Source organism: Drosophila albomicans, chromosome 2L (genome assembly GCF_009650485.2).
Source record: "Drosophila albomicans strain 15112-1751.03 chromosome 2L, ASM965048v2, whole genome shotgun sequence".
NCBI classification, from domain to species: domain Eukaryota; kingdom Metazoa; phylum Arthropoda; class Insecta; order Diptera; family Drosophilidae; genus Drosophila; species Drosophila albomicans.
The window spans coordinates 29,214,356-29,458,148 of record NC_047628.2 but is presented as its reverse complement, the minus strand read 5'-3'; the positions used below and the strand labels follow the sequence as shown (position 1 = coordinate 29,458,148).

The 243,793-nt window shown below is 39.8% G+C and overlaps 11 protein-coding genes and 1 long non-coding RNA gene across 22 annotated transcripts; 9 read left to right on the top strand and 3 right to left on the bottom strand.

The window, feature by feature from the left end:
- The first annotated feature begins 252 nt into the window (after positions 1–252).
- On the top strand, positions 253–4,259 carry LOC117563566 (equilibrative nucleoside transporter 1). The gene is made up of 4 exons (XM_034241948.2): positions 253–772; positions 1,219–1,519; positions 2,209–2,688; positions 3,600–4,259. Exons 1-4 carry the CDS (start codon positions 464–466, stop codon positions 3,992–3,994), a joined length of 1,485 nt encoding a protein of 494 aa, XP_034097839.1. The 5' UTR covers positions 253–463; the 3' UTR covers positions 3,995–4,259.
- A 1,422-nt stretch (positions 4,260–5,681) lies between these two features.
- Positions 5,682–68,368, bottom strand: LOC117565902 (1-phosphatidylinositol 4,5-bisphosphate phosphodiesterase classes I and II). 5 transcript variants are annotated; one of them, XM_034245249.2, is made up of 17 exons: positions 67,528–68,368; positions 47,470–47,971; positions 34,561–34,707; positions 19,946–20,083; positions 18,560–18,693; positions 17,928–18,113; positions 17,662–17,865; positions 17,011–17,193; positions 16,181–16,361; positions 15,327–15,564; positions 13,188–13,363; positions 10,908–11,121; positions 9,983–10,846; positions 9,075–9,546; positions 8,613–8,999; positions 8,305–8,449; positions 5,682–8,247 (listed from the first exon to the last, which is right to left on the bottom strand). In XM_034245249.2, the coding sequence occupies exons 2-17, from the start codon at positions 47,560–47,562 to the stop codon at positions 7,966–7,968; spliced, it is 4,044 nt and encodes a 1,347-aa protein (XP_034101140.1). In that variant the 5' UTR covers positions 47,563–47,971; positions 67,528–68,368; the 3' UTR covers positions 5,682–7,965. The 5 variants fall into 5 exon arrangements, with proteins under 5 accessions (XP_034101140.1, XP_034101143.1, XP_034101142.1 ...); XM_034245252.2 differs by having other exon boundaries at positions 8,613–8,978; XM_034245251.2 differs by having other exon boundaries at positions 9,075–9,528.
- Positions 22,568–25,221, top strand: LOC127565185 (uncharacterized). The gene has a single exon (XM_052002581.1). It carries the CDS (start codon positions 22,725–22,727, stop codon positions 25,083–25,085), a length of 2,361 nt encoding a protein of 786 aa, XP_051858541.1. The 5' UTR covers positions 22,568–22,724; the 3' UTR covers positions 25,086–25,221.
- LOC127565186 (uncharacterized) lies at positions 25,313–27,903 on the top strand. Its single transcript, XM_052002582.1, has one exon. The coding sequence runs from the start codon at positions 25,463–25,465 to the stop codon at positions 27,809–27,811; it is 2,349 nt and encodes a 782-aa protein (XP_051858542.1). The 5' UTR covers positions 25,313–25,462; the 3' UTR covers positions 27,812–27,903.
- Positions 28,028–30,918, top strand: LOC127565184 (uncharacterized). The gene has a single exon (XM_052002580.1). The coding sequence runs from the start codon at positions 28,170–28,172 to the stop codon at positions 30,825–30,827; it is 2,658 nt and encodes an 885-aa protein (XP_051858540.1). The 5' UTR covers positions 28,028–28,169; the 3' UTR covers positions 30,828–30,918.
- Positions 31,085–34,909, top strand: LOC117565908 (uncharacterized). Its single transcript, XM_052002584.1, has 2 exons — positions 31,085–32,191; positions 34,509–34,909. The coding sequence occupies exon 1, from the start codon at positions 31,225–31,227 to the stop codon at positions 32,152–32,154; it is 930 nt and encodes a 309-aa protein (XP_051858544.1). The 5' UTR covers positions 31,085–31,224; the 3' UTR covers positions 32,155–32,191; positions 34,509–34,909.
- On the bottom strand, positions 37,658–38,697 carry LOC117565905 (trypsin). The gene has a single exon (XM_034245259.2). The coding sequence runs from the start codon at positions 38,668–38,670 to the stop codon at positions 37,741–37,743; it is 930 nt and encodes a 309-aa protein (XP_034101150.1). The 5' UTR covers positions 38,671–38,697; the 3' UTR covers positions 37,658–37,740.
- LOC117563454 (lectizyme-like) lies at positions 40,162–41,158 on the top strand. The gene has a single exon (XM_034241802.2). The coding sequence runs from the start codon at positions 40,167–40,169 to the stop codon at positions 41,073–41,075; it is 909 nt and encodes a 302-aa protein (XP_034097693.2). The 5' UTR covers positions 40,162–40,166; the 3' UTR covers positions 41,076–41,158.
- LOC117565907 (transmembrane protease serine 9-like) lies at positions 42,338–47,464 on the top strand. Its single transcript, XM_034245263.2, has 3 exons — positions 42,338–43,195; positions 44,583–45,419; positions 46,560–47,464. The coding sequence occupies exons 1-3, from the start codon at positions 42,363–42,365 to the stop codon at positions 47,398–47,400; spliced, it is 2,511 nt and encodes an 836-aa protein (XP_034101154.2). The 5' UTR covers positions 42,338–42,362; the 3' UTR covers positions 47,401–47,464.
- Positions 68,369–69,192: 824 nt separating the features above from the next.
- LOC117565903 (rap1 GTPase-activating protein 1) lies at positions 69,193–173,327 on the bottom strand. Of its 3 annotated transcripts, XM_034245254.2 has the most exons (6): positions 170,644–171,006; positions 160,572–161,087; positions 113,791–113,977; positions 71,643–73,346; positions 70,745–71,257; positions 69,193–70,680 (listed from the first exon to the last, which is right to left on the bottom strand). In XM_034245254.2, exons 2-6 carry the CDS (start codon positions 160,865–160,867, stop codon positions 70,525–70,527), a joined length of 2,856 nt encoding a protein of 951 aa, XP_034101145.1. In that variant the 5' UTR covers positions 160,868–161,087; positions 170,644–171,006; the 3' UTR covers positions 69,193–70,524. The 3 variants fall into 3 exon arrangements, with proteins under 3 accessions (XP_034101145.1, XP_034101146.1, XP_051858539.1); XM_034245255.2 differs by lacking the exons at positions 160,572–161,087; positions 170,644–171,006 and adding an exon at positions 172,948–173,327; XM_052002579.1 differs by lacking the exons at positions 113,791–113,977; positions 160,572–161,087; positions 170,644–171,006 and adding an exon at positions 107,556–108,668.
- LOC117565909 (uncharacterized) lies at positions 104,554–173,851 on the top strand. 3 transcript variants are annotated; one of them, XR_007954579.1, is made up of 6 exons: positions 104,554–104,859; positions 119,376–119,449; positions 134,773–134,844; positions 152,091–152,116; positions 164,172–164,307; positions 173,790–173,848. It is a non-coding gene; the product is annotated as an uncharacterized LOC117565909 (long non-coding RNA). The 3 variants fall into 3 exon arrangements; XR_004571945.2 differs by having other exon boundaries at positions 104,559–104,859; positions 164,172–164,296; XR_004571946.2 differs by lacking the exon at positions 164,172–164,307 and having other exon boundaries at positions 104,556–104,859; positions 173,790–173,851.
- A 49,586-nt stretch (positions 173,852–223,437) lies between these two features.
- LOC117565225 (low-density lipoprotein receptor-related protein 4) lies at positions 223,438–234,491 on the top strand. Of its 3 annotated transcripts, XM_034244232.2 has the most exons (6): positions 223,438–223,755; positions 229,982–230,966; positions 232,415–232,793; positions 232,859–233,479; positions 233,644–233,984; positions 234,051–234,491. In XM_034244232.2, exons 2-6 carry the CDS (start codon positions 230,070–230,072, stop codon positions 234,246–234,248), a joined length of 2,436 nt encoding a protein of 811 aa, XP_034100123.1. In that variant the 5' UTR covers positions 223,438–223,755; positions 229,982–230,069; the 3' UTR covers positions 234,249–234,491. The 3 variants fall into 3 exon arrangements, with proteins under 3 accessions (XP_034100123.1, XP_051858470.1, XP_034100124.1); XM_052002510.1 differs by lacking the exon at positions 223,438–223,755 and having other exon boundaries at positions 229,800–230,966; XM_034244233.2 differs by lacking the exons at positions 223,438–223,755; positions 229,982–230,966 and adding an exon at positions 232,304–232,321.
- Positions 234,492–243,793: the final 9,302 nt, after the last annotated feature.

Sequence of the window (243,793 nt, the reverse complement as noted above, 5' to 3'; positions counted from 1 at the left end):
TGGTTGCCATGGCGCGTACTATTGATTATTTGAATAATAAAATTAAAATATAGAAAAATGCTATATATTTAATATTATATTAATAAGTTATCAATTATTTCAACGCTAGTTTCTATACTGGTGAATTAATTTCTATTTACTTCTTTTCCTGGTAGTGCTACCATTTTAATGTGTTTTGGTATATTTTTGCAAGGTCTGATGGTATATGTTTGCATTGGCTGTGCGGTCACACTGCTGGCCAGCTGTTGCGTTGGATTCCGAGAGAGAGCAAAACGCGTAACACAAAGCTGAGCGTATTTTTTTGCGCTGTTGATTAATTAATATTGGTTGTGCATTGAGTGGCGCAACAATAATAAACAAGAAGAACGCATGAAAGCGCGAAACTCAGCAAAACAACTGTTGATAAAATTGAAGCTGCTGAATAAAAGTGATTTAAACAAGTTGTTGACATTCCACGCCTGCCATGCAACGCAACGCAGATGATCACCAACAGTTGGTGGACCATGAGGAGGAGCCAGCAAACGATGAGCCCATGCTGAGCGGGGATGGTGATGAAGGAGGTGGCGGAGGAGCTGCCTTTGTGCCCGCCTTCTCGCCACACAGAGATGAGTATAACATCGATGATGAGCGCTGTCTGCTGGAGCGGGAGCATGATGAAGTGGTGCTAATGAGCACTGCTCCCAGCTCGGGCTCGGCTTTGACCTACTGCGTGTTCTATCTGCTGGGCATTGGCACCATGACGCCATGGAATTTCTTTGTGACCGCAGAGGATGTAAGTAAATGATGCGACCCGCATCATCTCCATTCACAACAATTGATTACAAAGGGCGGCAAGTGGGAGAAGAGAGTGAACGACTGCGAGATACCCGTAAATTAAAATGTCATTAATTGCATGACATCATTTACTACTACGCCACTGAATTATATTCAGCTTAAGTTGGAATACCCTTTTAGCCATTGGCTACCGGGTATAAAAAGCAAAGTGCACATAACATTTGCTTTGCAGTCTAAGGTTTTTCTTATCGCTCTCTCTCTCTTTCTCTCTCGCTAGCTTCCCGTTTATTGCATTGTTGTTGTTTTGTTTTGTTATTATCGTCTTTAGTTTTTCTTTGTTTACGCTACTTTTGGTTGACTCAATCCAAGTCGAGCCAAGTCATCCCCCCTTGGCACCATCTGCTCAACGTGACACCCTCATCTCATGATCCATTTCATTCACAGTATTGGAAGTACAAGTTCCGCAACACAACATCGAATAACACCTTCGATGTGGATGAGCTGACGCCTCTACAGAAGAGTTTCACCTGCGATCTAACCTTGACTGCCACCATCTCGGGCACCACATTCCTATTGCTCAACGCCGTCTATGGTCATCATGTCACACTGCGGGCCAAGATGCTGGGCACGCTCTGCACCATCTTGGTGCTGTTTGGCATCACGACGGGATTCGTTGAGGTCAACACAGACAAGTGGCAGGAGCAATTCTTTCTCATCACACTCATCATTGTCGTTGTACTCAACTGTGAGTAGTTGATTTTATATTTGGTAAATGTTGACTTAATTAGAACTGTTCACTTTTTGTAGAGAAGTTAAGATTGTTAAGAGGCAAGTTTTATCGGAAATTAGGCGATATCTCCGACTCCATGGTGTATATAAGTAAAACTTCTGTCAGTTTGCATAATCAACTATCAGCAACTATGCGTAAAAGTTACAACAAAGAATCAAGTTATTTGCATGAAACTTAAATTTAGCTTGAATAAGTGTATTTTTTAATGATTCTCAAAACTTAAGGATTGTTCCAACATAAACGTAGAAAATAGAAGATAAAAGACAACAATTATTTGCTCCTTCATTTTATTTTGATTCTCAAAATTTCTGATAGAGAAGCAACATAAATATATAAAATAGAAGATAATAAGTGATGAAGGTGAATATAGAATTGCAGTTATCCGTCTCTATAAAGCTATAAGTTCGTCTGTCCATGGGTCCGCTCCCTTAAACAATCAGCAACAATAATATTTATTTTCGATAATAAGTAATAGATTCCCAAGACTTCATAACGATCCGACTATGAAGAAGGAAACAAGGAATGAAAGCCTTTATTGCATTTTATAAAGTCAGCTTCCATATTAACTTGAAAAGCAGATTGTGAACAGTTCTGTTTAAAGTCATCACTTTTAGATTCCTTACTAACATTTTGAATACTTTCAGGTTCTGCGGCCACAATGTCAGGAGCTTTGTACGGCGTCGCTGGACTGTTTCCCTCAGAGTACATGACAGCTGTGGTCAGTGGACAGGCTTTGGGTGGCATTCTAACTGCCCTGGCCTTCATCCTCGTGTTGGCCTTTGATGCTGGTCCCTCGGCGACGGCATTTGTGTTCTTTTGCATGGGCGCAGTGCTGATCTTCTTCTGCATCGTCAGCTACATTGCAATGAGCAGACAGGCGTACTTCAAGTACTATCTGGAGGGCGGAGATAAGTACAAAGTGATTAGTGCTCAGCCATCGCACAGTCGCAACGAGGTGGCAGAAACGGGCGTGCCTCTCGAGCCAATACTGCGGCAAGTGATGAGCAAGATCTACATTCATGTTGTGTGTCTGGCTCTGCTCTATGCAACGACGCTTTCGGTTTATCCGGCGGTGACGATACTCATGCAGTCGGAGTACTCAGCCAACCACACAGAGTGGAGCGGTAAGTTAGCTGAATTATTATTATAAAGTAAGAATTTTGAGAAACACTTTCTTAATAGATTAGTCAGGTCATTCGAAGTTTGTATATTTAGATTATATTTATACTATATATTATATAAAATAGTAATATATTAGTATAGTATTTTTAAATATGATGGTCATTCTATACACTTTGAGTTGTTAGTTAGTTTTATAGCAGTTTAAAATGCACTGCGACCACAAAATATAGATTCATTTTAAATAACGAGAAAGTAAAAGCTTAGAATAGACATAGAAAGAAGTTAATTGTACCAATCTCATTCTTAGGCAAAATAAAACAAACCTGTAGATGATAAAGCTTATTATAAATTCAAAATTTGTTCAAAATATTCTCAGTTACAAAGTAAAGATATTCGGTATTCGATTTAGTTTTAAATTTGGTATAATCGTATATGAGTGGGTTTATTTCATGAGTTATTTGTTATCAGCTAATTTTCTTGATATCGAATGAGAAAAAACATATGCGTAATCATTTAAAAACACTATAATTGTTGATTTCGGGCAATTATTCTTTTTCAAGTAATACAAAATACTTGAGGACTTTGTTGACGCATGTTTAATCCCGGACTTTATCGAGAAATATCTCAATAATGTTGAAGCGCGAAGCAATTACATATGAATTTTACTAAAAGTAGTTTCTTTTTTATTATAGGATTTGTTAAACTGTATGGGAAATTGTTAAAATTGTAAATCAAAATTCAATCAATCAATTACATATGAATTTTAATAAAAGTATAAAAGTATAATAATATATAATCCTATAAACTAAACTATATTCTTGTATAGTTTATAGGATTTGCTAAATTATATGAGAAATTGTTAAAATTGTAAATCAAAGTGCAATCAAAGTTAATCACTGCTCTCTTTTTTTAGATGTCTACTATCTGCCTGTGGTGAACTACTTGTTCTTCAATTGTGGCGACTACTTTGGCCGTCTGATCGCTGGATTCTTGGAGCGTCCGACGAATCAACACACAACGCTTCTCCTCACCGTGGTGCGCATCATCCTGGTTCCGTGCTTCCTGCTTTCGAACAGCAGTGAGCATCACTTTCTGCCCATTCTGGTGCAGCACGATTACACGTTCATAGCCATGATCATTGTGTTTGCCCTGTCCAACGGTTATCTGACGAATATCCTGCTCATCATGGCGCCGCGCAGCGTGGAGCAGCACGAGAAGGAGTTGGCCTCATCCATAATGGCCGCCTCCTTGAGTGTGGGCATGGCCATTGGCTCGGTATTGAGTCTGGCATTCGTGCAGATGTTGTGATTCGTGTTAATAATGTCTCAAAAGGTGCCTTAGATAGATTTCATGTTTTACAACTTGACATAGCTGAATGAATTTTATATGTGTTATTTTAATTAATTGTAATGCTCAAGTTTGCCAATGTCTGCAAAGCTTGCGACATATCAAAAGTGAAATTATTTATGTGTCCAGCGTTCTGTACGTTAATGTCTTACCTGTAAGTTAATATGTTTTTTATACACTCGAACAAGATAATCAAAAATAAATGTAAGCTTCGTTTTTAAGGTTATTCACTTTGTTCAACGTTTATTATGGTATTTGTTTTTTTTTTTCTGCAGATCACAACAACAATGTGGATTAAATTTAGGTTCAATTCTCTTTTTCTTCTGTATTTAAATTGTATGCCATTTTCGTATATTTTATATGAACTCCATTGCAAATATTTTAACTAACATAGTTTTGCACATCAAATTGGAAAGTTATATTTGTTTTTGTTTTTATTTTGCCTAATGTGCCCAGCTGCCGCTCAAATTCAAATGTCAACTATCGGCGCGTTGCCAATTGGACTGTGTCCAACTGATTTCAACCTAGTGGCAACGCCAGTTTAATTCCGTTCCGTTACTTCGCTTGCAGTTGCTCTACACTTGTTGCGCGTTTAAATAAAAAAAAAAATTGTGTTAAATGTTTAATTTGTGCGCGAAAAAGTATATAAATGTAAAGTCGGTATGGTTAGCCTTTCGTGGATACTCGTTGGTCGTTAATTAGTGTCGTAGTTTTCTTTTAAATCGCATTGCAAAAATTTTGCAAAATGCTCGCGTGTGTGTGTGCGTGAAAAGGAGCCGCGCGCGCATTTTTTCAGTGCTTGTGAGTGTGAGTGTAGTGTGGGTGCTCCAATAAGCAAGCTGCAAAGCTTAAATTAAAATGTGTGCAAGCATTTATATAATATCAATTGGAGCCCTAGTGTTGTGTGTAAAATGTATTTTGCTAAAATTTGCAAATTTTGCATGGGCAGAAAGCCAGTGCATGCATTTTTTAATTTTTTTTCTTGTGTAGTGTGAGTGCGCGACACCGGTAAAGTTAGAGGCTGCCATCTTGGTTTTCGTTTTGTGCGTCGTTTTGTGTGTGTGTGAGTGTTAATTCATTGCGACGACTTAATTTGCTGTCCCTTTTCGACTTGCGCTGACAAGATGTGCTGTTGTTGTTGTAAAGGTAAGTCTTTTGCGCGTTTAAACATATTTGACAGAAAAAATAAGCAAACGGCAAGGCTTTCGGGCACATTGGGTTGCAATATTTGAAATTCACATTTAAAACGTATTTAACTGGGAATGTACTTGTGTGGTGCACAATTGTAAAAGTGAATATGCAATTGTCTGCTTAATTCAAAAGTTATTTAGTTTGTAAATTCTTTTTTGCTTTTGCAAGTTCAGTTAACAATGGGAGTTCGTTAATATGCATACATTACGTACAATAAATATGTTCTAGGTCTGGTCTAAACATTCATTTAGCTAAATTGTTATTCCATTTCAATTATTATTAATATTATTATTGATGTAATGTTTATATAGTAATACTTATGCAACAACAAATTCGTTTGTTGTTTGGGTTTGGAATATATCCATAAATTTATTTAATAACATTCAATTTGTTTGTCAGGGCCTAAATTGTTGTTTTTTTTTATTCATTTTTGTTTGCTTTTTGGTGTTAAACACCGTTTTTGCTTGTTAGTTACCAATTTCGTATATTTAGTGTTTTTTTTTTACTTTTCACTTAACTTATTTTTTATGAAACACACACACAAGAGAACAACAACGAATATCGATTAAAGCATAATCAAAGAAATGTGGATGAGGGGGCGAGGGGGAGGCGCATGCATTGTTAAGGAAAAGCAAAAGAAATGAAGATTTGAAATAAGCGCTGCAACTACAACAACAATAACGTGAACAACAAGAACAAGAACAACAACAACAACAACGACAACACACAGATACAGACAGAGAGTTAGTTATGCTTATGGACATATGTACATACATACAACACCAAAAACTATTACAATACTTTATTTGTTATACTCTGTTATACTATTGAATCGTGGGCCAATTACTGTTATACATATATAACATACACATAGATATGAAAAAAATGCTAAACACACTTGTTCGCTAAACACCGATAGACACATTAAGACAAAGAACATTATCATCATGATGATCATCGTGGGGATGATCATTATGAGATTACTATGAAAAAAAAACACACACATACTTATATATTGTATTCACCTATTTTTTGTGGGATGGGATTGTGGATGGTTTTTGGGGGCGGGGGCGGGGCAGGGTAATAATATTGCTTGCCGCTATTTGTTGGATTTCTTCTGGTATTGTACAACAACAACAAGAGTAACTCTACTTTTAACACATTACACAACATCAATTTAGTGGGATTCGGATTTGGGGTGTTTAGAGGTTTAGAGAGGGGCAGGGTGGAAGGGAATTTCATCAAATTCTCTAGCTTTTGGAAAGTATTCGATTTCTTTTTTGTTAGTATAGGAAATTACAACATCTAAGGTGGTTCTGCCGTCCAGTGAAATGTTCTTTCAACTTGAGTTTTTTTTATAGTTGGTTTAAAGTCGCATTTCGCAATTTGTTTTTCGTTTTGTTTCGTTTTTGATTTGTTTTGATTTGCTCTCATTTTACATGTATGCATACATCATATATTGTATAGACTTTTTGTGGACTTAGCACATGTAATGCTGAAATTTTGGATTTCGTTACAAGGCAGCTTGGGTTTTACCTAATCAAATAAAATGATAATCGTAGATTGGTTACAAACAAAGGGTTCCACATTCAAAAGATATTCTCCTGCTTCTTTTTCTGCTTCATTTTCATATTAAATTTTCCTTCTTAGTTTTTTGTTTTGTTGGTTTTGATTGTCGCTAGAAGCGTGAACAGTTTCGCAGTGCTGCTCAAACTGTAGCACGCTATAATTTTTTGTTGATACTTGATATTTGGTGTTGTAGGTTGTGCGTTGTCTGTGTGCGTGTGTGTGTGTGCATGTGTGAATTGTGGTGAAAGAGGGGGAAAAGAATACACGAAAGAAAGTTGTTCTTTTGTTTTTCTTCTTATTTTTCCGACAAAATAAAAACAGTTGGACAGAGAATTGTTTATTAGAGGTTTTTCATTGAGTAAAAACTAAACTAAAGAACTAAAAAAAATAGTAAGTAATAGTATAGTGACTAAAAACAAGCATAAATAAATATATAGTTTGTTGAGCCAACCAAAGAAATTGACTAAATGTTGGCATTTTAGACTTGTGCTTTCTTTTGTTTTGCGCGAGATTCGATTCACAATTTTTGTGCAAGAGCATTAACAAATAATATACACATCATATATAGTATACTGTATATATGTTTAAATTAATGTAAAAGTAAAAAAAGTAATACACACAACCACATTTAATAGTAGAAAATGGAGCACATATTTAGCATCCTTCATTCCTCATCGTCATCGGCATCGTCATCATTCATCAATCAATCCTTTTCTACTTTCCTGCTCGTTTTACAAGTAGTTTTTTGTTTAAATAAATATATGTATATAGTTTATGCTTAAAAGGTTAGACACTCAGAGTTTCAGCGAATAGTTCGAATAGGAAGAAACCGTAGTATGGTGCGGCATAGATATATAGATACATACATATACAGTACATGGATATAAATACACCGACTGTTACAGTTACACTACATAGACATAGAGAGAGAGATAGTACAGCTAGTTTGTTCAGTAAGAAAAACGTATTTCTCAGTTATAAAACTAATGCGAGTCGCGATCCCAATGATCGATCGATCGATCTCGCCTAACGCTACGAAGACTTGTTTTTTGTTTTTTTGCTTTCTTTTTTTTGTTTTTTTGTGTTTTGCCGCGAATACTGAAAACCGAAGAACAACTTTGCAACTATGATGCCATTAAAAAAGATCCTCTGTAATCCATTCAATTTTGGATTTACGTCTTCATCTCCGTTGTCGCCGATGCGGCCGTAATGCTATTGTGCGATTTGGCCGGGGATATGGCCATGGCACCACCGCCAGCACCACCGCCGACTGCACCGCCAACATCCAGGCTGAGTGTGAGATTATTGCCAGAGATTGTGGAGTTTGCGGCACCGCCAGAGGCAGCGGACGCTGCTGAACAGCCATGATGATGAGGCCCATGGAAGAGCACCAGGAAGCCACTGTTCGAGACGCAGCTGCGAGATTCCGCATCCTTGTCGAGTATTTGACGCGCCTGCAAAGCAAAGTACACGATGAGCAGGACATTTAAGTTGATTTCTTTATTTCGTACCTTTGAGCGATGTTCTGCGAGACCATTGCGCACTGCATCGTGCGTCTTCTGCAGCTCATCCGTGCGCTTGTCAAACGTCTGCTTGAGACGCACACGTTCTGCTACGCCTCGCTCCACCACAGAGCTGGCCACCTCACGTTTCATTCTGTCGAAGAGAGAGAGATTAGGAATATTAATCAAATATTATCATAATCTTAATCTTGCTTTTAAAGAACTTGTTTCTGGCTTCATGAATGAAAAACGGTGTAGGACCCTAGAATGTTTTGTCTATCTAGAACTCAAAAGATATTTTAAATTGCCAACCCTACCTGACCAGCTCATCGCGATCTCTGTGCACGGTGGCCAAGTTCTTGACCTCGTTGCGTCGCGCCTCCTGCAGCTGATGCATCACCTCGCCGGTCACCTTGTCCAGCGACGCCTTCAGCTGTTTCATTTGACTAGTCTGCGAGTTCTTTAGCACCTTCTCCGCTGCCGTGTAGATAGCCTCATGGTACTTCTCCTGCAGTTCCCGATACTGCGATGTATACTCACGGCACGCGTAACGGAGTCGCGACTCTTGGGTGCCTTCGAGGCTGGAGCCGGTAGCCTCTTCGCTGAGTTCGCCGGCGCCGGCGCTCTCTTCGCTGCTGTCGCCTAGATCGAGAGGGCAGGGGGGAACTTCGATGCCGGGCTCGCTGTATGGAGAGAAACAATTACTAATTTCAATGGCGTCGTCTGGCAGTGCCTCCACTCTTTAGTGGAACCCACAAAGTCGCCCGCTGCACACTTACAGACTCTTGTTGCTGAGGCGCTTCACCAGCTTGTTGGTAATGGTGAATTTGGGTTTCTTGCCGCCATCGAGGGGACTCATCTTTTGGCCAGCGATCTTGAGCTTCTCCTTGTCGTGTTTCTTGCGCAACGATTCGAGCTTCTTCTCCATCTCCAGACGCTTTTCGCGCACCGATTTGTGATCAAGTATTTTCTCCAATGGTTCCGCTAGTACCTGCTCGACATCAAACTGCGAGGATTCCACCTGTCTGATGGATGTGGTCACGGATTGATCCAGCGAATGCTGATGCTGAATGCCAGTTGTGACAATCGAAACGTTGTCATCGTTGTGGCGTCCGCCATCGGTGCGATCTGCGGGCATCTCGACGCTGAGAGCGGCGACTGTGGAAATGCTGGCGCGATGCTTGGGTGAGGTGGCTAACGATTCAACCGGACGTAGCTCCTTCTTTTGGCCACCTACTTGGACGAAAACGACTGGAGGATCAGAGACATTCGAGCAGAAAGAGCAGAGAGCGAAGAGACAGAGAGAGAGAGAGAGCAAGAGAGCGAGCGAGAAAAATAGTTGGGGAATAAAAGGAAAAAGTGGAGTCGGAAGTTTTTGTTGGGTGCAGTTTGTGTGTCCGTCAACCGTTTTTTATTTTTTGTTTTGTGTGGTGTTTATAGATTGTGTGTTTGGTGGTTTTTGGGGGGTTGGTGGGTGCGTGTGCGGTGGTTGTGGTTGTGGTGGTTGTGGTGGTGGTTTAACCAAATCCAAAATCCAAAAGTTTTTAACCGAAAGTTACATTTGACATACAAAAGAAAAGTAGAAAGAAAAGAAAGTAAATTAAAACGCAACTCGGAATGCTACACAGAGTCGTCCTCAATCGACTACAGAACAGACTAAGAGGCAACTACAAAACGAACAACTTACACGACTTGGACAGATCCTCATCCGCATTGGCCACCGCATCCGTGTCGTCAGTCAGCACCGACAGCTGAATGTCGCGCTTCTCCAGCTCGCTCTGATACTTGATGGGATTGGCCAGCGCCTCGGCAAAGTTGGACAGATCGTCGGGCACATAGTCCTTGACAACGACGCACAAGAAGAGCGAAGCCAGCGCAATGGGTTGTCCCACCTCAGAGCGGAGATTCACATGACGATAGCCGGGACAAAGACCGATAACGGGCAATACTCGATGACCAATTAACTTGCCACTCTCCTCGTAGGCTGCCACACGAATGCTGGCCAGTTCCGGAAGCACCACCTTTTTGAAGACAAAGGGATCTTCATCGTAGACCGGATTCATGCCATTATCGCGCACTGTCTTGGTGCGAAACTTCTTGCGCACCGTATCCGCAGGCAGACCGTACATATCGACCTCGACAAAGGTGTTGACACGCTTGTCGGTGAGAAACTGACCGGAGAGCACAGTGATGGAGACGGTGCCCGCAATGATGCCGTCCACGGTGCTCTCGGCGAAGGGATCGAGTCGTCGGTCAGAGCGTCGCATGAACTCTGGCTTTAGCAGATAGCCGGAGCGTGCGTTGTACTCGAAGATGCCCAGATTTAGTTGCATGGCCAGATCGAGTGTCTGGAAATTGAGTGCAACCAGCTGGCAGCCAGCATTCCAGAAGAGTTGCGGCATAAAGTTGGAGCTATCGAAGCGTGTGCCGGCGGGATAAACTCTCGACAACTGATGCTTGTTGTAGTTGACAAACTCAATGGGTCGCTCCTTGAGCAGCGTCGTTGCCTGCTTCTCATCAAACGAGGACATTTCATAGCAGCGGTTCTTCTCTGTAAATAAGTATAGGAAGGTAATCAATCGGAGATTCGTTTTAGTCTGACTTTGACTCACTCTCTGCATTCTCGAAGGAGCTAAAGTGAATGGGCTGCACGTAGTTGACCAGCGCTGAGATCTCGGCACCAGCCTCGGTTTCCTTTTGCGCCTTCTCTGGAGGTGGCTCGTTGCCGCTGGGCAGACTGGGCGTTGTATTGGGCAGGGATTCATCGTCGCTGGAGCTGTCCGAGTCGGAGGAGCCAGTGCTGTCCTTTGAGCTCTGTCGGATTTGCTGCGAATTTAAACAGACAAAGCACAAAATTGGTCAAAATCCAAAGCTAAGCTCTTAAATTGGATGTGAAATCGAGTGGCGAGCGAAAGCAGCTGCCAATATAAAAGCCATTATAAGGTTATATCTGCAGCTGCGGAGGAAACAGCGAACGGAGTCAATGGGGTCGATAGTGCAAGCAGCGCATAATGGCAAGAAAATCGCGCAGATTATGTTGCCCCACGGGGGCAGAAAGGACGAAGGAGCAGCGCACAATGGAGTGCATATCGCACAATACATTGTGCATTGCATAAAGTCATTCATAATGCAAGGACAACGATGGCAGCAGCAGTCTCAGCAGTCTCAACAGTCTCAATTCCCTTTCTCCATTTCGATTTTCCCATTGACGTCGCGTATTGAATCGATTTCGCTTTCAAAAGGCAACACCAGCTATAATTGTGACAGCTTTCTGCTTTATCCGACAGTTGTTCCTCTATTTACTCTCGACTCTCCATTCTTCACTCTCATCGACCCTGACCGCAACGCATCTGCATCTCGTGTGGCTAATGAGCCCAAAAATGCAGTCCAGTGCAGTTCAAACTGCAAGGTATGAGTGTGTTTGTGTGTGTGCTCTGGACTCTCTGGCCACAACGGAAGAGCAACATCCGTTGCCATTAGCTCACATTTGAGCCCCACACACAACTCGTCGGTCGTTGGTTTTGGTTTCGGTTTGCGTCCTCTGCCTCCGGTTATGCAACAGCGCCCCCAAAAATCATGAATAATGTTGTGCTCTAATAGCAAACTGTGCAATTAAATTAATATGCATAATGCTCGTGAGGCTCACAGAGCCATTAAACCCCGTACATTGACCAAGGATATGGACACCACTTTGTTGACAGACGCATGGGAGCCGTTGAAGTGGGAGTTTTCATTAAGATAACTAATATCTTTAATCTTGCTGAGTTTACACAACTCATTCGGGCTCTATTTGAAAAGCATTCGTTATGCTGCAGTCCGATTAAGTTGAGTTCAAGCTTAAGCTTAACATTTGGTTTGCAAATTAGTGAAGATGGAAATAGTTCAAGGAATTGAACCTGTTGAGGACTTACTTTGAACTTGAGTTAACTTGAGACGAATTTTAAGCGAATTGAAGAGTTTTAGTAAAAGAATATTCGAGGTATAGGAACTACTTTAAAATTGGATGAACTTGAGTTAATTTAAGACCAATTTAAGTCGAATTTTATTGCATTTTCATGGCAGTTTCTTTAGAGCTTAGTTGAAAGTGGACAAAATTCATAGCAACTCGTTAAAATGCGCTTTATAACTGATCTAAAGTCTATACAATTACGTTATTAAACCACTGAGAACTCGTGAAAAGGCGAATTCGAGGAATTTATTGAACTTTGTTGATTTTTCGCGGAAGACTTTAAAGGGCCACTAACTGATTTCTTAATGGAGACACACATTTAATTTGGAACAAGTCGCTGTGATGCTTTTAGCCACAGTTATCTTCACTTATCTCGTTCCGGCGGGCATCAGGATGCCTCATTATTATCGTCATCAATTGTTGAGTCGAGTCGAGTTGAGTTGAGTTGAGTCGAGGAACCCTTTTTCTGGTTAACGCTTCGTTGACTGTCACTGGTCATCAAGCAGCTCTCGAATTTATCCATTTATGTGCGGGTGTGTGGGCGTATGGTGGAGGAGTGTGTGTGTGTGTGTTGGTATGGCGCTGTCATTACGACATATGTAAACTCAGAGCGTAAACACCGACAACGACGACAATCAACATCAAAAACAACAACCGTAATACTCTTTTGCTCTCGCTTTGCTGCGTGGGCGTGGGAAGCTAAGGTCAAAGGAGGTGAGGAGAGAGGGGAGAATGGGAGAATGGGGGAGTGTTGTGTACACACAGAGATAAACAGTGCGACAAATCAAGCGAGTCCCACGTTGGCATCGCAAATAGAGAAAGGAACGTGTGCGTGTGCTGCTATTAAATGCAATTACAGGCATGCTCACACACACACATTCGCACACTTCAGTCACACCCACACACATACACACTTGAGCTTTGCTTTTATACTTATACTTACTTGCAGTGGCGGCGCATGTCCTCCTCCTCCTGCTCCGCTGACAATGTCGCCATTTGCGGCGCCTGTCAATGCGCGTCCTGCCGCCGCTCCGCCTCCTTCGTCCTGCGCTGCGGCAGCCACTTGTTGCGCATTGGCAGCTGCCGCCGCAGCTGAAGCCGCCTTGGCTGCCGCATCAACTGCAGATTGAAGCAAGAAGAGGGGAAAAAATGTTATTGAATAAATAGGAATTGCAATTGCAATGCCAACGGCAGTGGCAGTCAAAGTGGCATAAAAAATACAATTATACATAAAAATGGAATGCAAATCGAAATAAATGTAAATATATTACAATTTTTTGCACACACAAGTTGTCAAAAGCAAAAAGCTTTTTAAATAATTGCCCAGTACAATAAATAATAAAATAAATTAATCGCATTACACTCTCTCTTGTATAATATTGCGGACAGCAGCAGCAGGAGATTGGGGAAGAGAGAGAGGGGAAAAGACCTTGCACAGGCGCAGCCAATTGCTCTGGGATTAGGTTGGGTGCGAGGGCGACGAAAATGATTGCTAGACCAGACCAGACATATTCCCTGGCAATTGCCATGCTGCTGCTGTTGCTGTGTTCAACTGGGATCTGCAAGTTGCTCCCGACTGCGGCTGCGGCTGCGACTGCGACTGCAGCCAGTGGCAAAAGTCATTTGCATTTATAAATTGGCTTTTTGCAATTCATGAGCGAAATGTCAACTCAACTGGCGCTGTTCCCGAGAGGGAGGGGGGCGGCAAGGGCGTGGCTAAATTGTGCAGTTGTGCATGCAAATGGCTCCTGCAGGACACGCAGTGTTCAACAGGACGTTGTCGCTGTCTCTGCGGCCCATTAGCCAGGCAGGCAGGCGGGCAGGCACCAAGCCAATGCCATGCCAACGCCAACTAAATACATTTATATGCAAAATACTAATAAAACTTTATACGAGTGCGGAACACCAGACAGTCAGTGTACAAGATGAAGGGTTAAAACTGCCCCTTAAACTATACACATAACATATGGGCGAGATAAAGTACTCGGTAATCGTGGCTGGTAGACAAAACTCTGTTGTAAAGCTGAGCACAACTTGTTCGCAACTAAAACAGATTTGCATTCACCGAGTATCTTATTATATACCCTTTAAAGATATAGATAGTTGAAGGTGGTATAGACTAATTCCCTTGTTTACCATTGTGTCTTTGTACTTTAGGTTCAATTTTTTGTTGAAATATTTGTTACTTTTTAATGAATAATCGTGTTATTTTTTCTTTGTACTTTGGGTTCAATTTTTTGTTGAAATTATTGTTACTTTTTATTAAAGAAGCGTTCTCTTGAATCGAAGCGATCTAATTCATAATATTCTTCGTAGTTTGGGTTCGATTTTTTTTTAAATTATTGTTACTTTTTAATGAATAAGTGTGTTATCTATTCTTTGTACTTTAGGAAGCGTTGACTTGAATCGAAGCGATCTAATTCAAAATACTATATTCTTCAAACTTTGGGTTCGAGTTTTGTTGAAATTATTGTTGCTTTTCAATAAGAGTGTTCTTTAATCAAGGCGATTGAATTGAAAATATTCTTTGCACTTTGAGTTCAATTTTAGTTGGATTTATTATTACTATTTATTGAAGAAGCGTGTTCATTAATCGTAGTGATCAATCACTTAATGCGTGTTGCAAGTCAAGCAAAATAAATTAAAGGAAGATTAACTTGAGCAGCTGAGCAGGTCGAGGGCTTTAGCACTTTGTGTGGTTGTGTGTGTGTGTGTGTGCTGGCTTATCTAAATACTTTTCTTGCGAATAAAGTTGGAATATAGTTGGGAAAACACGTTAAGAAGTATGGCTAAGCAGTAAGAAGAAGTAAGAAGTACTACGAGTAGTCTATGCAAAGAACAACAGAAGACAGCTGCGTGCGTGGAGCTCATTTGCATTTGCCAGGTGCTAAACAAAGAAAACATAGAGGCGGGCGATGGTGAAAAGGGCGTGATGATGCCGTCGTAACATATGTAGCATCAGCAGCAAAACAATAACATCAATAACAATAACAACAACAGCAAGAACAAGAACAACAACTACACGAGAATATAAAAGTTAGTTGGCATTACGCATACGCCATGTATGGCAACCGAAACTCACCTGAGTTGGCTGTTGTGAGTTTATTGCTGGCAGCTGGCGTTCCCTGTCCCAACGCCGACGGCTTCTTGTGATGATGGTGATGGTGATGATGATGCTTCTTCTTGTTCTTGATGATGATCTTGCGACGCAGCATCGATGGCGGCGGCAAATCCATATTGGGTTCCAACGGATGCGAATCCAGCGGCTTGTCCAGCAGCATATCGCCAAAGATTTCGCGGCAATAATTGGCAATTTTCGCCTATAACACAGAATGGATTTTGGGGAAAAGGGAAGTTAGTTGCTTAACTGTCTGCTAACTGAAATTTGATGAGTTTTTCCTCCCCCCCAAAAAAAATGAAAGAGATGAAGGAAATCAAGTTGAGGCATTCACGTATGTTGATAACTTTCGTGTGGCTTCGTTTGCTTCTGTTTACCTGTGTTCCCCATGGTAAATTTAGTTTATATTACTACTTTTAATGGTTAAACTTTCGCACAGTGCCCCCTCCCCCCTTCCCCTTGGCAACTTTTGCTTTGCGTCGGCCCATAAAAAGTTTGCCTTTGTTATTATCTCGTGGAGCTGAAGCATCAGGCAATTACCTTTGGAGTGGCTTCTGAGATTTACCACGGCGCACAGTTCGCTGTGTGCTCTTTCCCCTCTTTCTACTCCCCTCCTCTCACCTGTCCCGATCCCTCAGCTGGGACTACATACATGTGAACGTGTAAGTTCTCTGTTTGCCCACTGACGGATTGTTTGCCCACTGCGAGAGCAGAGGGGAAGAGAGAGAGAGGCCTCGTCATTCAGCCACTGTTTTATTAGTTTAGGACGCGTTACTTTCTGACTGGCAACTGTTGTCGAAATGCGGGTCAATATTCACCTGTTGCCTGGGATTGCAGTGATTCTCAAAACTTAATATCACAGGGTATTCGGATGTTTTAAATGCACTCTCCGCGATGGCCTCAAGCACGTCCTTGGCAAAGATTTCGGGCACAAACGTGTAGCCATGGACGATGACTGGCTCCTCGGTGCGACCATTCCAAAAGTCTAGCTCGACGCATCTGGAACAAAAAAACACATTGAATGTGAAGCGATAAAATTAACTGACGAAAATCCACAAAAAATGGTTCAAGCATAAAAATTGTTTATCAGACGACGCAGCGCAAACAACCAACCAAAAAAAAAAAGGAAGCGAGAAACAGCAATGCGCGAAAAAATAAAGAAAAGAGAAACGTTTAAAATGTCCTTGGCTGCGGCAGCGGAACGACTTTTGCGTCAATAAATTTTGTGATGTGTGTGCATCATCAACGTCGACAGCGACGCCGGCAGCGACGCCGGCAGCGACAGCAACAGAGAGTCAGCGAGTCAGCCATGTTGATGATGAAAATGGCGGCAGTAAAAATGGCGACCATGCAATTTCCGTTGTGCTAAAAGGCAACGCAGCAGCAAAAATGCACAAAACACCTGACACATTGTATGTAGATGTGAGTGTGACGACTCTATGAGTGTGTGAGTGTGTGTGTGAATGTGTGTCAGTGTGTGTGGAGTGGCCTTCAATGGACAGCGTAAAGTCGCATCAAGGTCACGGCCAGCATCCAAACTGACCGCAACAGACATTTGTATTCATGTGTATGTCCCATTTAATTGCGTCATTAAAAGCACCTTACGGCCACGCCCACTTGCCGCCTGTCATGCGGTGTGGACACTCACCTGCAGCCGGCGAGAAGGCATTGCCTGTATATTTCCACAGAGGATTTGCCCGTCAGCTGATGGCCAGTTAGGTAGGTGTTGTGTGAGGAGTTGATGAAGTAGTGCGACAGCGGGTGATCCATATCATCGCAGAGATCAAGCTTATTGGGCGCCATGATTGGATTATCATCGCCCATGAGATACCTTTAGAATAAAGTGGAAGGAAGGTGGGAAGAGAAGTGGTTAGTTTATGTTTATCATAGAGTAACAACATTTTGAATGTGAAAGTATAAGTTCTTTTTAGTCAGACAGCAATTTCAATAAGTTGCGCTTCGCATAGCTCAAGGCGTTAACAAACTTGTGAAGCGGCACTCGTTGTGTGTTTTATATTCTGCATATGTGAAGGACGCAACGGCATCCTCAGCACTTTCCTCCCCCTCTGCGTGCCGTCTTAGCCTTCGTCTTCGTCTTTTGCGCGTCATATGCAAGGCGCGTGCTGTTGTGTGCTTGAAGTGCCGTGAAGTGACTCTAACAGGCGCGTTGCCTGAGCTGGATAAGCTGTCAGTCAGTCGCAGGCCCCGAGGCCTACCTCCGACTACCGACTGCCTAACAATGTTTGCAGTATGAAGAGCAGGGCGGGGAAGGGAGGAATAGAGAGAGAGAGAGACTCACCTCAAAAAGCCATCCAAGCTGAGTTGGCCCTTTTGTGCGTTAAACTTGTTGGGCTCGTATTGTTGAATGAGTTCTTTGGCGCGAGCAGGATTTGCATATGGATAGAGTATCTCATTGAGGCGCGGATCGCGTTGCGTCTTGTTGAGGAACTCCACCAGCTGAGCGATGGACATGCATTTGCGCTTTGCCTTGTCTGTGCCACAACTAAAACAGAAGAGATTGGGGTTAGTGGTTAGACTACAGTTGACTGCAAAGGGTCGACTCACATGGTGTCGAAGAGACGTTCGACTTCGGAACGCTGCGTCAGATATTTGTACAGATTGTAAAAGTCCTCAAATTGAAATTTCGCCACCGATATGCTATCGACTTTGCCCGATGGCAAGCCGGTCACGTCCAGCGCCTTCTCGACACGTTTCCGATCCTCTTTATTCTGCGCAAAAAGTTTAATGATGCTAAAGTGGTCACGACCAGGAAAACACAGGCGAGGCGAGGTGTGTGTTAAGGGTATCAGCCAGACAATGCGGTTGGTGTTGATGATGTTGTGTTGTCGTCGTCGTCGTCAGTGATGCATGAGCCACGTTTCGGCCACATTGAATTGTTGCGTTCCCAGATAGTCAACCCAGTGGACAGAGTGTAAGTGTGAGAGGGATAGGAATAAAGTGTAAAGAAAGAAATTGGCGTAAATTTCAATTTTCTAGGCAACACTTAACAAATATTGTCAAATGCTTCAACGCACAATGCACAAAAGCCAACCCCAAGCTCAACCCCAAGCCCAAGCCCAAAACTTTGACAGCAACCCAGCTGGGTTCACGGTCGAGTCATAGAGTTGGGGTCAAACTTGAGAGTTGGGGTTAGGGTTGGGATTACTATCATACTACACTGCGACAGTGGCAATTACTTTTTCACTGGTATGCGTCCGCTTTTGTCCACCTGCAGACAGAGCTTTGTGTGGGCCTTCTGCAGGAACATAATCGCCGAGCCATTCAGCTGGGCCAGGCTGTAGGCCAGTTTGATGAGGCCATCCGACCAGATCTGGAAAAAAGACAAAAAAACACAAACAAGCCAAAGGGTATAAGGTCAGACTCTCGACAGTTGGCAAATGCAAATAAATCACTTGAGATTTCTTAAATTCACAATCACAATCGAAGCTATCCAAAAAGGGGGTTGTGTCAAGCTCAGTTCAGTGTATCAAAGTGAGACCTTAAAAGGGTTAACCAAGTCAACTCTGATTTCATAAAGTCCCAAGAGTAGCTGCAAATTGAAGGCAAAAGCTTCTTCGGAATATCATTGAATAAACTCAACGTTGCAGAATAAATTCAAATGTTCCGATTGTGCCACATTCCACTGCCAAAAAAAACCTAAAAGCTCTACTTAGTGGTTGAACTGTTTCTGTTTCCTCTCCGGATCATTGACTACATACAAAAAACTATATAACTTTAGCAATTTGTGGTCTATAGTAACTAAGAGGGAAAAAACTAATAGTCTCCTCCTCCTACTCTCAGTCAATTTGAGTTGTTGCAACATGCATTGCCAAAAGCTGCATGTTTGTTTACTTTGTTTATATTATACATACATATATTTGTGGTGCCCGAAATTCCGTAAAAGTTTATGAAATTTTGGCATCCAGTTTTGTTTATAGAAATGTGCGCGACGCGTGCCAAAAATAATAACAATAACAACGCACATGCCAGCTCACCAACCTCCCCTCCCCCTCCCCTTGTCCACGTCCCCACTCTCCGTCTCCGTCTCCGCTTCCGACTGCGGCGTGTTAAAATATAGAACATTGATTTTGACCAGGCCAAGAGCGAAGTAGGAGCAAGGACGCTTAGTTGCGACTGTGTCCAGTCAGACATACAATAGAGGGTGTGGCCCACACTCATACACATACTCATACTCACACCCTCACTCACATTCATACACACAACAGCAAGCCATTATGTTAAATCAATAAAATGTGTTCCGTCAGTTATATTTTTACGCGCATTTGGCAAACGGTTAAAAATAGCCCAACGACCGACGACCGACAACTGAGGACAGGTGTGCCCCAAGGTGTCCCAATCGACTCGACTTCAAATCGCTTTTAACAGTTCTTTCGATTCCCAAATGTCTTTGACCCACTTTCAGAGCTATCAATCTATTGACTATTTCTTCGCATTGAACATTTCGAATGTCGTCAACTTGTCAATTGGCCATAATGAAGAGCAGCTGTTGAGCACTGGAGCATTGCCAAACGAAACGAAAACTAAAAACGCTTTAGATTGCTTTTTTTGTTGTTCGCACTCACCTGTGCAATGTCCCGTCGCGTGCAGCAAAAGTTGACAAATGTCATGTTAACAAAATCAGAGCCATGGCAAATGGTGACGGTCTTCTCCTCGAGCGTATCCTGTGGCCCCAGCGTCACAATCTGTCGCAGCTTAGCGTCCTGCAATGAAAAAGCATAGCATTAGTATGACTGTTATTAATTACCAGAGCCAAGATGAAGTTTTATGACCCAACTGGAAGCCATTTGCTCAGCCTCAGCCTCAGTCTCAGTCTTAGTTGTAATCCACCGAGAGAGAGAAAGGCTAAAACTCATTTAGCTGCTCGTAAAGCAAATAACTGTGCAGGCAAAAAGGATAAGAGGACTACTTACAACAGGGCATCATATTTCAATTAAATATCAGCAAATAGATTTACGAGTCGCAGCGCAATACAAGTCTTAAACAATGCGACCAATGGGCCACACCCAGCAAATCAACCCATCTAAACAATGGCAACAAGCGGACAGCGCTCCAACGATAGAGAGTGACAGAAAAAACCACAACTAGGTTAAATGCAAATCAACCCGATGGCCAGATAATCACGCAACATGTTCTACAAAACTGAACCAAGTGCGAAAGTGGCACAACTCAACTATGGGATACCATAACAAGTACGAGTAGAAACATCACGACTCTACACTTTGTTTTCTAGAGTAATTTTCAGTAAAATCCTTCTCAATGTAATTCCCAAACTTCCACAGCTTAAGGGATAATTGCAGTACAATGTGTGAAAAATCCGAGCAATGTGTGATCATTTTTATGTGGATGACGAAATTGCAGCTAGTACAAGACAATGTCCCGGATATTGCAAGAGCTGCATGCTCCCTTAAAGTAGTCTTAACCATTTGATGGCAATAGGGTATAAATATAAAATGGAGCAAGAGATGGCAGCAGGACAAGCGACTGTTTGGCGAGACAAGCGGCGGTATTAGTTTTGGCTTTGTTGTCAGTTTAGCAGTTGGTCGTGTTCCAACCAACTAACCAAGACTGACTGACTGACTAACTGACTGACTGACTGAGTGGCAGTTGCAGTGTCAGTCAGCAGCCTGGGGCGCTTATCTCCAGCAACTGTCGACCGTCAACTGTCGACTGTTGACTGCATTGTTGCTGCCACCCGCTGGCAAGTCCAACATGCAGCTTTAGGATTATCAGCGTCCTTTAAAATGCATGACACTAACACACACAAACAGCAGGGATAGTAAAAGGGGCAACGGAAGCGGCAGCATGATTTTGGCATTAACTTTCGGGCTGGTCATGTCTTGATATTTACAGTAAACCCAGCAGCACAGCGTACAACATGTGTGTGCACTTCCGATGTCGAGACAGTTGACAAACTGCTGGATAACGGACAACTGTCAGTGACAAATATGTGGTTCTTGTTGTGGGTGTATTCGTATGTGCTGAATGTTAATCATGAATATTTTAATATACGAATTCTCGCACTCACGCTGCGACGATGTAAAACAAATATTATCCTTAGAGAAAAGCCGATAAAATTCAATAGCTAAGCAGAAAAATAAGTTAGCATATGCTCGACTGTAAACTACTCTGTCTAGCTGGCTTTATGATCGTTGATTGATTAAGCTGTCAGCTGATATCTGATCGGTTTCAGCCAACGCTTTGGCCACTTAATCCACTTTGAAAGTGTCCGCAATATCCTGATACTTTCTCGATGACTTTGCCAGTTGACAAGCCAAGTCAAAGGCCATGTCCATGCCAGAAAATTGAGTAAACTCCAGGTCAAAGCTGCTTTCAATGCAAAACGGAGCCAATAATGAGTTGTTGTTGCTTGTTGTTGTTGGTATTTGAGCAAGTGCGTTTACCCGCTGATTGACTGACACGGAGAGCAGAGCCTGACAGGCATTGGCATAAGCACGAGACTGGCCTTGTGTGTGTGTCAAAAGATAGGGACGAGGAGCGAAGAGTTTCTGGCCAAACGTTTAGTATCCGTTTTGGTAAAAGTTCCCTTGGCGCGTGGCCATAAAAACCGGCTGTGAGCTGGCTCTGGCTCACATGGTTTTTGGCCAGGCTTATCTGCCGCCGCGTCATAATTTGCTTTTAACTAAAAACTAATTCGGGCAAATTTGTCGCTCTGAATAATGTAAGAGCCCAGACAAACACAGACGCAAGGTACACAAGTATAAAGTTGGCAAGGGAACAGGTACAACAACAGACAGCGAGGACTTTCGCGAGGAAGCGTAAAGCGGAAATGACTACGGTGATTATCTTAATTGCTTCTCACGCAGCTCACAGCTCACAGCTCGCGCCTGTGTCTGCCTCCGCATCGGCCTCTATCTTTGGGCGCCTCTGTCTCTGTCTGTGTCTGCGTGGGAGCACTGCTAATCCTTTGGCTCTGCACGAAATTTGAATTTTAAGAACCCTCATTATGTAGCCAGGCATGGTTAGGCACAGCCTGAAGCCTCAAGTCTGCAGCCCTGACGTATATAAATTTAGACCGTTTCTCCCCATTACCACCACCCAGCAAGTCCTTTATTGATTTTAAAAGGCGCTAATAAATTGAATACCAAATACCTCGACTATCCCTATTTCACTCCTCTTTTTCGCTCTGTCATTTGGATTTTTATTTGCTTTACAAAATTTTCGTTCGGTTCTTGTCAGATTTTATTTGTTCGTTGTAAACTAAAATTAGGTAAAAATTAAAGTACAGAAAAATTAAAACAAAAAAAAACTGTTTTGGCCAAGTCCAGAAATACCAAAAAAAGAAAAGAAAGGAAAACAAAGAGTTTTAAGAGTTGGTTCAGAATGCGCAACCAGAAAGTGGAAGAGCAAACCTTAAACCGACTTACGCCCTACAATTTGATGCGTTTGCAAAACTGCAAATCCTTCAAGTTTCGCAAAGGCGAAATGTATCCCAACATCAGGCCACCAGTATCGCAATGCAGCCCCAGTCATACTTTCACCCTGCTATCGTCTACAATGGAAGCCAACGGCTGTGGACCCATCGATCCTTCGTTGCTTGAGCAAACTAAGGATAATCCCTATGCCGATAGCATGCCAAAGGTACCAAAGAAGCTGATTGCGCCGCCAGATTATCCCTGTAGGGATAAAGAGCGGCGACTCCATGCGCAGGTTTTGGGAGATGCAGAAATGGCAGAGAAGTGGAGCAAACTAACGCCCAGAGAACTGATACGTATGCACAACTGCAAGACGCATGTGTATCAGAAAACAGAGACATATCCGTCCATTAGGCCGCCAGTGTCGCGTTGTAGTGTGGGGAAGACGGCCGAGTGGCTGGTCGATGCTCTCGAGGATAATTGTTGTAGCCGCCTGTTCGATATGGAGCAGGACGATATCTTAGACGTGTGGAAGCAAAGTCCGCACAAGCACACTCTTAGCTTTTACGGCGTTGGCCCCGGAATTCCTCCGCCTGAGGCAGTTGTCTTCAATAAGGTAATTTCAAAGTGCCTCGACAAAGTTAACACCCCGAAACCCGCAAGAGAAACGTACACTTCCCCTAAATTAAAGCAGAAACTGCCATCCAGGAAAACTGTGCCGTGCGGCGGCCTGGTGCTAAATCAACCATTGTTGGCTGTGAAGCTCAGTAAGATGCCAAACGTGAAGAGAAAACTGAATGCAAAAGAAGCGCTCGATTATCTTTACTGCTCGCGTCCTGCAAACGCTGAAGTACCTTTTCTCGATGAGAAGAGGATCGGTTTAAATGTAGCTCTTGATATGGAGAAACCAGTTGCAAAATCACGACATAGTCTTAGGAGGAAGCACTACTATTGTGATTTAAAATGCGGACTTGCCGAGAACAAGTGCACAGATCTTGAGTGGATGAAGTATAAGGCAGCACCAGAGCAATATAATAAGGCCTTCAAACAGGAGATGGATGAAATGGAGCAGGATATCGAGCCGGAGCCTAAGAATTACGATGAGCTTTATGATGAATTGCTAACTTGTTTTGAGGATGATACAAACATAGATCCTGCATGTGAACTTTACAAACGATGCTGTTGGAAGTCCACTCAAGACGGTTCAGAGGATGGTAGTGGAAATGGGCCCACTGCAGGAGGAGGACGTGTTCCAGGCAGAAAGCCTCCTGGAAAAAGCTCTAGTAGACACAGTGGTAAGGAACACATTGATCAACCCGATAAAGATGGGCATGGAAAGCTGGTGCCAGAAAAGGATAAAGAAAAGCCCAATATTACGATAGATAGTCCAGACAAAACAGATAAGGATAAGCCTGATAAGAAACCCGGCAAACAGAGACCTGATAAAGACAAAACTAATGATGATCAACTAGAGGATGAAGACAAACCAGCTAAGGGAAAACCTCATAAGAAACCCGCTAAAGATAAGCCACATAAAGATGATACTACAAAAGACGATTCGGGGAAACCTTCAAAGGATGATAAAGATAAGGGGAAGGATACAGATAAAGATAAAAGTAAGGATACAGATAAAGATAAAAGTAAGGATAAAGATAAAAGTAAGGATAAGCTTGGCTACGAGTCGGACGACGAAAAAGGCAAAAAACCTCCGAAAAAAACTAGCAAATCAGGTGACGAATTTGTTGAGGAGACAATTGCTCCTCCTATTGCTCCTCCTATTGCAGTACCTATTGATGTACCGTCAAGGGATACGATCACAGATTTTTTTAAAGAAAAGCCAGAAGGTCATTACAAGAAACCGTCTAAAAAGCCTTCTAAAATATGGAAACCACCTGGAAAAAAACCAAGTATTACCAAGAAACCCCCGAAGACTGATGAGAAACCAGCTGAGGAGCCTGTCAAGGACTGTCCTTGCGAGATCTGCGAGTTTATGAGACGTCGCTTTCAGGAGCCCGACTCGCCTCTCATTATCGAGATGAAGCGAAGAGAGAAGCGCCGGCAGCTCAAAGAGTATTATAGGCAAATGTGTTGTCGCCAAAGACCTCAGGCTCCTCAGTATCGAGCTCCATTGCACAAATGTGATCCCATCGAGTGCGACGATACGTTTTGCCTTAATCCCAAGCTGGCCGAGTATAGTGACTGCTTGGATGCGATGTATAAGCTGCAACAGCTATTGGGCCCCAAGCATTGCATTGTGGACAATGAGCTGAGGTTCAATCTGGAGGATCTTAATCGTCGCATCTGTAAACGCTTTTGTGAATGTTTGTAGAAAGTCGTATCTATCTATATACATATGTCTTTTGTATCGATCAGTGCGTATACGTAATGGGTTGATTCTGGTATATATTTTGCTGTTTGTGTGTACGAGTATTCATAAATTTCCTTCTCTTTAAGCAAAAGTATATAATTGTGTTTTATTTTCTATTGAATTCAGCAGCCTGCCTACTTTAAGTCTTCAGTCTCGTCTGACAGATATATCCCGTCAGCTTATGAGGTTATTATTACTTTTAGTTGCAAACCGAACAGACAAAATTTATATGTAATTTATGAAAGTATCGACAAAACAGATTTTATGCACGTCTTAATTAGTCAACACGATTTTTAGTGATTTTCTATTTGTGGGATTTCTATACTGCGAGATTCGAAATGCGCAAAGAGCAAAAGGAAGTCTTTCCATACACTGAAGGCCTTACTCCATACAATGTAATGCGAATGCAGAATGTCAAGACCTACAAATATCGCAAAGATGAAATGTATCCGAGCATCAGGCCACCAGTTTCGCAATGCGGTGCAGTAGAAACTGCGGAATGGCTGGCGGATGCCATGGAAGTGAGTGGCCTGGAGCGTCCGCTATGGAATCACAATCAACCAGAATGCCTCAAGGGTGAAAGCTTTATTCAAGAACCGTCGAAATCCAATGAGAAGCGATTCAATTTGTGCAAAGCTCCCAGATCGTCCAGAAGAGAGATGAAACTCACAGCTGCGCAAAGGCAATTGGACTGGAATAAACTCACGCCCACAGACTTGATGCGAATGCAGAACTGCCGGACATTCGACTATCATCCCTGTGAAAGGTATCCCACCATAAGGCCACCAATATCCGAGTGTAGTCCACTGCAGACTGCCGAGTGGCTGTCGGATGCAGTAGAGGCGAGTGGCTGCAATCGACTGTTTGATATGCAGACCGATGATATCGTTGAGGTTTGGAAACGTAGTCCAGGAAAAGAAACACTTGGCTTTTACGGCGTGGGAGCTGGCATACAAAAGCCTGAGGCTATAGAGTTCAATCAAGTGATTTCCAAGTGCCTCAATAAAGTCAGCAATGTAAAACCAATGGCACCTTTACCGAAAAAGCCAGTCTGCCAAGAGCCACAGATACAGCTGAAGCTGCCGACGAAAGCTCGCGGACCATTTATATTAAATCGTCCACTGTTGACATCGAAGATCACCAGGATGCCGACTGTGCAGAAAAAGTTGTATGCTAGCAATGCCTACACCTGGCTTCACTGTCCCCGTCCACCGCCAACACAGCAACCCTTTGCTGCTGATTCGCCTGGAGTCGCCATGAGAGCTGCTCTCGATATGGAAAAACCAGCGAAAAAGCCAAAGCGTGGATTGCGTCGAAAGCATCCGTATTGTGAGCTGCAATGTGGCATTGTTGAAAGCAAATGCACGGAATACGAATGGAGGAAATACAAAGAGGATCCGGTGGCATATGAAGAGGCCTTCAAGCGAGAGATGGCAGAGATGCGGCCAGAAATTGATCCCGAGCCGCAGAACTACGATGAGTTGTATGCACAATTGGTGTCGTGCTTTGAGAAGTCGCCTTACCGGGATCCACTTAAGAAGGCATACATAAAGTGCTGCGATGCGAATGCATTTGCCGATGATGATGCTGGCTTCGGTGGAGGTGCAGGCGGTGGAGGTGCAGGCGGTGGAGGAGCAGGCGGTGAAAGTGGCAAAGGTAAAGGGAAAGATAAAGGAAAAGGAAAAGGAAAAGGCAAAGGTGAACACGATGAAGACTCATGGGATTCAGATGAAGGCAAAGATGTAGGTGGATTCGGTATAGAGGGCTACGGAGAGGACGATGGTGATGGTACGGGAGTAGGTGGTAAGGGTGGTAAGGGTGATAAAGATGGTCAAGGCGGTGGTAAAGGATATGGCAAAGGAGATGGCAAAGGAGATGGCAAAGGAGATGGCAAAGGAGATGGCAAAGGCGATGGGAAAGGCGATGGGAAAGGCGATGGAAAGGGAGATGGCAAAGGTGATGGTGCAGGCGGCGGAAAAGAAGATGGCAAAGGAGGTGGTAAAGGTAAAGGAGATAAGGACAAGGACAAAGGTAAAGGCAAAGGAGATGGTGGCAAAGGCGATGGTGGCAAAGGCGGTGGAAAAAAACCAGGAGGAGGCGGAAAAAAGCCCAACACCGGTGGAAAAAAGCCTGGTGATTCAACTTCTCAAACTGAACTGCCTCACGAAGGTAGTTCTTACACAAATCCTTCTAATATATCCAAGAAGTCCTCCAAAGTATCAAATGGTTCACATAAAAAGAAACCAAAACCACAAAAAGCCAAGCCTCCAAAATATTCTAAGCCTGTCATGGTAACTGAGACCGAGATCTCAAAAGATTGCCCTTGCGAAGTGTGTCAGTTTATGAAACGGCGCCAGAAAGAGCCAGATTCTCCGCTGATTCGCCAGTTAAAGCGTGAGGAGAAAAGACGGGAGCAACGTGATTATTTAAAGCGCATGTGTCATCGCCAATACATCAAATTGAAATATCCAGATTATCCAGCTCCTGCCCATAGATGCGATGCTATTGAATTTGACAACTGCTTCTGCAGCAATCCAAAGATTGGTGAATATTGTGATTGTCTAAATGCCATGCAGGAACTGCAGAAATTGTTGGGTCCCAAGCATTGTATTGTGAACAATGAACTTTTGTTTAATGTGACGGATCTCAAGGATCGCATCTGTCGTCGTCTATGTGAGTGTCTTTAGTTGAAGAAAGGACTAAGACAATGGCAATCTTAATTATGTTTTTTATAATTTTCGAACTTTTTATGCGCAATATAACGAACTTCACAGGGTAATCCATTTGTGTTTGATTTCATAGTTCCAAGCATTTTCAGATACACAATTAAGTTGGGATTCATCTCAGTCTACTCAGTTGAAAAATCGTATTCGCTATTAGTAAACTTCATTTATTCAGTTCCAATTGTTAATCATTTCATTTTACTACAATGTTTTGATCGCATAAATTTTTATTTTAAACAAAATTTTAGAAATTTTAGTGTCGTCCAAGTTTTTGCGGCTTTTAATGTTTTTAATATACAATTCGAATTGAAATTTTAACAAGATGCATACACAAAAAGAATCTCACTGTTTAGCGAAAAGTCTTCATCAACGAGAATCCTATTCTTTAGCGAAAAGTCCACATCAAAAGTTAGATTGGAGTCAGATAAGTCCTTACGATGTGATTCAAATGAAAAACTGTAAGCTATTTAAATTTCGCAAGAGCGAAATGTATCCCAGCATTAGACCTCCTGTATCGCAATGCGATCCTGATGAGACTGCCGCTTGGCTCTCAGCATCGATGGAGGCCAACGGCTTGGGAGGTTTTGATCCGAAATTGTTGAAGAAATCTGTTAGTGCCGATGTGCTTAACTCCCATTTGAATAGGACGCAGGAACAGCTCTACAAGACGGAGGGAAAACCTCATATGGTGCTTGATTGGAGCAAAATTACACCCTGCGATTTGATGCGGTTGCAAAACTGCAAGGCTTTTGATTTTAAAAAACGCGAAAGATATCCCAGTATAAAGCCACCAGTGTCGCTTTGCGATCCTGAGTGGACAGCTGAATGGTTAGCAAATGCTGTCGAAGATCAGGGTTGTCGTGGGCTATTCAACATGGAAAACGACGACGTTGTAGAAATATGGAAACAAAGTCCTCAAAAAGAGACGCTGGGCTTCTACGGAGTTGGCTCTGATATTCAGACACCGGAGGCCGTGCAATATAATCAAGTGGTGTCCAAGTGCTTAAGAAAAGTTCGATCCTCTAAATTGAAGAATAGAAATAATGTTTCTAATATCTATACATTTTCACAAAAGCCTCCCAAGGCCAAGGCATCCCGCAATTTAATACTCAATCGCTGCTTGCTGGAGTCTAAACTGGCAGAGATGCCAAAAGTTCAGCAAAACCTCCATCCAAGCACAGCTCTCAAATGGCTACATTGCCCCAATTCAACATATAATCCATTTGAAAAAACCCAACATGGTTTTAAGCCTGTTTGTCAGGGAAAGTTTGCTGCTAGGAGGAAGCAAGTTTATTGCAATTTGAAGTATGAAATTCCTGAGAAGAGATGCACAGAATTTGAATGGATGAAATACGGACAAGATCCAAATTTAAATGATGAAAAATTCAAGAAGGAGATGGAGCTATTGGAAAGGGTTCTAGATAACGAGCCAAAGAGCTACGATGAGCTTTACTCTCAATTGGTATCTTGTTTTGAAAAGGAGTACAATCGAGATCCTCTATCAGAGTCTTATTATAAGTGCTGTCAGCAATATTTAAAGAATAAAGAGCAATTTGGTTTCAGCGCAGGTGATGGGGCCAGTGGAGGCGCATTGGGAGAAGGGCTTGGCGGTGGATATGGTGACGAACGGGATCAATTAGGTGGTGACAAAGCAAACGCCGTTAAAAGTGCAAAGAATGTGGGTGTTGACTTTGGGCACTTCGGATTAGCATTGTCAAGTTCAGGCATCTTTAGAGAAGGTGGTGCACAAGCCGAAGAGTTTGGAACAGGAGACGCAGGCTTAGGAGGCCCTATCAGCTCAAAAGGCCTAGGGCCAGGAGGTGCCAGCTCAAAAGCCCTAGAAATAGGAGGCGCCAGCTCAAAAGCCTTAGAACTAAAGGCCACAAGCTCAAAAGCCCTAGAAGTAGGAGGTGCCAGCTCAAAAACCTTAGGATTGGGAGGAACTAACTCTGGAAATCTACGAGCGGGAGGTGCAAAATCCGAAGGCTTTGGAGCAGCAGGTTCAAGTAGAGTTGAAGTTAAAAAAAAGCGAGGCAAAAGCAACTCTCGTGTTCCTGTTAAAGGCGATAGTTCTTCTAAAATGGGAGCTGCTGATTACGGCGATATCAAGAAGAAAAAGAAAGGAGAGGCGAAGGCTGAGAAGGCAGCAGGCGTTAAAAAGAATGGGGTTAACCATGTCGGAAATGTGCTCGGTAAAGTGTCCAAATCAAAAAAGGAATCCATAAAAAAAACAAATGTGGAAACGAAAACCAAAGCTACAACTAGTTTAAATGATCTTGATATAATAGAGCATAGATTTCTCACTGAAGACAGGGAATCTAGTGATCCCTTAGTTTTACATAAGTCGCTAGGTAAATTGAATGCATTTTCGTCCGATTTTCCCAGGGGATCTTTAAGCTCATCTTTATTTTGGAAAAAACCATCCAGCGATACCGGAGATGAAAAGCGCAAGGCCAAACGTAGAAAAACAAAAGATACTAGTGTGAAAGGTGGTTCACGAAGAGGAGGTGTACTTAAGGGGAAATCAATAGAAAAACGAGGCAAAGGTAAACATCAGAAAGAAGTCTCATGCGAGGAACCGCTTCTCGAGCAAAAAGCAAAAAATCCAAACGAAGACTGTCCTTGTGAGATCTGCGAATCTTTATATCAGCGCGAAAGTGACGCACCTTTTATTGTTCAAATGCTGCGAGAGCAAAAGCAGCGTCAATTAATCGAGTGTCACCAGCGATTGTGTCGTCAGGCAAATGAGTTGTGGCAACCGCCCAATTATCTAGCTCCACAGCACAAATGCGATGATATCGAGTGCGAGGAATACTTCAACTTGAATCCCAAAATTGCCCAGCTCTTTGATCGTTTGAATGCTTTGAAGGATTTACAAAAATTGCTGTGTCCCAAACATGACGACGATAAATATCAGGTCTTCTTTAAAGTACAGAATCTGAAGGATCGCCTCTGCTGGCGTCTTAATCAGTTGTTATAAGCTGAACTTCGAAACAAACATTTTAATGTCATTCTGTCGTTAGGTTTTATTTGTTCTGTTTTAATAAAACTTTATTGTTTTAGGTTTTAAACACAGTTTTGCTTTTTTTTAACAGAAAGTTATATTTATCGATTAAACATAACAAAATGATTGCCTGCGGTGCAATTTGATTGCAATATTAAAGTATAATGATGTCATATTTGATTTTTTCTCTTATGAAATGCGAGTCGCAGCAAGCTTTTAAAATATAATCATCTGTCTTTGTTTCTCTAATATATTCGTCATCGCTGTTCATCTAAATACATCCGGGTTTTCAAAATTCTTGTCATGAAATAGAAAAATAGAAATCTACAAATTTTATTTGGCAATAGAAACATCTACAGCAAATTCCTTCAACATGCAGAACGAAAAGCAGGATCTGGATTATCCCCCTACAGAGGTGGATTGGACCCAAGTCACGCCTTACGATGTGATACGACACCAGAACTGCAAGACAGCCAGATTTCTAAACAAGGAGACTTATCCCAGCATTCGACCTCCAGTGTCGATGTGCAGCAATGTCCAGACCATGGAATGGCTGGCCGATGCAGTTGAAGAGAATGGCTGTGCGAGGCCCTTTGGATCGGAGCAGAACGATGATGTGCTGGAGGTGTGGAAACAGAGTCCCAACAAGCATACGCTGGCATTTTATGGGATTCTCTCGGACATTCCCAATCCAGAAGCAGTCAAGTTTAATGCAACAATGTCCAAGTGCCTTAACAAGGTCAATGGCATCGAGGATGAGAAGAAACAAAAAGGCATGAAAGGATTGGAATCTCCCAAAAAGGCAAAAAAGCCAAAAGGACCCTACGTGCTCAATCGAGGCGAATTGAAGTCAATGATCGATAAGATGCCTACGATTCAGCGTAAACTAAACTCGAAGAATGCACTCTCTTGGCTGCACTGTCCTGAGCCCGAAGACCCCGAGTTCCCTTTCACAAACGATGGTCAAACTATTCCTCTCAACAGTGCTCTCGACATGGAGAAACCAGTGCGGAAGCCAAAACAAGGTTTACGACGCAAACATCCTTATTGCGAGATGCAATGCGGACTTCCCGGTAATAAATGCACCGAGCTGGAATGGATGAAATACAAGAACGATCCCATACCCTATGAAGTTGCATTCGCTTTAGAAATGAGTGAGACGACTGGTGAACCCGATCCGGAGCCAAGAAACTACGATGAACTTTATACTCATCTTGTCGGTTGCTTTCAGAAGAGCAGCGACAAAACGGCTGCTGATAAAACCTACGCCAAGTGCTGTGGAGGCCCTCGAAACGTAAAATGAACTAAGGTTGTGGGGAGCATGTTCCAAGCTCGACTCGGTAAGCAGAGGGTAACATCAGGGAATAAGTATTTGAAAAGAAGTTTGCCTTGTCCTTCACTTGTCATTACTCAGTTCATTCCATAATTTGTTATGAGGATAGGAATGGGTTGCCTCTTTAAGTATGTCCGAGTCTCTTTACCTTTTACATTCGCCCTTGGCGTCCATTTCGTTTGCCAACGTTCCACGCCTCAGCGAATTTTAATAAAATCCGCATTCCATTTCGTTTCAATGCAACAACAACAAAAGCAAAAACAAAGCAAAAGTACATTTTTAATCAACGTGCGCCAAAAACGACAACGACCACGCCCACATGCCACAAGCACACACACACATAGAGGGAGAGAGAGAGAGAAAAAGAGAAAGAGAGAGAGGGTTCCTCTTCTAGCTTTGAGTTGAGTTTTATGCAGACTTTTAAGTAGACTTTATGCACCGCAGCATATGCAGCACTTTTTGCCCAACTTTTGCGAGTTAATCATCGCATATTTGCCATGGCAGCCAGTGCTAGTGGGCGTGGCAACGCCCTCGACCTGCTCACTCTCGTTTTTTTCGTATTTAATGAATGCAACAATTTCACTGTGTCTTCTTAGTACTTAGAAAGCGAAACTCATTACGAGAGGAGGTGAATGAGGAGGCAGCCTTGTGATGGGTCAGTCAGTCAGTCAGTTAGTCAGCTGGGTGTGTCGTATATGATTTATTTGCGTAGATTTGCTGAATTCCGACTAACCCATGCATGTGAGCTTGGTTTTGCCCATTGACCTGGCTCAAATGTGCAGCGCAGTAGTTCGAACAATTGCCTCAAAAAAAGCGACGGAACAAAAACGAAGGGAGCTTTAAACAAATGATGTGTGAGAGGGGATTTCTTTATTTTTTTAGGGGGATTCTTGTTGGAAATGCAGAGCAAAAAGTCAAATGTTTTTTGTTGTCTTTAGATTCATTGTTGTTGTTGTTCTTGTCGTTTCCTATTTGCTGGCAGGATACGCTCTGCCGGCTGTGTTTCCCTTCCCTTCCCTTCGTCCTCGCGCGCTGCTTCCTTTTAGCTAACGTTACGTAAAATGCTTTTTACGCTCAATTCCTTGCACAAGGCGAATGCGAATGCGAAAGTCGAGAAGAAGTGGAATCAGAAGCATGTTGCCGTGTCATTGCAATGATAAATGTATTGGGTCACACACACATGGGCACTAAGTACACACAATGAGCAGTTGCGCCATGAAAGGAAAATTGTGTGAAACACACACAGGACGCCAAGATGAGAACGGAGAACGGAGAACAGAGAATGTGGCACGGGAAACGGACAAACAGACTAGCATAACAGACTGTAGTAACAACAACAACAACTGAAACTACAATTGGCGACAGCAAGAAATGCCAATGAAGGACAGTAAGAGAGTGAGTGAGATAGGCCAACGCAACCCAATGGTAAACCTACGAAAACTGGACTCAACGCACGTGACCTGGCTAAGTAAACCGAAGTCGAAAGATTTGCCCAACCAACCAACAACAACCACTCCACTCGCCTCTCGTAGAGCGGATTATGCGTGACGCATAGACTCACTTGAATGTGCCCAGCCTACCTGGGACAATGAGGAAAAACTCCGTCCTGTCCGTCTGTCTGGATTTCAACAACATGTAATTGGATTTCAATCGTTTGGTCGGGCGCCAGTCAAAGCAATTTTTATTAGCTCATAATGTGAACAGCCCACCAAATGTTCTTGTTTGCATCGCCCAAGCGAATCCCAATCTCTCGCTTCTCGCCCAACCGTCCAAATAATTATTGTTTCCAAAAAAAATGTGTTTACAAACAAACAAATAACCAGGGAATAAGGAATGCCCCGAAAAAACAAACTGGAACAGACGATAGACCGAATTTTCAATGCTCTTATAAAATAGAAACATAGAAAATTTATTAAGTTCACTTATTAAGTGTCAATAGAGTAACGCACTTTAAATATCTAATTCGATTCCACCTAATACTCTCCCAATTTGATTAAGCGGATACTTTAATGCTGTGGCAGCTAATGCATGCTGTCGAAAGCTTTTTGCTTTTAATAAGTTTACTCGTGTCTTTGTTTCGCCCCTTTAAAAGCATATAAATGCTTTAACTTTGTTATAATATCCGTTCTTCGCTTCGCAAAGTGTATTTGAAAGCAGCTCGGCATATTTGTACACACACACGTACACATCCAGAGGCACGTTCACACACACAAACACACACACACGCAGTAGACAGTTGAAAGCAAACACGCACACACACAAACAGAAAGACGAGCTGCCACATTGTGCGTGTCGAAAATCAAGCAAATATTTCTTTATTTTAGAATCGACACGGATAAATCAATAGAATGATGTGCAAATATTACGTATACGAACCTTTGGCTTCTTGGCATATTGTCCCGTGCGCACGTCGCGTATGGTGGCAATGTCTAATATGTCCAACTCATTGTTCTGATCGACCCAATAGAGGAAGAATCCCTTGGCATCCACGCGCATCGTAACCGGCGTACCGCTGCCCGAGTCCTGAAAAGAAAGCGAAAGCGAAAGAATTAATAAAACGAAGTGGGAAAAAGATGAAAGTAGCAAATATGAAATGAATAAGTCACCAACAGTAACACCAACTGCGTATAAGAGGTTCTTTTTTTATTCGAATTGATTCAATTTATCAATAAATTCCATATTTTTTTCGGTCATCACTCGCCGTGTTTCTTCACGGTTCATTCAACTTGATGATGGGTTATTGGCAATGCGGGAGGGAACCTAATGAATTTATTGTTGTGAATTTCATTTTCCGATTGCCCACAGAATGGTCGCCACAAAACGCACAAAAAGCAACAATGAAACAACACAAAAATATTGCATTGCTTATTATTTAAGTCAAATTAAATGAGACTGTAAAATGTGCAAGTTGCCGCTGCCGCCGCCGCAACTCCCTGCTCCCTGCCCCTCAGGTCCATAAATATTTTAGCATCCATTCATAAAAACCCCAAGAGAAAAATGCGAAATTTTGTTCATCTTGGCCGCAGCTGGCGAAATGCCTACAGAAGGCAATGGCTAACAGATGCGTTATGAGACTTGAGTTTGATAAAACATCTCGCAGCCAAAAATGAAATATTTTGTATTTTCTTTTGCTTTTCCTCAATATATATAAATATTCATATATATAGACGTATATTTTGAATATATATGCAAAACAAACGCGCCACGAGGCAAATGAAAACTGGAACTCGTTGAGATGACATTCAATTTTGGGTGTTGGGCATTAAATGGTGTGAAAGCAAAAATACTTAGCACTGGCATTAACTAGGCACTCGAAATGTGTATGCTGTCGAAATTTGTGCAGAATTTATAACCACATTATAGTCATGTTTCATAATTCGCACATAAAATTTCACTGCTTGTTCTTTTGAATCGATATCTTCTTCCCAGAATTATCGCTGTCTCATTTTATGGTGAAATATTTAATAACATGGAATTTTAAATTATGACACAAGAGTTTCAGTTGATTAAGTAGCTGAGGCCTCAATGTGATATATCATAGACGAAAACAAAAGTTCCCTCCGCTAGCTCAGCTTACATTCTCTTGGACCAAACTTGAACTGTAAGTGAACCCAGTTAAGTAAGGCCATTACCATTTTGGGGGGAATTATTCTAATGTTTGGCGATGAGCATTGAAATGCTCGTAATGAGCAAAATTGTGTTGGCCGAAACAGCGCGATGAGTTCATTATCCTTTTGCCTGATGTTGGTTTAATGAACTCGCAAAGGTGCCAAAGTGGCTACAATTTCACTTTTGGGGGTCGGCCACAATCCCCCTTCCGGGACTTCTGCTCCCTTCCGTCTCCTCCTCCGCGCCGTCAATCGTCAGTTCGTTGCCAACCCAACGAAAGTGCCTTCCTAATAATTGATATTGAAAACATTTACTTGCACTCCGAAATATGCGCAGCGCCTTCTCCTGTGGGGGAAGCATTTGGGTTAAGTTTGCTTTGCCTGTCTCCCATGCCACTTTGATATTCAATTAAGCGCATATTTTGTCGAGGGATATTTGGGATGCCATTGGAAAAGGGTTTTGAGGCAACGCTAATTGGACTACAGTTTAGCCTACACGCTCCTCCTTCTTGGCCACTTGAGCTCTTGGCCTGTTTGTCTAATTACTGTGAACTAATTGATCCAGCAATCCCAATCGCAATCCCCCCAATCCACCACCCAAAATATCGAGTTGTTAATTTGATTTCAATATGCGAAATTTGGTGTAAACCAACAAATAAACTGGCTCAAAAATGTTGTTGTGCTCGTGACTGGAAAACTGTATAGCAGACACTTGTCGCTTGGTTGGCCTTGTTGCTGCCAATGCTAAGAGCGATTACATGCATAATTCAATTGATGTAACAGGCTGCTGCTGCTTCTCATATATGTAGATGCGAGCTGGGACCGTAGTTGGACAGAAAAGGGATAACTCTGAGTGTGTGAGTGTGGCGCAGATGCAGATAGAGATATAGCAACAGAAAGAGCTACAGATAGAGATGGAGATACAGATACATCTGGCAGATACAGATACAGTCATCTAGCGCTGTCAATCATGCTTAGGGGAGCTGCCAATAAAGCGACAAGAGGCAAGTGCGTGTTTTGGGGCTGAGTTTAGAGCGAGAGCAGCTTTGGGAACAGCTATGCAAATGCTCTTTGGGGCGGGGCCATGCTTCAGTGTTAGTCAGTGGTGTCACTTCTAAGTCGCAAGTGTGTGTAGAGAGTGTTTGGCTTCAGCTGCTGTTGCTGCTGCTTCTGCTCCTTCGCACTTAACTGGGGGGACAAAACGAAAACTATTGGAATAAGTGTCAGCAGCTGCAGCTTCAAACTATATGCAAATGATGTCATAACAATGTTAAAGAATGTTTAATGCTGGCACAACGGATGCTTACACAAAACTCTCACATTTATTCTCCTGACTGACTCACATATATAGCCCTTTTGTGTGAAGTTTACGAGGTATAAGAATGCTTGTCACCTGTGCAAAGTTTGTCAAGCACTCGAAACTTGCTGTTGCGTGTGTTCTCTTGTTGGTTTAAAGTTTGGCATCACTTATTAAGCATACGCAGTGTAGTACATTCGGCACTCGTTAAGCAGTATTCGTTACTCAAGCAAATGACTGTGGATGCAATCAACAGCCAGAGCAGCTGTCAACGTCGTGTCACACAATTGCTCGCCTCGCTGTTTCGCCTCAGCCCCAAAATGAAGATTGATGTGCACACTCCAGAGTCACACACACTAGCTTTAAATTGACCATGAACTCGACCTCCGCACAGCTGTCTCTGTGTATTGTATGACAACTACGTAGTCATGGTGTTCAACCCGACGACAATTTGGGCAATCGAATGTCGAATGCGACGAGCTTATCGACAAGTTGAGTGACCATCGCTTTTGGTTGCCCTGCCCTGCGATATCTAGTAGGAGGTGAATTCGAATTGAAATGCCAGAGATTAGATACGGTATTGTTTGCTATTTAATTGCCGACAAGTGTTGTATTACGCAAAGATCGCTCGATTTAGATTCTAGATATTGCTCAATTCAGCTGATAATACGCGCTGATCACTTGATAGATCCAATCCACATACGTTGGCACCGAAGTGTAAACCGTCGGTCGGCTGGCATATCCGCATGGCATGTAGCTCCAGGAGCCGAGAGCCACCAGCTCAGCGGGTCCCGAGATGGGCCAGTAGACGAGCGGAGTGCCACCATCGCCGTAGCAAGCCTTGATCTCGGCACACACCTGATTCTTGGTGAGTGGCGCATCCGAGGGCAAGAGCTCGGCACAGCGAGTGCTGTTCAGCAGCGGGGCAAAGGCATATTGCAGCTCCTTGGAGTATTCATCGCCATCGACATCGGTCAGTCCCCAGCCGTAGGCAATTGCTGTCTTTCCACTGTAATCCTCATCGAGGTCGGGCAGCGCAATCTGCTGCACACGTGCCGAATAGACGAATGACTCAGTGACATGCAGCAGGGCAATGTTGTCGCTGCCGGCGTTGCCATTGAACGAGCGATGCGACGAGGCAAAGTCCACGTAGCGCACCTGAGCGTCGCTCACATTGGAGCGATTGGCGAGACCCGCATAGATGGCCGAGCCAATAATGCCGTTGTTAAAGCTGCGCAATTCCTCAACACAATGCGCCGTGGTGAGCACCCAACGCTTGCCGATAATGGCGCCAGCACACTGATGACTGTAGACGAGGGGAGTGAGACTCAGCGAGACGAGATAGGCGGCGTTATCCACACCCTGGACATCGAAGCCATCGATGATGCGTGCTGAGGGTTCCTCGTAGTGTTCTTCCTTCAGCTTGAGCAGCAATTTCTCCAACAGACTGCTCACCGATGATGAGGCATCAACATCGTCGTAGTGTCCGGCGAGGTAATGACCCAAGGGGGGACTGTTGACCTTGGCGTTGGCCAGCGCCAAAAGCGGCAGCAAAGCCAACACAATTTTGAGCGACAACATGACGAAATTCGATTGTTTTGAACTCCTCCCGGAAGCTTCGTTCCTCTTTTATAGACAACGCATGGAGCTTTACAAAGGCCTAGATAAGGCCACGAAGGTAGCACGAGTGATTATCTTTAGCTAGAGACTACGAGAGAGGAAAACTAACTGAGAGAGAAACAAACGAAGAGCAAATTTCCCCTAGCTTAACACCTAGTTGCCGAATGATTTTTTCCTAATCTATTTCTTGCCCTTTATCGCTTTTTCAACTGAATTTAAACTCTGTCTTAACAATACTAAATATAAAATGAATCATTTACTTTTAAGTAAAGCATATTATTAAACTTTCTCTTCTTGTTTCTCCTTTATTTGCAGAAAAATAACTCAGCACAATTTTCTATTTTTATGGATTGGGTAAGTTTTTTTTAATAATCAATCTAAACGTGATCAAGTTATCAGCAAGAATTTTCTTGCCACGTTGTAAATCTTAATACAATTAAAAGCTATTGATTCGATTCACGGAGATACCCTAAAACACCGGGAATTACCAACTAAGCGTGTAATAGGTTTTTATTTAATCTGCAAAGGTCTATACTCCCTAATCTCTAGACAATTTGGTAATCTTTTAATAGTCCACTATTAATTGCATAATCTATATAGCAATTTTACGTCAGTCAATTGGCCGTTCTTACTGAAATATGACTTCAATTACACAATCTCTCAATTATGCTCGTTTTAATCAAATATGTCTTTAATCCTGATGCAGTTTTATCAAATTTCAATTAGCCAGTCATCAATCAATTGTCCATTATGAAATGACTCTTTAGGTGTTGCCTCTCTCGCCTCGTGTGCTGCACAAAGTTGATTATCATCAACGGGTAACTGGACTTTTAAGTGGTCTTTATGCCACACACGGTATTTTCCCGCCGCTGGGCATTTCCCAGTCCTGTGCTAATGTTGTCGTTCCTCTTGTTGTTGGTTTTAAATGTGTACACAATTTGTGCGGTCGGACAAAGTCCAAAGCCCGCTGCGGCGTAAAATTTGCTTTTAATTGGCAAAGCCTGGAAAATGTGGGAAATTGTGGAAAATGGGGAATTGGTTAACGGTCAGCCAGCCAGTCAACCAGCCAGCATCTGCCGCCATCGAGAGGACACTGTCCATTCGTTCATGCTCTGCGTGCACTCATGAACGCAGCCAAGGACCAAGGACGTGTTTCCCTTTATAGACCCCCATACACATGTATTTTTAGCGCCCTTTTATGTCTACGTGAGAAGGGAAGTCGCTCACACCTCGTTTGCCATTACACTTTACACACGCGTTTAAAGTGTAAAAGTTGCGGAAAAACCCATGAGTGTATTCAAGGACACGATCCTTATCGTTCGATGACAAGTTTTTGTCTGGGGGATCAGCTACACTGTGTTAACATGACTGGGGGAACTTTAACATAATAAACTGATGATAAGGCAACAGAGAAATCTTTTTCATAAATCTATCTGTTAATCGGACCAGATTAGACCATGACAGCGATCGCCTATAAAAACCCAGCCCTCTATCAACGATCCAATCATTCAGAGTCCACAACTCATTCAGCCATGAAGGTACTTGCTATCACCTTGTTCGCTTTGCTGGCGACCAGCGCCCAAGCTGGCAAACTGACCGATGTCCTAGCCAAGATTGTGCCAAGCTTCCCCAGCGGAGCCGTAATCAACGGCACCGAAGCTGATCCTCATGCCGCACCCTACATCGTCTCACTGGCCACCAACTTCGACAGGCACTCACACATCTGCGGTGGCACTATCATCTCAAAGGATTGGATCATCACGGCTGCACATTGCGTCTCCAACCCCGTTGGCATGAGCGTCATTGCTGGTCTCCACAAGCGCGCTGAAGTCGATGAGCGCACTCAGCAGCGTCAGATTGATTTCGGTCGTATCCACGAGCAGTACACCGGTGGAGTTGGACCCTTCGATATTGCCATCTTGCACGTGAGTGAGTCCTTCGAATTCAACAAGTGGGTGAAGCCAGCTACGCTTCCCAGTGCCAACGAGATCAACGAGGGAGAGATCCATCTGTATGGCTGGGGCCAACCCAAGTCTTACATCCTCACCGCCTCCAAGGCTCTAATGACTGTGACCACCCAGATTGTTCCTCATGAGCAGTGCGTGGAGATACTGCCCGATGATGCTCCATTGGCTGAGACCAATGTCTGCTCGGCCTCCCTGCAGCAGAGCATCTCTGCTTGCCAGGGTGACTCTGGCGGTCCATTGGTTATTGAGCGTGAAGATACTCCCGCTCAGGTGATTGGCATTGTATCCTGGGTCTACATTCCCTGCGGTTTGGCCAACCTACCATCGGTTCACACCCGCGTCTCTGCCTACATTGACTGGATTGCCAAGATCCAGAGTGCTTACTACATTCTCAACTAAGACGAGAGATATAGTTGGTTGTTTGCTTCAATTCAATAAACATGCTTGATTCCAGTTGAGCTCAGTTTAAATAAATATACGATGTGTATTAGTTTTAATTGTAAAGATTTATAGATTAGTTGATATTCAACTATCTCGATGTTTGTCGAAACTTTCTAACAACTCTGGCAAATTATTTCGTTTCATATCTAATCCATCGTGATCGTTTTGCTTTTCACTTTTTCCGTTGATTTGATATTCGATTTAAAAAATTAGTGATGCTGAAAACATCGATATCGACTATCGGTATTTGGTATAGTGATGTTGTACAATGTTTATTGATATCGGTGTTAAGCGATGCATCGATATTCTATTTTAAAAACATCGACGGATATGAAGATCGATGTTTTCCTCAAAATGATGTAGTGACGTAACAGAGATAAGAGAGTACTAGATAGAGCATAACTAACATCAAGAGAGAGTTAGCATAATCAAGAGAGAGTAAAGTGAATGTGTATGATATACTGCAAGTTTTGACTATGTAGATTAGTTCAGGTGCAATTGGACTAATAACTTATGGTTTTTAATTAGAGTTACTTTGTGCTTTATCTGTGGGCGTGTGCCTTTCAATTCTTGCGATTTACTTTTGCCCAATCAAAGCACGATTGAAAGCTTTGAGCGGCTAATCTCAACCAGATTAGAAGCGTCGAGATTGCCGTCTTTAGTTTTAAATTATTAAAAGCTTTTTAGCTTAACGCTAAATGAGGCGTCTGACTATTTTGGAATTCCCCAGAAATAGTATCGATAAATATCAATAATGGAGATTCAACAAATATATATCTTAACAAAAACTATCGATATATACACATATATATTTATTGATAGTTTCATAAAATATATTTCATACCAAAAACTATCTATATTTTTATCTAATATCTTTAAAGTGAACGAACTTTTTTTTTGATAAACTTTTTATGGTAGTTCAAATATTTTTCTCATAATCCACTCTCCTAATTTTCTAAAATGGACTTTGATCTATTGAAAATAAAAGGATACTTCGTAATTCCCATTCTTATCAGCCAAGGGCATGTGGGGAACTTTACTCTTCGATTAACCAAAATTTGTATAGTGTGACAAGCAATATTCACTTACAATAAAGAATAAAGATTATCATTAGGATTATCGCTAAAACGGAAATCTTTTTCATAAAACCATTTGCTAATCAGTCGATAAGAGGTCTTAAGCTTTCTATAAAAGACGGGTCTAGACCAGCATGACCAACACTGGAACTTCGGAAATTGAAGTAAAATGAAGGTACTTGCTGTCACTCTATTCGCCCTGCTGGTGGCCAGCACCCAAGCTGGCAAACTGACCGACAACCTGGCTAAGGTTATTCCCAGCTTCCCCACTGGCTACGTGATCAACGGCACAGAAGCTGATCCTCATGCCGCACCCTACATCGTCTCGCTGGCTACCAACTTCGACAAGCACTCGCACATCTGCGGCGGCACCCTCGTCGCCAAGGAGTGGATCATCACAGCTGCCCACTGCATCTCCAACCCCGTTGGAATGAGCGTTATCGCTGGTCTCCACAAGCGCGCCGAAGTCGATGAGCGCACTCAGCAGCGTCAGGTTGATTTCGGTCGTGTCCACGAGCAGTACACCGGTGGAGTTGGACCCTTCGATATTGCCATCTTGCACGTGAGCGAGCCTTTTGATTTCAACGAATGGGTGCAGCCCGCTTCTCTGCCCAGCGATGGTGAAATCAACGAAGGAGCGACCCATCTGTATGGCTGGGGACAACCCAAGTCTTACGTCTTTACCGCCGCCAAGGTTCTGCAGACTGTGGAAACCCAGATTGTTCCTCATGAGCAGTGCAAGGAGATTCTTCCCGATACCGCTCCCCTGGCCGAGACCAATGTCTGCTCGGACTCCCTGCAGCAGAGCATCTCCGCTTGCAACGGTGACTCTGGCGGCCCATTGGTCATTGAACGTCCTGCAACTCCAGCTCAGTTGATTGGCGTTGTTTCCTGGGGCTACATTCCCTGCGGTTTGGCCAACTACCCATCTGTCTACACCCGCGTCTCTGCCTACATTGGCTGGATTTCCAAGATCCAGAGTGCTTACTACACTCTCTACTAAGATGTGAGAGAAAGTGGGATAGTTTGCTGTTTGCTTTAATTCAATAAACATGCTTGACTCTAGTCAAGCACAGTTTAATTAAATATACGATGTGGATTATTTTTAATTGTCATCGACTTCAGCTAATTTTGGGAATTTATGACTTGAGATTATTTTCTAATTTTAACTAGATTAGCTCAGGTGCAATTAGACTAATAATTTATGGTGTTTACTTAGGCTTATTTTGCACTTTGTCTGGGGGCGTGTGCCATTGAATTTTTGCGATTTACTTGTGCCCAATCATAGCACAATTGAAAGCTTCGAGCGGCTAATCTCAACCTGATTAGAAGTGTCTAGATTGTCTTCTTTACTTGTGAATTATTAAAAGCTTTTTAGCGTGACGCTGAATGAAGCGTGTGACTTTTTTGGAATTCTCCAGAAATACTATCGATAACTAGCAATAATGGTGATTCGACAAATATATTTTATAACGAAAGCTATTTATCTATATATGAAATATATAATATTTTTTATTGGGCAGATTATTATATAGAGTTGAATTGAATCACAATTTGATGATAGTTCCATCTAATATATTTCAAATATCAAATATATCATTTGCTAAATATTTCGTATTTTTGTGGTATATTAATTTTGTAATGACAATGGTTGCATCTAATAAATTCCAAATACCAAATATACCATCTGGTTTATTTTTCGTATTTTGTGGTATATAAATTTGGTATATTTTAAAATTAATATCCCACTGTTTTGCTTTTATTCACAATAGGTAGCACGTACCTGACTGTCGAGTACACTCGACTGTAGTTTTCTTACTTGTTATCTAATTTTGTAAAATTTTTATTTTTTTGATAGACATTTTTTGTAGGTTCTTGAACTGTGTATTTCATGATTGCTGTCAAATTCATAATTTATGAGCATAGTGTTCTGATATAATTTATTGATCTATTTTCGTTCAAGAGATGACAGATTTTTTAATTTTAGAATGTTTGTGATGAATATTTGATTGTAGTTGGAATGCGGTTTTCACTAGCGATGTATTTATAGATTTTAATTAAATATAGTCCGATTATTTTACTCATAATCTACTCAGCTGATTCTCTATAATGTTCTTCGATCTAATGAAATGAAAAGGATACTACGTAATTCCCGTTCTTATCAGCCAAGGGCATATGGTGAAACTTTACTCTTCGATTAAGCAGAATTTTGATAGTGTGACAAGCAATAATCGCTTACAATAAAGAATGATTATCACTAAGACGTAAATCTTTTTCATAAATCCATCTGCTAATCAGTCGATAAGAGCACGTGAGCTTCCTAGTTATAACCTCTATAAAAGACGCGTCTAGACCAGCATGACCAACACTCGAACTGCGGAAATTGAAGTAAAATGAAGGTACTTGCTGTCACTCTGTTCGCCCTGCTGGTGGCCAGCACCCAGGCTGGCAAACTGACCGACGCTCTGGTCAAGGTTATTCCCAGCTTTGCCACCGGTTTCGTGATCAACGGCACCGATGCCGATCCTCACTCTGCGCCCTACATCGTCTCCCTGGCTGCCAAGCCCGAGAGTCACTCACACAGCTGCGGCGGCACCATCATCTCCAAGGAGTGGATCCTGACTGCTGCCCACTGCATCTCCAACCCTGTTGGCATGAGTGTCATCGCTGGTCTCCACAAGCGCGCTGAGGTCGATGAGCGCACTCAGCAGCGTGTGATTGACTTTGGACGTGTCCACGAGGAGTTCGGCGGTGGTGTTGGACCCTACGATATTGCCATCTTGCACGTGAGCGAGCCTTTTGAGTTCAACGATTGGGTTAAGCCCGCTGTTCTGCCCAGCCGCAATGAGATCCACGAGGGAGAGACTCATCTGTATGGCTGGGGACAGCCCAAGGCCTTCCAGTTCTCCGCTGCCTCGACTCTGCAGACCATGACCACCGACATCGTCAACTACGATGCCTGCTTGGAGAAGATGCCAGAGAACTCGAAGCTGGCTGAGAGCAACATCTGCTCCGACTCGCTGCAGCAGAGCAAATCCGCTTGCAACGGCGACTCTGGTGGTCCTCTGGTTGTGGAGCACAAGAATGCCGACACTGAACTCATTGGCATTGTGTCCTGGGGCTTCATTCCCTGCGGTCTGGCCAACTACCCATCTGTGTACACCCGTGTCTCTGCCTACATTGACTGGGTTGCCAAGGTCCAGAGTGCCTACTACATTCTCTACTAATTTGTGTATTTTATAAAATAAACAAATACTAAATTTACTTTTCAACAAGTAATTGAAATATCTTTTGTATCTGTATTAGGAGTGTATAATTGTTGAGTTCTCTCTATAAGATATCTGGATTATACCAGATTAACTATGAAACTTGCAAAAGTTTTGAATAAAATTGTTATTTAAATGGTTCTCAATTCCTACGATAGAAAAATTTTGAATTTCATTAGTGTGACAACGTTAAAGAATTGGGGAAGATAATCTTTTATTCAACAAATGTATGAGTGAACGAATTGGGGAAGATGATCTTTTATTCAACAAATACATATATTCAAAAAATCTTTTAAAGAGTTTTTTTTAATACTATAAATGGAAGTTTATCATCTCTGAAATAGTTATAAAGTATACGATCTGATAAATTTTTATTTAAAAATTAACTGAATCATATTCTTATGATGAAGAACATTCGAATTTTATCAGTCTGGCAGCTTTAAAGACATGAAGTTCACCTTTTGTTCAACAAATTCGCCAATGAGTTAGTTCTCAATTCGAAGAAATGTCTAGATAAGAGCAAAAGCTTCTAATTTACGACAGTGTGGCAACGCCAATGCCTTATAAACTAAGCGTTAAGTTGGCTGCGACTTGCTGACGGAAATTTTTTAACACTTCTTTTGGTTTACAACACGCTTAAAATCAGTCGGATGATTTGGCAAAAAATAAACCAAATACTAGACGCACTTCGTGTGCTTTGTTTAGATAGATTAGCTTAATATACGGTTGCCCATAAAGAGAATCATTGATGTTTAGGAATAGCAGCAGATTTACGATCCACTTGCCGCATTATTTATTTACGAAAAGTGGAAGAAGAAGCAGAAGTAGGCCGCCAGCTACTTGAGGAGGAGGCAAAGCTATTCAGGTAATCAATTGCCATTGATATTGATCAAGAGTGGCGACTTGACACGATCTAAATGAGGCGAAATAGATAGAGGTAATCAGGACAAAAGCACTAACGAAGCGTCCGACTGACAGACGGACGGATTGTAAATCTGCCGCATCGATTAGACTGCAAAAACATGATAACCATGCCATTCATTATCTGCGATAAGCAGAAGCGCTATAAAAGCAACAGCGCGAGCATGAAATGACAACAGTAGCAGCGGTAGCAGCAACACAGCAATCGGTATGAAACAATTTGTGGCACTTCTTGTGCTGGCCGTGGCCTCGGCTAGCGCCAACACCATCGCCTGGCCAGGCTTCCCCGAGGGACGCATCATCAACGGCCAGGAGGCTACCTCCGGCGAGGCTCCCTTCATTGTCTCCCTGCAGTCGACCTCTGGCTCGCATTATTGCGCTGGCTCTCTGATCCAGCCCGATCTCGTGCTGACTGCTGCCCATTGCATGACCTACACCAACTTCCAGGTGGTTGCCGGTGCTCACAGCCGCACGGACAAGACCACCACCCAGATCCGTCAGGCCAGCAGCTCGCGTCAGGTGATTCACGAGAAATACGGCGGCGGTGTCGGACCTTACGACATTGGCCTGGTCTTCCTCTCGGAGCCCTTCGATCTGACCGCCCGCAATCGCGATGGCAGCTCCCCCGTCTCGACCATTCAACTGCCCAGCAAGACCTTCTCGGCCAACTCCGATGGTGTGCTCTTCGGCTGGGGACGCGACAACTCTGGCTCCTTGCCCGACAAACTGCAGAAACTGGATGTGAACATCATTGGCTACTCTGACTGCGCCAAGGCTCTGCCCAGCGGCAACAAGCTGGCCGATACCAATGTCTGCACCTTCACCAGCGGCCTCACCGACGGCGCTTGCAACGGTGACAGCGGCGGTCCCCTGGTCAACAGGCAATCCAATGGCGAGTACCAACAGATCGGCGTTGTCTCCTGGGGCTACACTCCCTGTGCCAGCACCAAGTACCCCTCGGTCTACACTTCCGTGGGTTCTTATTCCGATTGGATCGAGGAGCACCAGAACGACTTCTAAGCTCTCTCCCCGCGCGATATCGATCGAGATATGAATAATAAATATTTGTGATTTGCGATTACTACTTACGTCGTCCCATTTGATGAACTTCTCGCCATCTTGCAGCGCCTGCGGCACCTCCACGCTGGCCGTCGATATGTAGGTGCCTCCTGCGCTCATCATTCTGCCACTCACTTTGCTGCTGCCTCCTGTTGTTGGTTGTTTGGTTTCCTTTGTTGCTGTTGCTGCTTTTGATTCTCTTCTCTCTCTGTGTGTGGGTTACTCTGGGTGACCTCTGGGTGCGTTGATGCGCTTTTATTTATTTGCAACTCTGGTCTCTGGTCTTGACTTTGGGCTTAGCCTCGTCGCTGCATTGGCTTTGTTGTGTTTGCGGCTCTCTCAATTGTTGCTGGCTTTGCTTTGCATACAAATGACGCCATTTGACCGTGTCCTGGTCCTGGCCTCAATTAGACCCGGTTGCCGTTGCCGTTGCTGTGGCTTCACCTGCTTCACGACTACACCTGCTTCATGCGCTGCGCCTGCTGCATTCTGCGGGTGCTTCGCTTTTGCAGTTTGATTAAAATTCCGTGTGCTGCAACGAAAAGCGAAAAGAAAACAATGTGAATCGAATGCTTGTGGCTCTCTGTCTCTCTCTGGTTTCTTGTTTGCAATGCCATTCAATAGAGTTAGTTATCCATGAATCAAATATGCAAAAGCCTCCTCTGGCCATGACTCTCGAATTTTGCTCTCGAAGAGCCTTTAAAGCATGACCAAATCAAGTTGCACGTGCCGCAGGCATCATTGATCAGAGGCTAATGAAAAGCGGCCACAGCAGGCACAAATTGCAAACAGCTCTCATTGTTCGACTGTCATTTAATTTGGCTAGTTGCACTCTGCTTGCTGTCGCATATGCCAGTGATTTTTATAGCCTGACATTTGTAAATGAATGCGAATTTTAGAGAAACAAAAATAGTAACATTAAATTGGAAATGAAATCAATATAAATAAGTAAGAAAGCAACAGTCGAGAATGGTCGACTGTGAGGTACCTGCCACTCATTTTCAATAAAATTAGATTTTACAAACATACCAAAAATATACCACCTCATTAAAAATATACCAAAATCTATATTTGGTATACCTTTTGAATATGTGTATTATTGTATTAAATGGTAAAATAAAACCAGATTGTACAAATATAGCGAAAATATACCGAAGAAAGATAAGGCATTTTTTGGTATATTGATGTAGAACTACATTTTAAATATACCATGCAGTACAAAATACATCAAATTGTGATTATAGCTCTATCTCTTGTAGTTTTTGAGATCCAGTCTTTCATACGGGCAGACGGACAGACAGACGGACAGACAGACGGACAGGCTAACATGGCATAAATTTCCTGCAGGTTCAAATTTACCCATAGAGTAGAAGGGAATTAAAAATCGAATGCTTTACTTAGTCATACAAGTTTTTAACTTTATTTTTGATTTATTTTCAACGTTTCATCATCATCAGATAGAAGACAAGGCTTTCCAAATGCGACCTCAACTTAATCACGAAAGTCAAGTCGCTGCGAATCAGTGAAAAAAGCGCGGCAAGGACGCTCTTATAAAATATGGCAATAAAGGGTGCGGAATTAATGCTGCTTTGGTTTTAGTCAAATCGATTCGCGTTCCCCCCTTTTTCTCCCCTCTTGGTTTGCCTGCTTTCATATTTATGAAAATGTCTTTTGGTTGCGCTTTTGTCTCGCTTCGCATTCGCGTTTGCGTTCGAGTTGCGTGTTAAGGTCAAGTCTGAAGTCTGTTGCCAGCTGCCTTTCTTTGGCTCTGGCTGAATTGGCATTCAGAGTGTGGGTTTCGCTTTTGTTAGTCTATTTTTAGGCATCTTCTCCCCATCTCCATCCCTTCCCCATCCCATCTATTCATTGTGCATTTTTCGCATTTCGCATTTCATTTATGCAAAATTGTTTCGCTAATTTGGCGCACAAACATTTCGAGTTTACAGCTTTCGGGTTTTCAATTAGCAGTCGAACTTTTGACCTGTAGCGGTAACTGAACTGTGCTCAGTTCTCTTTTTAGTGTATTGTCTGCGTATCTTGAAATAGGCATCCGGTTTGTGCGGCAGTCCGAAACGGAGCTAAAGCACCCAGATGCTCTCCGATGACAGCTGTCGATAAAAGCGACGCTCTTACTCGGACTCGGACTCGACTTCATTCAGCAATCTTCTGGGGATGTGAATCATGGCAAAGTTGAGTTGAGGCTTTTGGCTGTTGCTTTCAAAACTCATAATCCACTTACAAACAAAGCAAACTTGCTGAGACAAAGGAAAGAGACCCAGAAAGAGATATAGAATAAGGAAAGAAAGAACAGAACAACAGACACACACGTGATTTTCGAACTAATTCATTTATAATTTCTTTTGGCCATGCCATAACCAATTCCAGCCAACTTGCCACAAAATGAAAATGTAAGCAAAACTTTTAGCCAGTCCGAGAAAACCACATAACTTTTTCCCAATCTGTGTGTGTATGTGTTTGTGGGTGTGTGGGTGTTACACACACACAAACACTCTCTCACATACACATTATCATCATTGAGCAAAGGAAGTCATTTGTTTTTGTTGCGTTGTTTGGTCGAAATTCTCTCGTAAATAAAATTAAATTTGTGTTGTATTTACTTGGCAATTTTTCGAAAATTGAGTGAAATGTTGTGACGTCATCATACATCGCACACAGACGCAGCAAGCAAATTGAGCGACTGCCGGAAATAATTAAGCATTTTGTTTTGCATGCAAAATGCGTGTGGAAATGATTGGAAAATTGTTATGGGTTATATAACAATCGGAGCACACGGAGCCAAATCGAATGAAAATTGCAAGCGACGCCGTTTCGAGTTTTCCTCCTCTTCCCTATTTTTCTTTTTTGGTTTACTTTTTTTTTGTGTGTGCTTTCTTTCTGACTCTCGCACAAATCGTTTTAAGTGTTTTATGGCAAACGGGCAAAAATTTATTGCAGGCAATTTGCAGATGTACCCACGACTGTGGTGGCAAGAGAGTGGGAAGGATGGGGGCTGGAAATCACAGCGGCAACACACAGATTTGAAGTGACTTCCACTTTTAGCAGAGCGAAGCGACAACAACAATAATAACTGAGAGCTGGAGAGTCACATGAATCATGCATACGACACAAACAGAACAGAACAAAATGGCAGACCCCAAACAGAACCCAGAAAGCCAAACCCCAAACCCTCAATCCCTAGACCCGCTCTTGTAGTCGGGATCAGCGCCATAAATCAAAGTGCCAGTCAAAAATATGTTATCCGACTGTAAACTGTGAATTTTGTTGTGCAAAAAGTGCCGAAGACGAAACTTTTAATATTCTATCGTCGTCGTCTTCTGGGGGGATTTATTTATGTTTTCAAAGTGCTCACTTTATGAGCATCGCAATTTTAGTAGTGTGACTTCATGGTCAGTTAATTCGCTCTCTCTCTCTCTCTCTCTTTCTCTCTCTCTGGGCACACATTAGATGTTATGTGTGATAAACAAGCTGACCTCTTGAAATAAGTGTCCTCCATGGTCACTTTGTATGCTTGAAAGCGTTTCTTTTGCATTCCATTTATTATGCAAGGCAACTTCGTGTTAGAAAATTAAATTTTGTTTGTCGACTAATTGAAATATGGATGCGACATGGTCGTTTTGGGCGTATTAGAATTTAGTAAAAGTATATTTCTATTATGATGATTAATTAAAAAATAGTACACAGAGAGAAAAAAATATAAATCGAAGTTTTGATTAAAGATTTTTTCCATCTTAAAAAATAAAATGTTATGTAAGATTGTTGAGTTGAAAATCAATCTTAAAACAAGATTATAATCTTGAATTTCGAGATTGGATAATCCAGATTTTTTGTAGAATTTCGAACTTGATTTAATAATCATCCTTCCTATTTCAATTTTAACATCATACAATCATGATTCAAGATTTTATTCTTGAGTTTATCGCGTTTTTTCCTTCCTCATAAATAACAATTATTTTAAAATTAATGATGACATATTTTAGTAACTATGCGATGTATATGCAGCCATAAAATACTTTTTATATAAACTACACATGCTCTTAAAGCATGGAAATAAATATTATTAGTCAATGGTTCGCAATTATCTTGAATGCTATCAAGTATTTATAGAGATTTATTGCTATATAATGTTTCCGTAATTTCTGATTATAGTTCCTCTTAGTTTCTGTAAAAGAATAACTAATTACGGAGTTCTTTATCAACTCTTTGTATTCTTTAGTCATACTTTGAAACATACTCAGCATACTCTATAGCATATTCTGATAGATCCACCACATTACCGCAGATACTCTTTCCGGGTGATAATCAAAGTTGCCCTCACTTTTCCCCCTCCCGCCTTTGGCTGTCTGCCAAGCAGAGTCAGCTGCTCTTGTTGTTGCATGGAATTGAGGAAGTTGCTTGTCAAACGGCAATCTTCTTTCGCACAGGCAACAACAGCAACAACAACAACAGCAAGCTAAGGAAAAAAAACATGATAATCAAATCAAGGCGCCAGCTATTTGGTTAATGTGCATGACAGCGTTGCCAGCGCCAGCTTCATCGCCATCACCGTCGCCATCTCAGTCTCCGTTGACGTTGACGTCGCAGTTGGCGTCGCAGCTGGCAGCAAAGTTAAAATGCTTAAAAGTGAGGCAGGTGAGCGTCGAAAGATAAGAGGATGAGTGTACGATAGAGGGAGAAGGGGGAGAGGCGAGAAGAAGCAGCAGCAGCAACAGAACAGAACAGAAGGAGCTGAAGCAGGCGGCAAAAATGTGTAGCATGCTTTTAGGAGCGAACGTTTTTGTCGACGCGCAAATTGCAGCGACAGCCTGTGGCCTGCCTCTGTGTGAGTGTGAGTGTGAGTGTGAGTATGAGTGTGTGTTGTATGCGTGCGTGTGTGTGTGTGTGTGTGTAGCTGACTATAATTTCATTTGTGGTACATAAAACTTTTGCCTCTCGCTTCATCTCTGACTGCGCCCAAAGCAGAGAGCGAGAGCGAGATAACTGCGTGTACGTGTGTGTGAGTGAGTGAGAGAGAGAGAGCGAGCGGGATGGAATTACATTAAACTAATTGCTTTAGCTTGTCATTGTTGTTGCTTTTGTGTATTTATTGTTAGTGGAGAGCTTTTAGGCGAAAACCAAATTATATTTACTTGTATGTCAAATACATTTTTGTTGCCTATTACAAAATTTAAGGCCGCTTCTCGCTTACAGCCTCAGCTCACAGCTTACAGCTTGACAGTCCTTGGTCCTTGACAAGAAGAGCAAAGTACTGAACAACAACAACAACGAGGGAGTCTGCAATTACCTTTGACCTTACGGACCGCACACACACAAACACACTCACAACTTAAATACAAGCAGCCAGTAAACAACAAGCAAATATCAAATATTTAAGCCAAACAACCAACGCCGCTGGGCCACGCCCACAAAGGACACTCGGAAAGTGCTTTTTGGGGTTTATTAAAATGCGAAAGTGTTGAGTAATTTGCGGTCTGTTTTCCCTTTTTTGTTTTCCTCTACATGTTGTTGATGCTTCGATACGCATCGCAGAGAGAAAAAGTTACTAACTTGGCTAACCAGGTTGTTGCTGGCTGTCAACTAACTTTATGAGTTAACATCTTCTTCTAATGAATAGTAAATGATATTTCATACAAGCTTCATTCAACAGTTCTTAGAATACCAATATAGATATTTTTTATTTTTATACCTGATAAAGAGTATTATAACAGGAAATGTATATAACACTCTGTTAATCTGGTATATTTTAGTATTCTATAGAATATATTTTAAATGTAGAACTATATCAGTATACCAAATATAGCATTTGGTATATATTATATGAACTCTACGGTATATTTTAAATAGTAGCACTATATCAATATAAAAAATATATCATTTGGAATATTTCTAGTATTTTTACGGCTTATTAAATTGCTATATTTATAAAATTAATACTAATTTGCTCTTACTAAAAATGGGAATGCGAGTATTTCACAGTCGACCACCCTCGATTGTATGTAAGAATCTGTCAATCTGGTATATTTTAGTATTCTATGGTATATTTTGAATGTAGAACTATATCAGCATAACAAATATAGCATTTGGTATATTTTATATGAACTCAATGGTATATTTTGAATAGTAGCACTATATCAATAGACCAAATATAGTATTTGAAATATTTCTAGTATTTTTGCGGCTTTTTAATTTGCTATATTTATAATTTTAATACTAATTTGCTCTTACTAAAAATGGGTAACGAGTATTTCACAGTCGAGCACTCTCGATTGTATGTAACAATCTGTCAATCTGGTATATTTCGAATGTAGGACTATATCAGTATACCAAATATAGCATTTAGTATATTTTATATGAACTATATATGCTATATAGTATTTGGAATATTTTTCTTATCTTTGCGGTTTATTACATTGCTATTTTATTAAAATTAATACTAATTTGCTCTCACTAAAAATGGGTAGCGAGTATTTCAAAGTCGACCACTCTCCATTGTAGTTTTCTTACATGTTTTTCTCTTATCTTTCTCTGTTTTGTTATTCGCTACATTTCTGTCTAAGCTCAGCAGCAGTTTTCTCATTTTGAATTTAATATTTACACAATGAAATAGTTCCAAGAAGAGAACTTCCATATCTGAATTTACATCGCGTCAAAGTGAATTTCCGATTCTGTTTGCTACATCAAAATTCGAAATAAATTCGATGCGTTTGAAGGGTATTTATTATTCGAAAAGGTGCAACTGTTGTTGTTGTTATTGTTGTTTTTGCTGTTGATACGCCTTGAATATTTCAACACTGCGCAGCAATCATGTAAATTTCACTTTTGTTGTTGTTGTTGTTGCTGTTTCCTGCTTTTCACATAACGGACAATTTTTGCCCGTTTCACTCGTAAAAATTCATCAGGCAACAAAACAGAGCGAAAGTTGATGGACGGCAACGAAGAGCGGTGGGGAAAAAGAGGCGGCAGCGTGTTGAGTCAACAATTTGCCGCCCCCTTCGGCTATAGACTCGCATATCGGTAGCATAAAGTACACAAATAAATAAAGATATAAAGCACCGTTTGTCTCCGTCTGCTTCAAGTCGAGAGAATAGAAGGCGAGGAGCGGGGCGGAAGGGAATTGCCGAACATTGTGTCCTTCTGGCCACAGCAAAAGCAGAAGCAAAACCAAAAGCAGCGGCAACAACAACATTAAGTTCAATGACACCCTAAAAACAACAGCCCTCTGGACCCGAGTTCGGTGCGAGTTCGGTTCGAGTTTTGTGGCTCGTTGAGGAACCTCCATCAACGTCAAGGGGCCTTCACCTCAGCTCTCTTTGCACGCCTTCAATTGGAAAACTTTTGCTACACTTCTCGCTCCCTCACTCTCTCTCGCTCTCTCCCTCTGCATTTTTAATTTCCCCCTACCCAACAGAAATTCACTTAATTTGTGTGAGGAATGAAGTTTAGTGACCCAACTCTCCTCTGGCCTTCCGCCAGATAACGCGTTGTCGATATACTATAAAGTAGGCAAATTGTGAAAATATTGACAAAACAATTGATGGCTTCAGCACGCGAATTGTGCTCCCTCACCACCCTTTTCCTTTTCCATTGCCATTTCCATTTCACACGTTTTCTCTTTATCTACTTTGCATTTGCTGCTCAATTTTGCTATTTATAAAGTGCGATGAGCTCTCCAAATGCTTTTCGCCCAAGGGGAAAGTGTAAAGTGCCAAGAGCTTAGCATAGTTTTCGGCGCTGCCAAAAGCGAAGATTGAAGAAGAGCGACATTGAAACACGCAATTCTCACGTATCGATTGATAACTTGCGATAGTCATTCAATCAATAAGTGCCAAGGAAAATGTCTAATGAAGCAATTAGATTTCCTTATTATTTCAATTCTCTTATAATGAAAAAAGCAAGAAATCTATAGTCAAGTGGGCTCGACTGTAAGATACCTATTTTCGATAGAAGCAGAAATGTGCGGTATTAACTTTTAAATATACTAAATTAATATATTGAAAATATACTGAACGCAATATTCGGTATTTTAATATAGTACTACTTTCAAAATATACCATAGAATGTAAAATATACCAGATTGTTTGCAGGTATATTCTGTTTATAATATAACAGTACATTTTCTATGGTTTATTTTAAATGTAGTGGTATATTCTGCACTCTATGGTATATTTTGAATGTAGTAACCCTTAGCTTTTGCCCATACAAAAGCATTTCTTTAATAACTTCTTCTTTTAGCTAGAAATAAATTGAATACGAATTCCATTAAACACGAATTTACATTCCCACTTCTCATCCTTGAAAATTCTTTATCCTAGATAATGAATTTTGTAGTCGACTGCAAATCGCAGCGTCTCTTAATGAAATTTCATAAATTTTGTGTTCTGGTTTGCCGAGAAACCACATAATGATTATTATTATGACACTTCATTACAATCGCCTGTCGTTCAAAATGTGCTCGGGATCATTATATAAATATTTAATCAACTAAAAAGCCACAGAAACCAGCTTGCTGCTTTCTTGTGCTTGTGTTTCGACAGCTTCGCATTTCATAGGCAAAAGTTCATGCGCCGCCTTCCTCGTTGCTCTTTACTTTCCTTTGCTTTGCTCGTTCAATCTTTTCTGCTCAGCATCCTGTCAAATTTTTGACATTTTGGCAAAGATCAAAAGTCAAATGTTTCCAATTCGACGCTCGCCCACCGCGAAACCAAACCGAACAGAAACAGAAACGCGATACAAACAAAAGCATGCGCTGAAAGCAAGCACGCCCATAAACAAAAATGCGTGGAAATGCGGCCCATAAATCTCGGACAGCTTTTCATTACGGCTAATTACGGGGCGTCAGTAAGGGGAGGCATCAGGTGGAAAAGCCACAGTTGAGGAGCTGAGGGAAAACGTTGCATTAGCACCCAAAAACAAAAAAAAAAAAAAAAATAAATAAACACAAGCATTAATTAGACACTATCATTAACTCAATGTGTCTGTCTTCTTCTCCCCTCTCTCGCTCTCTGTGCGTGTTTGTGTTTAGTTTGCATACAAATGCATGGCCCATGCCCCATGTGGCATCACGGCGTATGCGTAATGTTTGTGTGCGTTGCAGGCACAGTTGACAGTTGTGTCAGAGTCTTGCGGTTTGCCCTTTGGCAAACACCATGATGATAATTATCGCCATCATCATCATCATCATCGCCATCGCCTTTGCTATTCTAATCATAATTATTATGCCAACTAATGAGGTTTACTTAAAGCGACCGCTGCGACAACAACAACAACAACGAGCAGGCGAAAGTAAAATGATAATTATTAATTAAAACCGCGTTTCAATGTCGACAGCACACAGCCCAACGCTTTGGGTTAAGTTTATCGCGCGTTAAAAGTAGCAAACAACAAATAAGAATATGCATAAGCGGGCATAAGGGGAATGCCGAGCTAAGAGTTACCCTATGGAAATAAGATCTAGTTGTTGTCTAGTTAAGTCTAATTATTATTTGAGGCGTCTTATTTGTTTTGACTGACAAACAATACATACTATACATATATTTTTAATGTACTATTTCAATACACCCAAAATAGCCGTTGGCATATTTATAGCACTTTTGCGGTATATTATGTTAGTTTGGTATATTTGTAAAATTAATACCGCAGTATTATGCTACTAAGTTAGTGTACCCAAAATAGTCTATGGTATATTTTTAGTATAATTGCGGTATATTAATTTGGTATATTTTTAAAATGAATACCGCATTATTATGCTACGAAGTCAGTGCACCCAAAATAGCCTATGTTATATTTTTAGTATATTTGCGGTATATTAGTTAGGTATATTTTTAAAATTAATACCGCACTATTATGCTACTAAGTCAATGTACCCAAAATAGCCTATGATATATTTTTACTATATTTGCGGTATATCCTATGGTATATTTTTAGTATATTTGTGGTATAATATATTATTATATTTTTTGCATTATTCATCTTGTTTTTATTCAAAGTGGGTAGTAGGTATTAATTATTTTAAAATAAAGCTGAGATTCATAGAATAATTTCAGCAATTAAATTACTTCGACTTTCTTTAAAAGTAAAGGAATTAAATTTGCAAGTATTTGAACTAAAGTTCATTGATCTTCAATCTTTTTGGTAACTGTTGTCAAGTTGCATTAAGAAAGTTCACTTTTGAAAAGTGCAGTTTAACTTTAAAGGGCAATAAACACGCATTTACCACACAGCAAAGTGAGATAAGTTGACTTTACATTGTTGCCTGAAATGAGTGATAAAGTCTATAGCTAAAGCTACAAGTTACAGGTTAACAGCAAAACTTAGCTAGAATAATTCAACCTCAGTTAAATTTAATTTGTATATTTAGTATATCGCTAGAGTAGTAAATTCAAAATATACCACAGAGTAGAAAATATACTAAATTCTCTAAATCAACACCGCAGTTAAATTCAATTTGTGTGTTTGCCAAATATGTATGCAATATACTGCTTTACAGGGTATGCAAGAGCTGGCAGAGCCACAGCATTTGGCATTTGGCAGTTTCAGCTCATTCATATTCATGGCAGCTGCCTCCCACCCTCTTCATTTGCACAGTAGCTCCGGACGCACTCACTCGCACATTCACATTCACATTCGTATTCGCATTCACATTCACTTACTCACACTCGAAACTCCCGACGGGCAGCTTATTCGACTATCCATAGAATATTCAAACATCGCTGTTGTTGTTGCTGTTGCTGCCGCTGCTCATCTTGCTGTTTTATTTATAACGATTCACTTCAGTTCAGTTGAGTTCGCTTCAGTTTCAGTTTTGTGTTCTGTTCTGCGTTCTCTGTGTAAATTTTGTTTTCATTTTTATCGCGCTTTTATCTAGTTTGTCAACGTTATCAGGGCGTGAGTATGCGACTGCTACACTTAGCATTCAGCATTCAACATTCACCATTCAACGTTCAACACACCCACCAACTAGTTACTAGCTGACACACAGAGAAAGAGAGTGGAGAGCTTTGCTCTCCTTTTTAGCCACAGCTGCGGAACCACATGGCAATGAAGGCAGTTAGAAAATTCCCGTATTAGATTTGACGCTTCATTATAATGATAGATCGTTGTGCGTTGGTGTATGACACAACACAAAGCAGCAGCAGCAACAGCGACTAGAACATGTAGTAAATAGTTGGCCTACGCTGCGTATGCGCAACTTTTTTAATGTTGCAGCCGAGCTGGCGTCGTTGTTAAATAATTAATGAGCAGCTCAACTGAGGCGCGCGGGTTGCGGGCATAAACTGCCAGTCAGCAGTGTGCGAGGAGGGGTGAGGGGGGGGGGGGGATGGGGCAAAGGAAGAGCAGGATAAGCAGCATAATGAGCCAAGTGTGCATCACATTGACGATTCACCCACACACACACACACTCACACACACACGCAGGACACAGGACACTAATTGCCGCTGGCTTTCACTATCATGCCCTCTCTTTATCTTCTTCCCTCTCCCTCTCTCTCTCTCTATTGTGCTCTCTATAATTTCAGTCTGTCCTTTAATGCCTTAATTGCGTTTGACTGATTGAAACTGGCGGCTTTGCGAATGCCACTCAAATGCAACCTACAACAACAAAAACAACTCAGTTGCTCTGCAAAATCTATGGCAAAACTGTAAGCTGTAAGCTCATTACAGCTTAAGCATTGTTGTAGCATGTAACAAGAATGTAAAGTGCTCCAATTAAGCAAGCAACCAACTAACTCTGCAAAATCTCTACTACTGCTTTTATTTGTGGTCCAATTTTGAGTGAACTGCAAAATAAACCAATTGATATCAATGCACTTATGACAAAGTTATGTGGAGAAACTCTTAATGCGTGTTTTTGGCAACTTTTACACATTGAACTTTTGCGCAATAACTGCATAAATATTTGGCAAAAAATACAAAGGTTGTTGAAGTAACTGTAGTATTGATGACTCTCGAAAATTTGGTTGCGATCAGATAAATATTGTTAAAGTCATTAAAAAATAGTTGCTTCGGCTGAAAATTTGGTATATTTTGTACTCTATGGTATATTTTGAATGTAGTACCATCTTTATATACCAAATATAGCCTTAGGTATATGTTGCTTGAAAATCTGATATATTTTGAATGTAACACTATATCAATATACCAAATATAGCTTTCGGTATATATATTAAGTACTTATTTGGTATTTTTGTTGAACATGGTTTTATTGAAAATAGTTTGCTTTCTTACTTGTTTTAAATACTTGCATTCGCTTCAAAGTTAATCATTCTACTATCAACTCTTTATAGTATACTTTGAGTGTAATACTATATCAATATACCAAATATAGCTTTCGGTATATATATTAAGTACTTTTGTGGTATATTTGTTGAACATGGTTTTATTGAAAATGCGTAGCGAGTATAATATCACTTTGCTTTCTCACTTGTTTTAAATAGCTGCATTTGCTGCTTCAAATTTAAACATTCTCCTACAAACTCATACATCAATCAATCAGTCAATCGCCAATTGAATTTTGGCTGTTTGTCAGTGGCTTTTTATGAGCATTGACAGCAATTTTGAAGTGCAACTTCCCCTCGCCACAGCCACAGCCAGAGCTGTCAGACTTTTGTGTAGCATTTTGCGTGCCTCGCACTTTTTCTAGATAGACTCATAGATACGTATCTGTGAGATACTCGCGTTTTGTTGTTGCTTGCCATTCGCCTTATGAGTTCAAGTACAACCGGCGAGTGGCAGCAACAACGATCACATGGAGAGCAACAAGCCGCAGCGTCAACTGTTGGACATGCCAAGTATTTGCCCCTGTGTGTGTGTGTTGCAACTACACGAAAATCTTTCAACTTTTCAACACATTGCCGCACAAAAAAAAAAAAAAAAGAAAAAGAAAACAAAATGAAAACACAAACATGAGAAAACCCGAAAAACAAACACACACCAAAATATCAAACAGCAAAACATTTTCTCTCTGGACACACGCGAAAATCTGGCCAGAGGCAAAAGCAATTTTCGGCACAATTTTCAATTAGCAGCCACAGCAACAACAACAACAAAATCGAGAGGGGGCGAATGAAAATGTTTAACAAATAAATTGAATTGAATGAAATTGTATTTTGATTTGATTTGTGATGGATGAAATCAACAACAACAACAACAACGACAAAATCAAATCCCAAGCAGTAACTGAAACCGAATCGAATCGAATCGAAACTGAATTCAAAATCATTCGCAATTCCTGCCCCAAGATCTCAAATTTATGCCACAAAAATTGCTCAATGCCTCCCCTCCCTTCTCTGTTCTCTGTTTTTTTCTTTTACCTGCTTTTGACTTTCAGATGAGGCGACGAATGTATTTCAATTACAGATTTTGCACCCAGTTGGAATTCCGATACAACGGGGCGGATGCTTAATATGTTAAGAGAGAGGAGAACTCGTGTCTTTTGGGTCTTTGCTGATGATTTACAGCTGGACAGCGCCGTGTACTAAGCGCTGACTTATTAACTTAGTCACAGTCACCCAAACACACACACACTGAAACACATTTACACACTTAAACACTTGGACGACACACAGTTATAATCACACGCGTTGCGGATTGCGGAGTCTGTTTGAAACTGAAACTCAATCGCAGTCCCAATCTGAATCTCAATCCCAATCCCAAGCGCACAAAATTCTTTCGCCGCGGGGAATGTGAAAAGAAAGTTTTCAGTGAAAAACGCGACCGAACGCTTCGGCGTACGACGAGTGTCTGTTGGGAAAACGCGAGCAGCGAAAAGCCAAAACTCAAAATGAAAATTTCAGCATTTTGAGAGAGCGTGATAGAGTGAGAGAGATGGAGAGAGAGAGGGTGCGGGCGCGTGAGCGAGAGAGAACGACCTTTGTTGGAGCCAAAGCATGCGTGTGTTTATGTGTGTGTGTGTGTGTGTGTGAAGGTGAGCTGCTACTCGAGTACTGTGTATGTGTGTGTATGCGTGAGTGTATGTGTGAGTGCTTGCAAAATGTCAAATTGTAAATAAACGAAAATGCCCAAAAAGCTGTTATACAAAAGCACAGAGGCAGCTGTTCAAAAGGGTGACTGTTATACTACTTCAAATTTCTGGTTTATTAAGCAATTTTTTTAAACTAATTTGAATTTAGGTATACACTTTAAAGGTATAATTGATTAGTTATAATATTAATTTGAAAAGAATTTATTAGTTAATAGTGTAGAATATGTAATGTAAATATGATGTACTAATATCTCATTTAATCAGCTACGCCTTTATATAGAATTAGATATTTACAATTAGTGGATAGCGGATAGATAGCATCCGCGTAGGGGATATACAAGTTTTAGATATCTAATTTGGGTATTATTACTTTGTGCCCATAGAAAAACAGGCTTAAGATGTCACCTCTGACCCCATAAACAATCTGGTTTATTTTCTACTCCTGTGGACTATTTTGAATGTAATAATTTTTCGATATATGTATGAACCTTACATAGTCTTGGGTATATTTTAGTATTTTTGGTGCAATTTTAATTCAAAAAAGCCAAGGATCCTATTTTATATTAGATATCAGCCAATTTAAATTTGTAATCCTAATTTGAAAATAATTTTTATTGAATTTGAATTTAAATCAGCAAATATTTAGCTTGACTTTAAATATCAACTCAAACTAATATTTAACCCTCTTTCATAGCAATTCAATTTCTACTCATAATTAGCAATCATGATAAATACTCAGACTTGTAGAAAGTGTATTATCATTTTATTATATTTATATCTTCAAAGCAATTTTTACTTGTTAATTTTTTAATTTGGATTAATTATTTACTCCTGTTAATAGTTAATCCTCTTTGAACTCCCGCCTCTGCAGCTGCTGCGAATTGTGCGCGCCCAACCCCCACCCCAACAAAAACAAAAAGAAACAGCAAACGCCAAACTGTTAACTGGCGACTGTTATACACTGAGCTTTTTTTTGCCATGCTGCAAACAGTTTGTGTGTTGTGTTTCTGCTCTCTGCAGAAGCTCTCTCGACTGCTTCCTCTCGCTATCCCGCTCTTTCGTTCTGACGCTCTCTGCTGCTGCGTTGAGTTTTGTTTTTGTTTTTGTTTTGGAAAAGCTGCCAATGTAAAGTTTGGCATGTTGTGATAAGAGAGAGAGAGAGAGAGAGCGAAATGTCGCTCTCTTTAATTGGCTCTCTCTTATTAGTTAAATAAACATGCGGAACTACTTAAAAGGGGATGCGAGAGGGAGAGGGAGAGGGCGGCGGCTGTTGATAATAGTTTTTGCATAGTTTTCACATTTGGGGAGTTGACAGCAACAACAGCAACAACGGCAACGACAAGTGGCCCAAAGTAGGCGTGTCGCCCGGCTGGTTGACGCCGACAGCGACGTCAGCAGCGACGCGACGCTCTACTCGCTAATCAGCGACAAAAACGGGCAAGAATCACATAAAAATTGCCAATTTGATTTGTTTGTTTGTTATGCTATTTACTTATTTTTTGGTTGTGCGGGTGTCCGTGTGTGCGTGTGTGTGTGACGACGGGTGTGTGTGCCTCAATTTGAATTTGAATTACAGTTGCAGCCAAGAATTTTTATATATGATTTTAATTTTAATGTGTGCTCGAAGCGTAAGTACGTGAGGAAACAGCGCCAGCCAAATAACTTTGACGGATCGGACGCGCGCATGTGCTCGGGATATAGATACAGTACAGATATAGATATATAGTACTATATCATCGTGAAATGTGAATGAAAAGTGACGATATGTGAGATATTGTGTATTGTATTGTGCTGGCTGACCCACATTTTCTCCCTCTCTTGATTGACAAGGTGAAAAGCGTGAAAGTATCTCAGGGATAAAACGACGTGTGCAACACACAACACACAACACACAATGGGACAACAAATGTTGCACGGCTTTTAAGCTGCCAACGAGCAGAGCTGATTGATTGTTGTCCTCAAGGTCGTCGGACAAGAGATATGCAAATCCATTGAGAGCTTCTCTTCTTCCCTTTCAACTCGCAGCCCCTTGTCCGATCGTCAAGCATATAGTACTCTGAACTATTCGCATAAAGTTGCCCGAATTATGGCACAAAGCAATTTCATTGCATATTTATTTGATCATAAAGTACAGCGGCAGCAACAACAACAATTAGACAAGCATTCCACAAGGCAAACAACATGTCTATGGGGAATTTCGGACCAGAGAAAGCGAATGAGAGAGAGGGGGGAGGTGGAAGCAGGGGTCAGGGACAGTGGGCAGACCAACTAAATAAATTTCTCAATTGTTTATTTTTTCCCAAACAAATCAGCGAACATTAAAAACAGCGGAGCGCCCACAAAATTTGCCCCGAATAACATTAACATCCGGTGAGGATAAAGGGGGCAGACCGGAGAGGGGAGATCAAAGAGAGGGGGGAGAGCCGAAAATTCTTTGAAGCACTCGCAGGTGTGCTGTAAAGCAATTTACATAATCAAAGCAACTATTTTGTGGATAAATCATGTGAAATATCTGAGTTGAGGTATTTTAATGAGGTTTCAGCAATAAAGTCATTTATCATTTCGCAATACGGAAATTTTGCTGATCTATAACAAAAATCGAATGCGAAAATGTTTAATGTAAAATTTTCCTTTTTTGCTTTTGCAGATTTCCACTTGACAACAAATTGGTGAGTAAAATATTTCCACATCTTCGATTTACTTTTAATTATAAACACAGTAATAATTCTATTAATGAGCTGTGTGGTCAACAGACGTGTTGCATTCCTATTTAAGATTATTATTTCATTTTTCCAAACATATGTTAAACCGCAAAACACACATATCACGAGTTGAGTCGACCCAGAAATAGTCGCAAATATGTGTTTAATTAGGGCTGCAATAATTTACATAAAAAAACATTTGCAGGTCGCTTATAATCAAGTCAAATTTATCACATTTGGGTTGGGTTGGGCTGTTTGTTCACTTTTATAATAAAATGCGTAAGGCGCTGAAAAACAATTGCGAAAATGAAGAGAAATGAATATGCTACGTGATTTCCACCGAAAGAACCATTAACAGAAATAAGAAAGCAACTCTAGGGAGGGGTAGAAAGGGGGGGAGGGGAGTGCGACATTGGCTAGACTTTGCAGAGAACCCGCATTTGGCGTGGCGCGTGTCGAAAATGCAGAAGCGAAACAAAATGCAGCCAATCGAACGAAAATTATAACATTTTTATATGTACTTAATGATTTATTTATAAAACTCGATGATGACGACGCTTCTTTCCCCTTTCCGCTTCACACCTTCAAGGGCAAAGCGGGATGAGAATCAAACACGAGCGCAACAAAAAGTACAAGCAAATGAGAAAAGGAAGATAAAAGACGCGAAAATAGAAAAACAAAAACAAGTGCAAATATAATCGGTGACAAAGTGTGCTCGACTAGACGATGCTACGACTGTCTGAAAAATGTTTCATTATAAGTCGATTCAATTTTCATTTAATAATCTATTAAATCCTTAAGAAATCCTTCTAGGATAATATCCTAAGATAGAAAAACTCCATTTAATGTGTCGCAATCATTTTCGAAACTTGGTCACACTCTTTTCAAAGGATTCTGGCAGACTGTCTGAAATATATTTTAACATAATTTGCGATTTTAATTATAAATAAATTAGCTTTTCATTTAAGCAGCTATTAACTCTTTAAGAAATTTAGTAGGAAAACTAAAACTTTAAAACATATGAAAAAATCTTTTAAGTGTGTCGGAAACATTTTCTTATATATTTTCCTGTAAGCAACTATTAAATCTTAACGATGGATGGGAAAAAAGTCACTAAATGAAATCTTTATTAAAATACACAAGCTGGGAAAAAGTCCCTTAAGTGTGTCACAAACATTTTCGCAAGTTGGTCACACTCTTTTCGAAAAGTTTTTTGGCAAAGTTTATAACTGATGCCTCGAAGGAGCGTCGGACAGAGATGAAGGGAATTTCCTGCGCTAAAATGTTTAATTTATTAATGAGATTTATTAATAGGAACCGCTGAAAGGTGAAAGCTCAAGAGGTCGCCAACAGCCACCAAGTTATTTCGGAGGGTGGCAAACAGGAGGGGAAAATAGCTATGTGGAGCACCTGTCGCTATCGCTTTTGCTGGTTTAGGGACGAGTAGTTTCTCTCTCTCTTCTCTCTCTTCTCTCTCTTGTTTGTAATTAAACTGAAAATTATGCCCCCCGTTTTTATACACTTGAAATATGTGTGGTTGCCCTCCTCCCCCCCTCCCCCTCTCTGCGCTCCACAAGCGTATTCACTGGAAATTCATGCCGTTTGCGGTAATGAGCAGTGGGTGGCACAGGTTCCAAAGTGTGAGGTGCGAGGCTGCCGCCTGATGTGTGTCTGTGTGTCTTCGTGTGTGCGTGTGTGTGTGTTTGTGTTTGTGCTCTGCCCCCGAAAATAATTTCGAGTGTTGTTTTGCCTGTGATGTCTCGTTGGGTGGGTGAGTGAAAATAACAGACGCCAAGCACTGGAGACGCATAAAACAAACCTGAGACAAGATAATGGCCGTGTTATGGTTGTACACGAGGCATATGGCACATTAGCAGAGATAAACGAGCAGCCAGACGGACAGACAGACAGACAGTCAGACTTCCACTTTCACTCTCGCTTGCACAATTCGCTTTTCGCATGGACCATTAAATGGCCACCTGATGCACATATTCCGATGATTTGTCACACTGTGCACTCGGGAATTACAATATGTTGCATGGCAGATATGCTAATTGTTAATTGTTTGTTTGTGATACGCTTCAGCATTGCCTAATTGACAAATTTATTGAATGACTTCTAAATTGAGGGAAGTCTAAGGAGGGAAAATCTTTCTAGTATAGTTCTTTGAATATATGAGATAAATATTACTAAAATGTATAGGAAGAAAAGGCGTTGAACCACCAAAAGATGATGACAAAGTGAGGTTTGTTATTCACCATATTATTAATCGAGTATTATTATTCATTTAATTACAGAAAATAGTCTCTCTCTTCATCAACTACATATATATATTTCTTATATGAAAGAATTCATTTTAATTTTCGATTTATATTCAGTCCAAATTGTCCACAATAATAATCGTTAATTCGTTGGACTTTAATGGATCATTTCCAAATTATCAAATTAATTAAAGACGTATAGAGAAATTATTATTTTAATTTTTATTGAGTTATTTATATGTAATATAAATCCAAGTTGTTGCTGCTACCATAATTAAATGTTGTATTCTTCCAATTTGCTTTATTATCTGCTGATTTCATTTAGAATTCTTTTTATGGGTATTTCTCCCACAGTAGAATCCGGACCTAGAACCGCTTTGCTATCTATTCCCAATTTCGTTCACCTCCAGTGCTTGCACTGCACCCCCCACCAACCCCCCGTCTGGCCACCACCCACGTACTGCTTTTCACCTCTCGTGACACCCGAGATAAAGCCTGACTTAATCTACAACTTACGGCGCGAGCTGTTGATTAGTCGCATCTTCTCGGCGTATACTCGACGTATACGTAATGCTAACCTCTTGCCCTGCGCTTGCTCATGTGTGAAGCCCACCCACTCCCACTGCTGCTGCTGCTGCTGCTTTTGAGCATTTCCAAATGCTTATTAATTGGTGTTTTATTATTGTCCAAGCGACAGTAAACAATAACAACAATGCATAGCCTGCAGGCAGCGCTGCCGGCAACGATTACGGCATCTCAAGGTGGGTGGCTTACGCTCTCTTCTGCTCTCGCTCTCTCTCGCCTTATCATGCTCACTCGCTCGTTAGCAAAAGCTCGGCTCAGAGCGAGAGCGAGATGAAGCTATATTTGAAGAGAGCGCGCTGATCAACAATGGCTGCGTTCTCTCAGCTCTCTCTTTAGTTGTTGTTCTAGCTTTTGTTGTTGTGCCTGCTGCCTACTTATGTTATTCAATAATTTGTTTGCGTTCTAAATTTTTTGATTCATTTGCTTACGCACACTCACACACAAACACACCTATACACCTATACAGCGATATTTAGGTATAGCGTCAGTCACAATTATTTGCTTATTTGTCACTTTAATAAAATAAAATGCCATTAATTACCTTTTTGTGGCTGAGGCGGTTGGCGGTTGAAATACGAATTTAGGCGATGACGAAGACGGGGGCGAGGGAGGAAGGCAGAACCCAGAGAGAGAGGGTTAGCCAAAGCTTAGCAGCTTAGTTTTTGTTGTGGCTGCTGTCGGTCGTTGTTGACTGCAACCCTCCTGTGATGAGGCCGGTGTGTGTGCGGACAGAGCTTAAGAGAGAGCAACTGCGAGAGCGCGAGAGAGCGAGGCAAATGCTGGCTGCTCTGTTATGAAGTAATAACGATGGAAAAAATTGCCTCACTCACAACACTTTCTGCTGCTGCTTCTGCTCCCGATGTTGTTGTTGTTATAGTTGTTGTGTTTTTGCTATTTTAATGAGAATGGTTTTTATGCTTTACGTGCACACACAGCAGCCACCGCCGCCAAAAAACACACAATTGCAAATACAAACAAAGTCACACACAGATTTTGTGTGTTTGTTGTTGGCTCTGCATTTGTTTTGTGTTTGGCCAATTTTTCGCACTATTTCATCGCTTTTCAAACACACGCCGCGAATTCGTTATGTTTCGCCATCAAATTTATTTCTATATTCATTAGAATTTTCTATTTTGAGTGACTTGTTTTTTTTTGTTTAGTTGTATTCGAGTTGTTGAGAGATTTGCAAATGTGTTTTAGTTATTATTGCTATTGTTGTTGCTGTTGTTATTCTAGTTATTGTTGTTTTTATTGTTGTGTAGAGCGCACCTTTTTTGCAGCACCTCGACTAAGCCCCTAAAAAACAATAACAATTCTCAAATTTAACAAAAAAAGCAAGACGCGACGACGACGACGAAGATACGTCCGTCCACAGCAAAAGTTTCTCGCGTTTTGAGAGTTTGAAAATAAATTCAAAGCAATACGGCCAGTGCAGAGCACATCAAATGATATAACCGACTACAAAATACCCTGTAAGATAGTTAAGAAAGAGAAAATAATAAAATATAGGTTCGTTTAGTATATAAACTGGTGAATAAAAGTCTCAGAAGTAAATGCTGCTAGAAATTTGTTTTTAAACCACAAAAAATGAAAATTTTAATTTGACAATTACAAAGCTTAGTCGACAACAATATACCCTTTGTTATGTTTGCTCCGAGGGTCGCATAAGCTTGTGTGTGTGACAGAGAGAGCATGCGCAGAGCGCAACAGTTGCAGGGAGAGAGCAACAGACCTCTAACAGAGCCTTGAGATCATTTTTGAAAGCCACAATAAATTTGAATAATGTTTAAGACGAATAAGCGCAAACAAATTAATAAAAATTAAAATAAGCAACATTAAATATCAAATGTCGCGTTGCCAAATAAACAAAACTGAATAATAAACACTTGCAGCAGTGTGACCAGAGCTATCAGAAAGCATAAAAAGTGAAAGCTCGCTGCAGCTGGTCACCCTAACCGCAAAAAGCTTGGTGAAGTGTTAGGAAACGCTGCAAACGCGAGCGCTAAATTTGAAAATACTCATAGAAAGCAATCTTAAACTCGTATCGAATTTATAGCTAGAAAATCTATGCTTTGCAGTAAATAAAAAGAACAGTTTTTGATGTATATATTCCATATATTTTGCATATATATTTATATTTGTTGGTTTTGTTTTTCTTTTGTATACTTTACACATAAAAATTATGGATGCTTCTCAACAAAAACAATTTGTGGTACTTATGGTAGAATTCATAGATTAAATTTTGTTTTTTTTATGTTTTCTTTTTGCATAATTTCATGTCGATAACTTGATAAGAACTCTCTTTGATTTTTCTTTGATTTTCTTTTTTTATTCATAATAATTGTCTAAATATGTGAAAATTGTTTGTTGTGATTTTGAAACATTTCTTGTATCGTTTTTGTTAAAGAGTTGTTTGTTAATTGCGATTGATCGATGATTGATCGATTGATCGAGAATTATGCGTTGTTAAATTAAAAATATGTACAATGAGTCCGCAGATCGATTCGATGCTTCGTCGGCGTCGTCGTCTGCTCTCAACTTAAATATTTAACATAGTTCATTAGAAATATTTAAAGCAACTTAAACTTAATTGTTAAGAGTTGATTTGTTGGTTTTGTTGTTGGTTGATTGGTTGGTTTGTTATCTTGTGTTATCGATTTTGCTGCTGCTAGAAACTATCGAGGGGATGTGATATCCTGTGAAATGGTGAAACACATACATACATAATACACATATATATCGAATATATATCGATTATATTGTAATTTCATTGTGTGTGTGTGAGTAAATATTATTGGTTATAAATTGCTGATGAGGTTGTTCTTGTGATGAAAACGAGAGTTTCACAGAATGTTGCCAGGTGCGACTACAAATTGTGTTGCGTAACATTGATCTACTAATCGTGATTTGAATTCGATAATCGTGGAATAACTTTCTGTATCTTTATCTTTATCTTTAGCTTTAACTTTAACCTGTAACTGTAACTGTGATGCTTGGCTAATCGATAGCACTCGCTCTCTCTCTCTCTCTCTCTCTCTTTCTACGACACTATTTGTCTCTTTCTTGCACTCTTGCTACTTATAATAAGGATTAGGGATTTTTTTTTCGTCTGGGGTTGGGGAAAATTCTAGCATTGCGTTTAAATATGCTTAAAGACTTAGATGCTATATATTTGGTGTAACTTTTTGAGTTTTGTGTTCTGTGTTGATGCTTTTTTTCGTTTTTCGTTTAGTTTGTAACTGTTATACATATATATACGCATAGGTAGACTACTAACTGTACTCTCTAACTGTAATAATAATTCTCGAACTCCTTCTCCTCTTCGTCCGTAATAATGTTTTGTTGATCTCTGCGAGTTCTACAGATCTAATGCAAACTAAATATAATACAGTTTTGCTCCTTCGACTTTGATTCGACTTCTTCTTCTCCCTTCTCTCGATGCTTCCAAAGTGTTATACACGGCACAGTGGTTACTCCTGCTCTTTCCTTTCAACTTCCTCTCTCTCTCTCTCTGTATCTCTCTCGCTGCGTTAGACGCTTAGATGGGCGATATGGAGAGCGGCGCCGCAGCCGTGTCCGGCATGTATTCCTTTAAAAGATCGCGTAGTCGCAGGATCTCGCGTCCAGCTGCAGCCAGATCACCCTGCAAGGACATCTCTCGCTCCCTTAGTCGCTTGATATCTCGCTGACAGGTCTGCAATAGAAAATATAAATTAGTTTCTCTTCAATCCACATTTCACTCTCTCTCAATTACTTACCACATTCTGCCGCAGCAGATCGAGCTTGTCGCACTTGAGGCGCGTCACCTCCTGGCGCAGATTCTCGATCATCATGATGGTCTCGTTACTGGGCGAGCTGCCCATCATGGTGCCCTGCACACCCTCCAAGCACAGCGAGCACGCCTTGGTCGTGGCCTCCGCCGAGCTCATGCTCTCCAGCCCAGTGTCGCTGTCGATGTAAGCGGCGCCTCCATCGAGGTGACCCATCATTGGGTCAAGATCTACGCTGTTCAAGCTCGAGTCATCGCTGGTCTCCGACATGGTGGCCACGGCCACGCCCACAATACCGCCATTCTGCGCTGCGCTCACAGCAGCTGAGGCCACACCTCCAATGCCGCCACCATTCTGTTGGTTGGCAACTGGAGCGTGGGCAGCCAAGTTGTTGTTGTTGTTATTGTTGGCCGGTCGCGAAGTGATGTCCGGCGACGAGGAGGTCGACTCATTTGACGACTTGGACTTGGACGACGACTTGGACGCCGTGCGACTGCAGGTCTGTAAAGTAAAGAGAAGAGAGTTGGGTTAGGATTTGTTGTTGATAGGAAATTCTTTGGTAGAAGAATAGAGCTAGACTGTGTTTTTGACAGGAAATCCTTTGGTAGAAGGAAGGTTGTTGATGTGGAATTATTTCATTCTCCCAAAATAGGAACTTCTACTTAGTGGTGTTAATGAGGAATTACTTCATTCCAATCGGAAAATAATTTGGAGTGTTTTTGAAAGACTTCCCTAAGAAAGGAACTTCTACTTAGGTTAGGATTTGTTGTTGATAGGAAATTCTTTTGTAGAAGGAAGGTTGTTAATGAGGAATTATTTCATTCCAATCGGACAATAATATGGAGTGTTTTTAAAAGACTTCCCTAAGAAAGAAACTTCTACTTACATTCAGATTGGGCGTTTGCGTCTCGGGCTGCGGTTCCTTTTTGGCATTGAGTGTGCCCAGCTTGGTGTTCACACTGAACTTGTCCGGATGCGCCCCGTTGCCGGTGTCGACGCTCTGGGAGCGCACGCGCATGATCAGCGCCTTCTTGACGGTGTCAATGAAGCGAGTGCCTGCATTTCCTCCGCTGCCACCGCCGCCGCCGCTCTCCGACTTGGGTGTCTCGGGGGTGGGACTGCCGGCAATGGTCTGCGAAAGATCGGCGCCGAGGAAGTCGCGAGTTTTCTCCTTCAACTCCTCGACGAGATTCTGCAGCAGCGAGGTGCGAGTGCGCAACTCGAGCTTGGCAAACTTCTCGGCCTTGTAGCAGGCGTTCTCCGCATTGATCAGCTTCGTCAGCAGGAATTCCTTGAATTCCTGTCCCTTGCGGAACACCGCAGGACTGGGCAACGTCGGCCCGAAGAAGGGCACATCGTCGCGAGCCGTGACGCTGACCTTGTAGCGAGTGTGTGGAGTGTTGGGTTCGAGGGGCTGCACCACGATGAAGGCGTGCAGGAAGTGGCTGGCAATCATGTCCGGCGAGAAGGGCGTGTTGGTCTCCTGGAACACGATGGCCACGATGTCGTTACCAATGTGCCGCTTGCGCTGCAGCTGCTGTGGATCACCCTCGGTGTGGGGCAGCAGCGTCGAAACATGGAACATGATCTCCCGTTCCTTGAACACCTCGTAGACTGCTGTATCGCCAGTGTGTCCGTTCTGAATGTCCAGTCCCCCGCGATAACCCTTGTGCTCCTTGAGGCGAATGCGCTGGCCGAGCACGTCGAGGAACTCCTCAAAGGCGGGCGACGTCTGCTGGTTGCCAAAGAGCTCCTCCTCGGTGGTCTGGCCGTATCTTTGGTACAGCACGCCGAACTTGAAGTGCGACACTAAGACATGCTCATCATAGACGCTGATCAGCTGCGAGGCACGCGGACACAGCACGGGCATAAAGTTGTCCACCTGAATCTGTTCGTTCAGCAGTCGCACCATCTTCGCCGGACTCGGCTGGGCGCCCATGCAGGAGACGGGAATCTGCTCGTGCATGGTGCCAGTGCGGAGTCGCAGCAGGATGCGCATGTGCTCCTGATTGGCCACGTTCTCCGTCTTGATGGAGATGAGCACCGGACCCAGTTGCTCGTCGTGACCCACGAGGTTGGAGTGCTCGCGTCCCGCATAGAAGCGACGATAGCACTTGGCCGTGTCGTCCGTCTCGAACTTGGCCATCCAGGTGGTCTGTGGCAACTGTGGATTGCCTCGGGCATCGTAGCTGCACTCGTGCTCGGTGCCATCCAGCCAGTAGCCGCCGTGTAGGGGCAGCATAATCATCGGGTAGGGCGCCGTCTTGGACAACGCATCCTCGAGCAGACGCTGCGAGGCGGGAATGGCCGAGACAATCGAGGAGTTCGATGAGACCGACGATTGCGACTGATAGTGATGACCATTCGAGAGCAGTTGGCCGCCCGTTGCACTCACCACGCCGCTCAGCTGAGGCGAGGCGGGCGTCGAGCTGCAGGCGGAGCCAGAGACTGAGGTGCTGGAGTGATTCATCGAATGGCGCAATGTGGCGCGCGATCCCGAGTGCTGCAGTCCTCCTCCATTGTGGCCAGCATCGTGTGGTGAATGCGGCTGTGGCACGCGCTCCTCGCTGCCATTGCTGCCGCGATGGTTCTGTAACGGGAAGAGGACAGAGAGAGAATGGAGATTAGTTGAGGCAAACTGAAAACTGTGTGGGATTAGCAGCGCATGGCTGCATTATAATTTCATGCAATTATCGTGGCTGCTGCTCTAGGGAGAGCGCAATCCCTATGTAAATAAGCGGGGATTGGAGCTGGGATAATGGCAGGGCTCGCGACCATGTTTGGAGGCTGCTGCCTTGCAATTTTGTTGGGGCAAAACAAATACGAATGCGAGAGATTCTCGTATGTGGGCGGCATTTGTGGCTGTTAAATTTTGATAGCATTAAGACAACATTTTCATTTGACATGCGAACACACAGCGAAAACATGGCAAACAGAGAAGAAGTCCTGTCCTGGCGCCAGTTTGGCTTTTGTCTAGTCTCCAGTCGAGCCTCGCCCTGTGGAGGTAGAGAGAAGTCACGCCCTTTGTGCCCCGACTGAGCACACACACATATTAAAAAGTTCTTTTTATTTTCTCAGTATTCCGTTTCCATTTCCATTTCCATTTTGTCTGTTTAGCCAGCTGCAAACTGCAATTCGCTGGCTTGCAGCCAAATGTGGCAAGTAAGGAAAAAGGTTAGAGAGAGTTCATCGATAGTTCGTGCCTTGATTTAATAGTCTGCTAGCTGCCAATTGCAACTGTTGTCAAGACGCTGTGCAAGTTCATTGAAGGATGCTAAGGAAATGTGTTGAAAGGAACAGGAACAAAGCGAATCTTTGGCAACTAATTAATAGGAATATATTTCAGCTGTCAACAAAGAGCAGCTCCCAAGGTTCACAACTATCTTAAACTATTTCATACATATAATTTTCGTAACTGCAGTACTTAAAAACGAAGGTCAGACCTTCGCTGACTTTGAGATTTGTGATTTGAGATGTATTTATGCAGCGATCTTTTGATTGAGTGCAATTTAAATGGCAGTTAATGGACACATTGTGGCGCGCTAATGAATTGCATTGTGATGAGTGACTGTGAGTGCATTCGAAACTCACAACGAATGCACCCAATTCGAACAAAGCCAATGCAAATGTTGCAAGTCGTCAACGAAATACAAAATTCATGTGGCAATTGACGGGAATTAATAAATTTGTTGTAACCCGAGACTTGACAATGAGTCCGAAGAGGGGGAAGGGTGGGGGGATAACACTGGCTAAACGGGAATTGGTCTGGTCGGGTCGTCACACGCTTAGTTGGCTTCATTTGCTGAGCTCTTGTTGTTGGTGTTGATGTTTCCCTCCCCCAAGCAGATAAATAGCTGGATAAACAGTTGCGACTGTTTGTCTGGGTTTGGCTTATTGGTTAGCTATTTGGGATTGGGAAGAAGGGGATAAAACGGAGACAGGGAAGAGGAGGAGGAGGTGGGCACATGAGTCATGCAGACAATGACCAAAACTTAATTTCCCTTTATCAGGACCACTCCGGGGGGAACTTTTGCTTAATTGGGCCGAGGGAAATGTGTCCAACCGAATGTCGAGTCTAATTTGATGAGATTTGTGTCTCAAGAGAGAAAAGGGCAAGTGAAGTGAAGTGAGCATGCAACCGGGGGGAAGTGTCTAATTAAAAACGCATTGCTCGACTAGAGAACTGTGTCTAATTGAAAGTGGGCAAGCTTCAAGACCGAAGACTCAAGAGTAGAGCAGCTAGACCTGCAGAGCGTATTAAGAACAACCGGGAGAATCTCAGCACAAAAAAAAATCAATGTGCGGCGAGTGCTCATGGAAAGCATAACGAATACAGCGACCTAGTGCAGAGACAAAACTTTATGATCATCCCATTGCTGCTGCTGTTGCTAATGATAACGATGATGATGATGTTAGTGATAATGATGATGTTGTTTATGGCGTTGTGCCGATTCTCTAGAACTTAAGCGGATTACATAGAAGGCGAGAAAAGTGTTACGAGCTCAAAGAAGACGCTGACAGCGACAACAACGACAACGACGTTGACTTTAGGCCATATGGCTCTGTTTCGAGGTTACTGGGCTAGCGAGGGGGCACAGAGGGGACAAGAGGAAAGGCGCTGCCAGACAAGCAACCCCTTGAGCAGCAGCAGAAGAAGCAGCAGAAACAGCGACTGCATTGAACACAGACCATAAAATCTGGAGACGATTTGCATAAGTCGAAGGGCAGGCATCGCAGTCAGGCGTAGTCAGACGCTGATGATGTTGTTGCCCCTGCCACACACACATAGTACATATGTGAGTGTGTAGCGAATCCTGCGAGACAGAGGGAGAAGGAGAGACGTCAACGTCAACATCAACGTTGCCTCAAGTGCAGGGCCCCGTCATTAAAAATGTGCATTTTGCATGCTGCCATTTGCTTGCGGGGGCGTTGAAATCTTTAGCTGCCACAAAATGAAAACAAAGTGCAACAACAGAGACAAACAGCAGAAAGAGAGTGAAAAGTGAGTGAGAAGGGGGGTTGAGAGCAGAACAAGGCACAATGCACAGGAAGCTGTTGTGTTCTTTGCTGTGTCTGAGTGCACAGTTTGAGAGGCAGCAGTGAATGTCAAACAGGAAGTTTATTTAGCATTTCCTACAGTTGCGCAGCCAGTGACTCGGCAACCCCGAAAAGTGCTTTTGCTAGTGTGTCTGACTGTGTGTGTTTCATAACTTATGCAACGCACATTTCACAAGTGTGGCAGAGACAGAGAGAGAAGAAAGAGTTGCAAGTAACTCAAGTGATTGATAGACACACGAAGGGGGCGACGCACGTGCAAAGTGCCAAGCTTCAAACTCGAGTCGGAGACACAGACGCAGAGACAATCTCGCCTGGTATAAGCCCAATTCAACCCACACTCGGCCCCCTTGACATGATTTATGCTTTGCGCCTGTGACAAACACGTTGCAAGCGACGTTGTTGTTGCTGTTGTTGTCTCTCCACTGAAGCACAAAATAATCAAAAAGTAAAATATATATTAATGTAGAAAAAAAACGTATTTTTTCATTTGTTGGAAAAGTTATTTCGAATCAAACTCGCATAAATCAAACCAGAGGCCAAATAAATCAAAGGAGTGCGTGTCAAACTGTCAGTGCAGTTCAAACCGCGCACGTCATAAGACACTTGGGTGAATGTCGCCGACTGCATTTGATATTTGATATTTTAAATGCATAGATCGTAGTCTGACATACAACAATTCAACGCCATATTTAACTAGCTTTATTTTGGCTAGAATATATGTTATTCCTCTTTCTTTTTCAACGCTCTAAAAACCCTTTCTTCGGGGGCATCATCGTTGCTTAATTGTCTTCATCTTTATGAGGGGCTTTCGTCAGAGAGACGCGTTGCACGTGAGTTGGCTGCTAAAAAGAGTTGCTCAAGCTATAAACGCTTTCACAAATTCAATTAACACACATATTTACATATGAATACGCATGTGTAAGTAAGGGTTTTATTTTATTTTTATGCTCAGTTACAGTTCTTATCGCCGTCGTTCTCGCAGCTCATTAAAAGATTGAGAATTCCTAGGAATAATACTTGTGGTAACTGCAAGTGAGCTCATCGAAATGTTTACACAGGGGGAGGGAGGAGGCAACAATAGAAGGCAATAAAAAGCTGAGTGTGAACTCTGACAGTTTGAGCAGCACTGCTCGTTGATTGGCTGTGACTAACAAACAAAACAGCCATAACATTGGCCACTTTAGGCAACTTGTCGCAGTTGCTGTTTTTTTTTTTGTTGTTTGCGACAATTTCATTAGGCCAAAAAAAGCGAAAGGCGCCCCCAAAAATGGAAAACAAAAACAAAAAACGATTCGAATTCGATTCAAAAATTGTCAAGTTGGCGAATTGAATTTTAAATTATGCAAGTTTGCTGATTGATTTTCAAATGCTATAATTACTTAATAAACATTTCGAGTAGCGTTATTTAAGCAGTCGTATTTTAAGCTAAATATATTTTTAAACACATATTTTGAGAAATTGTTGTGTTTGTGCAACTGTGCAACATTTTGCTTTTAATTGCCACTGCAACTCGCAACTTTGCGCGCTCGCGTTGCATGTCACAACTTTGACCCAATTTGTGCGCAATGAACCCAAACACGTAAAATTTGCATAATTAAGAGGGTCTCTTTCTCTCTCTCTCTCTCTCTCGCAGTGGCTTTTTTCACTTCGTGTGTAGCATAAAATTAGTTGCAACAATTTGATTAAAAGAAAAGGCAGCAGCAGCAAAGTTAAAGTACTCTCACGCCCACGGGCAAACACCGAAGAGGAAACCAGAAGCGGAACCCTCAACCCTGAACCGAACCCAAGTTGACTTGTCACGTCATCTTTCTTTTCTTTCTCTCGTTGTCATGCTTCTCTGCGTCTCTGGGAAGCAAACTGCCTCCCAAACTGTCTGCCAACTGCCAACTGTCAGACGCTATCACAGTGTCTCACAGGTGTCCAGTGAGCGTAGCAAATTTCTTCTTATATAATCGAGGAAAACATTAGCGAAATAAGTCTAAATAATGTGCCGTTTTGTTATGTTAAATTAAGTAATTATTTTAGCTAAGATTCTACTAGACAAAATTGCTATAAAAAATAAAAATATGGTGACGGAATTTTTATGGCCATCAAATTTGGTATTAACCATATTAAGTGTTCAAGTCTTGACAAAGCTTTGAGTGGCTACTTCTTTCTTGGGGTAGAAGAGTATTAAACTTTTGGTATATTGTTAGTATTTTTTCGGTATATTAATTTGGTATATTTAATAACTTAGTTGGCAACCATAAGGTAGAAGGGTATACATTATATACCTTTGGTATATTTTTAGTATTTTTGTGGTATATTTAAAAATGAATACCGCACTTGTAAATGTGCGCTACCCATAGAGTAGAAGGGTTCTATAACTTTGGTATATTTTTAGTATATTTGCGGTATATTAATTTGTTATATTTAAAAACTTATTTGATAACCATAAGGTAGAAATGAATTAAACCTTTGGTATATTTTTAGTATTTTTGTTGGGTATTTAAAAATGAATATCGCACTTGTAAATGTCCGCTATCCATGGAGTAGAAGGACTTTATAACAGTATATTTTTAGTATGTTTGCGGTATATTAATTTGGTATATTTTAACATGAATACCGCACTTGTAAATACCCGCTACATATAAGGGCTTTATAACTTTGGTATATTTTTAGTATTTTTGTGATATATTTTAAAATGAAATGTCCGCTAGGGTTTTATAACTTTGATATATTTTTAGTTTGATTGCGGTATTACTTAATTTTAAAGTATATACCGCACTGTTTTGCTCACTCGCTCACTCGACTGATGCTTTCTTACTCGTTTGCTTTTCTTGAGCTTGCACCACTGTGCAGGGCTGCTTTTCAAATGCAAGCTCTCTTTCCACCTTTCGGTGTTTTGTCAGTGGGCTTTGGCCAACGCAAACTGCGTCAATCGGCAATCGGTGGACTTATTTCAATGCCTCTTGAGTGCAAGAGAGTGAATAAGACGCCGTTGTAGGGCCCTTTTAGGCTGCCTGCGCATGTGCATTGAAGCTGCGCCGTGTTTCCACTTGGCTGCACAAACCGGAGGGCCCGTTGCAGGCAGCGAGGTGGCAGTAACTGCTCTGCAACAGCAACAACAATCGTAGTCGCTGTCGCAGTTGCGCATTTAAATTACAAACAGCTGACAAAAGTTGCCGCCAGCTCTTGGGATATTGCCCAATCTTGGCAGCTCCTCTGCTCCCCTCTCTCTTCCCGCTCTCTTTTTCTCTGTCTTCCCTTTGAGTTTAGTGGCTATTGTTGAGCTGTTGCTTTCCCGCTGCGCTTCGTTTGCTTTTCTCATAAAATAATTGCGCGTGTGATGAAGTTGATCCACGCTAGAGGGAAGACCTCGTTCACTCTCCAGCTCTGGACGAGAAGGCAGAAGCCGTGGCAAAAATAAAAGAGGGAGGCAAAAAAACCGAAGCGAAGACTTTTGGCTTTCAACTGAAATTAAGAGACGACAACGCTGTTGTTATTGTGGTTGATGTTCTTCCTCTGCTTCTGCTTCTTGCTTGTTTGTCCCACGTTCTTCTGCCCCTGAGAATTTGGCAACGAAGCGTGAAACATGAAGAGCTACAACAAACAGCTACAACTACAATTTATAGAATCGCTGTTGATGTTAACGTTTCTTGGCTGCTTCCTAGAATCCGACTTGTAGCCCAAAAGGCAAAAAATTGCCCTGTCTCAACTTGTAATCTTTCGCTAACACAAAGAGCGTAGATTCTCGCCTCCAGAAGAGGGGCAGGAAAGAGTGGGAGCACAGAGGGGAGGCAGCAAAGAGGTCTATTACCTCACGGCGCGCTTACTGAGAATTTGTTAGGCAGACAATTCCTTGATATTCCGGCCAGCTGTCATAACTTTGGCAACACACACACCTCAACACTCTCTGGAAAAGTCGCTGGAAATTCTGCTGTTGTCTTACACTTTTAATTACACAGCTGCTTGGCAATTAGGCAAATTCCCCTTTTCCCCTTCTCTCCGGGACTCGGCAGCTAAACAACGTTTAATATTGATTTAACAAGACCACAAAAAACATTATGTGGAACGCGTCGCTGTTTACTTGGCCCAAACAAGCGAGAGGCGCACATTTGCATCATTGATGGCATTGGCAACCCTGGTTGCACCACCTCTTGAACCTCATTTTTTTTTTTGCTGCGGTGCAACGGGGTCAGCTCATAGAACACACTCGAGTTGCCTCTTCAGGTGCATCTCTCGCATTTGGCAGCTGCCAGTTGCCAGTTGCCGGCTTTTGGCCCTGAGCCTTTTGACGTCAGCGCATTCAACACTCTGTTCAAAAAGTGTGTGCACCTCAAATTGGGTTGCTCTATGGTCAACATGAATTTGCACCTATTTTAAAGTCAACTAGAGAAGAATGCTTAAAGTGATATCAAGTTAATAGCGAGCTAATAGTAAAGTTGATTCTACATTTTACTCTTTGCTAACTAGAAAATCTATAACGAAGCAATTAGCTGCATCATTGTTGAGCTTCTGAGTATTCCATTTATATTCTAATTATAAACCAGATGCTACTGATGTTGATTAATAACTTTGTCAGCAAAAGCTTGGCTACTAAACTTTTTATACCCGTTACCTATTAGCTTAAAATTGTAGAATTCGTTTAAGATATACTTTTGTATGGGGTCTTAGAAAATCTAGTATATGTTTTGCTCTATGACACCTCTGGTTTATTTTTAGTTTTTTTTTTTTTGTAAATTAAATTGGTATATTTTAAAATTACTACCGCACTTTTTTGCTTTTATTCACAATGGGTAGCGGGTGTCTCAAAGTCGAGCACACTGTAGCTTTTTTTCTTGTTTGTGATTGTCAAAAGCACAAAAGAACAGCTTGATGCTAGAATATCATTATTCTCGAATAATCTTATATATAACTGTACGATAAAAGTATAGAGAATTGGCAGCTTACGTAAGATTATTTAAGCTAATCTGTTATTCTACAAAAACTGAACAAGTTTTGCTCAGCTTATTATAAAATACCTCAAGTCTAAACTTAGATTTTAGCTTGATGTTGAAAGCAGTCAACACATTCTCTGCTCTTTCCACTGCTTTCTAACTCTCGCTCTAACTCAAGTCTATAACTCAGCCATCCTGCAGTGGCTATTTGTCTGCCTCTTCGCTGATTGATTTATGCCTCGGCACATGGAGATTTACTCTCCAGTTGTCGCTCTCGCCTGGCCACCCGCAGTTCAGTCTACATTCACTTTTTGTCGTCGCTGTATCTGTATCTGTAGCTGTATCTCTAGCTGTTGATGTATCTGTATCCGTATCTGTATCTGTAGCTGTGCATATGCATAACTCGTATGTTGCCGGCTGACTTTTTGCATATTCGCGTTGGTTTTTTTCGCTGCTCTTTTTTTGTTTTTTGGCTGCTGCTTTAATGTGGGTCAACGCACGTCCGGCTCCTCCAACTTCTTCTGCAGGCAACCCGCAACTCGCACATCGTTTATCTTATTCATTTGCAACTGCTGCTGCTGCTGCGTTGTGACTGTCAAACTGTGAACTGCAGCGACAATTGCCACAAATTGCTTATGCACTTATTTACGCGCTGTATTTTTTCGCGCTGTATAAATATAGCAACCGAGAATGCCCACAAGTGAGTGTTCATCGTCTCTCCCCCACCCTCGATCCCCCTCTCCAGTCTTTCTTTCGGCGCCATTGGGAATTATATTGGTTGCATTATGAGTACAAATGGATCGACGACGCGACTGCAGAAGCCAGACATCGTGGTTGTTGACTTATTTATATGAAGATGAAATGATATCGCTGTCTGCGCTGTTCTCTAAATTGGTAAACGATGCTTTTAAACTATTTATCCCTTTCGCTGCTGACTCAGTTCGGAGTAGAAAAAGTTGCAGGAGTTGGGGAAAGTGCAACTCCTGAGTCATCGGCTTTCTACCTGCAACAGTCACTCTCAAACTGAGCACAGTTGCAAGACAATTGAGAGTGGGTAAGGAAAATGGTCGCCGAGAATTATAGAGATTACTGTTGTGTACCGCAATAAACAGAAAGATTTAACAAATTGCCATGAATACCAGACTAAACAGTATTGCATAGTAATAATCAATAAATTAACAGCGCATCAAATTAACAAGCCAAGTTAACAAAACACAGCAACAACAATAATTGTTGCAACAAGCTGAAGCACGCAATGCGAAGCTAAGAAATGCAAACTGGGAGACTACGAGTACAGTGAGTGCAATCAATCAATGCACCGACGAATACAAAGACACACACAAATGTGTGGAATAAATGGTAATGGATAGATTGGCATGTTGCATGTTGCATGTGCCGCTGCAATTAAAGTTGAAAAACCGACCAAAAAAAAACGCAATAAAAACAAAGCCGATTGCAACGACTTTTGACAGTCAACTGATAAGTGCCACAACACCAACAATAGCAACAACAATAACTAGCCGTAAATTGGCTCAAAGTGAAATGCAAACAAAACCAAAATGAACCGCACTGAAAATCCAAAAAAAATGAAGCGAGTTGAGCAATGAGCAAAACCCCGAAAAATTGTTGTGTTTGGTCAGCAAAAAAGAAAAAAACGCAAAAGCCAAATAGATAAATAAGTATATAATATATATACACAATGTTTACTATGCAATGCAGTCAACACTTTCAACACACAACCATAACAACAACAACAAAAAGTAATTGCATGATTCACGTTGTTTTGGGTGCGTTTCTACAGTTTGACAGTCACTGTCGCAACTTTCTTTTTACGAAATTTTTATGAAGAAACTCTCGCAAAGAAGCAGCCAAAAAAAAAACGCCGCGAGAAAACAAAAGCGAAAAGACAGCTGTGCGCGAACTGGGCGTGGCACGTGTGGGCGTGTTAACAATATTTTGGTGTTATTTTCTGTTTTTTTTTTTTTCTGCTTAATTTTTTTCAAGACATTTTCTCAGGTCGTTCAGCTGCCCCTCGAGGGGACTGAGCCTCTATCTCTGAGCTAATGAATTTCAGCTTTTTTTTTCTTTGCTCAGTTTGATTTAGAAACCAAAGCGCAGACTTTCTTTCCCAGCTTAGCTGCAGATATAAAAACGCCGAAAAAAAAAAACGAAACGACTGAAAATAAAACTTAAAGACAGCACAAAAACCGGAACCAAGCCAAGTGTGTATCTTAAAGTATTTGTATCTGTATCTTAAGTATCGTTGGCTGTCGTTGTCTCGGTATCTCTCTAGCCTCTAGACGTCGACAACGTCGACTCTATAGTATCTGTATCTCGTTTGTTGTCTCTATCTCAAGCTTATTATAATTTGTTTTATTTCTTTTTTCACGCACGCGACGGCAACCTTTGTTGCGGCTTTTGTTGTTGTCATAAACCTTGGTTCAACTCGGTTTTATTTTGTCTTTAGTTGAATAGAATCAAACTCGAAAATTCAATTAGCAAACCACGAGAGAGAGGGAGAGAGAAAGAGAGACGCAGGAATTCAGATTTTTATTATTAATTGAACTATAGTCAAGGTTTTCTATGATTATTATTATTATTTATTATTGCTTCCATTGCTGATCTGCAGAGTAATGAATTTTTACATATGCCATAGATCGCTTAACATCGCCAAAATGAGGTCAAGTGAGCCATGATGATCATCATGATTATGATTATGTGCTGTGCTGTGGTTCATGAAGCACTAAATCAAAGTGACAAGTGATGAATATGAATATGAATTTGAAGAAGATTCAAGCCAAAAGAATTCACTGCGGGCAATGCCAACACAAAATTAGAGATGTTCAAGATGAAGATGAAGGCTAGATAGAACGCATGATATAATACTGTTAGTTGTAATCAGAGGAATCTGAGAAGATTCTATAGAGAGCACACACTCCATTGAGAGCTGGATCAACTCGGTTGCTTTTAGCCTTGGTTCAGTTGTTGGCTTACATTCTGATGACTTGCTGAAACGTTGAATGCAACTGTGACTCCGTCTAAGGTTTCTCTAATGCACACAACTCACAACTCAAAACTGTAGTTGGCCCCCTGTTGGCTGATCTGTTTACACAAAGCCTAAGCTTCAACGCTCTTAAAGGCAACTGCAAGTTGACTCTGGCTCTGGCTCTATCTCGTCTTACACTGCAGTTAAGTTTTCATTTAGACAGAAAAAAACCAGTTAACCACTCGAGTCGACTTTCAGTTTTGCCTGCCTAGCGGAAAAACATTGTTTACATTCGCGAATGGCAAACAAATTACACGAAAATTAGCAAATAAATTATGGATTCCAAGGCGTGGTTCAAGAGACAGAGACAGCAAGATAACTATTTGATTAGCATGCGAATAGAGCTGTAAGAATTATTATGACATTGACTGTCAGCTGTCCGATAAAACAGTCTTTGGCTATTCTTTTAGTCTCGCTTTTTATGGTCTCGACTCGGACTCTGAGTGATCGTCGATTAGCTGGTAAATAATGTAGGCTTGGATTGTATCATCTGAATCGGAATAAGAATAAGAACTCGAACTCGAATTTGAATTGAGCGCATTGTGTTCTTCGAACTTAACTGCTTTAGTGCCGTTGTTTTGTTTATTTGCTGCTAACTGTTGTTCTCGGCTTCTTCTACTCGCTTTTTTTTTTGTTCAGCTATCGACGCTTCGATGACCTTACGTTTAATTTATGCCACAGCACAGCAGAGCAACAATAACAACGGCAGTAAACCCCATGGCCTTGTAATGGTTCTGGGACTGGATGAAACTCTACTGCAAAATGACTTCTTATGGCTTGCACTAATTAGTTAGGAAAAGCGAGTATGCTAAGGAAGTGAACTGCTTTGTGACAGTAAAGTAAGTGAAGAAATTCATTTATTATGAATGCAGTCATAGTAATAAGCAAACAGCTGGAATGCTATAAAGAAGAGACCAAGTCATTACTAGGCAATCGATATGTAATGTATGCTTTTCAAATTAGTGCTCTTCTGTCGAGTATACTTTACTTGTATAGACTTTTATATGAGCTATTGCATGCTGTTTAATTGAATTATAAATAGTACAAAACTAATCATATCATTATCAGGTAATCGATATGTATTTTCTGCTATTCGAGTAAGTGCTCTGCTGTCGTGTACACTTCACTTTGCTATTGAAGGTTGTTCAATTAAATGCTAGATACCAGGTAACTTCAAGTCGCGTTCTCTCTCTCATCTCTTCAGCTATTCTAACTAGTTTTGTTTTGGATTTTTGGCCAAATCGTTGTATGTTTGTGTTGTATGTTGCACTATCTCTGTGGCACGCCGGAAAAGCATTGTTTATTGTTATTGTTGGTTCGCTTTTGGCCGTTGCCAACTTTCGCTGCCTGAGAAAAGTTGTGTGTGAAAAGCGACTGTCTATGTAAATGCTACATCTGACTATCTGTCATTGTGTGTGTGTTAGAGTGTTGTTGTGGCTGTTTGGCATTTGCAGAAATATGCGCGGCAAAACGAACCAAAGCATTTGAGCGTGGCAATCAATCTGCAAGTCAATCTACAAATGCCATAAGCCTAAGCCTACAGCTCCAGTTCCAGCTCTACCTCGCTCTCTCCCCTTCCCCCTCTGCACACTCCGCTCTCTTGGCAATCCCATTGAAGGCTGACAAGTGAGCGGATCATTGCCAAAGTGCCCCAGCTTGTTTGAGATGTGCAAAATGATGATAGCTTTGACATATTCATCGCGATGCGATGCGATGCGATGCGAAACGAGAGCGTATCGAATGAGCAGGCGAAACGAGTTTGCGCCCCAAAATCATGCAAAATTAAACAAAAAACTGAGTGCAGCTCAAACTGGGTTAAGTCAAGAGAGCGAAGTTGCAATTGCAAAGAGCTTTAAGCTGCTTAAACTGTTGACAACGAGCTTTAAGCTGCTTAAGCAGCCGAGGCAACAACTTCATTTAGAGTGAGACCAAAGTTTTATACATATGAAAATGCTGTTCTAGTGTTGCTAAATATTTGCAGCTATTAACTAGCAGCTTAAGCTGCTTACACTGACTGAATGTTTTAACAAAATAAAAAGCTTTAAGCTGCTTAAAGTTGGCAACTCAATTTGAAGTGTTGTCAAGTGCTAACAAAACTATTACGCACTCGACTTCGACTCCCTCGCAAACAAAAAAAAAACGCTTGGCTTAGCTCACAGCGTTGTAATCAAATTATTTTTAGTTTAATTCCACATAAAGTACTTAGTACTCATACTCTCCGCCCTCTTCAGTGTTAATCGCTGGGTTGTTTCATGAACTTTACTTCGCTTTGAGCCAGGCGATGACCTAAGCGATGTGAATTCCATTTGGCGAATGATGATGACGAGTTCCCAAGCGACTGCGTCTCCCATTATGGCCAAGTGTAGTTGTTATTGTTGTTGTTGCTAGTCGCTTTGGCTAATTTGTTTAATTTTCATAAAATGGGCAAAAGAATGCGAACAACACAACAGAGCGCACCACACACAAATTAAGGTCATTAATGGGTTAATAATGAGCAAGCACCCCAAATAATATAATGCGCGAAACTTCTTAGACTAATTAAATGTTTTGAGGCACTCGTTCTCTAGCGTTTTAGCCAAATTTGACAGCCCGTTTGAGCGGTTATTGGAAGCACATTAAACTGCAGACAGTTTGAGAGCAACTGGTCTGGTTCATTGACACATAAAGTTGGCGTTTTTACCGCTGTGACAGTTTACGGCCAAGACTACTGACCCTTTTGCTTTTTCTGTTCCAACACTTGATGGCCATTAATTTGGTTTCTTGTGTGTGGCGTGCGCCAAACGATCTTTAATCTTTCATCTCGTTCGTGTGTCGCCAACTGGCCAATAAAGTGTCGCCTCTGGCTGACCTCTTGACCTCACCCCTCACAACGTGTACTAACTGTAAAGCACAGACTTTATTATGCCATTTCACAACACTGTTGTTTACTCAGCTCAACTTTGCAACACTGTTTGCCTTTTGGGCAATTAACAACACTGTTTATATGGGAAAGTTTTATCGTTGCTTCTCTTTGCTCCCACAAAGTATTGATTTCCAATACACCTGCCACAGGATGTGGCACGTGCCCAAAAAGTGCCAAGCCGCAGAGATATAAAATTTCATAAATTGGCAGCTGTGTGTTGAGCAACTTGGCAGCACAGCTGCCACATGTCGCATGTTCTGGTCAACATCGACCAACAAAAAATGTAATTAATAACTTACAAAACACGACAAAAAAAAAAATGAGAGCGAAAACGTTAAAAGGAAGACAAACAAATCCCACAGACTGACAACTGGCCGGAAGTCGAAGTCGAAGGTGGGCGCGTGAGAAGAAGAACAAAAGAAAACGAAACCAGAACAATCGGAGGTTCGGTTCGGAGGTTCCAATTCTATTTCGAACCCCGACTCTGACCACAAAACGCATCCTTCCGGCTGTGTAGGGGGAATTTGATTGAACGGCGCGCTTCCTGCGGCTGAACTGAAACCGAAACTGAAACTCAAATTGAGGCACAAATGACGTCAATTCTCGGGGCCACAACTAATAAGCCAACAATGGTTGGCAGTTGGGTAGTTGGGCAGTTAGAAGTGGGATGGGTCGTGACACACATTTTATTGACAGGGAATTGGAAATGCCATTAAATGAGTGCGGCATGAGTTGACACAAATGCGACACAGACGGAGACGGAGACACAGACAGAGGCAGCGAGCGTGAGGCAGGTAACTTGCCGCGTTGCCGCCACAAACTATGATTAGCTGCGCCGCGCTGACTGACAATCATATTAATTATTGGGCAGCCTTCCCCTTCCCATTCCCTTTAGCTAATCGTGTCAGTTGTGTTTTGTTATTCCACCCTGTAGTAAGAGGGTATAAAAAGAGTGATGTGAATGTGAAAAGAACTGAGAATGAATGTAATTATCTTATTAAATATGGTATTTATCAGGCGACGCCTCTTTCGGGAGACACTTTATTGCTTAGAACTGTGTGTCAGCTTCAACTACAAGGCATCTCAATGTCGATCACACTCGAAAGCGTTGTTGTGTTTAATTACTCTGTATTCTGTTGATATAAAAAGAGTGATGTAACTATGGAAATAACTTTAACGATTCTATTAAATATAGTATTTAGCTAAGACATTATCTTGAATTGCATTAGCTACAGTTACAAGGCATCGGAATGCCGATCACACTCGACAGCATTGCTAATGTTGTAAGTATGGCAAGAACTGAGAGTGAGTGAAATTATCTCATTAAATATAGTACTTAGCAGGCGACGCCTCTTTCTAGAGACATTATTTAAATTGTGTTGTTCTCTGACTCAGCTACAAGGCATCGCAATGTCGATCACACTCGACAGCATTGTTAATGTGCGCTGTGTATGCACTGTGCTGTTGCTGTTGGTTTATAAGCCGAGTTTATTGCTTTATGGCACGACGCCCATTGCCTGCCTGCCACATGCAGCTGGCCCCAAGGATTCGTTGCATAAAACATGAGGCAAGCATGGTCACTGTGTGAGTGTGTGTATGTGTGTGAGTGCTGAGTGTGTTGCTGCCCCCTCACTCGGTTGCACGACAGCTGCGTAATGTGGAGCAAGCAGCAATTGCGTGTCAGCAACAGCAGCGACATCAGCAGCAACAACGACAGCGGCTAAAGTTCAAAGTTGACGCGTTTGGCAGGCGAACATTTGCTGCGCAATAAATCTCAAACTGTGCAACAGCAGCGTTTATAAATGCATGGGAAAAAGCAACGAATGTTGTTGTTGCCGTCGATAGAACAGGCAAAAGCTTTTGCAGCTTAATCGAATCAAAATGTCAATCGATTCAATTATGATTTCATATCAATTTGATAAGCTCACGCAAAAGTATTTAAATCGATTGAAATGTACTTTTAAAAGGCATTTCCTTTGTCGATTGGCCAACTGAAATATTTTTAAATCTATAATTTCCTCTGCCCAACTACGCATACAGTTTGGCAAGCGCTGGCTGCGGTAGGTGGGCCGAACTGCCGAAGGGGCGTGGGGACAAGAAAAACCCGCTTAGTGTCTGGGACATGTTTAAAGTGATGCTGGCAAGCATGCCATAAATTCTAAGACTTTGCCAGACATTTTTATTAATGACGCAAGTCTCGAGGCTGCCTTCGTTCGGACTTTGCAGACTTGCTTTAGCTCCCAGCTTAAAGATTTCTTCTGGCTGCCAGTCTCGCAGCCTCGCAGCAATGTCAGAACAGGTGCGGGGCATTACTTCCTAGCGCCCACTTCCTGACACACAACTTTGGTGCCAGCAAACTGGAAACTGGCCACAAAGTGGCATTGCAATCGAAAGAGACAGAAAAAGAGAGAGAGAACTTGGTTGGTTACTTCGATCGCTTGCATAATTAACAGAGCAACAACAACAATCATAACTAAAGCTAATATGCAGTTACCAATACCGTTAAGACAGCAGACTGCGACTCGAAACTTGACTTTTTATACCTGGGTAGAAAGGGTATTATGACTGTGTGGTATATTTTGCACTCTAAGGTATATTTTGAATGTAGTACTTTATCAATATTCCAAATGAAGCATTTGGTATACTTTTATAGTACTACATTACAAATATACCATAGAGAGCAGAATATACCAAAATATAATACCACAAATATACTAAAATATACCGAAGGCTTTACTTTCAAAATATTGTTAGCAAATATATGTATACCAAAAAAGCCTTTGGTATATTTTAGTATATTTGCGGTATATTAATTTGGTATATTTTCGAAATAATACAACACTGTCTTGCTGTCTTGGGTACCTCAAAGTCGAGCACACTCGACTGTAACTTTCTTACTTGTTTTTTATTTTGCTTCCCATAATCAAAGCGCAACTGCAACTGCAATAAAAATTTAAGACTCTTTTGTACACACACTCGACTCTGCGCTTCTCCTCCTCCTCTCCTCTGCCATTGCATTGTGTTACTATTATAATTATTTGCCAGGCCATAAATTATGGGAACTGAGACTGAGACTGAGACCGAGAGAAGAGACGTTGCCACATCGCTTAATTACCCAGCGGCCATCTAAACTTCGCTCTCATGTGTTGACTAATGGAACGATTTTTGCTCAAGAGTCGCCATCAAGCAACAACTTTGAGAGTTCACTAAACCTCAGTTCGAAACAAAAAATGAGCTAAAAACTTTTGCACTCTTGATGATGATGATATTACATGTTGGCACAGTGGTAATTGCCTAATTTGCGCCACACTTGAGTCTAGAGCAATCAAATTTGATTTGCTGTGAAAGCGCTGCACATTTAATGCAATTACGCGTTCAGTGACTGCTCAACTGTAATGGCCACCCCAACCTTGACTGTCAAACTATCAATTGCTATCAATGCAAATTGATTGTAAAAGTTAAGTTGAGTCTCTCGTTCAGTGTCTGCGGACTGACCTTGAACCCATTCACAATCTGTCTCATTTAGTCTGTCCACAGTTTCATTTCACTGGAAATCAATGTAAATCGCATCGCTTGCAGCTCCATTAGCTCGTTTAGCTCGCCACTTTGGTTAATTAATCAACAAAACATTTTTCTTAATTGCTTAATTAACGCAGCGTTTTCATCGCCATCGTCATTTCCAGCCTCCAAATGGAGCCAATTTTTCCTCATAGCGTAGTGTGTACAAATTTGTTGGTCAAATACATTTTTGGGGGCAAAAAGAACTCATTTCCGTTCACCACCGCCGTTTGAGCCCATTCATCAAATGATGTCATAGCCGAGAGTTGAATCGAGTCTATTGTATGTTTTTTTTTCTTTTTTTTGTGTACATTCCTCATAAATGTAATTAAAAGTTGTCACAAACTTCGCTTCCCATGCTGCGCTCCATTGAGCCCAAAGAGACTAGCGGATATTCACATACGAGTTTATTCATAAGCTTAATCGAAGTCTTTGGCATTATTCTCTCATACCGAGTATCGTCTTACGCTTTTGTAAACCACAAAACAGTCGGAAGGAGGGTGAGGGTGAGGAAAGAAACCATTTTCTCAGGGCGGTTGTTGTCAGTTTGCCATTTGGCAGTTGATTTGATTTGGGCCGCCTGCAGACATGTCAGCGCATGATTAAACACGTCCTAATGCTTGCTTAGTTGACGCCTGACGAGGGCCCAAGGAAATGGCCTCGCAATCGCTGGGGAAATTAAATCTTGCCTCGAGTGCTCTGAGTGCTGAGTGCATAAAAATCGATTTCGTGCGTGTGCTTGGAAGTGAAAGCGAAAGTGACGAGACAAAAGAATTATCGCTAATTATTCGCTACACCTGCTCTCCGAACTAGCAGACTGACCGATTACTCTCCTTTCTCCCCTCTCTTTCTCCGCCACTAAGTCCAACTCATGAGCTTTAAGCCGAGCTGAGCTCTATGAGCTGAGCGACTCTCAACGAATCGTTGTCAGTCCTCTTAATCCGCTTAACATATCTGTCTACAGTCTGACCTCGCTATGCAGCGACAGCAGCTGCAAATCCTTTTCTAATTAAACGCCATAAATTTGCCCATTTCATTTTGTCGCCTTAAGGGTCAGGAATTTATCCACGGCAATTGCATTAACTAAATTAAAAAGCATAAATATAAAATGGAAATAGAAATGGAAATGGAAAATGATGAAACCGCAGCCGCAGTTGATTCAACTAATCCGCTTTGGCGCATCAATTCAGTGAAAAATGGAAAAGTGGAAAAACTCGAGGATGAAAACTCTTGGAAAACTAAAGCCGCGGCATATTTCAAAAAATGTGTACGAAGAGGGGGAGTTTTAAAGGCCTCTGCGCCTCTGTCCAGCCTGCGGGGCATTCATCAGGCTTTTCCCATAGTTTGAGTTTCATTTCGAGTTTCGAGGTCCGTTCTTGTTTGTTTGTGTCTATTGAATACGAACCTGCAAAGAAATGGGAGAAAAACACGAGCATTAGTTATAGTTTAGCTTACAAAAGGCGGCGGCAGCCACGCCCACGCTTAGCCCAGAGGCAGCTGCCTGTAAAAAAATATATATATGTGTATATGTGTATATGATTTTGATTTCTTTTCTCCCTTGCAGTTTTTCTCATTTTCTTTTTAAGAGGTTTTTCGCAATGGGGTTTTTCAGCGGTTTTTATTGCACAACGTGGGAAAAACTGCGCCGAGGGTTGCTCGGGATTTATGTGCATGAATTTTCAATGCGAAAACTGCTGCCAGCCACTGTGGCAATCCCTTAAAACTGTCAGGCTAATGCGGTTGCCTTACACATGTGTCTTTGTGTGTGTTTGTGTGTGAAGGAGGCAAGGATGTAAAAGCAGGGAAAAGTAGGTCGACTTTTGCGCAGATTTTCGCGTTGCTCTTAACTGATTTGTAATGCAAATGAAGGAAACTCGGTGGATAACTAGCGCAAAAGGATGTAACTATGTAAAGGAGGTAACTGAAAGAGAAAGGGAAAGAAACACGCGCGCGAAGCGAGCATTAAAAAACAAACAAGTAGCAAGAGTACACTCGACTGTGAGATACCAGAAGAAAAGTGCGGTATTTTAAAATATACCGAATTAATATACCGCAAAAATACTAAAAATATACCAAATTGTATGTTGGTATAATATATTGGTATGTTTATATAGTACAAGAGTGTAAAATATACCAAATTAATATACCACAAAAATACTGAAAATATACCAAATGGTATATATGGTATTATATATTAAAATACTAGATTGCCTCCCAAAGCAATTTACTAAATTGATATACCGCAAAAATACTAAAATTATACCAATAGCTATATTTGGTATATTGAAATAGTAATACATTCAAGAGTGCAAAATTTAGTAAATTTTCAACCCAATTCCATACCCTTCTACCCTAAGTTATAATACCCTTCTACCCTATGTGTAGCGGGTATAAAAACAACAAGCGGAAAGAAGCGAAATAAGCGAGTGTAAACAGGGGGAAAATGTGAACAAGGGAAAGAAAATAACAAGGACGAGACAGAGAGAGAGAGAGAGAGAGAGGGGGGAAAGGACAATGTGCTGTGCACTTGACAACAACAGCTGATGTTGCTGCAGCAGTTGCAAGCGAAACAATTGTCTCTGAGAGGCAACTCGATTCCAAGATGCCAATCCTCTTCAGCTCTTCAGTTCTTCAGCTGGCGGCAGGTGGCACTCGAAAGGGAGCGAGGGTAAAACAATAATAAGCCAGCACAGCGGGTGGCCAAGGATGGCATAAACAGGATGTGCGTGGTGTGTAGATAACAAACACACACACACACATACACAGACAGCAGATAATATATGATAGATAACGAGCTGGACACAAAGATTCATTAGATGCCCCCGAAACAAAACGAATGAAACGGAACCTGTCGCGGAAGTCGAACTAACGAGCCAAGTTCCAGTCCAGGACTGACCCAAACGAACTGCTGACTGCGTGTTTGTGCCACATGCATCATTAGAATTGTAACATGTGGCATGTGGCATGCCCCCGCTTTGCCTGCTGCCTGCTGCCTCCGAAGACAAGTGCAGCGTCGAAAGGATTACGCAAAATGTCTGAATTGCAATCAAAGCAAAACTGCAGCCAGCTCAAAAGCAAGTAGAAGTGCGCTACTTAAGCGAAAGATAGACTGAGAAATACCCTGTAGTATTCTGAGTTAAAGAAGAGATATTTGACTTGGATGAAATACTAAGATTTGATTAGCAAACTGATTGCTTAGGCATAGTTTTGTAGTTTAAAAGATAGGTAATATTATTATTTGGTATACTTAGTAAATTTGGTATATTGGGTATATTATTATTTGATTAATTACTGTTTGGTATATTTGGTATATTATTATATGGTATATTTTTTAATTGAAGATTGGAAATTTCTTTCTTTTATTATGTTAATTTTATTAGCTCTTCATTCAAACAGAATTTAAAGCGTATCCCCACTTTCAATCTTGTTTGGAATTTTCAGAATATTTTGCTGACAGCTTAAACTATGTACACAACAAATTGTTTGACTTGAGCTCAGCTATTTCTTGAGTTATCTCAGCTCGATTAGCTGGGTAGCTGAGCTACCCGCGATAGTTGGGTAAACTATTAGAGAGTATTTGATGCAGAGCTCGCTAGAGCTTCCATTTGGCAGCTCAGTTTGAATTCGCTGAAGCCTGAAATTGTTCGACTGGGTTGCTGGATAAGCTGCCTCTCTCGACTGGCGAATGGTTAATGTGTAAATGGGTGTGCTGCGGAGTGTGCAGAGAGGGGAGGCAGTGTGTGGTATTGAGTCTGGGGCGAATGCCTCGTTGCATTTAAATATTAATAAACATGGCGTGCCAAGCAAAATGCGCCAAATGCCGCGCGAACCAAATGCGAGAGCTGAGCTGCTACGTGACTTCCATGAGTCAAACCCACCAAGAGCTGAAACTCTGGCTCTGGCTTTAGCTTTAGCGCTGGCTTTGGCTGCCTGCCCCGCCCCCTCTGTGTATAGCTTACAAAAAGGTGTTGCCATTTTTTTGCTGTTTTTTTTTGCGCTGAACTTTGGCCAAAACGCCGCAGAGTCATGCAACAACATTTTTCCAGTCTCTGCGCTGTGAGCTGTGCTGCGCTGTGGGCGCACCTTTTGCTCGTTTTGGCCATTCATTCTTGCAGTCTTTCATTCATTCATTCACCAAGTCAGTCACTCAGTCAGTCAGTCAGTCAATTCTCATTACTTTGTGGCCTGTGTCATGTCATAAGCTCTTTGACTATAACTACATTAAATCATAGTCCAAAAGGGTTGAGTCTACAGTCTCCACAGTCTGTAGTCTGTAGTCTGTGGGCAGCAGCTGCCCAAGAGACCAACTGAAGACCAACTGGCCAACTGGCATCCTGTTGCTTTGAGTCTCTTACTGCTGCTGCTGATGGCGCCAGCTGAGAATTACAATAACCATATGTAAAACACAACGCCCATGGCCAAAAAGACTTCTGTGACAGGCGACAAGCGACAACAAAACGAGAAACGACGACAACAACAACAACTAAAACTATATGGCCAAAATTAGTCATGTCCGAGTTGGAACAGTAAAAAGCAAGCGAATTTGTAGGTAAAAAATCAGCTAGAAGACTGCTGAATGCTCTAACAGTTATAGAGAAGGAAGTGTTAATTTTATATTTGAATTAAAATCAGTTGTAAGCTAACTCTAATTTGAATTCAAATGAATTGCAAATAAGTAAACTTTAGTTAAAGAACTCTATTTTAAAATTAGCATATTAGTTTTTAATTACATTTTAATTCTGCAGAAAATGTCTTCAAATTTCAATTAATACTCTTGCAAAAATTTGGACAATTCAGTTATATTGAATAGACAACTCAGTTCTATTCAAAGTCGTAGATTTCAAAAGTTATTCAAAAGTAAGCTCAATAGTTTCGCTCACTTTAATTCAAGTTTTAGACTAAGAGAGATAGTTTAATGAAAACAAGCTTTAATTAGCATTTTATAAGTAGTTTTTTTCATTCATTTTAATTAACAATTCTTTAATTCTTTAATTAGAATTGAATTGTTACAGATTTCAAAGTAGTTTCTATAGTTTCGCTCACTTCTTTTCACCGCAAACAATTGCTGCAAGAACTGTTTTCACTGCAGTAATTTAAGCATTGTGTTAAAGTGTTTTCATCACAGAAGAATGTTTGTTATTTTCTTGCTAATTTCAAGCCAACAATTCACTTTTTCTATGTGGCACAAAAACAGAGTGTTTGCTAGAAGAAACTACCCCATAGAACAGTCAAAAAAAACAAGCATATTGAAATACGAGTGAAAAAGACACGAAAACAACTTGGCAGCCATATTCTCCTCCGATTCATGCTCATTCTCAAAAACATTTTTGCCTTTGTCTTTGGCCGCAGAATGTGTTCACAGTGTGTGTGTGTGTGTGTGTTTGTACGTGTGTGGCTTATGACATCATGCCAACTTGTTGGAGAAGAATGAACGACACACAAGAAAAAAAAAGACCCAAAAGGCAGCTGCCAATACAATGAACGATGGACAAACTGAGCTGCAGCTGGAGACAGAGTTGGGAGCTGGAATTGGGATTAGCAGTTGGATATTTGGTCAGCTAAACTGACATTTGAATGTGTTTTATAATAAATGCCAATTGACAGAGACTCGCAGCGAGTCTTTCACCTGGAAGCGATGGCTAGCGATGGTTTTGCCATTTATGGATTTGGCCATCGATTTGGCTTGGCTGGCATTACGCAACGGGGAAACAGGACGGAACTATTATCGCCGTCTCTCTATTTCTCTCTACTTACATCGTATCTGTCGCCGTTTTCGGGCGGAAGCGCATTAGGCCAAAACAAATTCTACAGTTTACGACTGCGCCATTTGTTTTATGTGTTGCTATGTTTACAAGCCATTTGACCTTAGATGTTAGACGTTAGACGTCTGCCAGCCAACTCGAATTGAGTTAAAGTTTTTGGCACACAATTCTAGGCCGCAAATGGCCTTAAAAATTGGCCCAAAAAAGAAAAACTGAAGCAGAAGCCGCAGGCAATTAGCTAAATGAAGTGTCATTTGTAGTTAATCATCATCGTGATGATAATCATCATGATTGCCAGCATGGCTTTTGTCAACATTCGCATGTGGGCGACCTCATTCGGAGGTGTGTCCACAATGGAAAATCAATAAACAACGTTTTATCATATGCAAATAAAGCAAACCAATTTCCCCTCGCCTTATCTCTTTGACACTCTCCGTCCGACCGACACATTATTTGTTTATATAGTAGACGCGACATTGATAATGCGGTGCCTCAGGGCACCAAATAAATATAGATAAACAATGCCGATAATCGGCGGAAAACTACATCAAAGTCCTACAACACATATTAGTTGTAGTTGGCTGGCTCTCAAACTGTGCAGTGGCTGTCCAACTGCGTCTCATTAGGTTGCAAAACAGGCGCCACAACGCACGGAACGTGATCATCAACAAACCCAAAAAAAAAGACGAACAATGAAACTACAACGAATGAAAAAGGGATCGTAAATTCAAACTAAATTATAATACACACTATCCATAACAGAGAAAGAGACAGAGACAGATAGAGAGGGACAAACGCATTTCACATTTTCTAGATGTCTAAATGTCGGCATAAACATTTCACTCGACCACTTTTTTATGGCCTCGAGTGTCGAGTCGTAACAGAAAATTAACTGAAAAAAAAACAGGAGAAGAAAAACAGAAACAAAAGCAAAAACAATGTAAAGCGTGCGACATTGTGTAATGCGTAATGACAATGGGAAGGCGCTAAGGGGCGTGGTCAGGTTGGGTCGAAAAATAAAATAAGAGTTGCACTTAAAAAGCAATATCTAACGACACAGACCGAGAAAGAATGGAAAAAAGTGAGTCTTGTGCCCCAGGCGAAGGCGTAGAAGACCGCTTGGGACGTGACAACAACACATGCTCAGGGAATTACTTAGAGAAATAACAGCGAGAGAAAGAGAGAGAGAGAGAGGGAGAGATACCCTCAGGTAGTTTTCAGCGCAATTCGTGGAAGCAACTTAAGCGGCGATTAGAGCTGGCGCCAGACATCAGGAAGCAATCGACTCAAGGATGTGATTCCAGGATTCGTCAAATTGACTTCGCTGCGATTGCGATGGCGATGGCGATTGATTGCCACTGGAAAAGCAAACGCAAAACACAAAACACAAAACTGAGAAAGCAAAAGCAAAGCAAACGCAAAGTCAATTTGCAGCAATTGAAAACAATCAAGTGACAGTCACTCTTTGCGAAAAATTGCTGGCATTATTGTACCCGGTACTCAGAGGGTAGAAGGGTATTATAAACGCAATTTCTAGTATTCCTTAAAATTTCGTTGTGATCAGATAAAAATTGTAGAAGTTATTTTAGAAATACTTTTTTGCTGACATCGTATTACTAGGTATATTAATATACCAACTATATCATTCAGTATATTTTCTAGTATTTTTGTGGTATATTTAGTAATTGGTATTATTCAGTATATATTTTGGCTGACATCGTATTATATTAATATACCAACTATATCATTCAGTATATTTTCTAGTATTTTTGTGGTATATTTAGTAATTGGTATTATTAATGGTATATTTTCAATATGGTACAATATTAACATACCAAAAATGCCGTTCGGTATACTTTCAGTATTTTTTTTTATGTATTCATTTGATATATAGTTAACGGGTATCGCACAGTCGAGCATCTGTAGCTTACTTGCTTGTTTTTGCTGTTGTTGTTGTGCTCTCATGACAATTCCATTGCCATTGACATTTGAACTGATGATTTGAACGACGCTGATTGAACTCGAAATAGAAATAGTTAGCTGCGATATAAAACGCAAAACAGATAGTTCCCCCCCCTTTTTACGCCTGACAGTTTGAGCGGCACTGTGTCATTGACGTGCTTTGAACGGGCTGTGGTGGGTGGGCAGCAGCTAACTTGGCCAAAAGCGGCAGCTGGGACACACCTTGCACACTTAAACAGACATCACAACAAAAGGCGCTTTGTAAAGTCGATGTGGTTGCTGTTGTTGTTGAGCAACTACAGACAGCAACAGCAACAATGATAGAAAATATTGTGTATGCCTTTCGAATTGCAAATACGAAAACTGTAAACTGGTTTGAGTTTGCCCCACCCCCTCCCTCCTGTCCCCTTGGTGGCACAGCTGTCAGTCAAAAAAGTGATTTGATTTTGATTATTTTTTGTACATTTTCAAGCTGTTGTTGTTGTTGTTTTTGCTGTTGCTATTGCTTCGGCTGCCGTTGCTTGGCTAATTGACCTTTTGGCTGGCATAAAATTGAATCTGCGGTTAGTTTAGCTCGTTTTTCCATGCCATTGGCCAGCAACGTGAGTTGAACGAGGCGGAGGAGGGGAGGGAGGAGTTGGAATTACATTGTATTTGTTATTTATTTTCAAATCTCGCATGATTGAAAATTGATTTTGATTTTGCTTTTGCTTTTTGCTAATTAAAATGAAAGTTTTTTCTTCGATTTGCCAAGTGAAATTGCCTATTGGCAATCAACGAGCAACAGAGAGAGAGCGAGAGAGAGAGAGAGAGAAAGAGAGGGGGGAGAGATCGAGTGCAAAATTGTAAATTGTTTCGCCTGGCGGGCAGAATGCGAGCGAGAAATGCCAGCGAAATTGAGAAAATGTCATAGAAAGCAAATTGTTCGATTGCAGCACAAATTGGCAAAAGGCAAATTAAACTAATTGAAATGTGAAGTGCAGTCAATAAGTGCCACAATGATTTTCCCCCACTACATCAAGTGAAAACTCATTGAAAGTCAGCTCAAGAATTTTCAACCCATCAACGAGAGAAAAGGCAGCGAAACCAGTTGAAACTAACTCTCAACTGCAAGTAAAAGCTTTTAGTGCACAATTGTCACCTACTTGCTAAATTCTAGGACAAATAAAATAGCTTTTTTAGTCATTGATTTCTAAATTCCTTTTTATTTCATATTTATAAAGTTTTCCTTCGCATTGTTGCAATTAATTTCATATTATAGAACTTGTTTATTAATAGCATAATAATTGTACAGGTTTTTATTTATTAAAATGATTAGTGCAATTTATTTTTTTTATTTTATATTTTTTGTAGTTTGTATTTGTAGTGTATAGTATTTTTAGAATTCATTATTTTAAGTATTTAGTATTTTTAGTATCTAGTATTTTCATTATTCAGCATTTTTAGAATTTATTATTTTAAGTATTCAGTATTTTTATAAACTATCCTATTTAGTATTTAGTATTTAGTGTGTTTACTATTTAGTATATTTCAGTGTTTTTTCTTATTAATATTTGTATTTTTGTATTTAGTATTCTCCATAAATTGTTCTCTAACGCTTCTCGTGCTTGCAGTTTGAGATGCACTGCACATTAGCTTAGCACAGTTGTAGAGTCATGCGTAATTTGCTTTTTTGTTGCTGCTGTTGTTTATTTTTGATTACATAAGCTTCAACTTTTTTGTGCTGTTGTGTTTTACAACTACAACTACAACAATAAAATAACTTGTTCATTAAACACGAGAACTGCAAACACTTGAAGCGCGGCCCAAGTCAAATGTTTGTAAATAAAACTCGTTTAAAATATGAAAAAAACAACACATGATGATGGTAGTTGTTGTAGCTGCGGGCATGTAAATTTTTGTTAATAGCACAAGTTTTTCATCAACAGACGATGAATAATAAATAAATAAGTAAGTAAACAATAAGCGATGCAAAAATAAAACTGACTGAAAAAACGGGCGAAAAGCAAATGCTAAGTTATGGCAACGATTTAATCACTCGACTCGAGCAGGAATTGCCTAATCATTGAAACAGGTTGAAGCCTGCTGCTGCTGCTGCAGATGCGAATGTGTGGATGCCACAAAATGTGGCACATAAATCAACGCGCCAAGTATTAATTATAAGTCAAATGCCATTGCCATATGTTGAGAGAAGAGGCAAAGACAGACGCCCCCATGCTTTAGGGCTTCGAGTGAGCTGCCGCAAGACACTTGCAGCTGCTGCAACGCACAACGCGGTTGCCAGCATTGCGGTTGCAGCTGCTGCGGCAAAAGTGGCATGAAAGTTTTCTGTGTTTTTTTCTGGGTCAGCAACGCATTGGAAACAAACAAACAAACAAACCAACAAGCAAAGCAAAGACAACTAAAGCTGAGACTGAGAAGCTGTGGCAACAAAAGAAAAACAGCGGCAAAATGATTCTCCATTTGCGATAAGCAGCGACGGCTACGTGGCGTATGCGCAATGTGGCTAGCTTGGCCCACTAAAAGTGTGTGTGTGTGAGTGTGCAAATTATGATACACATGGCTCAGATTACAAACTCACACACATTTCTGTTAGAGAACTGGACAGTTCAAAGACCGAGTTGAGACTCGACGAGACTCGTTGAGTTGGCTAATACTTGGCTGCCAGTTGGCTGCTGCCTGCTGACGTGCTGTGCAAACTCTTCTCTGACCCAAATCGCGAGAGCGCCGCATTCCACACGACAACGACAACGACGAAAAAACCTGCAGCTTGCTGCAAACTGTGCAACTTGGCACTTGCAACCTGCCACACAGCCATTTACCGCACACCAAAGTATCGAATCACAGCTCAAATTATATTGAGCAAATCGAATAGAGAAAAAAAACTAAATAAACCAAACATAGAAACAGCAAAAAACTTAAAGCCGACAGCCAATTATGTTAATTGATACTCAAATCCAAGACTTGGGCACACTCGAGAGCTGCTAATTAAGCGCGAAAAATATCTGCTATAAGTAAAAAGTCGAGGCAAATTAGTTTGTCAACAAACAAACAAACAAACAGACAGTCGACAAGGTTTTCAGTTTGGGCAACTTGGCGGAATTTCAGCTACTATTGATACAGCTGCTGCCAATTTAGGCCGCTCTACAGCAACATTTAATAGATACAGATACCAAATAGAAAAAAAAGAAGAAAAAAGTGCTAAAGGCAACACGCACACAGATAACGATACAATTTGCCAACTTTAATTGAGAAAGATAAGCGAAATATGTAAATAATAAATGAAAAGAGAAGAAATAACCAACTAATTAAATGATAAACTTGAAGAAATTATTTGCAGACGATCGTCAAGTGAGATTAATAAACAAAGCAAACCGATTGAAAATAGAAACCACTTCAACTAAGTAAAGAGTTTAAGGAATGTTCATTTATTTATAAAAAGATATAATTCAAATTAATACTAACTTGTTAAATGAGATTAATAAGCAAAGCAATTTGATTAGAAAAGAAACTATTTGATTGTCCACTTTTTTCATTTTTAATATTCACATACAATTAAAATTAACACAAACTTTATACTACAAATATAGTATTACATTCAAAATATACCATAAAAGTATAAGAACAGAGTTTCATAAACTGAATAGAGCTATAAAAACAAAGCAATGATTAATGGGTTGAAATATGATTCTAATTAAAAACCAAAAACGAAGCTAGAGATAACAGCTTGTTTCGAATTTTACGACTCAATAAGTTTGTGTACATTAAAAAGTGTTTTAAAGATGATCGCAGCATAAAACAAGAGCCAAAGGCAAATGTCATTGAACTGCTAAAGTTCTGGATTAAATAAGATGTCTCGGACTAAGGAAAAGACAGTTTGTGCGTAGAAGAAAACAAATGGCCAGAACACGACAGCGTGATCAATTGGCTCGTTTTGTGAATGATGTGAATAATGTGAATGTTGTTCCATAGGATCGTGTGTGAGAACGTTTTTTTTTGTGGCGATTATAAATTGCTAAGCGACAATTTTCAGCTACAACACGATTCTCAGAAGTCGTTGTTGTTGTTGTGTTTTTTGGTTTTTCTTGATTCTAATTCGAATGCGAATATAAATTTATTTTTGTTGTATTTTTTTTTTTTGTTTCACTGCTCAATTTGGGTCAATAACATTTGGCAACTTCAATGCGTTGCCTGCAAAAAAAAAAAAAGAAAAACCAAAAAAAAGGCAGCCAAGGCGCCAAGTTCTGTGTAAAGGCCAACAACAGCAGCAACAACAAAAACAATGACAGCCACAAAGTAATTGTAAAAAATAATTTACAGAAAATTTAGATTTGGCTATTTTCATGTGCGGTTTACAATCGGCAGCCAAATTGCGGCCAAGCTAAAATAAATTATACGGGAAGCACACATTATATGCATATATATCTATATATAATCTGTATTAAGTTGAGTTTGGAATATTTGAAGCGAAAGTGTAGCGAATTTGTCAAGTTTGTTTTTGTTTCTCTCATTATGAATAATAAAGTGAAAATTTCAATAATAAAACGTCAAAATCATCAAGAGAATATTTAGCTGTTTTTTTGTTTATTGTTGTTGAAAAGTGAAACAACTTTTACTTTTCGTCGTACGCTGACAAAAGAGGCAGCTAAACAGCTTCAGATACAGATACAGATACAGATACAGATACTCAGATACAGAGATACAGATACAGATACAGAAATAAACACAAACTCGACTCGTTCAGTGACAAATTCTTTAGGCGAGTGAAACTTTGTGTAACTGTAACTCAGAGTCGATTTGCATGTGTGTTTGTGTGTCGAGATATTTCTGAAAACATTTCATAATTATTTCAACGTGCGTCTCTCTCTCTCGCTCTCTTTCTGATCTACATATAAACAAATAGAAATACGATAGTTGCGATAGTTACGATAGCGTGTTCCAAGAATCGAGAACACAACCTGAACTATTTCGCCATCAGAACTAAAACACTTTACACATATTTGTCAACTGTTGACAGTCGACGGACGGCGAGAGAAACTGTCGCAATTTTGGCAGCTCACAATTTGTCAATCTACAGGCAGAATGAAAAAACACACACATTTTTCCAGCGTGAAAATGTGAAAATGTTGTCTTATAAATAGGCACACAGCTGCCACCCGCCAGCAGTAAAATGTTTAATTAAGAATAAAAAACGCGAAACATTAACAAAACACAAAACTAATAAAGCGATAAAATAGAGGTCGCACTGTATAAATAAAAACGCGGCTGCTTATCGCTTTGGCCTCACACAAACACACAAAAATATTGTTTAAATATGAAAGAGAAATTTGTTTTGGACAAAGAAATGGGAAATTAATGAGCGAAGGTAGTTAGAATACGAAAATACCCTTTCTTGAGGTGATTAATAGAGTATGGAAAGTTATCAACTCTTTTTTCTAATGATTCATAGAATAGATTTGTAAATATAACAAGAGAAACAACTGTTTGGAGTCATACGATATTATAGGAATTCAATCGTGATACGACTTCAGCAATTACTCATTTATTCTTATAGAATAATAACTAAAGTTTTCACGATTCTTGAAAATTGGGTTGCGATCAGATAGAAAATTGTTGAAGTTATTTAAGAAATACTGACGATCTGGTATATTTTAAACTATGTGGTATATTTTGATTGAAGTAGTATATTCATACACCAAATATAGCCTTTGGTATATATTTTTAGTAAATGTGTGTATATTAATTTGTTAAATTTTAAAATGAATACACACTCCATGGTATATTTTGAATGTTGTAGTATATTAATATACTAAATATAGCCTTAGTTTCAGTGTGGTATATTAATTTGGTATATTTTAACATAAATACCGCTCAGTTTTTCTTTTAAATCAATTATGATCAATTAGATGGTTTTTCTTTGGAACAATTTTAAAATTTAAATCATTTATACATTTTTTATTCCCTTTGTTGGTTACCTTTAAATGGTATCATAAGGCAGAGAACTTGCTTGATAAATCAGTAAATTTAACAAGCGAAACAATTATTTAAGGTCATACCTTATAGTAAAAGAATTGAACCGTAATAGCCATAGATATACCCCTTTGCTAGTCACCTTTACAGGGTATCACAAAGCGCGTTTATTATCTCGTGCGCTGTGCAATTTGACTGTGCAAATACAGCAAGAACACACAAAACACAATCCAAGACGAGTCCAAGGCGAACCTTTCAGCACAGATATGATATGATATTATGTATACAGTATATGTGAATATGATTCTTCTTTCGTATCAGCTCTCTGCGCTTATCTCTGCGCGTTGCTCCACTGATAAGTGATTGCATTTGTTGCCTCACTCTGAGCCACGTTAAGGTAGCTACTACCAAGTGTGTAAATTGACAACTTGCAACGGTTGCTTGCTTGTTTAATTAATAGCGCTTGTTTATAGACAGTCCTCCTCATATTCCCTCCCTTTGGCTGCCACCTGAAGCCAGCCAAAATGTAGAAAGAATTGTTGTCATTGTCTTGACATTTTCGTTTTTTTCATACGAGTATACGCAATTTCATTTCTTTTGCTTTGCAGGCGGCAACAATGCAGGCCGAGAGGCAACTGTTGTCACTGTCATTACACAACACAGCAACACAGCAAAAGCAGCAACAACAACAAATGACAAGCCTCTAGTCTGCAAATTGTTGTTGTTGGCAGCATCGGGTTGATTTTCATGCCGCATTGTCATCACATTTCTGAATGTATCCAACGAGTACTCGCACTCAAAAGTATTCATCCACATCCACAGTGGCTGCCATTGTCTGTGGACTTTGCGAGGCCTTCAAAATGGATGCGACAAACAACACACGTGTGACAACAGAAGAAGACAACACAAGACTCAACTCGACTCGGGTAAGTCTCATTTACAATCATATTCATAGTGCACATGATTTGAAATATTTTGATGAAATCGGTTTGACAAATTGCACAAAACAAACAAACAGTATGCACAAAAGCTGATGAAATCTAAATGAATGAACGAATTGTTCAATTATTGTATTTACTCAAAGTTCACTTTCAACATTTCTTCATTTCTTCAGAGTTTTCTATTGACATGCGAGAGAGTAATGTAATAAATGATCTTGAGTTATTTTTGGGTTATGCAATTGCAACTTCATTCATTGCTCATCAATTTCTCCAATTCTATTCGATAACTTTCCCTCTTATCTCATTTGTTGACAGATGATTCTTGAAATGGTTTTTCCCTCTCTCGCTTATCTTTGCTACCTGAAGTTATCTTTAGCTATCGATCAGTTGAGCTTATCTATGATCCTCTACCTACTCGAATTGTGTATTTTTGTAGCGCATTCAGGTCTCGTCGTGTTGCCCTTCGCTTTGCTTTTAATCAGTCTGAGGCAATGCATAATAATCATCAGCATTATCATTGTCATTACTTTGAATGTGAGTGTGTGAGTGTGAGTGTATTGAATACTCCCCAACATTCATTTTTATGTTCACAAAGCGGCAGGCATACAAAATGCGAACTGCAAACAGTCGACTCTCGACTGTCGACTGCAAAATGCATATCCGGTCGCTTCGGCAAGGAAGTGACGATGGAGGCGACGACTCTCTGGAGGAGTCAGAGTCAGGCATTGCCTCTGTTCATGAATCACTAACTAACTAACCAGAGACAGAGGCAGACACTGCATTGTTGCCTCGTTTGGCTCTCGACTGTTCTCAGAGTGGAAAGAGGGAAGAAGGGAATTTCGAGGCGCATTAATCGCCAGCCATTATGCAAGACACGCGCCTGGGGCGGCAACTGGCAACTGGCAACTAGCAATGGCGATGGCGACTTCGACTGCAATCCATATGTAGAGGAGGCAGCCCACAGTCTAGTGTATAGAGCTGCCTCGTTGCAGCTCACTCTATATGCCACACGTAGTTAGTTACATAGCTTCCTGACCATTTAAGGGCAGCCAAGCCAAAAACTACAACGACAACGAAGGCGACGACGACAAAAAGCGAAAGCGTTTCCAAAGACCTTGGCGCGGGTTTTTCAACTTCTTGCGATGTGTTGCCCAGATGCAATATTACAGTACAACTCACTCGAGTGCGCTCTTTTTTCCTAACCTAAAGATACACTCAGCGAGTCGCAGCAGGAAGTCGAGTGTCCTCAAGTGGCATTAGTTGCAAACCTTGACATCAAAGTGGGCAACATCATAAATTTCCATTTCGATTTCCATTTCCCAGCCATGTGTTGTCGCGACCGCAAAGTCAGCTGAGTGTGGATGGAGTAGAGTCTAGAGTCGAGTAGGCGGCACACACATAAAGTATCTGACAGATACATGAACTGCCTGATAGCCGAAAAAGCGACTGAGGAATGTGTGGGCGAAACGAAAGGAAAATTCTACATGAAAAGCTGATGTATAAGTAAATATACACATATCTAAAGTCAATGTCTCCCCACCTGCTGAGTAAATTGATTTCAGAGAGAGAGAAGGTGTCGATAAGCGTTTGCCATTGAGGCCACAAAAGAATTGAAATTGGAATTGGAAATGCCAATTAAAGCGGAATTGGAGCGTGCGATCCAAGCACAGAGAGAAAAAAAGAAAGAATACTTGTAATAATTCTAGCCAAAAGTCGTAAGTTGAAAATTGCCCAGGCGAAAGTTGGCAGCGTAGATTGAGGAAGGAGAGGGAAAGAGAGGGAAAGAGGGGGGCGGAGGAAGTGGAAGCAGTAGTAAAAGTGCGTAGGTAAAAGAATCATAATGGGCGCATAATGATGATGAATGTGTAATCTTCATAATGATCAGAAGAGCCACAGCGAAATGATGATTGCAGCGCTTTCGCTGAGTGTGGATGGTATGAGTGTGTGTGTGTGTGTGTGTGTGTGTGTGTGAGTGGAACCTATGTGAAGAGTCTGCCGCAAAGTGATTTATGCGATTTATGTCAATGCCTCTGTGTGCCGCATTTATATTCTGTATTTCTATCTCTTTATTTTCTTCGGCATTTTTTTTTGTGTGTTGGTTTCCAATCACTTTTGTTGCTGCCTTACAAATTGCCTGAAAATTCTTTTGTGCGTATGCGTATGCGTGTGTGTGAAAGGTCACACTTAAGTAGGTAGCTAAAAAGAGTACAGCAAGAGAGAGCGAAAGAGAGAGCGAACACTTTAAATTACAAATACTTGTGTGTTATCAGTCAAGCGTTTGAAATGGTTGTTGCTTTTATTTAAATGAGGCAACTCCACTCCACAACCGCAACAGCAGCATTTTTATGTAAATTACTATAAAAATTGGTATTAAAAAAGCGACGCGCGGTTCATTGATAACGCAAACCTTGCATTAAATGGCTTAGTAATACAGTTTGGAAGTCATCGGTGACTGCCAAACTGCGACTCACATTCCCTGTGTTTCGGTTTTTTTGGTCATCGCCCACGTCAGTGGCTCGAGAACTGTAACACGTTTGTGACTAAGCCAGGGAAGAGAGAGAGAGAGAGACAGAACAACAGCAAGACGCCAATTACAACGCCCAAATTGCATTTAATTAATGAAAATGTATCGCCAAACACATCCCACACACATTTGTACACCTAGAAGAAGCAGAACTCACCTCTCTGTGATTGTTGTTGTTGTTATTGTTGTTGATGTTGTTGTGGTTATTATGGTGATACTGTTGACTGTTGTTGTTATTGTTGTTGCTGCTGCTGTTGTGTTGTTGTGCTGCCGCTGCGGCGGCTGCTGCTGCTGCTGCTGAGCTCGAGCCCGACGACGACATTCGCGATCCGGGCAGATCGCGCCACCTTAACACCCCCATGACCGCCTGACGCACCCAACGCCGTTCAGCGCCTTCGCTGTAAAATGCCACCTTCGCTTGTTGTTCTGCTTCTTCTTCTTCTTTTCTTGCGTTTGCAAGCAGTTTCTCTGTTTCTCTGCTGCTTCTTGCTGTTGTTGTGGTTGCTGTCTAGGCTGACTGCATTGATCGATGGAAGGAATAGGGAGACAGAGGAGGGAGACAGCTGCCAGTTGCTCTTGTTATTGTTGTGGGCGGCATGCAATTCAAACTGTAGCCGCAGCCGTTGAGCTAATTGTTATAATTTGGTAAAGTCGTTTTTCTTCTCTTCAAAATTATTATGACTTTTGTTGTTGTTGCTGTTGTTGTTGCCTGGCTGTATATTTTGTATTTTTTTGCGTTTTCTTTGCACGTCGTTCGACTCGTTTGACGAGTTATTTGTGTTGCTTTTTTTGCTGCTGCCTTTTTATTTTTATTTTTTTGGTTATTTTGTGTGAGTTAGCCAGTGGCTGTCAAACTGTAACGGGCCGCTGACGCGACTTTCCAAGCGTCAAAGCTGAGCTTTTTATGCAAATAACACTCGCACTGCGCAAAATTTCTAAGCAAATATTTTCACTTAACTCAAACACTCACACATACGTGCACGACACACACACAATCTCACATACAATTCACAGACGAAATGATGTTTTATTTTTGTCAGACGAATGCACCTCCAAAAGAGTGAGTGAGAGAGAGTGAGACACAAAAAACACACGCACAAAATTATATTTTTAAATTTGTAATTTGTTGCATGGAGTGCAACTGCATCTGTGCATTTGGTTTTGATTTGGAATTTATAAATAACTCGCGTGCGTTTTTCTGTTGCTGTTTTGAATTTGTAACGAACAACGAACCGACTACGACGACGACGACGTCGACGATGCTCTGACGAAGTCTGCTTCTGTTTCTCTGCTGCTGCTGCAGTCCGACAATAAACGAAACACAACCGAACCGGAGCGCACGTCTGCTTCGTATGCTGGCTCCGTTAACAGAGCTGTGCTAACAGCATGCGACGTTAACAGCGGCACACGCATGTTAGCGCTCTCCGAGAGAGAGAGTTGCTGCTCTGTTACTGTTCAACAGTTCTTGCGAGCATAACAGCCAGTTACAGCGACTGTTGCTTAACAGCAGGAGAGCGCCAGCATGTAACAGCACACTGTTATGGCTGTTAAGATATGGAGTTGCGTGCGCTAGAGCGAGACAAACGTAGGCAGCGCGCGAAAAACGTAAATTTCAAATTGAAATTTATCAAGGGAATTACCGATTTTCATTTATTAAATTGTTTTACAACTTTTTACAAAGAAACTACGCACTTTTGTATGCTGCTCGAAGATGGTACGATAAGTGGCTACACGTAGTAATGATTCAGCAACGGAATACGCCCGCAAAAGTGTGATAAAAGAGTGGGAAATATATTTTTGGGTTCCACATAAATAAAACTATTTATACCGAGTATAGAGATGTGGCAGATTTATGCGCTAGACCCACTTGACCTTGGCATTTAAGCTATAAAACGAGTCGAATTTGAAAATTTCAACTAAAGAAATGCAACAATCGAAAGAACAAAAGCAATGAAATTAAATTGTTCACACAAAAACAACGCGTTGCACACGTTTCTAGTTCTTGGTGCGCTTTTTGTTTATAAATAAATAACGAAATGGGGGCGTGGGAGGCGAGGCCCTAAGCTGAGTAACAAGCTTCATCACGCCCGCATTGAAACACAGCCCCAAAAAACAAAGCAGCCCAGCTTTAAAATTAGTTGTAAACTAAAGAGTTAGAAGAAGAAATTGTTGTTGTCGTTGTTGTTGTTGTTGCTGCTGTCAGACAGACGGCAATCAACAACGAAGCCAGCGAAGCAGCAACTTGGCAAACAACAGAGCCAAACCTCAGTTGAGCGGAGGGAGTCAGGTAAAGCCAGGAGAGGGGCAGCGGAGGAGGGGGGAGCGGGGAAGCGAGGAGCCGCAATGTGGCCCTGAAGCGCCTTGGGGCCAACGTCAGCGTCAAAGCCACAAAAAAAGTGCCAGCGACTGAAATCAACAGGCAAAAAGCAAAAAGCGAATGGACAAAGCAAAGAAAATAGTTTAAAGTTGCATTGTTTCTATGCAGGTGCCAACAAAATAGAGAGGGGCAGAGAGGGGGAATTAAAAAAGCCGCAAGTGAAGCAAAAGTTCGGCTAATAACGGCAAAAGATTTCCCAAACTTGGCAACAAACGAGACGAGACGAAAAGAGATGAGATGAGACTAGAAGACATGCAACAACCGGAAAATAATTATAAATTTTACAAGTGCAACACGTGCAAAGAGCGAGAGAGAGAGAGAGAACTATGCCAGGTAGATCATAGAAGAAGCCTTGGGAGTTGCTTTATCTCTGGCTGCCATCTGTGGCCGAGGGGACTTGGATTCCGTGTAGGCAGCGCTATAGATAAAAATCACACACTTCACACACAGGTGTGTGTGTGTATGTGTGTGTGCAGTTCATTCTGATGCAAAAACTGCACTGAGAGAAAAAGGTAGTTAGGAATGTTGCTTCTAAGAAAAAACTGTTTTGATTCAACAACAATTTAATCAACATTCGAAACCGCAACAAGAAATTTATAATGAGATCAGTTCGAAATCTTTGAAATTTAAAATTAGTCATATTTATTATGTAGAGCATATTTTATTGATTTGTTGGAATTTACAATTATTCATAAAAGTATATTTTATTGAATTTCATGCTGGTATTTACCCACAGAACTTGATTTACTAAACTTATTTCTTTCTATTTTTGGTTTGGAAGCAACATTTATTTAGAATGAAATAAAGCAAATGAAAATGAATCAAAACATTATATTTATACAACTTAATTAGTATAAACATTTGAACATTTAATATTAATAAAGTTTTGTTTCATTTTCATTTGCTTTAGTTCAATCTAAGTAAATTTAATGAGATTAAATTTGAATTGAAACATAACTTAACAGTTTCAGAGTTGCTTCTTGCAATATTATCAGTTATTTCCTGTTCTAAATTGAGTCAAAAACCCTTATTCACATTTTTTCTTTATTTTATCGCTTTTGTAAATACCAAATGAAACTTTGCAATTTTGGATTGAAGATTAAAGACATTTTATCTGCAATTTATTCTAAAGAACTGCTTTCGAAATTATGAGTCGAGTTTTTTTTAGTTGAATACAAATTTCCGTAGTAGGAATGAAGATTAAAGCACGCCAAGGCCTTGAAATTCAGCTTGTGAATTTGTTCGCCATGAATCAAGAACACAATCTTTTTCGCTCAGTGTAAGAACAGAGCATAGAGAACTTCTCGATTCGCGTCGACTGTGGGAGTTGCTTTGCTCGCTGGTGTGTTGATGATCCAAGAGACACAGAGACAGAGACAGAGAGACAGAGACGTCGTTGCGGCTGACGACCATGGCAATTAACAACTTCAACGTTCGTTGCATGCCCCCCGTTTGCGCAGCTGCCTCACCTGCCCCCTCTTCTCTCTCTGTCTCTGCTTCACAGCAGACAAATTGCATGCGGCCCATTGAAAAACACACAAACAAACACATGTGTGTGTGTGTGTGTGTGTGTTGCATGTGGCAGCTTCTAATGTGGCACTTGGACTGGGCGATAATGTGGCAGCAGCAGCGTGAAAAATATGCAAGAAAAACGCGCGCAGAAAAAAGCCAAAATGAAATGCTCAACTTGAATTTGTATTTGAGTAGGAAAAGAAGGAAAGAGGCAGGGAGAAGAGGAGGGGAAGGAGGGAAGCACTGCAAAGTGCGGCATAAATTTTAGCAGCTTTGCGGCAGACAATGAAAAACCTCAGCAGCGGCCTGTTTCCGGCTGCAAGCGAATCCCCAAGATACAGAAAAAAGCAAAAGATACAAATGTATCTGCGAGTGTGTGTGGGCCACATTTAAATGGACGTCGGCTTAATTAGGCGTCCCAACTAAACAGCAGCAGCTGTGCGGGAAGTTGTGCCAAATAGGAGGAGCAGCAACTTTTAGAGGAAGGGGGCGTGGCAGAGAGATTCAAAAGGAGGCAGCAAGGATACGCGGCAGATGCCAACACACACTTGATTAGCCCGAAAGTATGCAATGGCCATTGGCGCGTGCAGCAATGCGGCAAAAGCAAAGCTCCTGCCACGCGCTGTGGCATGCAACAGAGATTTAGCAAGCACTGCGCACAGTTTGACAAGCACTGCACTACTGAAATTCAATTTAGCGACTTGGGCAAACATATAATTTTTGTTTAATTTTGCAAAAAGGAGCAGCTAAGCGTCGCATGCCTCTTTTCACGTTGCAACTTGCAACTGCAACCTAGTTTGCGTCGCTTGGCATCGACTTCTTCTTTTCTAGCCCGCATAAAAGTTTTAAAAGGCAGCAGCGTCATTCGGGTTAAGCGAGGAGTTGCTTGCTTGCCCAGGCCCGCATATTGTTGCAAGTGGCAGCAACAGCAGCAGCAACAGCAGCAAGGGGCAAGGAGCACGAAAGTGCAAACACAAGGAGGCAAGACCCGGGCAGCGTTGCAAGCGCCTTTGATGGCAAAGTTTGCATCGAAATTTCTTGAGAAAACTAAATTAAAATTTGAAAAGAGGTTGCCAAGTGGCTGCAGCGCAATACAAAGCAAGCGAGAGGGGGAGAGAGTGTGAAAGAGAAGGCCTGCTGGTGTTGAAGTCGTTTCAATGCTGAATCGAGTGGCGGCTGCCTCAACAAATGCAATTATCAAGTGGATTATGTGTTAATGGGTTTACATAAGTAGCACAGAAAATAATAGAATCTCTTACAATAATGCCAAAATCTTAGAAAACTAATTCTTACACTTAAAAAAAACAAACAACTACGTTTAATTTATCAGCGAACTATACATAAATTTATTAATAGCGCCAGCTGGCGTTAGTTGTGGCTACTGCATGTCGCATCGCCCTCTACTAACAGCTAAAGCAACTAACTGTGTGGCGCTAACTATTGCTAGTTGAGCTTACTACATTTTTAAAATGAGTAGCGCTAGCTAGCGGTAGTTGTCGTTGCGCGTCATATCACGACGCCCTCTACTTGCAGCATAAGCAACTAAGTGCGTGGCGCTAACTATTGTCAGTTCGGCTAACTACACACATCAAGTGAGTAGCGCCATCTAGTGGCAGCTGAGCTTACTGTGTATGTCATCAACAAGCAGTAGTTTAAAGCAGTCGAAAGCAGTTTACTGCTGAACTACTTTAAGCACTGCTTTGGCCGTGCACTGCTTTTGTTTAGTGCTTGGCGCGCTCTATTGCCCGCGGGCGGTATTAAAAGCGCCTGCTCAGTGTCGACGCGCTGTCAAATTGCAACTGAAAAAGCGCAACTAATTTGTGAGCTGGAATTGAAATTGAAATTTATTAATCAAAAATAGTGGGGCAGGCTGTTCCGCAGGCTGTTCCGCTTGGCTGTTTGCTGGCCCAGCCACACCCATCAGCTGCCAAGCAGCTGAAATTGGCCATAAAAAAACTAAAATGTAAAACTCCCAGAGGAGACAACAAAGACAACTCGCGTAATCCCTGGCAATTCAGCAATAGCATGACACCCGCACACACACACACACATGCAGCTGTATGACAATAATGCGTATTTCTATTAGAGACCACAACAAAGCGCAGATTATGTCAAATTATACAGATGTTTTTAAAGGTGTGCTGAAGTTGTAGAAGAGATAAAGACACAGAGAGATAGAAAGAGAGGGGGCAAGGGTCGTCTGTGGGGGGTGCGAATAACAGACTTGTGGCAATTTGCCGCCTGCATTCCACATGAGCATTGTTGTCACAGTTCTTCTCGTTGTTGTTGTTGTTGTTGTAGTTATCGCTTTGTTGTCCTAGTTGCCCATTTTTATGACAGAGGGGGGACAGTAAAAATGTTAACGACTCTTGGCTGCAAGTTGCGATTTTATGGGTCAGCCACAGCATAAGGGATGTTCTTCTGTGTTGTGTGGCGTGTGTCGTGCCACAACTTGTGGCACATTGTGTCAGGTCAGTGGATAGAGAGACGAACTGCAACTCACCTGTGAGAAGTAGGCTGGGAGCACACAGCGTTGATCATCGAGACGCGAGCATTGCACTCTCTCCAGCAGCTCGAAGAGATCCTGTGTGGCGCCTCGCAATCGTTCCGGACTGTGGGTGACGCTGCCACCAACTGTTTGTGCCGATTGTTGCTTCTGGTTGTTGCCCGCCATGAAGGCATGCTGGCGTCTGTCGAAGAGAGAGAAAGAGAGAGAAGACAGGAAACTGTTTAATAATAGTGCACGCAAAAAACTAATCACAAACTGCAAACTTCAGAGAGTTGTGTGTGCGCAGCCAAGCTGAGCAGGCAAAAGAAACAGAAAAAGAAGTCAAGTCAAGTGAAGTCAAGTCAAAGCACTTGGCAATGTCACAGCTCTTGGACTTGGCGTTTTGGTCATGCAATCTCTTCATGCTTCAGCGCCAACTACAACAAGAACTGCGATTCCACAATCCCAACTTGCATTCAATTGACTGCGCAAACTCAAGTGGTTTCTACCTAAGGGTAAAGCCAGGCCCTTGAGGAAGAGGAAGAGGGGAAGACGAAGACGCAGCAGAGAGTGCCACTAGAACGTTGTTAACTTGGGCCACAGCTGCGGAGCAGTCAAGATCACACACAGAGTGAGAGGTAAAGAAAGGGGAGTGGAGAGGGGGGAGCAAGGGTTGACAGCGAGCTGTGAATAGAAGCTTGACATCGACAGAAAAGCTAAGCACAGCGTTTAACTAAAGAAAGCGACAGGAGTTGAGAATACAAAGCAAAGTAAATGGGAGGAAAATGCTGAAAAATGTTGTACTCTATAAGGTAAACAAAGGAAAAGGTAGAGAACTAGAGAAGTGAAATAGAGTGGAGTATTTTATAAGGAAAAGAATCCGAAACAAAAGAGTTAAAGCAATGATATAACATAATGTGAAATGGAGAAGAGTTATTTAGAGTCAAAGAACTTCGAATAAGAATAGAAAAGTTATAAGAACAAAAACATAAAGATTAAAATTCCCAGAATATTAGGATTTCAAGGTTTGGTAATCTAGATATTTTGAAGATTTTCGATCTTAATTTAAGAATGAAACAATCTTGATTCAAGATTTTATTCTTGATTTTATCACGGTTTTTCTTTCTGTGTATATATGATTTAGTTTTTATTAGATTTATGTTAGAAGAATTCGTCCTAAAGTATCTTATGTGTGAAATATTAGTATAGTAATATATTCCTATGCTTTATGACGAATTCTTCTAACATAAAACTAATAAAAACTCTCTAAGATTCTGGGAAAAAAAACTATTTTGAAGAAATTTCTTCTATCTAAAATTGAAGAAAATCACCAATCTTCCTCAAAATGCCTTTTCCATCTCCATTTCTTAATCAAAATTAAATCAGAAAATATGTTTACTAAGTCTGCTTCTTTTCAAAATATTTAAGCAAAATCAGTTTACTCATTGTTATACATTGTTACTAAAATGAATAACGATCACAATGAGCAAAGTTGAGGCTTAGAAATTGTAAAGAATTGAAAATGAAAAGTGTGCAAAATAGTTCCCATTGATGATCTCGTAGAGAAGTGAAGAGAACTTTCCTATAAGTTGCCACTACAATTGCCAAAAGGATAAGTGCACTTGAGAAAAGGATTCGGATAGTTGCCTTTTGCTTTTGCTTTTCGCTTTTTAGTGTTTCGCTTTTCCTTGAGCTGTCAGGAAATGTCGAGAACTGAACTGAGCTGAGGGAGAAATGCACGGAGTTCAAGAGTGAAGCATTTCTCAACTTTTTAAGTTGCTCTCACGCATCAGAGAACACAACAACAGCAACAACAACAACAGCAACAACAAGGAGAACAAGAATTATGAGTGCCTCTTGAATATTTCAGTAATTTTTGCAGCATTTGTATTTTTGTTTTTTTGCTCTCCATGTTTATTGTCACTTGTGCAATGTTTTTTGCGCTCATTTGAATGCGAGTTGTGTGTGTGTTGAAGTCTGCTCTCAGATGTTTCCTTTTTCTGTTTTTTTGGTTGCTGAAGTTTTGTTGCAGCCGTTGCCACTTTTGTTGACACACAAAAAGCAACAAACGCCTCAAAAAGAACACACAGAGCAAATCAGCAAAGAGATGAAGAGAAGGGAGTGAGGAGGGGGCAAAGAGGGAACTTCAGAGAAGACCTCAAAGCGACCTCAGCTGGCCCAAAGGAGCACATCACATACTCGAAGAGGATGTCGTAGTTGTTCCAGTTGTTGTTGACATTGTTGTTGTTGTTGTTGTTGTTGTTAGGTGTGTGCAGCTGCTGCTGCTGTTGATGCTGCTCCACATTCTCCCAAAGACAATAAAAACAGCACGAATATTGTCAGCAGTTGTTGTTGTTGTTATTCTAGCTGCACATGGAGCTGCTTCTTCTTCTGCTCCTGCTTCTTCTTCTGCTCTGCTCCTCCTTCGGCGGCCATAAATTAACACCTCCAGAGAGAACTGAAGCATGAAGAAGAAGCAGAAGCGGGACAAGGATGCTTGGCATACATAAAAATCATAAAATGATGACAGTTATGCGAGAAGGATATCAAAAACAAGACAACAACATGCAACGTGCAACGTGCAACGCCACTCAGTTGCCTCATCACAACTCAGCTCATGATCGCTTGAAACAACAACAAAGTCAAAAGTAGAAGAAGCAGAGCAGCGAGTGTTGATAGTTTGAAGTGCGTGCCACAAAGTGGCAGAGAAAGTGGATTGCTGCAACCCGTTGTCTCGTAATACGAGAACTACAAAGTAGTTGCAACATGGAGGGGGAGGAAGAGTAGGAATCGGAAGTTAGAATACTAATAGAAGAAATAAAAATCACAGCTGTCAGTTATACTTTAAGATCGATATTTAAGTCATCCATATAGAGATATGAAATATTCTGATATTCACATTGTAAACTTCAAATTTAGATGTAAATCTCTATACGAAAACTATTAAATATTATGATCTGTTTACTAAACGAAAACTATTCAAAAATTAAACTGAAATACTAAATTAAAAATCTGATTTAAATCTTTAAGGATCAACACTTAAAAGTCAATCGAAAAATTTAAATTCAGTTGTAAAACTCTTTCTGAAAACTATTCAAAAATGTAACAGAAATTCCTTACAACGACTATCATTTATATCTTTCAATATTTCTTTAAACATCTGAGCTAAAAAGTCAACTGAAATACTTCAATGTTGTATAATTCAAATTCAATTTTTAAACTCTACAAAAACAGTTTACAATTTAATTGAAGCAACTTAATAAATGATATAAAATATTCTAAACTTTCGACTAAACAAAAACTATTCAAAATTTTAAATATTCAATCAAAATATTGATTTAAGGCATTAAAAATTAAATCTAAAAATTCAACTGAACTACTTCAGCATTGTAAAATTCAAATTCAGATTTCAAACTCTATTTCAAAACTGTTTAAAATTCAATTGAAATAACTTAAGTAAGCTACAACTCTATTTCTAAATCAATAAAATCGTTTTATGTTTCACTAAAAACTATCAAAGTTGTTGGCTGCATATTAATATGCAACTAAAGCATAGAAAAAACTCTCAACCTTGCTCATAAACAAACATTCAATACAACTTGTTTTGAATTGAAAACAATTCAATCAACTGCAGCGTTTCGTGTTTCAATCTGCATAAAACACAAATATTTGTTGATAACATGTTTTGGTTTCTCTCTCACTAAATTGCTCATAAAACATAAAACAGGGATTGGAATGACTTCCTTTAGTTAAACACAAAACATAATTTAATCTACCAAAAGATATCAAATTTCGAAGTGGGGAATTTTAACACTTGTAAATGCATTCGAAATAGATTGAAGCTTGAACATTTAAATATCTTTAATAACTTCGTTTCATACAATATTTCGAGTTATAATAACAAATATTTGTTAGTTGGGAAAATCGAATGAATTTATGGATTTTTGCAACAGCATCAGCAAAGGAACTCAACGTAGTTTGGCTGATCAAATTACGAGCAAAACATTTTATTGCATTTTTATGACAATTTTTCACATGAATTGACAGGGAAAAATGCGCTTCAACTTCAGATTCAGCTTCAGCTTCAGGCGGGGCGACAAAGTCCGCATAGAAATGAAAATTGAAATAGAAATAAAATCAGAATCGAAATGGAGTTTGGAAGCTGAGCATAACATAAAAATGAATGAATGTCCCTAACAAGCAATAAAAATCAGAGAAATATGTGTGTGACAACAACAGGATGAATACATGACAACCGAAGGCATCCTTACAAGGGAGGGGGAGAGAAAGGGAACGGGGACAGCTGAAAAGTCAGCAGGCGTGGAAAGGGAACATTCAGCAGCGGCATCAATTGCATTTTCTCTAGCAGTTGCCACCCACAAAAAAAACATTCCGCTTCCGGTTGCAAATGTTCTTGCAGCAGTTACCGTTGCGCCTGCGTCTGTGGCATGCCACAAGGCATTGTTCCACTTCCCCGCCCCGCCCCGCCCACTTCATTAAAAGCTATTACGAGCTAAACAAAGCGTTAATATTTCCTTAGCTTAGTTCTCAGCTCGCTTATTTCTCTTTTCCACACCAAAAACTGTTCATTAAATGCAAATTTATGTCACCCACCCAACCTCAACCCCCTTCCCTCTCCCCTCTCCTCTTTTCCTTCCTCCCCCCTCTCTGCCTTAACTCATTTGGCATGCGCGGCGCATTGCGCGTGTTTTAAAGTTTTGCCGCCGAGTTCAGAGTGGAAAATGTTTACTAATGAAAGAAAAACAATTACAACAACAGCTAAGAGGGGCGTGTTGACAGTCGGGAAAAGGAGTGAAAGAAGATATATGACCTGCTTCGCTGCACTTAATCACAGCCCCAACCAACCAACCAACCAACAAACCAAACGGCAAACGGACGGAGACAGGCGGCAAGTGTTTCACTTAGAATGCGCCGAAAAAATACGAATGAATTTCATAGAACTCAAGAAAAGTCGAAGGGGGAAATACTCTCTCTCAAAGAAAGTATCTAAAATGAATTATTATTATTAAGCAAATACTTTCAATATTTCAAAGAACGTATATTAAATGAATTATTATTATTAAGCGAATGCTTAAACTATTCTTATCTTAAATACCTTTGAAAAAAAGTTCCAAATATGAATTATTATTATTATTATTAAGGAAATACTTTGAAAACCCAATTATTATCTTAAATATCTTACAAAGAAAGTATCTAAAATGAATAATTATTATTATTAAGCAAATACTTTCAATCTTTCAAAGAAAGTATCAAAAATGAATTATTATTTTTATCTTTAAAAACTTTCATTATTCATTTCATTATTCATTATTAATATTGTTAAGGAAATACTTTGAAAAATCGATTATTAACTTAAAAATCTTTCAAAGAAAGTATCTAAAATGTTTAACAATTATTATTATCTAAAATGTTTAACAATTATTATTATCAAGAAAATACTTAGAAAAATCGATTCTTGAATTTTGGTTTCATAGAAAGCATTGAAATTTGGTTTTATATTTATTTTATTTATCATTACAGTTTATTCCTTTTATAAAAGTATTAAAAATGTATTCGATTCTTTTCTTTTTTCCTTTCAGTTTTTGCTGAAAGTTGGATTATAAAATGTGAAATAACTTTGATATATAACTATTGAAATAATTGCAAAAGAAAGGTAAGTTCTTTCTTTCTTTCTTCTTTTAATATCTATTCTAAATACTGGAAGATCTTAAAAATGTGGCACATACAAGTTAGTTGAGAACTAGATTAAAATTGCTAAAACTCTTTGTTAATTGAACAGACTAAAGTATTTAACGTGACAGTAATTTGTTATAGATTATAATTTTAATTTATTTTTATTGTTCTCTACAAATTCAATGACAAATTCAAGCGACTCTCAGCCATGAAGTAAGAGCCTGAGACTTGAGTTGGGTTTTTTGTTGTGCAAGGTTCTGTTGGGGTTTCTGTTTCGGTGTTTTTTGAGTTTGGGTTTCTCGCTTGACTTTTTGGATATCCGCTGTGTGGTTACGTGGGAAAAACACTTGTCGCAGCCTGAGAAAGAGAAGCAGAGGCAGAAGCAGATGAAGCAGCTCTGCAGATTTTGATAGAGAATCAAGTTCTCTTTTCAGTCTTTCTCTGTGTAGTTTTCAGTTCTCAGTTCTCAGTTGTCGCTGCTCCCCGGGCGCTAATTAGTGAGTCAAGTGAGTTTTCCCAGTGAGAAATTACAGGAAATGTCCAGGCAGGCAGGCAGACAACAAATCAAGTCCCAAAGGACAAAGGCGACACACACGCAGAGAAAGAGACAGACAGAGAGAAAGAGAGAGAGAGAGCTAATGGGTCAGCTTTGAGTTTTTGAGTTTCAGTGGAAACTGGAGCACAAAACTGATAATATCGCCTAGCACACATAGCAAGGACATAGAAAGGACTCGCACCGACTGCAGTGCGATGCACTTTTCGATAAGCTAAAAACACAAACTGGACAAAGGAAAAAGGAGAGCGAAATAGGGGCACATGTAAAAGGATATGCCAGCGACAAAAGTCACAATCAGACCGAGAAAAGTAGAGAAAGGGAGAGGGAGAGAGGTCGCCGGGGTGTCCTGCCCTGGTCTAGGTCGTAATTAATAGCATAATTGTAGCCGCAGGATATATGTGAACAATTTATACGAAAAGTACGTGAAAATGACGCCAGTTACACTTAGAGCTAAATCCTCGAGTCAATAACCGAGCGTGAGCGTCATTTATGATGAATGATGATGGCAGGACATTCAGAGAGAGAGTTGAGAAAGTCGACTTGCGGAAGTGAAGGAACTGAAGGAAGCAATAAAAGAAGCAAAAGGGCGGATTAAAGAAAGAAAAGAGGCTAAGCTGGAAATGGGAAATGGGGTGGCATTATCCTTAAGAACAGGAACAAGATGCAACACTGCAGAGGGAGAAAAAAAGGGGAAAGAAGTCGCGACGCGCACCGCGTGAATTGTCATTAAAATTAGTTGCAAGTCTTTGACGCGGCATTCAGATTTCAATTCGGATTCAGATTCGGTTTTCAACGATTTCGATTCGCATTCGCGTGAAAGTTTTTCTCATTTCCGCTAGCGGAAAAACTTGTCCCTGCCCATTTCCCTATTGTGTCTGTGTCTGTCGAAGGACTTGTCTTCAAGGGTTGCAAAACGGGTTTCTCATGAAAATGCAACACGTTCCACACTCCTAGAAAACGCTTCTTGAGATGATGTCAGCCAGGTACAGGCAACGCTTTTCCGCTTTCCTCGCTTTCCTTTCGCCCGCTCGTAAATTAGCCACAAATTTGCCGTAAAAGTTGAAGCTGTCAAGGCTTTTCTCCTATTTTATTGGTTGGCTATTTGCATAATTTTCATTTCCCTTTTTTTTGGGTTAAAATTACACAATTTTCGTGGCGATTTTCCAACATCTTTTATTGATAACCCCAAGAAAGAAGAAGGAACTTGTTTCTGCTGCTGACAAGCTGTAAAATTTATAGCGTCACAGCTTCTTAGTTGATCGATCGAAGGAAAGTGGCCGCATTTACTCGTAAAGTGAAAGTGAGACCAGAAGGAGGAGTTTTCCCCTTTGGGCAGCTGCTCTGTGGTCAGTGAAAAACATGGGAAAAACAATCAGCAACTGATGCTTATTGCCGCCAGGCAGATTAGCTGAAAATGTGATTTAGTTCTTCTTCATCTTCATCTTCTTTTGCCCTGCAACCTTTTCTCAACTCAAGCAAGAACTGGGTGAGAGGTGAAAGTGTTGGATGAATGCATGTAGATCAGGTTAGTCAATGAGAAAAGAACTTGTGATGCGATGCCAGATTAGAATACTCTAACAGATTGACTAAGCAGCTGAGTTAAGGAAACCCCAAACGAATGGGGAAGGGAAGATGTCAGCAGTGTGTGAGGGAGCGAGTGAAAGGATGAACAGACGAAGATCAACAGAGTCAAAGACGATTTGAATATTCAACACAATAAATAAGCATGCTAAGTAGCTGTGAAAAAAGCAAAAGAAAGACACAAGTGTGAGAGAAAGAGAAGAACAAAGGAATGCTGAAGAACCAGCGATAGATAAAAACATAGAAGATGTTGAGGTTGAAGATGTGAGTTAAGATTCTTGAGAGGGATTCTTGAGTAGAGAGTTGGAAAGTGCGAAAACTTTTAATTAAATTAATAACAAACCACAAACTAAAAGATGAGAGTGAAATTCTAGGGAAGATCTCAGCTTTAAGATAGCAAACTATTTTTGTGCTAGAATTCAGCTGAGAATATTATTCTTTATAGGAAATTTCCTAGGAGTAAGGAGAGATCTCAGCTTAAGGAAAGTTAACTATTTTGTTAGTAGAAGTCCGATAAGAAAATGATTTACTAAAGGAAATTCCCTATGAGGAATTGTCTTTTAAAGGCTCGAATTGAGCTTAGAAAATGATTCAGTAAAGGAAATTTACAAGCTTAAAGAAAGCAAACTAGATTTGTAAGCTGTGATATGATTCTTGAAAGGAAATATTCTGGGATGAGATGCACATATTACTATTACTAAGACAAAGATCTCAGCTTAAGGAAGGCAGCTAATTTTGTAGAAAGTGATTCTCTTAAGGAAATTTCCCAGGAGACGCACTCATTACTTTCAAAGACAAACTATTTTATTACTAGAAGAAACTATGTTATTACTGCCGCTAAGAAAATGGTTCACTGAAGGAAATTTTCTAGGAGTAGCAGTATTTTTGTAACATAATTCAGTTGGGAAAATGAAATTTAAAGGAAATTTCACTCATTACTTTTAAAGGCAAAGGAATGGAAACTATTTTATTTTTAGAATTACTTTTAATTGTATGCCATCAACTCACTTGTAAAATATGTATTTTATGAGCTTACAATGAAGTCAACTTGTTTAGCCCTAGAACACGTGAAAGTCGTGTGATAAATAACGCCTGAAACGAGTCTATCAAGAGCTGTCGACTGTCGACTATCGACTGTCGACTGTTCACTCTTAACCCATTTCGCGGTCTACTTAGCGTCCACTCAGTGTGATCCATTAACCATTATCCAATTGACAAAGAGCTCGAGGCGCACGATCCAGATCATCTTTGTGTGGATAATTATGCAAATAGCAACAAGTCAACAATCCATTTCGCTCTTCTCTCTATCTCCCTCTCTTTCTTCTCGTTGCTTTTGGCTTATATAACTGCCAGCAGCGTCATTAACAACTACAAGCGATTTCCCCCCTTGGTGTTCTCTTCCGTGCTAAGTGTTCATTTCCCCCTTTGAGCAACTTCAATTTGACACGCAATTGAGTTCAGCGCAACCTGTTGACTGCTTCCCCCCTTTCTCACCCTCTTCCTCTTCTTCCTTTGACTTGGATTGAAAGTTCTCCTTGGCAAATGCAGCATGAAAATGGCTTCGAGTGTTGATATTTTTATGCTATATAGTATAAAAATAGCCCAGCCAGGCTTTTTAGTTGTGGCAGCCACTTTGCATATTAATGCAGCGCAGTCGGACACTCAATTGATGTGCCACAAACACGCGCCACATGCCACGTGCCTCCCCAAAAACAAAAAAAGGCGCGCTTTTCTCTCTCTCTCAAGGTGTTGCTAGCAGATACATTTCATGGCGGGGCAAAAGTCACTAATTATCAAGAGAACTTTGCCAGTCTCTTTCTCTTTCGCTTCGCTTCGACAAAGTTCTCCAAATAAGTTGCGTGGGTGAGAAGTTGAACGCAAGGTCGAAAATACAGCAAGTGCTGCAATCAGCTTGGCTCAATCAGCAAACGTTGTTGCCCAAGGCAACCACAACTGGTTAATTTGCAATTATATGGCCAAAGCAGAAAATAAGAGATGTGGGACGCAGCTTTGTGGGCTTTTTCGATGATGTGATGCCAAGAGATACAAAGCAATCCAAAGCGATGCAAAGCGATGCGAAGTGAACGATTCGCAACGCATTTCCTCAAAACATTTGACAGCTTGACAATATTGACATATTGAGCGATGGAAGTGGAGTCAAGACTCGCACAATTGATGGATCACCAGGTAGTTAAGTGTAGTAAGCTGTGCTGTGTTAGTAGGTTAAATGCCAACGTGTATTATTATTACAGCTGTCCGATTACCGCACTCTGAGTGACTGCAAAAGACGCGCGCGTTTTCGGAGCGTTTTCGGAGCGTTTTCGCAGCGATTTGCGCGCGTTTTGTGTGCAAAGTGCAGCAAATTGTTTTGTTTACTCTGCACAAATTTACACTCTGTGATGAGTTTATCTCTTACAATTTGCTTTCAACCTTTTTTATTGCTTTATCATCTAATTTAACTAATTTCATTTTGACTTAGTTGATTCACACATAAATATATAAATAAATGAATAGATGGTTTGTGAGTCACAGACTACTAAATGCATAGCTTTTGCTGTGTTACTCTCCTCTCGGTTTTTTATGACCTTCTCATTTCATATGTTGCTTTTCTATCTCAATTGTTTTTAATGTCACATTGAATAATGTTCTGATTAGTTCATAAGGTTCAATCTTCATAGATTTCTATACCTTTTGATCAAATCTTTTGCTGTCTGAAATTATCTTCCCACATGATCAATTCACAATTATTTGTATTGCATAAAAACGTTGTTGTTGAGTTTGCAACCATCTTTATTTTTGTTGAATATTTATATTTTGTTGACCTGACTCAAATTAACTTCCCAAATGCTCAAATTATTTGTATTATATCACAATTTTTGTTAATTATTATAAGTATTCAAAACTATAATTGCTTATATAAAACTCTAATCTTTATATTTGAATACAATCTATTAAAAAATATATGATTTAATTGCGAATAATAGTTTGTATTGATATATAAAGCATGAATAAGTAAAACTTATATATTGTAAAGTTAGGATAGTTATGTATCGAGAGTTATTCGAAGTCAAAAATCCAACAATTTTTTACTTAAATACTTTAAATGTGGGAAACTATTTGTTAATCTAGCTTTAAATATATGACGACTAGACAAAATAGGTAACACATATAGATGCTAGGTTAAAGGCTTGTAGGAAGTCATAAGGTAAATTGAATGCCACTTTTATAAAGAAGTTATTCAGTAAGCAAATTAGTTATTGAAATTTGATAAACTATTTGTTGGTCAATATAAATATATGAAAAATGGACCAAATGGGAATATCTAGCTAGGTTAAAGTGTTGTAGGATGTTATAACATATATTTAGTTATTGCAATGTTGTAAACTGTTTTATGATTTGCTATAATTAACATTTCTACTTCGTTCTTAGTACCATGGTGGAAAGTATTGAATTATAGTAAACTATTTTAGGAACATTTCCAATTCATTCTTGCTAACTTCTTTCTGATTAATCGTGAATAGTTGCACATATGCTAGGCTGCTTCCTTCTCAGTTCTTTTTTTATTGCATGACTGTTGATCATTCCCCCGTTGATTACCATTCTCCCCCTCACTTCCTCTCTTTCTGCTCATCAGCAGTTGCGCTGCGGGCCAAACAAATAAAAAATATGTTTTTTTTTTGTGAACCACGCGATTTGAAACGCCAGCTGACCCAGCGTAGGCGTTGAACTCTGGCTGAGAGAGAGACTGAGAGACTTTAGCGATCTCATGTGGGTTTGGCCAACAACAAATGTGATTTATGGTGCGCAGATCGATCGATTGGCGATATGCAACTGTGAATGCGACTGCGGCTTAACGCCTAACGGTTCTCTGTAGAATGATTGCCGCAAAATTGATAAGCAATGAGAGAACTTCTTGTTGACTTTGCTGATTTGCAAAAAACTACAAAAAATGCCAATCGAGGGTTGCATTGCTAGGCGAGAGAGGGGTTAAAAAAAGGGTTAGGCATATCGCCTTACAGCATTTTTTGGCGACAACCGACAAAAAAAAAGGAGAGAAATGTCCTGCTACCGTTGCATGTACAAATAGAAATAAACAGCTGTTTGTTTGAGCAAACAACAACTGCAACATCATCATCATCATCATCATCAACAGTGTCTTGGGCTCTATTCATTAATCATAAATTTAATTAACAATCTATGCTTAAGGAGAATGACAAACGTTGACAAAGACTTTGCTAAGGCGTTGCCCACAAAATAGGAAAAGCGGGAAAAGGGAAAGACGGAAAAGGGTTTTCAAGGAAAAAGAAAATTAGCCTACAGCTCCGATTGCAGAGAGAAAAAGATAATGGAACTCTTTGATAAACCATAAACTCATTTGCAAATTTTTGTCATTTGCGGTTTTGTTTGCAGTGCCACACAAAGGGGCATGCAACCGGGACAACGGGATGCACACAACATAGTAAAATGTGCAAAAAGGCAACAAAGCAAAATCGCAAACAAAACAAACAATAAACAACAACAACAACAACAGTGTGTGACATTTTTTGCCTGCAACTGCGAAAAATTTGCATATTTGATGCGCAAGAGGGAGGATGGGGAGGGGAGGGGGAAATGCGTGGCACGTTGTTCAAGTGCGTGGCACAAATTGAATTGCATTTAATTAATGCGAATTATGCGAAGCTAATCAAAGCAAAAGAAATTTGCATAATTTTCGCATATGTCACGGAAAACAAACACAACATCAATATTTATTATTAAACGACACTTTTGATATATGATCAATGACTGGGGAATATGATATATAGTGTAGATACGTACAGCAGGTTCTTCATGTAGCGTTTGCGAGCGACCAATGTGTAGGATTCCTTGTGTGTATGCGTTAGATATTTCATTTTGTTTTCAAAATTTTCCCACACAGGTAAAATTATCCCGAACAAATCAAAAAGAGAGAAAGATAGATACACTTCTTAGCTCTCCTTTGGCAGGTATTTTTTTTTTTTCTGATTTCTGTTTTACACTTTTTGTCTGTTCTGTTTGTTTTGCCTCAAGATCGTTCGTTGAGGGATCTTCGATTCGTTTTGCTTAACAGGTAGTTAGGAACTTGCACTTTCAGAAAGCATTTTGTATTGCACTTTTTGTAGTTGGAAGTAAATGCTAACTAAATCTTACAGTTACACAACGTTCTACAGTTCTACACTACGATGTTAAGAATATGTTTCGCGATTTCGTTTCGATAAAGTTCGCTTAAGTAAAAACCCAATTTAACGGAGCCCCGCGTATGTACAACCTAACGACACGACGAATGTGTTTCAACTGAAGTCGCGTTTGGAGTCGGACCAACTCCGCAGGCTCGGCTAGCTCACAACGAACCCAGTCGAGTCGAACCGAGGCGAGTTTCAACCCCGGAACTACGCTGTAGATCGCAACGAACAAGTTCGACGCGTAGGCTCAGCACAGCGCTGCGATCAAACATGTTCGCTTTGAACTTGTAGTCGCTGCGCGTTCGCCTGGCCTTTTTTGAGTCTCTCTATCAAGCCATTATATGGCATTATACCGACACCGGCCGGCTACCGGATATGAGCGTGCTGCCACACAAAAGGCCTGACTGACTGACTGCCTCTGCTTCTGTGCTTCTTCTGCCAGCTCCGGCTTTGTTTTTGGGGTGGCCAGAACAATGGAATTGAGCGCTGTATAGAGGCCTCTATGTCCACAATACGCAGCATACTAATTTCAACCGGACTTTTGGGCATGCAAAACATGACAAACAATGGTCAGAGAGCTCACTCTGCTGTTCTAAAGGAGTCATTAACACCTGAACTGTCAGCCCAGTGGTCCGACAGATCAGATATCTGATATCAGTGTTGAAATTGAAGGGCTGAAGCAGCCTCAAGTCAATCAAAAAGTGCGAGAAATGTGCGGAAAATGAACTCACAAGCAACCCTCGACTTTTGGTAACAAAAACTTGCAGTGCTTAAAGAGTTTTGCAGTTATTTATTGGCAGAATTATACTACACAAAGATGGCTTAAATCATTATGATGTCTATGATAAATAGGAAAGAACTGCTTTAGAAATTTTCAGTAATTTATTGGTAGTATTATTTTTGTTACTTTGTTAAATTTCTAAATGTGATTTCAACAAAGTAAATGGTCGAGGTATAAATAGAATAATTTTAGACTACAGTTGATAGGGAAAGCCAAGAAAAGTTCTGCAGATAACTGACTGAGGAATGCTCTAAGTTATCTCTTATCATATCAAGTAACTTTGTAATGAAATATCATCATATGACATCATATCACATTATCTCTTATCAATATTATCTCTTATGATACCAAGTAACTTTTTAATGAAATACTTGTCCGTAGATACCAAAAAACAAACTTGTAAAATTCTGCAGTTTAGATTATTGATTTCATAAATAAATTATTTAGGAGAAGTCAAGAAAATAAGTGAGGTAAGGAAAGGAAGTTCCTTTCCAAAAAGCAACCTGAACTCCGCTCCCAATTAATCTCAATCGGAGAAAAGTGGAGAAAAACCTTTTTCATTGACTGCAATTTGTCAGCGATGAGAAACAAGGGAATTTCCTTTCCCCTATCTGTATAATTTTTCTCGTTGATCTCAAGAGAGAACTAATCGTAATCATAGCCTAAGCACAATGCAATTCTTGAATCATTAAAATTCAATTTCAGCAAGTTGAAAAATAAAAAACCTCAACATCATTTCCACTTCCACTTTGACTTTGACTTGTACTTGGACTTCCTCTGATTTTTGTTTTGTTTGGTTTTTTGATTAGGTCACGAATAATAATCTTAACTCAATCTGCAGTCGGTCTTATTAGACGTGTTTACGTTTAGTTTGTAGTTTGTTCTTCAGCGTTTTGTTATTGTCTCTCTCTCTCTGACTGCATTTTTAGCCATGAAACACATAACTTTCTACCTATTGTCTTTGTGTTTTTAGTTACCTTAGCTAACTAGGCGAGAGTTGAGAAGCGAGACTCTGAAATATGCCCAGCGGGGTTTCTTGGGCCTGTTTCTGTTTCTATTTCTATCTGGCACTTCTCTCTATCTCTCACTCTCTCATTCTGTTCTCTGAGGTTTGTTTTTTTCGTAGACGTTCCGCTAGTCAAGTTAACGCTCAACACCTCATAATTCTATTGTCTTTCGACCCGAGAATGTGAGTAAGTGTGTGTGTGCATACATAATAATGATAATCAGGCACTTCTGGGCAACTCTTGGGTCGCTTCCCGACTCGTTAACTTCACTTTCGTCGACTCTCGCAGCACCTTCTTCTCCAACTTCTCCATCACCTTCTTTGGCTACTTTTACACGTTTTTATACCCGATACCCATAGGGTAGAAGGGTATTATAACTTTGTGCCGGCAGGAAATGTATGTAACAGGTAGAAGGAGGCATCTCCGACCCTATAAAGTATATATATTCTCGATCAGCGTCAACAGCCGAGACGATCTAGCCATGTCCGTCTGTCCGTCTGTGTGTCTGTCTGTCTGTCCGTCTGTCCGTATGAAACACTGGATCTCAGAGACTTTAAGAGATAGAGCTCTAATTTTTTCGACAGCATTTGTTATGTTTGTACGCAGATCAAGTTTGTTTCAAATGTTTGCCACGTCGGTATATTTTTAGTATTTTTGCAGTATATTTGGTATATTTTGAGAATAATACCGCAAAATATATTGCTTTTATTCAAAATGGTTAGCGGGTATCTCACAGTCGAGCACACTCGACTTTAGCTTTCTTACTTGTTTCTAGTTGCTTGGAGGAAATTATGCAAATTAGTTGCGCTTCTGTTTATGTGTCTTCGTCGTCGCCCAGTTCTCCGAATACCCTTTATGAGGCATATAGTTTAGTCATAAAGCGACTTAACTACCGAGTTCACCCCAAGGAAAAGCACGAAGACACCAAGGAACTCTAAGAAGTTAAATCTTTTGCGGTTCAAAGATCTATTTGAACTGCTTCTCTTTAGATTTTAGTAAAGGGTTTCTTTTTTATTTTTCCCTTTTTTTTAGGGTTTTATGATTTTATAATTTGCAGTTCATTTCAAGTGGCAAGCGCAGCTCTCTCTCACCTCTCATCTCTCTCATCCCTCACTGTTCCAATTCCGATTGCATCTACTTCAGGTGTCAAAGGCGTCTGCGCACGCGCTTCACCCCTCAAGGGAGGTTTGCACCCTCAGATCACCCTCCGTTCATCACCCTGAACTACCCTGAGCACTCACAGCTTTTTTTTTTTGGGTTTGAATTTATAATTTTTTATGTTGGTTTTTTTTCCATTTACATTTTTTTTTTTTTTTTTGGATTTACTTGCTCAATTGGCAGCGTTTGATTTGATAATTTCAGAGAGGGGGAAAGACTTTAAAATCATATAAAATTAACATAATTTTATGAATTGACAGCAACAAACCATAGAGAATGCGACAAATAAACTATAAATTTGTTCGACTCTCGTTGCATATTAATATGCAACATAAAGTAGGAGGCAACAACACAACCGACTATTAATGAGAGGAGAGCGGGGAAATTTATGAAATGCTCTGCCACTTTTAGACAATCAATGATCCCTTTAGATCGCTTCGAAATTTATTGAAAATTATTTATTTTATAAATGGAAAGTTTAGTATATTTTTGATGAAGAAAATTTAAACAAAAAGTTATTAAAATTTTATGAATTTCAGAGGTGGAAGAGTGACAGCAAGATTTCTATTTATTGGGTGCTGACCCAAAGATATCGATGACTAGATAAACTTTGAAGAAGAATATTAAGATTAAAAATTATTGAAATTATGAATTATAGATTGTAAAGTTGGAGTAAGATTTCTGTTTAATCATACCAAAAGAATCTATTAAAAAAAGAAACAATGATAAAATAACGCTCAGAAATATTATGAAAAATGATTTATGTATGGAAAGTAGAGTTGATTTTTGGAGAAGAAAATTTTGAGGAAAAATTATTAAAATTTTATGAATTTTAGAGGTGGAAAAGTGACAAAAATATTTCTATTTCATTACATTATCTATTTATTAAATAAGCGTTGAAGAAGAATATTAAGATTATAAAATTAAAATTATGGATTATAGATGATAAAGGGAACAAGATTTCTATTCAATCATAATTTAAAAAATGGATTTCTTTATCAGGCAATACATTATGATAAAATATCGTTTAGTTATGAAAAATGATTTATTTTATAGATGTAAAGTAGAGTACATTTTGGTAGGAGGAAATTCTGAAAAGTTATTAATATTTTATGATTTTTAGAGGTAGAAAAAAGAGAGCAAGATTTCTGTAACAAAAGTATTGATTTCTTTGTTAGACAATCCATGATGTTCAACGATTTTAATGTTTAAAAATAATATTCAGATTCTAAATTATTCAAATTATGAATTGTAAAATATAAGAAAGTTTCTGTTCAGTTTATTTTAAACATTATTGATATGAGACTTTAAAAATTTAATATCAAGTGAAATGTTTTCGAGTTATCTCTTTAAAACAAAGTAAATTAAGAATGATTTGAGTTGGTAAAATATTCAATACAAATGTGACCTCAACTCCTTGATTTGTCTGTCTGCCTTGGCTCCACTTTGGATGCCGCACATTATTGGCTTGACCCTGACATTGATACAAAGCGTTCACCTCTCATTGGACACCCAATCTCAGCCCCCCTCAGCCCCCTTTCAACCCTTTTGACAACCCCCCAATCAAAGGGGGAGCACAAAATCCATTTCACAAATTTTGTCGAGCTAATTCGTTTCAATGAAAATTTCCGCAATTACAAAAAGCAAAAAAAAAAGAAAAAATGAAATGTTAGAATTACATTTTGTGCACACACTAAATAAAACATTTTATCGCCGCCAACGAGGAGGGGAAAGGGGGCAGCCAGAAGGGGGGAGGGAAGGCAGAGAGAATGGGGCCAGGCTGCCAGTCAAGCTGACGCCGTAAAAGTACATTAACCCAGGCCTCGCACTGTGCTCTGCAGATTGCTTCGTTGTAAGGCCAACCCTAGTACCCTCTCTCTCTCCCCTCTCTCTCTCCCCTCTCTCTCTCCCCTCTCTTGCCCCTCACCTTCCTCTGCTCTTCACTCTTTACGCTGGCTGCGCCTCATTCAGACAGATTCCCAGCTGGCCACCCACAAGAGGCAGAGCAGCGACACCCTTTGGACACATTTCAAGCTCTCTCTTTCACACACACACTCTCTCTCTCTCTCTCGCTCGGTCGTTGTGTGGGCCTCTGTTACGCTTGTTAATTTACGCCAAAGCTTGCAAAACATTCACATTCGCATTTAGATTCACAGGCTATAAATGTGCAGGAAGTGGCTGGGTGGGAGGAAAGAGGAATGGAGGGGGGGAGAAGGGGTTGAGTTGGGTCGCAACATCACTTAATGAACTGCAAACACACACAAACACACACACACACCTATTCACATGTGAGCTTTTAAATGTTTAATTGCATTTATGAATGTGGCTCACATGAATTTCGCTCAGTGTACGAATGTATTCATATTCATATTCAGGGCCTAGACGAACCTCCCAAAGGGAGAAGGGTATGAGGGAGAAAAGCTTCGTTGCCGCATTGCCGCATTTTTCGCAATGTTTCCGTTTTGAATTCACTTTTCATTTGCAAAAAAATACAGCAGAGTAAAAAAATAGAAGCAAAACTCCCACCCGACGCCTAAATCCTGCGTCAACTGTCTCGCTAGCGTCTCGGCTAGGCCACCGTCCACCCCCTCCCCCCTCTCTCTCTCTTTCTCTCTCTAGCTGTCTCGCTCGCTCAGTTGGTTGCACGTTAATGCAGCCCCTAGTCACAGTTGCCTTCTAGGCACACATAATTAAAACGTCATCGCAGTCGCAGTCGCAATCGCTGTAGTCAGCACTTTTTATACTCTAATCCGGGTGCAATTTGCTGCAAGGGCATCGCGGATGGATCTCAGGAATCCATTAAATACCAGATACTTGTGCAAACTAGCATCTCATTTGCGAAGGTATATGCATAGATGAAGAGCAGCAAAGAAATCGCTTATGCGTTGTCTAAAGGGTTTAATTTTGTTATGTATTATCTGTTTAAGTTAATGAACATTTTTTTAAAACAATTATAGATGAGGAACATCGTTTAGGGGTAAGTCTCTAAAACTATAATTTTAAGAAAGTTATTGTTGAGGAATATCGTCTAGGGACAGGACTATCGTTCTCCAAATCTATTCCTACTATATTACATTGAGGGTTAAACCTATTTATGTATTATCTGTTGAAATTAATGCATATCATTTAAATTAAATTAATGATGAGGAGCATCGTTTACGGGACTTTCTCCCAATCCGTTCCTAATAGGTTACTTTAAGGTTTAAACTTAGTTGTGCATCATCTGTTTCAATTAATGAACATCATTTTAAAGCAATTATTGATGAGAAATCTATCCTTAATCGATTTCCTTAAATTCCCCAAGCTATTTGTGATGCAAAGTTAAACGAAAATAGAGAAAGGTTTCTTTATTAAGAGAAGTATTTCTAGTTCAGGTTCGGAGAATACTTGTTTGTCTTAGAATTATATTATAATAAGGAATTTATTGATGATTACCGATTAAGGAGTTTGCTTACCTAGTTTTAAATAAAATAGTTTCATTCAAGAAAGTTTAGTTAAAAAAGAATTGTGATCAGCTATTTTTTAGAGAATCTCATCTTCGACTTTTCTTCAATTCTCGCGGCACCTTTGCGACTTTGGCGACTTCAGGCTGGCTGAAGCTGAAGCTGAGGCTGAGGCACTTGAACAGGTTTTAATGCAACTCGCAGCGAGCTCTTGACTGCCATCCGCACTCCTCCCATCTCCAAAGCCTCCTCTCTTCTCCTCTGCTCTCCTTTGCTTTGCCATCTAATGCTGTCAAGGTCTATACAAATATAATTTCCTCATTTAATGCTGCAAATGCAATTTAAGCAGATTCGTCGGAGGCAAATCATAGGCAGCCTCAACATGATTTCTCGCAGTGTAGACGACAACTCAAAAAGAGAGAGAGAGGGACAGACAGGAGGAAGGAGAAACACTGCGAGGCTTTTTTATGCTGTTGTTAGCTTAACAATTCAGAACTCGGGAAAACTCGGAGAACTCTGCTTAAAGTCTGGCAATGAAAATGCAAAAAGTAGAAAAGTAGAAAAGTGGAAAAGTGGCAAATGGGCGACTTTAAAGCGAACGTTTGACAAACTAATTTGAGGCTCATTTGTTGCCCATTGAGAGCGGGTAATTAAATGTCGAAGGACAAAACAGGTTTAAAGGGCAACACACTCGATGAATCTATCTCGATTCTCGATATTGACAAAAAACAACAACGGACGGAGTAAAAAAATGTAAAACTAATAAATGTAGAGCGTATGGAACGGGACAAGAGCCTCACGACCCTTTTGCCTGATGCTCGCTGCTCTGAGGGGTTAATGTCAGAGCTCAACAAGAGGGAGAGAGAGAGAGAGAGAGGCAGAAAAGTTGAGAAAGTTGCCGACTCACATGCGGCTGGTCCCAAAGCAAATAGCAGACAGACAGACTGTGAAGCTCAGGCAAGGATTGAGCATTGAGGATTGAGGATTGAGGCCTGAGCCCAGGCAGACAGTGCAATGTCCCGACGCTGCATTGTGCACAGCGAGTCCTTACAAGTACACAGCGAGAGAGAGAGAGAGAGCGAGACAAGACAGAGAGACATCATTTCATCAAAGTTGACAAACTCATCGTCGTCGTCTGCTGATGGGACTTAGTAGTCGTTAACCGAGCACGAGCACGAGCTCGACATTGACACATCATTTCCTCCCTATCTCTATGACATTCCTTCTTCCATTCCCCATTCCCCACTCCCCTCTTACCACTTTCCTTTTCCCATTAACATTTGCAGTCTCTTTCTCTCTCTCTCTCTGTGTGTGCTTTCTCGGCATGCAAATTTACTGCCACACGCCTCAAATGCCAATTGGAAGGTTCTGTTAACTCTTTTTGCGCTCTCCGCACTCCCCCTCATCCATCTCCCTGCTCACACCTAGAGTGGCGAGCCTTGGTCAGCTCATCACATTATATACCCTGTAAACTTTAAGCTGTGTGATGAGTGAGGCGGACAGCTGAGTTAATTTTTTAGTTCCTTAGTGCCTAACAAATTGTCTACATTTAATTTCCCTATTTCTTTATTTCCAGGATGTTTGAAACATGTTCTTCGCCTACTTTGCAAACTGTTAAGCAGTAAATATAATTTACAAGAATAACAAAGTGAGTATGTCTCAAGTCATATTAATATTATGAAATTTCATAGTTAAATCACGAGTTGAGGCTCATACAATCAGAATATATTCCACAAATTGCGAGCAACTTTAATGTATAACCTCTTATCTCATAGTTCTCTTATCTCATAGTTTTCTTATATTATAATTCTTGAATTAAATAATTAAATCATAAATTTAGGCTCGGACAATAAGAAATTTTTTTAAAAATTACGAGGAACTTCAATCCAAAGCCAATTATAGAGTACCTTATAGTTATCTTATATTATTATCATTGAATTTCATAGTTAAATTACAAATTTGGGCTCATAAAATCACAATTTTTAAGCCACCTTCCTCTCAACTTCAATGCAAAAGCTCTTTATAGGGTAACTTTTAGTTGGTCTTACCAACTTGTCTTGTCCAGTTTTGTCTATTTGCTTGTCAACTTGTTCCGAGTTAATTTTTTTCAATTAAACAAGATCCTGTCTGGTGCCGCATCCTTGGCAAATGACATTTCGTCTCTGGTCAGCAGCACCTCATCCCCCTCCCCCCACTCTTCCCCCACACACACTGCTTCTATATGCAAATTGTATTCCTAAAAAGTTTCGCACAGCAAGAGAAACTTTTAAGCTGCAGCCCGTTTTAAGCAGAAATGAATGCCTAAAGACAGCACAAAACTTGAAGAGCTGAAAAAGTCGAAATATCAGCTCTCACAGTATTGCGGAATTCTCAAGTTTTGCGATTGGTTCGAGGCGAACAAGAAAACTAATAATTAAATTATGTTTTAAGTTGAAGAGCAAATTAAAGTAGGATTATCACTGAGAAATAATTGAAGAAAATAGCTGAAGTGTATTCAATAGTTATTTAAATATTTAAGGCAAAAGAATTTTATATATTCCCAATACCATTAAATGTAGTGCAAGTCGAAGAAGAAGTCTATTAGGAAGCAAATAATAAAGAGTAAGTCTATTAGGAAGTAAATTGAAAAGCATATTAAAGAAGAATGAAAGAAAATATCATTCTGCAATAATTGAAGAAATTCCTAAAGTGCATTTATTAGTTATTTAAATATTTGACACGTGTGCGTTCCATATAGAGTTTCAAATGGAGCTAATTAGGACAGTTTTAAGGAGACCTTTTGGTCTCCTTTTCCTTCTCCTTCTCCCACTTCTTTCTCTCGTTCTGCGTGTCCCTGTCTAATGAGCCGTGTCAGTTCGGCGCTTTCTAGGTGTGTGTGTGCACGGCATGTGTTAACACGGCAACAACAACAACAGCAACAACAACAACAACAACACTCTTCACATGTCACAAAATGTGTTTTTAATTTGCCAAAGCGAGAAGAGGAAGAGAGCGAGCCGTCGCTTTGGTCAGGTGTAAAAATGTTAAAAGGTTCGCAGTGCCAAATGATGATGATTGAAATATGCACACTGTGACCACACACGAACACAAACACACACACGCACACATTCAAACGCCTGTCTGTCTCTCATTCTCTCTCCCACTCGCCCGCTCTCTCGCTCTCGTTGTCCTTTGCTGAATTATAATTACGCGTCGCTTGGCTCGTTAGCGCAAAAGTTGACAACCAAATTGCAATAATTGAACTCCGCACAAAATGCGAGTGTGCTCAGCAGCGAGATACCCTACAGTCAACAAACTGTCTTTTTATTACATCAAATGTCTTACAAGTTAAGCGACCCCTTACAACTGCTGCACAGGGTGTAAATGTACTAAATATATATATTAATTAATTTCAATTTCGTTTCTGTAACACGACCTGATCCACACGACCATCAATTAGTTGGCGCATCGAGGCGCAGTTTTATGACCGCAGCATTTAATATGCCAAGCCACATTCTGGAAGCCCCATTATATTTGTCACCTTTGCTGATTTTTATGGCACGTTGTCGTTAACAGACAGAGAGATCAGCGTCTTGGGTGGTCTTTGGTCCTTTGTTTAGCTCGCACACCTTGCGCTTCGCTTTTTTGTGTGCCATTAACGGCCTCTGGTCACATCTAATTAATAATAGTCACCATTTACGTTGCGAGGCCACTTTCCAAGCTCTCATATTGCTATCTCACTCTGACGCCTTGCAAAATCAAATTATCACGCCATTCGATCTTCCAGCAGTTAATGGCACTCGCAAAATGGAATTATGCAAAGCAGCAACAACGCACAAGTGCAGCTAACGTTTAAGAGAGCGTAACTTCAAGAGAGCAGCAAAGCCATGAGAGCGCATACGCTGCGAAAGGGCTTTGCCGAAAATGACTCGCATAAGCTCAACTCAGTTGATCTACGCTAATTGATTGAAACGTCATGTGCTCGTCAATTTGTGCGCGTTGTATTTTGCAATTAATTAACCATTTATGTGCCGAAAAGTGATTATCGTGTGTGCAAATAAAGAGTGCAAGTGCGTGTGTGTGTAATTTGTTGCTTTAATTCGGTAAAATGAGACGCGCGGGAGTGAAAAAAGTGCAGGCACTTGCATGTGTGTGCGTGTGCCTTTGCATTGTGGAGAGCTGAAATGGATCGCCTGAAGCAGTGAGCGCAAAAGAGACAAGGCATGTACGATGAAGACGTGCAAAATATTGGTGCTGCTCTGCAGCTGCCCTTGCTCTGCTTTTGCTTGGGTTGTTCTGCAGTCCGCAGCTGCTGCGCTGCTTTTACTCTGCCTCTGCCTCGGCGCTGCTGCTGTTAATGTTTCTATTCTGCTGCTGTTATTCCTTTGCCTTGGCTCTGCTGCGTCTCACTCGCTGCTCTGCTACTCCACGGCTGTTGTCTGGTGAGTGACGTCTGTTATGTTTTTACTTATTTATGTTAAGAGTGGCTCTGTAATTGTCACTGTAAATATGAATGCAGATTGAAAGCTTCTATGTTTATTTGATCTTTATGTTTTTGAGACCCACGCGAGCTTTTCGAGCCTGTTGACACTCAACCAATTAATGTTACTTGTTTTGGCCTACGCAATATCTCAGCTCTCTTGTTGTTGTTGTTGTTGTTTTTCTTTTCGTCTTAACTTCGCACTTTGTGCGCCTAAAAATAGACTGAAAATTTATGCGTTTATTGAAATCTTTTGCTGACACTGACAGCCAACAAAATGGCTGCCAAAGCAAGCAGCACCTGTGGCTATGGCAAAAAGCTTCAGCTATCCAGCTGAGTCTATTGTCCACCTCCTGTGGCCTGAGGCCATTCTCCCTGTCTCTCTCTCTTTGTTTCTCTCTTTCACTCTGCAGGTTTTTGGTAATTTCTCATTCGTGATTACAGTTTCTGGCGTCGACGTCGCAATAACAGGCAAATTGTTGTCAGGCTGGACACAAGAGAGGGCGTTTGCGGGGGCGTGGCAGCTGCCGGCAAATGGGCAGCCAGTTTAATTAAACTTTAATTTATTTCATTGCAATATTTATAGGCTGCTGGGCATTTTAATTTATCCGCCTAACCGATTTTCATCATCGCAAACATAATAGAAAAGAATTTTGATAGCGCAATTTAATTGTGATTTTTCTGTGCCACATTTTTCACAGCCACCACATGTCTTTAATTAGTTCAAAATTCGTTTTGCATCACATTTTATTGCGTTGCCACAGAGCATTATTTTGTCCATACAGTATAGTGACAATAATAACATAAAATGTTTTGCAATTAACTGCAATGTGTCACTGAAATTGATTAAAATTTAATTGAATAAACATGTGATGCAAATAAACATTTAAAATAACTGTTTTGCTTTTAATTGTTCATTCAAAACAACAATTCTTAAACACTTTCAATAATGCCAAAAGTGCACTTAACTTTAATGCATTTAAAAGCGATCAATTTGAATTTTGCTATTAAATACAATAAGTAATGATGTATTGTTGCATTATTGACTTTAAATTGCTTCTGAATTTATTGGATACAAATCCAATTTAAATTTGCATTTTTATAATCTCAAAAATGCACTTAACTGCAATGCATTTAGAAGTGATCAATTTGTGTTTGACGATTAAATACAATATTTTAGATATGTTTTGATGTATTGTTGCATTTATCGACTTTAAATTGCTTCTAAATTTATTGGATACAAATCCAATTTAAATTTGCATTTTATAATCCCAAAAATGCACTTAACTGCAATGCATTTAGAAGTGATCAATTTGTGTTTGACGATTAAATACAATATTTTAGATATGTTATGATGTATGGTAGCATTTATCGACTTTAAATTGCTTCTAAATTTATTGGATATAAATCCAATTTAAATTTGCATTTTTTGTTTAAATGCGATAAATATGTGTGTTGGTATTTTATTCCATTTGATGCTCATATTTGCTCGCAATTCACTCTCGGGTCTCATTTCTCACATGTCGCAGCAGAGAATTTCTCACACTGTGACAGAGACTGATGCAATCTTTCGACTTTTACGTGCTCTGGGGGCTTCCTACATGAGTTGTCGCTGCACAGTCAAGGCACAATATATGACCGACCATTCAAAGGTTCACTTGCAGCGATAAATATTGCAATTCTCTGAGCCGCAACTTGCAATTGCCTTGCCTTCTTATCAATGCCTGCGACAGCGACGAGGCAAGTTTCTCACGATGACGACAACAACGAGGCGCAGGACAAAAGTCGTTGCCACATTGCCTTCATTTTGGTTCCCTACAAAAGTTTTATTTATGCGAAATGCCCAGACTCGACTCTGCATATGAAATGCCTTAGTTGAGGAGCTGTGAAAGGTGGGCGTTGAGAGTTTTGTCACCACAAGCATGCCACACGTTGCCAGCTCCACTTTCCGATTGTGCCGCAGGAACACATTTATCAATAAGTGGAGTTTGCAGATGCAACTAGAACTCGAGTTGGAGTTGCCATCAGATGCTGCCGACGGCGGTGGCAAACAAAGTTTGCAGTTTGCTCTGTTCAGCTTTGAGCTTTCAGTTTTCTCTGTTCAGTTTTCAGTTGAGTTCAGTTCAGTTTATGGAGCAGTTCCCACAATGTGGCGTTATCTGCCACTTGCTGGGCGGTTTCATGTTTCGCTTTGCCATTGTCGTTGTCGTTGCTGTTGAGGCTGTCAACAGCATGAATAATATTGAAAGCGACAAAATGCAACGACACTTTGTGAACGGAAATGTTGATGGAATATCAAACACCTCTTAAGTTGAATGACCCTTCGAAACTGTTTTCCAGACTGCTTATTAAAATTTAAGAATTTAATAAACATTTTACTGCATTCGCTACTCAACAGTGAAAATACCCTTTTATATCACCCCACTTAGGGTATATTGACTGCGAAATATATTCGATACAATAAAAAATTCATCGCGTTACGGAAGCTGTCACATTGATTTGAAATTGAGAAACTTGTTAGGTGTTTTCCCCGGAAGGAACTCATAGCGAGCATATCAAATGCAAATTGAAGCTTAATATTTAAAAGGCAATCTTACTTACAAGCACAATCCGCAAATAAATATATGAGAGAAAACACTCTGCTTACCTGTAAAGATAAAAGACAAAATGCAAATATTTAGTAAAACAAATTCCAGTTAAATTTACTAATCCATAAACAATGAAGAGGGATTCTCTGATAGATGTTAATTAAGTATGCAAACAAAACGATGCGATGCCAAAAAAATGTCATTTATGGTTGGTTAAACAAACACAAATTTGATATGTGAAACAAGTTGAATGTTGTTGCCATTTTATTGCTCTTGTTGTTGTTGTTGTTTGGGGGAATGTCACAAAGTTAAGTAAATCAAATTAAATGCATATTGTATACAAAAGCCGAAGCGATAAAACCATTTACAAAACTTTGTGGATAATTTAACGATGCCTTTTCAATCGATGTTGTTGTCGATGCTCATAATGACCATAATCATCATAATGATGATGAGACCAATTTGCAATATTCTCTGTATGTATGTCTGTCTGTCTGTTTGTAGCTCTAGGGAAGTCCAAATGAAATTATTCTCAATGTGTTTTCCACACAACGTCAGAATAAACGAAATGAACATTTCTGCCGTCTGTTCTGAAGTACTTGAAAAGTGCAAATCCAGAGGGAAATCAGCACAATGAATCGCCAGACGATACGGAATCGGAATCGAGCATTGAACACTTGAGCAGCTGAATGTCAGTTTTCATTTGTCCCAAACTTGGATAAATCAAGCCACATTGACACTAGTTCCCAATCGCATTTGCTAAATCGTGATGGAAGTTGACAGAGGAGGGAACTGAGATCAGAATTGAAAGTCGATATACAATAAAATACGGGCACTCTTAGGGTAATAGGGTAATATAACTTTGTGTGTTATAGTATTTGGTAGATTTTAGTATTTCATTGGTATATTAATTTAGAACAGAATTGAAGGTCTACGATAAATTACCACGGTTAACGGTAATTTATTGTAGACCTTCAATTCGGATCTTAATTAATATACCAATGAAATACTAACATATACCAAATACTATAAGACACAATGTTATATGTATTATGTAATATGGTAGTATAACTTGTAAAATTGTGTCTTATATCTTATAAATTCGGTATACAGAAGAAGGAACTGAGATCAGAACTGAAAGTCGAAAATATAGCCTTTAGTATATTTCGTATTTTTTGGTATATTAATTTGGTATATTTTTAGTATATGGTTTAATTGAAAATTAATAGCGGATATCTCACAGTCAAGCATTCTTGACTGCAGCTTTTTTAATTGTTCTTAAAGTAAAACTTTCCATTCTATAATATCTACAATTTATTTGTTGGTATATATTTTCCATTACTTTTCCTTTAATGAAATCAAAGAGTTTTTTTCGCTTAGTTCTTGTATGTGAGTTTTCTTTGGCTGACTGCCAACTTTTTAAGCAAACAATAATTATGGTTTTTGACGCAATTTTAAATTGCAAATAAATCCATTCGCAGAATTTATTCTAACAAATTATTGCCATTGGCAACAGTTGAAAGTTTATATTTTTCGGTTATTATAACTCAGTTTGTTTGACACTTTCAACTGATGAAATGATAGGGTTATTTTCCGCTGCGTAGTTATGTGAATTTTACGTGGTTGGTGGCCAACTTTTTTCGGTTGGTCATGGATAATGCGAGCAACTGTAATAACTTTTTATGCAATTTTAATTTGCAAATAAATATTAAATGCGAGCAGGCGAAGAGACCACAAAACGCACTACAAAACGGCGAGTAGAAAATGTAATTTAACTAATTTCATTCAATATAAATTATAAAGGTAAACAGCAGCAGCAACAACAATGACCAACAACAACAATAATAACAACAACAACAATTAGTCAGCCAGCCACAAAAACCTTATAAGCGTGTAATTTAATTTAATGCAGCCAAAAACAACGAATAAACAACAACAAAAAACCGAAGCGAGCGCGTGAATAAATGTAGAAAATGCTGCCGAGTTGCAACACATCAGCAGCAGCAACAACAACATCGACGACAACAACAACAAAACAATTTGGCTTTTAATGCGTTGCAATCGCCAAATCGCCGGAGCATTCAACGGCTGCCAAATGGCCAAAAGTAACAACAGACGGGGCGTGGCACTTGGGAGGGGGTGGGAAATGTAGCTTATATCACAACACAATTTGTTGCTGTGGCTAATAAAGTTGTTTTGCTGCAACAACAACAACAGCAACCGGGGCAACAACAACAACTAAATTTGTTGCCAAAATCAACGTAAAACTAAAGCAAACAATGAGCGGAGAAGAAAGAGCGCAAGAAAAAGCGCAGATAAACATTGCTCAATGCGCAGTGGAAGATAAAGAGGAAGCACGAAGAAAAGAAACGAAACAAAAAAGTCAAATTAATAGGCGTCTTAGCTGAAATTGTTGTTGTTCCTCTTGTTGTTGTTATTGTCTTGGCCAACAATCGGAAGTGCAAAATTAAAAGCCAGACGAAAACGAAGACACGAAAACCCAGCACAACAAACAAAGTCTGACTGCGGATGTGTCTGTGTGTGTATGTGTCTATGTGTGTGTCTGTCTGTCTGTGTGTGTGTGTGTGTGTGTGCTTGGGTCTAGTTAACTGGAAGGAAGTGCGGCCTAGAAGTTGCAGCCAGTTTAGTGCCAGCGGAACTCTTACAAGTTCATCTGGAGCTCTCGGCAAACATTAGTCAACTTTCAGTCGAAAATCCTTTAGATGGGGAGAGTCCAAGTCTAAGTTTGCCAATTACAGTTGCGTTGCCTTGCCACTCAAGATGACTCATTGGATTTGCCACCAACATACCCTGTACTCAATATGAAGAGTCAAAGGTCAATGCATGGCAGATGAAAACTATCTGATGAAAATCAATAGCAATTCTAAATTGGATAGAATAATTCATTACTTCGCTTGCATATTTATTGAAAGTTCAACTGAAATACATTTTTTATATTATTAAATTGTATGTAAGCACAATATAGATTGATATTACAAATTTAGTTGCACACACAGATATTGAGAAATCAGTTTTGATTGATATATTGAAAAGCATTTATTCGTTTACTATTTTGCTTAGGTCCAAAACACATGTTTCAATTGTTTTAAAAATGAATAGTATTTTCTATTTGCTTCAACTTTCAACTTATAGGCAATCTAGACTACATTTTATTCAATTACTCATTTAAAACTTTGTTAAAATGCCACCTATATTCTTAAACTTTAGAATTCTCCTAGACAATTCTTATGTTATTCCCACGAGTTTTTCAAAAATCCATTTAAATGATTAAGCTCTTTTCTTTCTGCCACTTTCAATTACTTTTCAATAATTTCTTGTCATAGTTTGTTTGCAGTTTTCTTAAAATCTTAACAACATTCTGAAGATTCTTAATATATTATTAGCTTCTTTTACCACTGGTTTCCCTTCAATCGAAATTCACTCATAATCATTATTGGATTTCTCTACTTTCATTTTTGTTATTTATTCTTAATAATTCCAAGATTCAAACCAAAAAATTTGAAGACATAGAAATTATATGATTCTCAACTTCGCATGATTTAATACTTATTAATTAATTTACACTTTTGCCTAATCACAATAAGCACAAGTTTTAGCTTCTTCACTCGCTGCCAATATCGATTGCTTTCAATTTCTCTTAAATAATTTGTTGTCATAGTTCGTTTGCACTTTTTTTGAAACCTAAACAACATTACCAATTTTTTTTATTTATTCTTAATAGTAAAGTTTCTTAATAATCAAATTGCGAACATATATGTAAATTATTTGGTTCCCTACTTTCTTTAATTGAGTATTAGATATTTAATTTACACTTTTGCTTAATCACATTCCCAAATAGTTCCCATACTTTAATATATGATCAAAATTATTAGCTTCTCCACATCTCGCTGGCACTTTCGATTACTCTCGTTTACTCTCGATTACTTCAGCTTCTCTTGTTGATGGACTTTGCCAAACACTTTGCTCTAGTTGGCAGCTTGTTAAAATCTGTTTAACACCTCGCCAAGCATTCGCAGTGAATGTGTATTCACGAGCAGCCTCTAATTTGGCAAAGCGCCTCCTCAAAGCGTGTTGCAAGCCAAGCTGCGAGTGGGTTGCCACGTTTTTCGCTTATCGTCTGACTTTTTTGGCTAATGGCTGTGTGCAATTTGCCTGCTAATTGGCCCCCTCAAACACTTCTGCACTGCTGAAGCCAGCCAAAATGAATGGCCAGTTATTAGTCGCCTCGCTCCGCATCGCATCGCCTCGTGTTGAGTTGAGTTAAGTTGAGTGTTTTGTTGACCGACGCGAGAGTCTATGCTAAACACGTGCCCATTAATCAGGCTCCCAAATTGCCGACGGGTTAACAATCAAATTGCAAACTTTACATTTACAATGCCGCCGCCCCCTTGTCACATTAGCCAACGTTTTGGCCGATGGCAAATGCAAATTTAAGTCAAAATGTCAGGCGATGTGGGGGTGAGGAAATATATCTGCATAATTCCTATCGCTGGATTAGGAGCTCATTTGGAAAGGTTAGAAGTGGACAAACTGGTGTACAAATCGTATTCCATCAATCAATTGAAGTAGTTTGTATTAAAAAGTCAACTAATTTGGGGGTATTACTTATTTATTGAGACTGCAAACAAATGATTAACTCAATTAACGTACAATTAAATCGATTAGCTAACTAATTGAGGGAGTGACATTTCATTTAACATGATAAGATTGGGGGAATGCAAATAAACTCTTTAATTTAGCAACTTTCCAGTCATGCAGTCTCAAGGTTGTTGGCAATTTATCATAGACAAACTTTTAACTAAATATGTCAAGCTGAAGCATTTCCTTAAACTTCTCATGGATGGTTAATAGAGCTTAGAAACTGGGATGACACTTAAATTGGAAAAGTTCCCAGCTAATCTCGTACACACAAGACACAACACACGTGCATTCAGTTTAGGTGACGAAGTAGTTTTTCTTTCTGTACTCGCTACCCATAGGGTAGAAGAGTATTATAACTTTGTGCCTGGAGGAAATGTATATAAAAGATAGGTGGTGAAATTTCCGACCCTATGAAGAGCAACAGATAATAATAACTATAATTTTGATGATTTCTGAAAATTTAGTTGCAATCGGATAAATATTTGTATAAGTTATATAAGAAATACTTGTATATGGACAAAGACTTCGACATACTACAGTATATTTTTCACTCTACGGTATATTTTAAATGCAGAACTATAACTATATACCAAATATAGAACTTGGTACAATTTCAGTATTTTTGCGGTATATTAATTTAAATTATTTAAAGAATAATACCACGCTATTTTTCTATTACTCGAATTGAGTAGCGAGGGTATTCCATAGTCGAGTGTGCTCGACTTGTCTTTCTTTGGAGAGCGGCAGCTGCAACATTTTTATGGCCATGACTGTATTCTAGTAAATCAAGGTGCCTCTTTTAATTGTTTTGGCATTCTGCGGATTGTGATGCATTTTAATTGTTGCACATTAAAATGCAATTCTCAACTGTTGTTTAATCAATGCGCACGTGCGACAAATTCACAATTGCCTCGATTCACAATTTACGAATCGCAAATGCCGAAAAATTAAAATTTATCTCTTTTTTGTTGCTTTAAAAGCGCGCATAAATAATTCCACGGTTAAATAAATGGGAAATTGCCATAGACAAAAAAAAAAAGCGTGGAAATTGTATCGGCTGTCAAATTCAGAAATTCCATCGAAAAAAGAATTTCCACGCGAGTGTAGCAATTAAAGCGCTTTATGTACACGACGATGGCAAACTAGCAAACAACAAAACAATAAAAATAAATATGAGCAATTTTTTTATTGTTCATTTGTTGTGTTATAAATACTTGCATATAAATACATATATTTTTTATTACTAACGAAATAAAATGGGATTTAAAAGCGGCAAACAAACGCCGGAAACAATGGTCGAGCCGCGTTGAAACAGTGGCTGCAAAAAAAGAAGAGAAAAAAAAGCAAGTAAGAAAGCTACAGTCGAGTGTGCTCGACTGTGAGATACTTGCTACACATTATGAATAAAAGAAAAACTTTTCGGTATTATTTTTAAAATATACCAAATTAATGTACCACAAAAATACTAAAAATATACTATAGTCAATAATTGGTATATTGATATAGTATTATATTGAATATATAAATTACTGAAATTATATCTACATTTGGTATATTAATGTAGTACACTCAAAATATACCATAAAGTACAAAATTTATACTTTATAGGTTCTTATCATCTACCTGTTACATTAAATATACCAAATTAATATACCGCGAAGATACTATAGTCTATAATTAGTATATTGATATAGTACTATATTCGAAATGTACCATATAGTACAAAATTTATACTTTATAGGTTCTTATCATCTTCTGCCTGTTACACACATTTCATGTAGGCACACAATTATAATACCCTTCTACCCAATGGGTAGTGGGTATAAAAAAGAAGAAAACAAGGCGACCAGACACTCTAGCGTTTATTGCTCTCATTCAGCTCCACCTCTCCCCACCTCTGTTCCCCTCTCTGTCCATCTCTCTCTATCTCAGCTGCTGGTCAGACAATTTGCAGCCTTGTCTGCTGCGAGGCTGCCTGCCAAATTTAACCCCAGGCAATTTTTACACAGTCATTTTTGTTATCCATTTTTTTTCTGCTCATTTTTGCTATTTTTTCTTTTTTTTTTTTTTTGGTTGCACTTTTTCGTGCCGCACGCCATTTTCATTTCTCGCATTTTTCTCTCGCCTTTGCCGCAGCATTTTTCATAATTCTTGAGGCATTTTCTTGCGAGTCGACTAAAAAAAAAATACAAAAAAATAAACCGCCAACTTGCAAAAGTTGTGTGGAAATTATATTTTGGCAACGTGTAATAATCTCCTTTTACCAAAAACGTCCAAAAATATTTCATAGTTGCACTTTCCAGACGGCAGGCTGCTTTCCTCTCCCTCTGTCTCTCTCTCACTCTCTATCTCTTTCTGCTTTTGGCTGCCCAGCTAAGTCATAAATATATTGTTGCAAGCGAAGAGCGTACGCCGGCAAAGGAATCATAAATATGTCGTCGTTGTCATAGTTGTGCTCTTCTTATTCCTCTTGTTGTTGTTACCCAAAATGTGGCATCGAGTCTCTCGCATATAGAAAGCAGATATATCTATCTATATGGCAGTGTGTGTGCCATACATTTTGGGCACAAAATGCTACAAAATCTATGTAATAACTCGAGCGTTAGGCGAGACGCGGCCAAAGTAGACAAAAAGTTTGGAGAAGTCGAGTGTGCGAAGAGGAACGTGGGGACGCTAAAGTGATTTGCCAGCTACAGTGGGGCAAGCACAGCTAAAGTAGATTACTATCTTTTATGAAAATAGAAAAAAGTTTGAAAAATGCATTTGTAATGAAAGCTTTTATTGTATAATTCTCTTGCATAAATTTAGAAGAGTTTAAAACATTAAAAATATATACATAATTGAATTTATTAATTTTGTTATATGATGGGAAAGTTTTCTAATATATTTAAAGATTCTTTAACCCTAGATATGAAGAATGCTTGTGAGCTATTAAGAGAATTTATCCTCTTAGGTAGATAGATCTAAGCAAAGCTAAGAAATAATTTTGCAAACTCACAATTCAACTTATTTCACTCAATTCGCATCGCGTAGTCATCAACCCATCAATTTTTGTGAGTTAAAAATGGTTTTGTTTCACAATATTAAAAAAAAAATAATAATTTTGTGAACTTTACTTTCTTCTCTTTATGAGATTTTTAATACTTTTTGCAAACACTGTCAAAGTTAGTTAGTTCAAATCAATGCTAAGATATAATTCCTGCAATATTACAACCATTTTGCTCCCATTTTCATCTGATCATAACCCACTGTGCCTCATCGCACACAATGCCGCAAAGCTGTTGATATTGCAGCTATTGTGGTTTTTGTTGCTGTTGCCATTGCTGTTGTCTGTCTATGCAAGAGAACTATGTAGAACCCACTAATGGTGTATCTTTATGTCTGGCACACACATTGTTATGGCTTAACTTAAAGAGTTATCGAAAAAGCATCTCGAAACGCGACAAAAAATTGCTGGAAAATGTGCCGCAGATATGCAGAGCTTGATAATATTTGTTAGCTGCAACTTATTGGGGCCATGTGGATGGGGAGTGTGTTCCCAGAGGGCAGCTTCGAGATCGCACTTTAAAGAGTGCCGGATATGAAGATGGAGATGGAGACGGAGTTGGCAGTTGGACCCAGCGGACGGGGCTTCGAGGTGCCCTGAGAGGCGTTGAAATTGTTGTTTTGAAATCAAAGCCCAAGTCGATAATCGAATCATTCGCTCGCATACAAATTTTGTGGGCGCGTGTGGGGGAGTTTGTCCCCTCTTTCTTCCCTCTCTCTCTCTCTGTCTCTCTCCCTTGGCAATTGAATTGCTGATGAGTTGCTGATGCTGCTGCTGCTGCTTTGGCGGCGCCTCCGAAGCGTCATTGAATTTGAAATGCAGCCACGGGCAATACAATAATAGCATACAAAATGCGCCGCCAAATGAGATGAACAGAACTGAGAGTGAGACCAAAACTCTCAAGCTCACCACAAAATGTTGTGCCACACATTCGCATGCAGCATTTCCTTGCACAGCACCTCAGCTATAGCTTCTCTCCGCCTCCATCTCCGCCTCCATCTCCGCCTCCATCTTCATCTCCATCTGTTAGTAAAGCTCCCCAGGCAGTCGTTGAATTTGAATTTCAAAATTGACGTCATCCACAATGCGCATATGATTTACTCGTACTTGTACTTGTATTCGTATTCGTACTTGTTGATTCAAATAGGCGGCGGCCATGCCACGCCCACCTCGTTGCGAGCCACATTAGATAAGCAACTTGAGGGAATTGCAGCCGCGAGTTGAGTGTGTGCAAAAATGCGACTGTCTAGAAGACAAAATATAAGAAAACACTGACCAACTAAGTTCAACGAAGCGCAATTGCTCTATCAAACAAAAGTCTCTTAAAAAAGCTGTTGCTTCATTAATCAAAAGCTGCTAAAACTTTCAGCTAAATTAGCAAAATGTGCTAAAGTTTACTCAATTAGTCAGTTATATTTATAGAAATTTAAAGAGAAATAACTTGAATTATTCAGCTTTATAAATGAAACTAATTAATCTGCGTGGTATATAAGCTTTCTTAAATCTTCCAAAAGCTTCTTTAATGTGCTTTTAATTTTTTTTTTTTGTCATACTTTACATTTTTCCTATCACTTTAAGCTGCCAAGATGCACTAGATAGAGTATATCGATTTGTGAAAAAATCTGTGTAGAAATACGACAAATATTTGCAGCTCATTTGAGAATATGGTAAAGCAGCTTTTGTGAATTTGGCGCTTTGGCGTTGACGGCGACTTTTATGGCCGACAAATGAATGCAACAAAATTGTGAGACGAAAATTGAAAGAGACAGCAGTGAAACACGTAATTAGCCAAGCAAACCCAACATGGCCAACACACTTGGAGTGTCAAAATGAGCAGAGATAGAAATAGAGATAGAGATAGAGATAGAGAGAGAACAACCCTAGTTGATACACACACATATTTAGCGTTAATCGAAAGTGAATTAAAATCGAAAAGGTTTCGCTTTTAATTGCAAAACGAATTTAGAATTTTATCTCGACTCGACTTGCTCACTCAACTTAATTGGACGTTAATGAGTCTTTGCATTAAACGTGGCCAATTAAACAGCTCAAATGGCCTCATATTACTAGCTAGACTCTAGAGAGGTGTTCACCTGTGAATAGACTGAATAGAGATAAATGAACTCGAACTAAAAACATTTAATTGTGCCCATAAAGAATGCCGAGGCTGCATTTAGCTCATTTTAGTTTCAATTTCAGTTTGAGTTTCAGTTTCAGTGTCTGAATTGCTCTTTTTTCGTAGTTTCGATTTCAACGAAAGTTTTTTCACAGTTGCATGCGGCACGAATTCAATTTGAGTTGCATTACGTATACGCCTCGTATTCGTAGTCGTAGTCGTAAATTGCATAATTAGTCAGTCACTTGGTCCAGCCTTGTGACCTTCATCTGTGCACAATGAACTTGGCCGCTAACTCTTGACTTTCTTTTGTTCGATCGATTGTGTCTCTCTCTCTCTTCCTTCTTCTCCTTCTCTGTCTGTCTCTGTCTTCGTCTCCATTCGCCAGCTGCCAGATTGGCGCTATTTGCATATTTACATAAATTTGCGTGGTAATCACTTAAACTGCCCGTCGTTTTGTCTCACTTTAGTCTCTATCTCTATAGCAAAGATCGCGCGCCGATCGCAAAACCAAATGCTTGGAGAAGCCACACACGGAGTCCCAATGACAATTCACAAAAAAACACCAAAGAAAAATAACTAACAGAAAAACCAGTTGTTTGCTTTGGCAATACCCTGTAAAGAGGCGACTTAGGGTATGTTATTTAACATGTGATTTAAAAATCAAGTGAATATAGAAGTTGAGATTGCGGTTTGCTAAAAATATATAGAATAATTGGAAAAAATAAAAGCTTTACTTTAAACAGCTTTTAGTTTAAAAAAGTAAACTTAATATTTCTTTTGAAAGTTTCCATATATTTGTAGATTAGATTTTCGTTTAAATTCATAAGTAAACTAATTTGCCAATAAATTGCTTATAAGTTTGAATATATTACATTGAGTAAAAAGCTCAACATTTGCTAATTATATTGTGAAACATGTTTGTTGAATCTTAATAACATCAAAAGCTCTACTTTAAACAGCTTTTAAGTTTATTAAACTCGAAATTCATAGTACAACTAATTTGCTAATGAATTGCTTATAACACTTATATTAGCTCTCAAGTAAATTTTAATTTATTATATGAAATGAAAAGCTTTACATTTGCTAATTAAATTAGGAAGTACATTTGTTGAATATTAAAGTTCATTGTCTAATTAATTTTCTAATGAACTGTTTGCTATGCTTTCATCATTAATTTAATTTTTGCAACTTCTCACAATAAACTTTTATGTCCCGATCCAGACACACCTTGGTCTAGTTTTGTCTTCACTAAACAAAGTACATTTTAATGCTGTGCATATTCAGTTTAGTGCAATGCTGTGCACAATCGTTTCTATTCAGTTGACCGCGACTGTGAACAGTAGTCGCTATGCAGTTGCCGTTGTCTCGCTGTGCGATGCGATTGTCTGTGATGTCTGTCTGGCTAGTTCAATCAACTGGCAGACAGGCAGCAGCAGCAACTATTTTTGGTACGCTGCCAACAGCAACAATTACAGCAGCAACAGCAACAACAAAAGCGACAACAACAAGAGTAACTCAACGTTGCAGTCGCATGCCAAAAACGCTGAAAGTGGCGGCTGCTTTTGACCCACTGACTGATATACAAAAAAAGTTTTGCAGTTTGCAGTTGCCGGTTGTTCGTTTCCAGTTTGTTTCATTGTGTTGTTGTCGTGGTTGTTGTTGTTGTTGTAGTTGCAGTTGGCCGATTGCAAATGCAATTAACTTGTTTAACATTTCGGGCGCCAGTTGATCTCCGGCTTTGCCACTTGGCCTACTCACAGCATCTACGAGTTAGTTTCGAGTTTTCATAACAAAAAGGATGCCGTAACATGACATTAGAAAATAACAAAAAAAAAACAGTATATTTATTGTATTTGAAAAATAAAGAAAATAAGCTGATGTTTAAATATGGAAATTTATGCAGCTTTCATTCGTAGTTCATTTACATTTTCTAATTGCATTTGCTGATAGCTTTATGTTTTATTATCTTTTCATAATTAGTTTTTGTATAAAATTAAATTTAACACTTTTTTCATTTCAGCTAAAGACAACGCTGTTGACCGCAGGGTAAGTGTATTCGATATCATTTAAAATATTCTCAAAAATATGTCACTTTGTCTGCCACATCAATTCTGATATTTGCAACCGCATGAACTTACAACAGCGTGTGGCAGCCACAATATGTCATTCACCGCAAAATGTAAAAGTTTTACAAGTGTTTTTGACTTTTACAACAAAAGGGACAAGAGAGTACAGAGTGATAGAGAGAGATAGAGAAGGGATAGATGGAAGAGAAAGACTCTTGGAACTGATAGACAAACAGTGTCGTCTTCTTCATCTTCTTGCATTTTCCCAACTCTCTGTCTACAATTTCCAATTAATAATTCATAAACATTTGCTTGTCGTCTCCAATGCCTTTTCCCTCTCCCTCTTGCCAACACTTGTTGTTGTTGTTGCTGTTGTTCAAAGTGTTTTTCTTGGCAATTTGTCTGCTGCATAAAAAAAACACAACTACAAAAAATAAATTTGTTTGTGCTGCCTTCGTAATTGGGTTACCAGTGGAAGCAGGCGAAGCTCTGTCGCTGACGTCGACTGCAACCCACAAGATACAAGATACATTTCGTATATACATATTCAGATACAAACTTGTTGTTGTTCTTGCAGTTGCAGATGCAGCTGCTAAGTGAAGTGAGTTGAATTTTTCGTTTGCTGCTTCAACTTTTCTGCAGTAAATGGATGAATTTCATTTCTAGCAAACGCGTGTTTTACGACTTTTCCCTGATTTTTATGCGTTTTTGTCGCCTCAGCTTTGAAATGTGATTAGGAATGAGATGAGGAAATCTGAATGATGATCTGCTCTATAAATCATAAAAACTATGCGTAATCCGCACTATTAAAATTTGCTATTTTCAGATTTCCAAATATCAATTTTCCTAATTGCCAAAGGGAAAGAGAGAGAGAGAGAGAGAGAGAGAGAGAGAGAGAGGGAGAAAGAGTGAGACAGCTAGTTTGTTACCTGTTTTCAGTATATTTATATGTATTTAGTATGTATTTAGTATTTCAGTATATTTACATATATTTAGTATTTCAGTATGTTTATATATATTTAGTATTTCAGTATATCTATATATATATAGTATTTCAGTATATTTATATATATGTAGTATTGAGTTTTTTCATGACATTTTAAATGTTATTAGAAATGAGATGAGGAAATCTGAATGATGATCTGCTCTATAAATCATACAATTTGCTATTTTCAGATTTCCAAATATCAATTTTCCTAATTGCCAAAGGGAAAGAGATACAGAGAGAGAGGGAGAGACAGCTAGTTAGTTACCTGTTTTCAGTATATTTATATGTATTTATATATATTTAGTATTTCATTATATTTATATATATTTAGGATTTCAGTATATTTACATATATTTAGTATTTCATTATATTTATATATATTTAGTATTTCAATATATTTATATATTTAGTATTGAGTTCCTTCATGACATTTGAAATGAAATGCTCTATAAATCATAAAAACTATGCGTAATCCGCACTATTAAAATTTGCTATTTTCAGATTTCCAAATATCAATTTTCCTAATTGCCAAAGGGAAAGAGAGAGAGGGAGAGAAAGAGTGAGACAGCTAGTTAGTTACCTGGGAGCTTGAGGTTCATGCATAAGTCAAAAGCAGGCAGCTCTTTGGCTCTCTTTCCTTTCCTACATTTATTAGCCTCATTTCACACAGAGTGAAAGAGAGAGGAAGAGCGAGAGAAGGAGGGGAAACGACGGCCTTTTCAATTTTTGCATAATTGTGCGACAATAGAAAATACCGAACCCGAAAACAATAAACAAAAGACAAGTTTTGTGTGCCGAAGAAAACAAAAGTTACATCAGTTCAGTTTTGTCCCTCTTTCCGTTCGTTCGTCTAAGCCCTAAATCTAACTGCGAGACATCGAGAATGGACAAAACACCTGACTAAGTTGGCCTCCATTTGCAACCATCTCCATCTCCATCTCCATCTGCGATTCGGCAGCTGGAAATGAATAGCCGAGGCATAAATTAGCGTCAAACTGCGAAATTGACTTTCGACAGAGGCAAACACACAAAATAGGGAAACGGGTCGAGTCGAGTCGAGTTGAGTTGATTCGGCGAACGTTGTCTTGGCACCTTTTTGGCGACGCCCACGTCAAGGGGAGCACAACGAGGGAGGAGGAGGGGGAGGGGAGCAGCCCCCAGGTTCCAATTAGGCGCATTTCTAATTGTGTGCAACAGGCCAACAACAACAACGGCAACAGAAAAGCAGACAGAGCAGCAGACCCGGTTCACTGGCATGGAAAATGACAAGGCAGCAGCCTCTGCTCCCCCTCTTCCTACCCTCCGCCTACGGTTGCCCTCTGGTCTCCCTGGGGAACTGTTGTAGCCACAGGCTCCGTTGCTCTTTCGCTTTTTTATTGATTTTTCATCTCATTCACTCGGCGTGACTTTAATTTAATTGTTGTCAGCATCTTTGAACTTCATATGCGACACCTCCCCCCTCCCTACCACCCCCTCGTGTGTCAGCTGTCGGTGCGCTAATAAATTATAAATTTGGAGCGATTATGTGCCTTGACAATCGTAAGACCGTAAGACCCATTGATCTCTGCCGCCTTCCCAAAATAATAGATTACAAAACTCGTTTCCTGTATTCAATATCGCGAATTGTGACTGCTGAATAGTGACTCGAGTGAATAGCTCTCAATGGTGAATAACGAATCATGAGTTGCGATTGCGATTCATAAGTTGTGAATCGAGTCGAAGTCGAAGTCATTTCTTGAACTTGGCTCACATTTGGTGGCTCAATCGCAAGCAAAGCTCTTGCTATTATTGTTTGTCGCTTCAAAGATCTGACAGACGGACAGACAGACAGACGGCGCTCTTGAAGTGCCGTTACTCTTTGAGAAGCCCTCGGGGGCTTGGCTTGACTTGACTTTAAGTGTGTCGCCGTTGATTGTTCATAGAAAATAACTTGAAATTCTTTATCAAGATTTTGCGTAATGCAATAATTTCTACTTAAAGTTGTGCTGCGTACAAATGCTAAAGGGGTAGGTAGCTTCGTTCACTGTAAATTCATTGACAATATGAGTTGTATTTGAGATCTTTTAAACAGAGTTGTAAGACGGACTTCTCAGTTTATTTAAAGCAAACTTAATGCAAGAGGATTTATATGAGAGAACTTTCAACTCTTTACTCGCATTTCCTTAGAGGGTATCATTTAGTTCAGCACTCCCTGCTGCTGTTTATTGATTTTTGTTTAGGCCAGCGACAGTTTGTGGCAATTGCTAAAGAATCACGTACGCGGACATGCCCCAACGCCCACAGAATGCCTTCAGTCAGCGACTCTCCGCTTTCTTCCCTCTTCCCTCTTCGCTCTCTCTGTTGTTGCAACGTCGTGCGGCACAAATAAGCCGGAGCCGTGGCAAGTCTTAGTCTGAAGCGGCTGAAGCGAGTTGGCAGCTCTGTCACCTGACTCAAAGCCTCCTCAAATGTCACGCGCACTCTGAGGAGTGTCTTTCTTCTTCTTTTCCCCCCTTTTTCTGTCTGTCTTTCTCTGCCTCTTCCTCTTCTTCTACATGCCATCTTCACTTTTGCTCGCTTTTCACTCTTTCCGCTGTGTTATTTGTTTAACAGCATGAACTAGTTCATTCAAATCTCAATTTAGCTCTGATACCCGATCATTTAGTCATTAGCTTTGCCAATTTCGAAATATATTCGTATACATAGCAAGTTGCAACACGCGCTCCACTTGCAACAATGGTCAGCATTAGCTCCACTTGGCCACAGCTTGAGCTGAGCCACCCACGAAACTAAGCAAATTATTTGCGTGTTGCCAGTCATTGTTCAAAATTATCTTACAAATGAAACAAATAAGCAAAACGTGCGATGATATAGTCATCAAGCAAATACCCTAGAGTTGGTTTAGCAAATATGATTATTTATTTGAAAAATCAGCAGACAGTTGAAGGCTTCTTTGGTTAGTTTATTCTATTGTTTAGTCTTTATTGGTAGCATTTAGTATTTGCATTCAGTATATTTTATATATACTCAATACATTATTCAATTCTAAAAATTCAGTATATGTTTTCAGTATACTATAATACTGAAAGTATATACTAGTTGCTACCAAATCAGAATATATTATTACATATATATTCAGTATATTCTATAAATACTGAATTGGTAGAAATTAGTATATGTTTTCAGTATATTACATATATAATTAGCATATTCTATATATACTGAATTGTTTTGCATTTATTATATGTTTACAGTATATTGCATATATATTCAGTATATTCGATATATACTGAATTGGTAGCAATTTGTATATGTTTTCAGTATTATAGTATATTATTCTATTCTTATTCAGTATATTATGTACATATTTTTTTATTGAGTTCCTTCAAGCATAAGCTATTTGTTATTATCTTAGTAATTTAGTATTTTAGTCAATGGAATATTTTAATAATTATCTATCCTAGTGTCATAAGACACTAAAGCCATTTAGTATAATTTTGATAATAGGGTTTCACATAAAGCATATGACAATCAGAGATATGATGAACTAGAGCATACTCTTTAACAAATTAGAATATTGTTTAGCAAAGTATCACAAAATAGAGATTTTTATATTCTCAACATAAGAGTTTATTATTTATAAAAGTCAATTGTACTTCAATCTATCACTAAGTCTAGACTTCTTATATAAATTGATGATCAAAATTTGTGCTATTTGTGGCAGAGTGAAATACAATTTACTTAAATATATTAAATAGATAACACATTTTTATTTCATATATTTTCACTTTCTGTAGCTTAGTAGCTACCCAATTGACACAGTTCGCTAGCTGCAGGGTATTTGCACAAGTGATAAATGATCTGGCCTGGTCAGTTGCTATTTGGCACGAGTTTTGCATATAAATTAGCCTGAAAATGCCAAAGAAATTGGAATTGGAGTTGGCCAAATTCTGAAGATGAGAAGCTGCTGTTTCTGCTGCTGCAAGTTGACCAACTAAATGACTGACTGACTGATTGAATGACTGATTCTTGTAAACTGGGCTAAACTGTCTGAAAGCGTTTTGAGGTCAGCTAACTGACAACAAACGAAATGAAGATCGAGTCGGAGTTGGAGTTGGAGTTGGAGATGCGAGTTGAAGTTGAAGATGGGTTGGCATAATGGGAGCAGCTGTCAGAGAGAAAGAAGGGAAGAGGAAGGGTAAGAGAAGGGGAAGTGGAGATTAAACCCTGCCAAGTAAATTAAGTAAAAATAGCCCCAAAAGAGTTGAAGGGCGACAAGCGGAGGGGGGCAACGGAAGTGTTTATGTTTATGAAAATGTTGGCTGCAGGAACAAGAAGAGAGAGGGGAATAAAAATGTGTGGGCGACAGGGAAAAGCAAAACTGAATGAAAAGAAAAGAAAATCCCTTTTGGTTGTCAAGTTCAAGCGGAAGAGGGGCGAAGAGCCCTGAGGTGCTGTAGAAAACAAAAAAAAAACAGAGCCAGAAAAGAAAAGAAAATGAAAATTGTTGTTTTCCCAGTGACAGTGACTTGTATAATAATTATTTACAAATGCGACAAGAGTGGGGAGTGTGGAAAAGTCTTACTGCGCATTGTTTTCGCTTTTCAATCAGCCCAAAAGAAGGTGGGAAGGGGGTAGGGGACTGCCTTGGGCCTCCCACACACGAAGAGAGAATGAGTTAAAGCATCCGCAGGTATCAATTACAAGTCTCTAATGCGAAAATAACGAGCAAAGAATTACAAATAACAATACGGCAAATATGAGAGAAGCAGACAAAGCAAATCCACAGACAGAGAGGGAACTATTAAAGAGCGAAAGAGAGAGAGAGAGAGAGAGAGTAAGTGCATTGGGTAAAAAGATACGCGATACAAATGAAGCGCAGCGCAATTCGTGACAAGTTGTGGCAGGTGCAAGTGAAGGGCACAAGAGGCAAACAAAGACCGAAAGACAGAGAGAGACAGACAGAACTACTTAGAAGGGGAATGGACAACAATAAATGCGGATGATAATGGAACCCGATACCGAACACATAAAGCAGCTTTAAAGAGCTTATCAAATGCGAGCATTGTTTGTTTTTCTTGTTTCTTGTTTGTTGTAAAGGTATTTTTGCCACGTTCCTTTGCCTGATTTACGATCCGGCGCCGAGGTGATAAAAGGAAATTTTTTTTTGTTTTTTGGGCAGCTTTTACGAGTGGAAAGTGAAAATAAAACTAATCAAGACAATAGCAGTCCACACATAATGTGAAATTAATCAGCTCTTAGTGCTTAGAGTAGAAAAAATGTGTATTGAATGTGTTCTAATTGGGAGAAATCTGAGACATGATATGATTAATAGGAATTCGGGCATTGAAAACATACTTTGCTTTTCCTTGAGTGACATGAATAAGTAATAAATTAGCAAACAATACAAATTGTGATATTAATCAGTTATGTGTGGAGACAGTTGATAAGAAGCATACACACAGTCACATTTTTGGTCTGGTGAATCTGTCTGAAGCTTTGCCATTTGACTTATAAGATCCGCCCACTCAAATATCTTGGTCCGCCGCCTAGCCTCACACTTTCATATACATTTGACAGACTTTCTTCAAAATTTTTGGCAAGCCATTTTTAACGATAATTTGCAATGCCTTGTAGTTCTCTACAACTGTTGAGCAGAAGTTGTTCAACTGTTGAGTACATCTAAGCTGGGAAACCTTTGTGAAGCTCTACTGCTTGACCACGCCCATTTAAGAGGTCCGCCCATACTAATGTCTTGGTCCGCCGCCTAGTCAAGCCCATTGACGTCTATTTAGAGGACTTTCCTCCAAATTTTTGGCACTGACTTTTTTGCACTTTTGATATTATTAAATTAACAGCCGCTTACTCTGTTAGTTCCCTGCAATCTTACATTTCAAGTTAGCAGCAGTTGATTAGAAGCACACGCTTACACTTTCACACATAGGCATCTTAGCTAGACAAATTTTATGAAGCTTTGCCATCCGACCACGCCCACTTATAAGATCCGCCCACTCAAATATCTTGGTCCGCCGCCTAGCCTCACACTTTCATATACATTTGACAGACTTTCTTCAAAATTTTTGGCAAGCCATTTTTAACGATAATTTACAATGCCTTGAAGTTCTTCTCAACTGTTGAGTATAAGTTGTTCAACTGTTGCATATCAAGTTAGCTGCAGTTGATTAGATGCACCCACATACGCACTCACACATGCCCATTTAAGCTGGGCAATCTTTCTGAAGCTTTGTCGTCCAAACCACTCCCACTTTGAGGATCCGCTCATTCAAATATCTTGGCCCGCCGCCTAGATTAACAGATTGGAAATCCTTTCTGAGACTTTCTTCAACATTTTTGGCATTGCATTTTTCGCACTTTTGAAGATTTTCTTGCTTCTTTGGTAGTAGTTGATCAGCAACCTATTTATGCACATTTAATAGCTATGAAGCTCTCCTCTCCATGCCTTGATAGCAATGATATTTTCGAACTTCTAAAAGCTGAGATACTTTGAAAAAATGTCACAAAACTGAGTTGATGATAATATAGAATAGAAATATAATTCAAAGAAATTCTTTAATTTAATAAAGAGTTTTCATTTGACTATCTATGAGTAAAAATATAGAATAGAAATATTATTCATAGAAATTCGTTAATTTAATAAAGTCTTTTTCTTTGACTTTCTATGAGTAAAAACAAATAAGTAATTAATAAAATTAGCACACAAAACATATAAGATTCATAGGAATTTTGGCAGTCTAATAAAAGTGAAAGCTTTGGCGACAAAATTGGAAGCAGTCACAATAGAGTCGCAGTTACTGGGAAAGCAATCAAAATAAAAGCGAAGTGAAGTGAGGGTTGGCAGCGCCCACTCAGCAAGTGGATAGCCCTGTTGGCAGTTGTTGACTGACGTCAGAGCTGAATGCAACACTGTGTGCGCTCTCTCAGTTCATTAGTCGCCCTCTGTGGTGGCACACAAAGTGGCAACAATAGCTTTGGCCGTGTTGCATTGTTACGTGTTGTGTTGTCGAAGCCAAAACAAATTGGCAGCAGCAGCAGCAGCAAACTTTGGGCCAGGCCAACACAACAGAATTGCGGTGAAATTGCGATGGGAAGACAAGTGGCAAAGCAAAGCGAAGCTAGCTAGTAATTGCAGCTGCAACACGCGGTGGCAAATGCAACTACGCTGCTCATATAATGACGACCACAAAAACCAATGGAATGCGACAAACTGCAGTTAGTCAGAGAAAGAGACAGAGAGAGGGGAAAAGAGAAGCAGCAACTGATTTTTTTGGGGGCAACTCATCAAAAAGGCATCCATCATTGGCGATTTTTGCGAGGCGCCACAACGCGCAGCTTGCCCCTCAATTGGCAGCAATGCAACGACCTTTTAATGGCCCCACAAGATGTGTATATAAATGTATGTATGTGTGTGTGTGTGTGTTAGAGAGAGAGAGAGGTGTGTGGCACGTACCCGGCTGGTGAGGATCCCTGGCTGAAGCATTTGCCAGCTGCGGACGCTGCGGAGGTTGCATGAATGTGACGCTGCGGCGGCGTCGGCTGATGATGCGGCGAGTTGGTGGCCGACACTGTAGGCGTGCTCTTCGACGATGAGGAGCTGCCACCGCCACCGCTTGTGGCACTTGCCACACTCGATGAGGCACCTGCCACTTTGCGTTTCGGTGAGAGCTCCTGAACTCCGCCAGTTCCTCCATTCTCGCAGACGTTCTCGGTGCTGACGACCTGCTCCAGCATGTGTATCTTCAGCATCGTGATTGATTGATTGACTGACTGATTGGTGACTGATTGACTGACTGATGTTTTTGTTTTTTTGTTGTTTTTGATTTTGATTTGTTTTTGCTTTGTCTTGGTTTGAGTTTTGTTTGGTTTTTGGTTTTGTATTTTTTGGTTTCAATTATTTTTGTTGTTTTTTGGTTGCTTTTGGTTTACGCTTTTCCCCGTTTCACTTTTAAAGTCTTTTTTCTTCTTGCTATAGAGAGAACAGAATTTGAGACTTAAAACTTAATGCACATTTCCACCGAGAGAAAGAAAAGAGCGAAGAGTGAAGAGAGAGACGAAGTTGATTAATTAAATTGTTGGTCAGTTGAGTCGAAGTGCGTTTTGAATGCTTTTTATGATAATTCAGTTTACTTGCAACCAATTTCTGTGGCTTTTGCTGCTCGAGCAGCTGTTCAAAGGTACGAAAAGGAAGATAAAATAAGCCCACGCGTATGCTTGACCAACAGATACCCTATAAGTTGATTAGCATAAAGAGCGAGAATAGTTAAAAGTATAAATTAGAAGTAAGGCAGTTAAAAAGTCTGAGAAAAGGGAGCTAAAAGTAATCCAAGCGTATGCTTGACCAGCAAATACCCTAGAATTTGATTAGCATGAAGAGCCAGAATAGTTTAAAGTGTGAATTAGAAGTAAGGTAGTAAAAGAAGTCTACAAAAAGGAAAATAAAATTAACGACCCTAGAAATTGATTGCTATAAATAGCGAAAATAGTTTAAAGTAGAATTTTAAACTATTTCAGTAAAATAAGTCTGCAACTGGAATAAATTTATTACTTCGAAGGGTCAAAAAAGTGACTTAAGCAACCCTTCGAAAACACCTTTTGAGTGCTAGGGTATGCTAAAGTATGGAAAAAAGATGGAAATTTAATAAGTGCGAGAGGCGAGAAGCGAGGAGTAAAGTCAAGTTTATGGTCGGTCGTAAAAGCCCATCAAATGTGCTTTGTGGAAAAGGAAAAACAAAGAAAATCACTCAGGCCCAAAAAATAAAGTGCTGGCATATTAAGAAATAATGCTGCAAAAGCCATTGGCATTGCTTTGCTTCGACTTCAGCTTCGACTTCGACTTCAACTTGAGCGTCTGCTGCTTTCGCTTTTGTCCAACGAAGCGATGAAAAGCGCGTGAAAATGCGTGCAATATGAAAAGGCAATGACAGGCAAGAGGTGGAGGAGAGGGAGGAGGGGCAGACAGACTAGGCAGGAGAGGACAAACAACCCGCACATGTGTAATACGAGCAGCTAAAGATGCCCCAAAAGTGGAGGGGGAATTCCCTCCTCCTCCCTCTCTTCTCTCCGCTGAACATTGAACAGGAAACGTGGAACAAAACCGTCATAAAAGCACTCGAGGCTAAAGCAAAAGTTGACTTGAACCTGCCCCACTGACAATTGGCTTAAGTCTCGACTGGAGGAGGGTTCTCGCTCTCTCTCTCTCCAGCTCTCGCTCTCTCTCTCTCTCTCTCTGGGAGGGAGAGAACTGTGAACTGAAAGGTAATGGCTGCCGGCACGTGTCCAAGTGCCGCCAAGATGATTTATGTTGCATGGCATTGACTGAAGGCATGTGGCAACTGCTTAGCCTTCTTCTTCTTCTCCTTCTTCTGCTTCTTCTTCTCTGGTTGTCAGGTGCTGGCACCACCTCAAAAGCTAAGTGGCTACCGACTGACTTGGTATTAACTTTTTGGGGGCTAGAAACAAGCATTTAAGGACTCAAAGGGATGTGTTTGCCACAGACACTGGACGTTGAACGTTGAACGCGACTCATGACAAGTGGCAATAAGATTATGCTTGCCTCAGGCCCAAATTAGCGTCAGCACTTGACTTAATTAGACGGACAAACTCTCTTCCACAACTCAACTCAACTCCCAAAATGCCCGATGAGAGGCTAAGTAATTAATGCTGCTTTTCCTTAAGTGCAAGAGTTCATTACATAATCGAAACTTGTTCGCTAGATTTTTATACCCGCTACCCATAGGATAGAAGAGTATTATAACTTTGTGCCTGCAGGAAATGTATGTAACAGGCCGACCCTATAAAGTATATATATTCTTGATCAGCATCAACAGCCGAGACGATGTAGCCATGTCCGTCTGTCCATCTGTGTGTCTGCCTGTCTGTCCGTCTGTCCGTATGAACACCTAGATCTCAGAGACTATAAGAGATAGAGCTATAATCTTTTGGCACTATATCGATATAACAAATATACCTTTTGGTACATTATTAGTATATTTGTATTATTGGTATATTTTGAAAAAATACCGCAATATTTTGCTTTTATTCAAAATGGGTAGCGGGTATCTCACAGTCGAGCACACTCGACTGTAACTTTCTTACTTGTTCTATACTCAACTGCTTGTTGTTGGCACCTTTTTGGTATTCTATATATTCAATGGAATAATTTATGAAGAGCTCGACAATTAACTAAATCAATAAATGTGCTCGTTATTCCGAATGTCTTTAAAAGATAACAAAATGTATTGAATGGGAATTTAAGGAAAGTCAGAGAAGAAAATATTTTAAATTTGATTTAGAAGATATTGAAAAGTTGCTTTGAAATGGAATATATATTTAAAGTATATAATATATTTCATTAAAAGAATTATTTAGTCGGTTAAATAAGCCTATCAAATTTAAATAGAATTCAGTATTATAATTCAATTTTTAATTCAAAGAAGAAAGAAAGCAACACGTGCGGTATTCATTTTAAAATATATCAAATTAATATACAGCAAAAATATTAAAAATATACTGATTGAAATATTTGATTGGAATATACCGTATATAAAAGCAGTTAGTAGGCATTTTTGACCATACAAAAGTATTTCTTAAATAATTCCCTTTGAATATAAATTCAATATCAAGCTTGAAATATTATTCAGTACCTTTTTAGAGCACACCAACAATATCACAATTTATTACTTTTCACAAATATTCCTCTAACAATATTGCCCCACAACTTGGACATCTCATAACCACAATAAATCGCATTTTAATAGACTTGAAGCGTATTTAAGAGTTGTGAACTTTTGGCAAATAATGGCAAATCTTTCACGTTACACAATTCACAATTATGTCGAATATTAACCCTGGCCCAAATCGATAAGCTGAAGACATTTTTAGGAGGGGGGCAAATCGCTAGGAAATGATCTGCGAATGGAATCAAATTACTCGAAAAACAAACAAACGAAAACATAATAAAAATCATTCAACTTGAATCGAATTAAGAGCAATGATTTATTTCCATGTTGCTTTTTATTTATTTCTCTATCAACGTTTTTGTACATTTTAGCCCAACACGCAACTTCCGCTGCAAATTCGTCTTTTCCGCATGCGAGACAACAACAACAACAACAATGAAAATAATGAAAATATTTTGTAATAAAGGCAACACTGTACAACATAATCCACGCTCAGGTGAGAATGATGTATGTAGACTCATATATATCCATATAATGCGTATATATCTCTCGTAAAATAAAATTAAGTGAGCGAATTCAATTACGAGGCACACAAAACAACCTCCGAGCCCCTCTCTTACCCACCCCCTAGAGGCCCCATTATATAGTCGATTCTATGCAAAAAATAATCCATTATGTGCGCGTTTTTATGGTTAGACTGATGAGGAATGAAGCGAGGGAAGAAGGGAGGTAGAGGGAGGCGAGTAACTGCAATAAAAACGCATATAGAATAATTTATTTAAATCAGCATCCAACCGCCCCCATCGAACACAACTCTGACGATGTCTACGACGACTTCGACGACCTTTTATGGAGTCGGGGCGAACAAAATAAAAATAAATATCGCAATTTACAGCGATACAATTACGTAGCGAGTGTGGGACGATGTCTCAGCTAATTGTGGTTAAAAACCAGTGAGAGGGAGAGGGAAAGAGGAGACTCGAGAGGGAAAACTCGCGCACAGATTATAATACTTAAATCAGAGTCATTTCTTTTGCACTTGTGTCGCCAAATTGACATTTTATGGACGTGTTGTGATGATGATGGAAGACCTCGAGGGTAAAGTCAGGAAATGACATAAGAAATCAAGACAATAAAATAGATAACTCGAATCGATAAACAACAAAACTTTGACCAAGCAAAATTGCTGACTAAACTAGAAAAAAGTTGATAGATTAATAATTACTAAAGCAGCCACTAAAATAATTAAAAGCAGGCAAAAAAGAATTCCAGAAGTTAACTGATTGAACATGGATTATATATGGAATTATTCATGAGACAAGCTCGTAAAGAAAGTGTAGGAATCTGATAAGTCAGCTAACGATAGTTGAACTCAAGTTGTCCGATGAATGAATAAAGTTAAATGTAGGAATTCGATAAGTCAGTGATTGTTGAGGTCGATGAATGAATGAAGTTCTGTTAATGAAATGGGGCAAATTACAGTTAAGTAAACAGGCTGCCACAAAATCTGATTGAACTGACAAATGCTTTCAAGGTTGTCCAAAGCAAATGGACGCTGATAAGATTAGATAAGAGTAGAGAGAGAGACTGTCTCAATTGCCAGATAAATTTACAAATTCCTGTAACATTACACAACGAATGGCATCGAAACATATTTGTTGTTCTTTTGCCAACTGACGGCAGCTGCTGCTCTGTTTTTGTTGTTGTTTGTGGACAGTCGCAAAGTAAACCAAACACCGAACCCCAAACACCCGAGAGAAGTCAAAGTCGATGCTGGGCAAAGTCAAAGAAGTGGCAGACAACTCGCAACTGGAAAATGGAAAATTGTTGTGTGTGCGACGACCCCAAAAAAAGCAGAAAAGCAGAAAAAAAAATAAGAATGCTGTTTACAAAATTTGTCAAGGCATAAATATTTAAACACGTGTAACTGTAACACGGAAACCCAGAATCAAAAATACCAAGAAGCAGACAGCAAACATTGGAAACTCAAAAAAGCCTCCGGGCAAGACGATGCTAAAGATACCCTAACTTTAGGATTGAGTGCAAATATGAATCATTTAACATTCATTTAATAGAACCCAAAAGTGTGTTAGATACCTAGAAGAGTGACTCATTTTGCAGGGTATTATCGGGGAGAAACTTGAAAGAAATTCTGCAACTTGGCAGAGCGTAAAATGTTGGCAAAAGCCCCAAAGGAATCGGGACTCTGGGAAACGGGGAAATTGAGAAAACGAAACTTGGAATTACCTCAGGCGATTTCTATGTTTACTTCACACAGTGAGTCAAGGCAGCATGTTACCAATTTGTAAACCTATATATCAAAAGTGTGTGTGGTAACCTTCCCCCTCCTCCTCCTCCTCCACCTCCTCCTACGCTGCGTTGAGCTGATAAGGAAACCAGCAAACTGGGCATTCACAGAGTATTTATAGTTGAAGCGTTGACTCAATTTAAGTTGAATTCTTATGTTTACCGTTAGGCGTAACACTTAGTGGGAGGATAGAGAAAGAGAGAGAGAGGGGGGCAAAAGGTTCGAAGTCCCAACAAAAGAAACCAAAGGCAAAATGACGTATCGACGACGACAAAAGAAACTGAAATCAGATTGCGAAATGTTGACGCAACAGTCAGCGGAAGAAAGAGAGTGACAAAAAGATAGAGAGAGAGAGAGAGAGTGGGGAGTGAGTGAGAGTGAAAGAAGGGCAAACAAATATTTGAGTGTGTCAGGCACTTGACACAGTTATCGGGCGATTAATTAGCTGTGATAATACCAAACAAAGTGAACACGAGAAGAGTTTTCATAATTGATAAGCGACTTTTTATTTTAGTTGCCAGCCGTTTAGACAATATCGAACAATGTTTACACGTAATTTTTTTGGCAGCAACTGTTGAAATTTCACACATTTTGTTTCTGACCTTCGACTACCCCAAATGGTCAACCTTAAAAAGTTCTAAAACTTTAAGTCAACAGTGTAGAAATAAGTGGAAACTGACCTTCGCATGTGGCTCACATAATCCCTGGAATATTACATGGAATATATATTTCATATTGAAAAGAAGAAGCAGACAAAGCAAATACAGGAGCGGAACGGAACGGAGCGAAGTGAAGTGAAGACTTTGGGCACAGGTGTAAACAGCTCGTAAACAAACACGCGCACACACACACACACGCACTCACATAGAGTACCAATTCCCCTCCTCCTTCTCTTGCATACTCGATGCCAAAGGCAATTAAAGTAAACATACAAAATACACGGCAGGCGAGAGGCGAATATCAAATACGAAAACAGCGTCTATCTCGTTCTCGCTAGCTAAAAGTACACTCCACTCCTCATTCCTTTCGGTCAGACTATTCTACCTCCTCTTCCTTCCCCCCGCTGTATTTGGCACTGGGCCAACGAACGCGCACGCCCCATAAATTAAACTCGCGTGTGTTCTGCGTGTCTGTCTGCATGCTGTGTGAATGGGGGACTGAGGGAGACAGAGGGCTGGGAGACCACTGCGAAAGATAAGCGACAGAGCAAAACGCATTTGGCAAAACGGTAAATTTGCAACAGCGACCAAAAAAGCATCGCATCGAAATCCAAAATCAATGCAGGCGAATGACACGGCAAGAGGACAACGCAAACAAGCGACACTTGGTGGTTGGGTTAGTGGGAGCGGGAGAGGGAGAGGGACAGGGAGAACGAACGACACTGCAGAGTCATCGTCTGCGCTCAAAATAAAGCTCAATCTGTGGCTGTGGCTGCGACGTAGGCTGAGCTTTTCAGCTGGCTGCACTTCAACTTGAACTTTCGGTCAAGCAGCAACAGCAAAAACAAAAACAACAACAGTAAAAGCAAAAGCATTGAGCGATGACAAGACAATTGATGGGCGGCTTCGAGTGGTGGAGTGAGCGAGAGAGGGAGCGAGTTGTGTGCACGCCAGGAAGAGATGGCGATGAATGAATGACCAGATAAAGTGACCAAAAAGCAGCTGTTACTTTTGCTCTTCTTCTTCTTCTTCTTGAGTCTACTTGTTATTGTTATTGCCGCTCAACTGTTGAGCTTTGAAGGCAATTTGCCAGTTGAAGAAGTTCATTGCAGGCGGCGCGTGAATTGTGAATACACTCGTGAATAAATATTTGATGTGAGCTGCCGTTTACCTTTCGCTGCAAGCGACTGCAAATGAATAAAGCAACAGGCCACAACGAAAACAACAGAACAAAGATTGACCAAAAACAGAGCACAATAAGAAATAAGAAAAACAAAATTGGAGACACATAAAAAATACGCCCCAAAAGCGTATTGCAAAAATTCCAGCAGCAAATTTCGCGTTGCAGCTGCGGCAAAAGAAACACGAGTGAAAATTCGCCAACAACTGGAAAAAATGCCGAAAACAAGAAAAATTAAAAATCATGCCAATAAATGCAATGTGCAATGTTTGCAATCGAAAACGAAAACCAACAACAACAAGAGGAGCGAGAGAGAGAGAACGAGAATAACAACAAGCACAGGGTGTATCATGTCAAACCCGTTTGAAAGAAATTCACGTGTGTTGAGGACTCTGTTGGCGATGTGCAACAAAAAAAAAAAATATGCCCCTCTAGCAATCAACAAAAACAACAACAACAACAGCATGTTGCATATTAAACGGCACACGAAAAAATGCGTAAAGTTTAATTTGCATATTTGCAATGCGGAAAAGGAAATTGGCAGGCAAGAGAGAGAAAGAGACAGAGAGTGAGGATGCTAAAAAATGACGACAAATCTGGAAGTTGATTGACCACCTTTAAAAAGCGCAAAGCACAAAGATGCCGAAATTTGATAAAGTGAAACTAACTGAAAAAGTTAATCGAAAAAATACTGGAAATCAATAAGATTGAACTCTACCGAATGCGAATGTGCTAAAATCCTTAACATTGAACTTGAATTATATTGCAAAGCAATAAGAGAAAAGAGAATTGCACATAAATTATAATTAGCAAGTTGATTGGCTGTCTTTAAACGTGATAAGCTGATAAAATACAATATACACAACAGTTTTAAGTTGATGCCACAATTCGACAAAGTGAAATTAATTAACAAATGAAACGACAATCCAGCAATCGATAAGATTAAATTTGAAACGAATATGATTCAGTGGAAATTCAATTGAGAATAGAATTTGTAGTCACTCATACTAATTTTGTTCTTCGTTTTATTTTGCTTTTAATGCTTTATCTGTGCATCAATCGCATATCAATCAAATGCAAAGTGCAAAATGTACAAAAATTAGCTCACAAGTATTTAGAATTTAATGTTCTATGTTTTCGCTACTGAAATATTTATTTTTTATACTTTATCAGTCTGTGCATCAATCGCATATCAATCAATTGCATTTTAGGATAAGGCTTTCGCTCACAAGTATTTAAAATTTAATGTTCTATGTTTTCGCTTATGAAATATTTCGAATTTCTCTGCAAATCAACGCACTTAATCAAAAACTTTAGCAATCTGAGCACATCAATCACAGATCCATCAATTGAAATTCCAAGTGTTTCGGTGCTTTTCAAGCTTTATCAGTCTGTGCATCAATCGCATATCAATCAAATGCATTTTAGAGTAAAACATTCGCTTACAAGTGTTTAATAAATTAAAGTTCAAAGTTTAGGTTAGTAAAATCTTTCAATTTGCTGTGTAAATCATTTCACAGCTTATCAAGAAAGAACTTTAGCAATCTGAGCACATCAATCACAGATCCATCAATTGAAATTCCAAGTGTTTCGGTGCTTTTTATGCTTTTCAAGCTTCTCAAGCTCTCAAGCTGTTGAGGCATTTATTTGTCAAGCTCTGCAATGATATCCCAAGATGTATTGCCCACTTGTTGATCTCAATCTCAGAGCTATCAACGACAGCAATGAAAAAAGCACTCCATCAATAAGCCAGGCACACGAATACACTCACGAATACATTCACGAAAACACTCACACTTGTGTGTGAAGCCTGCACATTTATCAAAATTCAATGCGATCGCGGCGATAAAAAATTATAAATAAAAAAAGAGGAGATTGAGCTGATGGAGAAGAAAACACACGTAACAATCACGCGTGACGCATTTCAATCGAATGCAACAACAACAACAAAAACAGCAACAACAACAACAAAAGCAATAAACAACAATAATTGACAAATGACAAGCTGAGCCGGTGAATGGCAAATGAGCTGCGATTTATTCATTGTTGTTGTTGTCGCTTTTTTTATTGTTGTTGCCGCTGCTTTTTTTGGCGCTTCGTCTCTTTTTTTTTGGGGGGCTGTTAAGTTGTTGCCACTGTTGTTGTTGTTGCTATTGCTGCTTTTTATTGGTCAACTCGATTATGATTATTGTTTTGTGGAGTGCTTTGTTGTTGCCTTTGTTGTTGTTTTTGCACAATTATCAACGACACTTTTGTAATTTGTTGGTTAATAAAAATTTCACTCGTAACTAATCATAAAAGTGGTCGAAACACTTTCGTTTATTGTTGTTGTTGATTTGTAGTAGTAGTTGTTGTTGTTGTTGTTGTTGACAACCCTTTTTCATATCAATTCACTTTTTGATTCACTTTTGTGTGTTGCAATTGAAAACTTTTCAAGTATTTTGTTTAATTTCACTTTTCAACGCGTGCCGGCTTTGATATCTCTCTCTCTCTCTCTCTCTCTCTCACTCTTTCTCTCGCTTTTTGGCAAATTCCACACTCGATCATTTTTGTCAGCTTTCTTTTGCACTTCTTCTTCCACTTCTTTTGCTGCTGTTGCGATGTTGTTGCTGATAAGAATGTGCACGCAAATTAGCCAAATTTCTTGGCACTCACAACACTCACACTCACACACACACACACTTGAAAACACTCACAGGTTAAAGAATTTAAGCTTTATCTTCTCGTTGTTTTTTTTGACAATTCGTTCAACGAATTTGTTGGTTGCTGCCTGCAACTGTTGCTGCTGCTGCTAATTTGCAAATGATGCGTTGCTGCTGCTGGTTGCTGTTGCACGGACAGCGCAGCAACAACTCACACATTTTGAATGTAGCGAAATCGCACGGCGAAATCAGATGTTCGACGCTGTTCGGCTCCAGACACAGAGACGACAACGAGAACAACAATAACAACGACGACGACAACGAAAAGGACGACGACTGTGACGGCGACAGCGACTGCGACGGCGACGGCGACGACACGTTCTCGACGCCCACACGAGTCGATTATCAAAACGAAACTGAAATGCCAATTGGACTGCTGCGGCTGCCGTTGCTGCCCCAACTGCGCTGCTTGCGCTGCTGGCTGGCGCACGAAGCTCAGATTTCAGGTTCCACAAACGAAAGAGAGAGAGCGAACGAGAGAGAGCGTGAATAGCTTCCACAACCGACACTCTCAGCAACTGGAATAACAACAACCGTTAAGCGTGGTCGTCTTTCATTCGCTCTCTCTCTCTCTCGCTCTTTCTTTGTGTTTGTGTTGAACTAAAAGCAAGTGCAGTTGCAGTTTAGCAGAGGGTTGCGAGAGTGTGGGAGTTGCATGCGGCATTCAGCATTCAGCGGTGGCAGTCGCATGGGGGCGCATTCTTGTTTATTTACATTTACATTTATTTACATTTACATTACAAACGCGAGCGATTATTGTCGCCGACGCCGCCGTCGCCGCCGCCGCCTGTTCACAGTTGGCAAACTGTAAATAAAGCAAGCAGAGCAGAAGCAAAAGCAGAAACAGAAACAGAGCGGAGAATGAGAGGCCCGCATTAGCCAATGCAAACAAGAGTCCAGCCAACATAGAGTCCAAAAACAATGCAATGCGGTCGGCTTCAAAGGTCCAAAAGACTTTCGAGTGCAATGCTATTTGCATAGCTCTCATTCCACACTCTTTACTTCCCCCACCGAGTTGAGTTTCTTTTCGTTTCGCTTTACCCTAAAAGTATGCAGAATGCGGCGAAACGTTTGCTTTGCTTTTCTCTGCTTTGCTTTGCCGCTCCGCAAAGATAACAAAAACAAACTCTCAACGGCCGGCATGGGACACCAACACCAATGCCAACAGCAAAGCACAGAGCTCACGCATACGCAAACACACACACACGCAGAGTAAAGCAAGCACAGTTGGCGAGAGAGCACAGAGCACAAGAAATCTGTAGGCGCTCTCTCCCTCTCGCTCTGGAATGAAAACATAAACAGTTGTTTTTACACTGCGCTGTGGTAGAAATATTTCTTAATACTGCTGCAGACAGTTGTTATTGCGAAACAAACACAATACGATAAAGCAGTTTAGGTTTACAATCTATGAATTACGGAGTAAAAGATAAAACTTCGTTATTTTGTTCTATGATAGCTTGCAATCAATTGATTCACAATTAGTAAAAGAAAGAATTTTTAATGTTAATTACTAACTGCAGAGTAGTAAAAACAACAAAAAACCATTTCAACAGAAATAATATTCATTATTCGTTATTCTCATTCATTATTTATAACTTCATTCATTCATTATAAGTCTGCAAATCGAATTCCATATTTTCTAATCAGAAAATAACCGCACACTTGTTCAATAGTGTCGCTCAGCTGTAAGCTCTACCACGCGCAAGCAGTGTGGATGGCGATTGTCTGTTGTGGATGCTGGAAGCATTCGCTCTGTCCGAAATCAACGCAAAGCATGCGTGAGCAGCAAACAGCGAGAGCAGCCAAGCACTCTCTCACTCTCAGTCACTAACACACTTACACAGAGACTTGCTATACACTTGCATACGCATAAGCGAATGGCATCCACAGACGTGGCGTCGACTGCGACGGCGTCGTGCACTTGTTCGCTCGCTTGCGTTTATCAACAGCCTCGCCAGCTGTTGTTGTTGTAGTTGTTGATGTTGTTGTGTAGTGTGTGTGGTCACATACTGCTGCTGCTGATAACGCAAGTGGCAGTTTTGGAGTTGCAGCTGATAAGACAGCGAGAGAGGGAGGGGGAGGAGAATGGGAAGCAGAGGAAACAACTGTTGCTGGCAATAGGCCAAAAAGCCAACGCCAACGCAACAGCAACAACAAAAACAACATCCACAATAGCTAAAGCAAATATGCATGCCCCACTTTTGGCTGCAGATTTGAATGCAGCTGTGGGTGGGAGGGGGGCGTGTCGGCATACTTGAAAGCAACAATAAAATTCACTGTATTCACTGTTCGACTCACCGCATTTGTGCCAGCTTGCTCTCGTCATAGCTCTCGAGTCGCTGATACTGCGCCACCTGGCGGTGATGGGGCAAAGTGCCTGATCCCGAGTGGCGACGATAATCCGCAAAGCTTTCGCTCTTCCGCAGTCCGGGAATCTTGCCGGAACTATTCCGCCAATACTTGATCATGCGATGCAGTGCGGTTGGCGATGCTGTGGCCAACGACGCAGCCATGGCCAACGAAGTCTCGCTGCCACCTGCACTCAGCGTGTTGCATGCATCGGCGTGATCCACCAACGTTCGATAGGAACTCATTATTTAAACGCCCCCCTTTCGAATTGACGCGACAAATTAAACTGCGAAGCGCGAACTGCGAGCGATTAACGACCCCCTAAAGACCCCGGAGAATACTGCTGAAGAACGGAACAGAACAGAACAGAATCGAACTGAACAGAACTGAAAGCGAATTATTATTATCTGCATTCCGAATGGCATTCGTATTCACACTCGTATTCATTCGTATTGTCATTTCCATTTCCATATTTTATTGTATTTCCATTTACATATTTACATTATTACGATTTTTCTTTTCGCTTTTCTCCACGTTTTATTGTTTATTTAAATTTCGCTTTTATTGCGCTATTCGTGGCATACACATTAATTACTTCCATATATATTCATTGCTTTATGCTCATATAGAACTGAGAATTCAGAACTGAGAACTGATAAAATAAAAATACAATTTAATTCCATTTTGTTTATTCAGCATTTCAGTTTAACATATTGCGATATTGCGCTTGCACTTCAATTCATTATGCTGACTAATTAGTTTATGAACATTTTTATTATATTTATTTGCAGAATCGCCTGACTAACTGTGAATTATATCAGTGAACTGCTCCGCAGGGAAATTCAACAGAGTAAGTGACGTTCAACAATTTTTAATTTATCAAACTCCACATTTACATATATAGTATAATTATGTGTGGTGGAATATTTCGTTTATTTTAAAGTATTGCGTTTATCATAAAAATTATGTAAAACCTTCAAGTCATAGAATTAAAAAAGACGTAGAGAAGATTATAAACGGTTGTAGGTTGATTATAAAGTTTTTTAATTTACTAGAAAACAATTGTTTAGAAAGTTTCTCTAAGAGTATTCAAAGATTTTTAGATTGGATTGGTTTTATTATAGAAATATATAAGGGACTTCTATAATTGTTGCATTTATTAGAAAATTTTATTTCTAGAAATGTCTAATTTTATTTCAGTGTATTCAATTGTTCGACCACGTTACAAACTTTGTTCGAAAACGTATAGTATTTTTTTGGTTTTTACATTCGAAATATATTTTCATATTTCTTATTTCTGTTCTTTACTTTGAATTAGGTTGCATATAATACCTTTCTATCTAAAGTATTGCATTTCTTCCAATAATGCACTTCAAGAAGTATTGTATTGTATTTATCATCGAAGTAGCTTCCCCTGAAATTTCTCTCAGTGTATTCCAAGATTTTTTGATTGGATTGGTTTTATTATAGAAATTTATATATAATTGTTGCATTTATTACAAAATTTAATTTCTAGAAATGTCGAATTTCATTTCCCAACATTTTTCTCAGTCTATTCAATTGTTCGACCACGTTCCAAATTTTGTTTGAAAAAGTATAGTATTTTTTTGGTTGTTATATTCGAAACATATTTTCATATTTTTTATTTCTATTCTTTACTTTGAATTAGGTTGCATATAATATCTTTCTATCTAAAGTGTTGAATTTCTACCAATAATTCACTTCAAGAAGTATCGTATTGTATTTATTACCGAAGTAGCTTCTCCTGAAATTTCTCCCAGTGTATTCCTCAGATTCACCACGTTCCAATATTGCATTGCTTCGCTGCGATGGTGGAAACAAAAGTGAATTGATAAGAGAGTTGTGTTTGAAGAAGAGTTCATGTGTATGTGTGTGAGTATGTGTGGGAGCATTGTCTGGCATTGTGGCATGCCGCCTTGTGGCACACTCTATTAGCAACTGTTGTGCGTCCGTCATCAATCAACGCGTTGCGCTAATCAATCACATTTTCAATTCCATAATGCAGCGCACCCTTTGACCCAAGTAAGCCAAGCAACAGGCAACAGAAGTTAAATTCTTTCTGTCTTCAGTCTTTCGTCTTCCATCTCAGTTTCAATCTCAGTTGCTGTTTTGGCCTGTTGACGCAAGTTGCCCCCACGTGTCTTTAGAAACTTGCAAGAAGCAAGAAGCAAAGCGAGTGTGAGTGCAGCACTCAATGCATCAATGAATCAAGTATTGAATCATTTGGTGGCCAGTTTCAGTTAATGACTGCTTGGGTCATAACATTGCAAGTTTTATTGCCGCCGAGCAGCCCGCAGCGTTGCGATAATGGCCCAGACTTAAAGGCGTCGTTTATGGCCTGATAACATCGCATTCAAGTCCAATGCTAATTCTCATGCCGACTCCAAATCCAATTCGAATTGCAAATGCGGAACGAAAACGGGTTTTTCTTTTCAATTCTAGTCTTTTTCTAGTGCTGATTGATTAGGATTAATCACGAAAGCTTCATATGGATATTAAATGGCAGCTTGTTGAACTTGAAGCTGCAAAAAGGATTAATAATAAAGATATTAATCAAAAGCGAAGTTTAATTAGCTTTCGCATTGCAAAATTGTTTTTGCCAGCTTAGGTTGCTATCTTTATTTTCTGTTTTAATGATATTAAGTTAAATGATTTATTTTCTTTAGCTTTAATCTGTTTTCGAAGTTGTTGAGTTTGAAAATGAGCTTAATCGTACTTAAAAGGTTAATGAGCTTTCAAAAGAGAAGCTTTCGCAATTTTAGAATGTATTTATTTTAATTTTGTTTTATTTATCTTTTTGATATCATCTGCAGTTTTATTGCGTTTCCAAAACATTTCTCTGAAAATAACAGAATTTCAAACAGAAGGCAACTATTAATGAACAACTATTAATGAATATCCTAACATTAGGGTTAATGATTTGTTTTGGTTAGTGATTTATTTTTGTTTTAGCAGTTGTATGTGGTAGTTAGGCATAAGGTTGCCAACTTTATTTTCTCACTTAAAGGCACTAACTTTAATTATTTATTTTCTTTAGCTTTAATATACTTGCAAAGCTTTTGAATTTGCAAGCCAGCTTAAAGCGTGATGGCTGAGTTAAAGCTTAGTTATTAAGCTTTTAGAAGAGGAGCTTTGACAATTGAAGAATGTATTATTTTGAACTTTGCTTTGCTTTTCTTATCATCCTCAGTTCAATTGTGTTTTTAAAGCTTTGTAATTAATGAACATTAGAACATTCTGGAGTAAGTAATTTGTTTGGAGTCACAGCTGTTTTGTTTTTGTTTTGTGGGACAACTCGAGGAGAGTTTTCACGGGAAAAGCGAAAGCGAAACCCGCCGGTCGACTAATCACCATTTTTGTGTTATCAGAAACCGCACTAAATGCCACTTGGTACGCCGTAATCGAATCCGACAACAAACTGTGAGTGTGAGTGTCAGACTGAGTGAGTGAGTGTGAGTGTGAATAGTCAGTAGCGAGTAGCGAATGCCGCAGCAAATCAGATAAATCAAACATGGAAAACAAATCGCATGATAAGCGGCAACAGGCAGCAGGCAACCATGTAGCCGAAAACAGACAAACTTGGCTAACTGACGTTGACTTGGCCAATGAAATCCAATCGAATCGCGTTGCAAAGCGATGTGAATCGATTCGCATCGAATTGAATCGAATCGAATTGCAGCCATCAAACGTCATTCGCAAATCGGCTACTGTAAATTTGTGTGTAGAGCAGAGCTGAGTGGAGTTGACTTCATCTCAGAGTTGAGTTGAGATTTATAGTGTCATTTCCTCGTAACATGATGAGGACAATCCCCTCCCTCTTCCCCCCTTCTTCCCCTCCGCTGTTTGTTGTCAAAATTACATTAAAGCGGAAATCGCTTGCCCCAAAATACTGACCACAAAACTGCAACACAACTGACCAGTCCAAGTCGAAGTCTCAGTCTCATGTCACTTGAGCTGGCAGAGAGTGGGTGTTGAGGAGGGGGGAAGAGAGCCGGGAGGGAGGGGAGTGACACGCAACACCCGCGACACTTTTCCTTCGGCGGCGACATAAATCAGGCGTCGTCGTCGTCGGCAACTTGCCTGAAATGCGAGACACTTGCAACTTTAGTTGTTGCGGGGGAAACTTGTCAGAGAGATTTACCACAACTCCTTCCCTCCCCCTTCCCCCTCTTCTGTGATCTCCCCTGCGGAGTGCGTAGACGTAATAAGTCGGAGCAGCCACAAGGCGTCGACGTCGCGACGGCACGCGAGCCATGTCTGCCACTGCCACTGCCACATAATTCATTCCACTGATCCACTGAGTGCCACAGCAGCAGTAGCAGCAACTGCAACAACAACAGCAGCAGATACTGGACACTGTGCAACGTGCAACGTGCAGCGTGCAGTGTCGTTGGCTTAATTGACATGTGTTCATTAGGAGACTCAAACATTATTGCCAGTTGTTATTTCGATACTCTCTTACTCTGCTATTTTGCTTTCGCTGCGTCTCTACTTTGTGGCAGTTGCAAGCAGCTAGTGACGAAAGGGAGGCGCCACAAGCAGAGGTGGCAAGCTGCAGCGCTTTAAATTTGAGTTGAAATTCAAAGCAGCAGAACTTTAGTATAATTTATAAATTTATTCTAATCAATAATGTGAATTTACCTTAATTGCAAGAAAGTTTAATTTAGTAAACTTTATTATTATTTAATTACTTTAATTACTTGCTTTAATAATCTTCATTATTGTTTAGAAGTGCACCAAAAATACTTCCAAATCTTTCCAAAGTCTTCTTTATATGTAAGTTTTAATGTGAAGAAATGTCTGTCACATTGGTTAATGAAATTTGCACTTAAGGGCCACTTACTAATTTACTTTGTGGCATATTTTTGTATTGGAAATTTTATGTTGCGGATATAGTGATTAACGCAAATCAAATTGTTCTTGCGTCCCTTAACATTTTTACTCCCAATACCCAAATTCTTTCTATTCCAGTTGAGGCCGTTATGTGAGATTTTGATATTCTTGCATTTGTCGCTTTCTTTTCATTGTGTTTCATGTGCTCAATGAAAAGACAATATGTATTAATTAATTTTGCTCTTCCCATTACATTTTTACTCCCAATCGCCAATGTCTTTTTTTGCAAGTTGAGGCCGTTAAGTGAGATTTTGATATTCTTGCATTTGTCTATTTATTTTCATTGTGATTGATGTTTTCAATGAATGGAGAATATGTTTTAAATACTCTTCCTCTTTATATTTTTACTCCCAATCGCCAATGTCTTTTTTTAAGTGAGAGGCCGTTAAGTGAGATTTTGATATTCTTGCATTTGTCTATTTATTTTCATATGTATTAATTACTCTTGCTCTTCCCTTTTCATTTTTAAGGCTAAGCGCAACTATTTTTCTCTGCCAGTTGAGGCCGTTAAGTGAGATTTTGTTAAACATTTGTCTTTCTCATTTCTTTATCTGTTTTTGATGTGCTTAAAGAAAAGAAGCTATCTATTAATTACTCTTGCTACTGTTTTTAACTCCTGATGACGTCTTCTTTGCACTTGACACTATTCTAAGATTCTTTTCATTAGCAACAAAAGATAGATTTTATTTAAATGGAGCCCAAAAGGGATTGACATCAGCTTCAGTCTTGATTGGCTTGCAGATCTCACACGTTGTGTTTTTATTAGCTCAAAGAGTATTTGTGTCTTTGTTCTAACCGACGTTTAAAAAAAAGGGCGACACTTTGGTAACATTTGTCGCCCTAAGCGACTCATTCCACAGCTGTTGCTTTCTGTGTTAACTGTTTCCCTCTCTATCTCTCTTAGCTGTTGTCTCTTGCTTGTCTTATCAGGTTGAGCGACGACTTTGGGACTATCGATGAGCCCTTTGACCTCGCTGCTAATTGCCTTCAGCAGGAAGATCTTTTTGGGGTAATCCAACAACAGCTGTTTTATCGTTCTATTTGTGTCGTCTCTCTTGACCTTTTGGCCTTTCAGCAGGAGGCAGAAGACGAAGAAGAATAAGGCTATTGCTTAGCCAAACGACGACGACGATAAAAGTTATAGGCGCCATAAATTAAAATGCAAATTAAAAGTCACCAAAAGGGCAGCAATAGAAGTGAATAGATAGTCAAGGAGATAGACAGAGAAAGGAGAAATAATTATAGAAGGAAAGATGGAGTTCAGTCTCTCTTTTTTTATCGCCTTAATTATGGCCAATATTTGGCCAATAAAAAAGTTGACTAAGCCAACAGCAGAGCAGCAAAAGTTGCCAAGCTTCAAGCTTCGAAGTCGACGTCATCAGCTCCTCACTCAATTCCTAAGTTTTTCTCAAGTTTTTCCTGCTTTCGGTTCTGTTTTCATTTCGTTTTTTTTTCTTTTTCGGCAAGACATGAAAAAACAGACACACGCAAAGTTTTAATTAAAAATTTGTGCGCTCTTCAACTTGAAAAAACTGAGGGGGGCGGGCGCTCAAAAGGGGGCGTGAGCGGAGAGAAATGCGAAAACTGCGTGCAACTGCGAAACTGGCAACATTTCGCTTTCATGCAACAACGCAACGCAACAATTGCGACGCTTCCCTAATCCTTGCCAGCTTCACTCCGCGCTTCCCTCTCTCTCTCTCTCTCTCTCTCTCTTCCTCTCTCTTTCTCTAACTGTCGCTGTCTGAGCCACGTCACGTCGCTCGGCTCGCTCATAAATCTCAAATCAGCTTAAATTTAATTTTTGCGCTTTCCGCTTTTGTCTTCTCTTGGCCAAGTGTCGCTTGGCCATTTCGCCTACAATTGGGCCCAGAGCAAGGCAGCTGGCCAAGGAGTAAATGAGGATTTAGGGTTCGGCGCTAGCTTCTCTCGACTCTCGTCAGCGGCAACAGCAGCGTTTAGACTCCATCAAACTGCCCGCGGCAATAAAACTTTGCCACGACAACAAATTTGCGACACTCTTTGCGAGCGGGTAGCACGAATATTCGATTAGGCTTGCAACATTTCATGCAACTTGAAAGTAGATAGAATACTAAGCTAGAAAATTTTAGTCTTCTATATAGATATCTTTGAAATATTGATTTTACTTTGCAGTCTTTGAAATATTCCTTTTACTTTCAAATCTTTGAACTATGGCTTTTACTTTAATACCTTCTACATACTTTGCCAATTGGCCAAACAACTTGAACTCTCTTTTAAGCTACATTGTTCAGGGTATAATAATTCATGTAGTATTTGTCTAACGTCTTGCAAACCTGCTTAAAACTAGCTTATCTTATTGTAATCAGAGTTCAGTTGTCGACTCTTTACAGCACTGAATTTATGATTTTCTTTCTTATATACATGATTTTAAAGCATAGCTTTAAATAATTAAGAAACAATTGGGAAAAACGAAATATTTTTTGTGGATATTATTCGTAATGAAATAAAAATTTTAAATAACAGATGTTGCTAGTAGTCAGTAACTTACATAAATGTACAATGAAAGAAACTAATATAAGAAGTTTAATATGATAGAAAGAATTGACTTTTTCTTTACTCTTTTTCTTTTGCTCTGATTCCCAATTTGGTTAACTTTTAAAAATGTGATAAAAAGTATCAAAGTATAGAATTGACATTTTCTCTCTACTTATTATCAAAAGGTAAAACTTTTTAAAATTTAAATAAATTAGGAGTCAGAGCAAAAGAAAAAGTCTATTCTTTCTAAAAGTTACCAACATTTATCATATTAAACTTCTTATATTACTTTCTTGCTCGCTCCATTCATTGTACATTTAAGTTACAGACTATTAGCAACATCTGAAAGAGTGAATTACTCCCTGTTGAAAGTCTAGTATTGTGTTTATTTGATTATCTAAACAGTCACTATGAAGTAGCTGCTCCCTTGTATAGCTTTTCCTTTCTACTTGATGTCTGGAGTGTCCTCTTCTTAAGCTATGGATGTTCAATGTATTCTAATTGTAATTACTGTATTATGACAGTTAATGCTCAACTCTAGTCAGTCCTTTACATGTCGCAATCTTTCATTTCCTTAATCTCTACTTTCTCCGTCTGACAAGAGATTCTTCCTTCTAAGCTCCGTTCTCTGTGTTCTCAGTTCTAATTCCCAGACAAACAACCTTTAGCTCTTTTTTTGGCTGAGCATACAGCTATCGACTTGCTCTGGACACAACTCCCATTTCTAATCTCTTCATGCTACACGCGGGAGTTGACTAACTGTTTCCCTCTCCTCTTTCTCTCTCTTCCCCTCGACTTCACTCTGCTGTTGATAAAGCTACAAAGGCAGAAAAGCCAGGAAGAGGGGCGGAGCATTGTTTGACTTTGGGCTGTTTGTTCCTTGCTTTGCTTTACAAACTATTGCCTCAGCTCTGCGTCTGCCCCTTTGGGACTTTGTTGTTGTGGCTAACTGAATCTAAGCCCTGAATAATCGCTTTTACAGGTGGGTTACGACTGGGTCAACTCTCAACTCAACTCTTTGATGCTCGTTGCTCCCTTCCTTTCCTTTCCTTCCTTCCGATTTTGGGCACAAAGTTTGTGACTTTAATAATTCAGCCTAGATACCCTGCAGTTAGAGTTGAGTGTGAGCTTGGTTGGCTTGGTTGACTAGCAAGTTCAGAGCAATTTCCTGGGCGACAACTAATTACGGCACTTGCCACTGAAACCGGAGACGCGACTGGACGGGAAGAAGGAGTCAGGGAAGTTAAAGGAAAGAGAGAGGGAGAGAGAAGCAACCTCCAGTTGATGGCTTTTTTCTTTATTTGTAGAATGTGCACACGTGTCGAGCGATACAGAGAGAGGGGACTAAGGGGACAATAGCTTGTAGAATAGGATACTAAATTAATGAGCTAACACCGGGGACAGCAGTAGACAAAACGATAGGAAAGAGGGAGAAGGGAGAGAGGAAGGCAGACAGAGACATGGAAATACATGCATACTTAAGGACATAGATACCGAGTTTTGCCTGCGGCAATTAATTAATAGAGTGTCGAGTGTCGGCACAAAGGAGAAAGGACGAAGACGAGGGCAGGATAAGCGCAGGCAGGATAAGCAGCTGGCCAGGTCGCAGGTCGCTTTAGTTTCTTTTTTTACTTTTGAGTGGGTGCCAAAAAGGAAACGCATTTAAATTAACAAATAAAAAATTGTCAAACGCCTACGCAGCGCACTTTCTTTCCCTCTCTCCGCTTATCTCGGGATCGTAGCAAATGTTGCGCAACTAAGTGCAACACGAGGCACGCGGCAACAGGATGAAGAACATTCGCTTTACCTGCCCTCGAGGTGAGATTTTATTTGTCGAATGCATCCTGTCTTAATTGAGCTGTTGGCATATTGTTGCCACATTTTGTTGTTGTGTTGTGCCACGTGACACAATTTTGACACTTTATCAAATAAATTTGTTGAACGCCCAACAGGCAAAACAATTTAAATTTCATGTTTCCTTGCATCAATCGAAGCGTGTTGAGTGCCGCAAGGACAATTGAGTTATGAGTTCTGTGTAAATGACTTTTCAACTAGTTTGAAGAGGGAGTCAAAAAGCACTTGAGGAGAAGCAACTCAATTGCATTAAAGTACATCTGATAACAAGTGAAGCATTTGTAGTTGTCACATTCCCCGAATTAAAGAAACAAATTCAAATTGCAGACGGACATTTAGCAAGTTACCAAATTATGAGCAGAGCATTTTGAGTATTATCGAGATGAGTTGCTAGAATAGCAGCTGCTGAGGAGATACAAAGTAGAAATTAATTTAAAGTTCTAATAGCGTTGTCTAGTTCATGTTCCTAAAATGCTATATTTTATAAGGTAAATAACGCAATGGCACAGAAAGTTTTTAGTAGAAAGAAATTTGCTAAGCTCTGTTTATACAAAATTATTAAAATGATTTCATTATATGGGAAAATAAAGCACAAAAAATACTGAAAAGGATCCGAATTCATTATGTGAAAAAGCATAATACTTAAAGAAGATATAATATTATATATTAGCCTTCAATATAATGTTTATGTATTATATATAAAATTACTTTATGAGATGTAGTAGAAAAGATCTAAATCCTGAGATCTTATAGTTTAAAAAAATTTTAATTACACTTGAAATGTTTCAAAATATTAGAATATAAATTAAATTCAATCAATTGGTTGTACTTCTCAGTTAAAAATGGCAGACAATGTTCAGACAATAAATTCTAGTTTCTTTGTAAATATAAATACTAGTTAAAGTTCATAATTACAATAGTCATTTAGAATAAAATCTCCTAACGAATTAATCGCATATTTATAGGATTCCTTAAACTCTTTTAACTGTTTTAATATGAATTGTAGATTAAATGTTTGGGATGCGTACTAATAGATTTAAATGTAGTAATATTTCCATATACCAAATATGTCTTTCGGTATATTTTTAGTATTTTTATTGTATATTATTCGTCATATTTTATGAATAATACCACACTATTTGCGGTAGCTGAAAATTTCTTACTTGTTAGATATAAGTTTGTTTGACTGAATGCCTTTAGAAAATATCTCAAATGAAAAACTTAAATACTAATATGACAATATATTTTTTGACTGTGTTTTATTGTCACATATTCATAGATAATTTACAGACAAAACAGTTAATTTTCAAAGCATTTTTCTGCTTTAAAGTTGAAACGTTAAACGTTAAAATACAAGCAATTACCCCAACTATTCACTCGGTATTAATTATGGCAAAGTCAACAAAAGTATATCAAAATCATGCCGCGGCACTCGGCACTCACTCCACACTCGTCGTGAATAACATGTGAACATATGAACATGGTTAATGAGTGTAATGAGTGTAGCATAACCGAATGTAAACACGAGCAATTATGCGTTCAAAGAGTACACTCAGCCCTCGCTAAAGAGACTTGCTCTGACTGTGAAGCAATTGAAAAGCCGAGGCATTTGGGTCTCTAACCCAAATTGGCGATTTGATAAGCTTGGCAACTCAAGTTCAAGTGCCTTGGCTTGGTATTGACCAAGTTTTGGCCCTGTAAACCATTTTGGCAAGCGGCGCAGGGAGTGGGGAAGAGACAGAGAAGGAGGACAGAGAGGAGAGAAGAGGAGAAGCGGGACACTCAAGTGTCTCTCGCTGAAAATCAATAAAAAGTGCAGTGCAATGACTACAATTAAAGCAGTTTGACCAGAGGCAGAGACAGTGGGGAGTAGAGGGGAAAAGCTTTTGTGTGACGAGCGCAATTTGCGGCAAAACGATGGCAATTAACTTGGCCACCTGCCATAGAGATAGCAGCAAGAGAAACACAGAGACACAGAGAGACAGGAGAAGCGAGAGAAGAGAGACTTTGAGCATCTGGAATTGTCGTTAGGTCTGCGGCTGCAACTTGTCGCTGCCACACACATTATGCTGCCTCCTCTTGCCTCAGTTTGCTTTGCGGCTTTTTGTCGATTTTCCTTTCGGACATTTTCAATGACATTTTTACCGCGACCCCAAAAAAAGAGCCGAAAGCGAATAGTTGTCCGAATGCCGAATGAATGAATGACTGAATGAATGGGTGTTAGTGCAAATGAATGAATGCCCAATGGCTGCACGTTTGAATGTTTTCAATGGGAAACACATTTCCGGTCCCATTGTCACGTGCTGACTTTTAAGCTTTTCAACTTGTCTCCAAAGGAATCCTGAACTCATCCCTAATGAGAGTGAGGGAAGGGAAGAGAGATTGAAGAGTATCTTCTCCTTCTGTCTTGTGGCTAATCAAATGGAACTTCACCTTCACGAATGGGTCGTAAAAGAGGCCACGTGTCATCCATCAGTCTAAGACAATCAATAAAAGTGAATCACGACTCGCCGCTTGAATATTTCCACTACTCAGATACATCTATGTAGATACAGATACAGCTACATCTATAACTACCTATGTAGATACAGATACATAATAAAAGTGACAGCGAGATGACTAAAAGTAAGTTTTGTATGCCAAAAGTTTTCGCTGTGCGTGCGTTATTAATACTTCATCAAGTTTGTCAACAGCCGCGCCAAACAAATCTGTGTCACCTAACCCACTATCTTCTCCCCTTCTTTCTTCTCCGCTCCCCTCTCTTTGCTGTCCTTAACAAGGACTCTCGTCCCACGCACGCAGGAAAGGCAAAAGTTGTTTACAAGAAAGTCGACGACGCTGACAATTTCATTGTCTGCCCGCACCACGCAATGCAAAATTGTGAAAAACAATTCAATTTCCGTGAATAAAGCTGACAAAAAAAGAAGAGCAGCAAAAAAGTTTGCTATAAATGACGAACTACGAATGCACTAATCGATAGTTTCTATACATAAAAGAAGGCAATTTTGATATTCAATGCGAACTTTTATTCATGAGCTAGATCTTTACTTCAGCTAAAGTTTAAGGAGAAATCAAGCAAAGACTTTTAAAGAAATTGTTTTGGTTGAACAAACTTTATTTTCATAGTTTCGATAGTTAAAAAAGAAGTGATGAATTAGCTCATTTATACGTTGACTACTCAAATATTCTAGAAAAGTTTCCGATTCAGTTTTAAATTTCAATTTCTTTAGCTTCACTAGGTAACTATATACATATATAAGTTCTTATGTAGCTTTTTTACTGCAGATTCAACACTTAAGAGGGAAGTAAGCGATACACTTTTGAATAGATTTATTACGAAAAATTCTAAAATAGTTTTCGATTCAGTTTTTAATTTAAATTCCTTTATTCCAACAGTCAAAAGAAGGGAAATCTTATAGATTTATTGCCATGGAGTTTTTTCTTTTAATTTCTACAAAAAAAAGTAAACGATCAACTTTTAATTTTAAAAGTTCATAAAGTTTAAAGCGAAGTGGAATAACTTCTCATTTATAAATTCAAATATTCTATAATAGTTTCCGATACTGTTTTTAATTACATATTCTTTAGTTTCGACTGTTAAAGGGGAAGTATTCATATAGACATATTTATAGTATTTTTCTGATGCAGCCCTTTTTTTGAATATTCAGCATTTAATAGGCAAGTAAAAGAATATTGTATTGATAGGCTTATATTTCATTTATTCTCTTTTATTGAATTACTATATGAACTGAATGTTTCGATTAGACAAGATTCCTATGCATTTGCCCTTTAATTTCTGCAGCTGCAGTTAATAGTTAAGGAAGCAACAAGTAAAAGAAGAGAGTTTTAGTTTAAAATTATGGAATTCTGAAAATTTTAGAGTAAAATGATTGAAAGCAATGCGAGTTCGCATGGACTTTTGACTTATTGTAGGGCATGAGGGAGGAACATCAGAAGCGGCAGCAGAAGCGACGCCAGTAACATAACTGTAAATGGGTTCCAAAGGATATGCGTGTGGTTGCCTGCTTCGCTGTTTGGCTCTTTGGCTGATGAATGCTGGGGTTGACCCAAATCCAACTCCTGCTCGATGTGGAATATCAAATAAAAGACGACGACAACGGATGAGAACAGATGAGGGGGAGGGATGGGAGAATTGGAACTGAACATGGTCATAAAAGTAGCATCGAATGCTCTGGCAAATCAGTTGAGCAAACAATAAAAACTGTTCCTGTTAGACGAGCGACATTCGCACTCACATTCGTATTCACATTCGTATTCAGACTCGCACTCATTCTTTGTCTGACCAGCGACATCTTCTTCCCCTCCGCTGTGACCCATTGACTGCTCCACGAACTGAAATGTCTCGACTCGAATTCATAAATAAAACAAAGTGGCGCCAAAATGACGCGGCGTCCCCTCAACTCGACATAACTTGCGGGTGTTTGGACGCCACTGTCTCCTGCCTCTTGCCTCTTGCCTCCTGCCACATGCCTCTTCCCGCCTGCCCAACTATTTGTTATTCATTGGCTTCACATGCTGCTCGCTTTCGCTTACGCAGTTTTCTCTCTCTCTCTCTCTCTCTCTCTCTCTGTTTCTCTTTCCGATTGTGCAACTTCTTTTCATATCGATTTTCTAGTTACATTTGTCTGGCTTTTGGGTCGAGCATAAAAAGGCAACCAGTTGCTGTTGCTGTTGCTGTTGCCACTGCTGCCTCTTCTATTCACTCTCCCCTCATTTCCTTGCCACTGAATACTTCCTGTGGCTTTCGCTTGGCTTTGCCACAACAGTGCAACCATCCAGCTTGAAGCTTCAGCTTCAACTACAAAAATTCTACTAAAATTGCTAATGCTCTTTACAAGTGCTTCATAACTTTGCCTTCATGGATAGCGTTACCCAATAAAATGTTTATGCACTCGTAAACTTCCCTCAACATTCAGTTGGAGAGAGTGAGAGTTTTATTCTCTAATAAATTCCGTTCGCAAGGTGTCTTAGAAGCTGACTTTATGCGCAGATGATTCATATGCTATAGAGTTCGTTTTTCTATTTCATAGAATGCAGCCTGAAGGAATTAATCGCTCTCATCTAATCTCATTGCAATAAGGGATTGTATTCGTTATTTCAATAAAATATTAATTTCATTTAACTAAATCTCTTTTCAATTATCTTCAATACTAAACATAAACTTAAATTTGATTTCAACAAACTTTGTTCGAATTGCAATCGAGCTTTAAAGTGTTTATTTAAAAGGTTAGTTATAATTAAAATGAACACTAACGTATTTCTAAAGCACTGGCTGCAAAGACTTCCGGTTAAAGGGTTTTTGTATTTCTTTTTAAAATTAATTTATCTATTTTCTGGGCTAAAACTGGAAATCTCACAATTTTGTACAATTTTCTAATTCTTTTAAGAGTTTTCTACTACCTGGGATTGCAATTCAATAAAAGTATCTTTAATATCAAGAAATACTTGTAATTTATTTCCTTTAGTTTAGTTTTTAGTAAGAGTTTTCTCATTCCTAGGATTCCAACTCTTTAAAAATATTTTGAATATTACAAAATTCTTTTAATTTATTTCTTTCAGTATTTTGAATGTTACTATCAATATAATTTTATGATTTTCTAATGCTTTTATAAGTTTTCTATTTTCTGAGATTGAAAATCCATAAAAGTATTTTAAATAGTAAATCTTTCATATTCTATTCCTTTATAGTTCTATAATGTTACCATCATCACAATTTGATTCTTCTTCTAATTCTCTGTAATCTATACTTTCAGCTCATTTTATTGTGTGTGAAATACTCTTCGTTAATAAGTAAGTGTTTCTTTTATAATTTACATTTTGGAAAATATTATTAGGAGACTTTCTCAGTCTTTTCCCAATCATTTTATCACATACTCATATTATTATTTTGCATTCAACTAGAAGATTGTTTAGTTCCTCTTTTTTACACTTCTCTTTCGCAGAGTAGAGTATTAGAGTATTTGCTGGTCGGTAATTGAATATTATTGAAATGCATTTGCATAATACGCTCACTGCACTTAGGTGTGGTGAGCTGGTCAAAGAGGGTGGAGAGGAGCAACAGAGGTTGGGAAAAGAGGAGAAGTTGTAGAGGAAGGAGAGGGAGAAGCGGGAGTAAAGTGTGGAGAGGCTAGAGAAGGAACATAGGAAGTAGAGGGTGGAGAGGCTGAAGAGTGGAGAAAGCTTTAGGACTTTCGGGGTAGTGTCAGTGGCATTCTGTGCTCATTTGCAGTTGGCGGCACGTGTTGCAACTCGTTGCAGCAGGCGCCTCCTAATCGGGGCAGCAGCATGAAAGCAGACCGACCAAAAGACTCGTTTGTGTTGTTCTAGATTTTGTTGCTGGCATCTGCCTCATGCAACTGCAACTGCAACTGCCACAAGGCAAAGTCTGTCTGTGTGCTCAATGTTCGACTCGCAGTTGGCAGCTGTGCAGTATTAGGGATATTTTCGATTGTGGTATCCAAGCTGTGTGGCATGCAACATGGCTTGCTTGCCACACACACACACACTCTCAGTGGCATGCAAATCAAATTGGCATTCAAAAAGGCATTCGCCATCGATTGAGATGGCGTCCTAAATGTGTCCTTGCCACATTCTGAAGCCACAGCGAATGCAATGCCAATGCTGCCATTAAGCACCAAATTATGCATGCCCACTCACATCAAACATCGTTATGGGATACTCTACATATACATATATGATATTTGTACTTACCCCCTCCACTTTCCACTCTTACTCTCCCCTCTCTGTGCCTACTCGTTTATCATTATGGCATTTCATTTAAGAGGCAAATGCGAAAAATTCGCTTTTTTGCCATTAAAATTTATGGGCCTAGGCAGCAGGGGGGATAACAACGACAACGACATGCAAAAGTGTGCCAAACTGATGTGTGTGTGCAAGTGTGTGTGTGTGTGTGTGTGTGTGATATGCAAAATCCATTATTCGTATTGAGGCGCAGGCTGAGAGGACTCAGGCTACGACTACAACTGCGACAGGATGTGCATTTTTTTCGGGGGGTGTGTGTGCAGCATGCAAATTTCCTATTCATTTTTTGCACTTATTTTGCATACCCAGCGCTAATTAGTTGGGTGAGAAGGGTGTCTTGAATTGTAGTTTACTTTAATAGAAGGCAAGAGGAGTTTACTTGTATTAGTTTTTCGCTATGTGATAGAAACAAGATGGTCCAAGTAGTCAAGCAACTAATTTTGAAAAGAAATACAGAGTAAACATAAACTATTATTTTATTTAAAAAACAAGTAAAAAGATACATATGAATACCATAATATACCGAAAATTCTAAAAATATACTAAATGCTTTATTTTCTATATTGATAAAGTACTATATTCTGATATATAATATTTTGAATGCAGTACTAAAATATACTATATAATACCTAATGATGTCTTTGGTATATTGATATTGCACTTCATTCTGGTATATTTCGAATGTAGTCCTAAAATATACTATATAATACTAAATGATGTATTTGGTATATTGACATTGTACTTTACTCTGGTATATTTTGAATGCAGTATTAAAATTTATAATACTAAATGATGTATTTGGTATATTGATAATGTACTTCATTCTGGTATATTTTGAATATAGTACTAAAATATACTATATAATACTAAATTATGTATTTGGTATATTGATAATGCACTATATTCTGCTATATATTTTGAATGCAGTACTAAAATATATAATACTAAATGCTTTATTTGGTATATTGATAAAGTACTATATTCTGTTATATTTTTAATGTAGTACTATCATATACTATTATACCAAATACAATCTTTGGCATATTTTCAGAATTTATTCGGCATATTAATTTGGTATATATTAAATTATTAGAGTGCAAAATATACAGGATTGGCAGCCAAAGTCTAAGCCTAATTTCAACGTAAAACTTCGTTTTTTATTAAACTGGTAAAGTAGCTTAAACTGCAATTAAATTTATTTTAATTACCACATTAATTGTTCAATTTCTTGACCAAATTATTTACATCGATTGCTTAGTAGTCACATCACTTTTAACCACCAATTATATTATTGAAAAGCAAATCATACCAACGATTGCAGTCGAGTACTTCATCCCTAACTTCAAAGTGGTTTACAGGGTATGTTTCAAGTCGAGCACTGTCCGTTGATCTAAACAGTATGTTTTTTGTCGGCCTGTTGAGGTAATTAAATTGCATTCCGCTAAAAGCAAATAAATTTTGTCACATTTTTTTGCAATCGATGTCGTCGCTGCTCTTGTTGCGTTAATAGGCAAATCGTGTTGCAAGCAATGGGGGCAGAAATTGTACTGAGACAGAGGCAGGGGAAGGGGAAGGGGCAGTGGAGGGGGCAAGCTCGATCAGATGAAGTGCGTGTTGCAGTTTAAGTAGCTGCCACAAATTGATTTCACGCTGCGAGTTGAGTCCTTAGCCTCTTGTTTGGCCATGCTCTACTTTCTTGCTTCATCGTCGTCGTCCTTCGTCGTTCGCTTTCTGCTTCCCGCGGCAGGATAACAATGAAGAAGAAGTCGAGATGAGAACGGGCTAAGGATGTGCCTCGCAAATGAATGGAAAAGTCTTAGGGAAATCAACTCGTTCCCCTTTCCATGTTACCTTTGCCACAAACTCATCTGAAATTCGGCAGGCGCTTTTCTATTTCACTTTTTGTTTAGTTTTCCTTCTTGTGCTTTGTTTTTTTCTGTTTGTTTATTTTGCTTAGTGGCTGGCGCTTTAGTTATTCTTCTCTTCAGTTCAGTTCAGTTTCTTCCCCTTTTGCTCGCGCACTTGTTGGTTCATGGAAAATGGATTTTCTATTGCATTGTTTGCGCTTTAATGTAGGCAACCCTTTCGGTCCGAGTCTGGGAAAATGTTTGGACCAAAAACCAAGCCAAAAGCCAGCTCGCATTGTGTCAGCCAGAGACTCCACAAGAGAGAGAGAGAGAGAGGGAGAGACTGAGAGACAGAGGGAGAGAGTGTTAACAGTTGCATGAAAAGACTCGGGGAGAATTCTCAGTTTCAGTTTCGTTCTTTATTTTGTTGTTTTGGAAAAAAGAAAAACTAAATTGTGGGAATTTGCACAATTAGAGCGTGTTGAGTGTTCAACGTAGCCCCGAGAGGGAAGAATCTTTAGCCAAAGAGAAACAATTGCTTAAAAGAGCATTTAAAAGGGGACGCTGTAGTCACTCCTTGGGCATTTCTTTGACTACCTTTCAGCTTGATGCGAGTTTAATGCAAACCACATGAATAGTCAAGTATTTAATCTTTGCCTGTGGTTAGAACTTAAAGTGTGTTTGTTCGCTTCACTTGCGATTATTTCTGCTAAATTGAATTCAATAGAAACTTTGATAAAAAGAAACGTTAGAAAATTGTAAGTAGAATTTGCATGGAAGTATTTCAAGTTTATATCTGATATTTAAATATATGTATATCTCCAATAATTTATAGATACTTTATATTTGATACTATTCTGCAATTTAAACAAGTAGGAAAGCTACAGTCGAGTGTAGCTTCTTAAAATATACCAAATTAATATATATATTTAGTACATTGATTTGGTGTATTCAAATAAATATACTGTGACTATAAAATATTGCAAATTAATATACCGTCAAATACAAAAATATACCGAAGGCAATATTTGGTATATTGATTTGGGGTATTGAAATAAATATTCCATAAAAATACAAAAATATACCTGTGACTATAAAATATGGCAAACTAGTATACCGCCAAATACTAAAATATACCACAGGCTATATTTGGTGTATTGATTTGATATATGGATTTAGTATATGAATATTAAAATACCACAAAAAGTACTAAAATATATAGAACAGTATTAAATATACCAAATTAATATTCCTTAAAATGACAAAAATATACTGATATTTGGTATATTGGTATTGAAATGAATATACCACAAAAATACTCAAATATGCTGGTGACTATAAAATATAGCAAGCTTATATATCGCCAAATACTAAAATATACCACAGGCTATATTTTGTGTATTGATTTGATATATTAATTTAGTATATTAATATTAATATACCACAAAAAGTACTAAAATATACAGAGCACAATAAAATACACCAAATTAATATACCGCAAAATGCTAAATAAACCGAAAGCTATATTTGGTATATTGACATTAGTATACTGCAGAAATACTTAAATATACCATATTTATATATACAGACTGTATTATTGATATTTCTAACTAATTCCTATTCAAATAGTCAAATGACTAGCAAAGATTTAGAAAGGAATGATTAGTATTCGACACAAATATTTGCAATATAAATGCTGATTAAAATCACGCATAATTTGCAAATAAATTCAACATTTCATTCTTAACAAATTCTAATTTGTTCTGCTGCATCTGATAAGTGTTAAACAGACTTTGCTTCCCACTGTGCATCTGCTTATTGAAAATGCATTTAAATGTATATTTCCCACATAAGTTAGACGCAATCTCAACAGTTGATCAACTCAATTTTTGATCTTGGTTTTTCGCATTAGCATTCGCATTCGCTTCCTTTGCCACCTGAATAGCTGCTGAGCATGCGAGTGCTTGCAACAAGTGGCTGCAGCCGTAGGTGGTGCGCTTAATGGACCATCAGTCAATCAATCAATCAATCAGTGGGACGACAAAATGCCGCCAGTGGCAATCATTTGAATACAAGTTTGAGCAAAGAGAGAAATGAGAAGAAGAGGAGGGAAGTCTGTAATCATAGACGCTAATCGTGGCTGCAAATCAAATTGTGATTGCGACTCGTTGTTGCCATTTATGCAAAATAGTTACAACTTGATGGAACTACTTAACTGCGTAGCTGAGGAGACTGAGAGAGAAAGACTTGGTTAGTTAATTAAAAGCCGACGGTGGCACAAGTTAATGAAGTGCGATTGGCAATTCCTGTCGCCAGGCAATTGCCCCCTGATTAATGGGTCATGCATGGAAGCCACCTTTGATGGCAGCAGCAACGAGTTCGAGGCGTTAATGTGATTTACTTCCCAGTTCTCAATAGTTACGCCCACCTATACATACATAGATAGTTGAATTTACGACTGCGAGTTGAATTTCCATTTGCATTTTGCATTTCAGCTGCAGCTTATCGCTGAGCAATTAGCCGCAATTAATGGCCAACTATTTTGGTCAGCTGCCTCTGGCTTTGGCTTTGAATCCGATTTCAAATTCAATTCAAACTCCCTCATGATTTTTACCTAAGCAAAAACCGGAAGTGCAAACAAAACAACAACAACAACAAAAAAGCGAGTCAGGCTATCGATATGAGCTAATAAAAGGTTTTAAACAAAAACAAAGGTCGCTGCGATTTTGCAGACACGAGGGGGAGAGAGAGTTGCTGTTGCTGTCGTTGCCTCTGCCTCTTTCCTCCTCCCTCTTTCACTCTCTCAAGAGCTCTGACTTTGACTCGAAATTTTTGAGTTGTGAATTTTGCGAGTCGCGTGTTGTTTAATGCATTTTTGCACACTTGACTGGCCGTCGTTACCTGGGCAATGTCAATGCCAGCTCGTTAAAGGGTTAGGGATTTGCCTCTGCCTCTTCCCCTACCCCTTCCCCTACTCCCAACTCTGCTTCTGTCTGTCATATGATTTATTTTTAATGGCCTCATATTTTTGCACAATCTCCGGGGCACATAAACTAGCATTCCATTCGATTGTACCCCCTTTCATTCCATTCCCTTTCCGCTGCCTGTGCCTTGTGTTTTAAAACGCTGGATCATAATTTTATGAGCTGCCAATTGGACAAATCGCTGGACTGTAAAGCGTATTAAAAACTTCGTTAAGGCTCGTTTTAATGATGCCATTGCGACCAATGCATTGCATTGCAATGTAGAAAAGGATAGATAGGGATAGCAGACAATCTCTTTTTTTAGTACTGTCATATATTACAGGAAGATTTCGTGTTAGTTCGATTTTTTCATTTTAATTATTGGGAAAAGATTAAATGTTCATTTTAGTTGTATTTCTAGAATTTTGTACTAAAAGAGTTTCAAATTGAAAGTAAAGAAACACAATGTGAAGAAGATATGAAGATAAGAGAAAAAGAACATGTAGAGGAGTAAGAACTTTTTTTGTTGCTTGTGCTCCAAATTCAAAGACACCAACAAGTTCGATCAACACCGTTAAATTTGAATACAACTACAACTTTTTCTGCCTTCAACACATTTGTCTTGTCTTCTTCATTTTCCCTTTTTTATTTCTTTTGCTCCAAGTTAAATGTTGCCAACAAGTTCGATCAGCGCTGTTAGGTGTATGCATTCTTATGATTACAACTACAACTTCTTCTATCTTCGGAACATTTGTCTTGTTTTAAGCATTACATTACAACACGAGTTATAAGTTCGATCAGCGTCGTTAAGTGTATGCATTCATATGATTGCAACCATAATTTCTTCCAACAAGTTCGATCACCGCCTCTAAATGTATTCATTTTGATGATTACCAACTACAACTTCTTTTACTTTTACAACCTTTTTCTAATGTTCAGCATTGCATTACAACATGCAACTGCAGCACGTTGATCCTCACTCAAACTGCATCAAACATGTTTGCTTAGAACACGAACGCTGCCAATCACTTTTAGGGGTTGTTTGTTTTCAGTTGAGAAATATGTTTGAATAACATTGTTCGCATTTGGGAAAAACTAACCACAAAAATGTGCAATTTGAAATGCAAAAGAAATTCAAAAGAAAAAAAACAAGTTTTCTTTTTTTTCGGTTTCCGCGAGAACAATTAAGAAAACCAACTGACAAAACCAACAACTTTAAATCGAAAGTGGTTTCCTTTTTTATGATGAGTGCAAAGCGTATTCTTATGCTTATTTATTTATGCGTTTTACTTTCACTTGATTTCATTTTGACACACACACAATGAGGAAAATCTGTGTTTGTCGAGACATTTGCATTTGCATTTGGCTGTCAGTCTCAGAGTCTCAGTCAGAGTTGGCTCAAAACCCTCCTCAACATAAAGAGAAGCAGGGGCAACAAATTGCTGACCTATTTATATAATTTTCTTGAGTTGTTGTCTTTGATTCTGTTTGCAGTCGACTGGAAACACTTCATTCCGTTTGAGTTGTCAGCAGTGCAACGACTTTTCCTTCTTCTCATTCTCATTCTCATTGATTTTTATTCCTTGACCCGTTTCAATGTGGGATATGATTATGGTTACGCTTTATGAATCACTTTGAGTGCCTTGACTTGGAATTGAAAGTGCTTTCCTCGTATAATATTTTCGATATTCAAATTGAGTTCAGGAAAGGTTAAGAGCTCAGTTTTATCAATCGTCAGTTTAGAATGTTATCTCTGATTGAATCTCAGTGGGAATTCGATCTGCCTTCGGCTTATTTCGCTTTCTCTGTGAGGAAGTGAAAATGTTTATGATGGCATTAAAATAACATGTCCTTTATTTATCCTTTGTTCTCTCTCTCTCTGTTCGCTTCATGCTAATGCGCCTTGTGTGTCTAATTGCGTGGATTGTGAGCATTGATGAACTTGTGTCAGTTCGTCAGTCCATCAACTCTTTTTCTCTTTTTTAGGGGTTGCTTCTGCGCTGTGCTTCGTCTCGTTTTAATTAAATTTTCTGCGCCTGCGCGCAATTTTTTACTCATTTAACAGTTTTGCCAGGTTGTCTGAAGGCGGATGTCCTCGCACCTCTTTTTTTAAAAGGGGTCTGGCAACCAGTTTTGACTAGTTGCGGTTTCTGGGTGGAACGGACAAATGGACAACTTGTCAGATGGTCAGTTGCCCACTTTGATCCGCTGTTTTTCAGCTGCTCCAGTTTTGCACGCTTTTGTAATTTGAGATGTCTTCGCTTTGGAATGATTAATCATTCCATTCCACATCAACATGAGCTTCAACATCAGCTGACAATCAAATATACAAATCAATAATTAATCAACTCTGATGCGCATAAATCGAGAAATCATTTGCCAACACCAAGCGGAGAAAGAGGGAGGGAGGAAGAGGGGCAAATTTATGTTAGATGCCTCCTAAGCCAATCCCTTTCGATTTTGAATTTGAATTAGAATTACAATTTGAATTTAAATTTGAGCTATGCAAATGATGCGAAAGCGAAAGCGAGAGGGAGTTTAGAGTTACTCCAAAAAGGATATTATTAATACACGCACAGTCCTGTGTCCTGACACACACACAAACACACACACAACATAATCAAAGCGAACTCAACGACATCGCATTTGCATACATTAATGTCAGAGCAGCTCCCGTATCTTTGTCTCTGCCTCTTTCTGCTATATCTATATACCTGACATCCTGCCCCGCCCTGCTCTTCATCTCACTTCTCCTCTTTTCTTATACCCGGCTTAAACTCATTTCGTTGTTTGACTGACTGACTGACAGATTGATTGACCGATTGCCAACATTGTTAAGCAACGCGTAGTTTTTAATTAAGTTGTTAAAAAATCTATCATGAATTTCACAATATTGAAAATTCAATCTTAGATTTTCATTGATTGAATTTAAAATAAGTCAAATGCACAATTAATTTAGGTTTTTTATCAGCATAAATTTCGCAAGATTGAAATTTCCATATTAGAATTTCATTAATTGAATTTTTACTTAGTCAAATGCACAATTGAAATGTTTATTGAAAACTTAATTACTTTAGGAATATGCATTAAAGGATTTTACTCCTTTTGTCACTTTCCTATGTAGTACAGCGTATTCCTTAGTCGAGCATACCCTTGGCACTCTTTTGATGCTTTGATGTTTCAGGCTGCCTTGATGGAATTATCGCTGGTCCAAACATAAAGAAGCCCAATCTGAGCCAAAGTCGCTTTAAATTTATTATAATGAGGTTTATCTCTCGTATTTTTATGCTTCGCTCATAACAACAGCAATTGGCTTAGAGGCGACTTAAGAGCGAGAGGGAGAGAGAGAGGGAGAGAGAGAGGGCAAGAGAGAGGGCAAGAGAGAGGGCAAGAGAGAGGGAGAAAGAAAGAGGGGGAGAGAGAGAAAGAGAAATAAAGACAGATAAAGAAAGGTATAGAAAGAGAAAGAAAAGGAGAGATAGACAGTGAGAGAGAGAGAGAAAGAGAGACACAGAGAGGGAGAGGGAAGTAGCCACATGTGTGGGCGTCGAGTGAAGAGGAGCAGTGTTGGGTGTAGGCGTGGCAAGTGCCTTGCTTATTGTTATTTCCGTGAGCTCATATTTATGTTTTATTTGCCAAAAGGTTTCATTTAAGCGGGGTAAAGGGGGAGCTTATTAAGCCATAAATATAAATAAGCGGGTTTACTTCTGATGGTGCGGCGGAAGAGGAAAAGGAAGCAGCTCAGCTCGGGAACTCGGCAACTTGCGAACTTGGCAACTTGGCAACTCTTAGGGTAGCGTCTTTAGGTCTTTAGGCGATAGACTTTTAACCGCAAGTAAAAGCAAAAGCAAAAGGCGAACGGAAATTATGAAAATGCCAAAATTGGCCACATCCGGTTGAGGTGGCTTTTTAGCTTCCCCCTCCCCTCCCCTCGTTGCCCATCTACCTGCTACAAATTTGCCATATTTCCTTAGCTTCTTTCCAAATCGTCAAAGCCATTTGCGTAGCATACTTTGCGGCCGAAGCTGAAGCTGGAAGCTGAAACAGAGGCTGAGGCTGAGCTTGCAACTGAAGCTGTGGCTGTGTGGCTGTGGTTAAGGCTACAGCTTGTGGCAGAGTTTATGGCTGTTGATGTTGGCTCTTTAACGAGGAGGCATTTGCCTCGGTTACTTTGTTGTTGCGCAATTTATCACAAAATGTGGCAGATTATGGCAGATAAAGTTGCGACTCGAAGAGGCATTTCGCTCGAGTGCATAAATCAAATTTGCCGCTGCTTAAAACTTGATGCTGCCCCCTCCCCCTCAAAAAAGCGTGGCAAGCCAACTGTAGCGTGTTGCCTACTGCGTGTTTCCCAGTTGCCAATTGCCAGCTGCCAGTTGTGAGTTGTAAGTTTTGCCAGTTGGCAGCCCAATCAACAGCCAATCCACGCCTCCGCATGTTTAGCTTAGACGCTTCTCGACGAGTTGCCAAACATCGCAACATCGCAACATGAAAACCGCTAATGAAACGCCGCAAACTACACGCAACAAAGTTTTCATCAATTGCCAAGCAACAAGACTCTTTCTCGCTCTGCGTGTGGCATCTTCACTCCACATACTCGTATGCAAAACGAGGCAGAGTCGAGGAGGCAGAGGCAGAGGCTGAGAGATGCCATTCGCTCTTTTGGCCACTTTTGCAGTTCCCAGTTTGTAGTTCTGTGTGACGCACTCACACAATTTCATGCTCGAAAGTCAATTAAAAACTTTTGGTCAAGTGGCTCAACGCAGCTGATGAGAGTTCTTTCCCCTCTGCCTTTCCCTCTCCTTCACTCTGCGGCTCTTCAATTAATTTTATCACATGCATTCGATCAAATTCAATTAAAAGTTAAGCATACGCCGAGTACGTGGCAATTACTCGAAACTGAAAACTCCAACTCAAACTCAAACAGTAAACCAACTTGAGCCTGTTCCTTTTATATCAGCCAGGACACGAGCTATGAACGAGCGAAAGTCCTAATGTTCAACAGGTTAAGGTGGAGGCGAGGAGGCTGCTTAGCAAAAAGCGCAGGCAGCAGCTAGAGATGACAACGTGAGGGGAAAGAGTTGAGAAGAAGAGTAAGGCTGTTAGAGAAAGAATTTAGATATTTGCAATTCACATGCTTTCTACACAGAGAGGAAAAAGTCTAGATTTTTAAGTTGAAACAATCTTTAATCCAGATTTTTATGCTAAAATTGCATTTTCAGATTGAAAACATCTTATCTTGATTCAAGATTTGCAATCTACTTTTCAAACTAGAATGAAATAATCTTCAATCAACATTTTAATCTTAAAATATGATGTTTTTTATATTAAAATGAAAAGGAGTTTGCAAATCTTGATTTAAGATTTTTTTGATCTAAAAATAAAAAAGAATTTTGTTCTTGTTTCTCAAAATGTTGGAATACCCTTCCTTTAAAATTAGAACCTAATTTCTGGTGTTGTTGCCGTTTGCTCAGTAAGTAGATATGCTCCAAATCATTATGCCTTGTGGTCGTTGGTGTTGTGTTCAAACTCTAAACTTTCGATCTGGATATAAGTTTAAACCTTCTTGGTTCAATTTTGACATACAAACATCTGTGTCTTACTTCATTCATGTCTTATTCATTATATTAGAATTTATATTGCAAACTATTTATAAATGCATTCATAATCCAACAAGTTAGTTCAGAAAGAATTAATAAACTCACGACCTTCGTGAATGTCGTGCTTCTATTACTATCGGTTGTCATCGTTAGACAAAACCCTGAGCACTAACCGACCCTATCAATAAAAAGCCATTAAATGGACTGCTCGTTGTAAGAGCGAACCCCAAAAGTAGTCCCTAGAGAGCTGCTGCTGCCAATTTGCAGCAGAGCTTAAGAGTTGAGTATCTGTCAGTCCTTCTGTCCTTCTGTCGATTTGTGTGTGTGTTTGTCCTTCCGCCTGTCTCGAATGTATCCTGTCAGCCACTCTTCAAAGGCGAGCGGGGCAGCGTTTTCGTTTTCTAAACTTGACTGGACTGTAAAAAGTTGCCGCACAAGTTCTGTGCGTAATTCAATGAACGACGTCGCCATCAGCGACACACGTGAGTCGCATCTCAAAGTGGGGCATGGGGCTTGGGCCACTGACAGAATGTCGAGCGTATTGAGTGAGTCAGTGTGAGTGAATACCTGTGAGTGTTGGTTGAGTGGTGAGTGGTGAGTGCCATCAGCACAAATGCGACCACATTAAGGTGCGAAAGCACATCATCAGCCAGTGGGGACTGGCAACTTAAGCAGCTGCTCAATAATGCAACAAACGGGCAACGAGCTTTCATCATGCCACTTCCCAACGCTTCCTTCCACACCTTAGACATCAACTGGGTCAAGTTGACTGCGCACTGGGAGCGACCTTGGGAAAGCGAATAATGTACAAATTCCGAGAGTCAATTTAAATGAAGCAACTATAATATTTGGGGAATGTAGTTCAATTAGAAAATATTGATTTAGTTTGGCCTTAAATTTGTTGGAAAGTTTCATAAAGGAATAGTTAATCCCAATAATATCAAATATCCTCCTCAATTAGAAAATACTGATTTTGTTTGACTATACACTTGTGGCATTTAGATATACTAAATCTTACTCATATTAAATATCAAAAAACTGATTTATTTTAACTTTACATTTGTGATAATACAAATATCATATATCATATATAATATCAAAATGCTGTTCACTTTTCTCTTTACATTTGTTTAAATGTGATATATGGAAATTCTTAATTCTTTCATATCAAATGTCCTCCTCAATTAGAATAAACTGATTTAGTTTGACATTACATTTATTATATATAGAAATACTTAATCTCATATTCATATTAAATATCAAAATACTGATTTATTTTCACTTTACATTTGCTTCAAAATGATATACCGAAATACATAATTGTTCTTATACCAAATATCCTCCTTAATTAGAAAGTACTTATTTAGTTTGACTTTACGTTTGTGATATATAGAAATACTTAATCTCATATTCATATTAAATATCAAAATACTGATTTATTTTGGCTTTACATTTGTTTCAAAGTGTTGTATAGAAGAAATACTTCCAACTCATATCAAAATTTCCCTCAGTAATGTTAGATTATTATCATAGCAAACTGAATCACGAGCTGTGTACAGCTTTAAGCTGTCGAAGCTTATATAAGCGTAGCGTAGTAGCTGTGGCAAAAGCGTAGCGACAGCAAATGGATTAGTAAGTAGTTGGTCACCTGGTCAGCTGTTCAATTGGTCAACTGGTCGTCTGGCCATTTATCATGCTAATGCGTTTGTAGCTCTGCTTGTACCTTCGTATCATCATTAATTATTATGTCGTGTCGTGCTGTCTGCCTCAGCAATCCCTGCCTCACTCTCTCCCTCTTTCTCTGTCTTTCTCTTGCTTTTACCCCCCTCGTTGTTGACTCAACAACTTAAACATTTGTGCAAACATCAGCAGACAGTTGCTCAGTGGATAGTGGACAGTCGACAGTGGACAGTGGGCAAATGGTCAGCGGATAGTGTCAATGAAGCTAGAGCTCTAATCCTGTTGGCTCCAGCTCAAATCACGTGCAAATTAATCATTCTTTTCTGAGGCTGAGCTGTGCAACTTGCTGTCGAGCTGGCGAGCTGCCGAGCGTTGACAAATGATTCGCCAACAAAATTTGAGATTTGAGATTCAATTTGCATTTGGGATAATCAATCGTTGACTGCCGATGTCGATGTCGCTGCCGCTGACGCCGGCGGCTGTTGCTAATTTGCTGATAAGAAAGCTGAGCAGCCTCACGTCGCATTTGCATAAATTGTATGAAATATTATCAAGCGGAGATAGACTGAAAGGCAGACAAAGGACAGACTGAGAGAAATAGGCAGACCCAAGCGAATTTGCAAATATTGCAAACGAGCAGAAGAAGGGTGAGTTGGGTGAGGTTCTGAGGTGTTTGGGTTTATGAATATGCCTCCATTGTGTTGCCTTCGTTGTTGTTGTTGTCACCTTTTTTCGGGTGCGTGCGTCATTGTGTGGCATGACAAACAACGCAACTTACACGTGGCTTAAGTCAACAGCGGCTAAAAAAGTTTAAAATATTTTCGTTGAGCACACAAAAAGTTTGATTGATTTGGGTTGCCTCTGTAGCTTGCTGCTGTTGCTTCCCTTGTTGCTCGTGGTGTCCTTGTCGTGAGCTGGCCTGGCCTATTGATTGATTTGCTTTTTTGCATTTGGATTAGTGCAAATTTTTATGCGTTGATTGGTTATTTGATATTCATGGCACAGCGGGAATAGCGACACACAAAGGGAGTGGAGAGCGGAGCGTCGAAAGGAGGAAGATGTCTAAACGGATACCCAACGAAGCGTGCCAGAGGATTAATGTAATTACCGTTGTCCTAGGTTGTTGTCAAAGATGCAAGATAGATGATGATGGGAGAGAGCTTCTCTTTGTTGTCAACAAGTAAATAGAGCCACAATCTTAAGCTAGACTGAACTTTAATCAAAGCTTTAAATTCTTTTCAAACAGATCTTTTTATATCTCTTAATTTCAGATCCTTTCCCTAGGAAGTTGTTCGCCCTAGGAGTTGTTTGTAATCTGAATCTGGATAATGCAACCCAATGTATTCAAAAGTTACAAGCGAAAACACCTGCAATGTCTAAAATAAGGATGTGACTTAGATTTAATATTCTTAATAAATAAACATACACATACGAATGTCCTTTTTCAAAAATAAGCTTAATGCAACACAAGAAATATGTATTTTGGTATTATCTTTATCCTTTGTATACCAATCGATAATCCTGTTTGTTGTGATTACAAAAATGTGCATCCTTGCTAGATCCTTAAGGATTTGGCAGAGCTATGGCTAAAAAACGAATGTCCTTTTTCGAAAACAGGCTATATCTCGGCCATATCCTTGCGCATTTTCAAAGGACATATATTGCCAGGATCGCAAGGACCAACTCTATCGATCGGCATCAAAAAAGTATGGGGTCATCTAAGGATCCAACACTTGTAATTTTTCAGTCCGGGGGCCAAAGAAAACAGGCCAAAATCAAAAATTCCAGGATATCTAGAGAACCGCAAGGACGATTGGCATGAAATTTGGCAGGATAATAGTCCTTGCCAAGAAACTTCGATTGACACTAGTCCGGCAAGGATCGGACAGGATATGGCCGAGATATAAGCTATTTTCTCTGAACAAAAAAGTCCTTGTAACTTTGTTGCTTACAGGACATTCGTCCTTTTTGGTATGCCAATCGGTTTATATTTAAAAGAGCTATCCTTCTGCCAAAGGACATCCCGATCGTCCTTCAAATGGCCGAGATACGGCGGATTTTCGGAAATTTTGCCGATTTTTCTACACCTACCCCTTGAAAAAATTTCAAGTGCATTTTTTGGTATTATCCTTCAAATCCTTGAATGCCAATCGATAGTCCTGTTTGTTGTGATTACAAAAATGTGCATCCTTGCTAGATCCTTAAGGATTTGGCAGAGCTATGGCTAAAAAACGAATGTCCTTTTTCGAAAACAGGCTATATCTCGGCCATATCCTTGCGCATTTTCAAAGGACATATATTGCCAGGATCGCAAGGACCAACTCTATCGATCGGCATCAAAAAAGTATGGGGTCATCTAAGGATCCAACACTTGTAATTTTTCAGTCCGGGGGCCAAAGAAAACAGGCCAAAATCAAAAATTCCAGGATATCTAGAGAACCGCAAGGACGATTGGCATGAAATTTGGCAGGATAATAGTCCTTGCCAAGAAACTTCGATTGACACTAGTCCGGCAAGGATCGGACAGGATATGGCCGAGATATAAGCTATTTTCTCTGAACAAAAAAGTCCTTGTAACTTTGTTGCTTACAGGACATTCGTCCTTTTTGGTATGCCAATCGGTTTGTATTTAAAAGAGCTATCCTTCTGCCAAAGGACATCCCGATCGTCCTTCAAATGGCCGAGATACGGCGGATTTTCGGAAATTTTGCCGATTTTTCTACACCTACCCCTTGAAAAAATTTCAAGTGCATTTTTTGGTATTATCCTTCAAATCCTTGAATGCCAATCGATAGTCCTGTTTGTTGTGATTACAAAAATGTGCATCCTTGCTAGATCCTTAAGGATTTGGCAGAGCTATGGCTAAAAAACGAATGTCCTTTTTCGAAAACAGGCTATATCTCGGCTATATCCTTGCGCATTTTCAAAGGACATATATTGCCAGGATCGCAAGGACCAACTCTATCGATCGGCATCAAAAAAGTATGGGGTCATCTAAGGATCCAACACTTGTAATTTTTCAGTCCGGGGGCCAAAGAAAACAGGCCAAAATCAAAAATTCCAGGATATCTAGAGAACCGCAAGGACGATTGGCATGAAATTTGGCAGGATAATAGTCCTTGCCAAGAAACTTCGATTGACACTAGTCCGGCAAGGATCGGACAGGATATGGCCGAGATATAAGCTATTTTCTCTGAACAAAAAAGTCCTTGTAACTTTGTTGCTTACAGGACATTCGTCCTTTTTGGTATGCCAATCGGTTTGTATTTAAAAGAGCTATCCTTCTGCCAAAGGACATCCCGATCGTCCTTCAAATGGCCGAGATACGGCGGATTTTCGGAAATTTTGCCGATTTTTCTACACCTACCCCTTGAAAAAATTTCAAGTGCATTTTTTGGTATTATCCTTCAAATCCTTGAATGCCAATCGATAGTCCTGTTTGTTGTGATTACAAAAATGTGCATCCTTGCTAGATCCTTAAGGATTTGGCAGAGCTATGGCTAAAAAACGAATGTCCTTTTTCGAAAACAGGCTATATCTCGGCTATATCCTTGCGCATTTTCAAAGGACATATATTGCCAGGATCGCAAGGACCAACTCTATCGATCGGCATCAAAAAAGTATGGGGTCATCTAAGGATCCAACACTTGTAATTTTTCAGTCCGGGGCCAAAGAAAACAGGCCAAAATCAAAAATTCCAGGATATCTAGAGAACCGCAAGGACGATTGGCATGAAATTTGGCAGGATAATAGTCCTTGCCAAGAAACTTCGATTGACACTAGTCCGGCAAGGATCGGACAGGATATGGCCGAGATATAAGCTATTTTCTCTGAACAAAAAAGTCCTTGTAACTTTGTTGCTTACAGGACATTCGTCCTTTTTGGTATGCCAATCGGTTTGTATTTAAAAGAGCTATCCTTCTGCCAAAGGACATCCCGATCGTCCTTCAAATGGCCGAGATACGGCGGATTTTCGGAAATTTTGCCGATTTTTCTACACCTACCCCTTGAAAAAATTTCAAGTGCATTTTTTGGTATTATCCTTCAAATCCTTGAATGCCAATCGATAGTCCTGTTTGTTGTGATTACAAAAATGTGCATCCTTGCTAGATCCTTAAGGATTTGGCAGAGCTATGGCTAAAAAACGAATGTCCTTTTTCGAAAACAGGCTATATCTCGGCCATATCCTTGCGCATTTTCAAAGGACATATATTGCCAGGATCGCAAGGACCAACTCTATCGATCGGCATCAAAAAAGTATGGGGTCATCTAAGGATCCAACACTTGTAATTTTTCAGTCCGGGGGCCAAAGAAAACAGGCCAAAATCAAAAATTCCAGGATATCTAGAGAACCGCAAGGACGATTGGCATGAAATTTGGCAGGATAATAGTCCTTGCCAAGAAACTTCGATTGACACTAGTCCGGCAAGGATCGGACAGGATATGGCCGAGATATAAGCTATTTTCTCTGAACAAAAAAGTCCTTGTAACTTTGTTGCTTACAGGACATTCGTCCTTTTTGGTATGCCAATCGGTTTGTATTTAAAAGAGCTATCCTTCTGCCAAAGGACATCCCGATCGTCCTTCAAATGGCCGAGATACGGCGGATTTTCGGAAATTTTGCCGATTTTTCTACACCTACCCCTTGAAAAAATTTCAAGTGCATTTTTTGGTATTATCCTTCAAATCCTTGAATGCCAATCGATAGTCCTGTTTGTTGTGATTACAAAAATGTGCATCCTTGCTAGATCCTTAAGGATTTGGCAGAGCTATGGCTAAAAAACGAATGTCCTTTTTCGAAAACAGGCTATATCTCGGCTATATCCTTGCGCATTTTCAAAGGACATATATTGCCAGGATCGCAAGGACCAACTCTATCGATCGGCATCAAAAAAGTATGGGGTCATCTAAGGATCCAACACTTGTAATTTTTCAGTCCGGGGGCCAAAGAAAACAGGCCAAAATCAAAAATTCCAGGATATCTAGAGAACCGCAAGGACGATTGGCATGAAATTTGGCAGGATAATAGTCCTTGCCAAGAAACTTCGATTGACACTAGTCCGGCAAGGATCGGACAGGATATGGCCGAGATATAAGCTATTTTCTCTGAACAAAAAAGTCCTTGTAACTTTGTTGCTTACAGGACATTCGTCCTTTTTGGTATGCCAATCGGTTTGTATTTAAAAGAGCTATCCTTCTGCCAAAGGACATCCCGATCGTCCTTCAAATGGCCGAGATACGGCGGATTTTCGGAAATTTTGCCGATTTTTCTACACCTACCCCTTGAAAAAATTTCAAGTGCATTTTTTGGTATTATCCTTCAAATCCTTGAATGCCAATCGATAGTCCTGTTTGTTGTGATTACAAAAATGTGCATCCTTGCTAGATCCTTAAGGATTTGGCAGAGCTATGGCTAAAAAACGAATGTCCTTTTTCGAAAACAGGCTATATCTCGGCTATATCCTTGCGCATTTTCAAAGGACATATATTGCCAGGATCGCAAGGACCAACTCTATCGATCGGCATCAAAAAAGTATGGGGTCATCTAAGGATCCAACACTTGTAATTTTTCAGTCCGGGGGCCAAAGAAAACAGGCCAAAATCAAAAATTCCAGGATATCTAGAGAACCGCAAGGACGATTGGCATGAAATTTGGCAGGATAATAGTCCTTGCCAAGAAACTTCGATTGACACTAGTCCGGCAAGGATCGGACAGGATATGGCCGAGATATAAGCTATTTTCTCTGAACAAAAAAGTCCTTGTAACTTTGTTGCTTACAGGACATTCGTCCTTTTTGGTATGCCAATCGGTTTGTATTTAAAAGAGCTATCCTTCTGCCAAAGGACATCCCGATCGTCCTTCAAATGGCCGAGATACGGCGGATTTTCGGAAATTTTGCCGATTTTTCTACACCTACCCCTTGAAAAAATTTCAAGTGCATTTTTTGGTATTATCCTTCAAATCCTTGAATGCCAATCGATAGACAAAAAAGTATGGGGTCATCTAAGGATCCAACACTTGTAATTTTTCAGTCCGGGGGCCAAAGAAAACAGGCCAAAATCAAAAATTCCAGGATATCTAGAGAACCGCAAGGACGATTGGCATGAAATTTGGCAGGATAATAGTCCTTGCCAAGAAACTTCGATTGACACTAGTCCGGCAAGGATCGGACAGGATATGGCCGAGATATAAGCTATTTTCTCTGAACAAAAAAGTCCTTGTAACTTTGTTGCTTACAGGACATTCGTCCTTTTTGGTATGCCAATCGGTTTGTATTTAAAAGAGCTATCCTTCTGCCAAACATCCCGATCGTCCTTCAAATGGCCGAGATACGGCGGATTTTCGGAAATTTTGCCGATTTTTCTACACCTACCCCTTGAAAAAATTTCAAGTGCATTTTTTGGTATTATCCTTCAAATCCTTGAATGCCAATCGATAGTCCTGTTTGTTGTGATTACAAAAATGTGCATCCTTGCTAGATCCTTAAGGATTTGGCAGAGCTATGGCTAAAAAACGAATGTCCTTTTTCGAAAACAGGCTATATCTCGGCTATATCCTTGCGCATTTTCAAAGGACATATATTGCCAGGATCGCAAGGACCAACTCTATCGATCGGCATCAAAAAAGTATGGGGTCATCTAAGGATCCAACACTTGTAATTTTTCAGTCCGGGGGCCAAAGAAAACAGGCCAAAATCAAAAATTCCAGGATATCTAGAGAACCGCAAGGACGATTGGCATGAAATTTGGCAGGATAATAGTCCTTGCCAAGAAACTTCGATTGACACTAGTCCGGCAAGGATCGGACAGGATATGGCCGAGATATAAGCTATTTTCTCTGAACAAAAAAGTCCTTGTAACTTTGTTGCTTACAGGACATTCGTCCTTTTTGGTATGCCAATCGGTTTGTATTTAAAAGAGCTATCCTTCTGCCAAAGGACATCCCGATCGTCCTTCAAATGGCCGAGATACGGCGGATTTTCGGAAATTTTGCCGATTTTTCTACACCTACCCCTTGAAAAAATTTCAAGTGCATTTTTTGGTATTATCCTTCAAATCCTTGAATGCCAATCGATAGTCCTGTTTGTTGTGATTACAAAAATGTGCATCCTTGCTAGATCCTTAAGGATTTGGCAGAGCTATGGCTAAAAAACGAATGTCCTTTTTCGAAAACAGGCTATATCTCGGCCATATCCTTGCGCATTTTCAAAGGACATATATTGCCAGGATCGCAAGGACCAACTCTATCGATCGGCATCAAAAAAGTATGGGGTCATCTAAGGATCCAACACTTGTAATTTTTCAGTCCGGGGGCCAAAGAAAACAGGCCAAAATCAAAAATTCCAGGATATCTAGAGAACCGCAAGGACGATTGGCATGAAATTTGGCAGGATAATAGTCCTTGCCAAGAAACTTCGATTGACACTAGTCCGGCAAGGATCGGACAGGATATGGCCGAGATATAAGCTATTTTCTCTGAACAAAAAAGTCCTTGTAACTTTGTTGCTTACAGGACATTCGTCCTTTTTGGTATGCCAATCGGTTTGTATTTAAAAGAGCTATCCTTCTGCCAAAGGACATCCCGATCGTCCTTCAAATGGCCGAGATACGGCGGATTTTCGGAAATTTTGCCGATTTTTCTACACCTACCCCTTGAAAAAATTTCAAGTGCATTTTTTGGTATTATCCTTCAAATCCTTGAATGCCAATCGATAGTCCTGTTTGTTGTGATTACAAAAATGTGCATCCTTGCTAGATCCTTAAGGATTTGGCAGAGCTATGGCTAAAAAACGAAAAAACGAATGTCCTTTTTCGAAAACAGGCTATATCTCGGCCATATCCTTGCGCATTTTCAAAGGACATATATTGCCAGGATCGCAAGGACCAACTCTATCGATCGGCATCAAAAAAGTATGGGGTCATCTAAGGATCCAACACTTGTAATTTTTCAGTCCGGGGGCCAAAGAAAACAGGCCAAAATCAAAAATTCCAGGATATCTAGAGAACCGCAAGGACGATTGGCATGAAATTTGGCAGGATAATAGTCCTTGCCAAGAAACTTCGATTGACACTAGTCCGGCAAGGATCGGACAGGATATGGCCGAGATATAAGCTATTTTCTCTGAACAAAAAAGTCCTTGTAACTTTGTTGCTTACAGGACATTCGTCCTTTTTGGTATGCCAATCGGTTTGTATTTAAAAGAGCTATCCTTCTGCCAAAGGACATCCCGATCGTCCTTCAAATGGCCGAGATACGGCGGATTTTCGGAAATTTTGCCGATTTTTCTACACCTACCCCTTGAAAAAATTTCAAGTGCATTTTTTGGTATTATCCTTCAAATCCTTGAATGCCAATCGATAGTCCTGTTTGTTGTGATTACAAAAATGTGCATCCTTGCTAGATCCTTAAGGATTTGGCAGAGCTATGGCTAAAAAACGAATGTCCTTTTTCGAAAACAAGCTATATCTCGGCCATATCCTTGCGCATTTTCGAAAGACACATATTACCAGGATCATGAAGAGGAATTTTATCAATTGACTACAGACTTTTGACTTATATAATTACTTATATTATCTGTGTACTTTATACAATACATTTTTGTTGAACAAACAATACATTAAACTAAAATTAAAATTTATATATTATATAATAGATGTATCGAATTCCAAATGTTTGTCCACCAGCTGCTATCCAATAACTAGCAAAACGCTTTTAGTTTTCTTTCAGCTCCAGAGTTTTATTTAAGGTGATTAGCCATCCGATATTCCCGTTGAATTAGGATTCGCGATATTAAGATCCTCCACTTTGTTGGCCTCAATTTGTTTCCACTGCTGAGATTACGCTGATGCCCGCTTTCTGGAAATGTAAATAAAACTGGTTTGCATCAAATGGGCGTATCATTCAAACATAATGGGGCTTTAAATAAGTTATCTAATAACAAAGTCATTTCTCAAATGTAATAAAACAAAGATCGCATCTGAGATAATCTGGTGAGGCAGATGGTTAATTAGTTCAGACAACAAATTACGAATTGGAAACTGGCAAAGGGGGGAGAAAAAGACAGAAACTAACTCGCTAATAACTCTCATTAAATGCGACCAAAAACACGCACACAAATCAGAGCCACAATCGCCAAAGCGGAGCCATTCATTACATCAAAGACAGCAGCAGCAGCAATAACAACAACAACAACAGATATAAAAGCGTATAAAAAAAGAGAGCACGCGGAAGTGTTTACAAATGTCAAATCAAAGCTTGAGCAAAAAAACAAAAAAAAACCCTTCTCTATGCATAGTAGACATATATGGCTCGAAGAAAGAAAAGAAATGAGATGAAAACGAAAACAAAAACGAAAAGAGAATGGGATGGGAATTTAGGGGGAAAGAGCTGAAAGAGATAAATGGAGGTAACCGCATCTGAATCTGGAATCCCCAAATGTAACATGATTTCAAAGTTTCTCATGTCAATTTGAGATTTGGAATCGCGTTGAGAAAACGTAACGAAAATGTCAATACCATTGACATTTGTTTCAGTACTCGAGGAGCAAACCTCCTAAAATGACGACAACAAAACAGCAACACAGCAAAACAGCTAAACAAGAAAACAACAACGGCAACAACTACACACACACACAACAATAACAATAGCAATAACAACGAGTCGAGCCAAAGGCCATTAGCGGTCGCGAGATGCACTAACAACAGATGACGCTGCCACACAGTGGAATGCTGTCAATCTTTTGCCTGACAAAATATGAAAACTTTATAAAGATAACTTGTCACGGTTGGAGAACCATTCAAATTTACTAGAAATGTATTTAAGCTATTGTTAATTATTTAATATTAAAGTTAGATTTTCAATTAATGAATTTAATGACAAATATGCAAACTTGGCACGAAAGAGAATTTTTTGGCCACAATTGGAAAAATATTAAAATTTGCTAGAAATGTGTCCAAATGTGTGTCTATTAATTAATTAATATTAAAATTAGATTTTCAATTAATGAATTAAAATTTGCTAGAAATTTGTTGTCGTTGCTTTGTCTGACAAAATATGCAAACTTTATAAAGATGAAAGACAATTTCTTGTCACGGTTGGAGAACCATTAAAATTTGCTAGAAATGTGTCTTAGCTATGATTAATTATTTAGTATTAAAGTTAGATTTTGAATTAATGAATTAAATGAATTAAAATTTACTAGAAATTTGTTGTCGTTGTTTTATCTGACAAAATATGCAAACTTGGCACGAAAGAGTTTTTTGCCACGATTGGAGAAACATTAAAATTTGCTAGAAATGTGTTTATTATTAATTATTTAATATTAAAGTTAGATTTTCAATTAATGAATTTAATGAATGAATAAAATTTGCTAGAAATTTGTCTAACTCATCATTAATTATTGAATATTAAAGTTTGACTTTCAATTAATGAATTTCAATAATTTGTTTATTTTTTGTTGATCAATGCTTGCCACCCACTGTGCGACGTCGACGTCATCGCGAGCGCCTTCACTTGATGTATTGTTTCAAGACATTTGATTTATATCACTCGACGAAACAGAAGTAGAGAACGGAGGAGGAGTGGGAGGGAGTTTGGGAACGCATTTCTCCATTTGCTTTTTGGGTCTGGTAATGAAACTCCAATCAGCGTGTTGGTCAGCATCAGCTTCAGACTTTAGCAGAAACTCTTGTCTTGTGTCTTGTGTGTGTCTGATGTCTTGCTGCTCTTTTGCTCTGTGGCATGCTGGTGTGGCAGGCAGGGGGCAAGCTGTGGCAACGACGCGACGCGTTGCGTAACGCAGCTGGAAAGTGGAGCAATCGTTGCTTTCTTTGCCTTGTCTCTGTCTCTGTCTTTTTTTCTTTCTCTTGTCTGTGTGCTATCTACGTTTTTTTTTTTGACAACTGCATGATGCATTGCCCCAGTGGCCCAAAGTGGGTGAAAGGCTTCACATAGCTGACTGGCTTGCTTGCTTGCTACACAATCTGCAGTCTGTAGTCGCTGTCGAGTCTGTCTTAATTTACGACTCTGACGACCACGATAACAATTTGTCAGCTTAATGGCAAACGAAGGATGCGCGGCGACAAGTGGACGCCACGCCAACTCCTTTCGAAGCAGCCCCGCTCCCTCCTCCTGTCCCCTCCTTTCGCTTGCTCCACGCTTGCTTGGATACGGAAGAAGGTATCAACACAACTCACGAAATCCAAAAAAGGAAAAACAATAAAAATGTTGCGTTTATTTCGAGAAATAATTGCGATTGCTGTGCTTCGCATTTTGAATGCATTTCGCGTGACTCAGCTGCAACAACAACAACAACAACAACAACAACAACAAAGAGAGCATTGCAAATGCGACTACAAAACAATTAAAGCTAATTGTGCAAGCGAGACAACAACAATTGCAACGCATGCATCGCATAAGTGTATTTTATTGCTGGCACTTTGGCAACTCTGTCACAGCTCTTAGATTCGCCTCGTCGCTCGCTGCATCTCGCTCTTTCCCAATAAACAGCTGATTTCGTACCTCACATAACTCACACACACACGCTCATAAGTTCAGCTACAATCTGCATACCAATTGACAAGCCCATGAAGCCAACGATCCCTCCACAACCCACACACACACACACGCATACAATAATAATCCGACTGCAGACAACAACAAAGGCAACAAGTCGAGACTGCAGGCACCTTGTGCCCATGTCATTGGCTCAAGCGAATGTATTCATTAGTCGTCGCATTGCCGGCGTCTAACTCACACACACGCACACACACACTAACACACATGCTGGCAATTACAAGTCGTTGAATTTATGCTAATCTAACTGCAAGTCCCGGGGGCCAACAACTGTTCGTACACTCCTCGCTGTTTGTCATTTGATTTGTAGCTAAAGCAAGCCGCGTGTCACGACCTATCGTTAAGAAGTATGACTTTGAAATAGAACCCCAGTAGTATCAATATTAGATCTATACTATGTTGATTATATATACCAATATTGCATCTATATAATCTATCTAATAATGCCAATACAAAATACTGCAAACAAAGAAAGTATGAGTTAAAGTTAATGTGCATTATATTATATTAGATCTATACTACATATGTTGATTACATATGTTGTTGTTGTTATTATTATTATTATATTAGATCGATGCTATATTGATATGCATATATAATAAATATAGTATAAATCTAATATTGACACTAATAACACATTAACCCTAACTCTAATTTTCATTGCCTGCTGTATTTTGCATTGGCATTATTCTTTAGTTCATCATAATTATTATTATGCATAAGTACATTCAATTTAATTTTGTTATTATATGTAATTTGCCAATTAGCATCATCATTAACGCCATTATTAATATGAAAGTTATCATTAAATTTATAACAAAAGCACTGTTATTAATTTCATTGTTATAAAATTATGAGCGTCAAAATTGCATCATATTATCTATGAACTTTTTGTAAAGGGATATATTAGACTTCAGTATGAATGCATCCTTCTAGCTTCACAGGCCTGAACAGTAGTATAAGTGTTCCTTAAAAATAATGCACTCGTTCTTTGCTTCTGTACAGCAACAGCTGCTGTACTTCATAGGCCAGAAGAAGAAAGCACAACAATTTTATTGTTCTCACTTTGAGTGAGAACAGTATGTCATGTAGAATGAGAACAGTCTGTCACTTAGAGCGTGAACAGTACAGGCTTGTACTCTTCATGAGTTAGTACTACATTTGTCTCTTTTTAACACGCTGTACACCAAGCGGAATTATAAGGACAACTTATAACAACTGTGTAAATACGTTCAGTATTTTTCAACACATACATATATACATACATACATTGCAAGGAAAGCGACACTCGTGCATTGAACGCACATTTACCATTAACTGTTTAAACTGTTGGCATTTGAATTGTTTCTATCATTAAAAGCAATGCAAGCTAAGGACTGATTTTAAAAAAGTATGAAAATACGTTAAGTATTCGATTTGAATGAATTCTTTCTATCATTAAAAGCAAGTTAAGCTAGGAAACGCATTTAAGAGTATTTTCAAATACGTTAAGTATTAGATTTGAATGTTTAAATAGAGTTAAATTGTATTATTGCTCTAACAGCGGTAAACTTTCGTATTCGCTTTTGCACATTCTTCGCTTCTTCGTGTCACGCGACCATCGCGAATTCGCTGTAATCAGCGAGGGACAACTACAACAACAACAGCAACAACTACATCGACTACGACGACAACGAGTTATGTTCAATTACGCCACTCTAACTCTAGTTGTAGTTGTGTTCGTGTTTGTGTGTGTGTGTGTAACTCGAAGCTATCTACGCATTCGCATTTGTTTGGCATATGTTTTCATTAATCTTACTTAGAGACCCACCTGGAGCAAGGAGTGGGAAGTGGAGAGAGGGAGAGACGCGAAGATAGTCGCAACAAGCCCACATGCAAAACGGTGCTGAGCTGGACTTGGGCTGGGCTGTAAGCCACCATAAAAGAGAGGGGGCGAGCGAAGGGGGAAAGAGGGAGGCAATCGAGGGCTGTTGGGAAATGATCATGGCGTTAATCAGGGCATGTGCCAAAGCCAGTCAAGGTTAAGCTTGGACACAGCACTACACAACACTCTGGAGGTTTCTGCACAACTCTCCGATGACTCAGAGATAGAGACACGTTGATTGAGTTGAGGAAACAGCGATTAAAGTGGTAACAAACATAGGCAAAGAAAAGAGTTTGTTGTTATATCTTTGTATCTCTGCGAGCGAAGTCAAGGTTGAGCACATTATGATAAATGAGAATGCGTCCAACAAGTAGTCAAAACAGAACGAAACTACTTTAATTAAATGGCAACATTATCAGTCATGAAATAGCTTTTATACCCTGTAAATCAAAGAGAGAATAATTGGTAAATGCTTGTGAAGAGAAAAACAGTTTTTATACCCTCTAAATCCAAAAGACATTAACTTGTGAAGAGGAAAACAGCTTTAAGGAAATCAATCTCGTCACAGTTTGAACCTTGAAAACTCAATCTTTAATTAACTAGAACGGATGAAGTCGAAGTTGAATAGATTCCCATTACAGGGTATCTGACGATTGTTTACGCCTCTGTGGCTTAAAATTCCGATTCGCTTTTTCGGTGCTGTCAAATCATTTTTGGCATTTTTACGGCCCTCGCTGATTGTTTATTCAGTGGAGTTCAATTGTTCGGCCGTTTGATTTTGCGCTGCACAAATGCCATTTAAATTTAACCTTTTCAGCAGCCGATTTCAATTGCCGCCAAACCGTGTTGCTGTTGCTGTCCCGCCTCCTCTCCTTTCGGGATCCATTTGCTCCATTGCTAAACTATGCAAATTTCATGGCTACCAGCAAAAATAAACAGTAAAAACAAAAACAACGCAACGGCAGACGAAACTCATCAGGCCAAAAGCCGGCAATTGAATCGATTGAAGCGCCATTGAATGTCTACCTGCCCAAACCCCGTAATCCGACACAGACACCCCCCTCTGCCCCTCTTGGATCCCCTCTCGGCAGTCATCCCGCCAATTCTCTCCCGTCTTCAGTTTGAAAATCCCATTTAAAATTCGCTGAAGAGGCCGTTGACTATGACGCGAATGATGAGGCTGGAAAACCGCAATATCATGTTGTTTAGTATCATTAAAGCACTTGACGACGCGAAAGAGGGGAGAAGGGAGGTGGGGGGGAGTACTTGCCCCCTGGCCACATTGCACGCCTCAATGCTACACATTTCAAGTGAGCCAACAATGGATGGCAAAGCAGCCTCAATGGCAGCCCAATGGGCATTGTATGCAGATCAGCAGCGGCTAAGCCCAAAATAGATACTTCTCTCTCTCTCTCAGAGCCCCGCAACAAAAGGGATTTCGATCGGATCGAGTAAATGATATGCTACCGCTACAGAGCTCCAATTGTGGAGTGAAGTGAAGTGAAGTGGAGGAGTGGCTTTGTTCCCATTGAAAATTGTTTTTGCTTAGTTTGGAATAATCAATATCCGATAGATAGCTTGCCATCAAATTCAAATTGGGAAAGTGTCTTGACAGAAACTCGCTTGACATTCTACGCCAAAAGGCTTTCAATTATCGCGAGTTTCGCTTGCAGCTGCATTCTTGAGCAGATCGCGTTGATTACAATGGCCATTAGCATATGTAGCACGTAGCTAGAAGAAGTGAGGGGAAAAGCAGCCCAGAGCTCAGAGCTCAGAGCTTGGCTTCGCTTTGCGCAAGCGACAACGCGACGCCTCGCAACAGTTAAGAGTCAAAACAGAATCCCGCGGCGCATCGCACAACTTACAAATTTTGTAATTGCCAAACAAAGCGAACAGCTTTGACTGCGAGGAGGAGGAGGAGCAGCAACAGTGGGAGGCGACTTGGATTCACACAGCAAAAACAACAGCCAAATAATGCGCCAAATTATAGTAGATACATACATAGTCAAAGAGAGAGACAGAGAAGAGCTGCTCGGCGGGCAATGTGCACATTGTGCAAATACTTTGCTGACAAAATGCAGGCGAAGCGACTCCAGACAACGCTCTATCTGAAAGTGAAACTGAAACTGACACCGACTAGAGATGGGGGCTGCTATGCGATATATAAAGTACGATAAACGATAGTTGTTACTATCGATTAGGCCATAGTTTATACTATCGATTAGGTGACAATACCATCGATAAGGCGATAATTTCTACTATCAATTAGGCGATAGTTTACACTATCGATTAGGCTGCAACTTTATAGATTTGTCAGAAAAATACTACATTCTTTAAGAAACTCTTCAAACTGATTAATCATCTAATTGATAGACTGAGCTTGCAATAAATTTTAGCCTTTCCTCAATCAAAAATTTTATTACGTACAACTCTAACAAGAAATCCTTAAGTTTGTATATAAACGTGGATCGATTCTTATATTTAATAAGTGAAGAACATTGAATGACAGAGTGAAGTTTGTAATGTAATGATTTGTAAATTTCGATTATCAAAAGCTAGTTTCAAACCTAGAATTCTCTTGTAATTAAAATAAATTCAAAACTGTTATACTTTGCAATGTATAAAACCTCACACATAGAGTTGAAAACTAACCCACGCTTCGGTCATCGTCTTGTAAGAAGAAACGCCTACTCATGCCCGAGATGAATTAAGGTAGCATATCACATATCAACAATGAGTCAACGCTTCAAGTCCATCTCTATGTCAGACTGCCACTCAAAGGCTGACTACAATTCCAGCTTGAGCTTCAGGTTGAGCTCCAGCTACAATTGCGACTATGAATGCGACTGCGAATCCAACTCCGACGCAGTCATTGGAGGGCAATTACAAAGCAGTATTACGAAAAGAAAAGGGGCACATCAAATGCCATGCGATCACTTGATGTGTGTGTGGCAAGCAGAAGAAGAAGAAGACGAATGCGAAGAAGAAGCAAATGAAGGGGAGGCTATCTATAAGCCATGTGATTAGCCCAAAGACCGACACGATGATGATGGCCCACATCTCTCACAACGCTCAATTTGTTGGCCCCTCGAGGCAGCTGTCGATGTGATTGTAACTTGGCTGTAAATGCGGAAGTTGGCTGGCAAAACGGTTTCTTTGTTTTACAACTGTATTAGGACCCCATAGGTGGGTCAATCCCCCTCCACCCCTTCCCCTCCTATCCCCTTCTTAGCTTGCGTTGCGGGCGTCGTGCAATTACGCGCACCGCCCGCTGGCTTTGTGGCTCGTTTTTATTATTAAATGAAATCAAAAGCAATCATAAATAAACTTAAACTCGTTTGACCACAAAAAACACTACGAGCCACACAAGATACAAAGATACAAATAACAAGAGCAACAACAACAGTAACCGTCAAGTTATTTATACTTAAATAAACTACAGATTGGTATGTAAAAAACGTGCAACTTTAATGCGAATGCGGGGCAACAAAAAACCCAAAACTACAAAAATGAAAATGAAAACAAACAGAAATCGAAATAAACAAAAAGATATGTGAGCCACGGACTCTCAGATTCGCCACTCCACAAATGGGATACGCAAGACTCACAAGACACAAGCCCCAAATAACCAAATAACCAAATAAAAAAGCGAAGGCACTCCAACTGCCTTTTTCGTGGCTTATCGAGTGTGCTATATACTGAAGTACAACGAGTGTGTGTGTGTGTGTGTGTGTGCCTCGCATGATTGGCTCCGTCTCCGCGTCTGGCATTAACTTTGGCTTTGGCAATGCATTGCATTGAGGTAGAGTAGAGTAGACAGTAGACAGTACAGTAAGCTCGGCCAGTTGTCGTGTTGTAATGTAATTGTTGCAGCGACACTGACGCCACCCTCTCCCTCTCTCTCTCTCTCGCTCTCTGTCTCTCTCTCTGCCCCATCTCCATTCTCAGCTCCCTCCCCCCTCATCAATACCTGACTGCCGCCTTCGACAGCTTGTGGACATTACTCATTCAACTGAGCAGCTCGCAAATTCAATTGAACGCAAAAAAGCAAGCGTTAAGTTGTAATCGCACACAACGAGCATGAAATGCGCTACAGTCAGTCTGAAAAGCATATTAGTTCACTCAGTTATTAAATTTTTGATTACATCTATATTAACTTACTGTTTTAACTACTACTGCATACAAATAAATAACTGAGCTAATGGAAAACTCTAGAACTTTAGATCAACCTTAACAACTTCTTTAAATTATTTTGTTTTCACACACCTGAATCTTTCCTTTCCCTGGCTGCTGACTTTTCCACAAATGCTCTTCACACAGTTCCGAAGGACATATTGGATCACTCAGTTATTAAGTATTAACTCTATCAAATATGTAGTAATGCATACAAATAAATGCTGAGGTAATGTGAAAAGTCCAGAACTATTAATAACTTTTTCAACAACTTCTTTAACTTCTACTATTTTCACATACCTCAATATTTCCCTTCCCTGGCTGCTGAGTTGTTCACAACATTCCTTTCAAGTAAATATCTCAGCTGGTGTTAAAAGCCTAGAACTTTAGTTCAGCTTCATCAACCTCGTTAGCTTCCTTTGCTTTCACACACCTGAATCTTTCATTTTGCTGTCTTTCACAACATTGCATATAAATAAATAGCTGAACTAATGTAAAAAGTCTAGAATTATAGATCAACTTCAACTTAATTTTAACTTCTTTTGCTTTCCCCCAACTGAATCTTTCCTTTCCTTGGTTGCTGACTTTTCCACAACAGTCCATTTCAATTATCTTTTATCGGTGTTTCCTTCCTGTTTTCTCCATCATAAATCTCGCTGGTCTCTTCCGTTTCACATCTTTTTCAATTGCATCTCATCGATTGATCCTCTGCAGCGTCTTTCCTGGGTCGGCTTAACTCTGATCTTTAGCAGGCAGGCAGCTCGTGCTGCTCGTGTTGCCTGTTACCGGAGTTTAAGTTTAACAGTTTTGTGCTTCGATTTCAGTTGACTGTTTTTATTATATATCTGTGTTTTTTTTTTGTTTGTATCGCTTTATCATTCCCCTGCTCCATCTCGGGCAGCAGCTCCTTTATGATCCAGTATTTACAAGCGTGTTTAATCGTAATCGCCAAGAGTCAGACTCAGACTCCAACTCATTCGTGTGCACAATGTGAACAACGTTGTTGCTTTAATTGTTGCTGCTGTATCTGTATCTGTTTCTGGCTTTTGGCTTTTGCATATAAATATGTATCTCACAAGTATTTTTCGTTCGCTCACTCGCTCGCCGCACAATCAATTCACTGCTCTGATGTTGATGTTGATGTTGATTTTTATTTCAGTTTCCCACTCATTTGCATTTACCATAAATTCAATTAAACTGTCTGTCGAAAACTCTTTTTCTCTGTTATGTTTTCTTTCTGCTTTCTGCGTCTCCTTTCTCCTCCCCCTCTTTCTCAACTTGTTTCCATTTCACTTCCCTCTCTCATTCTCCTCTGTTAGCATCACTTTGTGACTTTTCTTGATTTCTTCCTTCTTTTTGACTTTTCGCAGCTTTCGCGATGTTTTCACGCTTTTAATTCAATTGCAATTGCACAATTAATCATGCGCTTGGTACACCTTGGCACACACACACATCCTCACACCCCTCAAAGTTTGGATTTCCCTAGTGCGTGTTCAACGCTTGAGGTTCAACGGAGCGTATGAGCGATTTTTATGCTGTGTCTCTGCTTGATGTTGAACTCTTTTGTGTTAATTAAACGCTTTAATATCTGCGCTGCGCTTTGTTGACGCTGTCATAACAGTACACACACACACACACTCGCACACACACACACACCCACTGGCGGCTGAAACAATTGCATTTTTTAGTGTCGTTCCGTGCAAAATGATTGATTTGATTTCTCAGGCGAGTCAAGCAAACAAGTAACAACAACTACAACAACTATTAAACAACCAACGCACAATAGTAACATACACACACACAGACTCGCACACACTTGGAGATTTATGGCGTTCCAAGTGCATGAAATTGTATTTTATTCAAAATCCACCTCAAGTATTTTTCAATATCTTTGCTTTAGCTTTGGCTTTGGCGTGCTGCCTCAACTTGGAGTCGGAGTCTCGGAGTCGGTGGCTTTTAAGGTGCGTCGTGTTTGAGTTCGTGTTTTGAATAGCGGAAATTCCACATGAGCACACACATAAAGTCAACCGCCTGCCGCAGTCGCAGCAGCAGTCGTAATTACAGCCACAGATGCAAAAGTATCTCACAGATACATCGACTCACTGCCTCGCTTTGTATCTGGTGCTGTAACATTGACATTTAGAATGCAACACCGAGGCACGAACCATTCATAATAATGCACCTCTCATGCCCCGCCCCACCTCTCGACGAACTGCTGGAAAAATCAACAGAAAATCAAGAAAATCGACTCGATCGGAAAATCGAATATCGAGCGAAAACGAAAACGAAAACGCACTCGAGCTACAAACAACTCTACAAATCCACTAACCTTGTGCCCCCGACCATAAAAAATTGCGTATCGATTCCGTTGTCGTTCCCTCTCTCACTCTCTTCCCCTCTCACTCACTCGCTGTATCGATATTGAAGTCGTGGCCTGGCCAATTACAATGCACTTGCCACTTGCCCCTGGAGTGGGCCACAAGATGTCGACCACGACCACGACCACAAAGTGAAACCAAAGCTGGGTGGGAGTATGAATGCATCTGAATGTGGATGTTGGCTGTGATTCACATCCAAAGATTGAGGCAGTGTTGAGCAGGTGTTTGTTGCAAGTTTCACTTTCAACTCTTAAGGCAATTAAATTAAGACATTGAAGAAGGAAGAAGGCAACAACTTACAAGTATGCAATGGAAGTCAACGAAGATATCCCAACAAAAGATAGTTCGAAGTGCTAATCAAACAATGAGAGATGAACTAAATAATTTAGTTTAAAATCCCTCATGGAAGGAAAGTACATACTGAATGATGAATACAAAATTAAGTGAATTTACAATTTAATCGAAAATGAAAGTCAACGAAGATATCCTAATAAGACTATTTCTGTAGAAGTCGAAGTAATGAGAAGACAGTACGAGAAAAGCTTCACTAATTATTGAAACAATGAGATATGAACTAAATAATTTACTTTAAAATCCACTCATTGAAATAGATACTAAATATCTAAATATCTACCAAATAAAGTGAAGAATGCTAAATAAAGCAATAGAAGTGGAAAAGAATAGAAAATACAAAGAAAGAATATAGTTCACAACGTAATCTCCAATGGAAGCAATAAAAGGATTTCTTTAGAGAGTACGAAAAGCTTCACTAATTAATGAAACAATGAGATATGAACTAAATAATTTACTTTAAAATCCACTCATTGAAATAGATACTAAATGATGTCTACCAAATAAAGTGAAGAATGCATTATCAAACAAATGAACTGCGAAATCTTTCACTTAACATGTTTTCCAACAGGAAGTTGTACTAGCAATTGCTAATTTAATGTCTAATTAAATAACAAATTTTGTTTAAAATCCACTAATTGAAGTGGATGCTAAGTGATGAATACTAAATTAAGTGAAGAATGCATAATACCAAGGAAACAATAACTTAAAGTTCACAATTTAATCTCAAATGGAAATCAAAAAAAGATATCCAAAGAAATGTATTTCTGTAGAAGTCGAAGTGATTAGAAAAGAGTATGAAAAGCTTCATAATTAATGAAACGATTAGCGATGAAATCACTAAGTTTAGCTAAAAATCATCTCAATGAAGTAGCTACTAAATGATTAATACAAAATCAATGAAGAATGTAAAATATTTCAAACGAATTGGAAAATCCTTCAACTAGGAAGTTGAACTAACAACTACTACTCTTATGCCTAATAAATATTTATTACGAATATAAATTTTAAAGCTCTTCACATTAGTACTTCATCTGCCTTGGCATAAATCGCACCTTTCCCCACTTCGAACACCTCAGTAGCGTAATAAATTGTTGTCTCTTTGAATGGTTGTTGTTAATCATGCAAGGTGTGACATTAAAGACATTACTTTACTTGCTAATAGGCAGCTAAAGATCTTTCCATTAATTCCAACATTTTCGCAATGCATATCCCCTTTTTTCCTCCTCCCATCGTCATCAGGCATTCAACTCCCAACATGCACAATGTTTTTCGCAACAGCGTAAAAATATTTGTTTGGCAACGAGGAAAATGAGAAATAAAAAGCAGCAGCACATAAAATGTTCTCGACTCGAGTTGAGACATGGGCACGCTTCGCAGTGCAGTTCGAACATCATCAACGAATCGAGTCGCAAAGCAACAATGCTGTAATGACCCACTCAGCAAGAGCAACCACAGCAACAACAACAGCAACATCAGGCAATCCCAAGCACAGCAAACTGCAGATCGCTACTCATAAGTCAAACAACAACACTTGGCAACAAAAGATGGCATCATAAGTTAAACATAAATGTCGGCATTAAGGCATTTGTGACAATGGCCAAAAGCGACTTTAACTGGGCCCAAACAGGCAAAGTAGCAGCAACATCAACGATGTCTAACACACTGCACCAGCAACCAAGCAACCAAGTGGCCAAGACACAACAAGTTAAGAGAACTAAACGCAGCTAAGAGAGAGAGCTCGAGACTCGCTTACGTTTGTTACGTTATTTGCTGGCCAAATACCAGATTCAGTTCCACCTTAAGCCGGCCCCAGTCTCAGTCTCAGTCGCTGTCTCGGTCGCTGCTTCAGTCGCTGCCTCTGCTCAAGTCCAAAGCTTGGCGAGGCGAAAACGAAATCAAGCTGAAACTGAAAGTCAGACGGAGCTGAACTCCAACATCGAGAGTGAGGCGCCGCATCGAGAGTCTCTTCGCGCAGAAGAAAGAATTCGACAGCCAAATCTCCAAAGAGACTTCGCTGTCGCTGCCTCAGTCGCAGTCGCAGTCAGCGTTGACGTCGCTGCTGCGCATGCTCATTTTTGGCGTCTTCAAGCAAATCGCCCAACTACCAAAGGTTTCAGTCGTATTTTTGGCAGCCGAACGTGCGGTGCTTTTGGCCAACAGACTCGCGCGTGTGTTAGCCCACAAAAAAGCAAATAAACACAAATATACGCTAATCAAAAAAATAGCAGCAGCAGCAATTGTGAGTCTAATTACAACAAGTGCGTGAGTTGAAATAAAATATATGAGGAATCAGTGTGAATCGAATTCAAAGCAAAGTTTAAAGTTTTAAAGTGCACAAATATTGACAGAGACAAGAGTTCGAGATACAAAAGTATCTGCAAGTTACAACGCTGCATCTCGTATCTCACATCTGTTTAGATGCTTGCCAAACTCAACTCAACTCGACTCGACTCAACATTTTATGCAAATTATGACTTTTGCAATTAACGTACTACGACTAAAACACACAACAAAAAACAACAAATTATTGTAGCTGCAGTATCAAGAAATAATCATAATAATTGCAATAACAAGTTGAAAATATTTGAAGTTTGCGTTATTAATTAAATAAAAAATTGCAAATCAACGTTGATTAACATATAACATGGCAACAAACATGGCCAAAAGCAACCACAACAGCAACAGCAACATCTATAAGAAGTGAGACCCAAGTGCACTCGCATTTGTATTCATATTCACAAAAGATTATTCGTAGCAACCGCAGAAGACCCAAAACTTGAATCTAAACTCAAATTGAAAACTGAAAACAGAAAACTGAAAACTAAAAACCGTGGAAAAGCTTCAAGTGTGAGGTTCTCGTGTGATCTCTGATCATTATTATTACTTGTGTGTGTGTGTGTTTCTCTGTGTGTTTGTGTGAACAGGTCGGGCGTGCATTAATTACAAATCTATTTAAATGAGTCCGACAGCTGAGCACAGCAGGTGAACGCGTCGACCAAGTGTTAAAGATGATCATTAAAAATCATGTTGCAATGTTGCCAACTACTCGGCGACTAGAAGATTGACAACATCATCATCTTTAATTCTTTTGAAATGTGAATTTCGAATTTAAATAAAATGTCAATCTGCAGATTAAGCTGACAACTGACAAACATAATGTTCTCCACAAAGATTTAATACCCGCTTAAACTACATATTATTATGTCGAGAATGCTCAACTTGAAATTCGCAATAAATAAAATGTTCTGCTCAAGGAAACTTGTAAATCTGTTCGGAATATATATCGTCAGAATAATTCAACACAAGTTGCAAATGTTTCATTTGCAAGCGACTAGAATTAGTTCCTGAGGAATGCGAGTAAACTTGTCTAACACCTTGCCTAAGCAAACGTGTGATTTTGCTAGTCGTCTCTAATTAACTTGAAACTATTCTTGCATAGCAAAACTAAATTTAATTCCATACTATTCGTATATAATAGTTGCATAGTACTCCTATATAGTATAGACACACCATGAAACTAAATTTGGTTCCATAATATTCCTATAAAGTATAAAGATTATGACACTACTAAGAATTCAAAACAAAAAAAACTATTCTTATTGACGTGTTATGAAATTATGTTTAGTTCCAAACTGTTTTGTATATACATAGTATGAAGCTAACTCCATACGAAATAGTTCTTTAAAGAACTGAACTAGTTCTTTAAGCAACTAATAAGCGGGCATCAATAAGATTATTTATTCAATCTTTAATTCCCGTCTAACACCTTGTCTAAGCAACGTGTGATATTCTATTCTTCTTTAATTAACGTTGAAACTATTCTCATATATGTACATACATAGTATAGACATATTAAGAAACTAATTTATGTTTTATACTATTCCTATATACAACACACATTTTGACATAAATAATAGTTCCATGAAAAATCCTGTTCTTATATAGTATAGAAATTTTATGAAACTGATAATATTCTTCTATAGTCTCGTCAGATTATGAAACTAAGTTTAGTTGCATACTATTCTCATAAACTAAAGACATATTATGAAACTGATAATAGTTTCAAATAAAATACTTTTCTTTAATAGAAAATACATTTTATGGAACGAATTTAAGTTCCAACCAAAACGGAGCCTTGAAAACTTTAACTATTTCTCTTTGGCAACTAATGAAACAATCTTTAATGCTTTACTTAATAAACTTGAAACTATTATATATGCTATAGACATATTATGAAATCAATAATAGTTCCACGCAAAATACAACACACCAAATATTCTTTGAAAAATTGAACTAGTTTTTTTTTTTTTTTTTTGGCAACTAATGAACGCGCATTAATAAGATTATTTAATCATTATTAATCTTGTTAAGCAACGTGAGATTTCTCTATTTGTCTTTAATTAACTTGAAACTATTCTCTATAGTATAGTAATCTAATAATTTCAGTTCCAAAAAATATTCTTATATGGAACTATTATTTATTTCATAGTTTCACAATATGTCTATACTAATACTATGAAATGAATAATAGTTCCATACAAAATAGTTAGAAACAGTAAAGATTTGAACTAGTTTCTATTTTGGCCACTAATAAGTTTGCTGTGAGATTTCGTTTAGATTCGTGCATTGCATAAGATTGTTTAATCAATCTTTAATGCCACTCAGCACACATTAGATTAATACTAAAATTTGTTAACATCGTTAGCACTTCATAACAGCAACAGCAACGGCAAAAGCAACAGCAGCAAGTTGTTTATAATCGTTAGTCGATTACTCGATTATAAATTGCACATTAAATTGCCAAGTGAATACAGACAGAGATCGCAAATGAAATATGTGTGGAATTCTCATTGTGTACTTGAGATCGATAAATCGATTATGAATAACAAGCACAACATTTGATTACTCCCCAAGTGCAGCAAGTTCACCTCGCGTCATGATCGATCGAATCGAATTGAATCGAATCAAATCATGCGTCAGTAGTTCAGAATCAATTTGGGTCACTTTTCTCACTCCCAACGCCAACCCAAGTGCAACAGCAGCATCCTTGGCACACTCGATCGCAGCTCAATTGTCGATTATTCACTGTCATGACGCATCGCAAAATCCAAAGAGTTGCTCTGCACTGCAAGTAGTTGCAATCGACAGATGGACAGACAGACGGACAGACAACTAGCAAATTACTTTACAAAATTGTAACATGCACAAATATGAACAAAGTCAGACAACTACAGACACAACTGCAATCCACCCGCCTGAAGCTGAAGCTGAAGCAGCTGGCCTCAGAGTCCACTGATGGTTGCAACTGCAACGGCAGCAACTTGGCCAACACACACACTCGATGGCCAACTGTGGACTGTGGTTGCTCACCTCGCGCACATCTTGGATAGAGACTGAGAGAGAGACACTTAAATGCTTAGACAAGAGCGTTACGTGCTACCCAAATAAAATCAAAAAGCATAAACAATTTATTTCTATAAACTGCAGTTCGAGTCTCAGTCTCAGTTTTAGTCTCAGCCTCTGCTTCTCCTTGTGGCGCAGATTAAAGCCAACAAAATGACTTAACTTATAAGCAGCTCTTGGCATTTGCCAAGAGTCGTTGCCTCGTTGTTGTTATTGTTGTTGCTGTTGTTGTTGCTGCTGCTGATGCCGCAACAAGTTCGTGTAATCAATGCAATTTAGTCGCCAGCCATGTCAGGAATGTGGTGCATAGGTCGAATGCGAAACACGTCTAAAGCCAACCAGCTAACGACTGACGTGTGAATAGACCGTCAGAATTGAGTTTTGCAATAGATCGACTTGAGATTGAAGATTGCACTAACCACGTCTATGAATACAACTACCGTGAATACAACCGTGAATAGCGGGCATTCAGGCGTAAACTCCATTGCTCAAAGGTGTTCTAATGGTTGCCCAAATGAGCTTCCCCCCGAAATTCGAAATTCGAAACATGGAAGCACTTAGTTCGAGATATTACAAGTCCGATATCAATTAATTAGCCACTACCAACTACACACAATGCTAGCTACCAACTATTATAGTCAGCTGCTGCCAGGTGAGCGGCAATCGAACAAGTTTCCACAGACTTAGTCAAGAATTTGACGAGCAATAGAAACTTGTTCGCCATTACACATGTTTGTTTTTTCTACTTCTACCTCTTTTTTTTTTGGTGGATCGCAGACCTGTTCTTTTCTTTGCTATTCATGAATTTCTTTAATGCCCGCACATAAATAACACTTGCTCACCTCATCCTATAGAAATAGACGATTAAGTCACTACTTCGACTTCTTCACAAAGTCAACGCCTAAGGGGTTTAATTGGTCAGTTATTTACGGACTAATTTCCTAGTTGCATTAAGCTAAAAATCCCTCGCAGATCACGCACATCAGTTGGCCCCATTTCGAGGCAACATTAAGAGAGCAATCTCGTATTGTCCGAGAGGTGTTACACCCATTTAAGACTCAAGGCGAAACCCTACAACAAGGTTCTTCACAGCAAAAGTCGTCAATTGCTATTATGACCTTTTGTAGCAGCTGTTTTCCCGCCACACAACTGACCTTAGCAAATCTGTAAAGCCAAGCTAAAAAGAGTTAACAGCTAAAGCTGAAGTTGAAGCTAATGCTATTAATAACTGGCCAGCAAATTTTGCACAGTGCATGCCCCAACCGAAGAAGCAAAGCAGGGAGTCAAGTGAAGGGGCGTCGAGTTGAGATTTGATAGTCAAGCTGCAGCTCATTAAGCGACCAACGAACGGGCAACAGCTGGGGCTGAGGCTGGGGCTTACAACTCACTGCAACTACTTGCCACTTTGGGGCACTTTGAGCCGCACTTTGCAACGCCAGGGCAGGCAGGCAACGAGGCAAGCCAAACGAGCCAAGACGCGCGCGGCTGCAAATGAAAACAAAAGTGAAAAGGTCAGCAGCCAAGCAGGGAATCGACTCGAGCTCAAGAAGACGAGGAAGAAGCTGAGCCAACAGCAGGCAGACAAAGAAAATCCAAACTAAAACCAAAAATAAAAATGAAAACGAAACAGAAACTGAAACTGAAACTGAAGAAGAAACCTCAACAACTCAGCCAACTGTGGCCGCCAAGCTCAAGCGATTTGCCAGCGAATTTTACTCTTTTCTTTTGGGGTACTCCAGCTTTGTTGAACAACTCGCAATCAATTGCAAACTTCGCGGAAACTTGGGAGAGTTTAAGTAGAGTGTTGGCTGTACAATGTCACTGACGACTTTTGATTTTTCAAAAGGAAGTTGTCGAAAGAAATTAAGTTAATAATAAATCTATACAATCGATTGCAATCTATAAGATATAAAGGAGTAGTAAAGAACAGAGTTGATTCCTTTTTACTTGTATTCACTATATACTACACTTCAATTTAGTAAGTTAAATGTTTCCCAAGTATGGTTGAGCTTACATCAGATAATATATAGATATATAATCTGGTTGAGAATATCACATTACAATCTTCTTTACTTGAAACATATAATATGTAATTGAAAACAAGTAAAGTTGCTAAAAGGAAATCAACAGAGAAGAACCTCATCAGTTCCTTCCACAATTCTACAAAATATTGTCAAAACAATCTCCGCACTTTAATGTTATTTTATTTCTCTATTTAACGCCATTTGATTTTATTCCCCCTACTATTGAATACATCACTATTTGCCAACTTAATGTTTGCCAGAGTCCATTAAGCTGTTTATGAGCAAGTGTATCTAATAATTTCAGCTGGTTTTCTTGGCCAGCAAGTTGCGCATGCGCTCAGCTCAGCCTATAGACTTGGCCCAGAGGCAAAGGCAGAGGCAGAGGCGCAGCTGGAGTTGCAATTGGAGCCTCAACTTGACTCGTCCGATTGCCCAATGTGCGCACTTGTCTATTTTGCTGTTCATTTTAATCTTTCTAAACTATTGCCCAATGCTCCTTTCTGGGGGCCAATCCAATATGTGATTATCTACTGCGGTTGCAATTGCTGTGGTTGCCTCAAGCAGTAGTCACTGCCGATGGGAAACTTCAAGTCACAAATTGCGGCAATTTGAAGAAGCTAAGCGCGCACTTTTCGTAGCTTTTATTATTGGTTAGTCACAGTCTTTGTTGCACTTAATGGGCTAGTTGGAAAATCAAGCGCGTAACTGAAGAAGCGACCAGAAAACCAAGTGCAAGTCGAGTGACAACTTTCAAATGGAAATGAAATATTGCCAGCAGCACTTTCATTTTTATTTCTACGGCATATTTGCAATTCGATTTCCTTTCCTTTCCCCAAATAAATCGAAATAAGAAAAAAACATTCGCCAGGCAGGAGACGAACTCAAGAGTGACGACATCATCCTCTGCTCAGAGTTGAGCTGTTGATTTCGGACCGATTTTGCTCTGAGATCGGTCTGACATTAGCAAATGGCACTAGACAATAGCAATTACCTCCCCGCCCCGCATCGAACCCCTCTTTTATCTGCTTGCCTTTGCTTATGTAATCTTTGCCAGCAGCCAGAGCAACAATTGACATTTGGCAGCAGCAGAAAAAAAAAAAAAAAAACAAAACTAAACTGAATCAGCTGCCGAGCTGCGAGCGGAGATGAATAAACACAGTTCGCTTGAAGATGCCGCCGTCGCTCAGTCTAATGAGACAACAACAACAACAACAGTAACAACAACAAATGCTGCTGCACTGCGTCGTCAGCCCACAAAGTATCCACACGGTCTCAACATAACCGTGCAGACTGTGGATGATTCAACTGCCGATGATTATTCACGTGCTTCAACATTGAGAAGCAACAGCAGCAACGATTCCTGCTGGACTGACACCCAAAAGTACCGCATCGGCATGCTCGGAAGTCCCGAGACACTCGCTGAGTTGCAAGTGCGACGCTACAAGTATCCACTGACAGCGAACTATTATCTGAATCGTGCGGGCAACGCGTCGGGTGGACAAATGCAGGAGAAGCCCACGCCCTTGATGATGCTGGGCTTTGTGAAGCGCGCTTGTCGTTGGAAGTATCTGCGCTGGCCCATCATCTTTGTGGCCAGCGTGCTGCTCTTCTTCGGCCTGATCACTTACTGCCTCTGGCTGCACGACGTCAGCGTTGCCCGAGCCCGTTTCCTGCAACGCCGCTACGAGGCAACTGTCGCCAGCAGCTCCTCATCGCCCACCGACTGGGACCCACTGACTGAAGAGGATGTCACCGAAAGAGAACGTGAAGGGGAAGCGAAAACGGACACACTGCTGACCACGACCACAGAGAATGGCAACATGTTGCACGCATCCACGCGCCTCAAAGCCATCGACACGCACAGAGAACAGACCACATTGATGCCTGTGACCGAAGCGGACTCGGTGGACTTCGAGGGCGGCGACGAGGACTACGACGATGTGCTGCTCCCCGCGGACAGCATTCGCTTCACCTCGGGACACCAAAACAGCTTCGGCGTGCCCATCGAACAGGACAAGCGCATGCTGCAGCTCCTCAAGGATGTGAGTAGAAAACACCAATTGTTATTTTACTGCCTTGACTAATGCTTCATTCATTCATTCACAACTATGATCAATCATTCTAAGGAATTTCTATCAGCCGTCTAGAAACCGCAAGAACCTTAAGTAAGGAACTAGCTGAGGTGCAATTCCCTGACATTAAATTCTTCTTGAATTAACATTAACTTTTCTTCTCGCATTCATTGTTTCTCATTTGAGTATTAGAATACCAAGCCACCTCTAAAATCTCCTAAAGAGCTTACTTGGAAAGCTTCTGGTATTAAAAAAACTATCCTCTAATTATTCTTAAAAACGTTAGAGTTTCCCTTATGTAACGCTTGCTAATACTTTGTTGTCTATAAATCTTTCTATATGCATTCCTAAAAATATAATTTTGACTGCACATATTATTAATAACTCGAAGAAACGTCGAAAAGATCCGCTTGTGAAATTCAAATCTTGATTAATTAGATTCAAAACAAATTTGCTATTCATTTCTTTAACTCTTCCTGAAAACAGTCAATTTCTATTCCACGTTCTACGTTCTTTTGACACTAAATTTGTAATTAATGACATTCACAAAAAGACCTTGCTAACAATTTATCTCTTGTATTCTTCCGGATACGCTTGCAGTTTGCCATTTAAACATCAATGTTTACTACCTAGTTTGTTGTTAACCTTGCTAGAAAGAAAGGCAAAAGCATTTCTTTTAATCTGGTCTCTTGTGTCACAATTTAATTTTAGACCACTGAAGAAGTTCTTGAAACGAAACAGTTAATTTACAATTCAAATTATTCATACCACATCTAATACTAAATTATTGATTAAATGTATTCAAACATAAAAGACTTTGCCAATAATTTACTTCTTGTTTTGGTAAGATGTTGTTAACCTTGCCAGAAAGAAAGGTAGAAGCATTTCTTTTAAACTAGACAATTTTGTCCCCACTTAATATTCAATCACTTAGCAATCTGAAGAACCTCTTGAAAAGAAACACTTAATTTACAATTCAAATTTCATATTCACCTTCTTACATAATAAGCTTCACAACAAGACTTTTGCGAATAATTTATTACTTGGTTTCTTCCTGATGTTTTTGCAGTCTGTCATTAATTGATTCTACTTTGTTGTTTATCACCATTCTAGAGAGAAAGGCAGAAACATTTCTTTTTAGTCCAATAACTTCCGTCTACACTTAATATTCAAACAACTTTAAGAACCTGATATTAAATTTCTCTATTAATTTAAATTGTTCATTGTTCTTCTGATGCTAAATTCTTGATTATGTATTCGCACATAAAAAACTAATAATTTTGCAACTGAATTCTTTTGGATAATGTGTCAGTTTTTAGTACAAGGTTATTCTGGCCACACTCATTTCTTTCCGTCTTGTACTGAAATCTATTCAACAAGAGTTTTCCTTTAATTATTTTTCCACACTCTTTTCACAGCTTCTGCCCAAGCCGCAGTCGACGCCCCCGGGGAACGTGCATCTGTTAACCCGCGTGTCTCCGACGCTGCCGCCGCCCTCGGGGGTCAGTGGCAGGCCAACGGAGGCGATGACCACGACCCCGTCGAGCAGCAACATTGGCAGCGTCGTCGGATGCATCTCCACAGCTCTGCCCATGTGTCGTGGTGTGCTCGACTATGATCTGACCTATGGCAGTGGGAACGGAGCGCCGCGGGATACCGCTGCCATGACTGCGTATGAACAGCTCATCAATGCCAACTGCTCGGCACGTGCTGTGGAGTTCATTTGCGCAGCCCTGGAGCCCGAGTGTCGCCCCTCGCACATTGGACAGCTGCCGCCGTGTAGGCGCATCTGCAAAGGTAACTCAAATTCAACCCATGCTAAAGTCCGACGTTGTTAATCAAGCAATTCTTCATGCCTGCAGCCATATTGGAGGCCTGTTCGATTGCGATTGCCAACTCGGATCAGCTGAGCGAACTCTTCGACTGCAGCCAATATCCGGATGCCCACGAGACACACAAGTGCGAGGATCCCACGCGCAGACGCGACTATTGTTACGGCAATGAGTTTCAGTGCCACGACGGCAGCTGCATTCCCCAGACTTGGCAGTGTGACAACATCAAGGATTGCGCAGGGGGCGAGGACGAGGATGAACAGTGTCTGGTGTGTGAGCACGAGGAGTTTCGTTGTCGCTCCAACGAGAAGTGCATCTCGGAGCAGTTGCGCTGTGATCTCAATTACGACTGCTTCGATGCCAGCGACGAGGAGGATTGCGACAACTTTGGCTCAGGGGACAGCGAACCCTTCGACGAGGCGGAATTAAACGCCTTTCCACGCATTTTCTCTTACGCTAGCTTCCTCTCGCCCAACGAGACCAACGAGAAGCTCTACACATACATCACAGCCACCACAGATGAAGAAGCTGGCACCGAGACCAAGTTCCAGCTACATCAGGTGGCTGCCCCAGTCCCAGAAGCTGCTGCTGTTGTCGCTCCGGTGAATGCCAGCGCAGAGGAAACAGCTGCTGGCGGACCCAAAGGGTTTGGTAAGTGAAGGATCTAGGTCCTTGCCTCAGTTCTACTGAGAACTAGATAAGCTCTAATTATTATCCTATTATAACTACAAAAGTATTGGCGAAACTTTATCTTCTTAGATACTACATATTACCTCAAACCTCGAAATAATCATTATTTGTGTTCCCCTCCTTAGTGAACTTTCGGGACAGCAAAGAGATCATGATGACCAGCGACTCGGAGACCAAGTTCAAATACTCATCGCAGCGCGCCAATCGCACCACAAGCAAGTTCAGCATTCCCACAGCTACCGCGCCTACTCGAAGTGCCAGCGCCATTCCCCCCTCAGCCCTGGCTCAGCAGCGGGAAAGGGAGCGACTCACCGATCAGCTAATCAGCAACACTGGCAGTCCCCCCAGTTCGACAACCAGCACCACAGACAGCTCACTCATAACAAGAGCGCCAGGACGTTGTCAGCCCCACGAACTGCGCTGCGTGAGTGGCAAGTGCATCACTGTCGATCAGCTGTGCGACAAGGTGAGTTAAGGAAAAAGTCTCCCAAAGAAAAGTCCCTCAATTCAATCCCATTTTTAACTGCAACAGCAAGTGGACTGTCCCGATGCTGCTGACGAGATCATGTGCGTCTACAGAGAGCGACCCAGTGCAAGGCTGTCGACGACAACTCTGAAGGCAACCACAATCACCACAGCAGCCACAACAATGTTGCCACAAACAACGACGACGACGACGCGACGTGCAACGCGGCCAAATCCCAATCGAAGTCGAAAGCCCAAGTCTTAGGACAATGTACATTTTTGTGGACTTCAAAATGAACGTATATTATTATTTATGTATACTTGTATATCTCTCTTCTACTTCTTTGTATCTTTCGTATCTACGATCTATCTATATATGATATGTGTATGATAATTGGCTACCCTTAAGTTGTTAGTAGATTGTTTGACTATTTTTATGTACCAACTGCAGACCGTAACCGGAATGTATAATATTTTTTGTGTGTATTTTAGCAATAATAAAGATAAGTTTTTGTAGTTAAAAACAAAAGTCAAAACAGGAGATGGAGACGGAGAGAAAGAGAGACCTTAGCTACAATAATTGGTACGTAGAAGTAGCTATTGTCTGACATCAATAGGTGAGTGACAACCTTGCCAGGAGCAGAGCTATTGTTTATTGAGGGTCTTTCTCTACGAATTCATTTGAAATCAAAGTGAAAAACAATTAAACTCTGCAGCGCATTACAATTTCACGGCGACCTTCGATTTATGAGTGCGAGTTGCGTCAACCCACGCACCGAAAGTCATTCAATTAACAGGCCCATTGTTATCGATATCGCATGGAGCCATTAGGAGCTCCCCTGACTGACTAACTGACTAACTGACTGACTGAATGCATTAGAGACATTCACCCACACGCACTCACTCACTCACTCACTCGGTTGGTCTACAAAGTGAATAGAAGTGCAAGCCAATACAGGCACTCGAGTCGCATTCAACTCTCTGACACGACTGCAACACGGAAGACAACAAACGACAAGGCACTTGTCCAATGAGCTCTCGGCTAGGCGAATGCAGATTAAATTGCAGTCACTCCAAGTCTCTCCCCCCGGTTGCTTCCCCGTCGGTTGACTGAATGTTGACAGCAACTCAGACAACTCGAATGCAGCTCACAATTTCGCACAGGGGCTGTTCCAAAAAGCGTAATCTGAGCAGCAGCACGATGCCCAGGCACATCCCAAGTTGAACCACAGAAGTTAAATGCATTTTGATTTCACCCCCAGGCACAAAAGCAACACACAAACATAGAGAAAAAAGAAACCTTTTTTAGGGCTATTTTCTGATTGATTGGCATCAGAAATCCGCTTTTGGCATAACGCCAAATGCGATTTGATTGCTGTTGTTCTGTCGACGTGTCGTCCCATCGTTTATGCTGTTTGCCCTGTCGTCCCTCTTTCTCTCTGCTCAATGACGATAACTATTAATATATGTTTTCAGCAATCCCTAATCCCAAACCTGATAACTTTCATGCGCAATTGCATCAGAAATTGCAACTGCGAAATGGGATAAAAAACTAAAACTTATTTTTGGGTGTTTTTTCCAGTTTTCGTAATTTTGGGTTTCGCTTGGCATTTGATACGTTTGACAGCTGTCGCTCGTCTAAATTTTCACCTTAATTAAGTGATATTAATCGTTTCATCTGAGTGCTGATTTCAGCTCTTTCTCTACAATTTTTCAGCGCCTTAAAAAAAAGGGCGCACAGAGGGAAGGGAGGCGTTGAGCTACCTCCCCAAAATCTCACTTACAACCCGAAAGCGAAAGGAAAGCAACAGTCATTTTGTGGGCATTAAAAGCTTTTACAATTTCACTCGGCTTGTCGCAGGACCAAATACAGTTTCAGTTTTCGCCCTTGTCAGTAGAGTGTAGTTGAGTGGTTCAGTGGTTGAGTGGGGCACACGCATAATTTTCATTTAGTACCCTTTTCTGGCCTGGCCTGAACCCTTACCAATATTGTTAATGGAGCCGATTGTAATGGACCATTTGGGGCGCCGCTTTATCCTAGTGCCGGGGCCATATGTGAGCATATGAAGGTGTTGTTATCTATGCCCAACCAGGCCATAAAATTAATGGAAAGAGCGCTGGCAGAAAGCGACTGCTTCAACCCAAATCTAGTGACCTTTACTTTTCCCAATCGACAATATTTGGTAAACGGAATTTAAAGCTTTAATTCAGCAAAGTTGACAGGGGACAGAAGTATTTGTCGTTCAAACTTATGCTTGCTCTCTTTTGTGTTACTTCAAGTTTAAATGGGGCATTGAATAGTCACTGATCTGACTCAATTTTTTAACTGAATTTAAGAAGAACTTAGTTTCGCCCAAAGTGAACCTAAGTTATAAAGATGCTTAGATAGCAATTTTATTCTTTAAAGTCTTTAAAGAGATGAAAGTGCTTAGACTGGCATCTTGAGGTGAAGTAAACCTACATTAGGTACTCAGACTGACCTCAGAGCAAGCTTACTCTGCAAAAGTACAGCACTGGCTCAACTCGTCACCTTGAGCAGGAAAACTCAACCCTCAAGTTTCCAGTTGACCCGTCAATCAAGCAGCAACATTATTGAATCGAATTCCTAGCGACTGCTATCAGACAACCTCAACTCTTGAGCTGCCACCCTTGGCTGACCTTTTTCGATACAATATATCCTTTAAGACGCTGTCCCGTCGTGTGCTCTAAATACGTACCCGTAATTACGTGTTCATAGTTACGCTTGATCGTTTTTAAATTGCGATCGGCGTACTTCCGCCCAAGGACAGAGAACCCGATCTAAAAGTGGATTTAAAAGGGCGCTGGCAATGTCGGCACTTCAAGAAGTTGACATAATTATGCCAGCAGGACGCGAACTGCGTCTAAGGAGTCATTCATTCAAGGGATCGAAGAAGGAGCAGACAACCCTTAAGGCTGCACCCTTTTGTTGCTGTCTTAGGCCCCGGGGTGCTCTTAATGATGATACTGACGATACACTTATCGCATTCCTTAGCGACAGTTGTTACACCAAGGAAATGGGCGTGGCTCCGCCCCACTGAGATTTGCATAGTCGCAGCGGCGACTCAAGTACAGTTTTGTGGGCCATTAAAGAGCGCATGAATCGGAGAAAATCATTAGGTGCATTTTCCAATTGATTTCACGCGCTAACCGCAAGGAAAAACGACTGGCAAAAACACAACACAACATCAACACCAACAGCCAAAATCAATAAGCAGCAAAAGGCAGACCCAATAATCAAAATCGAAGGGAAACCGGCAACCGCGACCAGAGATTGTCAAATGTGTAGCCAGACCCAAAAACTAAGACCCTATCTCAGAGGCAGACAGAGGCAGACGGACTGGAATGGACAGACAGTCAATTGTTTCATTGTGAGCAGCTTGTCACGTCGTCAGGCAGCAACAGCAACAGAAGCTGAGCTGAGCTGAGTTGCGTTGCGTTGTCGTGTCTCCTCCTGTCGCATTGTTGCAAAATTGATGAGGCGCAATAGATGCGGAATGTGCCGCTGGCTCAGCTGAGTCCCTCTCTCTCTCCCTCTCTCTCTGTCCCTTGTTTCTTTGCATCCCTGGCCAGGGATTGCGGCAAAGAAATGAAGCAAAATCGACACACACACAAAGTGAAAATTGCTTTTGGGCAGCATCTTTTTACGCCTGATTGCAGCTCAAAAGTGTTTTCGACTGCCACGCAACACACACTTCAGTGGGTATCTGCGTGTGTGTGTGTTTTTGAGTGTGTGTGATTTGACAGGCTGCCCACACTCAAAGACAATGGCAAAAGTACAGCGCATTCAGAGCTCACTCCGCCTGACGCAATGCAAACAAGCCAAACAACGAAAAAAAAAGTCCGAACTGAATGATTTACGAGTGCTTTACAACCACTGTAAGCAGCAGATAGTTGGATAGTTGGATAGAGTTGGTCAACAGGATAATGGCAGGCAACAGGATGTGTTCTCGCTCGTTGCTGATTTGCATAAATGCTCATTAAATCATTGCTAACTGGCCGAATCTGTCTGTCTGTCCGTATTTCTACCTTGTTGTTGCGACTTCAAGTTGTTTTCATCCAGTTTCGAACATAGTTTTTACCTGACCTCGCTCCCGCTTCCTCCCCTCTATAGATAGTTGTTACAACAACAGCAAATGGCAACTATTTGCTTTTTGAATGTCAAGTTCAAAATGATTTACCGACTTTTTAGCTGCTTGTCGTTTGCCCCCCGCCTGGCCCCTCCCCATCCAATGGGTAATTAATTGGCCAGCTCAAAGCTCGAACTCAAGCTGAAGCTGGAATTGATCGCGAGAGCAACGAAGCAAGGGATTGGCGAAACAAAATGTGGCACACTCACGAGTTAGAAAAACAAGCGGGAATGCGACAGTTGAATTGGTCTGATCGATCGTAAGATACTCTGCAATGCATGGGCAATGAATAAGTTGGAGATAATGGAAGGTTTACTTCCTACTACTAATCGTAGTTAGTTAGTAGGGCACCACAAATAAAAGTTTAGATCAAATTTCCCAACTGAGCAACCTTCGCTGCTAACTTCTCTACGCGGTATTAAAGTCACCAAACTTCCATCTAATTTTGTTAAAAAAGCCATAGAATGTTTTTTATGTGTCCCACATAAAGATGCGTATCAAATGGCCCAGTTCAAGTTGCTTAACCAGTCGTCAGTGAGGTAAATAAATATGTCCATCAGCCATAGTCCATCACAGGGTATGAGTATGCTGATTTTGCCCCTAATGAGCAGAGGAGACGAGAGTAGAGATTGGCTCATTAGTGGCCAGCAGCCTGAATTTTATTGGATTGCAATTTACAGCAACACAGAGAGAGAGATACAATTATAATGAAAGATGAAATGAAATATGGCTACGGCCAGAGAGCTATTGTATCAGCAGACCCCGATATGGACAAACCTAATGAAGACCAATACCTTAACCAGCCTCAGCATCAGCTTTGACTCTGACTTCAGCTGTTCAATTGTTCCTCGGACAATGACAAGTTGGCAGCACCAGCAGCAGCAGCCACAACCTGGATCTATATGCTATACACATGTCCGTTGGGTCGAAGGTGCGGCATATCAATGACTAATAACCTTCCATGGAACGGAGCTTACAATGCAATTTACTCATTGTGCCCAAGAGAACGGAATACTGTATTATTGTTGTAGGTTAGATAGGACATCTGTCAGTCACTCAACTCATTCAACTCATTCATTGGGGGCTGTGACAGTCGCTGCACATGACTAATTATTGCATTGCAGCTTGTCGACAAGACCCTGACTTGGTCTTGGGCGCCTTCTTGGCCTGGTCAGCCAATGCAAGCGAGCGAGCTAATGATGCCTGACAAGGTTCTGTGGCTAAGAAACACGCCTGCTGAACGGTGTTCCTAGCGTGAAATATTTGCCATCAAAATAGATCGCAAGAAACACACTCGGAGTGCAAAGTCAATTAACTTTTATCGAAGCATATATTTGCGTTCGAGTTCAATATCGGGGCAAATCTTGAGTAGAGCTAAATGATTGCGCGGCCAAGCAAGGAGGGAGTCTTGGCATGTGACTCAGCAGCTGCATAAACAAATTGCAGTCAACATTCATAATTTCCTGTTTAAATTAAAAGTCGGCCAACTCACAGAGCGAACGAGCAAGCGAGAGAGAGAGTCGAGGCTAGTCACATAAACCATTTCCTAGTGACAAAAAATTACAGCGCAGCTACTCGGAAAGACTGTTTTTGCATAGCAGAAAAGCTGGCGACTGGCTTAAGACCCCAACAAGAAACCAACCAACAATATTTTAGTAGTAGTAGAGCAAAGCGAACCACGCACAAAATCTCCAAAATCTCAAAGGCAGGCAATTAAATGTCGCCTTCAAAAAACAACGCGCAACTCTTTCGACGACCACAGCAGGCGATCAAAAGCGAATACTACTCGACTACTATTCGGACTGCTAACTACCTATATTATAGCATAGCATACTCAGTCGTCGTATTATAGATCTGTGCAGCTTGCAGTGTTGTGTGCGTTTATTGATTTTATTATTAGCCACAAAAACCAGCGACAAAAATGTAAATCGATATCAACGATACCAACGACCAAAAATTATGCATTTCGAAGCCAATTTGACGATTTGCCGATACGACTATTTACGACTTGTGTTCCCTATCCGAGTGAAGGGTATAACAACTATGTGGACTCGTTTGCAACATTTCATTTCGTGGGAGATAAATATGAATAAAAATTGTGAACTCACCCCTTTATTAAGATGTTTCCTTGTAGTTCTCCATTTAGTCCTTTCATGTTAGATGTTTCCTTATAGTTTTCGATTTAATCCCTTCATATAATATGTTTCTTTATAGCTGTCGATATAATCCTTTATTGCTTATTAAAATTTATCACTTATTAATCACTTTTTTATCTGAAATTAAAAGAATTCATAATTAAACTAACAATCATAATTTTTTATTGCTATATTTACCACAAAACTTATATTCCAAACAGTTGTAGTAAACAGTTGGCTTATAACTTTCGATTCAATCCTTTTATGAGAGATGTTTCCTTATAATTTATGATTTAATCCATTCATGAAAGATGTTTCCTTATAGCATTTGATTTAATCCTTCCATTTTGTCCATTAAAAATTAATCACTTCCACTTATTAATCCCTTTTTAACCTGAAATTTAAAAAAATTAAAATTAACAAATCATTTAAATTGTTATACATTTTGTTTGGCTATTTACCACTGCACTTATATTTCGAACAGTTGATTGTGTTTCCTTTTAGTTCCAGATATGCTGATTTCATTTTGCTTATTATATCTGAAATGAAAAGAATTTATAATTAAACGATCATTCATAATTTGTATAATTTATTTTTTCTTACTTATCACTCCACTTGTATCCCGATTAGGTGATTGTGTTTCCTTTCCTGTTTATTTTCCATGCATACAGCTTAATATATGTCTTCGATCTGTTATAAACTAAAGAAAATATATAAATTAACTGTAGCTAAGTTTAAAATACTTCAAAGAAACTTAAAAGTAATAGTCTGTATTAATATTTCTTTCATAGAAAGTCTTTCCTGATACTCTTAAACATTTACAATCATCGTTTTTTTTGTTCATTAATGAATAAACTCTAAAGAGTATTGAAGTGTCGATACTATTGTACATTTTCAGTCATCTTTTCTCTTCTTGAATTTTTAAACTCTAGAGAGTATTAAAATGTCGCATTGCTCTATTATGTCTCCTGCTTAGCATCTGGTTTATGGCCAACTGAAGGCAAGAGCTCTGTCGACGTAGCTGCTGGCCACATATTGGCCACATTTGCAATGCCGCCGACGCCAAAGGCGGACGGTCTACACTTCCACCTTCCCTCCGCACGCCTTGCCTCGCCTCACTTGGCGACCCTCCCTCGTTGCGTCTGTCAAGTAGCTCCCCCCTAGTGTCCCCGCTTTCATCTCCGTCCACATAATTATGGTTCGTTAACCTGTTTTTTCGGCCAGTCAACGCCGATCAACGTCAACGTCAACTCCAAGCCGCCAACTGAAAACTGTCGACTGGCAAAGTCGAAGTCGAAGCCGAAGCTGAAGCTGAAGCTGGAGGCCGCATATGAATGTCGTTTATCATAATCTTATCAACAATTCACATTCAATTATAAATCAATCAAAATTGCACCATTTTCATTTATTTTCATTGGGTTTTTTGTTGTTTCGCCGACACGCCGTTTGCCTGTGGCACGCTTTCGGCTCTTTCATATTCGAATTCGTATTCGTATTTGAGGAGATTGGGGCTTGTGTTCGCATAGCGATTGAGATTTTGATTTAGATGTCGGTTTGATATATGGCAACCACTTGGAGCTCCCACGTTTAATTTTTAATGAAGTCGCCAGCAGGTCTGTTAGGAATGTTGTCTATATTAAACATTTAATTTCAAAGTGAATAGAATAGAACTGGTCCACATATCGAACCCTTCCTAGAACCCCTGAAGTGAGTTGTTGGAGTGTTCGTGTTCGGTTCGGTTGATTGGACTTATTTTGGATGCTTTGGTGCGTGAATTTTATCTTCGGAAATTCACAATTTGCAATTTGCAATTTGCAGTTTTTGTGTGGCATTATCAACCCCCCGTTGTTGCGCACCCTCGTCCTCGATGATGATCCTGGCTTAATCAGGGACACGCACTCGCTCTGATTGCAATCAAGTAGCCCACTGTGTATGTCTCTGTGTTTTTATTATCTATCGTATCGCTACCAACAAAACTTAATGCTTCATTAATTTGCATTATTTGAAATGGCAAAATTCTCGAGACCAAAAAAAAAAAATTGCAATTAGAAACCAACCGCAAAAAGCTGGCGACTATCGGAAAACGAATATCTGCAATTGCAAATTGTGAGTGACGTATGAATAATGCAGTTGTGATTGAGGAATGTTTGTTTTCATTTGCATTTGCATTTGGATTTGGACTTGGACTTGGACAGTGCTTAAATTGAGAGCAGTAGCTTTAATTTTAGCTTTCGGCAAATGTTTTTTATTGCCAACTAGCATATGATATAATTCTTATATACTACTTTCCTATTGTTATTCTAATTGTTATTCCATATTCCGGAATGAAACGCAGAATCAAAACAAACTCAAATCTCTGAAATTTTTTGCAGCCCACGCATATATTTAAATTGAGATTTTGTTCCGTTTTGTGCTCGCATATGGAGGAGAGTTTACTTGGGTTCATTTGGCACAACCTTGAGCTGGATTCCTGCTACCCACACATACATACATATTTGAGTGTTCGATTACATCAGAATCATAGGCGAGCCATATATAAACAGAGAACGGAGACGGAGAACAAGGACCGGTCCCATCTTCAATTGCACATCTTAAAGCAGCTCCCACATTTCAACTGACGCTCACAACAGATATTCATCAAAAGACGCTCTGAGTTAAACAAATTAGCATCGTCTTTTATTTTCGGGGAGCTACTGTCGACAACAACAACAGAAACTGGTAAGACACTTCTTGTTTGTTGTTGTTGCTAATTAATTAGAAGGTGTGTGCTCAGGTGTGCCCAGCTATTTATGAACAGGCGGCGCTTGAGGCGATGACAGCTTCAAGACTTTGCTGCGTTCTACTCATCATCATCAAAGCGAGTCAAGGCCCCGAAGCCAAGTTCGAGACGAGGCAGCAAAAGCAATCGAAGGGCTTGTCATTCAAAAGTTGAGCTATATACCCTGTAATTATCGACTGATAATAGAGTTATTAGCTGCACTTTGTAGTGTAGTATGTATACAATTCTTTAGATACAAATAATAAAACTTATACTTAGGAAACTTATGAGCTGCAAAATATTGATAGAGAACGCTATTGGTAATCAACTGGTAATCGATTTGTTAAAATGGGTTTGTCAAATGTAATCCATTAAATTTCTAGTGATAATAGAGTTCGAGCTTTACTTTGTAGTATAGTATTCACTTCTTAGTTAGAAATAATAAATCTTATACGTTAGTAACTTCATCTAAGAACTCCAATGTATTGCTAGAGAACGGTAATTGGTAATCAGCTGGTAATCGATTTTGTGTAAAAGTAAGTAAAGCCTAAAATTATCCATTATTTATTTATTGATAATAGAGTTAATAGCTTTACTTTATAAATCCTATATTTAGTGACTTAATCTAACACACTTTGTAATCTTTGTGAAGATATGGTAGAGCATTGACTGAGTAGACTGTTGATTATCAACTGGCACATCAAAAAATTGATGTGCCAAAAATTTGCCTAAATTTGTGTCAAATGCCTGTCAATGTGTTTGACTAGGC

What these genes read in the sequence shown, in the direction of transcription:
- LOC117563454 (XM_034241802.2), top strand. Translation starts at nt 40,167, where the DNA reads ATGACAGCGATCGCCTATAAAAACCCAGCCCTCTATCAACGATCCAAT.
- LOC117565907 (XM_034245263.2), top strand. Translation starts at nt 42,363, where the DNA reads ATGAAGGTACTTGCTGTCACTCTATTCGCCCTGCTGGTGGCCAGCACC. An exon ending in GCTTACTACACTCTCTACTA is followed by an intron (nt 43,196 to 44,582) that starts AGATGTGAGAGA and finishes CGGAAATTGAAG; the next exon opens with TAAAATGAAGGTACTTGCTG. An exon ending in GCCTACTACATTCTCTACTA is followed by an intron (nt 45,420 to 46,559) that starts ATTTGTGTATTT and finishes AAATGACAACAG; the next exon opens with TAGCAGCGGTAGCAGCAACA.
- LOC117565225 (XM_034244232.2), top strand. Translation starts at nt 230,070, where the DNA reads ATGAATAAACACAGTTCGCTTGAAGATGCCGCCGTCGCTCAGTCTAAT. An exon ending in TGCTGCAGCTCCTCAAGGAT is followed by an intron (nt 230,967 to 232,414) that starts GTGAGTAGAAAA and finishes CTCTTTTCACAG; the next exon opens with CTTCTGCCCAAGCCGCAGTC. An exon ending in TCGATCAGCTGTGCGACAAG is followed by an intron (nt 233,985 to 234,050) that starts GTGAGTTAAGGA and finishes TAACTGCAACAG; the next exon opens with CAAGTGGACTGTCCCGATGC.
- LOC127565184 (XM_052002580.1), top strand. Translation starts at nt 28,170, where the DNA reads ATGCATACACAAAAAGAATCTCACTGTTTAGCGAAAAGTCTTCATCAA.
- LOC117565905 (XM_034245259.2), bottom strand. Translation starts at nt 38,670, where the DNA reads ATGTTGTCGCTCAAAATTGTGTTGGCTTTGCTGCCGCTTTTGGCGCTG.
- LOC117565903 (XM_034245255.2), bottom strand. Translation starts at nt 173,243, where the DNA reads ATGAGTTCCTATCGAACGTTGGTGGATCACGCCGATGCATGCAACACG. An exon ending in AGCAAGCTGGCACAAATGCG is followed by an intron (nt 113,978 to 172,947) that starts GTGAGTCGAACA and finishes TCTCTTCGACAG; the next exon opens with ACGCCAGCATGCCTTCATGG. An exon ending in ATCTGCTGCGGCAGAATGTG is followed by an intron (nt 70,681 to 70,744) that starts GTAAGTAATTGA and finishes TTTCTATTGCAG; the next exon opens with ACCTGTCAGCGAGATATCAA.
- LOC127565185 (XM_052002581.1), top strand. Translation starts at nt 22,725, where the DNA reads ATGCGCAACCAGAAAGTGGAAGAGCAAACCTTAAACCGACTTACGCCC.
- LOC117565902 (XM_034245249.2), bottom strand. Translation starts at nt 47,562, where the DNA reads ATGATGAGCGCAGGAGGCACCTACATATCGACGGCCAGCGTGGAGGTG. An exon ending in AGTTCATCAAATGGGACGAC is followed by an intron (nt 34,708 to 47,469) that starts GTAAGTAGTAAT and finishes CTTTCTTTTCAG; the next exon opens with GACTCGGGCAGCGGTACGCC. An exon ending in TGCCTTCTCGCCGGCTGCAG is followed by an intron (nt 16,362 to 17,010) that starts GTGAGTGTCCAC and finishes TTTTTGTTCCAG; the next exon opens with ATGCGTCGAGCTAGACTTTT.
- LOC117565908 (XM_052002584.1), top strand. Translation starts at nt 31,225, where the DNA reads ATGCAGAACGAAAAGCAGGATCTGGATTATCCCCCTACAGAGGTGGAT.
- LOC117563566 (XM_034241948.2), top strand. Translation starts at nt 464, where the DNA reads ATGCAACGCAACGCAGATGATCACCAACAGTTGGTGGACCATGAGGAG. An exon ending in TCTTTGTGACCGCAGAGGAT is followed by an intron (nt 773 to 1,218) that starts GTAAGTAAATGA and finishes TTTCATTCACAG; the next exon opens with TATTGGAAGTACAAGTTCCG. An exon ending in CATTGTCGTTGTACTCAACT is followed by an intron (nt 1,520 to 2,208) that starts GTGAGTAGTTGA and finishes GAATACTTTCAG; the next exon opens with GTTCTGCGGCCACAATGTCA.
- LOC127565186 (XM_052002582.1), top strand. Translation starts at nt 25,463, where the DNA reads ATGCGCAAAGAGCAAAAGGAAGTCTTTCCATACACTGAAGGCCTTACT.